Raw genomic sequence first — 288,358 nt, 5'->3', positions numbered from 1 at the left:
GTATGGTCAGCTGAGTGCATATCAGAAGGACCGATTACGAAATATGCACTTCGGTGGCCTTTTGGACCAGCAATATTTTAAAACTTGCTGGAATACCATGACCCACCTGGTAAATAAATGGAATGATAAGACGAACACATTCCAGTTTGATTCTTTTGAGATCACCATGACTCTAGAAGATGTGGCGATGATCACTAGCCTTAAGTGCGATGGCAGTGCTGTCCTGTTACGGCATTCAAACTATAACGCAAGGAAGAAATGCACGGCCCTGTTAGGAATGTCGATGGACGAATGGAGTCAATCTATTTCTGGTGGAATAAATTCCACATCAATGAAGGTCTCATTTTTTCGTAATAAATGGGAAGGCCACTCCGCTACTTGTGCATCTGAAATAGCTGACCAAGAGTTGCGCGGTTTCCTTTTATATTTTTTTGGTCTTGCATTATTTTCCGATTGTTCTGGTTCGAGAATAAGTTCCATGTGGTTGCAGTACCTGGCAGACTTAGACGAAGTAGACAACTATGCCTGGGGTGCCGCTATGCTCGCACACTTGTACAGTCAACTCCACCGTGCGAGTAACGATACGAAAACAGTTGGTGAATTTTGGCCATTTGTTCAGGTATTTGTTGATTACATACTTAGTAATTGTAGAACAATCTCATTGCAGGTTGTGGTGTTACTAATAATATTGTTTTTGTTAGGCCTGGGCGTTGGAACATATTATGCAATTGCGTCCTCGTTGTGGCCCTCCGATTTGTGGTTTTCCAAAGATCGGTCGTTGGGCTAGAATAAACGTCGCAATTTATAATGCTAAGTCCATTTTAGATGGGCTGCAACTAAACGAGGTAAACGTTCTAAAATTGTTTACAATCGCGACGGCATTTACCATTGAGTATTATAAATCGTTGTAATGTTCAGCATTCTTAAGTATCCATTGTTGTAGGATTGTCTTTCGTAGTACATATCGTTGTTGTCATATCATGCTTAAATAAATGTTAATATATTTGTCATTCGTTATTAAAAAGAATTATCAATGTACAGGTTTTATGGAGACCTTATGGAGATGGGGAGGACGATGATGAAGACGTTGTTGCGGTGGCTGCTAGATTGTCTTACCGCGATTTGTGGCTATTCTGCAATTTTGAAGCCGAGTTGCAGCAAGGTAGTCGAGTTCTTCTACAATCTGGCTTGGGGCAGTCTATCCCAAATAAGCCTTTGGAAGTGAGAAGGAAGATGAATAGTGGTGGGGGCAGGAACGTGAATTGACCCGATCGCTATAGGGATGAATTATTAAATTAGAACTCAGGTGGTTTGATCCCTTCTATTTCGAAACCACATGAAGGACGACAATTTGATCTCTTCTATTTCGAAAGGTATTGGGAACCAATGCGGCGAAATCTGAAGATTGAAAAAATTGTGAACCCATGCCTCCCAACTGCCCTTTCTCATGTTGCAGCCCAGCCTCTACAACCAAAACGTCGTCTCTCTCCGATTACTACGACTGGTCCCTCGGTAACAAAGCGCGAGGAAGAGCGAACACTTGCACTAAAAGAGAACATTGTCTCTGCCGCAAGGTTGGAAGTTATGGAGAGGGAGAATAAGAAATTAAGGGCAGAAGTAAGCACTATGGGGATTCAGTTGAACTCAGTGGTAGAAATGATGACCAGTTTTCTTAATAAAGGTCTCGCAACGAAGATGCCACGCAGGATAGACAGTGCACAAATAAAAAGTGAGAGACAAGTCTATGATATTTCATCTGATTCGTCAAGTGCCTCGGAATAAATCGTAGTTTTTCATTTTTATCACGCTAGGTTTTTGTTGTAATTGTATAATGAGTTGTAGTAACGTGACATTCTTTTATTGTTTAATTCTTTATTATTACATCTCTTCGTTTATGGATCTCGGTAATAAATAAACTTTAATCGAAAATAGATGTTTGTTCAAAAATCGTGGCATTGCCTAACCTCTCTAGCATCGCTAAGATATATCATTTCTGTTTAGCAATCGCTGTATTTGTCTCCGCCTCGAAAGAATATCGCAATAAGGATTGGCGATGTAAGCCGTGAACAATAACTTAACGAGTTCTGACAGCGTAAATGATAACAGTCAATAGTGATAAGAAAAGGGTTTGTCGTTGCATGAATATATCGATGTATCCATATACGATAATCAATAGAATAATCGTGAAAGATTATTCATAAAGCTTGTTATAATGCGACTGACAAACGACGGGTTTTTTATTATTGAAAAGTGAATAATTAAATTTCGGGGGTGTTTCCGAAAAAGTCCGGCATGTGAGACAACGTATTTTTAATTATTTCTATCGAAAAAAGGGCGGTTTGTGGAAAGACGTATTTTTAAATTTTTCGAAAACAATCATTTAATTTGGCGGCGGCTATCGAAAATAGGGCAAAAGACGTATTTTTATTTATTTAAAATGCAATCATTTAATTAACGGGCTGTTTTCCGAAAATGTCCGGCATGTGAGACGACGTATTTTTAATTATTTCTATCGAAAAAAGGGCGGTTTGTGGAGATCGGTATTTTTAAATACTTCAAAAGCAATCATTTAATTTGGCGGCGGCTATCGGAAAAAGGGCGGCATGCGAAATGACGTATTTTTATTTATTTAAAACACAATCATTTAATTAACGGGCTGTTTTCGAAAAAGGGCGGGACGTTAAAGGACTTTACCTTTGTATTTGACTAAGGACGGCGTTTCCGTATCTGCGTTGCAAAGGTGCCATCGATATCTCCGTCCAGGCATGGCGCCGAAGAAGGGGACAATCGGAGCAGTACGACCAGCCATGGCGTCCAAGAAGACGACTACGGGGCCAATACGACCTGGCACGGCGCCAAAGACGATGGGAGCACTACGACCGGGCACGGGGGCAACGGAGAGGACGGTGGGAGCAAAACGACCAGGCACGGCGCCAACGGAAAGGACGATGGGAGCAAAACGACCAGGCACAGCGGCAACGAAGAGGGCGATGAGAGCAAAACGGCCAGACACGGCGCCGAAGAAGAACACAACCACATCCACAGTACCAGCATTAGCGCTTAAGACGTATATTTTTTGAAACGCCTGAGCGGTTTAGTCAACATTTGTCTTTTCATGTCGTATTTTGACTATTGTTGTTTACTGTAGACAATAATTTCAATGTCGAATCCTGAATACCACGCTCATGGTGCACACAGTTCAACATCCACAGGCAAGGTTGGGCGACAATGCCCTGACGAGTGCGTAGATGACATCGAGCATATGCAAGATGGATTTGCAGTTGGGAACACTATCAGTAATTTTGTAAGTATTTAACCACTATCAATTTCTAGGTCGTTTCGGTTTGTATGTTTTGAAGTTCGTAAATTTGTGCAACCAGACAATGTGTGATTTTGTTAATTACATCCAGAGCAAGCCAACGAGCAATACAGTACGCATCATCACCCCTTATTTCATGGTATGGCTGTTCCGCTGTTGTTTTGTTTGTTTTTATTACGTACTCAAGTTTCTTGATGGTTAAATCTTACTATTTCGTGCAACAGATGTACGTCCGGCGAAAGTCATACAGCATTGGATTTAAAGATGCAGTACCTTGTTGGAACAGCGATGATGAGTGCTTAGACATTTCGAAATTTGGAAAGGTAAGTGAACAAACCTCTTCTCCAAGGTTTAGTCGTAACATCCCCATCACGATATGTCTCTGGAATGAGAAATTATTTTTTCGATTCGCAAATTTTACTTCCTATACTCTGGCAAAATCCCGACCATTGGGTCCTATACGAGATGAATTTTCTGGAAAAACAACTATGGTGCTACAACTCATTGGACTGCCACAGTGGCGTAGAACGCGACACTATGCATTTGGTAAGATTGTGGGCATAGGTGAATCGTAGCTATTCGAGGTGGACCGGAGTGTAATATATTATCCCTTTATCACAGGCGAGATTCCTTAATGAGGCTACGGGTGTCGACAATGCCGAGTGGATGTTGCTCTGTGCTGACGATGCTCCTTTACAAAGTAATGGGGTCGATTGTGGCATATTCGTAATGAAGCATATTAAAGCAATATACAATGGAATAGATGTTACTTTCTACGCTGTATGAGCTTTGTATCCGATGTTATTGTTTATTCCTGTTATATATTCGTTTCACATTACATGTTTTGTTGCAGGATATTATGCCGGAAATACGCGACAAAATATGCGAACAATTGATTGAGTTTAAAAAGAACGGCAGACAAAATATGTGAACTGAAACATATCGATTGTTCTGTTTGTACAACCTAAGGAGCTCCGCCATCACCGTTCTCGCCTTCCTCCTCGACAGCAACCCAGTCGGTGCAGTCGCGCTGAGGATGGCCAGCAGAAGCTCCACCACGTCGTCTTCCTCTCCCTATCGAGGAGGTCTCAGCGGAGCCGCCGTTCCGGTGACGGGTGTTCATCTCGTTTCGGTGACGGGTGTTCTACGAAATGTAAATCGTAATTAGAAATAGTTTTGTGTCGTATGCGCATAACCAATGCTGGTAGAAGTTGTTCTTCAGTAATGAAAAATACTGTACGGAGATAGATATTTCTAAAAATCGCATTCAGTGAACGTATCAATAAGAAAGGTTTGTTCTCAGAAATCGCTGTATTGCTGAACCTATGGTAAGGTACGCCTAAGGCGATTTCTTGGGACGCATGTGGACGTACTTTTGGATTTATTTGAGATCGAAAAATTCGGTCCAATCGCATTGATTAATATTTGGAATAGCCCCCACATTGTTCAATTTCATTAATGCGGAGTGCATTTTTACTGAAGATTTGCTTTTGGTTTAATGAAACTGACGTATATACTTGAAAACTGACGGAGGGTGATAGGACGTTTCATTAATATTTGAATGACACAACACACACTTCCACTTTGCTTCGCGAATAAGGAACCGACAAATCGATAATTCCTGCGTATAGGTGGCTTTGACGCAGTTGTCGTATCCATTTATACTTTTTTCATATGTCTGCAAGATCATAATTGAAGGAAACGTCATATGTGTACAAGTTTTCATGGTGGTAGCAGTGTAGTTGATGGTAGACCACTAAGCGTATCGCTTTGTACTATTCGTAAAATACGAAAGCTACATTAATGGCCCTTATTCACCACTTTTTTCATATGCCAGCAATAAAGCGATGTTTAAGCATACAACATTTCATAGCGATGTTGAATATTATTATTTCAAACATTAGAAGTCTTTATTCATTAAAATACATCGCAGTCTCACTCAGCGACTGTCAACCACGCCGGTTGAGCGCACATCTTTTATCAATTACAAGCCTTTTAGATGCTCGCGAGGCCTCCTTCACTTTCTCCTCCGCAATTAGAAAGGACGTCAATTTTTTGCAGAGTTCTTCGCGGAATTCGGGTATATCAACCTGCAAAAACAAATTGTAAAGTAGAAGCAATAGACATGCACTTAATCCCCAATAACAGAGGCAAAGAAATGACATACAGCATCGAAAAAGGGTTTTGCACCATTGTATATTGCTTCAATGTACTTCATTACAAATACCTCGCAATCAATGCCATTATCTTGTAAAGGAGCATTGTATGTCGTGCGATAGATCCACTCGCTAGCATCGACTCCCAAAATGGCTTTGAGGAAACCGATCTGAGAATAATGCGACCGACAGTAAATTCATGACCCCAGTACACGACTTGTTCCTCACATAGATATTGAAACTTACGAGATGGGAAATGTTTAGCCGTAAACCACTGTCAACTTCCAACGAATTGTAACACCATAGTTGTTTTTCGTGTAAATCCATCACGTATAAGACCCAATGCTTTTCAGATTGCCATAGTGTAGGAATCAATATCTGCAAATAGATCGAAAAAATGATGTTAGCACTTGTTATGCTGTAATATTGCACTCTAGGTTTGTTTGCTTACCTTTTCACTTGACAAAAGGTCTTTGCAGTGATTACCGTTAACCCAATAAGGTATGCCGTCTTGAAATCCACTAGAGTATGGCAAACGACGTAAGATAGTCTGCAAACCCAAACATTGCTAACACTAACGATAACATACAAATCAATTGGAATAAATCAATAACGGAAAACAACATAAAATAAAACCGATATACCATGAAATACGGGCTTACGACGCATACAGTCTGGCTTGGTGCGCTGCTTTTAATATAACTGACGAAATCGGATATAGTCTGTTTGCATCAAATATGTTGTTGTTAACGGACGTACACATGGCTTACGTATATAGACAACTGCTACTAGTTTCATACTAACAAAATTACTGATCATGTTGTATTGTGCAAATTCACTCTACATTCTGTTGATGTCCTCCAGGAGTGATTGACTAAGTTTTCGCCCAACTTCGTCGGTGGATGTTCGACTGAAATGAATGCGGACATTGCAACGAACGATATTGAAATTACATTATACAGTACACAAAACACAAATCGCAAAAAACGGCATGAAACAGACGGATTTTGATGAAAATGTAGACGATGTGTAGACAATATACCCATGATTCGCCATTGTTGGTCGTGTAGCTATCTTCGTCTGTGTAAGTTTGTATGTTGGAGGACGGATCACCTGGTTTATGAAGGAACCGTCTGTTTGATTGTTGCTGGTTCACGAAGTAGAAGACAAACACAACTTCTAGTACTCGTGCGACTATTTATGACCTAAAAGATGTACTGCTCAACCAACATGATCAATGAATACTGTACGACAAATCAAACATTTATTGTTATCCGTTGTAACTGAGTAATTCGACTTCATATTCGCTGCATGGCGATTTGTGGTTATCGTTGAATAACGATTTGTGCAGCAATACTCGGCATTTGTAAAGGGTGTTAGTCAACGCCGATTTGCGGTGTTAAACGATACTAGTATAAATTGATAATGAATGTTTGTTCATAATAACCCCACGGGTTGAACCACATATCGATTGTGAGAAATTGTGGAGTACCACTCACACTTGCACTTCGACTGTTAAAGCGAACAAAGTTCCCCCTGTACCAGATGAAGAGGTTGACTTACCTCTTAAGAAATGAAGTGAGGAAGAGAAAATACACATTGAGTAGCCTTTTATTTATAATATATGGATACAACATTTCACAGGATAACAATAATGATTTCAAAAGGCAATTAGAGGTGTCACAGGAATCTCGTGTGGGCTATTAATTTAGTTGTCATGCCTCTTTGCATGCCCCGATCTCCACAATGCCGGATTTGTTTTTGCGTTTATAGTCATTTGTCACTGACGACTTGCGGTCCGTGGTTGGATTTGCTTAAATCGATAGATAGCGATTTTTTGCTTCTGCATGAAGTCGATCGATGACATCACTGTATGGCGATTTGTGGTTATCGTTGATTAGCGATATATGGCATCGCAGCATAGCGATTTGAGGGTATTGTTCGACTGTCGATCTAAGCGCGATGACAAAGGTTGTTCAAGTAAGCTTTTTTGGGGCATTGACCAAGGTTGCGCTTCATTTTATGATCCAAGTAGGCTTTCAACCGCGCAGGTGATAGCATACTTAGATCATAAAATGGAACGCAACCTTGCTCATTGGCCGAAAAAAGCTTACTTGAACAACCTTTGTCATCCCGCTTTGATCGACATTCGAACAATACACTCAAATCACTACGCTGCGATGCCATATATCGCTAATCAACGATATTCACAAATCGCCATACAGTGATGTCATCGATCGACTTCCTGCAGAAGCAAAAAATCGCTATCTATCGATTTAAGCAAATCCAACCACGGACCGCAAATCGTCAGTGACAAATGACTATAAACGCAAAAACAAATCCGGCATTGTGGAGATCGGGGCATGCAAAGAGGCATGACAACTAAATTAATAGCCTACACGAGATTCCTGTGTCCCATACCTATCTGTCGAATGCATCAGAGCCTGTCATGAAAGAGAAAATATTAGACACTGAATTAAGTTTCACAAGAAATGCATACCTCCTCGCAACATTGATTACATACCAAAAGACTTGTAAAACTGTAGCGATCGTTGCCGGAAATCTGGTCGGGAGGAATGTAGGTTTGAACGTTTGGTGGTACTTCGGCATGGTATTGCTGCATGATGGACATTACACGAGTTAGCTATTTGACAAGCTTCACGCAATAGGAAGCAATATAATGTTTTACATACCTGTTCATTGCAAGGGCCTTGTTGTTTTTTATTACAGGTAGGTTGTTTCTTAATCCTCTTCTTGTCAACCAATTCTACTGCACCCTTTGCCCTCCGACGACTGCGATCAGAGGCAGGTTTTTTTTTTATACCCTTCGCTTCATGAATATGTCCATCATAATCAACAACGTTCACTACTGACTTGTTGAAGATAATGTTTACGCTTCGGTGCAACTTCTCAGGAGTGTCAAGCGAAACATGATTTTGACCTACGCTTTTCGATCCCATTATCTTCGTCTGGTATTCATTCGCTGCAACGGACTTAATGTGAATTAACTCCATGTTTTCTAGTAACTCCATTGCAGCTTTTCTCACACATGCATAGCCTTCTTCACTTCTCGATGCCAAATCAGCAACATGCATGAATGACCTACACAGTTGTTGGTAACGGGAGGCTATGTGGCACTTCTCGTCAACACCAGATTTACTCGCATTGTCCATAATGAGCATTTCAATCTTCGCGTGTCTGGTCCATCTTCGCATTACGTAAGACTCAGGTATTTCTTGTATCTTCTCTTGATTGAGTGCCTTTAATGCATGACAGCATAGAATGCCTTTGAATTCATACATTTTGCACGAACATTCTACCCTTCCGTTGTCAACATTGTACGTGACATGTGCTTCTTGCCTTTCCTGATGCTTTTCGCCCTGACAAAAAATATGGTATTTGTGCATATTCTCGGTTTGCACGAGTCCTTCTATTTTGCAATTCATGACATGCAACACCTCTTTCTTGATCCATTCAAATACAGTTAGTGTATACAGAGCTGCAGGTCGCATCAATATTTCTATGTCAAAAGTTTGAGGTCGTGTATTGAAGCATTTCACGTCTTGTTCAAGCTCATTTTGTCTTAGACCGTCTACAAATAATTTATATTGTTCCATGAAACGAAATATTGTTAAACATGAATACAGAGTTTTCTTCAGGGTGGCATGCATAGATTCGGCTCTTTGTGTGCTTATCATACCTGCACAAAAGTATTGTCTTCCATATGCCAATGCCCACTTCTCTTTTTCTGCATATAAATTTTGTAACCACAGACAGTCAATAAGGTCGTATGTCTTAATCATTTTGTCCCAATCTGACTTAAAAGTGACCTCGTCTACGCTATGAAGTACACACCTTGTAAACGTTTTGTCAAACTCTGTATTCTGATTAAATATGTGTCCTATGTTCTTTGCTGCATTTTGAAAGATATGCCACAAACATAGGCGATGATGTGCATCTGGCCACACATGAAGCACTGCAGTCGCAATTGCGTGATCACCATTTGTAAGTACAATTTCAGGATGCTTCCCGTTCATTGCCTGTGTAAATACTCTGAACAACCACTCAAAGCTTTCCTTGGTCTGGTCATACACAAAAGCACCGCCTAATATACAACTCTGTGCGTGATGGTTCACTCCCACAAACTGTGCAAATGGCCACTGTTCAGTATTAATCTTTACTGTAGTATCAAACACAAGCACGTCATTGAAGCATTCATAATCTACTCTAGACTTTGAATCTGCCCAAAACATATTCACAACATATCCATCTTCGTCCACTTGCATTGCACTAATGAAACCATGTTCATTGCTTGATTTATTCTGTAAGTAGCGAACCAAACAACATATTTCTCCGTTCTTCATGTTATCTATCCTCTTCCTTCTCAAGTGGTTTCTTAGATCCAAAGGAGTGAATGGCACATTTTCGCGACCACCATCTATGCGGGTAAACAAATTGTATGTCTTCCTTGGTGCAATGCTGGCGCTATCGGCTATTTCAGCCATTGCAGCATGCGCTACAGTTACTTTACGATGTGACCTTAGCATAGCAGTCATAAATGATGCAGATAAATCATGATTATGATCACTGATTAAAGTACGCACGATAAATTTCCCATTCAGATGTCTTCTCAAAACCAATCTCGCCTGACATCCACATCTTGATTCTGGCATGCTCCCTGTTGGATTTCCCATTGATTTCTTCCGACCTTGCTTGGAACAGACATATGTCTTTCTAACCAAGACACCTTGTGCATTTTTTGACCAAGAAAACCTTCTCACACTGAAGCCAACTTTTCAGGCATAATCATTGTAAAATTTATATGCATCTTCCTCGTTATTAAACTGCATTCCTTCTACAGGAACATAGTCACGTGTAATTCCATGTACATTCCCAGTTCCTACGGTATCAAAATCTACCTCATTATTGAATTGCATTTCTTCTCCTGGAACATTCAAGTCAAGTGTACTTCCGTGTACATTCCCGGGGCCTACACTTTTATTATGTGCACTGTCATCAAAATCTACCTCATTATTGAATTGCATTTCTTCTCCTGGAACATTCAAGTCAAGTGTACTTCCGTGTACATTCCCGAGGCCTACACTTTTATTATGTGCACTGTCATGGTAGTCTAACTCATCATTGAATTGCATTTCTTCCGCTGGAACATTCAAGTCAAGAGTGGGTCTAATGCCTGCACCCTTTTTTTCATGTGCATTGTTAGTGCAAATGTTCAATACTTCAGTTGCGTCATAAGTATAGATATTCAATTCTCTAGATCTTTCGATGGATTCAGCTACATCGTCTTTATTACAACCTGATGATAAGCTCAACAATGTTTTAAGCAATATATCAATTTGTGTTTTGCAGCAAAATAGCAAACAAATCGATATTAACTAACAAAACGGGAGTCTGTTACTACTACAGCGGTTCGAGATACAATGCATACGATGAATGAATGTAGGATACCTGATGGGGTAGAGGCCCTTCCTAGCATCTGCAAACAAGCATTCTTGTCAATAGGTCCCAGCGTCTTACAAATATCGATAAGTTTCCAACCTTCGTAAGAACAAGATCTACCTGCAATAACCAAACAATGCCTTAATGGCACACAAGACGACATGCCTTCTTCATCGATCGCATGATGAGATGAAAAGCTACTCACGCTGCCTTAATGGCACTGGTTGGAATGTTTGTGCATCATTGCTTTTTTCGATAATGCCTAACAACAACGACAAATAAAATAAGACAGTGGAATGTTTTGTAAGCAATATATCAATTTGCGTTAGCAAGCGGCATAGCTTTACTACGATTTAATCAGGATGCATATAACAACGGATACCACTAGGGTTAAGCAAGTCAAAGCAACGATTTAATGCATGACAGTATCAAATCAAGTGCAGTTTGATGTTTGCTTATACTGAGCATCGACTTCTCGCTTACCATGCCAATAAAATACACATGTCGTACATGTGTGTTGACGATAACGCTCTCATAATATCCATGAGGCTCTAAAGCGAGTTCAATAGAAGTCGCTGAGAGAGCAGCGATATGCATGCGAAAATCGCCCCGCCATTCGTGTAACGATGTGTTTCTGCATCCACATGTTTTCAAAGTCTGTGTACAAATATCTTACAAATACATATTACATGAAATATAATATCTTACACAAACGATATGTATGTATAGCGATTTGTAAGATATTGAAAATCGATGCGGCAGTTCAGCATAATAACTTACAACTCGACGATACAAAACCATACTATCTAAAAGGTCGATAAATATATCGCACAATAAATTACAAATCGATAAGGAAGAACTTGAGCATAATAGCAAACAAATTGATATTAACTAACAAAAATGTATCTCACAAAAACGGGAGTCTGTTACTAATACAGCGGTTTGAGATACAATGCATACGATGAATGAATGTAGGATACCTGATGGCGTAGAGGCCCTTCCTAGCATCTGCAAACAAGCATTCTTGTCAATAGGTCACAGCGTCTTACAAATATCGTATGTATAGCGATTTGTAAGATATTGAAAATCGATACGGCAGTTCAGCATAATAACTTACAACTCGACGATACAAAACCATACTATCTAAAAGGTCGATAAATATATCGCACAATAAATTACAAATCGATAAGGAAGAACTTGAGCATAATAGCAAACAAATCGATATTAACTAACAAAAATGTATCTCACAAAAACCACTACAAGAAAACCGTGGATTAGCGACGGCCTCTATCCATCGCTAAGCCGTTGCTAAATTGTTTAGCGACGGATTAGCGATGGATAGAGGCCATCGCGAATTTTTGCTCGCTAATTAGAGGAAAAAATTATCTGTCATTAATTCCGTCGCTAATTTGAGACAGATTAGCGACGGATAATGTTCGTCGCTAATCTGTCGCTAAATTTAAAAAAAAAATAAAAAAAAATTGATCCTTGTCGGGCGGTATTTCGGCAGCACTAAGCCGGACTTATACCGCACCCGACAGGCATTGCATGCACAGAACGATCGCTCTGCCGCATCGCGAACCGGCGTTGCCGTCCTCCATGAACCGGTGCTCTCCGGCGTCGCTGTCCTCCATGAACTGGCACCGTCATCTTCCGTGAACCGGTGTCGCTGTCATCCTCCGTGGACCGGCGTCATCGTCCTCCGTGAACCGGCGCCGACGTCCTCCAGCGATCGCCGACCGTCCTCCGCCGTCACCGTCCTCCGTGAACCGACATTGTTGTCCTCCGTGAATCGGCGCCGACATCATCCAGCGATTGCCGACCGTCCTCCGGCGTCGCCGTCCTCCGTGAATCGGCGTTGTCGTCCTCCGTGAACCGGCGCCGACGTCCTCCAGCGATCGCCGACTGTCCTCCGGCGTCGCCGTCCTCCACTCTCATGTACATGCTCTCAAACGCGCTCTCCGACGTCGCTCGGTTTAAATCGAGCGCGATCGATTTAAATTTCGAACGGGGAGAGAGGGAAAATTTTGCGCTCGGTTTAAATCGAAAATTAGCGATGGAATTTTTCTGTCGCTAATCCGTCGCTAATTAGCGACGGATTAGCGACGGAAAAATTCCCTCGCTAAAATGTTTTTCTTGTATTGAGAATTAGCGACGAAATAATTGTTGTCGTTAATTCGTCGCTAATTAGCGACGGATTAGCGATGAAACAATTTCATCGCTAATCCGTCGCTACTTAGCGACGAATTCATTAAGAAAGTTTTCTCTAGCTAATCTGTCGCTAATTTGCGATGGAAAAAAAACCGTCGCAAATTTTCGTCGCTAATTAACATTTTTCTTGTAGTGAACGGGAGTCTGTTACTAATACAGCGGTTTGAGATACAATGCATACGATGAATGAATGTAGGATACCTGATGGGGTAGAGGCCCTTCCTAGCATCTGCAAACAAGCATTCTTGTCAATAAGTCCCAACGTCTTACAAATATCGATAAGTTTCCAACCTTTGTAAGAACAAGATCTACCTGCAATAACCAAACAATGCCTTAATGGCACACAAGACGACATGCCTTCTTCATCGATCGCATGATGAGATGAAAAGCTACTCACGCTGCCTTAATGGCACTGGAAGGAATGTTTGTGAATCATTGCTTTCTACCATGATGCCTAACGACAGCAAAAATGAAGAGAAGACACTGGAATGTTTTGTAACGCAAGGCAGGCACGAGAAGGCGACAGTGTGTTGTACAACAGGATAAAAAACAAGGCGGAAAGCTAGACTGGAGACGAAGGCAAAGTTTTGGTTGATAATGGGAGCAACTGTTACAGCAGATGGCGCAGGAGTTTAATGAATAGGGAACGTCTCCACTTTAAATGGTTAACATCAAACTTTATGGATGGAGGACTTTTTTGTCTTTTTATCGACCCGTCGTTTCACAACTTTTGAATGGAGGATATTTTTGTCATTTCCTCGAACCGTCATTTCAGGGCAGGAAAAGCAAGTAAGGGTGATTAAGTCTTTGCAACATCACTAGAGTCCGATGCAAAGTTATGTCAACATACACAAGAATACGAGCTCCATGTGCATGAATATGTGGCGCTCATTCGATCCCCCGAACACAGACGTGGGATTCAGTGAATCATCGGGGGCGAACATACACCACCCTCTCGAATTATGGATACTAGTTAATTAAGATTCCTAAACAATTAAGAAATAATAAGGTTAATTTTACTAAGTATGAGAGAGAATAAGAAAGGAAAGTAGGTGGGGAACACCCACCTTGCTTGGACTTTGCTTTGGGTCCATATCTCATTTGGGACTCCATGATCCAAGTTGATTAAGATCCAATGGGTGTCCCACCCATAGATTTTTTATACCATATCTTAGGTATGTGTCATGATTAAAATTCAAATCTAAATATTATAATTGTAATTATTCAAACCCAAATTGAAATTCAAACCAAATTTGAGACATAATTTTATTTTTAATTATTAAAAAATTATGAAAAAATCTCAAGTGTTACATATAAAGTCAAACTGAAAAATCTAAACCTAAATCAATATCCAAATAAAACCCATTATATCCCATATTGAGACTTCAGACTCACTAAATTACATATAAAGCCATTTAATCACTAAATCAATACATTATGTGCTTGACAAAGCCTAATGTCATATCCAAACAAATTTGTAGGACCAAAACTTATAATACAAATACAAAAAGTTAAACAAAAATGTTTAGGCAACTCAAAAGGCGAGCAAAAATAAAATTTATAAGAAACAAAAATCTTAAAATAGGTAAGGGTTTATAAAAATCTTAATCTTTTCAATCAAAATCCTTAGAAACTCTACAAAATATCAACAAATTTTTTTTTAAAGGCAAGCTGGGGTTAGGCAGACACCTACCAGTTAAACAATTATACCATTGAGTTTTGAACCTGCAACATCCCAACACAAGGTGATGTGCACTAGTTGCTCCTACTAGACAAGCAGAGCCCCCTTTGTTAAATATCAACAAAATTTTAGAATAGGCAAATATGGACAGTATAGAGATTATAGAGATTTTTCTTCAAATATCGTAAACAAGTTTTTCTTTGGTGGTATTTTTGTATTAGGCCAATTAGCTTTTTATCATGTGGGTATATATATATATATAGAGAGAGAGAGAGTAATGGGAAATATGATAGATGAGTTTTTTTTAGGTTTTTTTGTTTTTATTTTTAAATTTTGACTAAACATATGTGATATATGTACTAGATTTTATTGGAATCTGCTCTTGAAGTGTTCGATTCAGACACATGGGTGAATTTTTATATCGTTAAAAAAACTAACGGCCCAAAATCTTTATCAATTTTCAATGCTCCAAATATCTTTTCTTTTTTTTTATGAAAACACATGAATGATTCCTCATAAATCGATTATGCCAACCTTAACTTGCAAGGTCTAGTCACATGACCGGCAAGGGTAAAGACAGGTGCCAAGTGGAGATACCAGGACCGTTTAAGCGCTTGTCTATTTTATGAGAAGGCCTACATATTGTTTCTGTGGGGCCTATGAAATGATGTTACGTGATTAACCTGTATCACTTAGTCTAGCACTTAAGCTATCCCTCAATCTTTATAAATTCCCAGTGTTCCAAATATCAAATTTTTTTTTTATGAAAACACATGATTCAGGTGTGGATTCCTCATAAATGGATCATGCCAACCTTGACTAGAAGGGTCTAGTCACATGACATGCAAGGCTAGAGACAGGTGCCAAGTGGAGATACAAGGACCATTTAAGGGCTTGTTTATTTATGAGAAGGGCCTACGTATTGTTTCTGTGGGGCCTATGAAATGATGTCATGTGATTGTCAAGCACTTAAGCTATCCTTCCTTGAATCGCTGTATACCCAACTTCCAAGTTTGAACTACAAAATAGATGTTTATGCGTAAGCCTAAGCTTCAAATGGGATCCTCCACTCATCTCTTATGTCATCCCTATCTTTATACTCTCATTAGGATTTCATTGATGCAAATTATTTTGATCAAATCGGACTCCATAAACGTGATCCACATCACACATTTACCGAAGATCAACATTTAAATGGTCTAAATCCAATGTGTGCAGGCTTTTTTGGTGATTAAAATGTTGACAAAACATGAAATTTTGTAATTAAATAGATCATGTTGAATCCATCTATAGGGTCAGATTTAATCAAAACAACTTGCGCATCATAACATTTAAGAGGAGTATAAAGACAAATGTTATAGAATAATAAGTCTAAAATAATGATGATGTTTAAAACAGACTGATTTTAGAGAAGTACAGCTCTTTTATCTTTAACTCAGGCAATGAGACAAAACTTGCACTTTTATCGAAAAAGAAAAAGTAACAAGTCCAGTTGTAATTGTGCATGTTCAATGGCTACAGTTGGATGGAATCAAACAGAACTCACTTGGGTTCAAAGTCCAGTGCTAGCTGGATCACAGCTCACCCCATTGGACATAGCCCATGGGTTCTGGAAGTGTCGCCAGCAGATTATACTGTCTTTTTTGCATGTCTTTTACTGTTCATATTTCTGTTGGCAATGCAGCTCACAAACAGGGATTTCAGCCCATTGTAATGAACAAGTAAACGGCTACAATGGCCTTTTGTTTATACCGTTTGGAACTGAACCTTTTTGAACGGTGACAGCCAAACTTCAGGCTGGGACAAGTCTCGCGTATATGAAGCAAACATGATTTTGGAGAATATTCCAAGGTTCAAAAGGACAATATAATCTGCTGGCGATTTGAATCAAATACAAAGGATGCGCACCCGGAAAAGGCTCTTGGCGTGTCAACGGGTCGGGTTTGGTTCCACCTTGGCTCCTATTTTCAGGTATGATATCGGAAATCGGGTTTAATCGGACCTACTATAAGAAAACTATACCGGGACTCAATACGAAATACATGAACCAGACCCGGGCGATACTCAATAAAATATTAGTTTTATCATTTTTACATTGAAATTTTATGTGTCTTAATCAGAACTCCGGTCGGGCTCGGGTCTAATATAAAATTTCATAAACTATACCCAGATCCATGTATTAATCGGACCTTTATATCTGAACCAAGGTCTTAATCGGATCTTCTTATTTATCATCATATAAGGTTTAGTACGGCCTGGTAAACGAGACCGGTTGACACCTCTGAGCCCCAAACCCATTTGATACATTAGCACTGGTTTTTATTTTTTAAGTTAAATAATGATATTATTGCATCTGTGTAAGTCAATATTGACCACATTAACACCGTGAATATAAAAAATATCGATATATGGGGTCAATTTACTATTAAACCAGTTAGGTTTAACATGAGATGGATTCAACCTTCTAAAAATAACTAAAATACACAAAAAAATTTATTTTTAAAATACAAGGTTACTTTTTGAGGTAAAAAAAATGGTAACTTTTACAACTTCCTAAAGATGTTTTTTGAAAAAAGTGTTTTGACTTTTCAATTCCTTTCAAATTCAAAAAACCTATAATGCCTAAAAAAACTAATCATATATTTAAAAAAAAAAAACTTTATATATATGTATATATAAATATATAAATAAAAAAATTTGCATATATATGTATTTTAAAAAAGTAAAAAAATAAATAGTTGATATCGTATTAAAATTTGATGATAAAATATTCGCATTTTTACATCAAATCAATTTCAAATAAATAAGGATAAACACATCTAACGGTTGATATCCAATATAAAACACCTAAAACTATGATTTTTGAAAGGTCCTAACATGACATAATGAAAAAAAGAGGCAGCACAATCTCCTCTCCCTCTCTCTCTATATATAGATAGAGAGAGAGAGAGCACATACTTGGTACTAATGAAGGTACACAAATATTAAGTAAAATTCACTCGTTTGTTTTAAAAAAAAATAAATTTTGTTAAATCAAATGTTACATATGTGATCTACATGGTTTGGTCAATAGGAAATTTGTTTTAAATCGTATAATTATGACAAGTAAGCCGGTTAAAAGGGATTAAAAAAAATTGACAGCACATATTATGTTAAAATATCATAACTTAAAAATTCATGCTTTTACGTCAAAAGAAATATGATCTATTGATCCTTAGCAACCACATTTAATAGGTCTTACTCTGAACTCTAATATCATGGAGATTTTGTTTTTTTAAACCTAAAAGGAGTTGATTGATTCAAATATATACAACATAAGCTCTTTGAAACACTATTGCAAAGAGCCCTACCTGACCCAACATACTAACATATTTTTTTTTAGTAGTTCATGGACATATTGATGCATTTGGGAATGTGTTATTGACCCTAATAAAATCATCAAATATTAGCATTTTAATGGCGTCGATTATAATCAAGTCAAAATGTATTTTATACTAATTTGCTAATCTACCAACATACTATTAAGTTTACATAAAAAGGAAAATGAGAAAAAAAAAAGAAAAGAAAACGCTTAGAGTGCAAATAATTTTCCATGAGTCTACTGATCAGCACCTTTTTAAATAAGAATCCGTGGCTGATAATTGACGGTTACAACTCTCTTGCCAGTCTGCATCAAGGATTAACTCAACATCAGCATTATTTATTTATTTTTTTTATTATTGAATATTGTTGCACAAAGCCATTGTTCCTGTTCATGATTAAACAAGAAAATATTAATCCCTGCTTAAGCCATTAGTTAGATCACTTAAAAATTACTAAAAGCATCTCATCAATCCAAGTCGAGGTCGCAGTGGTTGCCTACGCGGTCAGCAAAGTGGTTGTGAGGTTGCTGAAATAAAGATACCGAATCAAACTCCGCTGGTGCATGAGTGTATGTCTAGTTTGTAGAGGTAGGCCCATAGCAACAAATATCGCGAGATTTATGAAAAACTTGCGATAATATCGTGAGAAATTGTCTGGAAGTTTAAAACGACAACTTCTCGTGAGATTTTCAAAATATCATGAGATTTATGAAAAAAACATAAATACCATGATTTAAACGCAATATTTATGTTTTAAACAGCTATTTATCATGAAAAAATCATGTATTTTTATTTTTAAATAATTTTATTAATATTTTATTATAAAAAATAAAATGTATAGTTTTTAAGTTTTTTTTATTGCCAAGATTTTGCCAAAAAATGCAAAATTTATGATCTTTTTTTTTCAATTTCTCACGAGTTTTTGAAAAACGAGAAATTGCCGATAAAAACGTTTGTCACTATGGGTAGGCCACGCAAGGCAGGGTGGTCGTGAAGCCCCACCCAAGGTTTTTGTGGCTTTCAGTTCCTTGTCATAAAAAAAATCAATGTAAGTCAAGGCCTTGAGATTTTAATTATCAGAATGACTCACCCATCTTATCAGCATGTATACTGATCCAAACCTACCCTTCGTCCCCCTCCCCCACCACCCACCTTCCCTACCGCACAATCAAGGAAGTGCAACCTCCTCTCTCTCTCTCTCTCTCTCTCTCTCTCTCTCTATATATATATATATATATATATATATATATATATATATAGATATATATATATCGTCTAATTATTATAATTTAGTTGGGATCTTACGATGCAATTATTTTTTTGCTTAATGTATTTTCGTAAATGTATTTAACATAGTTGATTTAGTAAAAACTAGATGATGAATTGTGTTTGTGGAGGAAAAACATGGTTTTATGAGTTGGATGCGTTTGTTGTATTTATAATTACAGATTTTTGCTTAGAAAAACTTACATACAAATTGGATTTTAACGATCCAAGAGCTGATTCCTACTAAATAAAGCATGTAGATAGCATCTATAAAGTAAGTGTTACTAAAAATATCAAATAAAATAATTCTGTCAAGCCACTTATTGATACGATCAATTATAATAAACATTGAGCCCTTCTTTCTTTATTACAGAAAGAGAAAAAGCTTGGCAATTTTGTTTGGTTGCTGCACAGTCCTTGTGCTTCTTGTCCTTTTCATTTTAGGTTTATTAGCCGAGAGACTTTTTCTTTAACTAAAAGCTTCTTGCCCTAAACTCCAATTTCCCTTCTTGCTTTTTTTTGGTATTTTACACAGAGGAGAAGCCTAGTCACGCTTAAGGTCGCTGTCCTGTCGGTGTAAAACTCCGACCTCTTACCCCTCGATCCGATAGAGAATTCTCTTTATTGCTTTGATTATTGAGAAAACAGCAATTTTCTACGGAAAAAGAGAGCACAGTGTTTGTGCAGCTACGATCAGGCCCGCAGAAATGCCGCGTGCTTTGTGTGTTTTCGCAGAAATTCTCCTGTTTTTGTGGCACGCAAACGCGACTTTTGCCTTTGTCAAAAACTGCACATTGAGGCCAACGGGCGCTCCGCTTGTTTGAGAGATTACAAGTTCAAAACCCAATGGTATGTTGCGTAACTGGTGGGTGGGGTCTGCTTAACCCCAGCTTGCCTATAAAAAAAAAAAAAAAACTGGACATTGAGATTTCAGTATGCCAAACCATCAGCAAGTTGCCTCTAACGGTAACCTGTCAAAAGTAACTCTGATGCCGTTCATTCATGCAATGAACGGCATCCAAAATACCATTGATAGAGCTCAGCATCTCTTAATTGGGTCTCACTTTTTTTTCACAACCGTTGATGCTCTAAATGAACGGCATCTAGAGTTTGCAAAATGAAGTGCCGAAAACCCAGTTCGGCAATAGTATTTTGGATGCCTTCATCACCGCTCATCGCTCGGATGAACGGCATCAGGGTGATCGTTCTGACTTGATAGGCATTTTTTTTTGTTTAATTACCTTCAAGTTATCAATTGTCTTATTTGTCACGCACTAGAAGTCCCCAGAAACGCAAAAAAACGAACAAAAAAATAATAATTTGAGCGTGACATCCTGGTGACCTAAAAAGCAAACCCCTGCTTCCTGAATTCTCACGCCAAAGCCAAAAGGCTTTTTTGTTTTTGTTTTTTTTTAAGTTAAAAAAAAAAAAAACTCCATATCGACAAAGAAACCTATTATTGTCATTTCCTTTATTGACAAGAAACTCCACCGACACCCCGTGGGCCCCACATGAAACTCACTTAAAAGTCAAGGAAAGGGACAAGGGTTAAGGCCACGTACATTTTTACATTGACGAATTTACCCTTTTACTCTCATATTTTTTCAAAAGCAAAGCTCTTCCTCTCAAGGAGGTGGGCTCCGGTAGCAACTCTAATTAGTCCACAAAGGAAGACTGTATTAGACTTAAGAAAAGCAAATATAATGGTCAATACTGGGAGAGTAACAAGAAATTTTGGTCAACATATTTTTGGAGGTAAATTATAGCATCAGGGTATTTTTGACATTCAGATTTTAATGATACCTAACCCCAGCCTTTATAAAAACAAAAAAAAAAGAAGCAGTTCCTCTCAAGAGTTCAAAGGGCAGGTGCCCAAAATTGGAATATTCTTTTTTATTCTTTGCCGTCACTGCCAACCGTGAGGGAACATTATATTTCACGTAATTAAAACCATTTTTGAAGGGTTGAACCAACGTTAAATTGGTTATCTAGTTACGTTTTATATCCTGTATCTTGATATAAAATTTTCAATTTTTATTAAACAACTTGCGCAATGAAAACCTCAAGTTCTTCTCTACACTCAGCTTTGACCTTGCAGCAAAGAAACATGCACCTGTGAGTTTCGAACTTGTAACGTTCTATTAACTTAACTGGGTAATGCTCACAAGCCGCTCCCATCATATGAACAGAATGCTAAAGACACAAACGGGTCGGATCTGGAACAGCTGAATACATGAAACTGTAAAAAATTGCTGGGTCTAACCCGTTTGCATCCCTAGCTAATGTCAAAAAATGTATACTTTCCAAGTCCAAATCTTGCCGGTCTACTGCAGCTGCCACTGCTTTACTATGGTTTGGGCATGCAAGACTGAGTCGTCCTGTCCTCAACCCAGAGGTTTACCTTGTAGCAAACTAAGTCCATTAAAAGTGACCCAGTTCTTGGTAAGGGTTTTCCTTCGTCGTAAAAAAAAAAAGTAAATAATATTTAACCCGTTGTTTACATTGGCGTTATATTTCCGTTATTTTTTCAGTCCGCTGAGACAAACCAAAAAGACCGATCTAGTAAATTGGATTGATATCTGGATTTCACGTCCGGGGGGCCACCTTGATTTTGGTATTATTCAATGCACGGCCACCAACCAGCAATCAATATATTGTTTATTTAAGTATTAAATAAATCATTATTGCTGATTAAAAAATATCAAAAAATAGATTTTTCCGCCTATAAAAGGCGCACCGAGCTACGTTTGAAGGCTTCTTTTCCCTTCCCAAAGGATAGATACGTCCAGAGAGGGAGCTTCAGAGGGTTTCTCTTCCCCTTTTCCAGAGGTTCGTTCCTTCCCTTCTTTCCTTTCTTTTTTTCTTTTTCCTTTTTTTTTTCTTTTCTTTGAATTATTGTTTTGGGTATTCGTTTTAGTTTTCTGAGATGCATAGTTTTTCTTGTCTGTGTTTGGTGTGAAGAAAATTCCCTATTTTTTGGTGTTTGGGTAGGAATTGCCGAATTGGGCTGTCGTCTTTTGGGGTATTTTGAAGGAGGATGAGAAAAAAAATGAATGTGGGTGATTTTTTGGTTGTTTTGCGGAGATCTGGCGTGCTAATGAGGAGACTTTTTGTTGGTGGCCCTATTTTTGAACGATCTTCGGTTCAGAAAATCTGTGTCTTTCGTTTGCTTTTTTTTTTCTGATGTCGATTATCTGGGTTCTGTGGTTTAGAAAAAGTTCTTTTTTTTTAAACCATTTCTGAGAGTTTTTCAGGACAAATTCCTTATTTTTTGGTCATTTTAGAGGTCTGTGATATTTTTGGCTTTGAAGGTCGAGGTTGGTTTTTCGGTTTTCTTCGTGGGTTTCGAGAATTAACCTGCAATTCTGGATTATCTTTGATAATTTTGTGGTATGTTTAACTTTCTGTCGAAAGAGAGGATTTTCGGACACTACTAATATTAGAAAGAATTCGTATAGTATGAGAAATATTTGGTTCCTTGGGAAATTCGAGTGTTTTGCTTTCAGTTTTCTGTTTAGTCATTTATGTGACGATGTTTCTATTGTTCGGTGTACTGATTGGACATTAGCAATTGTCTGAAAAATTTATGCACACGAGGAATAAGAGCAACTGAAACTCTGGCTTTCTCAAAAGATCGGCAAAAATGAGTTCTTTTGAGTGAAGGGTTTAGAACACTAAAAGTTATATTTAAACAAAATGCTTTTCAGAAAAACTCAATTATGGATCATAGGGTTGATGGAGTCAAAAAGACCCCAGAGGCTAAAACAATATGGTACATGCATACTGTGCTAAAATAGAGGACAGAAACATGTACCTTGTGTCCCTGCCATGGATAGATGATGGAGCTCGGATGTTTGGAGTAGAGTACAAAAGCCTTCTCCTCTAGTTTCTTCTCTGCCTTAGGTGAGTCCCAGCACAAGATGAGAAGAATAGAGCAGGGACCCTTTTCTTGTAGATAAGAAACTTTTTAGGAAAATCTCTTCTCACGTGCCCTGCCCTCAACCACGCAGGGATACTCATATGATTTCCCGTGACTGACTAACAGTTACAGATGGTCCCACGACTCAGTGGGACTTATCACTATGGTAAATGGATCCGGATCCAAACTGGACCCAAATGGATCCAATCCTAATCCAAATAACTAACAGGGGTCGGATCTTGGGTTTGGATCATAATAATTCTTGAATCTGAATCTCATTGTTCCTATTATCCTAACTTATCTTTCATAGAAAAATCTCATATATATATATATATATATATATATATATATATATATATATATATATATATATATATATATATATATCTTTATGATTGGGAGGTTTTGGTGTCCAGGCCTTTGTTCCTTTTTTTTCCAGTTTGATTATGCTTGAATCCTTTGATGGTGTCGTAAATCAGTTCATTTTAGTCTGTAACAAGTCTAAACTCAATAGTCTTCAGATGCCAATTTTAAAATCAAATTGATAATATCTAGTGTTTGTACTTTCCATCCAACATGCTTACAGTGCAAATGTTGTTTAATTTTTTGTTTCAAGACACTTGAAACAATAGAATTGAACAAATATGAATTCATTTTTATTTGTTTTTATGCCTCATTTAATATTATGAAGAGTGCAACTTCATCCGTGTGTATATGTGTGCATGTGCATATGGGTGTATGTAGGGGTGGCAGTCGTGTTGGGTTGGCGGGTCAGCATACCTCAACCCGAACCCGACCCGTTTATTAAACGGGTCGGCTGTGGCAAACACGAACCCGGCCCGTTTAATAAACGGGTAACCCGACACGACCCGCCAACCCATTTAATAAATGGGTTGGGTCGGGTAAACGGGTTCTCAGGTTCGCGGGTTGACGGGTTGACCCACCCGCCTAACCCGTTTATTAAATGGGTCAGGCGGGTTGGCATACCCCTAACACGAACCCGACCCGTTTAATAAACGGGTTAGGTGGGTTGACCCTTTTATTAAACGAGTTTGTTTTTTCCAAATCCGAACCCGCCTAAGGAGGCGGGTTGACGGGTCGGGTTGGCGGATCGTGTCAGGTTTTGCCACCCCTACGTGTATGTGTGTGCTGGGATACTAGATGTGGATTTTGATAGCATACCATTAACAGCATGTCTTGATATGTGTTGTGTTGCCTTGGGTAGAATCCGATAGCTGGATTTGTAAAAGTTGCATGTTCGTAGCCAACGGGATCAAGATTGAATCTCAGCTTGGTTATCCAAAAATGAAAGTGCAAAAGGCAAACAAAAGTACTGTGTTGCTTTAATTGTTTTCTTTACAAATCTGGTCGCAGAATTCACCCTTAAATCTTTGCGGTTTAAATTTGTGTCCAGGATTGAGAACCTCATCTGAAGTGACTCTTCTTGGCACTGTCAAACCGCTGGGATTTATCTATCACCCAAATCGACTTTATATAGGCTCGTGCTCTATATCTGCAAGCATGGCTTTCAGTAACATGCTCTTGAGATGAAAGATGCAGGAGCCTTTTCATACTTCTAATATATTGGTAAGAGAAAACATGCTCAGAAACAATGGGGTTTGTTTTTTGAATTTTGGATCTAATTGTTTGGATTGTCCTTATTGCCAGGTTCAAATGCTTTGTTGGAACGATTGGTGAGACATCAAATTTGAAAAGGCAAAAGATTCACTAGGTTGACCCTGTTGGTTCGTCGTTGGGTCTGTAAGAGATCTAGTATTTTTTCCATTCTGGGTTAATCGAAAGCAGTTCTTCTTTGTGATTGGAGCTACAGATTGGTAATGGCAATTGCGAAGGGCAACAAACTTTCAGCATGCTTACCTAATTGTTACAAAGTTCGTTTTCTGACTGAGCCAATTCTAGATGCAACACAAATTTGTAATTTGGAGGATAGATACTTGCTCGGAGAGCAATTGGGCTCAGGCCAATTTGGGGTCATCAGAACCTGTTCTGATAAGCTGACAGGGGAGACATTGGCATGCAAATCCATTCCAAAGAATAGATTGGAGACATTGGAAGATGTGTGTAGCATCAAACTAGAGATAGAAATCATGGCTCGATTATCAGGTCACCCGAATGTTGTGGACCTTAAGGCGGTCTTTGAGGAGGAGGATTATGTGCATCTGGTCATGGAGCTTTGTGAAGGTGGTGAACTTTTCCATCTGTTAGAGGAACATGGTCGTTTTTCAGAAACAGATGCCGCAGGTCTGTTTAAGCCATTGATGGAAGTTTTGATGTATTGCCATGACAAGGGTGTTGTCCATAGAGATCTGAAACCAGAGAACATTCTACTGGCAACTACAATGTCAAGGCAAGCACCCATAAAATTGGCAGATTTTGGTCTTGCTACCTACGTCAGACCAGGTATTATTTTTGTTTACAGTTAAGTTCTCTGCTTTTGTCGATGGTCAACTTTATCACCAAATGACAAAAACTTTCCTCCAACAGGGCAGAATCTGTATGGAATAGTTGGCAGTCCATTTTATATTGCTCCAGAACTTCTTGCTGGGGGCTACAACCAAGCAGCAGACGTATGGAGTGCCGGCGTGATTCTTTACATGCTTCTTAGTGGTGTTCCTCCGTTCTGGGGGAAGACTAGGGCGAAGATTTTTGATGAAGTCAAGGCTGCTCAAATATGGTTTCCATCAGATCCTTGGGATCAAATATCTCCTTCTGCCAAGGATTTGATCAAGGGAATGCTCTGCAGAGATCCAAGCCAGAGGCTTACTGCAGCACAGGTCTTAGGTATGTCGACCTTTGTATATGCTTACATGTTTCCAACATAAATGCGTAGCTGGCTCAAAGAGGTTACTTTAGTGGCGTTGAACCATTTTCATTTAGCAGTAAATTGCAAAGATAGATGCCCTTTTTTGGTATTCCTTTGTGCTTTTCGTTAAAGCTTCATGTGCATTTTGGTTGTCATAGCTTTGTTAATAGGACTGTGACCTGGTCCAAGGCGAGGCACTTCATCTGCTTTTTATTAGTTGGTCTTCCCTATGCCTGATGTCTACTGTCTGAGCAAAGGAAAACAGAATTACATAAGAAAAGGGAAAGAAAAAGATAACTCTGTAATGCCTACCTAAAGATTAATTCTCTTTTACTCATCATTGTTGTGATCCTAGGATTGCATCGGTAATTCTTTTCTTGCCCCTCTGCTGTATTCCTAAAAAATATTGTGATCCTTTTATATTTGCAGACCATTGCTGGATTAAAAATGGAGAGAAGCTGGAAAGTGAAGGCCAATTTCCCTCAGTCGAGGACTCTTCACCCGAGCAACTCATTTCTATGAATCATGACTTTAGCTTGAGCTCTGGCAATGCAGTTTTTGGTGATGTTCAACAGGAGCACTCACCTACATTTACTTGCAAATCATCATTTTCTTCCTTTGTGGTCGATCCTTCAGTGTGTTCCCCATCTGCTGGCTTTTCATTTAGGAGTGATGGATCTAGCAACCAGGAATTTGCTTCGCCTATGGTTTCGGTGCCAAGCTTTGCATTCTTCAGTCCGTGCACTCCCCACGAGCAGGAGAAGCAGTCTTCATTTTCAGATAACCTAGAGAATTCAACCGTCATGGACAGAGGTGATCATTTCTCATTCTTATTCAATTCTTCTCCTTGCTGGTTTAAGAATTTAGCCTAAAACTGTCCTACCATATGAGAAGCACTTTGAAATTTGTTTTTCTATGGTGGTGTGTGCTAAATTCATTTTCATTTCATGCAGACCTGAGCTTTAGGAAGATGCTAATGCTGTCCTCAGCCTCTCACGGAGACTGTATTGATGCAAGGAAAAGCAGGAGAAACCGCACCATTGGCCTGGGTGAGTTCGAGCAGCTGGGCAACCTGGACTTAATGGTGACAGGATCAGTTATACGATGGGCCTCTTTGACGCATCTTTCAAATGCTACATCTTTCCAGTCATCCCTTGTTTGTTAACTTTTATGCCTACACTGGCAAAATTCAGAAAGGGAAATCACCTAGCATCTCAATGTGGAGTAGCTCAACTTCTTTGTAAAGTGGAAACGATTATCAGGATATTTTCTCAAGAGGCGCTTGTAAATCTCTTTTTTATTTCGGCTAATATCATTGATTTGCATGGTTTGAGCAGTTAAGTTCTAGTTGGCATTGCTTATAGTAATTGCAGAAATTTCAACGTCATTGTAAACTTGATCCATGGGTTGGTTTTTGGTCATTGAGTGAGGATCAGGTGTAATGTTATTGCACATTTTTGTGTGCTGCTGCACCTGATCACCCACCATCTGCTGTTGAGCCCCACAACTGACAGGCTAGCGCTTGCACTGGCCCGACCTTAAAAGCTTACCGACCTCTCACAAGGCTCTGTTACTGGGGGCAGTTTCTCCGTGTAAATATCAAAAAAAAAAAAATCCCATTGTCTTAGTGTTGAACCGGTCCAGAGGACTACCGACAGTTCCAAAATGATGTTTGAGAATGGGATGTGTACATTCGGGTGGTGATGGTGATGTAAAGGGGGTGGGCCCTGACCCCCCTCTCTCTCGTGGTGATATTCTTCACTAGTGCAGGAAAATGATGCCTGGCTACTGACCGCCATTTTTTACCACTGGCTTTACCTGCTGTACTTACTGTCACTGTCCTGGCAGCTTGGTTAGGGCTTGTTTGATGGTGTTATGTGGGATGAAATGGCCGAAAGTTACGTGTTTTGTAACAAACATGGGACGCAGCGGACTCACGAAACACCGTCCGTCGCATCCAAAATGAGGGTTTAACACCGTTCTACCCCTATTACGAAAAGAACAGGGACGGGAAACAAAGTAAAAAAAAAAAAAACACCTCGACGTGGGTGCCCGATCCCTCCCATTTTCCGTCTTTTTCCCTCTTTCTCTCCTATAAAGCGTCTAGAGGGGCAGAGGAAGGATCCTTCGCAAGGCAAATAGGAATTTGTCCTCTTTCTCCCTTCCCGACGATGACCATGAGTTTCCCTTCCTTTTTTCCCTACTCTTCCGCCTCTTTTAGATCCGTCTGTCTATCGGTTCGTTCTTTGAAAGCGATCTCGTTATAGGGTTATGAGATGCGGTGATTATATGTTTTTCGTCTGTTTCGTTTTCTTTTTTCTGTGAAAACATGCGGTTTCTGAATGATAACGGTGGTTGTGGTGGTGGTGGTTAAGATGAAAGGGGAAAATGGGAGAAGATAACATACGTCGGCATTGCGATGTTTTCCGTGCTCGCTCTCTACAACTTGTTCAGGGGCCGCGAGCACACGATCCCCCTCCGGTAAGTTTTCTCCTGTGTGGGGTTTTTGCGGACTCGTTCTTTGCGTCATATTGCTGATTTTGTGTTTCAACGTGTTAAGTTTTCTCCTGTCTAGGGTTTTGCGGACACACCATGATTTTATTTGGAGATTTCCTTTCTCACTGGAAGAAATTAATTAATATGGATTCTTTATACATTTTTAAATTCTTTTGTTGAGTGCTAGGACCATGATTTCATTTGTATCATTCCCCTTTATCGATATCTAATTCATTTAAATTGAAAGATGCAAATTGGTGATGATTTACAAAGTAAAACACTAACTGCTACCTTTTGGCCCCAATTTGGTTGGTTGGTTATTGATATCTGAAAACTTTATTCAGTAAGTCATAGGCAAAGGAAAGTCAGTCCACCAACGCTGCTAGTTATGCTGTCCAAAGAGCAGAAGAGGTGGTTAGCAGCATGCTAGCGAAGAGCTGTCTTTGGGAAGGATGCTCTGAATAAAGCAAAGACATTTTATGAGAAACTTAATTTGACATCCAATGATTCAGCTACTGTTGCATCTATTGACCAGAAGATTAAGATTGGACTGAGTGAGAAACTAAGCATTGGAATCGCTGTTGTCAATGACAAAATGAGGGGAGATGGATGAACGGTTTTAATTTTCCGAGAGGACCAAGTCTATGCTTGCTGTCGCTGAACAGAAGGTAAACACTGCTGGTTCTGCAATCATGAGCAATCGCTAAAGCTGATGAAGATGTGAAAGGTTGAGAAAGCAGAGGAAGAGAAAAGGAAGAGGACCGGGATGATCAGCAATTTTGCTCAGATTCATCTGGATGAATCAACGGATGAGCCTGCAACTCTGCCACTTGATAATTCTAGTGTATATATTCAAGCATGGCATTTTATGAAATTAGGTCCAATGTGTTTACAGTGTAACCATATCTTGCAATGTATTTGTTGTATTTGTTTCGTATTCTTTTTGCTATGGGACTTTTCTTTCATATTCAACAAGGGTTTGTTTTGCTTCTTTCAAAGGGCTTTTTTGCGTTTTCTGGTTAACTTTAATACCAGTTATAACATTAGAATATAGAAAGAGTTATTGCTTAGTTGTTTTACATACGTTTTTGTATGTTGGATCCAATTTAACATTCATATTCAAATAATAAATTCATATTGGGAAAAAAAAATCCATGATTTTAAACATACTTTTGTAATTTGATCCATATTTGGGGCAAAAATCCATAATAAGCTTGTTAAAATATGTAAAATGGTGGACTGATCAGGTCATACGATAAAAAATAAAATAATTCAACCCATTATTCATAACTGTCCAAGTTATCTGCTTGTCATCATCCCTCGTCATCAAACAATGCACATTTAGAACACAATATCTGATACAAACAAACATTAGACTTGGTACAATTATTATCGAACAAACATAACTATGTTGTCATTTTTTTTTTGTTGATTTTGTTCAATCCTGAACAAGCCATCAAACAATCCTTATGCTTACTATTCAATGTACTCAATCTGCCTGTCATTTTGAAACCTATAGTGGTTTCCAGCATCCTGCTGGGCCCTCTGGCATATAATCACATGATGTTCAATATTATGCAGTGATTGTCACTAGGGGTGGCAATCTTGTCGGGTTGGCGGGTCGACCCGACGGGTTGGCGGGTCGACCCGACGGGTTGGCGGGTCGACCCGACGGGTTGGCGGGTCAGCATACCTCAACCCGAACCCGACCCGTTTAATAAACGGGTAACCCGACACGACCCGTCAACCCATTTAATAAATAGGTTGGGTCGGGTAAACGGGTTCTCAGGTTCGCGGGTCAGGTTGACGGGTCGGGTTGGCAGACGGGTTGGCGGGTTGACCCACCCGCCTAACTCGTTTATTAAACGGGTCAGCCGGGTTGGCGGGTTGGCATACCCCCAACCCGAACCCGACCTGTTTAATAAACGGGTTATGCGGGTCGACCCGTTTATTAAACGGGTTGGCTTAAGCCCAACCCGAACCCGCCTAAGAGGCGGGTTTGCGGGTCATGTCAAAAATTGCCACCCTTAATTGTCACTGAGACCATAATTAGAATTAATTACAAAGTCTCTTCTTCCAAATTATGCATCATTAGTTTCTCTAGTTGCAATCCTTAGCGTCTATTATAACAAAATTAGATGCCAAAGAAAGACATAAGCGCAATTTACAAAATGGTGCCTAACTTAGCTATTTACAAATAGTGCCTAACGTTTCAATTATTACATTTAATCGCCTGTTTTAAAAGATGTATTTCAAAGACACGCCTTGTCCAAAGATCAATGAATTGACTTTAATGAATGAAAATACCAAAAAATATCCTTTTTTTTCAACACCTAACACCTGTAAAACGAGAGAAAATTGCCTGCCACCATGCTAGAATGGATTGGATTTAGAAATTAAATGGTAAGGATCAGTGACGTGTTTACGTTAGGAGGGTGGAACGGATTTACATTAATTTCTCTTAATGAAACACCTCCAGGAGCATGTATATTTTAGATTTTAGAGATTTTGTATTTTATTTTATTTTTTTTTGTAATTTATTGAGTGAATGCATGTCATTTGATCCATATTATATATTTGTAAAAGTTCTAATGCATTATAATCAAGGTATTTTTACATTTTTCTGTCACTTGTTGGAGTACATAATATGTTGAGACTTAGAGCTCCTTACAGGAAGCCAGGTCACTGGTGTTGTTTTGATTGATGCTCCAACCCACTTGGCTAGATTTCTCCATTACCATCTTTATATTTTAGCAGAACCCTCCACTTGTATTGTATGAAGAACAATGGTGAGCCAAAAATGATACCCATGCTTCATAAATTAAAATGAATATAATGAAACAGAAGTATATAGGTGCTTCGTATGTACTGAACTTTGCTTAACATAAACCTGTGCAGGGGCTTATTCCTTTTTCTTTTGCTCATATTGATGTGCACGACTTATTCCTAAGACTTGACAATAATAAGTTGGCTTCCATCACAGACCAGTTAGTTTGTGAGGCTGTATAGATCAAATTACATCCATCAAGTTTATATGTTCTGTAAATTATTGCTGACATCACCTGCTAGCATCACTGTCAGTATTGTCTATATAAAATAATTGAAAATTTTTGGGAACCTTCTGAAGGCATCTCAACTTGGAATGTCAATATTACAAGGTTAGGATTGTATCTGCAAACATTGTTTTGTATGAGATCCCTTCATTGCAGATAGAACTCTTTTAATATCTACAGACTATACAGGTGTTAACTGGATAATAAGAAGATTGTTGGTGGTTCATTATGAGATTTGGATTAGTATCATAGCTATTTGGCAATTTGACTCTTCCTGTATGTTTTGTAAAGCAGCTGGCTCTGATAAATTTCTTTAGCTCTTTTTGTTACACAACAAAACCAACTCTCTCTCTCTCTCTCTCTCTCTCTCTCTCTCTCTCTCTCTCTCTCTCCCTGTAACCAACCACTTAAAGCTAAAGTAATACACATAGTTTCACTCACTACCAGTAATCGATATCAAGAAAAGCCTTGTGTTCAATAATCATGCTCCAGAACTAGTAGAATTTTCCATGGAAAAACCATAGAACATTTGACACAGAACCAACACAGAAAAATGATAGTGCACATCGTTCAACTCAACAAGAACCAGTGCCATAGGGTGATCTGAAGCGGCAACTATAACACAATCAAGAGGAGTGGGACATGTAAGTGAACGATAAAGCCTAGAGAAACTAGTAAGCCTACAACTCTTGAAGTCTTGAGATCCCATTTGACCTTCTATGTTTGTTTTCCTATACTGAAGTTGATAAGGTGCTAGAGTAAATTGGAGTCAAATAGGACATTGTTGTGCCAGTTGGAACTTGCCAACTAACAACCAGGATTGAGTTAGGAAAATTTTGATTTCAGTTGTTAGTCTTCCAAAACTTGTCTGTGGCTTGTTAATTCAGTTTATTATTTGGCAATTTAGAGTGATTATGTCATTTCCTAGCACTACAAGAAAATTGTTAATTAGCGACGAAAATTTGCGACGGATTTTTTTCGTCGCTAATTAGCGACAAATTAGCTAGAGAAACCTTTCTTCATGAATCTGTCGCTAATTCGCGACGGATTAGCGAGGAAATAACTTTTATCGCTAATCCGTCGCTAATTAGCGACGGATTAGCGACATCAATTTTTTGTCGCTAATTCTTAATACAAGAAAACCATTTTAACGAAGGATTTAGAGAGAGAATTGTGTCGTCGCTAATCCGTCGCTAATTAGCGACGGATTAGCGACAAAATATATTTCGTCGCTATTTTGGTATTTTGATTTACGACGGCTTAGCGACGGAATTATTCCGTCGCTAAGCCGTCGCTAAATGTCGCGTAAATCCCTAATCACATCCCTCTTTCTCTTTTTCCTGTTTTGCTGTCTTGCTCCCGCCCGTCGCCCTCTCCCTCCCATCGCCCGTCGGCCTCTATCCGGCTCCCACTGTCCACCGCTCGCCAGCCGCCGCTCCCCGTCAGCCTCCCGCCACCGCCCGACAACGGGCACGTAATCATTTCCGGCAGCAGGGGGACGACCCCCTTGCATTTCTGGTAGCAGAGGGTCGACCCCCCTGCGTTTTCGGCAGAGGGTCGACCCCCTGCGTTTCCGACAGGGGGTCGACCTCCCTGCATTTCCGGCAGGGGGTCGACCCCCCTGCATTTCCGGCAGAAGGGGGTCGACCCCTTGCGTTTCCGGCAGCAGGGCGCAGGGGGTCGCTCCCCCTGCGTTTCCGGCAGAGGGTCGACCCCCTGCGTTTCCGACAGCACGTCGCAGGGGGTCGGCCCCCCTGCATTTCCGGCAGGGGGTCGCCCCCCTGCGTTTTCGGCAAAGGGGTCGCCCCCTGCGTTTTGTGAAGCTGCATCTGCCTCTTGTTTTTTTTCAGCAGGTGGTGACTTCATTTTAACACAGTGTTTTTTGCAGATTTCTCAACGGAACTCGCTTGTGCCCCGCCACCCGTGGTAAGTAAGTGATAAAAACAATGCAAATCGGGTAAATACCCGTGGTGAGTAAGTGATGCAAGCGCATCACATGTTATTTAATTTATTGAATGTAACACTTTATTGTTCACACACTCACTTAGTTGTTGATATCTAGGACTGCTTTGTTGGAGTTCGGAGATCATGCTGAGCATGATTTTAATGTATGAATATGGAAGTGTTCTTATTTTTGGAGTACAGAGTCCATGCTAGGCATGGTAGTAGTTAGTGAGATATTGAAGTGTGTTTGTTGCAGGTACATGTTTGACATTTGTTTGATATGAATTATTTTGATGTATTGCAATGTTTGATGTGATTGTATCCATGCTTGCATGTAGTTACTTTCAATTTGATTATGTCTTCCATGTGAAATTGTATACTGAAAGCATGCTTCAAATGAATGTATCGTGTCATGAATAGTTTGCACATGAAAATATTAAGTTATCAATGCATGCATCATAATTCTTGTGATTGTATGACATCATATATTGCATGATAAATTTGATATTTTCTTCATCATAGCATTCTGATGGTTCTATTTTAACTGGTTAGGATACTATTCGTAACATTATACGACAAAATGACTGCAAACCGTGAATGGATATACCATAAGATAGTGGGCAATGAGTTATCGCATGAATATGTGGATGGTGTTGACAGTTTTATTGAATTTGCAATGGCAAGTGTCAGTACAGTAGATCCCACAGGTCGGATTAGGTGTCCCTGCAAGATTTGTAAGAATAATCGATTTGTAGAACCTCATGGCGTTAGACATCACCTATACAGGAAGGGTTTTGTGAGTGATTATCAGAACTGGACGTTTCATGGAGAAGAATTTAGAAACGATTTTGATGCACGGGTGAATGTGGTGCACGATAATCCATATACGAATTTGATATTTGATGCCGCAGGAACAGAACTGAGTTCTGCTATGAGTTCTAGTGATGTAAGAACTGCCATAGATGAAGAATCACCAAACGATGCAGCTAATAGATTTTATGATTTACTTAGAGATGTTGATGAGCCACTTTGGAACGGTTGTGAGAGTCACACTATCTTGTCTGCAGTTCTTCAACTAATGAATTTGAAGTCCGAGTATAATTTGAGTCAATCATGTTTTGACCGTTTGTGCATGATTATGAAGAGTATGTTGCCCAAAGATGAGAAATTGTCACAAAATTTCTATCGTGCGAGAGTTATGGTCAACGCTCTAGGTATGGGTTACAAAAAGATTGATGTTTGTCCAAATCACTGCATGTATTTCAAGGAGCAGAAAAACAACATATCATGCCCGTCATGTGGGCATCCTCGGTTCAAGCCAAAGACAAAAGGCAATGGTAGCACGAGATCAAAGGAAGTTTCATACAAGTCGCTCTGCTACTTTCCTATCACTCCTAGATTGCAAAGGAAAGTCAGTCCACCAACGCTGCTAGTTATGCTGTCCAAAGAGCAGAAGAGGTGGTTAGCAGCATGCTAGCGAAGAGCTGTCTTTGGGAAGGATGCTCTGAATAAAGCAAAGACATTTTATGAGAAACTTAATTTGACATCCAATGATTCAGCTACTGTTGCATCTATTGACCAGAAGATTAAGATTGGACTGAGTGAGAAACTAAGCATTGGAATCGCTGTTGTCAATGACAAAATGAGGGGAGATGGATGAACGGTTTTAATTTTCCGAGAGGACCAAGTCTATGCTTGCTGTCGCTGAACAGAAGGTAAACACTGCTGGTTCTGCAATCATGAGCAATCGCTAAAGCTGATGAAGATGTGAAAGGTTGAGAAAGCAGAGGAAGAGAAAAGGAAGAGGACCGGGATGATCAGCAATTTTGCTCAGATTCATCTGGATGAATCAACGGATGAGCCTGCAACTCTGCCACTTGATAATTCTAGTGTATATATTCAAGCATGGCATTTTATGAAATTAGGTCCAATGTGTTTACAGTGTAACCATATCTTGCAATGTATTTGTTGTATTTGTTTCGTATTCTTTTTGCTATGGGACTTTTCTTTCATATTCAACAAGGGTTTGTTTTGCTTCTTTCAAAGGGATTTTTTGCGTTTTCTGGTTAACTTTAATACCAGTTATAACATCAGAATATAGAAAGAGTTATTGCGTAGTTGTTTTACATATGTTTTTGTATGTTGGATCCAATTTAACATTCATATTCAAATAATAAATTCATATTCGGAAAAAAATCCATGATTTTAAACATACTTTTGTAATTTGATTCATATTTGGGGCAAAAATCCATAATAAGCTTGTTAAAATATGTAAAATGGTGGACGGATCGGGTCATACGATAAAAAATAAAATAATTCAACCCATTATTCATAACTGTCCAAGTTATCTGCTCGTCATCAAACAACGCACATTTAGAACACAATATCTGATACAAACAAACATTAGACTTGGTACAATTATTATCGAACAAACATAACTATGTTGTCATTTTTTTTTGTTGATTTTGTTGAGAACAAGCCATCAAACAATCCTTATGCTTACTATTCAATGTACTCAATTTGCCTGTCATTTTGAAACCTATAGTGGTTTCCAGCATCCTGCTGGGCCCTCTGGCATATAATCACATGATGTTCAATATTATGCAGTGATTGTCACTGAGACCATAATTAGAATTCATTACAAAGTCTCTTTTTCCAAATTATGCCTCATTAGTTTCTCTGGTTGCAATCCTTAGCGTCTATTATAACAAAATTAGATGCCAAAGAAAGACATAAGCGCAATTTACAAAATGGTGCCTAACTTAGCTATTTACAAATAGTGCCTAACGTTTCAATTATTACATTTAATCGCCTGTTTTTAAAAGATGTATTTCAAAGACACGCCTTGTCCAAAGATCAATGAATTGACTTTAATGAATGAAAATACCAAAAAATATCCTTTTTTTTTCAACACCTAACACCTGTAAAACGAGAGAAAATTGCCTGCCACCATGCTAGAATGGATTGGATTTAGAAATTAAATGGTAAGGATCAGTGACGTGTTTAAGTTAGGAGGGTGGAACGGATTTACATTAATTTCTCTTAATGAAGGAGCATGTATATTTTAGATTTTAGAGATTTTGTATTTTATTTTATTTCTTTTTGTAATTTATTGAGTGAATGCATGTCATTTGACCCATATTATATATATATTTGTAAAAGTTCTAATGCAAAGATGAATCAAATGCTATACATGACCGTAATGTTCTAACAAAATCCCGAGCCTGCCCACCATGGATGAAGGTGAAGATGTCACTGTCGGCCAAACCATTCTCTCACTCCTTGGCATTAAAAACGAAAGCATTTTGATCTTTTTTTCCCTTTAAATTAAGGTCAATTGACTGCTTTTTGAAATAGGTGTGTTTTTCAAATAGAACTTTTAAAAGCAGCAGTTAAATGTAATAAGAAAAACTCTACTTGTAAATAGTTAATAAGGTAGGTGGCTTATTGTAAATTGTTCAAGACAATCATCGACCTTACTGTTACGGTAGGTAAGAAAGAGAATTGATAAAGACGTTACACGTAACTTTCACCTTTAAAAAAAAAGCACAAAATATCGTAGTTTTGTGAGCATTGAGAGTGAGATATATAGAGAGAGAGTGGTAGGTATTTATCATCAGATGCAAAAAAAAAAAAGGTGCTATTTACGTCAACTAAAAAAAAACTCACTTATTCTAAAAAAAAATAAAAGGAAAAAAGCCCAGTTATTCTAAAAAAGAAGAAGAAAAAAAACCCATTTATTCTAAAAAAATAAAAAAGAAACAAAACCCACTTATTCTTTAAAAAAAAGAAAGAAAGAAGAAAAAAGCCCAGCTTGATTCAGGCGGTATTGTGTCGATACTACTGATTCACAGAAGAACGGCCGATTTTTCAGTAGCCTGGTATTAGCTTTTGCAACAAACCGTTGCTATTGATTCAATTCAAACTGATTTTGATTCATTGATCTGCACCCTCATGCTGAGTCATGCATATTACAAGCCTTTAAATTTTGAGTGATCTTGTTCGCCTGCTTTTTGTCCATGTAATGCGTACAGATCAAGTTAGGCTCATCTCATTTCTATGGCTACTCAGCTGGCAGAGTTTAAACTCGTAATTGGTCACAGTTAAACGAGTGGAGTTCGAACTGATTTGTTTATAAAAAAAAAAATACAATGTTTTAGAGCTGGAAGATATAAGTTTACATAAAAATACATGTAAAATATATCTAAAATATATTTTTTACTAAACAAATTTATACGAGTTGAGAGACAAGATGAGAAGCCTACTGTTCATATTCAGCTTGTCGAGCCTATTTTGCGAGTTTAAACGCATTCTTTACGAGCTGCGCCATGAGCGGGCTCAACTTGTTTCCCAGCCCTAGCTCAAGTTTCTGGTTGAGCCAGTTCCATGACTTTATACAAATTAAATGTTTCTTTATGTCTTTAATCTTGTCCTTGATCTAATTTGGCAATAAGGTGCGTTCTTGGTAGCCCCAAGGAAGGTTGGCGTAGTGGGGTGAGGCTTTGGCTGCTCAGGGGAAGTCTGCTTCAGTGTTGTGAGAGGCGTACGCCTCAGTACCTGAAGCGTACGCCTCAGAGGCGAGGCGAGGCGCACGCTCAAGGTACTGAGGCGTTGCTGTGATGCGCCCCTCATCAACCTCCGACCAGTTGTGACCACCGACCACCGGAGTTGCTGTGCTGCAGCTGCTGCTCAGTCTTCTTCGACCACCGGACGACCGGCATATCCCTCGCTTCCGTACCAGCTGGGCGGGTGGTCCTTCTCTTACTGCCTCTCCTCCCACCGCTTCACTTCCATTCCAGTTGTGAGAGGCGTACGCTTCAGTACCTGAGGCGTACGCCTCAGAGGCGAAGCGCAGGCTCAACGCCTCGCTTCGCCTCATCGCATTTAACAACCTTGGTCTGCTTTGCAATCTGGGTCATCATCAAACCCCTCAAAGCTTGTGTTCACCAATGACCCAGAAGATGGTTTAACTGATCGTCTGGCTGCGCTGCAGGAGGAGAGGAAGGGGGCATTCAGTTTGAATCGACTAGAGTCTGGGCAAGCCAATGCTTAGCATAGGCCCCAGGGGCAGAGGTCATAGCATCAGAGTTTTACGTTGTCGAAATGACGACGGTAGGTATGGCAAGCTGAGCTACCGCGACCAGGTCTTGGGGTGCGATTTCTTCGGGTTATATATAAAAAAAAAAGGTGCGTTCGTTGTACCCATCACGACTTGTTGAGACCTTCCTGTCAACGTGGATTTTGACCATTGCGTGCCATTTGACATGGTCCCATGCCCTGCATCAAGAGTATGACCATGTCGCCAAGGCTACTTGTGTCACACTTTGGCAAAGACAAAAGTGTCAGACCCCAAGAGGTTCGATAATTTGTTCAAGAAACACTTGTTCAAGACCCTAGAGGCATTCCACCTATCAAACGCCGTTTTTAGGACCTGTTTGGTTCCAGGTATAAGTTTTGGAAGCAAGCAAAACTTTCTCGGAAACAGGTGGATCCATTATTTTTCTGTGTTTTTAGCAAACATGAAAAATATTTAACTTAACTTTTTTTTGTCTGTTTTGGCTTATGTTTATAGAAAAACAAGTCAGATATAAAAACGTGAAAACTTTTTTTTTTATAAAAAAACTTTATCTTACTTTTTTTTTATTCCAATTATTATTTAAGTTTGCAAATTGGGCTTTTGGAAGATCAGCCATACTTTGACTTTTTGACGTTAGTAGACGACACCTCAATTTTGATCAGTTATAATCTTATGAATTTTGTTCAAATAAAATGCCAATGTTTTCTTCTACAAAATTATTGGATATATTTTAAGTGCATGTTTGACCTAAAAAATAATATTGTCAAGTTTTTCTCTTTAAAAGAGAAGTTAAAGAGTATAACACCCCAAAATTTTTAACTAAAAAATAAGCATTTTTTTTGTCTTTGATGCAAGGCATTCTCTATAGCATTGCTCCAACCAGATTAAGCTCTAGAGGGTCAGCTTGTACGCTAGCGTTAGCATTTGATAGCCCACTAGAACTAAGTTCGAAAAAAAGACATCAAAGATAAAAACCTTTTATCAAGAAAACAAAAAGACAACGAAAAATATTTATTTTTGTTTTGGTTAGAATTTTTTGCGAGTTACAGGTATTTAAACACAACATGAGATTGAATCCAATTCTTGAATTATACTTGGGTCAATGTCCAACTTATGATTGGGTTCCAACTCAGGAATTTGATATCCAATACAATAATTTCATTCATAAATTATTTGGGACACATAATTAAATAAAATAACGTCTTAACAATTTATAAATTATTTTCAAAATAAATCCAAGATCTAAAGCAATGGTTTTTGGCACGACCCACAACATCCCACCAACTTCCTATTCATTACCTGAATATTGGTAATATAATGATTAGACTCATCAAGTCTTGGTATAAAAACAAAAACAATGCATATGTGAATAGAGATAAGCATACATAAAATCAAACATTATTTAGAACATGTATATTGTAACATAATCATCACAATGCATTCAACTGAACATGTATAACCAATACTTTTATACAACATGTCAGAGAACAAGAACCAGTTCGTATTATGTATTTGAATTATTAGGGCATATTTTCACACAAGTTTTCACAAAATAAATATGATCAAGTTTAAGGTTTATGTTTCTTTTTTTACCCTCCTGGAGGTACTCACAGTACAATCATCAAAGCAGAGAAGACCACTCAGGTTTTTTGTTATGTCATGTATTTTAGTTCTTCGAGTAACTTACTGAAATAGATCCATTGAGGGTGGTCTGTAACCAAGAGAAAATCCATCAGTGGTCGAGATTCTAAGAATGCATTCTAAACTTCTGCATAAGACATAAATATATCAAATAAGACACATCGGTAGTTCGACACCTAACTCCAAGAACTGAAGACCAAGTGAGATGTCATTGTTCTAAAAAACACATGACGGTCCAATGAAGTTTTTTATCATCTATCATCTTAAAGGTAAACCCGAGTCTGAATGAGTTATTGAGTATTTTTATTAAAGTAAGGTTTCATGCATTTTTATCACATGTACCTATATAGCACTTCATGACTCAGTAGCCCAAGTATCCTTCCAGGGTAACTTTTTACATTGCCCTTCAGGCATAAGCATCATACTACCCATTCATGTTAGTTATACAATTTTATTTTACTTAGTCATATTGAAAAATCATTCAATATGCTTTGATGCATTTAAACCAGTCGAGTTTTTTGCTTGTGAAGGCGATTCTCAAATTATTGTGTGCACATATATTTATTTATTTTCATAACTTGATGCACTTTTAGCACCTCATGAGTTCTCATCAACCCCTTTTTCATTCATGACCGATCTCCTATGCATGCATGCTTATCATGCCTTACATCACAATATCATCACATGTCATACATATATGTGCACTTATGACACCACATTGGTTTCTTGAATCACAAGTTCAATCATCAACATATGCATGTATGTCTTTCTATGTCTTACAACATATCATAACATAATTATATACAATATATCAAATTTGTGCACTCATGATATCATATTGGTTCCTTTAACTATAAGCTTATTCTTAAGCATTGACATGTGCATGCATGCATTTTATGTCTTATAACATATAACATCATATTGCATATTATAACATCACAGTGCATACCATAACATCATGCAAGCACATTAACATAACATACGGTCCATTTTATTATTGTAACAGAAAATTATAGTATAAGAATCGACATATGTTCACAAGTGAATGCACAATCATATAACTTCATTAGACCCACACATTGTACTCTAACAAGTGTGTCCATCTGGTCCAGCTTTAGAACCAAATCATGTCTAACTGGTTTACTCCTATAACCATGACATGCATGCAAACACAAGTTCAAAATTTGAAATTGTATGGACAAAATTTCTCAATCAATAAAAATTGTCATAACATGTATAAAATGAATTTAAATAAATTTTTTTACTGTAGATTCACATATATGTTAGTTGTCTACAACTGAAAATCTAGACCCAAACTCACTCTGGATTAAAGAATAATAATTATGTAAGCAAAACATATTTTATGTTTGCAAAAGTCTTGTCTGGTTTGGTCTTTCTAAAGAAACATCAATGAACAATTAAACAAATTAAAATAAATTCTAAAATCTTTACTATAGTTAGCTTGATGTGTTTAACACAAGCTTCAAAAAAAATAGAACTAAACCTTTTTTCAGCAGAGAATTAAAAATCATACAATAAAGTCTATTTTTGTTCTTTGACAGATTGTGTTCCAGAAATTTTAGGTTATGTACCAAACTTCCATTATTTTTAATTTCCAAACTATAATGAATCAACAAACAACTTTTTTATCGTGTATTCTCCAATATACCAACTAAGATATATACAAATCTCAGTCTTAAATCCTGAATATTTTGAGAGCAATAAATTTTATAAAAACATGCAGCCTACACAAATTTCCTGTCAGGATATAAAATTAATGTCAACTTGTAAAGGTCATATCTCCTAACTAATGGCTTAATTAAGTCTAATTTTTTTCTAAGATTGCTTTAATATATCTAAACATCCTAAAAAAAAATCAATATTTATGAGTTCACTGTTTTAGAGAACCAGATTTATTTTCAAAGTTGGTCGAAATAAAAATACAGAAAATGCATTTTTCAAGAAATAAATAAAAAACTTTATGATTTTCATAAAAAAACACCAAGAACATACATCCAACGAATTTTGATTCATCAAAACACATAATATGCATGCATATACACATCTAAGTATGCTGAAAATACAGAAGCGTCATAAATATCATGAATCTACATCTGAAATAAAATATTTTTACATAAAGACTACGTTTTTCTCAAAAAGATTTTGGGTTTAAAAAAACCTCCATGATCAAACATATATCAGTTCCTAAATGAACCTAGGTTGATATGCATGGCTAGATTTCTGCATTACCATCTTTATATTTTAGCAGAACCCTCCACTTGTATTGTATGAAGAACAATGTTGAGCCAAAAATGATACCCATGCTTCATAAATTAAAATGAATATAATGAAACAGAAGTATATAGGTGTTTCGTATGTACTGAACTTTGCTTAACATAAACCTGTGCAGGGGCTTATTACTTTTTCTTTTGCTCATATTGATGTGCAAGACTTATTCCTAAGACTTGACAATAATAAGTTGGCTTCCATCACAGACCAGTTAGTTTGTGAGGCTGTATAGATCAAATTACAGCCATCAAGTTTATATGTTCTGTAAATTATTGTTGACATCACCTGCTAGCATCACTGTCAGTATTGTCTACATAAAATAATTGAAATTTTTTGGGAACCTTCTGAAGGCATCTCAACTTGGAATGTCAATATTACAAGGTTAGGATTGTATCTGCAAACATTGTCTTGTATGAGATCCCTTCATTGCAGATAGAACTCTTTTAATATCTACATACTATACAAGTGTTAACTGGATAATGATAAGATTGTTGGTGGTTCATTATGAGATTTGGATTAGTATCATAGCTATTTGGCAATTTGACTCTTTCTGTATGTTATGTAAAGCAGCTGGCTCTGATAAATTTCTTTAGCTCTTTTTGTTACACAACAAAACCAACTCTCTCTCTCTCTCTCTCTCTCTCTCTCTCTCTCTCTCTCTCTCTCTCTCTCTCTCTCTCCCTGTAACCAACCACTTAAAGCTAAAGTAATACACATAGTTTCACTCACTACCAGTAATCGATATCAAGAAAAGCCTTGTGTTCAATAATCATGCTCCAGAACTAGTAGAATTTTCCATGGAAAAACCATAGAACATTTGACACAGAACCAGCAGAGAGAAATGATAGTGCACATCGTTCAACTCAACAAGAACTAGTGCCATAGGGTGATCTGAAGCGGCAACTATAACACAATCAAGAGGAGTGGGACATGTAAGTGAACGATAAAGCCTAGAGAAACTAGTAAGCCTACAACTCTTGAAGTCTTGAGATCCCATTTGGCCTTCTATGTTTGTTTTCCTATACTGAAGTTGATAAGGTGCTAGAGTAAATTGGAGTCAGATAGGACATTGGTGTGCCAGTTGGAACTTGCCAACTGACAACCTGGATTGAGTCAGGAAAATTTTGATTTCAGTTGTTAGTCTTCCAAAACTTGTCTGTGGCTTGTTAATTCAGTTTATTATTTGGCAATTTAGAGTGATTATGTCATTTCCTAGCTTATAAGGTTCTCATGCCTTGGCTGGGACTGAACCGAAAAGAGGAAGAAGCTCATAAAATTTGTGGTTCTAGTTCTGAGGGTACTTCTTTAAGATATGCCATAGAGTTTTTAATATTTGTTGATGCTATGCTGCAACCTTTTCTTTCAAAATTTTCTATGCCATTCAATGATGGGCAAACCATGATTACTTGTTAGGTTGTCAAGCCATTGCTGCAAGAAAGAACTAGGAGAAAGATACAAGTCTTAAATGGTAATGGAAGAGATGAACTATTGAAGGTATGCTCATAGGAGTCTGACTAGTGATTCCCCTTGGGAATTTCCTCTTGAACATGAATGAAACTATTGACTTTTGCAAAGGACGAGTCACTTGCAGCTTGTCATGTAGCGACCTGCTCATACCATGCCAAGCTGAATTCATTCACATGTTCCAGAATATATAAAATATGTACTACACCAACTTTCTGAATGACCCAGAGAGTGAACACCAAGAATTATGAATTCCCTTGGCTTTCCCACTGCAGACTCTAGGGTTGCAACTGATATGTATTGGATGATGATCTGCAATGTCAACATTTAGAAATGCACACGATGCTTGGATACAACCATAACACAAAGCATTGTACCTTCTCTCTTATCCAAATGCAACCACAAGCATCAGAAGTTACATAAAGCGATGATCCAAACACACCATGTATCCAAAAAAACACCGGTACCTCGCTTGAAGAAGGATCATATCCAGCATCATATGTCGATCTGGTTCGGACTCGAGCTTGAATTTAGATGCAAATTTGCATACCAAATCCAAATCTGACTATTAATTGGATTCAGCTTGTTTTACCAAATCCGACTAATGGGATTCAAATTGTGTTGGGTATCAGATGTAAATCTAAGCCTTTGACATCCCCAGTTCAGATTCAAGATGAAACACTAGGTTCCAAGACACGTTTCTTGAACAAAGGTATTCTTAATTGAGTCTAAGCTTGTGTTTGGCTTCACATGAAACATGTCTTTCTATCATAAAAAAACTTGATGATTATGTTCACTTCTCTCGATTCTCTTTCCCACTAGGTGGGTACCCATATTTTTCTAATCAATTAAATTGTTTAGTGAAAAGAATGACTTTTCCAATGCTAAAGGCATCTTGGCGAAGTTCTATGGGTGCATGTGGCTTGGGTAAAAACATAATTATTATTACGATTATTAGAATGTGGCTTGGGTAAAAATATACATACTCGAGGCAAAAAATCATATTTGGGCCAAAAATCCAATTTGAGATCTATATTCGACAAATATCTAATTTGAGATCCTTATTTGGAGCAAAATTCATATTCATGGCAAAAATGCCATTCAAGGTCTACTTTCGGGGCAAAAATCCAATTCCAAATCCATATTCATTTAAAAAAATCATGATTTTAGATATAATTTCGTAATTGGATCCATATTCAGGTAAAAAACCATAATACATTTGTTAAAACATGTAAAATGGTGGATGGATCGGGTTATATGATCCAAAACAAAGTAATTCGACCCATTATCCTTGACTATCCAAGTTGTCCGCACATCATCATCAAACAACGAACATTTGGAATATAGCATTTGAGTATGATCCAAATAAATGTTGGACTTGGAACATTTGTTACAGAACGAACATAACCAATGTTCTGTTTCGTTCTTTTTGTTCATTTCATCCAACCCTGGACAAGCCATCAAACATACCCTAAAGGATTGGTCTGGTTTGTATTCAAGAGCGTTCAAAACTGATCCACAAATGGGTCAGTTGTTGAACCTCTTCATACTGATATTTGGAGGATCCATCCAAACTATCAAAACTATTTATTTTATATTTTTTCCAATGTGCATTTATATTTTTTTCGTAACAGAACAGGCCCAGCCCGCTTTAGAGTTGAACTGTAATATTATTATTTTTTCTAAAGCCGAATCAACCTAGTCCTGTGAAGGACTGGTTCGGTCCATACCCAAACCCCATTTGGGTCTGATCCACTCCATGACTGCTCTAACCACCACATTTTTTTTCTTTGAAAAACCTACTAAGAACAATCAGTCCCAGCCTTAGCAGGGACTGATCGATGTCTCTTCGATTATGGATTAGTGTTGTCTCATGCCTGACCGAATCCACACCCATAGCGATCTAGCATGCAACTGATAGACTCATTTTTTTTCTTTTCAAAAAAAACATCATGACCAATCCAGATTCGGTTTTACTTACATGAGCATGGATGATCCACATATGGATCAGTCCATGCAATCGGGTATAAGTTTCATAACCAATCTCAGTGCTTATCAGGTATGAACCGATATAAATCCTGGCTTATACTAGGATCGATATATGAGTTCAAATTCATTTGCACCCGGAGTGTGCTTGTGCATATGTGTCTCCGCTTACATGCATCAGATTAGGACCCCTACCTTGCACGTGTCAAAAAAATCAGAGTCGACACCGCAAACACCAAACTCATGTGTAGGCACAAACCGAACGTCTTCCAAATAATAGTTGTGGTTCCTCGATCAGCCACAACCCCACTCATGTCTGAGCCCTATGATATATGTGGAGGAAGAAGGTAACAAAGAGGGGGAAAATGAGAGTGAAGGGAGAGACGAAAGAAAAAAAAAGGAGCCAAATAAGGGGGAGGGCGTGTGAGCCCTCTCCTATTTATAAGATTTTCTGAAAAAACAAAATTTTAAGACTTTCTTTTCCTTAAATCTTTTCCAGTCCAAACTTTCCAAAAAACCATTTTAATTGTCTTCCTAAATTTTTTTGTTGACATTTATCAACTTCTCAATTATTTGTACATACGTATTATTATTTTTTGTATAGCCTAACCTTCTATATTACCCTGAATATGCCATATACACACACATCTATAATGGATGGCCTTACAAGGAGGTTCTAGCCATGGACTATGTGCCCCCACTAGGGTGGTCTTGTTTCCAAAATTTTGAACTTAGAAATAATATCAAGATAGCCTTTTATGTTTTATTTTGAGAATGCTTAATATTTATTGACTTGGGTTCCTTGTTAAAGAAAAATTTCTAAATAAAAATGTTTTTTCAGTTTTATTTTTTATTTTTAGATTTCTTTATCATTTTAGGCAATGTAGGAAGTCCATTAGACTGGGCCCATATATTAACCAAAAAATACGTATTTTTTTACGAGAAAGTGAATGATGCCAGGATTGATCTATGGTCCTGCTCTAATCGGACTAAGCTCTAGGGATTAGCTTGTACGCTAGTGTTTAATAGTCCATTAGAACTAAGTTCATGAAAGAAATGCCAAAAACAAGAACCTTTTGTCAAAACGAAATATAAGAAATAAATGAAAAACTTTTATTTTTCTTTTGTTTTGGTTAGAATTTTGGACGGCTTACAGGTATTTCAACTCATCATGAGACTAGATCCAATTTTCATATTGGACTTGGATCCAAGTCCAACTCATAATTCGATTCCAACTCAAGAATCTGAATCTAAAATATCAAAGAGCCAAGATCATTTATGAACTAAATATAAACTGAACATCAATTAATGAATTATTTTTAAATAATTATCCAAGACAAATTAATAAGTCTTTCTTTTACAAAAACTAATCCCTGATCCAAAATTGTTGGTTCTTAGCCACCACCCACAACATTCCAATCGCTTCGACTTATTCATTCATTACCTGAATAATTGTAATATAGAGGTCAGACTCATCAAGTCTCTGTAAGAACACGATAACAATGCATCTAGATATAAATATAAGCCTACATGAAACATGTATCTTTCATAACATGTGCAATGCAATAATGTAAAATAATGCATTCAATTATACAACAATAGCAATCAACTCAATGCAACATATTCCAAAACATGAACATATCTAATATTAAGCTTCCACAATATTAGGACATGTTTCAATACAAGTTTTTACAAAATAAATATGTTCAAGTGTAAGGCTTTTGTTTCTCTCCTATATGTATCCCTATGAGTACTCACAAGGCTAGGCATTGAGATGAAGAGCCCACTCAGGGGGTTTATTATGCTATGTATCTTAATGACTCGAGTGCCTTAACAAATCACTCTCACTATGGACAGTTTGTGACCAAGAAAATTTTTCACCAGTGGCAACATAACAACAATAAGATGCATCCTAAACTTTTACAAAAGACATAAACCTACCACCTAGGATAAATTTAGTAGTCTAGCCCCTAACTCTGAAGATTGGTGACCAATGAGATGCTCTTGCCCTCATAAATAAAGTACGGTCCAACAGAGTTTTGTACCACCTGCCCTCTCTATGGTAAACCACAATCTGAATGGGTTATGAGGTCCTCTTAATTAAATATGTCATTGCATTTCTCATATGTGTTATATATTGTTCAATACTACATAATTCAATAGCCTAAGTACCTTTCCAAGGTAACTTTCACATTGCCTTTCATGGCATGAGCATCGTACTACCCATTCATGGTAGTTAAATAGTTATATTAGATCATCATGTTGATAACCCATTTAGTATGCTCTGATGCCTCTAAACCAGCCAAACATCTTACCTGTAAAGGCAATAACCAAAATATTATGTGCGTATGTATTCTTTATTTTTGTAAATTGGTGCACTTCTATCACTGCATGAGTTGTCATCAAACCCTTGCTCATTCATGAAAAATTCTGTGTGCATGCATGCTTTTCATGTCTTACAGTACACCATCGCCTGCCACACACACATATATTTGTGCACTCATGGCACCACATTGGTTCTTTTGAACCACAAATTCATTCATGAGTATCAACAAATGTATGTATCACTACAAGGATGATAGTCTATAGCGGCAACTATTTTTATTGTTATTGCACTATTTATTGTAGTTATAGGTCTATAAAGGTGACAAAAAAAGGCCACAAATTTTTGGCCTTTGTTGATTAATAACAGTGACATTTATAGGTCGCCGTTAATGTGTGACCCAACATCGGCAAAGAGTTTCCCCATAACTGGGAACACCAACAGTGGTGACACACCTTTTAACAACGACATTTGTATGTCACCTTTATAACCTGTAACGGGGACTATAACTCACCAACATAGTCGATAACGGCAAGAAGTAAACAATTAAGTCTCCATTATAGGTTATAACAGTGACAATTAAGTCATTGTTATAGGTTATAACGTCAACATAGGGTAAGGCCAATAATGACAATACAAAAATGTTGTTGTTATAGACCTTAAACTTGCAAAAAAAAGTTTTTATATTAGTTATTTTTTTTATATTACATTAAACAAAATGACATCTATTCAAATATACACTTCAAACATCCTCAAACATACATCCATTTAAATATAAACAAATACTTTAAACATCAATTCAAATATAAAGATACATTTATACAACCTTCTCAAACATTCATCATCTCTAACCCCCTTAAACATATATCTATTCAAATACAAACATATACTTCAAACATCAATTCAAATATAAACATACACTTCAAATATCAATTCAAATATAAACATACATTAGTGTTTTTACATCCTGAAATATGCATTCAAATATAAACATACACTATAAAAAACAAATACACTTAAAAATATACATCCTCTCCAACCTTCTCCCCTATATCCTCTCCAAACATGTTATAAATGCATTTCAAAAAAATATATATATACCCTCTCCAACCCCTCCCCTATATCCTCTCCAAACTTACAATAAACACACTTTAAAAAACAAACACACATTCTTTCCAACCCCCTGCCCTACATCATCTTCAAACCGCAACAAACATACTTAAAGAATGAGTACAATCTGACAATTCAAAAAAAAAATTTAAAAAGAAACAATTATAACAATGTTGATGATGATGACAAGAATATGAGAATTCAGTATAATAACTTATAGATATTTTAATCACAATACGATTGAAATCTCAATAATGTTTTTGCCCTTTTCAGCACTTCCATGAGAATATGAAAAAGCATAAAGATAACATTAACAAAACGTCTTTTCATATTTAAGAGGATATCAACTTCAATTTAATAAAAATATATATTTAAAATCAATTTACAAACAATAAATTAAAATTAGTTTATATATATAAAGATAACATACATCTATTCAAATATAAACATACACTTTAAACATCAATTCAAGAAAAAAAATATTTAACATTATACTATATGAAAAAAAATAAACTTAGGGAATAAAAAACATATCCTCATATGATAGCTCTAAAGGTACGAAGATGATCCACTAGTTTATATAACACACTCATCATTGGTTTCTATCTATTTATTTCATTCTGTAAACAATAAATTAATAATCTATTAGAGTCATCATGATAAGCAATATGCTATATAAAAAAATTTAACTTAGGGAATAAGAAACTTACCCTTATATGATAGCTCTGGACGTACGAAGACGTACCTGACTTGATAGTTATTGAAGCCTTTCGTTGCTTGATTTTCTTCTGATGCATGAAAGCCAGTCTGGTTGTGGTGATGATATTTAGATTCAGGTGCAACCTTTATCTTTCATGAAATTACACATCAGAATATTTATCAATCATCTTCTGAATTATCTCGGTATAACGGCATGGGATCTTCATTGATGGTGTGGGGAGTAATGAATCAACCCCTCTGCAATCATCTTCCTGATACACATCGTTGCCCTATTCTTCATTCAATTCAGATGAAGATGGTAGAATCTTGTACACATTTATTGGTATTATTTTCTGCGCTATATGCATTTAGCTCTTTGTGGGATCTCTAATATAAAATACTTGCATAGCTTAAGAGGCTAAAATAAAAGGATCCTTCTAATATGCTAGGTGAGGCATGTTGACACATGCAAAGTATTCATCCATATATATTTGCTTATTATCAAACCAATCACATCTAAACATTACACTTAATTTTGTCATATACATTTAAATTCAATAATATTTTTTAGAACACTGTAATAGTTTATATCAGATAACGATAAATCGCTTTCACACTTAACCATTACCCAACTATTCTGAGAACTACGGTCTTCACCGTGAGACTGTGTATAAAACCTAATTTCATTCACATCACAAGTTTGATAGAACTATGATTCACGCTCAAGTTTTCTTACAAGAATTCATAATTCTAGAGAAGTATCTGTGTGATTCTGTAAAAACCAACTTGCAAACTCCTGGTCATGTCGTATTGTAGCTTCCTAAACATTGTTGTACAAGCTTTGGATTCTATAAAAACAAAATTACTGAAATATTTTTTTCATTTTCGTTAAAGCATCTCTTCTCGATGTCCTTGCACACAATCGTCTAAACATATCGCTCAAACGGTTTACAGGTATGTCGATTGTCTTCTTTAGATATTCAGGAATTGCAATAGAAAGTAGGCTCTGAAAAAAGATGTGGATACCATGACTCTTCATTCCAAAAAATTTAGCATTGTTTATGTTTACGCATCGCTCAATGTTAAATGTGTAGTCATAAAAAAACTTCACATCCTTTAACCAATCAAGAAACTCCTTATGCATACTCAAAAATATGTATTGTTTATGTGGTTTCTTCGGTGTTGCACCGCTTTTATCTAAGTGCAAGTGATGACACATCTTTTTGAGTCTTAAGTCTTCCTGTGTATTTTCATTGTCCTTTATTTTCTTCTTCATATCGAGCAATGTATATAAGATATGGTCACATATGTTCTTCTCAACATGCATCACATCTAAGTTGTGTCTTAGCTTCAGTGATGACCAATATGGTAGTAAAAAAATGTATTTTTTTGTCTAATTTTGATATTGTTTATTATTAGTACATTCTTTTATTTTTTCACCAACCCGTACTTTTCTAAAAGCAATAATAATGTTACTTAATTGTATTTCTAAAAGCAATAATAATGTTACTTAATTGTACCTCTAGTTCACCTCCAGATAATTCATTTGGTGTGTCTCTATGCTTCACTTTATCGTTGAACTCTTTTTTACGACGTCATGGGTGATCGACTGGTAAGAATCGATAGTGTGTTATGTAAAATGTCTTCTTGCCGAACTTCAAGCTATCTGACCTTGTATCAATGTTGTAAACTTGACATGCAAGCTTTTCCTTAGAAGACCACCCCGATAAGTTGTCATATGTTAAAAAATCATTGATAGTCTACATTACCACCGCTCACATCTTAAATACATCTTTAGTTGATGTGTTGTATGTGCTATTGCTATCATCACATAACTCTTGCAAATCTTTGATTAACGATTACATGTAAACATCAATTTTATTTTCAGATGCCTTTGGTCCAGGGATGAGTAGGAAAAGTTGTATGAAAGGATCTTTCATGCATTTTCATGGAGGCAAATTATATGACAATAGTTGCAAGATCCTTAAATTTTATGTTGTATTTTGAGTTAAATATGTGAAGTATTTTATGTATATTTGGCATATTGACCTAAGGATATGAAACAAAGAAATTTCTACGATCCAACTATGCTTAGGATACATACACATATATTCTCAATGATTTTCGCCGAAAAAAGTTTGGAGAGCCATACCGAGTTTATTAAGCAAAACAAGAAGTTTGTAACGAAAAAATCTGCTTAGTCTCGACAAGATGAAGCCGGTGACCAATTTTGGTTTTTCCAAAAAATATCAGTTTGCCCTCGAAATACACAAGCCTCACGAAATATTTGTGAGCCCCACATAAAATACTCCATAAAAGCAACTAGTGGGTCTCATAGAGACACAAATGTCATTTTATTACTTTTTCCCTAAGTCTTGGGATGTGATAAACCTTAAGTCACATCACCTTTATAATATTTGGATTTGGATCTTTATCTGATCCAACCCATACCCAAGACCCATATAAAAAAATTATAAATAGGGGTGAGCACCCCCTTTAGACCCCCCCCCCTTGAGTTTCTCTCTGCTCTTTCTCTCTCTTCTCTATCTTGGTTCTTGCTTGGGTCAAACCCACTTGACTTGGATCAAGTCCACTTGAGGTGAGCTTGAACCTGCTTGTTCTAAACCGAGCCTACTTGGGTCAAGCCTACTTGTAATACCTATGATTTTTTATGGATATTCTCACAAATAATAAATTGACAATAATAACAAGAGATATGAAATAGATAAATTAGATTTAATCCCAACATTTTGATGAAAGAAATTTAGAAAAAAAATAAAAGACCAAGTTGTCCCGTCGACCCTAGTAAAAATCGCACTCAAAACCAAAAAATTTTGAGAACAAAATTATGATAATTATATCAAATTAAAATTTAAAAGAATTTCACATGAATTTGGAATAATTTGGCATACATGTAATGTCATTTTACCAAAAATTGAATTTTAGTTTTAGGTATTTGAAATCGAAAATACCAAATAAGGTTAATTAGTAAATTAATGGTTGTGGAATGAAAATTTGCAAATTAACCAAGCTTTATAATTTGGTAGTGGTCCATAGGTGGGGCATCCTCTTATGGGGCCCAACCTACGTGACACCTTATCCTAGGTGGCACATAAAGTTAAAAAAAAACTAAGAGATTTTAAAACTTTTCAAAAAAAACAAGGGAAACTAAGTCTAAAGTTTCTATAAATGAAAACCTTCCTGGAGGGGGGGGGGGCATCCCATCCTAGAAGGTTTTCTAGGATGAGCTAACAAACAAAAATAAATATATATATATATATATATATATATATATATATATATATATATATATAGCAAAGTCAATACCTTGCCAGTTTTTGAGATTTAGAAAGTAGGCTAAACAAGGGGGGGCATCCTATGCTTGTGGGCCCCCTTGCTTACATAGCAATATGATGTACATAATAATGTACATCATATGACTTAGACATGAGACTAAGGTATGGCCTTAATACAAAAAAAAAATGGAAAGAAAAATTAGGAAAAATAAATAGGAGATACATATTAGCAAAAAGAAAAGAAGAAAATTTTTTGAGGGTTGAGATTTTATTGTTGAATTAAGGAAGGGATTTAGAAAGAGTAAGGGAGGATATAAAATGGCCGAGGGGTTCATGCCCCCCTATTTGGCATTTTATATTGTCTTCTTCTCTCTCTCTCTCTCTCTCTCTCCCTTTTTCCTTCCTTTTCCCTTGCTTTCCTCTTCCATTCTCAGAGCTTAGGAGGTCTCTACCTCCATTAGACAAGAGCTGAGAAAGGAGCTATAGCCACACTTCGAAAGGCGGGAGTGGATCATGCTGCCAAATTGATCTTTTCAGCATTCATTATCATTTATTCGTTGAAAGAGGTAAGGGGTTCTATTCTTTACCCACAGATCAAAACTCATATGCATGAGTTTATTTTGATACTGAATAGGTAAAACCCTGCATCGAACCTCTCATACAAGGATTCAATGTTGGTTCTATCATATTTAATATAGAAACGATTTTCAAAATTGAAAATCACTTTTAGGACTCAATTCCAACTTGAATCAGTTATGAGAATAGTATAGAATTTAGATTGTGTACATATATATTGTGTATGCATATCGTATCTGATATTCCCAATTCAGGATTGTTTGGATATAATTTATTACTTATTAGAAATTTATCATAACTCATATAAAATTATTTTAGCACTAAATTTTTTAATGTAGATTCACACACATGTTAGTTGTCTATAGGAAAAAACCTAGACCTAAACTCATTATGAATCAGAGAATAACAATTTCATAAAGACCAAATATTTTCTATTCATAGAACAATCATGTTCGATTCAGTCTTTCTAAAGAAACATCTTTCATGTATTACATAGAATGAAATAAATTTTGATATTTTTATTGAGTATAACTTGATATGTTTGGCATGAGTCCCAAAAAAACTTAGTTAAAACTCATTTCTTACAAAGAATTAAAATTCATGCAATACAAGTTATTTATGTTATTTAACAAACTATTTTTTAAAAATTATAGGTTCTAGACCAAACTTTTGAGATTTTTAATTTTTAAACCATAAAGAATCATACTACAAGATTTTTATCTTGTGTTCTTTAGTATACAAACTAACATAAATAAAAATACCAGTCATAAATCTAGAATAATTTGGGAGCAATAAATTTTACAAGAATATGCAGCCTAAACAAACTTTCTGTCAAGACATAAATTATGTGTCAACTTGCAGAGGTCATATCTCTCAACCTTACACTCATTTGAGTTCAATTTTTTTTATGGGATTGCTTCCATATGTTTGAAACATCTCCTTAAATTTTTAATATTTATGAGTTCACCATTTTGGAGAATAGTTTTTTCTTTCACGCTTGTTAGAATAAATAAACAGGACAACATGCAGTTTCAATAAACATATTAAGAAACTTGTGTTTTTATCAAAAACACCAACAACATACAAGCAATGATTTTGATTCATCATAAACACATCACACACATATATATACATATCTTAGCATGCTAGAAATACAAAGATCTAATTCATAACATGAATCAAACATACGATCCAACCTTTTTATTTAAGAGAATATATTTTTCTCAAAACTGATTTTCGAAAAAGAATTTTGGATTTATGAAAACCTTCATGATTAAACTCATATCAGTACCTAGGTGAAACTAGGATGATATACATGTAAGAATCATCCACAACATATTCATGTATCTAGCTCTATACACGGACGCATAGCTATGGTGTACCTACCTTAAAATAAAAAGAATTAATCAAAAAAAGGATGTCTTACAAGCGTGAACACCAACTGATCCCTATCCTACCTATGTGCACCACCAAGATGCAACCACTTCAACACCAACTTTCGTTCCAAGAGACGGGTGGGTAGAATGAAGAAGGAAGAGAGAGATAATAGGAAATAGGCAATAGGGAGAGAGAGAGAGAGAGATAACTCAAGGGGGAGTGTGGGAGGAGGTAAAGAGGCTTGCTTTTTATAATGTTCTACTTGGTTTCCTATTCTCACATAAAAACTTTCTTCAGGTTTCTCTCTAATTTAAATTTTCTTGAATTTTAATTTAATTTTATCAATTCTAGCTAATTAGGATTCCTTCATTAAATATGAAACAATCTGACCCATTGGCTAATTAGACTTATTTGTGAAATAGAAAACTAATAACTAGTTTGACTTTATGCCTAAGTAGGTGATCTTGGACAAGTAGAAGGGGTCCTACCATATGGATTCAACTTTTTCAATTAAACTCAATTAAATTCAAACTTTATCCTAGTTAAGTCCAAATTGAAATCCAATCCAAATTAATTTTTAATTCAAATTCAATTAAATTCTAAATTCAAATTGACATTCAATTCAAGTCTAAATTCAATTAAACCTCAAATTCACATTCAATTCAATTCCAAATTAAATTGAAACTCAAATTTTAAATTGGAATTAAATCTCAAATTGAAATTTAACTCTAAATTAAAATTAAATCTCAAATGAAATTCAAATTCACATTAAGATTAAATTAACTTCAAATTCAAACTTAAATTGAATTCTAATTCAACTTTAATTTAAACCAAATTTGAGACATAAAATTCATCATTATTGATTAAATAATTATGAAAATTTTATGGTTATTACTCATCATCATTGTAGAAAGGGCTATCTAAGCTCGATGTGAGACTTGATTTTTCACACTTATTTCATATTTTATTTAGATTTAAGTGTGATTTGTCTAATGATTTGTATACTCATCCTTTTGGATCTTTTTTGAATCTTGGTGGTGTCTTTACACCATCACACTTAACCTTTTTATAGGGTTGCATACATGGCACATTGATTTTCACCGCTAAAGCCAACAACTAGGGTGATGACATTCTTAGCGAGGTTGGTCTCTTCTCATTGGTGAAGAAAAGATGCTAGCTTGAAAGCAGTGATTCTACTTCTTCAACAAATCTGGATTCAATTCAAGTCTTCATCACAAAACCATCATATCCGCAAGCTTACAATAGAAACTCTAAAAAAGAATAAAATTATAGGACTACAATCCTACATTTGAAAACAAAGATTTTATTTTGAAAAAAAATCATAAAATATTTCTTGAAACCAACTTCTTTTCAAAATGATGTGGGGCACTTGATAGTATGAAGTTGTATCATTCCTCCCCAAGTGGCATGGGATAATCTAAACAAGACTGAGATTTTCGTAAGAAAGTTGACCTCTAGAAGCTTTCTTAAAAACCTATCCAGCACCACCCAAGTCACAAACAAGAGAAAACAAGTGTATGCAACTTAGTGAGAGTGTATAGAAAAAAGAAATCACAGGAAAAATACAAGAGAAGAGAGAAAAAAATACTTACTTGGACATTATAAAGCCCTCGCTTGTTATGAGGTCAAGTCTCCCCACTAGACCTGAAGTGAAAATCAGTTAGTGCTTTGCCTCTCTAACTGAATATTCTAGTAGGAAAGGGCATTCTCAATAGGAAAGACCATTCTACTAAGTTTGAAAAAAAAAATCCTAAGGTATAGTAAACAACTTTAAAAAAATCACATTAGAATGTGAGAAAATCCTAGGCAAGGAGAGGAAAAAAGAAACTATCCTAATTAGGAAGAGTGCAAGGTACTCTTTATTTTTCCCAAACTTGGTGACCAACCAAGTGGGAAAGCTAGCCTAGGAAGACTACTTAGGAGAATTAAGCTATCTAGGAAAAACTACCTATCCTAAAGAAGAAAGAATACAAAAATTACCTAATGGGGTTTCTCCCTGATGCGAATGAAAGGAAGGAGGAAGGTACGTGCTCTTAAGTTTCACCAAAACTCAAGCACTCAAGTGGAGGAGCTCACTCAAGCTTTCAATATGTGAAAAATAAAGAATGGAGCAGTGATTATAGGCTTCCTATGGAAGAAAACCTGCTAGGGTCATTGCCATTTATGCCATCCCCTCTATGGTCAAAGTTTGGATCGGGTACAATTTAGATTCAATCGATATCCACCAAGGTTGCTGCTAGTTGGGTCAACCGGCGACAACAACTCTCATATGGGTCAATTCAGATTGAATCAAATCTAGATCCAATCTTAATTTGGTGAGGTCGTCGCCAGTTGGAGTAACTAGCAAAAAATCCAAGTCATCACCAATTTGGCCAACTGTTGATGAACCTTCACTGGGCCTAGGCCACTCGGATCAAATCAGATCAAGACTCGATCCAAACCCAATAGGTCATCACCAGTTGACTACTATCCTATTGGATTTAGATCTGAGTCAACATAGGTTTGATCCAATCTTGACTCGATCCAAGCTGGGTTGCCAATAGTTAAATTAATTGGAGATGACCGAAATGGATCTCGACCCAGTTCGGGTCAAGACCTAGACTAGCTTGTTTAAAGGAGAATGCCTATATCTCAAGATTTATAAGTCCATTTGACAAGCAGTACGTTGGAAAGCTAACGTCTTCCTTTACAATCAATTTTTTAGGCTCAAAACCAATTTTATTCTTTGAAATGTCATAAATGCTTTTGAAGTAGGTCCTACTTTTCAAACAAGTTATTTTTAAAACTAGAACATGTTTTGGCTATAACCTTCCACTTTCATGTCGAATCGAAGTATTTTTTGGTTTGTTAGAAAAAAAGAAACCTCTACTTTTAATTGAAAGTGGTTGAAAATGTTATTTTATGGGTCAAAGTTTGGCCAAAAAAGTTGGTTTCATTTTAAAAGTCCCTCAAACACCAAAAAACCTTTCAAAAATATTCTTTGAAAAAGTACTTGAGTGTGCTTGGTGATGGTGGGGACAATATGAAATTCCTTCTTTTCCAAGATACTTCGTATTCTCAATGAATAACGAAGTATTTAAAGGTTCACACCCTGAGACTCGAGAAATGTGAATGAACACATCCTGATTTTCTACTAGTCATGACATGACATGATGTCAGAGACCAACTATCGAAGTTGGTTTGAGGAACCAGAAAAATTTTCGGTGTCAACAAAAATAAGAGGAGGATGGGAAAAAGGAGCTTGTCCAACTTATGGTTCTTCTGGATAAGTGGGCAACGAGCCCAACAAGGAGCTACAACTCACCATAAAAGCGTGATTACCTTAGATTTCTGAGAAGAATCAAGGTTTCATAGATCGAGGTGGGGGCTATAAGAATAGAAGAGATGCAATCGGCTCAAGTGATAAGTTAGGTAACTTGTGTGAATTGGCCAGCCAAAGGAAAGTTATCAAAAGAGACTCAGCTGAAATGATAAGCAAATATTTATCATATACCAAGAGAATGGAGGCAAAATTTGTACTTTATTACACTAAAACGAGACCCTATATTAAAGTTGCTTGCTTTGGAGATATATCGAGATAACAACCCACTGAAAGCAAGTTCTGGGATATTTTGTTAGTGAATCAAGTTTACCATGAGTGTCCGGATCATCAGACCTTACTTGCCCAACACATGCAAAAAAAATCCTATACCGATTTCCCTCACATAGTCTGACCAAATTTTGGTCTTTAAAACGATAAAAAATTGGACCATCTTAGCGGTGAGAAAAAGTTTTCACATGGCAAGAGGCTCCTACTTGCCATCCTCTTGCTCTATGTAAATGTTTGTCGTGTTGGCCCTACCATTAAAGCTGATAAATGAGCTGAACAAACCGAACAGGGCATGTTCGGGCTTGGCTCGTGTATCAGAGGACCAAGCTCGAGACTCGGCTCATGTTCATATTTAGCCAAGCTGAGCTCAAGGTCGGCCTGTCCCTAAATGAGGCAAGACGAAAATGAGCTAGCTCATGTAAAAACATTTCATGTTATATACATGCAATATATATTTTCTATATATTATACTTAAAACATATACATTTTTATATATTAAACTTAATAGTTTATATTTTACATATATATTTTTCATGGATCCTTCTCTTTATATATATATTTACATTTTTTTATATATCACAAATAAAAAATATTTTTTAAATTAATAATGTTCTTTTAATATTCGATATTTTGTGCATTATTAATTATAAGTTCTATACATTATGTTATATAAGTTCTAAATGTTTTTAAACAAGTTTGTATATTTAACTTCATTTCAGGTTTGTCACAAGGACATGCACAAAATGTATTGGTTATTGTAAATGATTAAAAAATTACGAAGACGATGATTCTTAAAAAAATTATGAAAAATAATTAAATATGCAGTCCTCGCAAATATTGGTCTTGCTATTCACAATTTTTTTTGTGAACTTTCTCATCCTCAAAAATATTTGTTATTTTTTGTGAACTTCCTCATCCTCGCAAATATTGATTATTTTTAATAAATTTTTTTGTGAACTTTTTCATCCTTACAATTTTACGTGCTCAATTCAAATTTGCAACATTTACATCATTCAATTGTTACATTCAAATTCATATGCTTAATTCAAATTTATAGCATTTTACACAATTCACCTGTTATATTCAATTTCATCTACTCAGTTCAAATAAACCTGGAATGAAGTTAAACATACAAACATGTTTAAAAAATATATAGAACGACTTTAAAAAATATCAAATATTATAACATCAACAATATAAAAAGTATAAAAAAACCAGTTAAATTTGGATCCAATGATTTACAATATAGTAATCAAATTTTCAATGACTCAGTATTATATATATACAATCAAAGATGAAAGTCAATGTTGTTGATGCGTCAGGCATGCTTGTATGTCCTCGATAGCTCTCATCATGCCCTCAACCTTTTCTTTCCCTTGAAAGAATGTTCTTTAGATAGTTCAATTCCACTCATCCCTTATGTCATCCCCCATTTGCATACCCCTCTTAAATCTTATGATGCAAGTCATTTTGATCAAAATCTAAGCTTATAGATGAACTTAACACTCTACCCAACAATTTGTTTGGGCATGAGATTTTCTAAATAACCCTAATCGCTACTTTTTTTTTATATTTACATGGGAAACAAAGACCTAGCTGTGCTGCTGTATTTATGGTCGCTATCCTGGCAATGTAAAACTTCATGGGCTTACCCCTTCCTATGGATGTGACATTGATGTGTAATTATTCCACTATCCACGGACCCTAGCAGGAAATTGCATAACATGAGGGATATTCCAATTTTGGGGTTAGGGGCAAAACATTGGTGCTTAAGTGCAAATTTTCTTAAATTTTATGTAGTAGATCCGAGTGTGAGTCCATATTCAAATACTTGACCAATTTCTCATCTATCCACGAATTAATGTTTCTTTCTACTCGGCCTTTTCTATTTTTGCATCCGTGCTAGGGGTGTCAATGGGTCGGGTTTGACCCATACCTTACCTGTATCAAACTCTATAGTCAAGGTTTGGTGATAAATGATAAAGCTCGATTAGAATCCAGGTTGAAACCGAAGGGTCTGATTAATATATGAAACCATGTATGGTTTGTAAAATTTAATACCAGACCTGAGCTTCAATTAAGATCCACAAATTTTCGATGTAAAATGATAAACAAATATTATTTTACAGGGTATGGTCCAGGTTTATTCATGTAATTCTTATAAGATCCAGGGTATGATCTTATGGTGGATCCAATTAAAACTAGGTCTGGACTCGGTACCATTATCTCAAATCAGGTTTTGATCTGGTTTCAACTGAATCCGAACCAAACCCAACCCAACCCGTTGACACCCTAATCCGCACACATCGCACGTGAATTCCACACTCACGTGCAATGCACGTGAGTTACACTAGTTCAAAACCGCGTCCCATAATCCCATTGCTTTTCTATACAAAGTTCTCCGTTATCCTACAATCCTCAACGCGTGAAATTCAGAAAATCTACTGCTATCACGTTATATCTCCGTTATTTATCACCAATAAACCCACCCCCACCGCCACAAGACACTCCCTGCAACCGGGAACACCGACTCCATGGATGGCGGGTACGATTCGAAGCTCGAGCTGTTCCTCAAATGGCTACAGGTTTACATCTCTCTCTATCAATCCGAGACTTTCAATTTCTCTCATTTTCGTCGTCAAGGCTCTCTCGTTATAATCATGGGTTTCAGCTGAGTTTTTAATATCCTGAGTTTTGTTCACTTGATGGGTGTAGTTTCTCTCGATTCCGGATGTTGTAATGATACTGGTTTAGATGTTTCCTCCAAGATTGTTAAACCTCGAACCGTTCGTGTTGGCGAGATGGGTCACGTTTTTTTTTCCCACCAACTTGCAGGAAATGGGTTTTATGAGAAATTGGCGAAGACCCATCATTTTTTCTTTTTGACACCAAGTTGGGGTTTTCATGAACCCTGCGCGCGAGCTGAAGTTGAATAGTTAAAATTTATGCTGCATTGCTGTTTAAGTTGTCGTAATTGCCGTTTAAGTTGTCGTGATTGCCGTTTTGTTACTGTAACCATGATGGGAACTGTGGTAGTTTTGCTTGTTCCTTTGTGCCACTGGCTATGTTGGTTTATGTTGCTGTCTACTTGTTTAAGGTTCTCAATGGGTTGAGCAGGTAGCTTCTTTTGATTGAGTCAAACTTGTTGATTCATCTCCCAATTCGCCATTTTGCCATATTGATACATAAAGTCTATTTGATTTGGCTGTAATCTCAATCCAACTATGCGTCGAAGCATGGGCATCTTTTAGTTTCGTGGCTTTTGAAGATGGGTATTGATATTTATATAAGTCTCATCAAAGGTGGACATCCATGTTGAATTCAGGTCAATGGAGTTGAGCTACGAGGTTGCAGAATCAAATATTGTGGTCTCCAGCAAGGATACGGGATATTTGCATCCGATGATAATTGCGAAGGTGATTTGATTTGATTCAGATTGAAAGACGTGTGGACAACCAATAGATAAATAATGAACCCCTTTGTGATTGAATAAACATGGGATATTATCATTTATTTATGCCAATCTTATTTGCCTGAATTACGTAATGAGTAAAGCTTTTCTTATGCAGGAGTGTTGTTAGTGGTTCCTCTGGATTTGGCTATAACTCCAATGAGAGTACTGCAAGACCCCATCTATGCTGCAAAATGCAGGCCAATGTTCGAAGAGGGAAACGTTGATGATCGTTTTCTGATGATGCTCTTTTTGACCGTGGAGCATGCTACAAAGAACTCATCCTGGAAACCGTAAGCAATTTGATGTTTATGATTAGTTTTCCAATGTATGGGATTTTATTGTATTGATCCTCTAGGCTGAAGTGTTCTACTTTTTATTCTTGAGGTTCATCAAAAGAACAATTGTGCAGATTCATAAAGTTGTTTTTATACTAAAAATGGTTGCTTAATCTACCATTTATTATCTTCTTTTTATTGTTGCTATTTTTAAGAAGTTTAGGTATCTTGATATGCTTCCATCCACCTTTGGATCTCCCCTTTGGTTTACTGAGAGTGAGCTTTTAGAGTTGAAAGGTACAGCATTACACAAGGCAACCATATTACAGGTACTTTCTCTTATTATTTAGGTAGTTATACATTAATTTTTTGAAAGGTACAATATTAACAAGCTATGTAACGCGGGTACTCCCAAAAGGGTGCCATACCCATGTCTACATTTGGAAGGGTACTAGTACTTCATTGATATGGGTCAGACCAGTTTCATATCTGACCCAATTCAAACCCAACCTGCTACCTGCTATGTCATGTGGAATCATTTACATCCATTTTCAAGGTACATAAAGGGTTGTTTTCATCCATTCTTATATGGTGTTTGATGCTCACACACACGTGCGTGTATACATACATACTTTTCTTAAACACTATATATATATATATATATATATATATATATATATATTACTGTGTCGTACCTTACATGTCCATGTTCCTACCCTATGTCACTTGGGTGTGGGTACGAGTACAGAGGGTGCGACACGGCAATTCCTGTGGGTACGGGGACACGACTATATATATATATATTAAATATCACATAAATACAAAATAAATTCAAAATAAATTCAAAATAAACTGAATATAATCTAAATATATATGCTATATTTAAAATATATATTACATACTGAAAATATAAAGTTATAAACTGAAAATATAATTAAAATTATAAATTGAACACAAACTTGTATGTACGGAGGGTAAAATGGCATGTTCAAGTGTCGACGCATGACGACATGGGGACGCACATGTCGACATAGGTACAGAGGGAAAAATGGAATGTCCGTGTGACATAGCTCCTACCTATGTGTCACAGATTACAAGGCAAGCACATTGCAGATACCAATCATACCATCCATAGTCAACTATATCATTCAAGGTATTTTCTTGGAGAGATTTTCAAAAGTTGGTTTCTTGGGAAAATCTCGAGAATTTAAAAATATTGAAAAGATATGAATACTAACAAAAAAGATAAGAAAGTAATAGTCTTGCATGTTTTTTCCTTAAAAAATATAAAGAAAAAAGTTTTAAAATATAAAAGAAATAAAAATTTGAAAATGTATGCTTAAAATAGAAAAAATGAGTTTTTCCCAAAAACATCATGAGTATTGGTGATATTTTGAAAATATTGCTATATATTGCAGATAACATTGGCTGATATGAGGCGATATTGGTGACACTGGTATTATCATATTGCATAAGTAGTTACGACATTATTTTTTATCTGTTTATTAACTCTGTTTGTGGGGTTGTCTGTTTGCCAATTTGGGTACATGTTTATCATATAGAAGCCACAGATATGCTAGTTCATTTTTCTTGCATTCTTTTTTCTTAATTTTTGATCTTGTGACTTATCTAAGGAATCATCTTCAATCTAGGGATGGGGCTACTCTCAGATGGCATATGCAAATTGCAATAAATGGTCTGTCCTTCAAAAAATTAGGAAAAATTTGAAACACCCTCCAAAACTTTTGGCATAGTTCAGGCGTACACCAAACATTTGGGTGTTTTATATTTTCCACCAAAGTTTTGGCTGAGTCAAGCAAATGATGCTTAGATTAATTACAGCTAATAGTGCCTAATACTTGTCCACTAAAATGACCAATCTATCCATACAATTTTTGGAATAACCTTTCTCAAATGAAATTGTCTATGAGGAAACTTGCCCTCTTTTAATCCACGTTTCTCATCTTCCTAATCCAATTCATTGGCAGTTCTCTCTCTCTCTCTCTCTCTCTCTCTCTCTCTCTCTCTCTCCTTTCACAAGGGTTATGCAACTCTAAGGTCCCTTCTGGGTGTCTTGCTTAATACAGTTTGGCCAATGGCATAGATATTCCCTGTCATACTCTTAACATGTTAACCTGCATTCTGCTTAATGGTTGAAAAGGGAATGTGTCACCCTTCAAAGGACTTGCAAGTGTCAAAATCATGTCACTCCATGGTTTGAGGCTTCTATGAGAATGGATTCAGAAACTTCACACAATCTATCCAGGCTTACAATCTTGTGCATACATGTGAATTAGAAATTGGTTGAGGTTGGATTGCAAATCAAAGTTGTCTGGTTCCAAGAATGCCGTTAGACGTGTTGTCAAACCATTGTTTTTTAAACTACATCACCACCCAATCTAGTATATCCATCAAAGGTGTTGTTTCAAGAGGCCTCATTTTTCTTTAAGCATTTGCTTAAATAGTTCACTTGCATCAGCCTTCATGGTTTTGTGAATTAGTGTTCCAAGATACATTATATTGAGCATTCATGCCACTAAACAAGTGCTTCACATCTTCACTATGAGAGGGAGGGACAGAGGGCATCTCTGTCCAAGTTTATTGGTGGGCGCCCATTTCATCATCATGAAAAATGACTTTTATGAGTTGGATCTGGATACAAACCAGACCTATTTTTAAGAATATAAATGTGATATTCGGTCAAGCTTAACTCAATCCCATATCCACTTCGTTTTTATTCCTATGTAAAGGATAACTTGAGGAGGATAAATATCCATAAGAATTTCTCATTATAAGTCATTCATGCATGTAAAACAATGGTGCATGCATTTGTTACAAGGTACTGAACTATGTGTTGGTGTATTTAAGGTTAAACTAACTTTGAAGAGGATAACCGTGACTGGACTATTACAAAGGGTAAAATGGTAATTTTGTCAAACATGAGGAAAAACTCCTACATGCTGTTCAATTGCTACAAGGGGTAAAACAGTAGCTTTAGATCATGAGTTAGTGCTAATCTAAGGAGAAACTAACAGCAGTTTATGAATGAGGGTATTTGATTAACAGTGACAACTGACAACCCTTTGGAGGGACATTGAAAACCCCCAAAAGTTTGGCGTGTACATGAATTCGTTGGTGGACATTTGAAAAATTTCCAAAAAAATTACTTGTGGAAATACTCTATATTAAATCAGTATGTCCACTCCTGATTAAGGTACATTAAATATTTGTCTACGTCATGCTGGTGAAGGTTTTATAAACCTGCCATAGATTTTTGATAGATGTATTATGGATATTACCTACATTTGCAGGTTTTAGTAATATGTACCTGAGTATATGTATTGGTTTCTTATGCTGCAGAAAAAAAAGTTGCAAGAGTTATTCTACGACAAAGTGAAACCTTTAGCTGAGGAACTTCTTCTCCTATATGAGGACAGAGAAAGGCAAGGTCTTTTTCTCCCATACCTGTACTTTTGTGCTAGTGCTTGTATAGGTAAACCTGCAAACTTAACTTTCTAAACATACAGGATATAGCAACTTAAATTGATGCAAACATGACTATTCCGGATGCTTTTTCACATGCATTGACAATCTAACCATAGTTTGCCAGGTAGTTGTGGTTTTCAGAGTTTTCGTTGCAGTCATCTGAGTTTGACCGCCTTTCTCTTTGTAAATGTTGTTATTCTTCAATATGGCTGGTATATATATTAATGTATTTCCAATGCGGCAAGTAATACTTGTATCACTTCTATTTGGAGGTAAGGAGTTGTGATTCATTCTAAATGGTACCCCAATATTAGAGACGAGATTGCACGTGAATCATGATTTGGATGGGAGAGTTATAAATCCTGTGCTTCACTGCAATATTTCCTTATTTTTATTTTTTTCCCTAATAAACGATTTTCTTGATCACATGTTTCAAGCTTTTCAGATTTTGGTAGTTTCTTCCAGCACAACATGGTATCCCCCTTTTTACGGCAATGCAAAAACTGACGAGTTGCAGTTTTTTTCCTGAATGGTAAAAAAGAAGTTGCAGTAATGAGTATTACTAAGATAATAGTAATGAGTATTAGGCCCGCTTTATTATATGGTACGGAATGCTGGGCGGCCAAGAGACATTATATTCAAAAAATGAGTGTAGCTGAGATGCGTATGCTTCGATGGATGTGTGAAAATACAATAAAAGATAAGATTCGAAACAAGGAGATACGTAAGAAGGTAGGCGTTGCATCCATTGAAAATAAGATGAGAGAAAATCGTTTACGGTGGTTTGAACATATTCGGCGAAGGCCTAATGATGCACCGGTTAGAAGGATGGACAAATGGAAAAATATATTAGTCAAAAGAGGTCGAGGTAGGCCTAAGAAGACTTGGATGAAGATGATAGGAAAGGATTGTTCTAGTGCTGTCTTGATATACAAAATTAACAGAAAAGTGCAAACTTAGGAACTTCATTTCCTAGTGAGTGGGTTGAATCTCTTATATTTGTCATATGTGCCTTATGGTTAAGCTCATACTAACTCATCAGTTTGGGATTTGATTCAGGAGTTAGAAATTCACTTTAATATGTTCACATCCTTTTATATCTATGGCCATATGTAACTAGCTTGTACCAAGATTGATGTGACCACCTTATATGGAAAGGGATCAGATTGGAAGTGTTTGATTGCCTATTTGGTGTTTTGAAGGAGTTTTAAGGTGTTGGTGGTGGCTTACTTGGGGCAGTAACTGCATTTTTGGTGTTGTATTGCAGTTTGATGGTTGTGAATGTGATGTTAGTGCAGCATATCACTACTCTTACTATCTTATATATGTATCATGCTATTCTTGGTTGTGGCTGAGCATTTTGAAGGGTGTAGGGTAGTTCTTGCATGTTGTTGATACCGGTATTCTCTTGATGGTTGCAACTCTTGAAGTTTTTGATATACCAGATTGTACATTGAGTACAATGGTGCTGGGATAGCATTGCATGCATCATATTTGGTTTTTTGGTTGTCGTTGTTACTATTTTGTGCAAGATTTTTGAAATTTGTAGTCAGGGGTTTGTGAGTTATGGAGAAGAAAAGAGTATGCAGCTTATTTCCATTAAATTGGATGTAAACAACTATGCCTATTGGGTGGAATTCAGGAAGACGACCGTTAACTTAATTATGTATCATTTTGTAATATTAAGCAAGATGTGTTTCCTTTTTTTTTTTTAATTTTAGGAAATGGGTTGAATTGTCATTTAGTTAGTCACTTAATGTATAATCTATTAATAGATTTTAGTGTGTTTTTAATGTAATTATAACGCGTTGATATTTTCAATCTTGTGTAAATATTGAGTGCTAGGTTCAAACGGCGAAAGAATATGACATTAAACATGTGTCTATGACTTGTAAGTTTGGTTGAATTCTTTTTGTAGATGACATGGAAATTCATGATTGTAAATCTAAAATATGGATTTTTGTTCAATTATATCATAAGTTTAGGAGACATGTTAGTAAATAAAACAAATTATGTGAAATTGTAGATACAATGTTGTGCGCTACATGATCACTTGAATTGTTTGCTTGAAAATAGGACTTCATGCTCGAAAGAACATTATAATAAGATAATTGAAAGAAATCTCAAGGTACGACACTAATGATCATTGCAAGGAATAGGGTGCATCATGTATTAAACAATTATAGTGAAAGTTGCTTTGCTATCGTTGAATCTTTGGAATCTTATAGCGAGTAAATTGATGATCATTTGAGGACCAATTATTGACATAGAAACTTACATGACATCTTTAAAAGATATGTTATATGATTGTCGTGTAATGGTTGCTAATGAATGTGCTACGAAAGAGTGTACTGAGAAAAAGTGTTTGTTGACATACTCATTATATGTATCGTTTGTATTGTGTTTGGTTCACTTTTGTAGAATTATCTCATTTATTAATGAAACACTTGTATTGCTTTAATGGCGTTCAAAGAATATAAGTTTACTTTGTATAATGAGTCTATTTGAACATGTATCGAGTGTATGAATATGAGTCTGGTTAGATTAGATGATGTCTCTCCCAACCATCATAAAGTTTATTTTAATTGTTTAACCTATTAAAAATGTATTAGTTATTGTTTCTATACTAGTCTTCATGTGGTAGACTACTTTTAGATTTTATTTGAGCTTTAGTATCATTTTGGGCTTTAAATTTTCTTTCAGCATATTGTTATGGTTAACAATTGTGTTGAATTTTGGATCACAAATAGTTTTTTTGGTTTTATAAAAATAAAGAAAGTTGTCATTTTTATCAAGCCAAATTTATATACTATTTGAACTCTATAGCTCATGTTTTAGATGTTTGTAGATCTTATTGTGAAAAGTATTGGCAGTTGTATAATGACTTGGTTATGCATGAAGGAAAGCTTGGAGAGCTAAAAGATTGTGTAAGATTGCATGAACAGTTGATTGTTGCTAAGGTTGATGATTCTTTTGAGAAAAATCATCAAATTAACAATGAATTAATTGTTACTTAGAGAAGTATATACAATGTGATTATAAATATTCTTGTACTAACGAGATTTATACGTGGTTGTATTGCATGTATGGATGAATTAGAAATAGAAATTAAGGGTACAATATATAGTTATCATGTCTTACACGGATAAACACTACTTATGTATTAGGATATGTTCACTTTTATAATGTAATATGTAGTTTGCTTATGAATTAATACAGTGTTTTATGTGAGCAACAACAACAATAGATTATTGTTTATAAAAATGGGTTGTGCCATATCTTTGATGATGTCATTGGCATTGTTGGATTGCGTGCGTGGACCACTTGCTATCTTCAACCATCCTAGCTTTAAGCACAACATTAAATAACTTTTGAAAAAAGGAGAACCATTCATAACCATAGCTTATTTAAATAACCTGCTGAACAAAGCTGAAACACCATCACTTCTAATACAATCTTGGAAAATGCTTTTTTAAGGTAATATTATCCACAACCTCTTAGACAACAATGTTCAATCCAATTATATGATAACTCACCTGCATGACTAGTTTTATTATTTACTTAAATATTTTATATCTTAATAAAAATTAGCAAAACAATGTATTTTAGGCATTTAAACAGTACTTATTAGAGTTTATTGACTTTTATAATGTCATATGTAACTTGCCAGTTAATTAATAAAGTATTGTTTTTTGTTGTGATTTTTTTCTGGTAAATGATCTATTTGTTGGTATTGTTTTCTTTCTATGACTTTAGTTTAAAGTGCTAGTGAAAATAAAAGTAGCTTTTATGAGCATGTTATCATTATTAAATTTACAATAGTGGTGCTCTTATATTTGATGGTGTCTCACACAAATGTCAAAGGATTTCTTTAGACTATACAACCTACAAAGAATGTCTTTAATGATGTTTTTTGTGCCATTGCTGGTTTGGCTGATTTAACTAAAAAAAATTTATGAAAATGTATATTTATTACTTAGTGTTCTTATGGTAACATATTATGTGTATTTAGTTGGTTGTGGATTGCTAGGATGCATTTCATTTTTTAGTTGACACTTTGGCATGACTTTCAACTTTGATGTTGAGTGCATGTGTTTTGCTGACCTTGAAGTTTCTGTTTTTTACTGCAATCTATGATTTAGATGGCCAAAATGGAAGAAATAAAATTAAATTATGGAGGTTGATGTCGAGGATTCATGGATCCTTAAATATTCTTCTAATATATTGTTATGATTAAGAGTTTTGCACCGAGTTCTAGGCTACAAATAACTACTCAGGTTTCATAGAGGCAATGAAAGCTGTGTTCTTATTATGCTCAATTTATATACTACCTGAGTGCTATAGCATGTATTTTAGATGTTTGTATATCTTATTTTCAGGAGCATTGGCAATGACGAGTCATTTTTTCATGAAGAAAAACTTCGATTGCTTAGAAATTTTATAAGTATGAACAATTATAAAAGAGGTGGATGATTTTTTTGATGAGAAGCATCCCAAAAGTTACTTTTATTTTCACTCACTCTTCACAATAAAGTCACATAATTAAAACAATACCAATAAACAAACAATTTAAAAAAAGATTAAAACTCAATAAAAGACACTTTATTAACTAATTGACAAGTTACATATTATATTATAAAAGTCTCTATAATATATGTAATGTGTTTTTAAGTGTTTAAGGTGCACCATGGTTTTGTGAGTTTCTATTAAGATATAAAATATTTAAGCAAATAATAAAACTAATTATTATAGGTCAGTTGCCTGGATTGGCAAGCACTGTTATCTACGAGGTTGTGGATAATAATATCACTCTCAAAAAGTATTTCACAAGCTTGTATTGAAAGTTATAGTGTTTCATCTTTGCTCAATGGGTCATTTAAGTAAGGTATAATTATCAATTATTCGTATTTTTCTAAAGTTGTTTGATGTTGTATTTAAGGTTGAGATTGTTGAAGATAACAAGTTGGTGCAAACAATCCTTAACACCAATGTCAATGGTATCACCAAAGATCCGACACAACCTATCTTTATAAACAATGATCCATTGTTGTCGTTGCTCACATAAAACACTTTATTAATTAACAAACAAATTAAATAATTACATGAATGTTTGAGATGTGATAATTGTCATTTGTACTCTTAATTGCTATTTGTAATTCATCTATACATGCAATACAACCAGATATCCATCTCATTTATGTAAGAATGTTTCTAAACATGTCATACATACTTCTCATGAGCAACAATTAATTCATCGTTAATAGGACAATTTTTTTCAAAATAATCACTTCAATGACAGTCAACTATTCATGCAATCTTATAGAATTTTTTAGCTTTCGAAGCTCTCTCTCATTTATAATCAAGTAATCATACCATTGTTGAAATATGAATTGTAGAGTTTTGTAGTATACAATTTTAGCATGATAAAAATGGTAGCTTTCATTATCTTTGTAAAACTAGCAAAATTATTTGTAGCATAAAATTCAACACACAACTGTTGACCATGACTAGGTTAGTAAACAAGCTGAACAAGCCGAGCATGGGCTGTTCGGCTCAGCTTGTTAAGGGTACACCCCTGCTTGAGTTAACTCGTCAACTCATCAAGAGTTGAGTTGAGCTTAGCTTGTCAACTCATCAAGAGTTGAGTTGAGCTTTACGTGTCGATCTGACATGAGCAAGCTTGCCTTGTTTGTGCTCGGTTCATTTGCCTAAACAAGTTGCCTCGTAGCTCGGTTCACTTAGCTCAAATGCTGAGCCAAGTTGAGCCAAACAACAAGCTGCTTGTCTCGTTTCTCAGCCCTAACCAAAACAATATGCCAAAAGAATATCAAAAGATCCATTAGCAATTAGCTTCTACTATCATAATTTAATTTTCTCTCTTCCATTTAGTCTAGTGGGATCATAGGTTACAATTATGGTAACTATGAGACTTTATTGTCTGCAAAAATATGCATTCAACATCAAAGTTCAAAGTGACACTAAAAGTTCAAAGAGAACATGAAAGAAGTCTACCACATGAATACTACTTAAGAAACAACTAATGCATTTTTTATAACACTACTACATGTCACCAAATACTATGCATGTTCAAACCAAACCCATCACAAAAGCTAAACTCATATTCTTTGAACACCACTAATGTACCACAAATGTTCCATTAGTAATAGTAACACTTTTACAAAAGTGAACCAAAGACAATATAGACAATACATATAATGCCAACAAACACTCTTTCATAGCTCGTCATTAGTTACTATTACACTATAATTCTGTTATGTATCCTTTAAAGATGTTATGTAAGTCTATGTCAACAACTGTTCTTAAACGATCATTGAGCTACTTGTTATAAAACTCCAAAAATTTGTTGATAGGAGAGCAACCTTTACGATGATTGTTTAATACATGGAATACCTAATTCCTTGCAATGATCGTATTATTTAAGTGCCATACCATGAAATTTTTTAATTATCTTATTATAAAACTCATTGAGTATCGAGTCTTATTTGCAAGCAAACCATTGAAGTGATCATGTAGCTTACAACATCGCATCCTTATTTATATAATTTGTTTTATTTATTGAGATGTCTCTCACAAGCTCATGATATAATCAAATAGTCATATTTTAGATTTAGAACATGAATTGTTATATGTCATGTTCGGAAAAAACTTGACCAAACTTATAAGTCACAGAGACATGTTTAATGCCATATTTGTTCTATAATGACCCCAACTCATCCCCGTTGAAAAGTGATTTTTTTTAAAACAATTACGAACACCAAAACCCAAGAACTCAGGGCCTCACAAACTTAATAACTTCAAAACCACAAGGGATCTCAACATTGAACCATCCAAATAAAATAACTGACTTTATTAATAAAAAATCAAAATTTGAGAACATAATCAAACTAAAGTGTAAAATCATAGAGCCATACTATCAAAGAATAACAAAATTAAGTCACGCAGTCTCTTAGGCTCCTTGTGGTAGTCGTCCTAATCACTGAGCCTCAGGTCCTGCGAAAAACATATGAAATACTGGGTAAGCATCAAATATTATTTGTACAAATTCCTCTAAAAATCCAAATAGGCAAGAAAAAGCATAAATCAAATTCATGCAGGTTTTCAGAAGAACATAATTACAACAATATCATAATTTAATTTTCATTCAAGCATTTAAAGGCAATTATCATGCAATAACAATATCTCACATGAAATAGAACAAGTAAGAATGCATGAACTAATGTAGAACAGTAAATATGCATTATTCTAATGCATATGCATAAATAAATTATTAAGTTATTATCAGAGTTCTCTTTTGCATGCATGTTCCTATTAAATGCACATAAGTTTAGTTTCATTTTTTATTAAAACTCGCAGATACTTAAAACGGGTACAACAAATTCTTGAAGTTCAAGATATGTTCTCAATTGTAGCTTAACACACAATTTGTATTTTATTACTGGGTTCCACACTCGTTCCTCGATCGATATCAAGAATTAACACCATCCATCGGAACATTAGAAATCAACATATAATGTCGGAATACAAGAAAATTAACGTCCACTGATGTCACTTTCTTGGTATACCAATAACAACAACTGTGTCACAACACCATCCTCAGGCAAATTGGTTGAAAACTCTTTAAAATCGTGGGTGGGAGGTGAATCACCATATCGGGTTTAGGAGAACAATCGCACACAGAGTTTTAGTATCCTCATGGTTTTCTCAAAACCACAATCTAGGATTCTCATACTGCAGAAGGGACATCTAGGAAGAAAAATATTAATTACACTGTTTATCTCTTTTATCTTTTTAATAAAAGTCAAATTCTTTACAAAAGAATCATTTTGCAAATCAACATGCAAAACACAACACCGGACCTTGGCCCGTTACAATTTTAACAATGCAATTAATTTAGAAAGCCAATAATTTCAAAAGTGAATTTTGCAATGTATAACACTAATCTTGGAGCTACACAAGCTCTTGACCCATGTGGCCTAGAATGGTTCACATTTGACCACCGATGCATCTTAAGCAAAATTCCCAATGAACATGCACACACACAACTATTGAAACATGTCCACAATGCACATTCTTTCATACACAATCAAGAATGAACATATAAAACAAATTGCATATGCATACAAACAAATACTTGCAACGTGCATTTTCTTTCATAATTCATCTCATGCATAGTATCCGAACATGCATCTGATCATGTCACGACAACATCAAAATAACTTCAGAATTTACGTGTTCTTGCTATGCGCATCTCAAAGTTCCTGTGTAAGGATTTCTAGACAGTCACACGCAGGCAAGTGAAACATCACATCAAACTGTTTTTTTTTTGAAACTCAGTTTTGGAGAACCGATACTCCAAAACAATCGGCTGGTACAAGAAGTACAACTCGGACAGATTTGGACCAGATCTATCCAAGAAAAAAAGAGTGACAGATCTATCCAGATCTATCTGCCTGTGTGAACGCAGCAAATCTGATTTAGATTTATCCACTAACGACGGCCTACATGTCTGTCCATATTTATCCGTGTGAACACGGTAAGTCTGGACCAGATTGCATGCATACAGTGCACAAAGAAACAAAAAAATATTCAGCTCATAAACAGTTTGGCAAATCCTAACTAAAACAATTTTTTTTTACAACTTGTGTCGATATTGAACCAGCTTTGACAGCCTAACAGAGTCCAATAAAAGTTCGGTATAACACAGTCATGACAACAGTTCATAACTCGATATTAAAACTGTTTAGACATGCCTACCTACATCATTACAAACTTTGACGTCAAACACTCATAATAACCTCAAAAGAGCTCTAATATGAACCATGGCGATGCTAAAAAATAAATCTGCCATTACATCTTATCAGAAAATTCGGGTCTCCATGCTTGCTTTTAACAGCTAACGATTTTCAGCATGTGTATAATATTTTAATGACAGGTTTGCAAACATAGTTATTCCCAAAAAACCGTGTATAACAGTCATAGGTTTTCTGCACACATATGAACACAGTTTTGTGGTAGTTTGTATAACATAATTAGTGTTGTAAAATAAAATTACGCAGCTGTACATTATGACAAAAAAGCAGCTCTGCTTTATCATACAACCGGCTGATTTTCAGTGTTCGTAAGCATGTCTAAAACTTTGTTTTACAAACCTGACCACATCAGCAGCAATGTAAAAAAGATCAGCATGCTGGAAATCTAACGATGGATTCGCATGCATCCACCGATCCGCAGATCTGGACCAGATTTGCTCACCTATGGGAAATGGCAGATCTGTCTATATGGACAGTGCGACAGGTATGTCCAGATCTGTCCACACGCAAAGTGTGACAGATCTGTCCAGATCTGTCCACATGTGTGGTGGGACAGATTTGTCCACATGGACAGTGAGATAGGTCTGTCCATATGGACTGTAGAACATATTCAACTATAAGCACGAAATCAAAAAATCGAATAAATGTCATGACGAAAATAAATGCCTGAATTAGCATTATATATATATATATATATATATATATATATATATATATATATATATATATATATATATATTAGCTGAAAAAGAAAGGGAAAATCAACCCAAATCAATGTTATGTATATATATAATCTTATATTCAAATTCAGATTCCCCCCCCCCCCTTTTTTTCCACCAAAAATATCACATAAACTTAATTTAGGCTATTTCTCACAATTTGAATCGATAGAATAACCCGTACCTTCGATCGGAGATGAAAAAAGACCGAAAAAGTTTTCGTCGAATGATCGGAACAGAAAGAGATCCTTCTTTCCTTCTTCCCTTTCTTCTTCTTTTTTCCTTTCCTTTCCTTTTCCTCTTTTTTTTCTTTCTTTGTTTTCTTTCTTCTCTCTCTCTTTAGAAAACGAAATCTAGAGAGAGGGGTGAGTTAGACATTTTTATAATTTTTTTTGGGTTTTCTAGAGAGAGGGTGACGTAACTTCTTTCTTTTTTAACTATTTTTTTTATCCATTTGGTATTTTATTTTGTTTTACCATTTTACTTTAATTCCATTTGGGCTCTTCTAGAATCCGTGAATAATAGGTAGCTGCCATATCCAAAAGAAATTTTGGAATTAATTATTTTTATTATTTATTTATTTAATAAATAATATTTTTTCAGAAAGTTCCAGAGGGTATCTCTCCTTTTTGGGAGTCTTTTTAACTTGAAAATTCACTTAATTAAACCTTTATATTGAATTTAAAACTTTAAATTCGTTGGACTTGGATTTTGGATCTGGATCAACATCCAAGATCCAAATCCATATCTAACACCATTTGGATCTCAACTTGGACCAGATCCTAATTAATATGGGTCTTAGACTGGGTCCAAATCCATATTAACTTGGGTCAAACGGATCAAATCCGATCCAATCTAGAACCGGTCACTTCGAGGCAGGTCATTTTTAAAAAAATGCGATTTTCGGGCCAACTAGCCCGAATTTAGAAAAACAAGTATCAATGTTTTCAAAATTTTGAGACGCATCTAATGATATATTACCTGAATTTCACCTTCGAGTTTTGCCTGAATTTAACCCGAATTTTGCTCGATTTTAAAGGTTAAAAATAAAAAGTTTTACCAAATCTTAATTCGATTGTTTAGGTCTTGTCAATGGGTCCTGGGCCAAGCCCAGACTCAACTGACACCACCTAAAATCGAGGATTTCTATCGACTTTATGAAACCTTTAGCCAAATTTTATGAAGTCTTAGAATTTAATATTATAGAAAAACACACGATATTACATGTTCACCATCTAAATCCATCTTTTCATATTTACACAGGATTGCAAATATCAATGCGCTATAACAACTACATTAGTAATGCACTATTAAGCTACACATTAAGTGACTAATTAAATAACAATTTAACTCAATATCTAAAATAAAAAGAAAATCACACCTTCCGTACTTAATATCACAACATGATACATAATTAAGTTATAATTGCTATTGAAAAGCTGTGTATTCATGGGTAAGTCCCCGCACGCTAGATTGTAGGTCTACTTTGACTAATTTAGTATCTTTTTTTTTTAAATATTGACAACTTGTAGACATGTATATCAATGCGTATTGCTGTAATCTGCCACTCAATTTTGACTTACCCAGTATATTTGATCAGTTGATATGTATTGACTTTTTTTTGTTGTCAAAATCTGTGTTAAGAGATGCTCACAGTTTCTATGTTAGCCATGTTTACGTGATTGACTGATGTCAAAACTATGTTGGAAAGTACTTTTAGTTTTAGGTAATTGAATGGTGTGTCTCTATGTATGTGTATGTGTGTGTATCAATCAATCACTTAGTCTTACATTGCACACAAGTTTTATCTGATCATGGATAAGTTACAATCTAGTCGATTGTGGATGTTAGCAGGCCTACTTTATATACTATTTTTTAATGCTAACTCAGGTTCAGTTTAGGGTTCTTGTTACCAATTAAATGACATTCTTTAAATAGTGTAAACTTAGTCTTAATAGAATAGGTATCACTAGATGATCCAGAGCTCATGCAAAGAAGAAGAGAAGACAGTTGAGGCTTGGGGCTGCTGCTCCTATTCCACGATTCCCAATGAGGGAATGTGGGTCTATTGATTTCATTATATAGAAAACGTTACATGTTTGTGTAGGATACAAACTCTAAAAGATAAAGTTTACAAGTTGACCTAATCCAATAAGGAAAATAATAACAAACAGTCTTAGCATAATAAGCAGACTCAACACAGCAGGCAAGCAAGATGTCACATCAGATTGGGTCTCATGCCAGGTATATTGGATCTGGGTTTGGATCTGAGTTCAGGTCTAGACCTAGTTCCAATAATGTTATCTCTTAATAGCCTCTCTCAAGTTGTACATGGTGATCACCATGGACAACTTGGACTTCAAATACCAAAATCTTTGCTTTGTCAAACCCTTGGTAAATAAATTTGCAATTTGATTTTTTGAACGATGAATTTGGCCTCAAGTTCACCATCTTCAATTTTGCTTCTGATGAAATGCTGATCAATTTCTATATGCTTAGTCTTTCTATAATAAACAAGATTTAATGAAATTTTGATGGCACTCTGATTGTCATAAAATAAAATTAATTCAAGAATTGTCTTGTCTAGTTATCCATTACATGACACAATACCATTGCATGCCAACTAACTACATCTGATGCATTACTCACTCAGTGGTGCTCAATACTGTGCTTGCCACATTCCAACTCTCGCACAACACAAGACAATACACACAGCTCTTGCCCAACGCCTGTCGTCTAGTTGAACGTAGAGTCCCTTTCTATCATCTGCACGACATGTTGTGCCATCAATGCTGCCTCACAATGCCCACTGCACATGACAAGGTCCATTCGCTCTGAGACTATGCATACATATTGGTCCCCAAACACCAGGTGCCCTCTTTCACCTACGTGCCTAACCTTGTATACAAGGTTGGTCTTTGACAACTACAACTGGCTCACACTTGAAATAGATCATGCAACATTATGGTAGGACCAGACCACTAAAAAGTCTTTATGTGACGCCCATCACCAAACTAGTTTCAAAACCAACTTCAGAGTATGCAAGCTGTAACGATCCCAACTGACCTTTGTAAAAATAATGGATTTTTTTTAAACAATTGCAGAAACCCACTTAAGGATCTGAGGCATCTAAGATTTAATATACCAAACCACAAACCAAATAGTGCATTGAATCAGCTGAAGAATCATTCAAACTTTATTAATTTAAATCAAAAGTCAAATAGTCTACAACATCAAAATCGTCTATATCATAAGAGCCATCCTGTCAGAAACCAGTTAGTCAAGACATCACCGAACATTTGTGCCTATAAAACCATTTTAAGAAAACGAGTAAGAACCGAAGTCCTTCATACAAATTCCTGTAAAAATTCAAACAGTAAAAAAAAATAGCATAAAAAAATTTATGCATAAATTTCAGAGGAATATCACAAACCACAACTTACCGCAGTTATTCTACTATTCAAACATTAAACTAAATATCATGCGAAACAAAATAAGTATGAATGCATGAACTAATGCTGAATAGTAAAATATGCATGATTCAATGCACATACATAAATAACTTATTAAGTTATTTATCTGAGTTGCTTTTGCATGCATGTCCCTATTAAATGCACACAAATTTAATTTTTACTTTTTCTTAAACCCGCGGATACAAAAAAAGGCACAAATTCTCGAAGTCCAAGTTGGGTTTTCAGTTATAGCTTAACACATAATTTGTATTTTATTACTGAGTTATACACTTGTTCCTTGACCGATATCAGGAATCCTCACCTTCCATCTGAACATTTGAAATCCTCATCTAATGTCAAGACATCAATGAAAATCCTCAACCATTGATTCTACTTTCTTGGTATACCAAAACTACAACTGAGTCAATAACACCCCCCAAGCAAAGGGATGAAATCTTCCTAAAATTGTGGCTGGGATGTGAACCACCATATCGGATTCAGGGGCACAATTGCACACAGTTTTAGTATCGTCACAATCCCCCTAAAATCGCCATCTAAGATTTCCACATTGTGGAAGGTACATAAGGAGGAGATTAATTATACTCTTTGGTCTCTTTTATCTTTTCAAATAATTTCAAGTTCTTTACACAAGAACCATTTTGCAAATCAACATGTAAAACCAATTTTTGGCCCTGACCACACAAATTTAACAATATAATTAATTTGAAAAACCAATAATTTCCAAAAATAATTTTGCAATGCATAAATAAAACCATGAACAAGTAGAGCAACACCTGCTCCTGGCCTACACAACTTGCAGTCGTTCACATCTGACAACCAAAACATCTCAAAAGTGATTTATTTATCTTTGCAGTGAACATGCAACAGACACCTTGTTTCAAAACATGTTCACAATGCACATTCAAACACACAAAATGAATGCACATGAAGCCAAACGAGTATATGCCAATAGATGTTTGTAGATCACATTATCATGATCAATTCCATTAATAAACAACCAAACATGCATATGATCACAGTTATGCAAACATCAAATAAATTTCAGATTCATGCGTATGATACACACAACTGCAAGTCGATCAAATCAAAATCATGTTTATGTATCATCTCAGAAAGAATGCATACATTAATCTTAAACATGTACATGACCACCATTGGGGCTGATCAATGTACACGATCAAATTCATATTCATGGGTTGGCCAATGCTGAAAAATACATATTTCCAACATGTTGGCTGATCTATGTACATGATCATGATCATATACATGGGTCGGCTAGACCTCAGACAAACCTGCAGTAGCCCTGCTGGCTGATCGTTGCACATGTTCATGAACATGTACATGGGTCGGCTAGGTCTGTACTGTTAAAATATATACATATGTATATATATATATACTATTCTGTGTATTTATACCAAAATACCTGATAGGGGTATTTTGGTCTTTTCATATGTATTTTTTAGGATCTTAGTTTTTTTTTCCTTTTTCTTTCTTTTGGGACCATTGGGGGCCCCACTTAGTGAGACGTTGGGGTCCCCAATGGTCATATTTATGACCATTGGGGCTCCCCAACGTTCACTAAGGGGAGCCCCAATGGCCCCCCTTTATGCCTTCTCTCTTGTATAAATAGGGGACTCCCCCTCTCTCATTTGTAAGGAGTTCTCTCCTCTATTTCTTCTTGAATAATATTCTTTTGCCTTTCGGCCGTCGTTCCATTGTGGGTTTTATGTGATTTGCACATTAAGTGTTTGTGTTATTTGGTTCATTATTGAACCATTTCTTATTTCTGCACATCTCATTACATGGTATCAAAGCTTAAGACATACCGGTTTCATGTGACCCGGTTCATTACAATAGTGACAAATAACACCCTTTCTAAAGCCATTATTTTTAGCAAAATGAGGACGCCTGTAAGGCTTAACATTGGATATTGTGCATGTAGTTCATTCAGTAAGCCAGTTTCAGCATGCCCCTACGACAGTTCATATGACAGCTGTCATGAAAATTGTGCGATATATCAAGAATAGCATCTCAAAAGGGCTTTATTCTCCTCTACTTTTGATTTAACTGCTTATACTGATGCAAATTGAGGAGGTAATCCCAATGATCGTATCTCAACTACTGGTTTTTGCATTTTCTTAGGTGATTTGCTTATTTCATGGAGGTGCAAGAAGCAACAAAATGTATCATTGTCATCAACAGAAGCTAAATATCATGCCATGACGACTACAACTATGAAAATTATTTTGGCGTAGAAGTCTCCTTTGTGATATGGGGATTGTCATTTCAACTTCTTCCAAGATGTGTTGTGACAACAAAAGTGCGATCTACATTGCAAGCAATCATACATTCTATAAGCGCACCAAGCATATTGAAATGGACTGTCATTATGTTCGAGATGAATACCTCAGAAGGACCATTACATTGCCTTATGTTACATCAGAATATCAGCTAGCCGATTTCTTCACCAAAGCTCTTCCAACTCCTCGTTTTATGTTTCTTCTTAGCCAACTTTCGGTCTTTTCCTCGTAAAGTTTGAGGGGTGTTAATATATATATATATATATATATATATATATATATATATATATATATATATATATATATATATACTATTCTATGTATTTATACCAAAATACTCGATAGGGGTATTTTGGTCTTTTCATATGTATTTTTTAGGATCTTAGTTTTTCTTTTTCTTTCTTTTGGGACCATTGGGGGCCCCACTTAGTGAGATGTTGGGGTCCCCAACGGTCATATTTATGACCATTGGGGCTCCCCAACATTCACTAAGGGGAGCTCCAATGGCTCCCCTTTATGCTTTCTCTCTTGTATAAATAGGGGACTCCCCCCTCTCTCATTTGTAAGGAGTTCTCTCCTCTATTTCTTCTTCAATAATATTCTTTTGCTTTTCGGCCGTCGTTCCATTGTGGGTTTTATGTGATTTGCACATTAAGTGTTTGTGTTATTTGGTTCATTATTGAACCATTTCTTATTTCCGCACATCTCATTACATGTACCATGTGGACTGCATGCTGGCTGATCCATGTACATGATCATAATCATGTACATGGGTCGGCCATACCATAAGAAACTATGCGTACAATATGTACAACATGCTGGCTGCACTTAAACATGAGTACAAAAATCAATTAAATTGAAACATATAATTCAACTAAGATGAATCAAAACAATACATGTTGGACAAATCTGAAACATATAATTATATATTCGGCAGATCCAAACTAGATCTGCCTAATGCATACATTCGGCATATCTGATCCAAATCAGTGTGCACCTAAACTTGGCAGTTCTGGCCAGATTTACATGTATGTAAACTCGGCAGATCTGGACCAGATCTGCCCGAGCATGACTCATCAGATCTGTCCGAGCATGACTTGGTAGATCTAAACCAGATCTGCCAGAGTATATATGCTCGGCAGATTTAAAAAAAACTATTTTTCAGATGCATAAATCCAGAAGTATATGTATGCACACGTTACGATCGAAACAGTAAAATATATTCAGCTGTGTGCATGTCAAAAAGATTATTAGATCTGAACATATATATATATATATATATATATATATATATATATATATATATATATATATATATATATATATATCAAGCTCGTCAAATCCAAAACATTATGCATGCCTTAAGATGCAAATCTAATAAAATTAATACACCTAAATACATATGCCTCTTTGCATGATCAGAAATCTGAACATGTCCATATTCACAAATATATTCAATGGCATTAACAATAAAAATTACTAAATCTGATTATATGCATTATACGTATTTTGGCTATGCATAAGCCATGAAACAGAAAATCGACATGCCTATTTTTGGATGAAAAATCGTCAAATCTGAATATGTATATGCCTATACATATTCAGTTGCATGAATCAATGAATCAATATGTATAAACAACAACAACAACAACAACTACGCCTTCATCCCAAAACAATTGGGGTCAGCGATATGAACCAAAAAAGAAATTCATTTTGGGTCTTCCACATGAATCCTTTTCCTCCAATCATTTCTATCCAACGCCATGTCCTCGGTGAGGTTCAAAGCATTCATATCCTTTCCTATCATCTCCATCCAAGTCTTCCTAGGCCTACCCCGACCTCTTTTAACTAATATATTTTCCCATTTCTCCAACCTTCTAACTGGAGCATCATTAGGCCTTCGCCGAATATGTCCAAACCACCGTAAACGATTCTCTCGCATCTTATTTTCAATGGGTGCAACACCTACCTTCTTACGTATCTCTTCGTTCCGAATCTTATCTTTTATTGTATTTCCACACATCCATCTAAGCATCCGCATCTCAGCTACACTCATTTTTTGAATATGATGTCTCTTGGCAGCCCAACATTCCGTACCATATAGTAAAGCGGGTCTAATAGTCGTCCTATAAAACTTTCCCTTCAACCGCAATGGCATTCTACGATCGCACAGCATTCCAGTAGCACTTTTCCATTTCATCCACCCAACCTTTATCCTATGATTTACATCTCCATCAATTTCTCCATACTTTTGAATGATGGATCCCAAATATTTGAAATAATCATTCACCGGTATATCTTGCTCACCAAGCTTCACTACACTCCCATCCCTACTTCGTTGCTTACTAAACCGACATTCCATATATTCAGTCTTACTCTTACTCAACTTAAAACCTCTAGCTTCCAATGTCTGTCTCCATAATTCTAACTTAGCATTAACCCCAGCTCTAGACTCATCAATCAAAACAATATCATCAGCAAACAACATACACCACGGTACATTTTCTTGAATTGATCTCGTAAGCTCATCCATCACTATCGCAAATAGGAAAGGGCTTAAAGCAGATCCTTGATGTAACCCAACCGTTATCGGAAAATTGGTTGTCACCCCTCCACAAGTGCGGACATTGGTTACTACTCCTTCATACATATCTTTAATTATACTAATGTACTTGAGAGAAACACCTTTCTTCATTATTGTCCACCAGAAACGTCCCTAGGTACTCTATCGTATGCCTTCTCTAAATCAATAAAAACCATATGCAAATCTTTGTTCCTCTCTCTATATCTTTCAATAAGTTGTCTAAGAAGATGTATAGCTTCCATAGTTGATCTTCCAGGCATAAAACCAAATTGATTCTCCGATATCATGACAACCTTCCTCAACCTAGACTCAATCACCCTCTCCCAAAGTTTCATAGTATGACTCATGAGTTTTATACCACGATAGTTTGTGCAATCTTGTATATCACCCTTATTCTTATATAAAGGCACCAAAGTACTCTTCCTCCACTCAAGTTAAAAAGATTTGTCAACCATTCTAAACCTTTCTCTCCCAAGCATTTCCAAGCCTCGATAGGTATACCATCTGGGCCAACTGCCGTTCTTGATTTCATTTTCTTCAAATCCTCTGCAATTTCTTTCTTTTGAATCTTGCGCATGAAGTCACGATTTATCTCATGAAAAGGAATGGAGAAGTCTCAAAGATCTTGAGCATGACTATCATTAAATAGCTTATCAAAATAATCTTTTCATCTCTCCTTAATCTCCTCATCTTTGACTAAAACCCTTTGCGTTTCATCTTTGATACATCTAACCATACCCAAATCCTTCGATTTCCTATCTCTCATCTTTGCAAGCCTATAAATATCCTTCTCGCCTTCTTTGGTATCCAACTTGTCATAAACCTCCTTATATACCTTAGCCCTCGCGTTTCGAACAACTTTTTTAGCTTCCTTCTTTGCTATCATATACTTCTCCAAATTCTCATTATCACGACTCTTACTTAGATTTCTATAACACTCTCTTTTAACCTTAATAGCTAATTTGACATCCTCGTTCCACCATGATGTATCCTTACCTAGTGGTGCACCGCCTTTAGACTCACCCAATACCTCCTTAACTACTTTTCTCATACCACCCGCTATCTTATTCCACATTGATTCTGAATCCTCCTCGAGACACCAATCAACTTCCTTAACTACATGCTCTACAAACATTCCTTGTTTAGCTCCTTTCAGTGCCCACCACTTAATTCTAGGATCTATCCTATGTCTATCCCTTTTGCGGCATAAAAAGAATGAATCAATATGTATATTTTAAAAAAATTTATGCATAAGGGAAAATTGTCATCCATAAAAAGAATAAATCTGTATATATATATATATACACGTAAAATCAGATTTCTTTTTTTTCCTCTAATACTTATACATAAATCCATTTATACATATTTCTTGCCCGTAAGAATTTATAGAGAAACTCTTACCTTGATTGAAGTTCAGAAAAAGATCGAAAAAATCCATAGATGCCTAAAAAAAATTGTTTTTCTTCTTCTTCTCCTTTTTTTTTTCTTTTCTTTTCTCTTTCTTTTTTTCTCATCTCTTCTCACGAGTTTTGGGTTTTCTCTTTTTTTCTCTATCTCACTCTCTCTAAAACTAACCCTTTTTTATATTGGTTGTAATATTTTATTTTATTTTCTTTAAGTTATTTTAATCTAGAAGGGGTGACATCCCCTCTAGATAATGTTCTTAGAGAGTAGAGTTGTACTTAATATAGAATTCTACCTCTTCTAGATATTTCAATTAATTAAAATTTATTTAATTATTTTATTTAATTTAATATTCTAAAGAATATTCCAGAGGGTGCCACCCCCCTCTGGAAAGTCCTATGGGATAGAGTTCTACTTGGGGTAAAACTCTACGTAGAACACTACCTCATCTTATTTAAATTTAAAGGTTGATTTTAAAGTTTTAAATTAACCATGGATGAATTTCAGATTCAGATCTGGATCCAAGATCTAAATCCATATCCAAAATCCACATGGATCATACCTAGACCAAATCCTGGTCAATATAGATCCTGGACTGGGTTAAGATCCATATTAACTTGGATCAAGCAAAACAGATCCAGTTTGATCCAATCTAGAAAAAGTAAAAAATAGAGGTGGGTCATTTTTTAAAAATGTGATTTTTGGTCCAACCGTAATCCGATTTCGGAAAAATAGGCTGCCAATGCGATCCGTATTTCGAGACGGATCTAACGGTGTTCATACCTGAATTTTGCCTCCAAATTTTGTCTGAAAATTCAATTAAACAACTACGTCTCTCCCAGGGTTTTATCAAATTAAAGATCATTTTATTAACTGTTTGTATGCCCATCTATTTCTTTTACTAATATCTGAACTCTGTTAATGTTAATGCATGTGCAGTTTGGTGCAAAATAGATTTGCTTTATAAGAAAGTCCAAAATGACAGCAAAATATTTATATTATAATGCCATTTATTTATTTTATTTTTTCGGATTAGGGGTATTTATATGGATTTTTGAATGTAATGCACATTGAAACAAATATATCTAGACGATGTCATATACCATGTTTATCCTAATTTTAAGGAAAGAAAGAACTGAATTCTTCATTTCTCTCATGTGTTTTCCTTTTCTGTTTTTTGTTTTAAAAGGTGAAACCTTCCCTTTTAAAGATCGACTTGATAACTAAGATTTTGAAGGATTTTATTTGAACCTGATGGCAGCTTGGCTAATATCTGATGAAGGATGGAACTTCGACAGTTCTTTATGGTGTTTTATTTTGTCATTTTCCAAAAACATGTCCACAGCAGTCATGTAGGTTCTTGTATCCCATTTTGTGGACCCTAAAGAAGTTGCTATTTGTGAAATTTTGGCGTCAATCAAGTGATGCAGTGAACAGAGAACTTGGGGTTATTTTCCTTAAAAGAGTAACCCACCATGTTGAGTTTTTCACCATGCATAGCAGTCTGTTGATTTAAAGTTTTTTTGGCGGGTCTCATCCTTCAGATATATTTTTCACTAAATCTGACTTGATGTTTTATTAGTTCCTCTTTTGCAATCTTTATATTTTCTTTTTCTTTCTATGACCCTCTTCATTGCCAGTACATTGAAGATTTTGATTCTTTTCATGTTATTGAAGTTTTTGATATCCATCTTTTGCAATTTCTTTTTAAATTTAACTTACCATTTCTAACCAATTTCTATCTTTAGGTTCAAAGATGCTTTTTCTGAAACCATCTTTTTTTTTTATCATTGAGGCATTAGATAGTTTTATCTAATTCTCCTCCCCTATTGCTTCACTTGCATAAACTCATTTAGCCTTTTCTTGTCTTTTGCAGTGTTGTTCATTTTGAAGACTTCTTATGGTACGTTGTTTCTCTTGTTTTGCTGTGTTCACTTTCTACATCTTATGTGAATGATTGTTCCTGTGGATCTTGAATAAATGCTCAATGACATTCTTAGGTATGTTCAGCTGTTTCTTTCTTTATATGATAAGAGTGTGAAACTTCACATCTTTGTCTATATTTGTTCTGTTTGTCTCCAACAATTGCATTGTTATATGACCATAAAATGCCAATTTCAAAATGTGTGATCTGAATCCTAGAAGTTGAGATAGGTATAGAGATTGACTACACGTGTCCTATGGATGAGTTCTGTTCTTTCTTTGTGCTATTTGATTCTTTGAAGCTTAGTCCCTTTGCAAAGTTTGGAGTAGGTTTGTTGCAAGCTATGGGGAAATCACAGTAATTAAGAGATGCTCTAGTACATAGACATGGCTTGTTGCTGAACGTTGATCTTGAACCACCTTTCCTCTGTGATTGTGCTATCAAATGGGAACTTACATGTGCAAGCTTGGTGAATGTGTAATTTTAGATTTAAAATTGCTAACTATTTTTTAAATGCCTATAAAATATGGCAAGTCTGCTTGAGTATGGTTATTAATAATTTGAAGTGAATTCTGATAGCAAGCATTTCCGCGTTCACCATGTTTATGGGCCTCCAGCTGCATGATTGGCTGATGTAACCTTTTGGAACATAATTATGTAGGAGAACATGCAATTAAAGAATGTGTTGTCAAGATATTACTAAGTTGCCAAATCAGTTAAGGAAATTGTCTTTGGTGCTAAGGGTTTGATACAGCAATACCTCTAAGAAGCTAGATGCATTGGTAGAAGTTTGACATTGTGAGCAAACTTTTGGAACCAGAAGCAAACTACTTTTCATTAGGGTGCAGTTAGAAAAATAAGCACTATAATTAATTCCACAACATTGGTTCTCCTTAAATGAGCTGTTTGTGCTATATGCGGCAATTTCATTTCGATATATATAAAACAACAATATAATGTGCAAGGAAAATTCATGATATGATTGTAAGGCTAAACAGGATGCAAAACTATTCTTTGCAAATTCGTATATTTTGTACTGTCACATTTCATTGTCTTTTTAACTAATTATTTGATTTTGATTTATCAAGAGTTTACTTGCATCAACTAAGATGAGGCCATTATATGCTTGTCAGATATATTCCAACTCAGCATATTTTTTATTCTAGAACATTGATGGCCATGTTATTTATATTTATTTTTAGTTTACTGGACATGCCAAAAGGAAATTCTACTATCCTAGACCAAAAAGTGTAAATAAATATTACATGACAAATTGTCACCAAATTAAGACCTCAGCCAGTATCTTGCCATGCTGCACCATTTGACATGAACCTATGAAACAATGTTATCTCTGATGAAAGCATGGAGAAGCATGATCCCTGAGGGTTTTGTTTAAGGTCCAGTTGGTTTTAGCCATGCAAAAACAGTGAAATTGCTATCCACCAGTGTCAAACAATGTGTGTTAGATGCGGAGAAAACCAGTGAAGGTGCTTAGAGTATGGTTGCAAATGTACAGGCCACATAACCAAATGAAGGCCTAATTTGGTCGAGCAAGCCATCCTAAGGGGTGTTCATATGGGACAATGTAAATTGTGTCAGATCATTTAATATCTCTTTCTCTCTCTCTGTTTATGGTCTGATTATACCTTAGTTTTTATGCTTTCTATCATGTTCATTGAATTGGTTATTTTGTTTGCCTGAATATTCTTTTGTATGCCTTCAGTTATTAAGTTCTGAAAGTTGATTGAAATTTATGTTTGCAGGGCAAATTCCATCTTCTGGACTAGAGCTTTGAACATTCCTTTGCCGCATTCTTTTGTGTTCCCCCAGCTGGTTGGTTCTTTATTCCTTGACGAGCACTCTGAAGACATGAATGCTCCAACTTCACATAAAGGTTGAGTTGTGGCTAGTAACACATCTCTCTTTTGTTTATCCATACTTATGATTTGACCACTTGCTTCTTTTGGAGATTTTGCATTTTTAGCCGTTTCTTGAGTTTTAATTGGTCATTGTTTATGGATTTCCGTTCAACCTACCTAAATGAGTAATATATATTGACTGTATTTGGGTCTTCTGAGCTGGATTGTGGCTTGTATGGACTTAGTGACTTGGCAAGGTTCGAAGACATTCTAGCAGTTCCTCTTAGTTCCATCATTGATTAAAAACCATGGAGCTTGGGACGACTGGCGTATCCCATTGGTTCTGCATGTCTGAATGATGCTAGGGGTGAAAACTGGCTGGATATAGGTCACATCGTGGTAGATCAGAATCCAAATTTGGATGTTAAGCAACAAGTCTGTATTTACATCTGGACCAAAACTAGATTCGATGAAATAGAGTTGAATTCAGTTCCAAAATTTATATGGCTATACTGGATCTGACAAAAAAAAGTTTGGGAACAAGGGTTTTACATGTAAAAAGTGCAAATACGATGGATTTAATCCAGATTTAAACATAGCTCTGGCAAAATGTTCGAACCCAAAAAGTCTGATCGCATAAGACCAAATCCTACTAAACTGCATATTTGGATCTTATTGTAAGATCCGTATCACAAAATAATGTGTCAAATTTGGGTTCGAGGTCTGACCAAATCCAATCCCTTAATTCACACCAAAGTTCCAAGCCTAATCATCTCGAATCCTACCTGCTTGGTAACTATGAATGCCTGCCTAATACTTTGTATAGTTGTTCTTAGATGTAATCAACTTCTGTCTACTTTATTGTCAATAAAAGGCAGAACCATATTTCAGATGAATAATGTGGCTTTCAAGGATGTGATTGTTGGTGGGGCTAAGGCCATTTCATTTTTTGTTTTCTTTATCAAGGATCCTCTACTCGTGGGGGTGAGAGAGCAGGATCAGAAGTAACATCTGCTCAAGTAAAACCTGAGACCGTTTGGGTTGAAGGACTTGTTCCTGGCATTGATTTCTGCAATCATAGTAAGTTGGTTTTTTCTTTTTTCTTTTGCATACTTATATTTTCTATAGTTCTTGTTGCTTGAGGACTGAATAGCATATGAAGCACATTAGAATAACATACTATGAAGTGATAAGAAACATCTGCCAAGATAAACATTTTTTAATAGACATTTAAGAGACTAGTCGTGCAACTAAAGGGCCTTTTTGAAATATTTCTTAGGAGTATCCAGTTAAGAAATTCTCATGCTAATTTTTAATGCATTTTAATGCAAAAATTTGTCTGTGAATATGAATCAAGTTTTTAGTATGAATGAGGTTATTATCTTCTACCTGCCGTAACAACAAAATGTATTTTTATACAACTGAGATCATGCCATTCAGGATATATATGTTGTGTCTCTGTTGCAGAATTTTGATTGTATGTAGAATGAACATCTTTGACAAATTCGTCTATAGAATTCACATTGTATCTTAACTTCTCATAAAGTTTGCCTTGCACTGCTAATTTGTGCAATGTCTTATTTTGTCATTATGTCAAGTAAATGAGATTAGGAAACATTGAATTAAGATGGTGTGGAAATTCCATCCTGCATTAAACCATAGGTATGTGACTGAACTGTGTTTTGTAAAGTGATAGAAGACTACAAAAGATACGAGAGCGATCGTTATGAAAGATAAAGAGAATACTAGATGAATTTAAGAGAATGCTACTGCAAATGTCACTATCCAGAAACAAAACAAAAGAATGTTAATAGGCCTTATGCTTTTAACATGCAGCAATACATATTCAACACCCATCACAAGCCCTAGATGCAAGAATTGATTGTAGAGGTTGGCCAGGATTGATAATGTGTGCATGAGAGTGGCCATGTGAAAACTTTAGTAATTTGATAGACACATGCCAAGGATATGGTACTGGCTGGCTTCTCTTTCTGAATATGATGGTGATCCATTCTCTTATACTTGTATTAGTGGGCAAAAAAAATCTTCCTGACTGGCAAAAAATCAGTTGTTAAAATAAGGTCTATCCATGGTGATGAGGAGAACATCATCCCTTGGATATCTATCACAAGGGTTATAACTCAGTTAGATAGAGCATCTCACGTATATGCACGCCAATGCTTTTCAAGGGAGTTTCATCAATCCAGGGCTCAACGTTGGACAGAGGGTGGAAACTACCAGTCTACCAAGCAGTAGTGCAGTAGGGGCACAAGGAATTTCTGGAGGAGCAGTGAAGTGCATGTTTCATATGCCGTCACATAGTATTCATTTTACTGTTGGACCCTATAAAATTTTTGTTGCGTTTTACTTTCAATTAAATGAAGAATCAGTAACAAATATATGGTAGCATGTAATGAAAGCAAAATGCAATCTATCCCTTCACAATCCGATTAGAGGAAGCAAAATAAAACTACTGAAGGAATTACCCATATCATTGGTAATGTTGCTTTACCAGCTGATGCTGTGAGAGCACTTGGCTATGGTCTTTCATTGCATATGCAGTTGACATGGAAGCATATGCAGTCGACTTTGATGAAAATTCTGTCTTTTGTTTAGGAACTGAGCTGATTTTCTTGGATACAAAGAGAATATACCATATCATGATACTTGATGTTGCTTTCCTTGTTATTGTTCATAAAAGCTGTTGGAGAATAATTCAAGTTCATTAAATATGGATCAGATATCTTTTATATGCATAAATACATGTGCGTGTTTCTCTGTGGGTATGTAACTATGTGTATAAGTTCCTTCTTGGATAAAAGGTGATCGATTCATGCTATATAATTGTATGGTAAACCCCATTGTGCCTCCACCCCTCCCTTGTGCAATGCACTCTCAAAATCAGACATATACATGTATGTCTGTGCTGCGAATATAGTCAAACGCACAGATTGATATACATGTTTTTACGCTGCAAATACAACCCAAATCACAGGCTGATATACATGTATGTCAGTGCTGCGGACATAGTCAAACACACAGACTGATATACATGTTTTCATGCTGCAAAAACAGTTCAAGAACGCGGGCAACATATATCTCTGCATATATCCCTGCTGTGAAACTGTTCAAGAAGCAAACAACACACACACACACATATATATATATATATATATATATATATATATATATATATATATGTGTGTGTGTGTGTGTGTGTGTGTGTGTGTGTGTGTGTGTGTGTGTTCTGCGCTGCGAATCTGTTCAAGAACGCAGAAAAACATATATATGTGTATGTTATGTACTGCACATATGTTCAAGAAGCAAACAACATATATATATATATATATATATATATATATATATATATATATATATATATATATATGTGTGTGTGTGTGTGTGTGTGTGTGTGTGTGTGCGCTTCAAATCTCTTCAAGAACGCAGGCAACACACGCGCACAGACACACATATATATTATGCTGCTATCTGATTATATGTTTTGATTTGGTTATGTATGCTTATGTATTAGAATACCATGTTGCAAATGTGCATATCATACACATGGAATCTGAAGTTTATTTTGATGTTTGCATAGATATGATCATATGCATGTTTGGGTGTTTATGCATGGAATTGTTTATAATAATGTGTGTTGCAAGCATCTGTTCGTATGCAGATGCGTTTAGCTTTATGTGCATTTATGTTGTGTGTTTGAATATGCATTATGAACATGCTTTGAAATAAGGTGTATTTTGCATGTTCACTAAAATTTTGTAAAAGATGCATAAATCATTTTTGAGATGTTGTAGTCAGATATGAACCACTGCGAGCCGTGTAGGCTAGGAGCAAGTGTTGCGCTACTTGTTGGTTTTGTTTATGCGTTACAAAATTATTTCTAGAAATTATTGGTTTTCCAAATTAATTGCACTATTAAATTTGTGCGGGTCAGGGCCCAAAATTGGTTTTGCATGTTGATTTGTAAAACAGTTCTTGTGTAAAGAACTTGAAATTATTTGAAAAAGTAAAAGAGACAAAACAATGTAATTAATCTCTTCCTTGATGTCTCTTCCATAGTGTGAGAATCTTGGATGGTAGTTTTGGGGAACCGTGAGGATACTAAAACTTCGTATGCGATTGTGCCCCTGATGTAACACCCCAAAAATCCAGGACTTGTAACTTTTAGAATATTTTAGAAAGCTTTGAAATCATACGATTATCAGAGTTTAAATAGTACTTCAGCGGAAAATGATATTTTTAAAACTACAAGTCAATGAACCTTGAGCGCATTACAGCGTAAACTTTCATTTGTCGAATTCTGCACAACTATTGAAATCAAATGGTTTCGAAATGCAGTTTCAATAATTGAGAATTTGTTCATGGGATTTCACAACTCATTATATTTGTTGAAACCAAAAAAAGGAGTTTATTAAAACAGTTTTAGTAACTCAAGGTTTAATTAAAAAAGAATTTTTGAAATACACTTCATACTAAATTTACCAACATGTCCTCATGAGCGAAATGTCAGGGAAAGAGCTCTGTCTTGATCTCATCACGCCATCGTGCCATTGCAGACTGTATTACCTATCCATCACCTGCCCATAAAATGGGTCAATTTCACTAAAAACTGGTAGGTACACAGACAGGACAATATAGAATATAATTGAGCAGAATAATTTAATATGTCAAGTAGACAGGCAATTAAATAGCAATTTGCTTTCAGCAGAGTCATGGAACAAACTATCATGAGCACGATGTTAAAATTATTACAAGCATTTTACTGGCACAAGTAGGCTAACTATTACAAGCAAAGAACTGCATAAGAAATTTTACTAGCAAAATACAATGCTACATCAACCATACACACAATTCCATAAGTATTGAACCTGTTGCACACTATAACTTTCATACGTGCATAACTCAACAAATTGTGTAATTGGATTTAAATTATGTTTCAATATTAACTGGCCAAGTGGGTACGCACAAGATACGACTCTAGAAAATGCCTAGATTGATCCGAGGGTTTATTATACTATGTATTTTATGATAACCCGGATAACTGACTGAGTTCGCACCTAAGGGGACGGTCGGTGACCAAGAGAGAAGTTCCCAAAGCAGCATAAACAATGGATGCATCCCGAACATGGAGAGCTACCACCTAGGATAACTGAGGAAGTCCCCTTCCCCTAACTCCGATGACTGAGGAAGCTGAGTCTTTTGCTCGTAACTGCCATTAATTGCTTGTCCATCGAAGTTTTTGTACATTCCCATCCTCTCTCCAGATAGGAGTCAGCGGTTCGAGTACATCAGGGGTAGTTAACTGAAGACCCATTCTACATACTCTGGTTTTTCGACCCAACTCGAGTATCTTACCGGTGAAGGCGGAATCATCACCTATTTAGGTGATCACAACATTTTGTTATTTGCACTCATGAGGTTGCCACAACCTACTCATCCAATCATCGCAACGTAAGAAGACGTACTTGTCAAAAAGTACAGTCGTACTTGTCAAAAAGTACGGTCGGACTTGTTGAAAGTACGACTACGATGAAAGAAAAATGGTTCCAGAAAAGAAACCCCAACGGATATTATCTATAAAAGAATTAATAAAACACAGTTTGGCAAGATAAGTCTTGAATTCATTTTAACAATATTTTGCATATTTTATGATGCAAGGTCGTCTCGGATCTCTTGTCCGATCAACAAAGTACTTAACATGTCTAAAAGTACGCTATATTGAAAAAGGGAGGTGCATGGGCTTCTCAAAAGAAACCCCCAACACACAACTTCATAACGATCCAAAGAATATAGGAGTGTTCATTTGACACGATTCATCCTTAAAAGCCACAATGCTACATTGAGTCATTCACACAAGGCACATCACTATCAATCTTGCATCCAAAATTTATCTTAGTATCAACATGATTCGCACAACACGCGACACTAGGTTTAATAAATGAAGAATGGGTCGTTTAACAGAATCCCACTCACTCATAGGCTCATGCCCCTGATCGGGGGTTATTCGAATTGGGTCGCAACTCGAATCGGGGTTATAAAACATTTCTCCCAAGTGTGTGGACTTGGGAGGGCTCAAATGTGACTTCGCAATCCTGCGAGACTTAAAACTTAACTTTGCAAAAGCTGTGCAATATGAAGAGCACTGGGTTCGCAGAAGGAAACCCTCTTTTAAATAACTGAATGCACAAGCACAACTTCTAGTATTTTGAAAACAACTGAAATCAGGTTAGGCACAAGACTACATTTATGTAAGTACATATTTACCATAAATGTGAGCATATGCAGGTTATAACATGACGACAAACAACTCTCGACTTGCGATGCCGCACCTCGAGCGAAAAGCACATAAGTAACACATGAGGTACCAAACCATACCTTGGCCACTTAGATAGACAAACACATAAAGTCATAAGTAATACATGAGACACGAAGTCGTACCTCACTCAAAGGAAACATGCAGGCAAAAATGTATGCAAGCAAACAAGAGCATAGGTATTGCAGGAAGTACGAAACCACGCCTCAAACTCATAAACAACTACGCAAAATAATAATCGAAGAATGAAATTGTATATCAACCCATAGGAACGTACATGTAAGTATATATGCAAACAATTAAGGGCATAAGTATTGCAAAAAGTACGAAACCACACCTCAACTACATATGCAAATACGCAAATTAATACTCGGAGAGTAAAATCATCCCTCGACTCATAAATACACAGACAAGAAAATATGCAATGCAAAAACAATATAAATCTAAGTACTTCTAGCATGAACATCTTAATTATTTCAACTTAATTAGGTTCATCTATTGCCTCTTGTGCGATTTTACCCTACCTCGGAATGTTATGAGGTTGCGTCGCTGCGAGCGTTTAAGAGTATAGGCGATGCGGGGGCTCGGGTCGCGGGGTACGAGTGGAATCTGTCGCGGAATCTGCAGAAAACCCAATGTTAGTATGAAAGTGACCAAAGAAGGGGCAGGGAGCAGGAGGCCAAGCTCAACCCTCAGGCCAAGCATGTCCTTGATCTTCAAGGAGGCTACGAGGAGTGGTGGGCTCGGCTGTCAGGCCGAGCCCGACTCTGGGTTGTAGGGTACCCAAATCAGGGAGGGAGTCAGAAGAGGGGCAGGGCATCACCCCTGCCGACCAAGCCCAAAGGCGATAGGGGCCTTGCCCCTGTCTGTCGATGAAAGACACAAAGGGCAGGGTCGAAGTCCCTGCCGAGAAGGTAAAGGTGGCAGGGGCTTGAAAAGAAGTGATTTCTCGGTTCCGGGTCATGGATCTGAAGATCCAGGACCCGTGACATCCACTTCTTCATTAATGGCATTATGTAATATTGTTTATTGTAATGAGGGGTATTTTAGTACCCTAAAATTTTGTAATCACTTGTTAATATGAAGGAATACACAGCAGCCGACCCTATTGCTGAAGGGGTATCGGCTTCTCCCATCTTCTCTCTCCCTTTCTCTCTCTCTCTCTCTCTCTGTTTTTCAGATCTCACGCGTGGAAGGACCTGGAGATTCAAAATCTAACATGGTATCAGAGCCACGCTTCAGTTGAAACTGGAATCGATCTCAAAGGTACGTCCGATAGATCTGTCCTTCTCGATTTCTTCTTCTAAGTCAAGAACATATCCCTCCATTCCCTATTTTCATATTTTTTGGGTTCACGAACAACCCATTTTTGTCTCCCCACATTCATTTCTTCTATATCAGATCTGATATCAATCAGATCTGAAGATAATCAGATCTGATTCAGATCTGACTCCTTCTTTCCACAGTCCTCTTTTCGCCTCTTTCTATTTTTCTTTTACTTCGGTGGTGGCTGAACCTCGGTTTCCCCACAATCTTCTTTCTATCCCCTGAATAACTCAATCCACAGCCTTCTATCTATCTCTTTCCTTTTCTCTTGTTTCAGTTTATTGATCTCTTTATTTCTTTCATATCAGCGTGATCTAATCACGCAGGGTCCTATTTCTCATTCTGTCACTCGCATACCTAGTTTATTGCTGTTGGTAGCAGCGTGATCTAATCACGCAGGGTCCTTTTTTGATTCAGCTGCATCCTTGATCAAGCCGATACATTCATTTTCTGTTTCATTTATATCAAATATTCCATTTCATATACAAATCAGAAATCTGATTGACATTCAATTTCTGTTTCATATCAGCAATCTGAATTAGTTTCTGCATTCTGATAGCATCGATCTGAGTTAGTTCCTGCAAAAAAAAAAAAACTGCAGGTTTAAGCAGATTGTGCTGAATACATTCTTAATTCTGTGAAACATGAATTCACTTCCTAGTCAATCAGTTCTTTCTTCCAGTTTCCTCAGTCATCTCGTGTCTGAAAAATTAAATAATGGTAATTTCTTGACTTGGAAGAGGCAAATCATACCTTTCATTAGGAGTCAGGATCTTTCTGGACACCTGGATGGATCTATTCCAGTTCCTCCTGAGTTCCTATCACAAGAAGAAAGGGACAACAAAGGGGAAGCTACTACCGTATATGTTAGAAATCCTGAATTTGTGGCTTGGATGAAAAGAGACCAAGCGCTTGTTGCTTATATTACATCAACACTGTCACAAGAGGTGCTTGTAGCTATTCCAGATGACTGCACTGCCATGCAACTTTGGAACAGACTAGTTCAGACATACTCACAGGTTTCTCAGGCCAGGATTATGTTTCTTAAAAGAGAATTTCAAATGTTAAGAAAGGATTCCATGTCCATCATGGAATATTTGAACAAAATGAAGGTTATCACAGATCAGTTAGCAGTTGTTGGAAGTACAGTTTCTGATAAAGATTTGGTACAGCAAACCCTCAGTGGATTGGGACACGACTATCATATGATTGTCACTTCTCTATTATGTTTACCTGAGCTGCCCAACTTTGAAGATCTGCGCGCAAAATTGTTACAATATGAGATGAATCTAAAGGGATTTTCTGAAGAATCATCTATGCAAACTGGGGCACAAGAAGTTCTTGCTACAGGGGTTACTTATGCACGAGGACGAGGAAGCTATGATATCAAGGGAAAAGGAGCACAAGGGAGAAGTAGCCATGGCGGTCGTGGATTATTGCCTACACCCAACTCATATACCAACTCACAAAGACAGAGGCCAATCCCTACTTGCTTTCTGTGTAATAAAAGGGGGCACATCAAAGCCAACTGCTGGTTCAATCCCTTAAATAAAGGAAAATCAACACAAACTGAAGCAAAAAGAGGCACAGACAGTACAAGGACCAATGGAGAAGTAAAAGAGTTGTTGTTGTCAGCCTTAGCAGAATTGAATCTGAAACAGAATGAGCAAGGTACTTGGTATGTGGACTCTGGCGCAACGACTCATGTTACTGGTGATGCAGGTAAGCTCCTAAAACTTGTTCCTTACATTGGTAGAAGTAGTATAGTTACTGGAGATGGATCACACCACTCTGTCTCGCATATTGGAAACTCCATCATACCCTTGCCCGAATCTTCCATCAATCTTTTAAATGTTCTTTATGCTCCTAATATCAAGAAAAACATTGTTTCAGTTTCTAAACTTGTTGATGATGTCAAAGCCTCAGTTGAATTTACTCCTTCTTCTGTTCTTGTTAAGGATCTCTACACGAAGGAGATGTTCGCTAGAGGAAAACGACAAGGCAATATGTATGTTTTTCAAGAAGATCCTTCAGCACATGTTAGCTCTGCAGATCCAAACTTGAAGCTCCAATCATCGTTGTCTTCTGAAAATTCTACCTGTGTTTTTAGTGTCTCTGAAATCAATAATCCAAATCTTTGGCATGGTCGTCTAGGTCACTGCAGTAGTAGTTTCATTGAAAAGCTTGTTTCGAATAATCTTATTCCCAAGTCAAGTCTAGGAATAAATGTCAATGACAATAAATGTTCTAGTTGTCTCTTATGTAAGAGTCATGTTTTACCATTTCATTCTATCAATAAAAGAGCTTCAAGACCTTTTGAGACTATCTGTTCTGATGTTTGGGGGCCTGCTCCAGTTGCTTCCATGTCTGGAACTAGATATTATCTTTTATTTGTTGACAGTTATTCTCGATATTCCTGGATATTTTTCATGAAACATAAATCCGAGACTTTCAAGTTGTTCCGTAACTTCCATTCCTTTGTAAAAAACCAATTTTCTGAAAACATCCTAAGTTTCCAATGTGACGGAGGAGGTGAATTTTCTTCCATTGACTTTACTAACTTTCTTCAAAGTAATGGGATAAGAAAAAAGGTGTCTTGCCCACACACACCTCAGCAGAATGGGATTGCTGAAAGGAAGCATCGCCATATTGTTGAGAGTGCGATGAGCATGATGCATGACAGTAATCTTCCGATCACTTTATGGACAGAGGCTTTTCATTCCGCAGTTCATGTGATAAATCGATTGCCCATGACTATTTTGGAAAACAAGTCTCCTTACTTGTCTCTTTTTGGTATACACCCCAACTACTATGATTTGCATGTCTTTGGATGTTTATGCTATGTTCATGTTGACAGTTCAAGGAGACATAAGTTTCAGGACAAGACTTTAAAGTGCAGGTTTGTGGGTTATGCTGATGACTATAAAGGGTACAGGTGCTATGATCCGGTGAGCAAGCGCATCAAAATATCAAGAAATGTCATCTTCGATGAATTGAATTTTGATTGTCGATGTACTAGTTCTTCAGAATCAAAACATAGAGTTGAGGCTTATTATCCTTGGTTGAATTATGAACTTCTCTCGGGAGCTAGTGATGCTTGCTCAAATTGCATTCAAAAGGATAAGAAACTTGTGTCTACTGATGGAATGATTGATCATGAAAATACAGACTCAACTTTGAATCCAGGAAGGTATAAAGGTCTTGTCTACACTCGACGAGAAAGAGAGTCACCCACCATAGTTGATTCAGATATGGACGCTTCCTCAACATCCAACATTGTTGATACTAGAAGATCCACACGTTCTCGCCATCCAATTGAAAGGTGGGTCAGTTATGAAAATTTCTCATTAGATTTTCAACTATTTCTAACAGCCTTGAATAAAGAAGATGAACCCACAACGTTCTCTCAAGCATCAAATTCCAGAAGATGGATTGAAGCAATGAATGAGGAGATGGAAGCTCTACATGAATGTGGTACGTGGGATGTCGTATCAAGACCACCTGACAGAAACGTTGTTGGTTCGAAATGGGTGTACAAAATAAAGTATAAACCGGATGGGACTATAGAGCGATACAAGGCGAGACTTGTAGCCAAAGGTTTTACATAGGAGCAAGGACAGGATTATGATGAAACCTTTAGTCCAGTTGTGAGGATGGGAACAATCCGAGTCATACTTTCTTTAGCCATTGAACACCAATGGACCATTAGCCAACTTGATGTGAAGAATGCTTTTCTTCATGGAGATTTGAGAGAAGAAGTTTACATGGGACAACCCACTTGTTACGCAGAAGGTAATCCTACAAAATATGTCTGCAGACTAAAAAGGGCGATATATGGATTGAAGCAGGCATCTCGATCTTGGTTTGACAGCTTTTCTCTTGAAATACAAAAGTATGGTTTTAAGAAATCTCTTCTTGACCACTCCCTATTTATATTTAAGAACCAAGACACAATTACTCTGTTGTTGATATATGTGGATGATATTATCATCACTGGCCGTTCCAATGAGCACATTGAAGAAGTCAAACATCTCTTGAATCAGAGGTTCAAAATGAAGGACCTTGGCAAACTACGGTACTTTCTTGGAATTGAAGTTGACAGTTCCTCTGAAAAAATGACTCTCACTCAACATAAGTATACCATTGATGTTCTCAATAAATCGGGTATGAAAGACTGCAAGCCCTTGAGCACTCCTAGCGTTCTTCATCAAAGGCTTAGCTCTCAAGACGGAGATCCTTTTGATAATCCCACACAGTACCGTAGCATAGTGGGTATGTTAGAATACCTCACTTTTACTCGCCCTGATATAGTCTACTCGGTGAATCAAGTTTCTCAGTTTATGCATGCCCCATGTGAAGGGCATATGGAAGCAGTTAAACGGATACTACGATATCTGAAGGGAACGGTTGGGGATGGTCTCACATATAAGCGAAAGACAAATGGGCAAAGTGCACATGAGATCACTATTTATTCTGACGCGGACTGGGCGGGAGATCCAGATGAACGCAGATCAGTATCAGGCTATTGTGTATTTGTTGGGATGAATTTGGTTTCTTGGATTAGTAAGAAACAAAAGGCTGTTGCCAGATCCAATACAGAGGCTGAATACAGGTCAATGGCAGCCGCCACTGCTGAGGCTACTTGGGTTAGACATCTAGTGACAGAAGTCGGAGAATCGATATCTCGATCAATTCTTTTGTGTGACAACCAGAGCGCCATTAGTATGTCTTTTAATCCAATCCATCACAGTCGTGCCAAACATATTGAAATAGACCAGCATTTTGTGAGACAAAAGGTAGAAGAGAAAGAGATTGAGCCTGAATTTGTTCGAACTACAGATCAAGTGGCGGATATATTTACAAAAAGATTGACAAAAGACAAATTTTGGATGTTAAAAGGCAAGTTGTTCATGATTCAAGATCATGCACAACTTGAGGGAGGGTGAAAAGAAGTGATTTCTCGGTTCCGGGTCATGGATCTGAAGATCCAGGACCCGTGACATCCACTTCTTCATTAATGGCATTATGTAATATTGTTTATTGTAATGAGGGGTATTTTAGTACCCTAAAATTTTGTAATCACTTGTTAATATGAAGGAATACACAGCAGCCGACCCTATTGCTGAAGGGGTATCGGCTTCTCCCATCTTCTCTCTCCCTTTCTCTCTCTCTCTCTGTTTTTCAGATCTCACGCGTGGAAGGACCTGGAGATTCAAAATCTAACAGGGCTTGGCCCCTACTGGTCTGTCGAAAAGAGGCGACAGGGCTATCGCCCTGTCAGCCTGTCAGAGGAAACGAAGGTAGCAGGGGCTCGGCCCCTGCCGAGCTATCGAAAGAAGGGACCAGGCGACAGGGGTTCGACCCCTGCCATCCTGTCGGAGGGCGAGTGAAAAAGAAATCGGCAGGGGCAAAGCCCCTCCCAGACCAAGGGAAAGCATGGCGCTGGGGTCGCAATCGCCCGCAGGGAGCCGATGGCATCGGGGTTTGCGAGGTTGGGACACCGGCGAAAGGGGCTCCGGCGAGCTGTGCAGGACCGAGGGTGAGAACCCAAAGAGGAGCAAAATGAGGGAACGAGAGAGAGAGAGAGAGAGAGAGAGAGAGAGAGAGAGAGAGACGAGGGTTGGCTGCGGCGATCTCTGACAGGAACCCGCCACCTGGGAGAGGATCGACGACGATGGTGGCAGCGACGACGGCGATCAGATCAGAGGAGAGGAGGCGTCCGCGGTGCTGTCGTGCGCAGGGCACGAGGAAACTCGAGAGGAAGGGGAGGAGGAGGAGCAGAGAAGGGAGCCGCATCCCCCCTCCCCTCCTGCGATACTCTTAAAGGGCTCGGGGGGGGGGGGGGGGGGGGGCGACAATCGGGGAAACCCTCAAGGGTTTCCCTTATCTTGTCAAAGGGGTGGAGCGACATGGGCAGGGCGCGACGCACAGGGGAGGGTTTTGTTTTAAAACCCTCACCCTACGTCGGGTCTTAAAACCCTACCAAGGGCGGGCCTGGGTCGGGTCCCGACCCGACCCGGATCCGATAAATTATTATTATTTTTTTTAACGTGGGTTTTACACCTGAACCCAATATGGTGGTTCACCTTTCGGCCACGGTTTTAGAGAGATTTAGCCATTTTTCCTAGGAGTGGTGTTGTTGACTCAACTGTAGTTATTGACATACCAAGAAAGTGGCATCAACGTATATTGATTTCCCTAATGTCTCGGCATTCGATGTTATTTCTGATATTCTGATAGATGGTGTTGATTCTTAATATCGGTCGAGGAATAAGTGTGAAGCCCAGTAATAAAATACAAACTGTGTTAAGCTACAACTGAAAAATTAACTTGGACTTCGGGGATTTGTACCCATTTTGAGTATCCGCGGGTTTAAGGAAAAGTAAAAAGTAAAATTGTGTGCATTTAATAGGGACATGCATACAAAAGCAACTGAGAAATAACTTAATAAGTTATTCATGCATGTGCATTGAATCATGCATCTTTATTGTTCAGCATTAGTTCATGCATTCATGCTTATTTTGTCCCGCATGATAATTGTTATTGTATGATATCCTGTTTAAATGCTTGAATGATAAGTTAATTATGATAAATTGTTATTGAGATATTCCTTTAAATTTTATGCATGAATTTGGTTTATGTTGTTTTCTTATTGTTTGAATTTTTATAGGAATTTGTATAAAGAACTTTGGTTCTTACTTGTTTTCATAAAACTGTTTTACTAGTTCGGATGCTCAGTGATGTCTCGACTGGCTGACTGGAGATTAAGAGCCATATCTGACTAGTTCTGGGTTCTCTGACAGAGTGGCTCTTTTGTGATAGACGATTTTACTGTCTTGGTTTATTTAATATTTATTTATTGATTAATAAAGTTTGAGTTATTCTTTTCATGATTCAATGCACGGTCAGTTTGTGGTTTGATATATTAAATCTGTGAGGCCCCAGATCCTTGGGTTTGTTTTCGCAATTGTTTAAAAAAAAATTTCACTATTTTTACGATAATTAGTTAGAGTTTTTATACACTATGTTAGAGAGGAGTATCTACATGAAACCATTGATCTGCCTTATGCTACATCAGAATACCAATTAGTAGATTTCTTCACCAAACCTCTCGTTGCTCCTAGATTTCATTTCCTCTTAAACAAACTTTCGCTTAGAGCCAGACCACAAAACTATGCATTGGACTATTTTGGAGATACCAATCTGTCTTTATATAAGACATAGTTGGTATTTGAACCTTGTTAGATCTGTCAGAAACCTTTACCAGAAAGTTACAAACTCGTACTCTGAAAGTAGTCTACATCACTGGTAAGAGCTGTCTCATGATTTTTCTTTGCTGCCTTGAAATTATTGAATTTCTATATTTTTTACTGTAGGGATAATTTTATTTAATTCCATACGTGTGAATTAAATTTTTGTGGTTGCGTAAGTGCTTACTGTAGATTAATCTTAAGGGGGTAGGTTTGATCGGGGTACGAATTTACTAATAAATCCTTTTGTTATAGATATATACCCGTGTCCGCGCTTCGTCTTCTAGCATTTCAGCTGACTGGCAAGAGCGGGACTTTCTTACGAATGCCCTCGATACCCTAGTAGTGACGGTGGCCACACATGTCCAGGCGCAGACGACGCAACATACGACATGTGTTTATCCTGTCGAGGTTATTTCGAACCACAATGCTGTGACATTCAAGAAGTTTATGAGGTCGAATCCGCCAACTTTCTCAGGAAAGGCCGACGCAGAGGCAACTGAGAGTTGGTTCGAGGATATAGAGAGGGCTTTTTGCATCCTGCTTGTGCCCGAGGACAGGCAGGCAAATTTTGGCACGTACCGACTGAAGGGCGATGCCAAGAAATAGTGACACCTTGCGATGGGTGAAGTATGCTGGTGTGGAGGATATCCCCTAATAGACTTTCAGAGGGGAGTTCATGGACACTTATTTTCCTTCGTATGCTCAGGAGCGCATGCAACAACAATTCCTCGAGTTGGTTCAGGGGAACATGAGTTTGGTGGACTACACCACAAAATTCTATAATTTGGAGTGCTACTGCCCGAACCTGTTCATTGACGATAGGTCGAGGGCAGGAAAGTGTGTTCGTGGTTTGAAGGACGGTCTTTGGGTTTGCGTGATGATGAGTCGCCTTACTTCGTTCAGTGATGCGATTGAGTCAGCATCTATCCTGAACGAGGAGTGTGAGCGGTTTAAGAGTAGATCACAGAAGAAGAGAGGCAATGAGAGCGGTAGCGGCGACACGAGGAAGAATGCACTTGCAGGCGGCAAGGCGCAGGGGTAAGGCGATGAGGCAGAGGCCTCATTAGGGGAACCAACAAGGGGCCCAACAAGGTCAACCCCAACAGAGGTACCAGAAGGAGAATGCTCAGACCGTGTGTCGAAGGTGCAACAAGAGCCATCCTTAGGGCTCTTGTTCGCTCTTCAAGGGGCTCGCTACTAGTGCCAGTAGCCCAGACACATCGCCTCTTACTTCTCGAACAAGCCGACGACTAAGGGCAGTCAACAATAGTAGCCACAGAGACCTCAACAACATGCACAACGGAAGACGAACGAGAGAATTTACGCTGCCACGACCACCGAGCAGGGCGATCAGGCCGACCTGATCGACTGTATATTCGTAGTCGCTTGCTTGTGTTATGTTTGATTTAGGGGCTACCCATTCCTTTATTGCTTCGTCTTTTATGAGATTGCTCGACCTTGTTTTGTCTAGCCTAGATAAGACTCAATATTATGTCTCTTATGGGCGTGTCTACTTGTTGTGGGAAGTAACTTCTTGCAGTTCGAGTGGTCATCGAGGGGCTTGAATTGTCTACCGACCTGGTTATACTAGGCATGACATTTTATAACGTCATTTTGGGTATGGGTTGGTTGTCAAGATCAGAGTTACCGGAAGCTTCTTAGGCAGGTGGGAAGCTCGCTTCCCGGAAACTCGCTTCGGAAGCACGATACTCGCTTTCGAAACTTCATGGGAAGATCGATTCCCCCACGCTTCTTCTATGCTTCTCATACACATGGTCTATGCATACTATATGCTTTTCTCACATTTCTTTTCGTCTTTTTCATGTATTTTCTCTCACGCTTTCACTCACTCTTTATGTACTTTCTTTAAATTGGTAACCATCATTGTTAGATTTTAACAAAAATTTAACTCTTTTACAGAAAAATCATGAACTATAAAAATGATCAATTTTATTTTAGTTTTTATTTGTTTCTTGTTTGATTCCATATTGCTTCATTTTTTATTCATATTTTGCTTTTAAATTGAAACTTCGCTTCCCGCTTCGTATAAATTTTAAAATGCCTCGCTTCTCGTTTTCGCTTCCTGTATCGTTCTCCGCTTCCTGTATCATAACAATATACAATTTATGCAATGTTACCAACATGATTCCAAATGCACATTCATTCGTACCAATTCAACAATGTGCATGTGCTAACATAGTCATATGCATGTGTTCACCGTCTATGTGAAATTGCTTTCATGAAATCACTTAACACACATGCATTCATTCATGATTCATAAGTACATGAGAACATTTATGCATGATTGTACATGCTAAACACACATCGATTTCATGTATGCACGTGCACTTGAAACCAATCCATAAATACACAATAAATAAACATGTCCCATAAATGTAGGCACATGAAACTTTTCATTCATAACATGTGTTAACATCCACACACATGAACATAAGCCGGATCTAGAAATTGAATTTCAGGGCTGGACACATTCATATCATATATGCACCTGTACCAAAACAAACTTTGAAATAACATGTTAACAGGCAGCCATTCATATCCAACATGCTAAAATCAAACTAAAACACAAGAAGAACTCCATTCATCAGATTAAGTCCACCATACTTATGTCACACACAAGTTTACATTTATGGATCTCTTTAAACATATGCCCCCTTGTGCAACTAATACATATGAAACATAAATCTAAAATTTCAGATTTTACATATGCTCACAAAATTCTCATGTAGTTGACATTATATTTGAACATTGGTCATGCATCAATAGTTAAACACAAACATGTGAAAAATCTGTTCTAACATGCACATGGTTGAAGCCTTCATAATGGCAAAAATCTGGAGATATGCAAAGGCAACACGAAATACAAGAATTGTTTTTGTAAGCAACACAAGGATTCAACACCCTTAATATATATATATATATATATATATATATATATATATATATATATATATATATATATTAAAGAGATTTGCACCCAGTCGACCCAGTCGGCTAGGGTTCCAAATCAGGCCCAACTGACCTTGGTCAGTTGGGTCGGGTTTGGTCAGCCCTGGGCCAGACTGCCTGCCAGGCCGAGCTAGCTAAGTCAGCCCAGCCGACCCTATTGGCTGGGCCTGACAGCCCATACACAGGTAAAATATGCATGAAATATAACATTCATGTATGCAAATTTAACCTGTGCATGATATACCACCTTCATGTGCATATGTTCGGTATTCATATGCATGTATCTTTATGTGACCAATTCACCAACATGCTTCTATCCATGAATCATCTTAAGTTGGACAAGTGAGCATTCATGCATTTATGTATATGTAGAACACCCAGCAAACTTATCTATGCCCATGCACCCAACAAACTTATCTATGCCCATGCACTTGAAGCAAACTTTATCATAGAACAACGCTTAAGCATGTCACATCAAACATATAAACAATTCCAAATCTTAACATGTAGTGAAATCAAAGTGCATGTACATAACACATTCTTGAAATTTATCATGCATAATCAATACCTGATAGGGGTATTTTTGTAATTTCACATAGTTGTTTTAGAAAACAACTATTTTCGGTTTTTGTTAAAATGTATTTTTCTTCTTTTATTTTTTACATTTAATTTTTGTATTTTTTAAGGACCAAAAGGGGCTCCAACCATAGAGTCGTTGGAGCCCCCAACGGTCACAAATGTGACCGTTGGGGGCTCCCAACGACTCCATGGGAGCCCCCTTTTGGGCTCTCCTTTTGAGGCCTTTGGCCTCCCTTTCTCTCCTCTCCCTCTTGTATAAATAGGGGTGAACCCCTTGTATATTTTTCATCCTTGAGAGCTCTCTCCCTTTTCAATAAGAGGCCTTTTATATTGTTGCCTTCTTAAAGGCTTGTGCTTGTATTGTCCCTTAGTGGACTTGTGATATTGTCTCTTTTATTCATTGTTGTAAGTGCTTATAAGCATTCTTTATATTTCCGCAATATCTCATTACATGGTATCAGAGCCACTCGATTCTTGAAGGAAAGGTGTGGTTCGTGTATTTCATATTTGGTGGATCTCTTCTCACTTCTTGGCAACATCATGGAGGCAAAGATTGACCTATCCTTCAAGCTCAATGGAAAGAATTATATGATGTGGGCATCGGCAATGGAAAATAATCTCAAAGGAAAGAAACTTTGGGGTTTTGTCATGGGTACCTTTCCAGAACCTAAGCTTATGCTCACGAAGAACGAAGGAGGTCAAGAAAAGGCTCTTGAAGGAGATGCTCGCCTCAAGGCCATTGAAAACAATCAAAAGGAAGTGGAAGATTGGGAAAGCAATCACGTAAAAATCCTTGCGTGGTTTATGAACAATGTTGAGCTTAAGGTATGCGCTAATATAGCTAAATTTCGTAGAGCCAATGAGGCTTGGTCCTTTATGAAGGGTATGTATACCAAAAGGATCTTGCAAGAGCATACTTCTTGCAAGAAAAGATTAGAACCACCAAACAAGGTGATTCTAGCATTCAAGACTATTATAGTGCCCTAAACCCACTATGGGATGAATTAACTCTTTTAGAGCCAAAATGAGTTTCTATGGAAGATATTGATTTAAGACAAAAGCAAATTGAACAAGAACGATTGTTTCAATTTCTTTTTGGGCTACGTCCCGAATTTGAGCAAGTGAGATCCTCACTTCTCCATAGATCTATTTTTCCTCCTATTGAGGATGCTTGTAACGACCCCAACTCCTACTTTTGCAAAATGCGGAATTTTTTTTTTTTTCTAAGAGTTGCGGAAAACTTTCCAGAGACCTGGGGTCCCTACAGTTCCAATTTCAGTTGGATAACCACACACCACAAACGAAGTTGCAATTATTATCCATATCAACCAACTAAAACTCTTTTATTAATGAGTAATAAAATTTCAAAGACAAAGTTTCCTTCAACTGAAAGTGAAGTAACAATTGCAGAATTTAAAAGAACTGAAAGACAAAAGAAAGAGCCACAATATCCTCTACTGAAGCTGACAAGTCCAAGTATAACTCATCCATCCCCAGATGCATGTCCAACTTCACTGTTCACCATTTCCTGTGAAAAACCAACAAAGTAGGGTGTCAGAACCGAAATTCTGAGCACAGCTACTTCTAAAGAAACCAGATGAGAGAAAGAACATGGATAAGATTTCATGCAGTGATTTGAGTGAGCGCAGATATAAAATTTTCAACATCTAAATTTTCATAACTACCAATGATTTCATTTACTCACCAATCAATAACAGTAAACAGTGTCATATATCAACAACTAAATAACCAACCTTTCAGCATGATTTCACGAAGTAAAGCGTATGCAACCACCAAATGATGTCATGATATCAAGAATGATTCAAACATGCATGATCTAATGCATAACAGAAAAATGCATGATTATGTGCAATGCATGATTTCTTCTGTTATCTTTCATTTAAGTTCCATCTTTCCATATGCATGCCCTATTAGATGCACACATCCTTAAGTTTCTCTTTTTAATTACCGTGGCCCGCGGATACACCAAACGGGTACAAACCCCGAGGTCAAGTAGGTTCCCAGGGTAGCTTAACACACAATTTATATTTTATTACTGGGTTCCAACTTAGCCCTCGACCGATATCAGGAAACAGCACCATCCATCGGAACATTAGACCTCCACATCTAATGTCGGGGACACAAGGGACACCCCACGCCCACAAGTGCTACTTCCTTGGTACCATAAACTCACAGCTGTGACTAACACACCACTTCCGGGTAAAGTGGTGGGCTCTCCCTAAAACCGTGGCCAGGAGAAGAACCTCAATATCGGGTTCAAGGGCAACAACGCACACGGAGTTTTTTTGTATCCTCACAGTCTCCCCAAGACCGGATATCCAAGATTCTCATACTCCAGATGAGATATCCCAGAATGTATATTACACTGTTCTTATTCATTATTTTTATTTAAAGTTCATTCTTTAAGTTTGCCACACATATGCAAAAGTAAAGTGAAAACCCCGCATCCTCCCTTGCAGGGACCCATTCGGGACTCCAGCCCGTATCCACCACTAGAACAGTGTAGTAATGTGCCAAGTGATGCATTTAAAAACATAATTAAAAGAAAACCAAACCCACGGCTCTTCAGGCCGGTGATGGTCCAATTTGGCCATTAGTGCATCACATAATAAAACCAAGTAGTGTTTCATTCATAACACTAGGCCAAAATGCCAAACAACATATATATTCATGCAAATATAAACCCAAACATATGCATGTCATAATTCATTCATATGCATTTTCAATATGTGTGTGTTACCCACATCACATATGGGTCTTAACCAATCCATGGTTTCTTTAAGTGTGTGAGTGTACATGTACCAATTCACACAATAATCAAGCGTACATGTTCAAGAAGACTTACCAACAATTGAATCATGCTCACACTCATGCGAACCATAGTCATAACAGTCAAGTGAAAACATAAATCTCCACGACAAGTGTTTCCAAATGCACATCCATATATGCCAATATAACCATGGACATAAAACAACAACATTCACAAGCACGGTTTCAAAGATTCATGTGCAAGAATTCACATATTTATTCCAAAATGTATGTTGTCATTCCTTGATAATTTTTATTATATCACGTGAACACCCATGCATGTAGATTTAAGCAATAAAACATTACTTTCATGATTGCTCATGCCCATGAAAACAACTAGACAACGATATCCAACTCAAGCATATCAAATCAAGTTTAAGCCTATTCACATTTTCATTCACCTGTATGCAAAGAGCCAGATCTAACATGATTAGCTAGTATTCTGAAAACTTAAGGTATTAAGCTAAGCTTCCATATGAGTCATACTATACATGAACAAGGATTCAATGGACCTGTCCTTTGTCCACAAGCATGGACAGGTTAAGGGAATAGCATTTATTATATTTTCCTTTGTAAAAATATAATCCAGCACCAGTCGGCTGGGCTTGGCAGGGTACCACACAACCCATGATCTTATGCTCTCTTTCCACTCAATACTTATAACAAAACAACAAGACTAAAATTGTCAAAAACAGCACAATGGTCATGCTAACTGGTTCTAACGCTAGTCAAAATGGACATTCCAGCTAGCCATTGCTTTGTCATTAAAAGATCAACAATCAAATTTCTGCATCATCAACAGTTAAAAGGAAACATTCACAGTTCAGACAAAACTTCACAGCTAGTACTCCTAAATCAGCTGAGTTTCTTTCCTTTCCTTTTTCAACTGATGGAAAACTTTTTCAGACAGTTCAAATGAAGCTTAAGAGAATATATACAATATTTCTGAAAACTTTGACTTTAGTATGCTAAGAGGTATACTTCCAAATAAGTTCCAAGAGAGTATTTCACCACTAATTAATTTGTTGTGAAAGAGATGCATGGTTGGAAACAGTACTGCAAGAAGCCAAAAATGCAATGCAAGCATAATAGTTTTTTTCTTTAATATTGACACTTAGTATAAAGTCATTGATTAAGACTACTGTAGTCAAATGAACACTTATAAAAGAATTTCTATACATAAAATGACTTATGGTTTATTTACAAAAATATACACAGCAACACTATGGATTTGATATCAAAAGCATTGAATGCACATGGTCCAGCTAATAGCAAGCCTGAGCGTAACCCATATGGTCTTGAGAACGTCTAATATATGTATCTTTACAAAGAAAAATGCAAGTCATAATTCATAACTCTAGTAAGACCATATCTGCCTAAGATAAAATTTCAATACCTGAGACAAACCATTAACAATTTAAGAGCAAACTTTGAGTCATAACCTAAGAAATGCTCAAATTCCAAAGACAGAGGATGCAACAACTAATAAACCCCCTTTTTATATAAGAAAAATAGAAATCTCACATCCCCTTCAGACAACGTACATATAAGATTAAGAGTGAAATCATACAGCCTGTGGTCCAGTTCTTGTATATATATATATATATCTTAATCAACATTAATTATGCAAAAATCATAAAGAACGTCCAAATAGAAAACACAGATGGGGAATTTGCTCATGCAGTTCATCAAGAAACAGGGTAAAATTTAATATATTAATGCTAACAAAAACTGCAGACTCCATTTCCATTTTTTTCAATGGAGATTTGGTTTTAAGGCTTATCAAATTCAAATCAATGAAATGGGTACATGAAATTTCACAGGATCAGTTTTGTATATACAATCTTTCAAACACCTATCCATAAACATCGGTTCATATGGAATCAACAATGCATGTGAATCATCTTAAAACAATCGATGCCTAGCATAAACCAACAACTCATAAAATTATTACCAATTTATTTCCTAAATAAAACTCAAGATTTCTGTAGCAAATAATGTTGAAACTGGGCATCCTGCTGAAACAAAAACTTAATTGAACCAAGATACAAATTCTTCCATATGGTTTAGCACCCAACATAAGCAAACTCCAATTTCCTCTTTCCCTTTAGTATCTAGGTTATTGGGTCCCAAAACAGAAATCCCCCAAAAATTGGGGTTATCCATTTCAAAGAATCGAAAACCCCACGAATGGGGCTAATTCGATACCACAGCCGAACCCCAAATCGTTTGGGCTAGGGATTTTTGCAATGTAGGGTTAGGTAAGAAAATCCCCAAATCGATTTGGGTTGGACTTTGTTTCAGTTTAGGGTTAGGTACAGTAAATCCCCAAATCGATTTGGGTTTTCGAAATGGGGAAACAACCTAATCCCCGAATCCTCCCCACAAACCCACGCATGGAATCGAACCCATGTTCGATCCCTAACCCGAAATCCAAGAGGCACCGTACCTGTTTCGCTGGTTTTCCGGCGATCTTTCCGGCGATCGGAGGCTGGAGACGTGCAGGCACGGTCGGCTGGTGTCGCTCCACGCTGCTACCGTGAAGAAGGGTGCTTGCTGGAGCTGCGGTGGCTGTCGCAACTTGTCGGCGATCTTCTACCTCCGGTGCGCGCACGCAGACAGGGAGAGAGACGAGGGAGAGAGAAGGATTGAGTGAAAAGGGAGAGGCGAGTGGAGAGGGCTTCCTCTCCACCTCCTTTTAATCGACCCGGACTCCCCCTCCTCTGCCGAGATGGGCGCGGGGTCGTTACGCTCTGCGTAACCCCCTGCGCCCCCTTTTGCTTTCTGCTAGGGTTTCATCGGGCAACCCTTATCGGGTTGCCCTTTTCGTTTAACAGGGCTGAAGAATATGGGGTGGGGCTCGGGTCCGAACCCGAGACCCGCAACCCGACCCCAAGTCAAAATGGATCCACAAGTGGATCCAAATGGATCCACTGTGGATCCTCAGATAAATAAAAAAAAACTTAAAAATTTTATTCATTTTAAATCTCGCATTTTATATAAAACCTTAACCCCCACCAAAATGGATCCGCAAGTTGGATCCAAGTGGATCCAACTGTGGATCCTCGAATCCGCTTAATATATATATATATATATATATATATATATATTATATTTCTATAGTATTACAAATATTAATATTATTTATTTATGATTATACACATATATATATATATATTTAGATATATATAAATATATATATGCACATGGATCCAGTATATGGATCCCATACCCATCTACGCACCCCTATTGAATGATTATTCTCCGAATTATTTAGTTAATTACAAATTATTGTACTTATACGTACATATCAAATTTACGCGGTAAATGTATGCGAAAAACCACTTTATGGGTCCTGGATCTGTAATTTGGATCCAGGCCAATTTGCAAAATTTTATAAAATTTTCGGGTTTTACAATGCTATTGCCGAAATCACTCAAGAGGAGACAAGGCTTGGCATGAGTAAACATGTTGATGAAGTACTTGCCGTATCAAAACCGGGTAACAATGTAAGAACCTATAAACCTCCTCATTTTGGGAAACAAGGAAACTACAATGGAGGAAGCAAAATGATTGTTTGTCATCATTGCTATGAGCCGGGCCACATTAAACCCGTTTGCTCAAAGCTTAATGGAACTTTCAAGCCTAAGGTGGCCTCTCTTGAAGAAACTACCACCAAAGAAGATGAAGGCAAAAACAATGACCTCAAGGAAACTCTTGGACAAATATCTATGGCTCTCCAACAAATTCTAAAAGTTTCTTCCTCCACATCGGGTGCGGCTATTGCTTCCACATCATCACCCGGTACGTATTCTTGGATCCTTGACTCCGGATCCTCTTTTTATATGACCTCCCATGAAAATACACTTATTGATGTTTGCACCAGTTCAAAGAACTCTTGTGTCTCTACGGTCGATGAAACTTTTTTAAAAATTTCAAGTATTGGCTCTTTTAAAGATTCTCAAAATTTTTATGTTCCAAAAGTAAGAGTTGTTCCCAAACTAAATTTAAACCTTTTTTCGGTCTCTCAAATTGCCGACCATGGATGTAAAATATCTTTCTCATCTAATGGTTGCTTTGTGCAGGATCTCCGGTCCGAGAAGCGGATTGGGCAAGGTCATAGAAAGGGAGACCTCTATTATATGGACCATCTCAATCTCCCTACAAATTATTTTTGTTCTTATGTTCAAGAAAAAAACATGGAAACTTGGCATAAAAGACTTGGTCATCCAAGTTATTCCAAAATGTATCTCTTTCCTTTTGGAAACAAATTTTGTAAGGAAAAAGAAATTAATTGCAAAGATTGCATTTTTGGAAAAATGAAGTCTATTCCATTTTCAACTAGAACTTTTCTTTTATCAAGACCTTTTGAATTGGTGCATTCGGATGTTTGGGGGCCTTCTCCGGTTATGTCTAAAGGGGGTTATTCGTATTATGTTACTTTTATTGATGATTTTACTCGGTATGTTTGGATTTATTTTCTTAGTCATAAATCGGAAGTATTTACCTTCTTTAAAGATTTTCATAAAAAAATTCAAAATCAATTCCAAAATAACATATCTATTTTAAGATCCGATTTCGGTGGCGAATATTTATCTCACGAATTTCAAAACTATTTAACCCAAAATGGAATTCGCCATCAAAAGTCATGTCCTAGGACTCCTCAACAAAATGGCCTAGCGGAAAGGAAACATAGGCACATTATAGAAACCGCTAGAACATTACTTGTTTCTAGGAATATTCCAAAGAAGTTTTGGGCCGAAGCTGTTCTAACCGCAACTTATCTAATCAATAGAATGCCCTCTTCTAAATTAAAAAATGCTTCTCCCTATGAAAATCTCTTTAAACTTTCACCCGATTTCAATCGTCTTCGTATTTTTGGTTGCAAATATTTTGTCCTATTACATAAAATGGATAAGTTATCTCCAAAAGCAATTGAATGTGTTTTTCTAGGATATGGTGAAAATAAAAAAGGGTATAGATGTTATGATTTTAAGAATGATAAACTATATGTTTCAAAAGATGTAACATTTCTAGAAGAAGAGAATGGTTTTGATAAAATAGAAGAAACAAATGAAATTGATTACATATTTTTATATGATCTTATTGATGACATACAAGAAGATTTTCTTGAAAACATAGAAGATACATGTTAGGCATCCCATCTTGATATAATTCCCTCAAATGATAGTGATACAAATATGAATGTTTACTCAAGAAGAAATCAAGAAAATCCTATTAGTGCCCTCGAAAAATACTCTCAAATTTCTGAATCTACTGAGGAACCACAAGTTAGACATTCTTCTAGAATATCAATACCCCCAAATAGGTTTGTATCCTATGATTCCTTAACACCCAACTATCGGGCGTGTTTAATAACCCTACATTCTTATTTTGAACCCGCTCACTATAATCAAGCTAAATCTATACAACATTGGGTTGAAGCAATGCAAGTTGAACTAAATGCATTAAAAAAGGCTAATACTTGGGAAATAGTTAATCTACCCTCACACAAAAAACCTATTGGGTGTCGCTGGGTCTTCAAAGTTAAAACTAAAAGCGATGGCTCTTTGGAACGATATAAACTAGATTAGTCCTTAAGGGATACTCCCAAGAATATGGCATTGATTATGAAGAAACATTCGCTCCCGTAGCTCGAATGACCAGTGTCAGGACCTTAATAGCTGTCGCATCAACCAAAAAATGGCCTATTTGTCAACTTAACGTAAAAAATGTTTTTTTAAATGAAAGTTTAAGTGAAGAAGTTTACATGGATCCGCCACTCGGAATTAATATTAAGCAAGGTCAAACACTTCGGCTTTTGAAGGCATTGTATGGCCTTAAACAAGCTCTCAAGGCTTGGTATGATCGTTTCAGTGATATCATGATAAAGTTAGGATTTTACTCTTGTTATACTGACACTGCTCTTTTTGTTAAAAATGCAGGTACTAGTATCGTAATATTGTTACTTTATGTTGATGATATGATTATCACTGGGAATGATCAAAATAGTATTATTGATGTTAAAAATATGTTAAAAAATAATTTTGATATGTCTGATTTAGGTTTTCTTAGATATTTTCTTGGAATTGAAGTTGCATACTCTTCTCAAGGATATATTTTGTCACAGATGAAGCTTGCTGCAGATATCTGTTTTAAGTCTGGGATTTCTGATGACAAGAAAGTAGAGACTCCCGAAGTTATTAATGCCAAATTACGGTTGGAGGATGGGGTTCTTCTGGAAGACCCCACACCCTACAGACAACTCATTGGGTCTCTTACCTATTTAACCATCACCAGACCAGATATCGCCCATGCGGTTCATTCAGTTAGTCAATTTCAGCATGCTCCTACAACTGTGCATATGAGTGTTGTTCTCTGAATCATCTGCTACATTCGGAATACCATCAATAAAGGGCTATTTCTATCCTCCTCTTCTTCCTTGAATCTTCTTGCTTATACTGATGCAGATTGGGGAGGTAATCCCAATGATCGAGTCTCAACTACTGGTTTTTGTGTCTTTTTAGGGGACTCTTTGATTGTCTGGCGATGCAAGAAGCAGCAGAAAGTTTCACTGTCATCCACTGAAGCTGAGTATCGGGCTATGGCAACCACGACAATGGAACTTGTATGGCTTCGCAGTCTGCTTAAAAACATGGGGGTTGATGTTACCGAAGCCTCAAAATTATGTTGCAACAACAAGAGTGTCATCTATATGGCGAGCAATCATACATTCCATGAGCGTACAAAACATATCGAAATGGATTGCCACTATGTTCGTGACGAATTCTTACGAGGAACAATTGTTCTACCGTATGTCACTTCAGAATATCAGTTGGCGGACTTCTTTACTAAAGCTCTTCTGGCTCCTCGCTTCATGTTTCTTCTTGGCAAACTTTTCGTCATTTCCCCGTAAAGTTTGAGGGGGGGTGTTAAACTGTACCTCTTATATATATATGTATGTATATATATATATATATATATATATATATATATATATATATATATATATATATAATATTACATCAATACCCGATAGGAGTATTTTTGTAATTTCACATAGTTGTTTTAGAAAACAACTATTTTCGGTTTTTGTTAAAATGTATTTTTCTTCTTTTATTTTTTACATTTAATTTTTGTATTTTTTAAGGACCAAAAGGGGCTCCAACCATAGAGTCGTTGGAGCCCCCAACGGTCACAAATGTGACCGTTGGGGGCTCCCAACGACTCCATGGGAGCCCTCTTTTGGGCTCTTTTTTTGAGGCCTTTGGCCTCCCTTTCTCTCCTCTCCCTCTTGTATAAATAGGGGTGAACCCCTTGTATATTTTTCATCCTTGAGAGCTCTCTCCCTTTTCAATAAGAGGCCTTTTATATTGTTGCCTTCTTAAAGGCTTGTGCTTGTATTGTCCCTTAGTGGACTTGTGATATTGTCTCTTTTATTCATTATTGTAAGTGCTTATAAGCATTCTTTATATTTCCGCAATATCTTCTCTCCTCTCCCTCTTGTATAAATAGGGGTGAACCCCTTGTATATTTTTCATCCTTGAGAGCTCTCTCTCTTTTCAATAAGAGGCCTTTTATATTGTTTCCTTCTTAAAGGCTTGTGCTTGTATTGTCCCTTAGTGGACTTGTGATATTGTCTCTTTTATTCATTGTTGTAAGTGCTTATAAGCATTCTTTATATTTCCGCAATATCTCATTACAAGATATGTCCATGGTAATACGTAAAGTCTTACCCCGATTTCCATTTAGAATGTAACATTTTTGGAAAATGATAGTGGTTTTGAAAAAAATGAATCTCATTTAGAAAATGCTAACTATTTCTTTCTTTTTGATCTATTATCTAGGGATGATGATATCTATAGTGATGATGAATAACATATAATAGTGACAATGGAGTGGTTGTGATCAACAATAATTCTAACCCCGCTAACCCTTAAGAAGAAAATATAATTAGAGACCCTATCACCTATTCTCATGGAGATAAAAGCACCTTTAAAAGTGCTATTGAGCAATATAGTGAACCTAGCAAATCTATCTTCACTCATGATTCAAATCCTAGAAGAACCGAAAGAACTAGAAGAACTCCTTCCAGATTCGTATCCTTTGATTCTTTTTCTCCTAAATATCGGGCTTGCTTAAGTACCATTCACTCATATTTTAAACCAAAAAATTTTGAAGATGCCAAACGATGTATTGAATGGAGAGAAGCCATGGAGAGTGAACTCAAGGCTCTTAGGAAAGCCAACACTTGGGAATTTCAAACGCTTCCCAGTGGAAAGAAAACTATAGGATGCAGATGGGTGTCTAGTAGCTAAAGGGTATAGTCAAGAATACAGGATTGACTATGAAGGGACATTTTCTCCAGTAGCTCATATGGTTACTGTTAGATGTCTCATCACCATTGCGTCCATTAGAAAATAGAATATTTATCAAATGGATGTCAAAAATGCCTTTTTAAATGAAGAAGTCTACATGGATGCTCCACCTGGAATGAAAATTCCTAAAAATAAAGTTCTTCGTCTTCGTAAAGCTCTTTATGGCTTGAAACAAGCCCCCAAAGCTTGGCACAATAGGTTTAACAATGTAATGACTGAAAATGGTTTTTCTCCATGTTATACTGACACTACATTGTTTGTTAAGAAATCTGATGCAGGAATTGTTACATTATTGTTATATGTTGATGACATGTTGATAACAGGAGATGATACTAAAGGAATCAAAAGTATTAAATCTATCTTGACCTCAAAATTTGAGATGTCAGACTTAGGTTTTTTGACATATTTTCAGGGAATTGAGGTTGCTTTTTCTCACAGAGGTTACTTTCTGTTTCAAACTAAACTCGCTTGTGAGATTCTTGTCAGATCAGAAATCACAGATGACAAGGTCTGTGAAACTCCTGAAATTGTGGGTTCAAAGATGGAGATTGATGATGGCATTCTTCTAAAAGATCCCACACCTTACAGGCAATTGGTTGGATCCCTAACATATTTCAACATTACTAGGCCTGATATTTCTCATGCAGTACATGTTGCCAGTCAGTTTCAACATGCACCTACTACAGTCCATGTGAGCATCATCCTTCACATCATCAGATACATAAAGGGTACAGTAAATAAGGGAGTATTTCTATCTTATTCTTCTGAATTAAGCTTAATTGCTTATACTGACTCTGATTGGCGAGGTGACCCAAATAACTGTCACTCCACCATTAGTTTTTGTATTTTTTAGGTGAATCGTTAATTTCTTGGCGATGCAAGAAGCAACGAAAAAGTATCGCTTTCATCCACCAAAGCTGAGTATAGAGCCATAGCATCTACCACCATGAAGATAGTTTGGATTCGCAACTTATTGAAAGATATGAATATTCAAGTTCACAAAATTATGTTGTGATAATAAAAGTGCGATCTACATTGCCAAAAAACACATATTTCATGAGCACACGAAGCATATCGAGATGGACTGCCACTATGTTCGTGAAGAATATTTGAGAAGAACCATTGACTTTCCGTATGTTACATCAGAATATCAACTGACAGACTTCTTCACCAAAGCGTTGTGCTCTCTAAGATTTAACTTCCTTCTTAGCAAACTTTCGGTTGTGTCACCTTAAGTTTGAGGGGGGTGTTAAAATGTAGTGTATCTTATATATATATATATATATATATATATATATATATATATATATATATATATATATATATATATATATATATAGAGAGAGAGAGAGAGAGAGAGAGAGAGAGAGAGAGAGAGAGATGTACATATATATATGTATATATATCTATCTAAGTATATATATATATATATATAAATATATATCTCAAACCCGATAAGGGTATTTATGTAAATTCACATATTTTACGCATATTCTCATTTGATAATATGTTGTATTTTGTTTTCTTAATTTTTGTTTTTGTATTTCCTTTTTTATTTTTTGTCATTTAATAATGATGTAACATGGGGGGCCCAATACATAGGTTGGAGCACCCTCCAACGGTTACATTTCTAACCGTTGGAGGGGCTCTAACTTATGGATTGGACCCCCCCCCCATGACTCCATGGTCTTATAAATAGGGGTGATCCCCTTTAGGTTTTGTATGTTTTTGTAAAGCCCCTCTTGGGACTCAATATGTTGAAGACTTGAAGTTGATATTTTTTCATGCTCTTGTGCATGTGTATCCGTGCCTTTGTGCACCTGTGAGAGTTCTTCTTTGTGCCTTTGTACATACTTGGTGTTTCTAACATTGTGTTTATATACAAAATCTCTTTTTATAGAGATTTTCACACAGTCACCTTGTAATCCTTCATATGAACTCTTACTGCCTCCTTCCAAGTCAGAATCTTTCATATCACCTTATGAGCATGATCAATTGCATGAATTTGATAAAGACCATTCTTTTTCCTTTTCTATAGAATGGAATCCGTTCATGCTATTCATACAAACCATTGCTTACCTTTTGCATAACAGTATTTTGCCTGTGACCGGCAATTGTTATCATCGTTATATCTTGTACTTTCTAGTATTCGGTATAGGGGTTGGCAACAGGCTGGGCAACCCGATGGGCCCAGCCGATCCGGCCTGCCATGGGCCGGGTTTGGGTCATGGTTTTAGGCCTGGGCCAGTTAGGTACTGGGCCGAAACCCGGCCCAATGGGCCTAAGTTATTTATTTATAATATAAAAATTAAAGAAATTATCTATTGCATAATAACTTGGTAACTATTACTATTTACCTAATTAGTTACATTAATTTTATGGAAACTAGAAAGATAATTAATTGGGTGAAAGGGAAATTAGGAACTTGTTAATTATTACTATTTACAAATGGATTTGGGCCGGGTCAGGCCGGACCTGGCCCGCTTCACATTGGCCCGTTGAGCCAATGGGCCGGGCCATAGGCTGCTCTTCAAACCCGAGCCCATTAAGAACTGGGCCAAAACCCGACCCCTTAGTGAACGAGCCGGGCCATCTCCGGGCTGGGCCACACTTAAAGCCTGGTAGGCTGAGCTCTAAACGGGCTGGTCTGGTGCCCACCCCTAATTCGGTAATTATATTTTGGTTCATCTGTCTACATTATGTGATTATACTTTAGGTAGAATTTTGTTGTAGCATATCATAGAGTAATTAGTGGAAAAAGAACAACTATATATGGATGATCTAATTTGTTTTTCACTGGGATTAAATTTGTTGTCACATGATACTTCCAATAATGTGTTGGTCAAACTCAATATACGGTTGAAGAAATTCACACTTTTTAGTTGTTATTTTCATCCATATCTTGCAGATTCAGAACCTACTGCATTGTGGGAAATTGATGCTACAGGACATGCAACTGGAGTTCCCTTGTCAATGTACCTCCTATCTGGTATGGAATTTTCTGTTGATCTTAGACGTTCCTTATCAATTGTCACCTGAAGTATTTTCCTTTTAAGTCCATGTGATTTTTTACAGTCTTCGTTGATATTCTGGGAATGATATTTGGGAATTTTAATTAAATCCTATTTGGTGCTCTATGTTCTAGTGTTGATTAAAAAAGTTACATTGGAGGATTACCAGCTTATATACACCAAATTAACGTGAATCCCATGAAGTTGATATTTTCATCCATATATAAAGTTTATGTTTATCTAGGCTCATTCTTGTCCCTCTACATTGTCATTCTTGGATTGATTGTAACGACCTCATTTCATGTGAGTTTTGGCCTACAAATGTGTAATTTGATGAATTGAGGTGGAATGAGTTATAGTATGAATACATATATAATCTGATTATACGAAAGAGAATTTCCATCACTAAAACTATATAAATTGTGTGAAAACTTCATCTATCCGATTAAAACCTATTAGGTGCTATATAAACCTGAACACTTGGTGGCACACTTGTGAAAAAAAAATAATAGCATTCTTATGTTAGTTCTTGACATCCGAATGTTTCTGTTTCATTCTGACAAACCGAGCATCCTTATGTTAATTATTGATTAGCTGAATGTGTTCATTTGGACAAACCGAACATCATGATATGAATTCCCGATTAGCCGAATGTGTATGTTTCATTCTGAAAAGTATAGTTCATTTATATTAAATCCTGTTAACCGAGGCTGGTGTTTACTCATATTGAATATAAACAGGTTAGGTTAATTCCGGCTAGCAGATGGTAACTATTTCTTTTTTTAAAACATGACAGATCTGGTCTAGATCTGGCAAGGTTGTAGTGGTTGTTGGATATTCCTTTTTATCAAGTGTTTCAATTGCTTTTTGTCAGAAAACGTGTGATTTGAATTACTTGTATGCAACATGTTATCTGTGTTGAGGAATGAGGAGGTTATATTGGTTTCAAACATATGATGGTGCACTTAGCGACATATGGATATGTGCTTTGCCTAATGGGCAATATGAATGGATTACCCGACGCGAGTACTTGGACTGTTAACTTGGGTGCAATGGAAATAAAGTTGTTGAGAAACTTTGGGTTTTTGGCATAGGTCACATACCTAGGTTAATTCAATGTTAACAAATATATGTTGATAACTCTATCTGTTATTATATACATAGAGTTGAGTTTTTGAATATTTAATGGCACGTGTTAGCGTGCTTTATAGTCGGTAACATGTGAGGTATTTGAGGCCTATTAATATGTTATTGCAAAGTTGTTTTGGTAAGTGCATACATAATAATGAATGTGTGCAGCCCTGAACATTTAATTTCTATATCCGGGTGATGTTCATGTGGGTGGATGTTAATACATAAAAAGTTTCATGTGCCTACATTTATGGGTCATGTTTGATTATCGTGCATTTATGAATTGGTTTCTAGTACATGTGCATACACGAAATCGATGTGTGTTTAGCATGTAAAACCAGATATAAATGTTCATATGTGCTTATGAATGATGGATGAATGCATGTGTGTTAAGTGATTACATGAAAGCACTTACACATGGATGGTGAACACATGCATATGATTATGATAACTCATGCACATTGTTAGATTGGTTTGGATGAATATGTATTTGGAGGCATGTTGACCTCATTGCATAAATTGCAAGTTATGAGCCTGGAGAGTTGTGATCTTTGGTTTGCTCTTTCTTTAATTGTTTAAATGCATCACAAAAATCATATTTTATATTATTGTTCTATATTGCACTGTTCAATCTGTTTCCACGGGCTGGAGTCTCGTGATGGTTCTCGAAGGGGTAGATGCGAGCTTTTGCCTTGTTTTTGCATGTTGAATTACAAAACTCAATAATTGGTTTTTAATAAAAAGATAATGAATAAGAACAATGTAATATACGTTCTACGATATCTCATATGCAGTATGAGAATCTTAGAGAATCGGTCTTGGGGAGACCGTGAGGATACAAAAACTCCGTGTGCTGCAATTTTGTTCCCTGAACCCGATATTGAGGTTCCTTCTCCTGGCCACGGTTTTAGGGAGAATCCGCCACTTTACCTGAGGGTGGTGTTTTGGTCACAACTGTGAGTTTGTTTTGGTACCAAGGAAGTGATACATGTGGGCGTAGGGTGTCCCTTGTGTCCTTGACATTAGATGTTGAGGTCTAATGTTCCGATGGATGATGTTGTTTCTTGATATCGGTCGAGGGCTAAGTTTGGAACCCAGTAATAAAATACAAATTGTATGCTAAGCTACCTTGGGAACCTACTTGACCTCGGGGATTGTACCCGTTTGGTGTATCTGCGGACAACGGTAATGAAAAAGAGAAACTTAAATTTGTATACATTTAATAGGGCATGCATATGGAAAGAGAAACTTAAGGAAAGATAATAAGATAATTCATGCATTATACATAAGTCATGCATTTTCCTCCTATGCATTAGAACATGCATATGTTATCTGTTTCCTTAATTGTTATATGTTTGGTGGATGCGTGATGTTTAACTTTCAATGTATGTTAAATGTTTTGTTGTACTAAAATTATGCATCATTATATGGTTTAATGTTTCTTTATGCATAATGGATGTACCTTGTGGTATGAATGCGTACCTGAATTATGAATTGTCATAATTGCATTCCTCTGAATAATTGTGTGGATTCATATTGTGGTTGTGGGATATATAAATGCTGCTATTAATGTTACTTGTCAGTTAACTTCTGATAAATTGTTGACGGTCGTAGCATAGATCTTTACTTATCCTTGTATGTGCCGAAAATCATACATGACACCCATATCACATACTGGATTCATGATGTACCACATTAAAAGTTACAGATTTCTTACTTAGATAGTTGTAGTCTAATTCCTATAATTTTTCAAGTGAAGAGTTGGAGTTAGGAGCGGCTATGGGATGAGGCTTCGATCGAGATTTTTGGATTTACTGTTCCAAGGATAGTGTGATAACTCTGATCTTAATTTTCATTGATATTGAAATGAAAAGAATGTTTTGGTCTTGCTTCACTTGTAATGTTCTGAAATTCTTACCCTTATGATATGATTTGTTTCCGCTGTATTAAAAAAAAATTCTCAAAAATTTGGGTTAAGATTTTGGGGCATTACAGCAAACGGGTAAAATAGTGCAAACGAGTAAGCAGTGCAAGCGAGTAAGTAGTGCAAGCAAGTAGTGCAAACAGGTAAATAGTGCAAACGAGTAAGCAGTGCAAATGGGTAAATAATGCAAACGGGTAAATAGTGCAAACGAGTAAATAGTGTAAGCGTCAAAACGTAGCAAGATGATTCATTTGATCGTAAGCCGTGAACTACCACGCAATAAGCAAGTCTCACGACCCAACAACCAGTGTGAACAAACTTTATGTTTCGATATTACTGGCCTGCGGGTATGCACAGGCAAAACGTAGAAACAAATGAGACTAGTTCGGGCGTCTGTTATTCTATGTATTTTTAATAACCCGAATAACTAGTTGAGTCTGCTCCTAAAGGGGCGGCTTTAGCCGAGAGAGGATTCCCCAAAGGATGATAAGCAGTGCCACAGATGCATCCAACTTCTGCAGAAGTGTTGAGCTAACTATCATAGCCCCTTTCTCCTAACTCCAATGACTGGGGAGGCCAGATCATTGCCCGTGGGGTGGTTGTTAACAACCTGTCTATTGCAGTTTTGTACCGCTCTGTTCTCTACCTTGACAGACAACAAGAAGCGAATGAGTGTGTTGGGAGTTGCTTAACTAACGACCCATTCTATGATGTGGTCTTTAAACCACTCGAGCATCTTGCCTATAAAGGGGGTATAGCTTCTTAATAGAAGTCTCAACAAGAGTATTTCACAAAGATGTATTGTTTATCAACTTTACTTTTGACATTCTTTATCTTTTGAAACAACTTGTAGCTTGTGCCAACATTATGCATGCGATTTTCTAAAATCTCATCCGCTATCAGGGTATCTACATGCCTCGCATGACTCGATACCGGCCTCGATAGACGGGATACAGGTTTCTCAACAGAACCCCTACTAAGAAGTTCGCTCGAACCTCAACTCGTCTGCAGGACTGCGTACTCGAAGAGTCAGGCTCCTTGCGAGGTATCCCTCTCCTTAGACGAGGATGTAACGCTAGCTCCCAACTCAACTCTCGTCGCAAGAGAGAGAGAGTGGTGAATGCCCCTTGCATCCTCTACGATGATGTCTTTAAGGCATACACAAAGAGTGAAAACCTGCACGGCATCTGCAATAGCAAGGCAATAACAACATATATGCAAAAAGCAAGAGCCTAGACGCAAAGCGCAACGACAAAGTAAAGACGGTAAGCAAAAGTGCAATGCAAAACCTCGGCACAACGCACAACGGAAAGTAAAAACTGACATAAGGTAAAAGACACGACAGAAAGTAAAGGGCAAGGATCGCGAAACCGCGTCCTTGAGTTAAGTGCATACTCGTATAAATAAATAAATATATATATATATATATATATTTATTTAATGGTCCTTTTTAGTTAGTTGAACTTAATTCAATTGTCCAAGTCTTCCGTGCAATCTTCCCCTACCTCGGAGAGTTGCAAGCTTGCTGGCGTTTGCGGGTGTACATGATTGACGGCTCGGGCCGCGGAGCGCGAGCGAGATCCGTCGTAACTGCAAATACGCGATATTAACATGCAATCAAGACAAAAGTAAAAACAAGGAGATGACTTGACTTCTCCAATACATAGGGTTGGGGCAGGGCCGAACGACTCTTGTTGCCAAAAGAACAGGTGCAGGGGCCATCGGCCCCCGCTGGTTATTTAAAAAGGCAGGGGCCTTCGGCCCCTGCTGGAAAGTTAAAAATGGCAAGGAAAGAGAGAGGCGCAGGGGCCAACAGCCCCCCTGCGGCTTTTGGGAGCTGAGGCAGGGGCCAAAGCCCCCCCGGTCGGCTTGCTAAACAAGGAAACGAGACAGGGTCCAAAGGCCCCTGTCGGTTTCTTAGAGGAACAGGGAGTTGGGAGGAGGCTCAGCCCCTTCTCTACTGTACGGAGATGCAGGGAGGGGGACTTGGCCCCACCTCTGCAACCAAAGGGCACCGGGAGGGGAATCGCCCCCTCCCTTACCCTGCACGACATAGGGAGGGGCTTCGCCCCTCCCTCGCTAAAAGGGGTCGTAGGGAGGGCCTCCGCCCCTCCCTCGCTAAAAGGGGTCGCAGGGAGGGAGCTTTGCCCCTCCCCTGCGATCTAGGGCAGCACGGAGGTGGCTCTTTGTAACGCCCTGAAATCTTAACCCAATTTTTTTGAGGATTTTTTTTATACAGCGGAAACCAGTCATACCATAGGGCTAAGTATTCCAGAACATTACAGGTGGAGCAAGACCAAAACATTCTTTTCATTTCAATATCAATGAAAATTAAGATCAGAGTTCTCATACTATCCTTGGAACAGTAAATCCAAAATCCCGATCGAAGCCTCATCCCGCAGCCGCTCTTAACTCCAATTCTTCACCTAAAATTTATAGGAATTAGACTACAACTGTCTAACTAGGAAATCCGTAAGTTTTAATGTGGTACATCGTGAATCCAGTATGTGATATGGGTGTCAAGTATGATGTTCAGTATATACCAAAAATAAACAAAGGTCTATACTACGTCAGTCAACAATTTATCAGCAGCTAACTGGAAGGTAACATCAATAGCAACATTTATATATATATCCCACAACCACAATATGAATCCATACAATTATTCAGAGGAATGCAATTATGACAATTCATAATTCAGGTACGCATTCATACCACAAGGTACATCCATTATGCATAAAGAAACATTAAACCATATAATGATGCATAATTTTAGTACAACAAAACATTTAACATACATTGAAAGTTAAACATCACGCATCCACCAAACATATAACAATTAAGGAAACAGATAACATATGCATGTTCTAATGCATAGTAGGAAAATGCATGACTTATGTGTAATGCATGAATCCTCTTATTATCTTTCCTTAAGTTTTCCTTCTATATGCACGCCCTATTAAATGCATACAATTTAAGTTTCTCTTTTTAATTACCGTTGCCCGCGGATACACCAAACGGGTACAATTTCCGAGGTCAAGTAGGTTCACAGGGTAGCTTAACACACAATTTGTATTTTATTACTGAGTTCCAACTTAGCCTTCGACCGAATCACCTTCGGAACATTAGACCTCCACATCTAATATCAAGGACACAAGGGACACCCCACGCCCACAAGTGTCACTTCCTTGGTACCAAACAAACTCACAGCTGTGACCAACACACCACTCCAGGATAAAGTGACAGACTCTCTCTAAAACCGTGGTCAGGAGAAGGAAACTCAATATCGGGTTCAGGGGACCAAATTTCAGCACACAGAGTTTTTGTATCCTCACAGTCTCCACAAGACCGGAACTCTAAGATTCTCTTACTTCAGATGAGATATCGTAGAACGTATATTACATTGTTCTTATTCATTATCTTTTTATTAAAAGCCAATTATTGAGTTTTGCAGTTCCGCATGCAAAAATAAAGCAAAAGCTCGCATCTACCCCTGTGAGAACCATCACGAGACTTCAGCCAGTGAAAACACATTGAACAGTGCAATATCGAACAATAATATGAAATATGATTTTTGTGATGCATTTAAACAATTAAGGAAAGAGCGAACCAAAGCTCAAAGCTCTCTAGGCCTGTGATGATTCATTTAGACCATTGATGCATCGAATGCAAAAATCATAACTTGCAATTTTTGAAATGAGGTCAACATGCCTCCAAATGCACATCCATTCAAACCAATTTAACAATGTGCATGAGTTACCATAATCATATGCATGTGTTTATCATCCACGTGCAAGTGCTTTTATATAATCACTTAACACACATGCATTCATCCATAATTCATAAGTACATGAGAACATTTATGCATGATTTTACATGCTAAACACACATCGACTTCAAGTAGGCACATGTACTCAAAACAAATCCATAAATGCACGATAAATAAACATGTCTCATCAATGTAGGCACATGAAACCTTTTCATGTGTTAACATTCACACACATGAACATAGCCCGAATCTAAAACTTGAATTTTTAGGATTGCACACATTTATATCATGTATGCACTTTCCAAAACAAACTTTGCAATAACATGTTAACAAACATCAAACATCTTCACATGTTACAAACTATCAAGCATGCTAACATGATCCATTAAATATTCAAACTCAACTTTATGTATATAATAACGGATAGAGCTATCAACATAAATTTGTTAACTTTGAATTAACTTATGTATGTAACCTGTTTCAAAAACCCAGAGTTTCTTAACATATACTGGGATCTGAGTATTGACCTGGCTGAACCCGTGGTAGTGTGACCATGGAACCATACTCCAATCATGGCATAGCTTGAGCATCCATATATCAAGACTCATGATATTTTTATAGAATGTACTTAAGCTGCGAGGAAAATAATAATACTCATCTCTATGCATAATACACTCATATTGTTGGCATTCACATGCAGACGGATCACATACCTATCAAAATTCTACCCACCAATTCCCATCATACTTCTTAAACGACTTTCAAGGACAAACAAAGGCCAAAAATATACTCTCATTACACTAAGATGCCCACGGGAAATCGGATGAATGAATAAAACTACAAGTCAACATTAACCCAACAACAGGTGCCACCAGATTATATGTAGATCAGTAGAAACCGATGCACATTTACAACAAGACTGCTTTCCCCATTCAACAAATATCTCAATTGAAGGCTTCAATGTACAAGTCATAGGATCACGCAAGATATTCTTTTCTCATGAGAAGTTGGAGCCTTTTAACCAGGTGGATGTGGTGTTCAATGATACTAGAGCATAATAACATTTTCATATTTGCTTATATTTTACCATTCACTACAGAGTTCAAAGATTGCTAGATAGATTGACAAGGCTCCCCCCTATCTTTTGTTTCCTATTTGAAGGGAATAGAAGGGAAGTCTTAAACAGAATCAGTGATGGTGAATCATCCTGGCATGGAAACATAATTGCCGTTTCATTATGATATTTTTCAATCACCATCTTTTAAAATACGCAGACAATTACTCTTTCTAGCAAGTAAAGTTGTTCATAAGAGTATGGTGGCAAGCAACTGACTGCTTATCTTCGTGCTCAGTCTTTCATAGATGTGCATGGGCAAAAGATGCAAAATGATGTGTAACTAAAGGCAAAGTTCAAAATCTTTAAGGAAGAAAGCGCTTGAAACTGCAAGAATCGATTGCCTTAAATGTCCAAAACAAGAGCAAGTTGTTCTAATCTTAGACGTCTCATTTTCTATTCTCAAAGACATAAATCCTTGGTATTTTTTAAAAAAGGAAGACAGGATCACTTCATACAGTAAAAGGAAGAGGACACCTAATCAAACATGTATCATACTTTCTGAAGATGATGTCAGATGACAAGTTATCTCATGATTTTCAAAATAAAGGAAATACAGAAAACATACATATAAGATTAAGAGTGAAATCACACAGTCTGTGGTCCAGTTCTTGTATATATATCGTAATCAACATTAAACTATGCAAAATCATGAAGAACGACCAAATAGAAAACACAAATGTGCCTAGTGATCATGGTGTTGTCCTAGCTTTTCTGTTGGTAGAGATGATGTATAGTCATTTTCTTCATTCACAGAATATCAATACCGGATAAGAAACTCAGAAAAATATTTGCGATTTTCTTTTGTATCAAGAGTTAACCATTGGGATTCGATCCTAGAAATGTAAATCAAAGTTTACTAAACCAACCAAAGAGAAGGATACCCCCGAAATCGAAAAATTGAAAACCCCCAAATCGAAAAACTGAAAACCCCCAAATCGGTGATTTGGGGTTTTTCAGTAGCTTCAGCCCCAAGATGAAATCCGAGGCACAGACACCCGGTTTGGGCTTTCCCAGTAGTCTAAACCCCCAAATCATCTACTGTCTTTTGCTTTCTGGCAGCCAAGAACCCTATCAAGAACGACCGAGCACCCAATGTCTTGCTTTCTTGACCGACCCATAACACACACAAGATACAATCAACACCAAACAAGAAAAGTGCAGAAATCCTACCTTTTCCAGTGTTCTTTCCGACGATCGGAGACCGCTATCGCGAGACGATGGTCGGCCGGATCTGGTTGCTCCTGCCGCCGTGAAGGGCGTGATCGGGAGGCTGTTGTCGATGGTCGGCCTGCTGTTTCCACAACCGCGATGCTGTTCCGGCGAGGAGAAGGTGGTTGTCGTGGTTGGCGAGGTCGCCGGCATCGATTGCTCCACTGTGAGGGAGCCGAGAGAGGTGGAACGAGAGAAAGAGAGCGTGAGAGAAAGAGGGCGAGACCCTCTCCCTTCCCTTTTATTGAACGAAGGCTCTCCCTCAGCGAAAGGTGGAGTCAGTTACGCTCTCTGTAACCTCCCCCTCCCCTTTCGATTTTGCAAGAATCGTGCCCTAGGCACAATTCTTGTTTTCGTGTGTTTTATAAAACAAAGCCCGGGACAGAACCGCGATGCCGGGTTCACTATTATAGTGGATTTGGGTCGGCAATGCGTGGCAGATCTACATGGATCTGGGTCATCCGTGAGTGACCGATCCACATGGATCTACATGGAGCTGGGTAATGGATCCATTTTTGGAGCTGATTGGCTCTAATGTGGGTCCAAACCCAAATCACCCACTACCTTATATGGATCCTGGTAATGGATCCTAGGCCCAAAACACATAAATTCTACTTAATTGCATAAAAATTCGCATAAAATTTTTGGTTATTACACCCCTCCCCCCCCTTGCGTAGCGGAGAAACGAGGGGGAAAGAGAGAGAGACAGACGAAAGAGGAGAAGAAGAAGAGGAGGAGCGTACCTGGTGGTCGGCGGCGGCGTCGAATGGAGTCGTCGGTGGCGATGGGCTGACGATGGTCTCCGGTGAATCGAGAGAGTCGGTGAGAGACGAGAGAGACCAAGAGAGTCGGGGTGGAAGGGGGTTTCGAGAACCTCCCCCCTTCGGCCTCGTCGTCCTTTAAAAGGTAACAGAGGCGGTGCTTCAGTTGGGTCCGGATTCGACCCGAATCCAAGGTTAATTTTTTTTTTAAGTTATTAGACACTAACGCCACTTTTCTTGGTATACCAAAACAACAATTGTGTCTACACACCACCCCCAGGCAAAGTGGCAGACTCTCCCTAAAACCGTGGCCAGGAGAAAAACTTTAATATCGGGTTCAGGGGCAACAACAATGCGCACAAAATTTTTGCATCCTCACGATTTTTCCAAAACCGCAATGTCCAAGATTACCACACTAAAGAAGGGACATCAAGAAAATCATAAATTACATTGTTCTTTACTTTCTTTTATCTTATTATTAATTCATCTCTTTTTCATTTGCAAATCATCAACATGCAGAATTAATAACATAAGTTTGCAAATCAACATGCCAAGCTTTTCACGGGACCATAACTTGTGGCATCATGGAACAGTGCAATAAGACAATAATATCACATTTGATTTTTGCAATGCATTTACCAAATAAAACAAAGAGCAACATATACTCAAGGCTCACACAACCCAGGATGATCCGTTTAATCATCGATGCATCCGTATGTAAAAATCATGAATGACATGCCAATATGCATTCTTTCCACATGCTTTTCAATGCACATTCCGGTATAAACATTTTAAAAAAATTTGCATGAAATAATACTATACATATGCACATGCATGAGTTCTCATCTTCATATTCATCTCATGCTTTTTCTCAATACTGGTATTCATGTCAAATGCATGATTTCATTTTATGCATCTACTCATGTCAAATGCATACTTTAATGTCACAGGTTCATGTCATATGCATGCTTTCAATTACGTGAACACTCATGCAATGTTTTACATACAAACGCATTAATTCCATGCAAACTCATGCATAAGAAGCCAACCTTATATCAAAACTTTAACTTAACATGAAACATTCAGTTAAGGCATTGGAAACAACTTATACCATTGCAACAGAAAACAGTTTCATAACTAACTAAATCATGGCAGCACCCATAAACGTTTTTGTTTCACTAATTATGTAGGTGTATACCTAATAAGCTTTGCATGACCATATGTGTTTTATCACCTTATAAACAGGTATGACAGGATGCCTAACATTAAGCAAATCTGCTGTAAAAAAAAATTGATTGGGAGATTAAACATGAGTATATAGACATAGGAGAACTTAAATCAGTAATGTCAAAAGCATCTTCTAAACCTAACAAGTTTTGGTATTCTTTCAACAATCTCTTTAGAGAACACTATTGATGCCTCCCTATGCAAATAGCAGATATGTACCGGGTTAACTAATGTATAGTCTCTTAGCTAATTGTTGGAGTGGGCAAAACTAGCAATCTCCTACAACAAGATGTAAATGGCTTATACCATGTTTTGCATCATTATGCCCAAGAACGAATGGGTATAGATAAGAGAAAGTGCAGCATATGCTTAAAACTGACAGGGCTTTTGTCTGGCCAGTTCTAACTAACCTTACGAATTCTGGGTTAAAGCAATACGAAATGTGGATTCTTTGAAATGCTTTCTGTTGCACTGCCTGTAAAGCCAGACTAAATATCTTATTTCTTCTGTCTTCCAGATTATTCTCTGTTTCAGGAATACATACCTTGCTTTACTCAAAAATTTAGATCTTGACAAACAGCTAGCCTAGGTGATAAAATGCTCTACTAAGATATTCAACGTCTCAAAAAGGTTATCCATGTTACAAATCCATACAACTCTCTAAAAGTTTTCAGTTCAAACTTCTTCTGCAGATTATTTTCCTAAAAGCCCTTTGTATCCTATGAAGGCTATAAACATCTCATACAGATTTATGACCACCAAGCACTAGAATGTACAAGATTGTAATGACTAGCAGATCAAGATGTTGTCATTGACATTGATTTAGATTCCAGTTCTTCTCCGCAGTTCTAAGTCATCAGTTCCAGAGTTGTGGCTATCAGATATGATAGACTTTCTCCAAAACATCAAGCCTTTCTTGCTTCTTACGTTGTTGTAGGATCATATATTCTGATTCTATCCTTTTAAAAGCATTGAGTACCAAAAAGTTGGACTATCACACCAAATGCAAGTGCCGATAACCACCGGACACTATTCGCCATTGGCATGGATGAGAACTAAATGTAAGTTTTGGATAGTCATTTATCAATTCTAGAACCCTCCTCCATCCAGAATCAATAGCTTGTCAGATATCATACTAGTACCACTTAAGGAAATTTATATATTGAAGCTATTAACCAGTCAAATTCCTCTCTTATAAAATCATGGAAGATTTCAGACTCCTGCTATCATGTGCACCAGAATGCTTCAACTTTCAACACTTACATGATCATTGCTTGTTGTTGATGAAGTAACATATTGGGCTTTGTTTCGAAAGCTACCCATCATCCCTTAAATATTTTCATGCTTGCTTTCCTATGTTCAACATTTCGCGTATATATATATATATATTTGCATATGGTATACACGCATAAATCAAGTGTACTCAAATTCATAAAGTACACCCATGGTTATGCAATAAATATCATTTGCTATCATACACAGATATGCAACCACGTTTTTGCTTGGTTATATTTAGATTTACATGCACTAACAGTCCATAATATGGGTCTTTTATAAAAAAAAATCAGGCAATACTAGGGTACACACACATAATCCGCTATATTTTTCATGGATTAAAATTCTGTTTTCCATAAAAATTACTTCCACAAGTATGATATTCCATAATAGCTTTCAAGAAGACGAAAATACATGGATTCCATCCATGGATCTTAGAGTAAACGTTTAGATTTACTCATCCACATGGTTTTACACTAAAATACCGCATGGAAATCGAATTCATGCTCTTCTTCCTACTCAAATCAAAAGAGAAAACCCGTACCTTGTATATAAAATGAAGAAAAACAATGGTAGATGTTGAAAAACGTGGATGGATGGCTGAAAAAGATCAAATATCCTCCTCCTCTTCATTTTTCCTCTCTTTTCCTCACTTTATGTCTTCTCCTCCTTTTTTTCCTTTTCTTTCTCTTTTCTCTCTCTTTTTTTTTTGGGTCTTTTTATAGGGCCCATAGGGGAGGTTGCCCCTCCCTTTTTCTGCTCCTCTCTCTAGGAGAGTTTCCAAAAGATGGAACTCTCTCTCTCCCTTTGTTTCCTATTTTTTTTGAAACACTACCAAATGTTGACTTTTCTAAAAAAAAACTTTCAATCCTTTTAAAACCCTTTCCTAACCTCTCTTAAGCTGGAATAAGGACTCTTTTAAAGAGTCCTACTCAGCCCCAAAAATAAAATTCGGAATTAGTATTAATTAATTAATTATTAAATAATTAAAATTATCTAAAAACTTTCAAAAATTACCAAATTTACCCAAAAGGCTTGTCAACCTTACTAAACTCCGAATTAAGGCTTCATATTGAATTTAAAGCTGAAAAAACGTTGGGCTTGGATTTGGATCCAAGATCCAAACCCATACCCAAAACAAAAATGGATCAAGATCTGGATTAAATTCAGGTTTAAGTAGGACTTAAATAAGACCCAAATCCATATTAGTTCAGATCATAGGTCTTGGATCCAATCTGATCCAACTTCATATCTATTTCGACAAACTACTCAATTTTCAGAAAAACGCGATTTTTGGGCCAACCGAAACTCGAATCCAAGAAAGTAAAACACTATTGCGCTCAGAATTTTGAGATGCATCCAACGATATATTACACGCATATAAAATTCTGAATTTTGCCTGAAAATAACCCGAATTTTGCTCAAATTTCGCTTGAATTTAAAAGTCGAAAATAAAACTCTTTCTCACGCTTCGTTTGGCTCGCCTCAACCTTGTCGATGAGACCTGGGTCAAGCCCAGAGTCAAAGAGTTCAGTCTAAAAATCGAGCCTCAAACGATTTTTCTCTCAGACTTAGCCAAATTTTCGAAAAACATCTCAAAATGGCTAAGTGTAAAAATTACGCGATATTACATTGATCGCTTGTGATCTAGAAAGATGATTCACTTAAAAAAGTTTAAAACTGGAACAAAAGTTTGTGACTCCTGGCTCCTATTTTTTGATTAATTGGGAGTGCGAGAACCTTTCATCTTTGTTCAAGAGATAGGACTTGCAATGTTTTACACAGACATGAAGCTTGATTTGAAACAAGTTAGCCTTGCGGGTTTTGTTTTTAGCCTTGTGCATTTTGCTTTTACTGGACTTCATTATTCCAGAAAATGTGAAAGAAAGTGAAACAAAGGTTTCCTTGTAGAGTTTCTAATGGTTCTATTTCTTGAATATCAATATATTGGCCCAAGTTCCACATGATAGCATGTGCAAAACATGTGAAAGATTTTTTTTTCTTCTATTCTATTGGAGGAGCACCAACTTGGGGTGGTAGAGTTGTGTAACCTGCAAAAGAAATGTAAACTTAAATGGTGAATATCATTGCATGAGTGATATTTTTCATACCCTAGAATGTTACACGAGGAACAAGAAGAGATGCAAGAGTTGTATGCCCTTTGTTACAGATTGGAAAATCTCTTGGTGCATGTAGTGGCTCTAATCAATTGAATTTTGTCGGTTTCATGCAGTTAGGTTCTTACATTGTTCCTGAAGTACTGAAGAATCCCTGACAAGAAAGCTTTAATTTTCATACTCCATTCATATCAGTTAATCTTTTTACCTATTTGGGATATTTGGTATACCAATTGTTTTGAAAGATCCATAAGATTCCTCCTTGTTTTTCATAGCACACAGGTGCCAACGCAGCTTGTAAGATATGGTTCTGATCAGATCATTGTATTGGTTCAATGTGCATGATATCTAACTTCTTAAATTGTTACTTTATTTTATTCTGTATGAAAGCTCCTGGACAGAAGTTCCCTGCTGAGAAGGAGATATTCATCAGTTATGGTAATAAAGGAAATGAGGTACTGTTTTCATATATTACCTGAGAAAATTATTTAAATTGGGCCAAGTTTGTAGTGTCCGTTTATATTTGTTTTGCTAAGTTTGTAAATCTTCTACCGGACGTATTATATTATTTTTTCAAAATTGGTTGGTTTTACTTTATATGTTAGACTCCAGATAACCTTATTGGGGAGTAGATATATGTAGATGAATGAATGATTATTTTTTATTATGTATTTTTCATTCTCATGTTCTATTGTATAGATGGAAATGAAAATCAAGGTTGCAATATTTTGTCAGTTATTTGTGGAACACAGTGGAGGGAATTGAAAACGTTAGGTAGAGTTTCCAAAGCGCAACATTTGAACAAAACCCAGATGGGTATCAAGGACTTAAGCATGCACTGCCTATGCAACAGGTCTGATAACATTCCTGATCTAATTGACATGCACTTAGGAGGGTGATTTCGTTCTCCTATGACAGATATACATTAGTTTCATTGCATGATGGAGTTCTATCTGCTGTAAAGGTGGGATAGTGGATCAATAAATGAAAGTAATTGAATAGCTTCTTCTTAGTCAAAGATGATCGTTATAATTGCTCCTAGGTAGCAATCTACATCACACGGACTCTTCTAACAAGGCACCACACCCGCACCTACCATGTGGGTGCGACACATGGACACAACTTCCTTTGTGTTAGGTGAAGTCAACCACACTAAGGTCCATTTCTATCCAAAAGTAGATTCAGTTAACCCTAATCAAGTCCATTTTTATCTATATTATATATATAAATACATAAATGCACACAAATACACGTAGTGTTAACTTAAAAATGTTAAAAATTATATATATATATATATATATATATATATATATATATATATATATATATATACACTCCCCGCACCCAAGTTATTTTACAGTGCCGCATCCGCACCTGCACCTATGTGACATAGGTAGCAATTAAGTGCCTGTTTGGATTATCTGATAAGTCCATCTTTTTGGGATGTCATGTCCTTTTCCAACTGAAATGATCATTATATAATATGACAAAACTTGTATTTTGACTGTGTTTTGAGGGTCAAGGAAGGCACGGACAGAGAGATTGTAACGACCCCAACTCATCCCCTTTGAAAATGCGGAATTTTTTTTTTTTCTAAAACAGTGCGGAAAACTTCCCAGAGACCCGGGGTCCTCACAGTTCCAATTCCAACTGGATAGCCATAAACCACAAAAGAACTTGCAATTAACATCCATAACTAACCATTGCCTTTATTCATGAATTAAAAACTAATCTCAAAAATAAAGTGTCTGACTCAAGTAACCACTGATGACAATAAGCAAATAACAAGAACACTAGACTGAAAAACCAAAATAAAGAACCACGCTGTCCACAAAGAAGACTGTCAAAACTCGTTGTGACTCTCGCGCCCTCGCAGTAGCTGTCGACTTCACTGATCACCTGTTCCTGCGAAAAAACAATGAAGTAGGGTGTCAGAATCGAAATCCTGAGCACAGCTACTTCTTAATGAAACCAGTGAGATAAAGAGTCAAGATGAGATATCATGCAACAATTAAGGTAAATACATACAAGACAGTTTATAGCATTTGAGAATTTATTCATGCAACAATCATAAATGCTAAGCATGCAAGGACAGTAAAGCAGTAGCATCTACTAAAATTTCAGCATGCAACAAGAATTAAACATTCAACACTTACCCTCATGTACTGAGTAAGGAAACCATTAAAGTATGCATGATCTAATGCATAACAGGAAAAATGCATGTCTTTTATGCAATGCATGAATCATTTTATTATCTTTCATTAAGTCTTTTGTTTCCTTATGCATGCCCTATTAAATGCATACAGCTTTAAGTTTCTCTTTTTTTAATTATCGTTGCCCGCGGATACACCAAACGGGTACAAACCCCGAGGTTAAGTTAGGTTCCCAGGGTAGCTTAGCACACAATTTATATTTTATTACTGGGTTCCTACTTAGCCTTCGACCGAATCACCTTCGAAACATTAGACCTCCACATCTAATGTCGGGGACACAAGGGACACCCCACGCCCACAAGTGTTACTTCCTTGGTACCAAAAACAACAGCTGTGTCAAACACACCACTCCCGGGTAAAGTGGCGGACTCTCCCTAAAACCGTGGTCAGGAGAAGGAACCTCAATATCGGGTTCAGGGGACCAAAATTACGCACACGGAGTTTTGTATCCTCACAGTCTCCCCAAGACCGGATTTCTAAGACCCCCATTCTCCAGATGGGTGATCCTAGAAGGTATATTACACTGTGCTTTGTTATTACTTTTTAATTAATTTCTTAAGTTTTGCAACATCATATGCAAAAAGAAAGATAAAAGCTCGCATCTACCTCACGAGAGCTATCACAGGACTCCGGCCTGTGGAAACATATAGAACAGTGCAATAAAGTTGAAATATTAATAAAGCATGATCTTTGCAATGCATTGAAATGAATGAGGGAAATCAATTCCACAACTCGGGTTTACTAAACCCTTGATGATTCATCATGATCACCGAAGCACTGATGCAAGAATCATAATCATATGTATGCAGTGGTATTAACATGCCTGCAAGGGATAGTCATATACGTACCAAATTAACCCATTGACAATAAACATGAAATATGGCATTCCCATATGCAAATTACACAACCCATGTTATACCCCATTTTCCCGTGCATATGCATGGTATGCAAGCATCTTTGTGCAATCATTACTACATATGCCTTTAACCATGATTTGTGTTGAGATGGGCAAAGAAGCATTCATGTATTTATGTATATGTAACAACACACGTCATGTTCATAAATGTGTAAGCATGTTTCAACTGTCATGTAAACCACCTCAACTTCTAACATAAAGAGAAATAAAACTGTAGGTACATAATTCATGCTCAAGATTTATCATGCATCAAAAGATTAACAATTCTGAACTTTACTAATCACACAAACAGGCCCTATTTTCATAAGCTAGCATGCTACAATATCCATATGAGAAAAGAAAAATTTATGTATTTCACAACCCAGCCCAACCGACCCTGTCGGCTGGGCCTGACAGCACATTCACAGGCCCAGTTGGGTCTGTGTAAGCTGTCAAGAACCCCCAACTATGCAGCAAAATACATATATAAAAATTTATTCTCAATGCCCAAGGCTCCAAGTCAGCTCCTAATCGACTGGGTCGACTGGGCCTGCCCCGGTCCTGCCAAAAATTAGTACCGCACCCAGCCAATCACTTGGCTGGGCCTGTCGGCTAGGCCAGCAGCTGGCAGTCAGCCGAGCGCCACTCGGCTGGCTGCCAGCCAGCCAATCAATCAGCCGAACCCAAAAAAAACAAAACAGATTTCGTAAATGTCTTTTTGAAAGGGACAATGCCCAGCCCAGTCGACCCTGTCGGCTAGGTCCAACAGCATGTACACAAGCCCAGTTTGGGCCTGTGTATGCTGTCAAAAAGAACAACAGCATACCTGTTAAAAAATTGATTTTTGATTAATGCATATATATATATATATATATATATATATATATATATATTTTTATACAGCCATGCCCAGTCCAGCCAACCCTGTTGGCTGGGCTTAACAACATATACACAGGTCCAGTGTGGACCTGTGTATGCTGTCAACAACAACAGCATAAAAATTTATTTACGCAAAAACTGCCTGCTAAATACTATCATATGGTTTTTTTGAAAAGGGGAAGAACACCCAGCCCAGCCCAGCCGACCCTGTCGGCTGGGTCCAAAAGCACGCACACAGGTCCAGTATGGACCTGTGTAAGCTGTCAAAACGACAGCAAGACAGGGCACACAAAAACTGATATATATATATATATATATATATATATATATATATATATATATATATATATATATATATATATATATATATTTTTTGTTAAAGAAGATTCCCAGCCCAGCCGACCCTGTCGGCTGGGTGCAATCAGCAGGTACACAGGTCCATTTTGGACCTGTGTATGCTGTCAAAAACAACAGCGTACACAGATTTTGCAAAACTGGTCTTTTTATTTAATGCATATATATATATATATATATATATATATATATATATATATATATATATATATATTTTATAAAAGAGGAATACCCAGCCCAGCCGACCCTGTCGGCTGGGTCCAAAAGCATATACACAAGTCCAGTTTGGACCTGTGTATGCTGTCAAAAACAACAACACACCACCTATTTTGCAAAACTGACCACTGGAATATCATATATATATACCTATATATTCTTTTTCTTTAACAACAAAAATACAGCATATGCGAAAAAGAATAACGGTGGAAATCGAGGGTCCACTGTTCCTCTATGGATTTCCATCAAAAGAAGCATGGAAAATCCAATCTTTACCCTATTTCTCATTCGTTTCAAGAAGAAGTACCCGTACCTTTTTGGAAAAAGAAAAGAATAAAGGCTATGGAGGGCGTTTGGGCTGAGCTCCGATGCCTCCCACCTCCTTCTTCTACCTCCTTCACTCTACCTTGCTCTCTCTCTCTCTCTCTCTCTTCTCTCCCCTCTTTTTCCTGTTTTTTTTTTCTCTCCAGCCAAAAGAAAAAGAAAGGGCTGCCGCCCCCCCCCCTTCCTTCTCCTATTTGTAGCTGGAAACTCTTTAGAGAGTTTCCAGATATGGTTCTCCCACATTACAGAGTTTCCAAAATTTCTTGGATTCCTCTCTAACAAAATTTTTGTTGACTTTTTGACCCACCTTACTTAAAAGGTATGGAAACCTATAAACCCCTTCTTATTAGGGAAGAGGGTTAACCCTAAACCCAAATCCCGAAATTAATAAAAATCATTAAATTAATAATTTTATTTTTTTGAATTTAATTATTAATAGGTATTCAAAAGTTCCCAAAATTGGTCATGTTGACCATGGAGACTTTTTATATACTAATAACCCCAATTTAAAGCTCCCAGCTGAATTTAAAGTCATAAAAATGTTAAGCTTGGATTTTGGATCGGATCCGGATCCAAGATCCAAACCCATACTCACACAACATTTGGATTAGGACTTGTATCAACTCCAGATTTTTATAGGACTTAACTAGGACCCAAATCCATAAAAATTTGGATCCTACACCTTGGATTCAATCTGATCCAATTTCGGATCCGCTTCAACAAATTGCTAAAATTTTAGAAAAACGTGATTTTTGGGCCAACCGGAACTCGGATTTGAAAAAGTAAAATACCATTGCGCTCAGAATTTCAAGACGCATCCAACGATATATTACATGAATATCAAATTCTGAATTTCGCCTGAAAATAACCCGAACTTCGCTTGAATTTCGCTTGAATTTAAAGGTTGAATTTAAAACTCTTTGCCACACATCGATTGGCTTGTCTAGACCCTGATGATGAGACTTGGGTCAAACCCAAACTCTAAGACCTTGGTCTAAACTCGAGCCTCAAACGATTTTCTTACCAGACTTAGCCAAATTTCAAAGTTTTCATGAAGCGACTAAGGTCTGAAAACACGAGATCTTACATCCCTACCCTCTTAAAAGAATTTCGTCCTCGAAATTAGAACGTACCAAATAAAAGAGGATAGTGTTGACGCATATCTGCCTCAGGCTCCCAAGTGCATTCGTCTAGCCCATGATGCTGCCAACGCACCTTTACTAACGGAATCGTTCTACTGCGCAGTACACTTTCCTGACGTTCCACAATCTCTATCGGCTTCTCGTCTGTAGTTAAGTCAGGTTGTACCTCGATCGCCTCATAGTGAATTACGTGTGAGGGGTCAAGTACGTACTTTCTCAACATCGAGACATGAAAAACATCGTGAATCTGTGAAAACTGAGGAGGAAGGGCTACTCGATACGCAGTCTCTCCGACACGTCCAAGGAATTCGAAGGGTCCCACATACCTAGGACTCAACTTGCCTTTCTTCCCAAACCGAAAGATACTTTTTGTAGGCGAGATTCGAACAAACACGTGATCGCCTACCTCAAAACTGAGCTCTCTACGCCGCTGGTCGGCATAACTCTTTTGCCTACTTTGAGCTGCAATCAACCTTTGTCGAATTAAACGCACCTGATCCGCATAGTGCTGGACGATTTCTGGAGACTCTACTGCTCTTACTCCAACCTCATCCCAACAAACCGGAGATCTACACGGTCGGCCATACAGTGCCTCATACGGGGCCATATCAATACTAGCATGAAAGCTATTGTTATAAGAAAACTCTGCAAGCTTCACATGTTTGTCTCAATCACCTGCCCAATCCAAAGCGCACGCTCTCAACATGTCCTCGAGCGTTTGAATCGTTCGCTCTGACTGCCCGTCTGTCTGCGGATGGAAAGCAGTACTAAACTTCAAGGTAGTGCCAAGGGCTTTCTGAAGCTGTCGCCAAAATCGAGATGTGAACCTCGGATCCCGATCTGACACTATCGAACGAGGCACTCCGTGAAGCCTAACAATCTCCTCTACGTAGAGATCGGCCAAGCTTTCCAAGCTTTGACTAATCCTGATCGGAAGAAAGTGAGCACTCTTTGTCAAACGATCCACAATTACCCATATGGCATCTCGTTGTCGTCGGGTCTTAGGCATCCCTACGATGAAGTCCATCGAGATATCATCCCACTTCCACTCTGGAATCTCAAGAGGCTGCAAAAGTCCACCTGGTCTCTGGTGTTCAATCTTCACTTGCTGGCAAGTAAGACACCGAGATACGAACTCCGCGATGTCCCGTTTCATCCCATTCCACCAATAAGTCCTCTGAAGATCTTTGAACATTTTGGTGGAACCAGGGTGAACGGAATACTTCGACCTGTGAGCTTCACTCATCAACTCTTCCCGTAACGCTTTTGGAACCCACCATCGGTCCCCGAACATAATGGTTCCGCCCTCCTCTCGGCGAAACTGCTCTTCTGGCTTCTGAGCACTTTCGCACAACTTTTCAAAGTCCGGATCTTCTGATTGGAGTTCCTCAATTCGATCTATGATCTCTGGTCGGGCCTGCATCCCGACACAAAGGATGCGCTCGGAGTCATCAGAAAAATGTTGCCATCGTACGAACTCCTCGACCAGATTCCAACTGCGTCCAATTAAGCTAGCTGCTGTGACTGACGCTTTTCTACTAAGTGCATCAGCCACCACATTCGCCTTACCCGGATGGTAAGCGATGGAGAAGTCGTAATCCTTTAGGAATTCCAACCACCTACGTTGCCTCAAATTCAAGTCCCTCTGGGTGAAGATATATTTGAGGCTCTTGTGGTCAGACATGACCTCAAACGTTTCCCCATAAAGGTAGTGGCGCCAAATCTTCAGCGCGTACACTACTGCCGCTAACTCCAAGTCATGTGTGGGATAATTCTTCTCATGCACCTTTAGCTGTCGGGAAGAGTATGCTATGACCTTTCCATGCTGCATAAGAACGCAACCCAGTCCAGTCTCCGACGCATCACTGTATACCACAAAACCACCCGTCCCGGAAGGCAATGTCAAAACCGGCGCTGTGGTCAACCTCTTCTTTAACTCTTGGAAACTGTCTTCGCAGCGAGAGGACCACTCGAACTTCACTCCTTTCTGCAACAACCGAGTCATCGGAGCCGCTATACGCGAGAAATCTTGAATGAATCGACGATAATAACCCGCCAATCCCAAGAAACTCCTAATGTCTGTCACCGTCTTCGGTTGTTCCCATGACAAAACGGCTTCCACCTTGGCTGGATCAACCTCTACACCTCTCTCGGATATCACGTGACCAAGAAACATCACCCTATCGATCCAAAACTCACACTTTGAGAATTTAGCATAAAGCTGATGTTCTCTCAGTGTCTGCAGCACGAGTCGCAAATGCTCTCGGTGATCTTCCACACTCTCCGAATATATCAGGATGTCATCTATGAACACGATGACAAAAGAATCCAGCCACAACTTGAAAACCCGGTTCATCAGATCCATAAATGCCGCAGGGGCATTTGTAAGTCCAAATGACATCACTAGAAATTCATAATGCCCATATCTGGACCTGAACGCTGTCTTAGGAATATCTTCGGTTTTAATCCTCAGCTGATGATATCCTGAACGAAGATCGATTTTCGAGAACACCTTAGCCCTTCTCAACTGATCAAACAAATCATCGATCCTAGGCAAAGGGTATTTGTTCTTCATCGTTACTTGATTCAACATGCGGTAGTCAATACAAAGTCGCATTGAACCATCCTTCTTCTTAACAAAGATGACCGGGGAACCCCAAGGGGATACACTCGGTCTGATAAATCCTTTGTCAAGAAGCTCCTGCAACTGCTTTTTCAGTTCCCCTAACTCGGCAGGTGCCATGCGATACGGAGCGCGAGAAACTGGTGCCGTACCAGGCACTAGCTCGATCGAGAATTCAATTTCTCGATGCGGAGGCAAACCCGGCAAATCCTCGGGAAAAACATCCGGGAATTCGCGGACAACGTCTAACTGATCCAAGGGCGTCGCCTGACTGTCTTGAGCAGAAACACTGGTCAAGAATACCATGCAACCCTTCTTGTGGTACTTGGAGACCTTCAAAGCTGACACGATCCTCACCCCATCGGTCGGTCTCGTCGAATGACACAACAATGCAGACAATTTGGGGGTGCTCCAAGATTACCTTCTTGCCCCTACACTGGAGGGTCGCATTATGCTTGGACAATCAGTCCATACCCAAGATGACATCATAAAATGTCATATCCAAAATGACCAAATCGGCAGACAACTCATGGCCTTCTATCACCACGCATACGGACGGAAAATACTTCCCGCAGGAAGAGGATGCACCCATAGGTGACATGACATCAAAAGCCCTTTCGAGGCTAGATGGAACTAAATCAAGCAACTTTGCAAACGAAGAGGAAATAAAACTGTGGGTTGCACCCGAATCAAACATAACACGTGCAAAGTGTTCGGCAACTAAGAATATACCTTCGATCAGATCAGCCTGATCATCCTGGGAGGTTGCTGTGGCTGCGTAGACCCGTCCATTGGTCTTGCGCTGACCTTGCTGCTGTTGAGGCCTCTGCTGCTGTAGTTGTTGCTGCTGTCCACCCGGAACCGCAGGCTTGTTCGGACAGAAGGGGGCAATGTGCCCTGGCTGCTGGCACTGGTAGCAGACCCCCTTGAACGATGGGCAAAAACCTAGTGGATGGTTCTTGCCGCATCTGCGACATGCCGGCTGGGCCTTCCCCTGTTGTCTCCGCGGCTGAGGTTGGCCCTGTTGCGCGCCCTGTTGTCGCCCGTCACGGGTACGCTGCTTTTTCCCGTTCTGCACTCCCCCTCCTGTTGGAGGATTCTTCCTGGTCCCACCTGAAGAACCTCCTCCGTTGCCATCCTTCTTCTGAAAACCACCTTTGGATCGTTCTCAGTCCTCGGTCAATACGGTGGCTGACTCGATCGCCTCGGCCAGGGTAGAAGGACGACCCCCGAGCACACGAGTCCGTAACCCGTCCTTCAGTCCACGCATGAATCTAGCTGCCCTTGCCTTCTCATTCTTAAAGAGGTTTGGGCTATACTTCTCAAGACTCCAGAACCTAGTAGTGTATTCCATGAGACTCATGGTCCCCTGAGTCAGATCGAGGAACTTTTGTTGCATCTGCTCCTCGGCGTAAGGGGGAAAGTAGGCGTCCAGAAACTCCTCCCTGAACGTCTCCCAAGGAATCTCATCCCAATCAGCAAATTTCACCCTTCGCAGGGTGTCCCACCAGTTCTTGGCATCGCCCTTCAAGCGGTACGTGTCAAAGGGTGTCTTTCTCTCCTCAGGGACAAGTAAGACGTCAAACACCCTCTCAATCTCCTCGACCCGGCTCGCAGCAGCCTCTGGGTCTGCCTTTCCTGAAAAGGAAGGCGGGTACAACTTCAGAAACCGCTCGAAAGAAACGCCACCTGCGTTTGGAACAATATTGACCGGAGGGTCACGAGTCGCTGCTTGCGCGGCTGCCTGTGTAGCCTGTGCCGCTTGAGCCGTTTGTGCCGCCTGTGCCGCCTGAAGGTTCTGAGTCGCTTGCAGCGCCTGCGCTGTTTGTGTCGCCTGAGTCATCATAGTCTCCGTCAGGGTATGGATGGCCTCCATCATGAAATCTCTTTGCTCCTGCCAGTTCGTGGGAGCAGCAGTAGAAGACGAAGCGCCTCTACGGGTATAGTGCGACATCTACAATGCACATTCTTTTATAAATTAGACTATTATTGATACTACCGCCTCAGGGTTGATCGCGAACGATGATCGTCCCCGTAATCACACTAGCCTTTTAATTCACACCAAAGAACATTAAATTTTAAGTAACATAATCACACAGGACTTATATAAATTAAGTAAAAGCATTAAACAACCATACTAGTGAAGAAGACTGCTCTGGAGGACGAGTCACAACTTGTTGACGCTTCAGGACAGGGCTCACATACCAATTATGAAAATTAAACACTCAAAGACAATAAAATTGCAAGTAATTGTGGTGGCTCTGATACCAAACCTGTAACGACCCCAACTCATCCCCTTTGAAAATGCGGAATTTTTTTTTTCTAAAACAGTGCGAAAACTTCCCAGAGACCCGGGGTCCTCACAGTTCCAATTCTAACTGGATAGCCATAAACCACAAAAGAACTTGCAATTAACATCCATAACTAACCATTGCCTTTATTCATGAATTAAAAACTAATCTCAAAAATAAAGTGTCTGACTCAAGTAACCACTGATGACAATAAGCAAATAACAAGAACACTAGACTGAAAAACCAAAATAAAGAGTCACGCTGTCCACAAAGAAGACTGTCAAAACTCGTTGTGACTCTCGCGCCCTCGCAGTAGCTGTCGACTTCACTGATCACCTGTTCCTGCGAAAAACCAATGAAGTAGGGTGTCAGAATCGAAATCCTGAGCACAGCTACTTCTTAATGAAACCAGTGAGATAAAGAGTCAAGATGAGATATCATGCAACAATTAAGGTAAATACATACAAGACAGTTTATAGCATTTGAGAATTTATTCATGCAACAATCATAAATGCTAAGCATGCAAGGACAGTAAAGCAGTAGCATCTACTAAAATTTCAGCATGCAACAAGAATTAAACATTCAACACTTACCCTCATGTACTGAGTAAGGAAACCATTAAAGTATGCATGATCTAATGCATAACAGGAAAAATGCATGTCTTTTATGCAATGCATGAATCATTTTATTATCTTCCATTAAGTCTTTTGTTTCCTTATGCATGCCCTATTAAATACATACAGCTTTAAGTTTCTCTTTTTTTAATTACCGTTGCCGGCGGATACACCAAACGGGTACAAACCCCGAGGTTAAGTTAGGTTCCCAGGGTAGCTTAGCACACAATTTATATTTTATTACTGTGTTCCTACTTAGCCTTCGACCGAATCACCTTCGGAACATTAGACCTCCACATCTAATGTCAGGGACACAAGGGACACCCCACGCCCACAAGTGTTACTTCCTTGGTACCAAAAACAACAGCTGTGTCAAGCACACCACTCCCGGGTAAAGTGGCGGACTCTCCCTAAAACCGTGGCCAGGAGAAGGAACCTCAATATCGGGTTCAGGGGACCAAAATTACGCACACGGAGTTTTGTATCCTCACAGTCTCCCCAAGACCGGATTTCTAAGACCCCCATTCTCCAGATGGGTGATCCCAGAAGGTATATTACACTGTGCTTTGTTATTACTTTTTAATTAATTTCTTAAGTTTTGCAACATCATATGCAAAAAGAAAGATAAAAGCTCGCATCTACCTCGCGAGAGCTATCACAGGACTCCGGCCTGTGGAAACATATAGAACAGTGCAATAAAGTTGAAATATTAATAAAGCATGATCTTTGCAATGCATTGAAATGAATGAGGGAAATCAATTCCACAACTCGGGTTTACTAAACCCTCGATGATTCATCATGATCACCGAAGCACTGATGCAAGAATCATAATCATATGTATGCAGTGGTATTAACATGCCTGCAAGGGATAGTCATATACGTACCAAATTAACCCATTGACAATAAACATGAAATATGACATTCCCATATGCAAATTACACAACCCATGTTATACCCCATTTTCCTGTGCATATGCATGGTATGCAAGCATCTTTGTGCAATCATTACTACATATGCCTTTAACCATGATTTGTGTTGAGATGGGCAAAGAAGCATTCATGTATTTATGTATATGTTACAACACACGTCATGTTCATCAATGTGTAAGCATGTTTCAACTGTCATGTAAACCACCTCAACTTCTAACATAAAGAGAAATAAAACTGTAGGTACATAATTCATGCTCAAGATTTATCATGCATCAAAAGATTAACAATTCTGAACTTTACTAATCACACAAACAGGCCCTATTTTCATAAGCTAGCATGCTACAATATCCATATGAGAAAAGAAAAATTTATGTATTTCACAGCCCAGCCCAACCGACCCTGTCGGCTGGGCCTGACAGCACATTCACAGGTGTAAGCTGTCAAGAATCCCCAACTATGCAGCAAAATACATATATAAAAATTTATTCTCAATGCCCAAGGCTTCAAGTCAGCTCCTAATCGACTGGGTCGACTGGGCCTGCCCCGGTCCTGCCAAAAATTAGTACCGCACCCAGCCAATCACTTGGCTGGGCCTGTCGGCTTGGCCAGCAGCTGGCAGTCAGTCGAGCGCCACTCGGCTGGCTGCCAGCCAGCCAATCAATCAGCCGAACCCAAAAAAAACAAAACAGATTTCGTAAATGTCTTTTTGAAAGGGACAATGCCCAGCCCAGCCGACCCTGTCGGCTGGGTCCAACAGCATGTACACAGGCCCAGTTTGGTCCTGTGTATGCTGTCAAAAAGAACAACAGCATATCTGTTAAAAAAATGAATTTTGATTAATGTATATATATATATATATATATATATATATATATATATTTATACAGCCATGCCCAGTCCAGCCAACCCTGTTGGCTGGGCTTAACAACATATACACAGGTCCAGTGTGGACCTGTGTATGCTGTCAACAACAACAGCATAAAAATTTATTTACGCAAAAACTGCCTGCTAAATACTATCATATGGTTTTTTTGAAAAGGGAAGAACACCCAGCCCAGCCGACCCCGTCGGGTGGGTCCAAAAGCACGCACACAGGTCCAGTATGGACCTGTGTAGGCTGTCAAAACGACAGCAAGACAGGGCACACCGAAACTGATATATACTATGTCACACGGACTCGGCTCCAAGGTCGCCGCACCCGCGTCGACACGCACCGACACGGGTGCGGACACGGGTGCGGCTCGGACTCGGTCAACCCGACCTTGGGTGTGGTCAACGCACCCAGGGTCATTTTGGTCCATTTTTTGGAATTTTTTTTTTTTTGAAATTATTTTTTTTTTAAATTTTCTGGGCTACAGCTGTAAGGAAAAAAACCCATCACAACTAAAAAACCTGTATACTTTCAAGTTTTAAGTACAGAATGGGCACAACTCAAGTTTTTGTGGTTTTTTCCTGTATGAAGAAAGTGAATTATTACAGTGTATGAAGAAATTGCCCAAAAGTGAATTATTCCTATATGAAGAAACTGTACAGAATGCCTTCACAACTCATCACCTGTCTCCTAATGGGCACAACTTTGACCGAGTCTTATATATATATATATATATATATATATATATATATATATATATATATATATATATATATATATATATATATATTTTTTTTTTTTTTTTTAATATATATATAGCCGAGTCCCCGTGTCCAAAATTTTTGAAATTGCGCCGCACCCGTGTCGCACCCGCACCCGCACCCGCACCCGCACCCATGTGACATAGGATATATATATATATATTTTTTTTTTGTTAAAGAAGATTCCCAGCCCAGCCGACCTTGTCGGCTGGGTCCAATCAGCAGGTACACAGGTCCATTTTGGACCTGTGTATGCTGTCAAAAACAACAACGTACACAGATTTTGCAAAACTGGTCTTTTTATTTAATGCATATATATATATATATATATATATATATATATATATATTTATAAAAGAGGAATACCTAGCCCAGCCGACCCTGTCGGCTGGGTCCAAAAGCATGTACACAGGTCCAGTTTGGACCTGTGTATGCTGTAAAAAACAACAGCACACCACCTATTTTGCAAAACTGACCACTGGAATATCATATATATATACCTATATATTCTTTTTCTGAAACAACAAAAATACAGCATATGCGAAAAAGAATAACGGTGGAAATCGAGAGTCCACTGTTCCTATATGGATTTCCATCAAAAGAAGCATGGAAAATCCAATCTTTACCCTATTTCTCATTCGTTTCAAGAAAAAGTACCCATACCTTTTTGGAAAAAGAAAAGAATAGAGGCTATGGAGGGCGTTTGGGCTGAGCTCCGATGCCTCCCACCTCCTTTTTCTACCTCCTTCACTCTACCTTGCTCTCTCTCTCTCTCTCTCTCTCTCTCTCTCTCTCTCTCTTCTCTCCCCTCTTTTTCCTGTCTTTTTTTTCTCTCCAGCCAAAAGAAAAAGAAAGGGCTGCCGCCCCCCCTTCCTTCTCCTATTTGTAGCTGGAAACTCTTTAGAGAGTTTCCAGATTTGGTTCTCCCACATTACAGAGTTTCCAAAATTTCTTGGATTCCTCTCTAACAAAATTTTTGTTGACTTTTTGACCCACCTTACTTAAAAGGTATGGAAACCTATAAACCCCTTCTTATCAGGGAAGAGGGTTAACCCTAAACCCTAATCCCGAAATTAATAAAAATTATTAAATTAATAATTTTATTTTTTTGAATTTAATTATTAATAGGTATTCAAAAGTTTCCAAAATTGGTCATGTTGACCATGGAGACTTTTTATATACTAATAACCCCAATTTAAAGCTCCCAGCTGAATTTAAAGTCATAAAAATGTTAAGCTTGGATTTTGGATCGGATCCGGATCCAAGATCCAAACCCATACTCACACAACATTTGGATTAGGACTTGTATCAACTCCAGATTTTTATAGGACTTAACTAGGACCCAAATCCATAAAAATTTGGATCCTACACCTTGGATTCAATCCGATCCAATTTCGGATCCGCTTCAACAAACTGCTAAAATTTTAGAAAAAACGTGATTTCTGGGCCAACCGGAACTCGGATTTGAAAAAGTAAAATACCATTGCGCTCAGAATTTCAAGACGCATCCAACGATATATTACATGAATATCAAATTCCGAATTTCGCCCGAAAATAACCCGAACTTCGCTTGAATTTCGCTTGAATTTAAAGGTTGAATTTAAAACTCTTTGCCACACATCGATTGGCTTGTCTAGACCCTGATGATGAGACTTGGGTCAAACCCAAACTCTAAGTCCTTGGTCTAAACTCGAGCCTCAAACGATTTTCTTACCAGACTTAGCCAAATTTCAAAGTTTTCATGAAGCGACTAAGGTCTGAAAACACGAGATCTTACAGAGATTCAAGTGTATAAGACAGGTGAGGCGCTTCAGATACAGTTTAGAATCTTACAATAATAACAGTGAGGTATTTTCTATGGTGAATTTAAATGTAAAGCTCTTCCTTGGAAGTCTCAGGGATTTCTAAATAATAAAAATGAAATATTTTTATTGTGAAGTTCTCTCTTACTCAATTTTTATGTACCTAGATTTATCTAATCAGATAAGTAACAGATCATGCCCAGTTAAATCCAAAACTAAGTCCCGAATATTTTCTCTTAGAGACCTGTCTACTTTGGTTTGCTTAATTAGGTCAGAAACATATTTTCCAAGTTAGATACAAAACTAGATCTGGAAAACTTTTCTCTGTGGATGCGTGTACTAGATTGTGGGCACTTTGATCCAAAATTGGATGTAGATCCAACTGCACATGGGATAATTAGATTAGGGCATGGAACTTGGCAAAATGGAAATAATAGTTATACATCGACCTTTATGCATCCAGAATTGACCTAGTTTAACCTGTTTACAACCGTGTTGGCAACTGCCAATAAGCAAGTCTGCTTGGCTGACCACTGGTTAAGGGGGAGGGGCTGGTGAAAAAAACAAAAAGGTACTAGATTGTGGGCAGTTTGATCCAAAATTGGATGTAGATCCAACTGCACATGGGATAATTAGATTAGGGCATGGAACTTGGCAAAATGGAAATAATAGTTATACATCGACCTTTATGCATCCAGAATTGGCCTAGTTTAACCTGTTTACAACCATGTTGGCAACTGCCAATAAGCAAGTTTGCTTGACTGACCACTGGTTAAGGGGGAGGGGCTGGTGAAAAAAACAAAAAGGTCTTGGTCTTCTTGTTTTTTATCATGATATTGGGTTGCATCTACTATGTATATGTTGGAATGAAATATGCGGAAATAAAAACAATGTCCTACAATGGACATTCACACATAGAAAGCAAAAGAACAAGTCCAAAAAAGGACATACACAAAAGCCAACAATGGCTTGCAAACATAAATTCTTATAAATGCAAGAAAAGGCTTGAAGAAGCCAATACTTTACAAAGGGGGATACCCCACTTATTTATAGGCAAGGAGGAATGAGAGAGAGGGAGAAAAGTAAGAGAGAGAGACCACATTGGGAGGCCCAACAAGGTGTCGTTGGGCTCCCAACGGTCACAATTGTGACCGTTGGGGGCCCAACGACTCTTAGTTGGGACCCCAAATGTGAATGCATTAAATGCATTTTTAGGAAAAAGAAAACAAAAGAAAGAAAAAGGAAAAGAAAAACAAAAATGAAAAATGAAAAAAGACTACAATGCCCCTATTGGACAGAATTACAGGAATACCCTTATTGGGTATGATTGAATATATATATATATATATATATATATATATATATATATATATATATATATTGATTACATGTATTTTAACACCCTCCCTCAAGCTTTACGGGGATATAACCGAAAGCTTGTTGAGAAGGAACATAAAACGAGGAGCAACAAGGGCTTTAGTGAAGAGGTCCGCCAACTGGTACTCGGATATAACGTAAGGAAGTGTTGTGATTCCTCTTAGGTATTCATCACAAATGTAATGGCAGTTCATCTCGATGTGTTTAGTACGCTCATGGAAGGTGTGATTGCTTGCAATATAGATTGCACTTTTGTTGTCACAACACATCTTCGAAGGAGTAGAGATGACTATGCCCATATCACTGAAAAGACTTCTAAGCCATACAAGCTCCATGGTTGTAGTGGCCATTGCACGGTACTCCGCTTCTGTTGAGGACAATGATATTTTATGATGCTTCTTGCATCTCCAAGAAATCAGAGTCACCTAAGAAAACACAAAAACCGGTAGTTGAGACTCTATCATTGGGATTTCCTCCCCAATCAGCATCAGTATAAGCAATTAAATCAAGTGATGACGAAGAGGAAAGAAAAAGTCCCTTAGTTATGGTGTTTTTGATGTATCTGACTATCCTTAAGACTGCACTCATGTGCACTGTTGTAGGTGCATGTTGAAACTGACTGACTGAGTGAACTGCATGAGCTATGTCTGGCCGAGTGATGGATAAGTAGGTCAGAGACCCAACAAGTTGGTGGTAGAGAGTAGGATTCTCGATGAGTGTTACATTTTTCAACTTCAACTTTGCATTGATAACTTCAGGGGTTTCTGTCTTCTTATCATCGGAGATGCCAGACTTGTAACAATTGTCAGCAGCAAGTTTCATTTGAGAGAGAATGTACCCTCGGGGAGAGTACACTACTTCAATTCCTAAAAAATATCTTAAGAAACCAAGGTCAGACATGTCAAAATTTTCCTTTAAAACTTTCTTAATATCATTGATTCCTTGCTCATCACTTTCAGTGATGATCATATCATCAACATAAAGTAGTAGAATAACTACTGAAGACCCTGCACTTTTTACAAACAATGCAGTGTCAGTATAGCATGAGCGAAAATTCAAACTTGTCATTACATTGCTAAATCTATCATGCCAAGCCTTTGGAGCTTGCTTTAAACCATATAATGCCTTTTTAAGTTTGAGAATTTTATTTTCACCAATGCATACTTTTGGTGAAGATGTAAACCTCTTCATTTGATTCACCATTTAGGAATGCATTCTTAACATCTAATTGATAAATAGGCCATTTTTTAACTGGCGCAACCACAATGAGAGTCCTAACACTAGTCATCTTAGCTACGGGAGCGAAGGTTTCTTCATAGTCTATACTGTATTCTTGAGCGTATCTTTTTGCTACCAACCGGGCTTTATAGCGTTCTAATGACCCATCACTTTTAGTTTTAATTTTGAAGACCCATCTACATCCAATAGATCTCTTTCCACTGGGTAAAGAGGTTATTTCTTAGGTTTTTTCCTTTTCAAGGGCACTAAGTTCTAAGTTCATGGCTTTAACTCACTAGGGAATGTTTTTGGCTTCATTATAATGTGAAGGTTCATGAAAAGAGTGTAACACAATTAGACACGCTCTATGCTTTGGTGTTAGAGACTCATAGGAAACAAACCTATTAGGAGGATTGAAGATTCGGCTGGATCTCCTTAAAAAGGTTTCTTCTATGTTGGACCCTTGAGAGTATTTTTCTAAGGCACTCATGGGAACTTGTTGACCACGCCTAACATAGGTTTGGATGGGTCTATCACTTTCATTTTCAACATTATTAAGAGGAATATCCTCTAGATCATTCAACAAATCATTAGAGATTTCCTCTTCTTGAGGAGTCACATCTTCTTGAGGAGTCACATCTTCTTGAGAGAGAAGATCAAATAAGAAAACATATTCGCTTTCGTCAATATCTTTAGTTTTCTCAAAATCATTTTCATTTTCTAAAAAGGTTACATCTTTAGACACACATAGTTTGTTATTTTTAAGGTCGAAGCATCTAAAACCCTTTTGATTTTCTCCATATCCTAAGAAAACACATTCAATAGCTTTAGGAGATAATTTATCTTTTTTATGTGTAAGAACAAAACATTTATACCCAAAAATTCTTAATCTATTAAAATCGGGTGTTCTTTCAAATAATTTTTCATATGGAGATGTATTTTGTAGGGATGAAGATATCATTCTATTTATCAAGTAAGTTGAAGTTAAAGCGGCTTCGGCCCAAAAACTTTTTGGAATTTCTTTGGAAATAAGAAGTGTCTTAGTGGTTTCCAAAATATGCCTATGCTTTCTTTCGGCTAGACCATTTTGTTGGGGAGTCCTAGGACATGAACTTTGATGACAAATTCCATTTGTTTCCAAATAATTTTGAAATTCATTTGATAGATACTCTCCACCCGAATCGGATCTAAGAGTAGAGATATTCTTTGAAAATTGATTTTTGACTATCATATAGAATTTCTTGAAGAAGTCAAAGACTTCGGATTTTAAATTGAGAAAATCAATCTACACATATCTAGTGTAGTCATCAATGAAAGTAACATAATAGGAGTATCCTCCTTTCGATATGACCGGAAAATGACCCCAAACGTCCGAATGGACTAACTCAAAGGTCTTTTGGACACAAAAGTTCTATTTGGAAAAGGAGTGGATTTCATTTTTCCAAAAATACTTAGTTGAGAAAGAGATTTCACATCCATGATCACATATTTGAGAAACAGAAAGGAGATTTAAATTAAGTTGAGGCACCACTCTTACGTCTGGCACAAAGAAATCTTTGGAAAAATTTAAAGTACCAAAATTTTTTACTTGTAAAGATGTATCATCGGCGAGAAACAAAATAAGTACCCCTATGGGGTACTTTGTGAAATGACCATAATACCCCTATCGGGTATTATGGTATTATTACATATGTTTTAACAGTTGAAACATAAGAGTTTTTAGAGTTATTACACAAATCGGAAAGGCCATTTTCAAGAGGGGTCATATGAAAGGAAGCTCCAGAATCAAAAATCCAAGAAGACATACCTAGAGGAGAAGAAGAAGCTACGGCGGCACCCGAAGTTGATGGCGATTTGAGTAGAATTTGAAGTGCTTCCGATAGTTGAGCAAGAGAGAAAGATTTCTTCCCTTTGATAGTCTCCTCCTTCTTTTGAGTAATTTCTTCAACGGAAGCAACCTTACTTTTTGGTGCTTCATTTAGCTTAGGGCAATTAGGTCTTATATGACCCGGTTCTTGGCAATGATGGCAAATGGCTTTTCTATAGTTGCCAAGTGTATGCTCTGATACCATGTAATGAAATATGCGAAAATAAAAACAATGTCCTACATTGGACATTCACACATAGAAAGCAAAAGAACAAGTACAAAAAAGGACATATACAAAAGCCAGCAATGGCTTGCAAACATAAATTCTTATAAATGCAAGAAAGGGCTTGAAGAAGCCAATACTTTACAAAGGGGGATACCCCACTTATTTATAGGCAAGGAGGAATGAGAGAGAGGGAGAAAAGTAAGAGACATAGACCACATTGGGAGGCCAACAAGGTGTCGTTGGGCTCCCAACAGTCACACTTGTGACCGTTGGGGGCCCAACGACTCTTAGTTGGGACCCCCAATGTGAATGCATTAAATGCATTTTTAGAAAAAAGAAAACAAAAGAAAGAAAAAGGAAAAGAAAAACAAAAATGAAAAATGAAAAAAGAGTACAATGCCCCTATTGGACAGAATTACAGGAATAGCCTTATCGGGTATGATTGAATATATATATATATATATATTGATTACATGTATTTTAACATATGAATGCGCACACACATGCCTGTGCACATGCTTGTGGGCATGTGTTTGTATTCTCTAGTAAAAAGTCATGGTTGCAGGGTATTATTCAGTCAATCAGGCCATGTAGTATAAATTTTGTTGAGGTGAAGTTTTGATGCATTGGAGGTTGTGGATTTTTAGATTCCTTTGGAGGCCTAAGCGTCAAAATCTCTTAATTTAATGCATGATCTCTATTACAAAACTATGGAGTGTAATCAGATCCACAAAGCATTCAATGCAAGATGTAGCAAATCAGTGGGGCCACTAAAGCATACGGTACCCTTAAAGGTACCAAAGATAATCCTATATATGAAAGTATTTATGTCCAAATCTTACTTTTTTTGGCAAGTTTTAAATGAGCTTATAGAACTCTTACTGCAGCTATGCTCAAGCTCGAGATCAGTTTTCTTAACTGAACAAGCCCCTAGATCAAGTTGATCTCAGCTTGTTTATTAAATGATCCAACTTAAATGGATCCTTACCAGTTACCATTACCAAGCTGAGCCTTGAGCATGAGCCTCTCATGAGAGTCTTGGCTCATTGGCCACCTTTAGTCTGTGGAAAGAGCCTTGTGCTTATTCTGTCCAAATGTTCAAATATTTTCAGTCGTGTTGGTTTACCACATTTCTTTGTTCAAACATATCCCTGGTTAGGTTTCTCAAAAAAAGCCAAAATCTCATGCAGACTTGAGACTTTAGCAAATCTTCAGTAGTTTAGTTCATTTATGCCTGGGCCTTTGTAAAATCCGATCATGTTCTTGTGTTCAGGCTGAAGGCCTTCTTTTTTCTTGATGGGCCCATCTTAGCTAATTCATATGCTGGATTTTTCTGTTTTTTTATATACTTGATCAAGTGCCTTTTTGGTCACAAATATAGATATATGTGAGAAAGGATTAACAGTGGTATATAGTTTTAAAGTTTTAAACAGTCATACAGTATAAATGGTAGAAAAAAATAACCTGCAGAAAGCCAAGTTTGATAATACAATGTATTGAAACATCTTTCATAGGTTCTCGTTAAAACAACCTCATCTCCAACTCGTGTTTGCATAATCCCTTAGTTTTGTTGGAATTTCCAGAAAGTCGTCATTAGGTACTTTTGGACAAATTTGATTGGAACTCTGTATTAAGTATTGCATTAGCCATTAGGACACCTATAGCAATAAGGTTATCTTCTGTTTATGTTATAATTTTGTTCACTATCTTTTTCCTCTTTTCTGGTTACTGTACATTGTCCTCATCAACCGTTATCCCCAGGAATTGTTGTACCTATATGGATTTGTCGTGGAAAAGAACCCAGATGACTATCTTATGGTAACTTTGTGTTATATTTGGTTTGTAAAGTTCATTCATTATTTCATTTTGCTATTACTTGTTTTGGTGGTTTCAACTTGGAGGAATGTGTAGCGATATGATGATGGAATTTCTTTTTTTTTTTTCCATTTGGATTTTTCTAGGTTCACTATCCAATGGAAGCCTTTCAGCAAGCACCATTTGCTGATTACAAAGGGCAGCTTCTAGAAATCCAGGTCAGGCATTTTTTGCATGAATTTGTATGTCATTCGCTTTCCAGGGGACTCCATTTCAGTAATATTTGTTTACCTATCTCATGGTTATCAAATCTTATGGCCTCTTGTTTAATATGTTTTGTTACTACCTCCTCTTTCTCAAACATGTTCTATTTTTGTTTCTTTGTAATGAATGCAACATCAGAAAGCAGAACTGAGATGTCTCCTACCTAGAAGTTTGCTGCAACATGGTTTTTTCCCTCAATGCCCTCAAACACAAAGTAGTTGTGAATACCAAAATGTACAATACAACTATTACAGTTGGAGTGGCCAGCGCAAGGTTCCCTCTTATTTAAATAAATTGGTTTTTCCTGAAGTTTTTTTAACTAGTTTACGGACTGTAGCAATGCAAGAGAGTGAACTGCTTCAGGTTTCTTCATTGTTGGAAGAGGTATCTTTTCTCCCATCTTATCTGCTTCATTATTATTCTTTTCTTAATTTTGTGTTTTTAATCATCTGCATTCAGATTCTCTGTTGTAACATTAACATATATTCTAATATTCACCTGTCTTTACAGATTATGTATCAGTAGAAATGAAAATTGGTATGATTTGATAAAAAAGAAAGAAACATAAGTGGAAAAAGACTTCTGTAGTGAGTGAAAACATATTTGGTGGTGGCATCTCATATTGCTTTTCTTAGTTTCTTGATAATTGATGTTGTAGCTCTTGCTCACAAGGTCTCCGCTCATCTGGTGGGTGTGACTCATGAATGTTGCCAAACTGATGGGTTGTCACAAGTGTAACGACCCCAACTCATACCCCTTGAAAATGCAGTTTTTTTTTAAACCAGTGCGAAAAAACTTCCCAGCCCAGGGTTCTCGTAGTTCCAATTCAATTGGATAGCCAACCACACCACAAAGGAACTTACATTTACCATCCACCAAACCAAACCAAACTTTTTTTATTTATGAATCAATACCAGTTTCATACTCAACTGAAAGTAAAGTAGCAACTAACTGAAACAAAAGAACTAAAAGAAACAAACGAGACTAAAAGAAACAAAAAGAAGAGTCACGTTGTCTCCAAGTGAAGTCGTCTAAAACAAGCGTGACCCTCATGCTCTTCTAGTAGCTAGCCGACTTCACTGATCACCTGTATCTGCAAAAACCAATAAAGTAGGGTGTCAGAACCGAAATTCTGAGCACAACTATATCTTTGTGAAACAGGTGAGATAAAGAGTATAGACAAGATTTCATGCAATAATTTGAGGAAAATGTAAATATGACAATTTACAACATTTAAGTAGTCATCCATACAACAAGGTTACTTATGCTAAGCATGAAGAAACATTAAAGTAATAGCCTCTAGCAAGGACTAAGTAAACAAGGCTTTCAGCATGCATCAAAAAGTAAATAACATACACTCACTATCACGTAATGATTAAGAAAACAAGTAAAATATGCATGTTCTAATGCATAGCAGAAAAATGCATGATTTAAGTGCAATTCATGAATTCTTTTATTTTCTTTCATTTGAGTTTCTCTTTTTCATATGCATACCCTATTAAATGCATACAATTTAAGTTCCTTTTTTTAATTATCATTGCTCGCGGATACACTAAACGGGTAAAATCTTCGAGGTCAAGTTAGGTTTATAGGGTAGCTTAGCACACAAGTTGTAATTTATTTACTATGTCCAAACTTTAGCCCTCGACCGAATCATCTTCGGAACATTAGACCTCAACATCTAATGTTGGGGACACAAGGGACACCCCACATCTACATGTGTCACTTTCTTGGTATACCAAAATAACATTTGTGTCAATAACACCATCCCTAGGTCAAGTGACGGACTCTCTCTAAAACTGTGGCAAGGAGAATGAACCTCAATATCGGGTTCAGGGAACAAAATAAAGCCTACAGAGTTTTTGTATCCTCACAGTCTCTCCAAGACCGGATCTCTAAGATTCTCATTCTTTCGATGGAAGATTACAGAACGTATATTACACTATTCTTAATTATTATCTTTTATTAAAAGCCATTATTTGAGGTTTGCAATTCAGTAGGCAAAAGTAAAGGCAAAAGCTCGCATCTACCTTTGCGAGAACCATCATGGGATTCCCGCCCGTGAGGACAACCAGAACATTGAAGTAGTGTGCATTACCAAAAAGTGTGATTTAAGCGATGCGATTAAATATTTAAGAAAAGCAACCAAGCTCATGACTCTCCAGGCCGGTGATGGTTCATTTAGACCATCGATGCATCGCATGCCAAAACCAAGCATTGTGTCATTTATCATACATGACTCATGTTCCAAATAGACCTTTTTGTCTACGAGAAGTTGAAGGCTCAAGCAATACTGGCAGATACACCTTTTCGTCTGAAGGAGGATGAAAGTATATGGTTGAAGGAACGTCTTTGGTTTTCTGATGACCCGGGCTTACGAGATGAAATTTTTGCGGAAGCCCACAAGTCTAGATACACCATTCACCCTGGCGGCACGAAGATGTTCAAGGACCTACAACAGAGTTATTGGTGGAACGGAATGAAACGAGACGTGACTGAGTATGTCTCGAAGTGTTTGATATAACGACCCCAATCCATACCCTTTGAAAATGCGGAATATTTTTTTTTCAATGCGGAAACCTTCCCAGAGATCCGGGGTCCTCACGGTTCCAATTTCCATTGGATAGCTCAACTACCACAAACGAACTTGCAACTATCATCCATAAGAACCAAAACAATTTCTTTATTTATGAGTGAGAGCAAATTGTAGAGACAATGTTTTATTCAACTGAAAGTAAAGTAACAACTGAAAAAAAACAAGAAAGATTGAAGAAAGAGCCACTATGTTCTCTGCTGAAGCTGACAAGCCCAAGTATGACTCTCATCCACTCCCAGTAGTCAGTCCAGCCTCACTGTTCACCATGTTCTGTGAAAAACCAACAAAGTAGGGTGTCAAAACCAAAATTCTTAGCACAGCTACTAAAGAAACCAGGTGAGACAAAGAACATGGATAAGATTTCATGCAATGATTTGAGTGAGTGCAGATATAAAATTTGCAGCATTCAAATATCCATACCTACCAACAATTACATATGCTCAACAGCCAAGAACAGTAAAACAGTACCATATATCATGAACTAAATAACCAAACTTTGCAACATGATTTCAAGAAGTAAATCATATGCTACCACCAAATCATGTCAGGATATAGAGAATGATTCAAACATGCATGATCTAATGCATAACAGGAAAATGCACGATTATGTGCAATGCATGATTTCTTCTGTTATCTTTAATTTAAGTTTCATTTTTCCATATGCATGCCCTATTAAATGCACACAACTTTAAGTTCCTCTTTTTAATTACCGTTGCCCGCGGATATACCAAACGGGTACAATCCCCGAGGTCAAGTAGGTTCCCAGGGTAGCTTAACACACAATTTATATTTTATTACTGGGTTCCAACTTAGCCCTCGACCGAACCACCTTCGGAACATTAGACCTTCACATCTAATGTCGGGGACACCTCACGCCCATATATGCCACTTCCTTGGTACCATAAACAACAACTGTGTCAAAACACACTACTCCGGGGTAAAGTGGCGGACTCTTCCTAAAACCGTGGCCAGGAGAAAAAACCTCAATATCGGGTTCGGGAGACAAAATTACAGCACAGAGTTTTTGTATCCTCACAATCTCCCCAAGACCGGATCTCTAAGATTCTCATACTTCAGATGAAATATCCCAGAATGTATATTACACTGTTCTTATTATATTTTTATTAAAGTTAATTCTTTAAGTTTGCAACACCATGTGCAAAAATAAAGTGAAAACCCGCATCCTCCCTTGTGGGGACCCTTACGGAACTTCAGCCCGTATAATCAACTAGAACAGTGTAGTAATGTGCCAAACCATCTTATGTGGTTTTAGTGATGCAGTTAAAAACATATGTGAAAGAAAACCAAACCCACGGCTCTCCAGGCCGATGATGGTCCATTTAGGCCATCGATGCATCGTATGCAAACATCATAACAACTTGCAATGTATGAAATAATACTAACATGATTCCAAATGCACATTCATTCATACCATTTTAACAATGTGCATGTTAAAGAAATGTCGAAACTGGACTTTGTCAATGCTAACCGCATCCAGTTGGACAGTTTTGAGTTTGGGTGTGTCTGACCACGCACTCAAAAAAATTTGACTGCATGTGGTGCGGCGAGACCTGCGTCCCACCACACCCATCGTTGCGTCACGTCGACACTAGTGTGAGGGGTGCTTAACTGAGTATATGTGACATAGCCATCCAATAGATCAATTAATAGTGTGAGTCAGTACGACTGTAATATCGCATATTTTCGTACTTAGTCATTTCCTTTTTTGGTTCATATCGCTGACCCCAATTGTTTTGGGATGAAGGCGTAGTTGTTGTTGTTGTTGTTGTAGTCATTTCCTGAGATTATCGAAAATTTGGCTAAGTCTGGGAGAAAAATCGTTTAAGGCTCGATTTTTAGACTGATGCCTTTGAGTCTGGGCTTAACTCAGGTCTCATCGACAAGGTCGAGGCGAGCCAATCGAAGCGTGAGAAAGAGTTGTAAATTCGACCTTTAAATTTGAGTGAAATTCAGGTTATTTTTAGGTGAAATTTGGAATTTGGTATTTGTGTAATATATCGTTGGACACGTCTTGGAATTCTGAGCGCAATGATATTTTGTTTTCCTGAATTCAAGTTTTGGTTTGCCCAGAAATCACGTTTTTCTGAAAATTGAGCAGTTCGTCGATATGGATCCGGAGTTGGATCCGATTGGATCCAATGCCTAGGATCCGAATTTTTATGGGTTTGGGTTCTATTTAGGTCCTACTTAAATTTGGATTTGATCCAGGTCTTGCTTCAATTTTTGTTTTGGGTATGAGTTTGGATCTTGGATCTGGATTCGGATCCAAATCCAAGCCCAATGTTTTTCCAGCTTTAAATTCAATATAAAGCCTTAATTTGGAGTTTTATAAGGTTGAAAAACCTTCTGGGTTGATTTGGTCATTTTTGGAAGTTTTTAGATAATTTTTATTAATTAATATTCAAAAATTACAACAACAACGACAACTATGCCTTCATCCCAAAACAATTGGGGTCGGCAGAAGGAGTGGATGGGCTGGAGAAGAAGGCTTCTCCTTCTTCTTCTTCCTCCTTCCTCTCTTTCTCCTTTTCTTTCTTCTTTTATAAAGTGAGGGAGAGGGGGTGACGTTCCCCCCTTCTCCAACCCTTTTAGAAAAGGGCTGGAGAGACTCCAATAGGGGAAACTCTACCCTAGTTTCCTATTTTTTTTTTTTAAACTCTACCAAATGTTGACTTTTCTATATTTGGTAGTTTTTTTTTTAACTTTATAAAACTTTTTCTTAACCACTCATAAGCAAGAGTAAGGACTCTTTTAAGAAGTCCTACTCAGCCCAAAAACAGAAACTCGGAATTAATATTATTTAATTAATTAATTAATTAATTTTTAATTAATATTCAAAAATTAATTAATTAATTAAATAATATTAATTCCGAGTTTCTGTTTTTGGGCTGAGTAGGACTTCTTAAAAGAGTCTTTACTCTTGCTTATGAGTGGTTAAGAAAGAGTTTTAAAAGTTTTATAAAGTTAAAAAAACTATCAAACGTAGAAAAGTCAACATTTGGTATAGTTTAAAAAAATTAGGAAACTAGGGTAGAGTTTCCCCTATTGGAGACTCTCCAGCCTTTTTCTAAAAGGGTTGGAGAAGGGGGGAACGTCACCCCCTCTCCCTCACTTTATAAAAGAAGAAAGAAAAGGAGAAAGAGAGGAAGGAGGAAGAAGAAGAAGGAGAAGCCTTCTTCTCCAGCCCATCCACTCCTTCCACCGTTGTTTTCTTCGTTTTTTCGCACTAGGTACGGGTCTCCTCTCTTAAATCAAATGGGATATTGAGTGCAGATGGGTTTCCATGCATGGTTTGATGGAAACTCATGAGCAAAGTGTAGATCTATAAGTCTACTTCAACAAATATGAAAGAGGATCCATGGATCCTCTTCCATAGATGAGCTTTTCTGTTTATTTACTTCCTTGCTGAATATAAATTTCTGTGCATACTTCTATGCGAAAACAGAGCTTTTATGGGCAGCGGGTATGCCTATCTCGATATTGCTTTTAGTAGATGTTGATCTTCATAAGAGATGCATGTTAGGTAGCGTTGGAAGTAGTCATAGTAAGTGTAACGCCCCAAAATCGTAGACTTGAAACCTTTTATGAAAAAGGTTGAAAGCTTTGAAATCAATCATTTATCAGAGTTTAAAACAGAAGTTCAGCGGAAGATCAGGTTCAAAACAACAAGTCCCTAGACCTTGGGCACATTACAACCAAAAAGCAGTTTCCCTCTTACAAACCGATTTGCAGTTCAAATAGATATTTTATTGAAATTAAAGAAGAACCACATTTTGGTAATACAGTTTTAGAAATGCAGAGTTATAATCAAAAGAGATGCTTTCAAAAAAACCTTATACCGCATCTATCTAAAGTATCCCCAGGAGCGCAACGTCAGGAAAGGGCATTGCCTTGAGTGCATCGCGTCATCCTGCCATCGTAAGCTGTCTCAACCTGTTCACCACCTGCCCATAAAAATGGGTCAGTCACACAACAGACTAGTAGGGGTGCAAAGGACAAGAAAGAGCAGAAGCTGCAATAAGTAAGATAAACGCTAGCTCAAGCAGGAACAAGCAAGACTAGCAGATCTAACCAAATGTGTTGTGGAGTAAGCAAAGCTCTAGTAAAGCAGACAGCTACGTAAAAGAGCAGGAAGGATCAGAGTGCTTGAACATACCACTATAGCAACCTCACAAATATAATAGGTGAAGAGTAACTAACTATATCCACCAGCCAAGCAAAAGCAATTGCAAAAGACAGGTATTCATAACCACATTCGTAATAAATACAAGTACCATTATATGGTTCAGCCTATCGGTCAGCAGCTACATTAATCGTGAGGCACATGCTATTGCATCACAAGCAATTATAAGCTACACAAGATAAGCAATCAACTAGTATGAGAAACTAGTTATCACCAAGCACAGAACTGCGTAAGCAGTTTAACCAATAAGGGTAACGCCTCGACCGGCTTACCTAGCTCAACGAGTAGCATACCTAACTACCGAGCTAACAAGCAAGCAAGCAATGCACGTCACAATATGCATATCTCAAGATCATGTGTATAAGTTATATCTTGTCTCATTACTGAGCAGGCCATTGTGGGTACGCACAAGGCAAAACGTAGAAACAGCCGAGTTCGATTCGGGGGTCCATTATGCTATGTATTTTATTATACCCCGAATGACTGACTGAGTCCGCTTCCTAAGGGGACGGTCTGTGACCAAGAGAGTAAATCCCCAAAGGCAAACAAAGGCCCAATGGATGCGCATCCGTACTTCTGCAGAAGTGGCCCGAAGGATTTCCCCTAACCTCCGATGACTGGGGAAGGTCGGATCTTTGCCCGAGATTGCCATATCTGACTGTCCATCGGAGTTTTGTACCATCCATCCTCTCTCTTGATGAACCGTTCCGAATGAGCACGACGGAGGGTTTCTTAACCGTCGTCCCATTCTCATGCTCTGGTCTTTCAACCCAATCGAGCATCTTGCCTGTGAAGGCGCATGATTATTATTTAGGTGAGTTATACGCGTCATTGCGCGTTCAAGGCAAGCACACAATTCACATCTTACTCACCGCAGTATGCATCGACACTATTCACATATACAATCATGATAAAAAGGGGGTCAATCCTTAGTGAGGGTAGAAACATCACTCTTGTGATCTCAAACACATGCCATTGCATGTTCGAGGCAGACATAGGCCTCTCATCCTACTCATCGTAGTACGCAACGTACCTGTTCAAAAGTACAACCACGATAAAAGGGGTATGGATCTCTCGCAGGAAATCCCACAGCTTCTACTTTATAGAAACCCGCTATGAACTCATTCCAGTTCCAACTGATCGTGCTCGGGTCCTTTAGACAATCGCGAGCAATCGGCCTATTAGGCGAAAACAACATAACAGGATTAGCTTAATGTGTCAATACACGCTTAGAGGTTACTGTAGACCTCTCGTTCTGCTCTCGTAGCCCAAACATATCGTATGTGACTTAAGGGTACAACTACAAGAGGAGGAACATGGATCCTTCGTAAGAGATCCAACAATACCTTCACAAAGGAAGGCACTATAATCTCGGTTGAACCAGAAAGGCCTAGAAACTAGGTCTTGTATCAGAGGTGAGGTAACGCCGATCTAGTGATGGCGCAAGTACCTTGCTAGGATTCCCGACCCTACTCGTGCACAGGCTTTTAAACCAGGCTATCTGAGTCAAATCGAATAGGTGAACTAAGGTTGTAACACACCTATCCCGAATGCACCGATTTGGGAGATCTGGCCGCTATCACTTTACAAGCTATACATTCCTGAAAATAGGATCGCACCTAAGACGATGTCTTTTGAGAATTGAAGTGCATAAGTGCGTATCGTGGCTTGTAAGCCAAGTGAGACGATATACACTACGCACTCAAAGTTGCACTCAGAGAGTGCAAGCTGACAAGAGGCAAACTCATGCACATACTAATACAAAGGTACGACGAGGGACAAGCCTCGGGGGCGAAGCCGCACCGCGAGGGCAGAACGCTAAAGCTCCACACGAGGTATGAGATCATACCTCGATCATCGTAACGCACAAGCAGGCAACTACGCAAGCAACGCGTGAGGTAAGAGATCCTATACTGACTACGCAAGTGTAAAGGACGACTCACGAGGCATGGGGTTACACCTAGATAGATTGCTAAGCGTAAACAAGTAAAGAAGCATACGACAACAATGGAATACATAATGAGCAAGGCATATGCACGAAGTGCGGCAACAAGGTAAAGACAAACGCATACAAAAGATAAGGGCAAGAGCAAGCACGACAGCACAGGAAGGTAAAGCGCGAGAAGTAAAGCAGGAGCAAGGCCATGGCGCATAAAGCGCGGGGCAACAAATAAATGCAGGAAGTAAAGTGCAAGAATGTAAAGAAGGACCAGGATCTACATCCTGGAGAACAAGGCAGACATAAGCAAGTAAATGCCAAGGCGCAAAGCGCGGGGCAGCATGAAAGTAAAGTGCGGAAAAGTAAAGAGGACAAGGATCGTGAAACCGCGTCCTTGAGTTAAAGACATGGAATGTAAAGACAGGAATGAAAAGCCTAGGCACATATAGTGCGGCGGCGACAAAAAGGAAAGTGCAAGAAAGTAAAGAGGACAAGGATCGCGAAACCGCGTCCTTGAAGGTAAAGACATACGTATATATATTATACGTATACATATATCATCATCTTTTAGTTATCTTTCTTATTTTAGCATTTATCAGTTCATTGTCCTTTTACGCAAGAATCCCCTACCTTAAGGGGTTGCGGGTCCTCGTACGCATGCAGCGTAGGCAAGCAAGAGCTCGAGCCACAGAGGGCGAGCTGGATCCACCGTTCAACCTGGAGATCTCAGAACATTAGCATATGCCGAAGGTAAACAAGAAGCAACAAGACAACCAGGCCTCTTGCCTGCAGGAGGCAGAGGCAGGAGCTCTGCATCCTGCAGACAAGGGTGCCAGAGGCAAGGGCCTCAGCTCTGCTTGGCAACAACAGCAGAGGCAGGGAGCAGGAGCTCCCTGTCTACTAGCACAAGGAAAAGCAGGGGAGGGAGCAGAAGCTCCCTGCCACACCTGCCACAACAAGGCAGGGGGGAAGCACCCCCTGTCAGAACACGAGACAGGGGCGCAGCCCCCTGCCGGCAGCAAGAACAAGGCAAGGGGGCAGAGCCCCATGCCAAAGAACACGGAGATGCAGGGGGCAAGCCCCTGCTCGAAAACCAGAAAGCAGGGGGGGCTTCGCCCCCTGCTGGCACAACGCAGGAGGCAGGGGAGGCCCCGCCCCCTGCCGGCATAATGCAAGAGGCAGGGGGGGACAGAACCCCCTGCCGAGGAGCAGCAGAAGAGCAGGGGGGCTCCGCCCCCTGCAAGGGAAACAAACAGAAGGCAGGGGGCCCCCGCCCCCCCTGCCGGCAACAAAAGACAGGGGGCAAAGCCCCCTGCCGAGAGGCACCAAAAGAGCAGGGGGACTCAGTCCCCCTACCGACCCACTGCAAAAAGGCAGGGGGGTAACCCCCTGCCGACAAGAGGCGACAGGGGGCTCAGCCCCCCCGTCGACCAAGAGCAAAAGGAAGGGGGGGTAACCCCCTGCCAAAACAAGAAGCGACAGGGGGCTCAGCCCCCCTGTCGTCCAACAGCAAAAAGAAAAGGGTGGCAGGAGGCGGAACCCCCTGCCAAGAAGAGCCAACGACAGGGGCTCAGCCCCCTGTCGACCAAGAACAAAGGGAGGCAGTGGGGGGTTTAGCCCCCCCTGCCAACAAGTGGTGATGACAGGGGGCTCAGCCCCCCTGTCGATCCACCCTGCACACAGACGAAAAGAAGCAACGAAGAGGGGAGGGTTTTATACCTCAGAAGACCGTAGCAACGGGACCGCCTGAGGGGAGTCGTGACTGTCGGGGCTGGAAGGTCGACAGCACAGGCTCCAAGGAGAACGAGGAAGGCGGTGGCGATGAACGGTGGCGGCTGCAGCACCCCGAACGGAAGCAGAGGCTGACGGCACGCTCGGGGTCCCTGGCGCAGCCTCTGACGAAGGGGGAGTAGAGAGGGGCGGCCGATGGCAAGGAACCCTCGCTCGAAGGGTGAGAGGCGAAGAGGAGACAGCAAGGGGAAGAGGGGTGGTCGGCAAGGCTCGAAGGTCGTCGGCGATTCGTCGGTGCTCGAGGTCGCTGGGGATGCAAGCGGCGAAAAGCTCCGACGACGGGGGCTCCCGCGCAGTCGACTGGGTCACGGGTGGCCACCGAGGAAACCAAGGTCGCAGGCGGCGGCGGCGAGGACCGGGAGTCGTCGACGCCCAGGGATCGTCGATCGTCAGGGAGGCCGGCCGGACGGAATCACTCGCCGGCGTCTCCGATCGCCGGCGGCAGCGTGAGGGGCGGGAGATCGGAGCAGAGGAGAGAGAGAAGGGGCGAGGGTTTTGCCCCTCGCCCGAGACACCTGCGTCTTTTTAAAAGACGCAGGTTCTCGAGAGTTCGAGAACCCGGGTCCGGGTTGATCTCGGGTCCGGCCCGGATCCGGGCCCGACACAGGGGTCAGACCCTGACTCGTGTCCGACACGTGCCGGGCACGTGTCTGACACGAGTCGGACGCGATTTTTTTTTTTTTTCGGGCTTTACAGTAAGGATGAATATGGGATTGATTACATGAGTTTCTTCCAAGAATGCATATGAAATCTGTATGATACAAAAGGTTTAATCTAAAATCTGTCCAAGCCTATTATGAACATCTTGCATGGTTTATTTGCGTTTATTTGTGGTGTTCATTTAAAAAAAAATGCATATATATATATATATATATATATATATATATATATATATATATATATATATATATATATTATGTACTGAATAGTATAAAAAAAAGTTGGGTATTAGGGGCTGACTGGCAGGCCTGGGCAGTAGGGCCTGTACACTAACTGTCAGGCCCGGGTCTGGCCTGACAGTCCCTTAAAGTGGGCTGGAGAGGGCCCTGCACAGGCCTGGCCTGTGCAGGGTCCGTGTGCAGGGTCAACTCGACCCCAGCCGAGCGAACTCGGCTGGGGCTTTGCACCGGTGTATTTAAAAAAAAAAAAAAAAGAGAGAGATAAGAACTGTCAATATGGGTATGTTGAGATTTTGGCACCTGTCTGAATGTGGGGTTTGTTTCCTTTTTTTAAAGAATATATATATAATAAAGAATATATATATATATAATTATTTTCCGTTAGGGCAGAGAAGGATTAGATTTCTCCTGATCTATTTCCCAGTCTGTTTTGGGGACTGGGGGATAGGAAATCTGCAACTTTGCCACTGCCACCTTGGTCCACCTGCTGAATGCTCAATATTTCCAATGTATTGAGTTCTTATTTGTGGATATTCAGACATTGTTCAGATTATCAGATAGATGTGGTTTGCTTGAGAAGTTGGTTGCTTGTATTTCTAGCATTGGTTAGAGTTTAGTGGAGTTAATCTCGTGGGAATTTGTTTTCCTTTATAAGAATTTTAAACAACATAAAATTCTGAGGATATAATCTCTCTGTTTCTTCATTTGGCAAGGAACACCACTTTCTCCATTGACCTACAGGAATACATATCATGCCTAGAAAATGCAAGTATAACATAAATAACAACATAACTTAAACAGCTCATATACCTAGAGCCAGTTTGCAATCAATAAGTTAAACAGCTCATATACCTAGAGCTAGTTTGCAATCAGGACCATGTAGGAACACATCCAATCAAATTTGCTGACAACACCCTAAGAAATCTCATGTACAATGACCGAAGATTGAGATCATTTATACAATATGAACATTTAACAGATTCATATTTTGAAACCCCATAGTAAACCCAGCCATGTACCTAATAAGAGGTGGAAGAGGCTAAAAGAAAAACAACTAAATGAATTATGTTTGGTGTGGCTTGACAGTCCCGTAAGGAACTCGTTTGGGGACCCTGCCAGGCCTGTGCAGGGCCTGATCACAAGGGTACCATGCCCCAGCCAAATGGGTTCGGTTTGGGGGGGGGGGGCATCTCCTATTTCTTTTTTTAAAAGAATGTATATATCAATATATGTACATACATATACTTAATAGTAATATAATTCTGATATACGTTCAGTCCATGGTTGTGTTATGTGCCTAACAGAATTCAACGAGAGAGTGGGTGTTGCACATTAGTATATCAAGCCTAATTGAAAATGTTACTACACAATAGTTCTTATGTGCACGAGCATTTTTGAAATCGATGTAATATGCATGCTTCAGACTTGACTATACTGCTCATAAAAAAGAAGTCTGTTTGATATACTGATGCATAATTTAATAAGAGCATGCAATGCCATGTTTATGCAAAATTTAATGAGAACATGTATTGTCATGGTTCTGCAGAATTTAATGAGAATATGCAATTCTATGTTTATGCAGAATTTAATTAGCACATGCATTTGCTAGGTTTATGCAGAAATTCACAAGAACATGTATTGTCATGTGTATGCCGAGTGTAATTAAAACATGCATTGGCTAAGTATGTGCAGAATGTAATGAGAACATGCATTGATTTTGTGAGCTTATGCTATTGACATAAATTTGCACACTTATGAGAATATGCATTTACATGAGCACATACATTCAAAGGAAATATCCATTGGCATGGATACGTGTATGTAAATGAAAGAATGTACTTGACATAGTTACATATGAATTAAGTAAATACATGCTTATGAATATTTTTGTTTCATACGCATGATAAAGGTTTGCATATATGAATGTGCATTTGGAACATGTGATTTGTGTCGTAAATGACATATTGCTTTGGTTTTCGTATATGGTGCATCGATGATACAAGGGGATCATTGCAGGCCTAGAGAGCCTTGAGCACTAGATGCTCCTTCTTTATTTATTGTTAAATGCATTGCAAAAATCACATTTATTTTTATTGCATTGTATTGCACTATTCTATGTGTTTCCATGGGCGGGAGTCTCGTGATGGCTCTCGCAAGGGTAGATGCCTTTGTTTGCATATTGAATTGCAAATTAAAGAAATTTGATGATAATAATCTAATAAAAAAATAATGGATAAGAACAGTGTAATATACGTTCTGAGATCTCTCATCGAAAGAATGAAAATCTTAGAGATTCGGTTTTGGGGAACCATGAGTATACAAAAACTTCGTGTGCTTTACTTATTGCCCCTGAACCTGATATTGAATTTCTTTCTCCTGACCACGGTTTTAGGAAGAGTCTGTCACTTTACGTGGGGGTGGTGTGTTCAACACAACTATTGTTTTGGTATACCAAGAAAGTGACACTATTGGATGTAGAGGTCCTTAGTGTCCCGACATTAGATGTGGAGGTCTAATGTTCCGAAGATGATTCGGTCGAGGGTCAAGTTTGGAACTCAGTAATAAAATACAACTTGTATCCGCAAGCAACGGTAATTAAAAAGAGAAACTTGAATGATATGCATTTAATAGAGCATGCATATGGAAAAGATAATTTTAATGAAATATAATAAAGTGTTCATGCATTGCACATAAATCATGCATAATCCTGCTATGTATTAAAACATGCATATTTTACCTGTTCCCTTAATTGTTACCTGTTGGTGGATGCTTGATGTTTAATTTCTAATGCATGTTAAATGACTTGCTTACTTAAATTGTGATCCTTGTTGTTGATTAATGTTCTTTCATGCTTAGTAAATGCTCCCCGTTGTATGAATGTTTAATTGAATAATGTACATGTCATAATTGTATTCCTCTGAATTATTGTATGAAAGCTTATCTGTGTTCTTTATGCTCATTTATTTCATTAGAGGGATTCGTATGTATAATTCTTCGGATTTCTGACACCCTTTATTAATGGTTTTTCGCAGCCGCAAAAGATCAGTGAAGCGATTAGCGTCTAGTAGAGTTACGAGTGTCACACTTTTGTTGGACAGTTCACAGAGGGACAACGTGGCTCAGTCTTTTTCTTTATTTACTTTTATGTCATTAAAATAACTCTGATATGTCTTTTGCAATTATTGTTAGATATTCTTTCTTTCATGATTAATAGATAATGAGTTGCTATGGGTTGGGATGATAAGTGTAAGCTCTATTGTGGTTGGTTGTTTTATCCAATTGGGGAGTGAAACTGTAAAGGCCCCGGGTTTCTGGGAAGACTTCCGCAATAGTTTTAAAAAAAATCTGCATTTTTAAGAGGTATGAGTTGGGGTCGTTACAACAACAGACAGTGATTCCTACACGTGAATGGGCCCACATATAATTCTGAACCTAAAGCAATAAAACATGAATATCATCTCAAGTGCAAACTCTGGAACAACAATTCTAGATCGTTATAAGTTAAAACATCAAATAATAAAAATCAAACTTGAATTGAAATGTAATGTAATTGATAACAAATTTTAAAAGAAAAAGAACATAAGTGAAAACAAAATAAGTAATCATGGTCATGTATGAAAATAGATAAATTAATAAATGTTGATTGTGTCCAACACTCGTTTGATTGTGTCTATTAAGAGCCCTGGTGTGTCCGAGTGTCATGTCAACATGGAACACACATGCTAACTTAGGTCCACTTCCTCGGGTCAGATCTGAGCTACATCAAGTGTCTGCTTGGTGCAAGCTGCATGCATCAAGATTCACTAGAGCTAGTTCACCACCTTGTTCTCTTCCTGGAATTCTATTTGATTTTCTTTAGTTTTGTGGTTTTACTTCATGAATTTGTCTATAAGCCTATAACCTTTGAGGGATGATGTATATTTTCATATTAATTGGTTTTGCACTCCCATATCAACCTATTCTAAGATCTAACACACATTCTTTCTTCCTTTTTTTTGCCCTTTTTCCTTTCTTCCTCTTTTCTGTCTTTAAAGGTTGCTAGCTTCGATAATGAACGACAACCAACAGAAACTCAAGTAAGGGCTGCAGTATGGGAGGTTTGTGGAGATGCTGGAGCCTTTCAGTTGCTTGTAGATCTCCTCAATGTGAAGTATGTGAAATCAAAGATGCCCTTGTTATGTACTCTACTGTTCCTTTACCAGGCTTTCAGCTTTTGATTTGTTTTGTTAATATCTATTTGATTAGCCTTGGTTTGTTAATTCCATGCTTATGACATTTTGCTCTCATCCATATCTCATTTACTATAAGGATGCCTTTCTCATACGCAGTTTGAATGTGGTGCTTGTCCTGAATGTCTTCCAAGGATCTAATACGTGGAATGCCATTTTAGAATATCTATCATTGACCAGAAAAATCTATTTGATCATTTTTTGTGTTTTTTTAGTGAATGATTGCAGTTTGTAAATTATCTTTAAAGAATGACCTTGTGCTTTTAAGTATTTTTGCATTAGCTGACTTTACATGTTCTCCATTGAGAAGAAAGATGGAACTTGAGGAGGGAACTGGAACAGAAGACAATGACAGCAAACTGCTTCAAAATGTGTGCATAAATGGGACTGAGGAAGAGTATGTTAGGTGTGCTTCCTTGTTCTTACACCACTACCGTTAGTTTGGTTCTGTTCATTTTTGTTGACAATGCTTCATCTATTTCGTATATATGCAAGGTCAAATGTTTTATGCCTTCCAAATGACCTCAATGCCTGCACATAAGGATTATGACACTTCATTTTCAATGGACTAAAGCTGTAGTTATCACAGTGGGTTGCTCATTAATGACTTGATGCTTGATTGTGTTGTTTTTAATTAAACATTGTCTCTCCAGGATGCAATAACTGCATGAATAATTTTGCACCATCAAATCTACCATCTCCTACAGCAGTGGTCTACCACATGTGGCCATGTGAAAACCTGACTGTATTTTTGCTCCAATTTGTCTTCGGTTTAGATCTCATTAGGGATTCAGATATTCTTGTCACACGTGCCATGTGGATGTGCACATGCACACACACACACACTGTTTTATAAGAGCTATTACTTTTCATTCTTAAGTGTTTTTTTGCAGGGTATTAGAAGGGAGTCATGGAGTTTTTCCTTAAAAGATATTTTCTTTTGACAGTGATGGAAATTCTCATTAGAGTTCAAATATTCTTCTGTTTCACACACACACACACACACACACATGTTAACATTTGTATTATGTATATTCATGTATATATAATTATCTACATTGTTGTAATAGGCAATGCCCATCAGGGATATTTTAGTCATTTTACATTTGTAATAGGTATTGATCATTAGGGACAGTCTTGTTCTTTTTTTTTTCATATTGTAGGACACTGTTCCAAGGACCATAGAATCGATGAGAGCTCCCAATGACTCTTTGGGAGCTCCCCAAGGCCCTCATTCATGTGTATATAGGGGCTGTTTGCCCCTCTTTTGTTCTATGCTTTTCTTAAGCATTTTGTGATCAATAATATTTATATTTTTACATTTTTATGCTCTCTTTTGGCTCATTGTGGCCTTTGTATGCACTTTTGTGCTTTTGTATTGGCTTTGGCCTTTGTATTATCCCTTAGTGGACTTGTGTTTGTGCTTGGGCACATTGTATTTTTGCTTTTTGTGTGTTTCATTACATGGTATCAAAGCCGTTGAACCTTGGAACATGTTGTAAGTGGTGATCAAGGGACCATGTGTTTGTAAAGATTGTGGTGGACGTGTTTGTGGCCATTCTCTTTCTTTCTCTCTCATTTGTTCTTCACCTTTAACAAGGAGCAAGATGTTGAGATAGACCTTTCCTTCAAACTCAATGGAATCAACTATATGATGTGCCCTGCTACAATGGATAACAACTTAAGGGAAAGCTTTGGGGATATGTGATGGACACAATTCCCAAGCCTCAATTGAAACTCACCAAACTTGAAGGAGGCCAAGAAAAAGCTCTTAAAGGAGATGACCAAACAAAAGTCATAAATGAGTACCAATTGAAAGTAGAGGGTTGGGAGAACAACCATGCTAAAATTCTTGCATGGTTTATGAACAATTGTAGACATTAAGATTTGTGCCAACATTGTCAAATTTAGAAAGGCAAATGAGACATGTTGTTTATGAAAGACATGTATACCTAAAAAGACCTTGCAAGACAATACTTCTTGCAAGAAAAAGTTAGAACTACTAAGCAAAGAGATATGAGTGTACGAGACTACTTTAGTACTTTATTCTCTTTATGGGATGATTTAGCACTTCTTGAACCCAAGTAAGAAGTCGATGAAGACGTATAACTTAGACGTGAGCAAATGGAAAATGAACACTTTTTCCAATTTTTGCATGGCCTATGTTCAGAGTTTGAACAAGTTAGATCTTCACTCTTCCATAGATCTTCTTCATTACCTCTTGAAGAAGCCCTTGCCGAAATATGTCAAGAAGAAACTCGTCTTGGTATGACTAAAGAAAGAGATGATGTGTTGGTGGTTTCTCGGCCCGACAACAATATGAGGACTTAAAAGCCTCCACACTTTGGAAGAAAAAACAATGGAGGATCAAGAAAAATTATTTGCAACTTTTGTAATGAACTGGGTTATATCAAAGCGGCATGTCTAAAGCTCAAAAACAAGGTGGCTTTCGTTGGAAAATCCACACTCAAGAAGGGTGAATACTCAATCAAAAAATAGAGATCTTAAAGATACGACTAGTTAACTAACAGATACACTCCAACAATTTCTCAAAACATCATCTTCAAAATCGAGTGTGGCCATTGCTTCATCCTCTTCTCCAGGTATGTGCTCTTGGATACTTGATTAAGGGGCTTTCTTTCACATGGCTCTTCATGGGAATATTCTTTTCGATATATTCATTAACTCAAAATTATCTTGTGTTTCAACCGTTGATGGGACCTTTTTAAAAATTAAAGTATTAGAACTTTAGATTCTAAAAATTCTAAAAAAATCTTTGTTCCAAAAATTAGAGTTCCAAATTAAAAAAAAAAAATTTGTTTCACAAAATTTTGACCATAGATGTAAAATTTCTTTCTCATCTAAGGGTTGCTCCGTGAAGGATCTTCAGTTCAAGAAGCTAATTAGGCAAGGCTATAGGAGAGGAGCTCTTTACTTCATGATTTTTTTGTCTCTTCTATCTAAATTATTTTGTAATTATATCTAAGATAAAGATATTAAAACTTGATATCCAAGCTTTTCAAAGATGTATCTTTTCCCTTTTGCATAAACTTTTTGGAATAAAAAAGATATTTCATTCAAAGATTGTATTCTTGAAAAAATGAAATCAATTTCCTTTTTTACACCATTTGAGTTAGTGCATTCGAACGTGCGAGGCCCTTCTACAGTCATGTCGAAAGGTGGCTATTCATATTATGTTACATTTATTGATGATTTTATTCGATATGTATAAGTCATTGGGTCTACTTCCTTAACTTTAAATCATATATGTTCTCATTTTTTAAAGAATTTCACATGATGGTTAGAAATCAATTTTAAAGCAATGTTTTCATACTTAGATATGATTCCAATGGTGAATATATTTTAAAAGATTTTCAAAGTTATTTGAAGCAAAACAAAATTTATTATCAAAGACCTTGCCCTAGAACTCCTCAAAAAATGATTTAACGGAAAGAAAGCATAAGCATATTATGGAAACTGCTAGAACCCTACTTATCTCTTGAGATATTTTTAAGAAATTTTTTGCCAAAGTTGTTTTGACTTCAACTTATTTGATAAATAGAATGCCTTTATCATCATTGCAAAGTATTTTTTCATTTGAAAAAATATTTAAAATGACACTCGATTTCAAGCAATTATGGATTTTTGGTTGCAAATGCTTTGTGCTTTCTCATAAAAATGATAAATTATCTTCAGAAACTATTAAATGTATTAATTGGATATAGAGAGAATCAAAATGGTTATCGGTGTTTTGATTCTAAAAACAACAAATTTTATGTTTCTAGAGATGTGACTTTTTTAGAGAATAAGAATGGTTTTGATAAAAAGAATAGCAAAGAGAAACTAGACTATTCCTTTTTGTTTGATCTATTGCCATGGCAAAAAATTGGTTTTTGTGAACCAAACGATTGTGAAATAAACCATGATGATCATTATATTTTTTAGAACTCTAAATAATAATGTTCATAATGAACACCATGATGGTAATGATAATTTAGAGTCATCTCATAATGATGACAATTTAGTTGAGAACTCCTTTAATAATATACAAGTCTATACTCGAGGTGAGCAAAGAAACCAACCATGTGCTTATGAAAAATATTCACATGGTCTACCCATGGATGAGACAACATTTAGAAGATCTGAGTATCCATCCTACCAAATAGGTTTGTGTCCTATGCCTTTTTTTCTTCAAACTATAGAGCTTGTTTAATAACTCTCCATTCCTACCATGAGTTGTCACATTATAATGAAGTAAAAAATTGTCCTCATTGGATTGAAACCATTAACGTAGAACTAGAAGCTCTTTGAAAGGCCAACACTTAGCATACTATTAGAAAAGAAGCCCATATGATATAGATGAGTTTTTAATATCTAAACTAAAAGTGATGAAACTCTAGAGAGATGCAAAACTAGGTTAGTTGTCAAAGGGTACTCTCAGGAGTATGAGATTGATTATGAAGAAACTTTTGCACCTATAGTTAGGACTAGTGTGAGAACCCTAATAGTTATTGTCTCTATAAAAAAATGACATAATTTCCAATTAGATGTTAAAATTGTTTTTCTCAATGGAGAACTTAGCGAATAAGTTTACATGGATCCTTCACCAGGGATTAATATTGAAAAAGGTAAGACTCAAGCTAAAAAAGACTTTATATATGGTCTTAAACAAGCTCTTAAGGCTTGGTATAATAGATTCAATATTGTTGTGGTTAGCTCTCTTTATCAAGAATACAGCTACTAACATTGTTATCCTTCTGCTGTATATAGATGATATGATAATTACTGGAAATGACAAAAAGGGGGTGAATGAAATCAAAACTATTTTAAAGAAAATTTTTGATATCTGATCTGGGTATTTTGAGATATTTTCTAGGAATTGAAGTTGCCTACTCACCTAGAGGGTATGTTTTGTCACAAATAAAACTTGTTGAGATCTTTGCCAAGTCAAAATTTTCAAATGACAAGAAGGTGAAGACTATTGAAGTTGCAAATGAAAATTTGAGACTGAAAGATGAAACCTTGCTTGAAAACCCTATACCATATAAACAAATGATTGGGTCCCTCACCTACCTGTCTATCACCAGACCGAATATAGCTCATGCGGTTCATGTAGCAAGTCAATTCCAGTATGCCCCAACCTCTATGACATTAAAAATTCAATAACTAAAGGGATTTTCTTATCTTCAACCTCATCTTTAGATTTAATCGCTTATACTGATGTTGATTGAGGAAGAAATCCTAATGATAGAATCTCAACTGTAATATCGTGTGTTTTTACATTATATTAAATTCTGGATTTTAGAAAAATGGCTAAGTGTTATAGTAAAAATCAATAAAATCCTCAATTTTAGGTGGCATCAATTGAGTTTAGGTTTGACTGAGGTCTCATTAGTAAGTCCTAAACGAGCCAAGCAAGATATGATAAAAACTTTTATTTTTGACCTTTAAAATCAAGTGAAATTCAAGCGAAAGTTAGAGGCAAAATTTAAGTTATACATCATTAGATGCGCCTCAAAATTTTGCATTCGTCGATATGTTATTTTTTTGAATTCGGGCTACAGTTGGCCCGAAAATCACATTTTTTCAAAAAAAGCCCGCCTCGATAAGACCGAGTCTGGGTTGGATCGGACCGGATTCGATTTGTATGATCCAAGTTAATATGGATCTGGACTCAGTCCAAGACCCATATTAATTAAGATCTTGTCCAGTTCAAGATCCATATGGATATTGGATATGGATTTGGATCTTGGATCCAGATCCAAGTCCAAGGAAGTTAAAGCTTTAAATTCATTATAAAGGTTTAATTTAATAAAAATTAAAGTTAAAAAGACTCCTAGAGGGGTAAGTCACCCTCTGAAACCTTCTGGACATTTATTAATTAATAAATAATTAATTATTAAATAATTAATTATTAAAAATTAATTAATTCTGAAATTTATTTAGATATGGTAGTTACCAAATAATTAGGGTCTCTAGAAGAGCCCAATTCAGTTGAATAAACAAAAAAAAGGTAAGTAATTAAAAGAGGTAGTAAGTAGAAAAGTCAACAAAAAGAAATTTCTCTAGAGGATTCCCTCCTCTATAAAACCCCTAAAAAAATATGGGAAAGAAAGAAAGAGGAGAGAGAGAGAGAGAAGGAAAATCGTGGGAGAGGAGAAAGAGAGGAAACAGAGAAGAAGAAGAAAGAAGAAGGAAAAGACCTTGCTCTTCGATCATCCGATATTTTTCTCGATCTTTTTCAAACTTCAACGAAGGTATGGATCCCTCTGTCGATTCAAACGGGGTGAAATAACTTAGGTCAAGTTTATGTAATGTTTTGGTGAAAAGGAAAAAGAAGAAAAAGGGAAAAAACAGAACAAATCCGATATGTATATTTATATATATACATAATATGACATTGATTATGTATATACATATCTATGTACACATATATACACATATATATGCCTACATGCATATATATATATATGTATGTATATATATACATATAATGTTAAATCAATCAATAAATTCTATTTTGGCATGTGCACGTTGTTTCGATTTATGTGCATCAGTCCCACTATTCACAAGGACAAATTTGTCCCACTGTACGTGCTGACAAATCTACCAACTGCAACTATGGATAGATTTGTCAATCATCACAGATGCGCAGGTCTGGTCCAGATCTGCGGATTTAAATGATAATATGTCTATGTTCAAATAGTTCTTTTTCCCATGCCCATAGTTGTAATTTTTTTTTTATGTCATAAATGGATTGCTCATGCCCATATGCATGCGTATGTGAATACATATATGTACCCAAATCACAGCTATGTTTGGGGTCAGAATTGACCCAAACCATGACTGTCGTAGGATTCCATATACATATATATATATATATATAGGGATTCTTGTAACGACCCCAATTCATACCTCTTAAAAAGTGCATTTTTTTTAAATCAATTGCGGAAATATTCTCATAGACCCGAGGCCTTTACAGTTTCACTCCAATTGGATAACCAAACACAATACAAGATATCTTACATTTATCACCTCAAACCGTAGCAAACTTATTCTTTATTAATGATAAACGAAAGAGTGTTTAAACAATTGTTGCAAGAAACATATCAGAGTTATTTAAATGACACAAAAGTAAAAAGGAAAAACTGAGTCACGTTGTCCCTCTATGGACTGTCCAGTAGAAGTGTGGCACTCGTAGCTCTATCAGAAGCTTGTCACTTCACTGATCCCCTGCGACTGCGAAAAAACCTACAAAAGTAGGGTATCAGAAATATGATGAATTTTGCGTACGAATTCCTCTAATAAAATAAATGAGCATAAAGAATACAGATAAGAATTCATGCAATATTTTAGAGGTATGCAATTATGACAAATTCGTAATTCGATTAAGCAATGATGCATTAGAGATAATTATTAAGTATGAAGAAACATTTAATAAGTAACAGAAATCACAATTTAAACAATACAATCATTTAACATGCATTAGGAAACAACATGATGCATTTAACCAACATTTATCAGTTAAGAGAACATGTAAACGTGCATGATCTAATGCATAGCAGGAATATACATGACTTCACTGCAATGCATGAGTAAATTATTATCTTTCATTATAGTTTGCTTTTATATGTATCTCCTTATTAAATGCACACAATTTAAGTTCCTCTTTATAATTACCGTTGCCCGCGGATACACCAAACGGGTACAATTTCTCGAGGTCAAGTAGGGTTTTCAGGGTAACTTAGCACACAAGTTGTGTTTTATTACTGGGTTCCAAACTTAGCCTTCGACCTATGTCACATGAGTGCGGGCGCGGGTGCAGGTGCGGGTGCGGGGATTCGGCACTTTCAAAAAAACCGGGTGCGGGGGTGCGACAGGGGCAAAAATGTAAATATATATATAGTGTATATGTATGAATGTATGGTAGCTGTTAAGGTCCATGACATTTATGCCCAACTTACTTTTTACCATTTTTTTATCTTATATGGTTGTCCCCAAAGATGAAAGTGATGAGTTGTGGAGCTTGATTCATTGTTTTTGCCCTTCCACAGCCCATTTCATAGGGCAAAAAAAAATTTAAAATCCAAAAAAAAAAATGGACAAAAATGACCTTGGGTGCGGTCAACGCACCCAGGGTCGGGTTGACCGCACCCGGTGCCGCACCCGCACCCGCGTCGAGTCGCGTTGACGTCGGTGCGGCACTCTGCTAGCCGAATCCCTGTGACATAGCCTTCGACCGAATCACCTTCCGAACATTAGACCTTCACATCTAATGTCGGGACACTAAGGACCTCCACATCCAATAGTGTCACTTTCTTGGTATACCAAAACAACAACAGTTGTGTCTACACATCACCCTTAGGTACAGTGGCATAATCTCATTAAAACCGTAGCCAGGAGAAAGAACCTCAATATCGGGTTTAAGGGTAAGAAGTAAAGCACACAGAGTTTTTGTATTCTCGCGGTCCTTCAAAACCGAATATCTAAGATTCTCATTCTTCCGATGAAAGATCTCAAAACGTATATTACATTGTTCTTACTTATTATCTTATTATTAAAAGTCAATTATTGAGTTTTGCAATCCAGCATACAAAAGCAAAGGCAAAAGCTTGCATCTACCTCTACGAGAGTCATCACGGGACCATCGCTCGCAGAAAAGCATAGAACAGTGTAAACACAATGAAATAAAAATAAATGTAATTGTTTTGCGATGCATTTAAAAGTAAATAAGGAAAGAGCATCTAGTGCTCAAGGCTCTCCAGGCCCGCGATGATTCGCTTGGATCATCGATACACCATATGCAAAAACCATAACAGTAAGCTAAATCTGAAATAAATCGCATACTTTTCAATTGCACATTTATATATGCCTGTTAAGAATGTGCATGGAGCAATAATGTGCATATGCATGCATATGAGTTCATGATTTTGTATTCAATGCATGCTTTCATCCAGTGTATGCATTCATGTCAAATACATGCACCCACTCATGATTTATACATATTTCATGTATGCTCATGCAACTTAAACTTAGCATACCCCTTAAGGAGATTCATCTTCCATCAAGGCATATGTGAGAAATTATACTTATAACCAGCTCTAACAAAAATCTGCATGCACCTTCCATTCGATTTTAAAAACACGCATTTTGCATTAATTTCATATATATATATATATATATATATATATATATATATATATATATATATATATATATATATATTCCTTTTTTTCTTTTTTTTTTGTAAAGGAGGTTTACACCCAGTCGGCTGGGGTTCCAAACAGGCACAGCTGACCTTAGTCAGCTGGGTCAGGTCTGGTTAACCCTGGGCCGAGCCTGGTAGGAGCCTGCCAGGCCTGCCCCAGCCCTGCCCGAGGCGGGACCGGGCCTGGCAAGACTTTGCTAGCCTCGGGCAAGCCGCGCCAGCCCAGCCGAGTCCATCGGCTGGGCCTGACAGCTCGTGCACAGGCCCAGCCGATGGGCCTGTGTGCTTGCTGTCAGGACTAGGCAGCCCGCTGATATAGCTGAAACTATATATATATATATATATATATATATATATATATATATATATATATATATATATATATATAACTTGCAAGGGTCACGACTGACCCGGTTCTTACTTCGTTAAGGCTATGCAAGAGCTGTGCATGTTCATTTGAATCCAAAACATGTACTAAACAGTACCAGACTTGTACCTACATGTTACTTACAGTTTCAATACACAGCATATGCATGTTTTAAGCCATGCTCAGACAATGATCCCGATCGCATAAGTTTACAACACAGTTTACAACCTATGCCTATTCAGAAATATAGTATAAGCAACAAACTTAGCCAAGAATACTCATTCATAAGTGCATGCATAATCAATTTTCTCAATGGGCAAAACATTATGCACACTTTTGCTGAGCAGTACACACCTACAATGTGGTTGCAACATTTATTACCAATGTATCTAACTAACCCACATCAAGATCTAGCTAAGGAATCGATATTCACAAGGAGAGTTCTAAAGGAACCACTCCTATGTCAAAAACAATTTCCATTATAACATATACAGAATTTTTTTTTTTTGAGAGAGAGAGAGAATGGAAAACCAAAACGCATACATGGAAAGAGGATCCATGTATCCTCTTCCGCATATCTTAGGGTGATCACCTAGATCTACCCCCTTTTACCATGGTTTACACCAAGATATAGCATGAGAATCAAATTGAATCGGTAATCGATTTCTCACTTATTTTCAAAAGAAAAGACCCGTACCTTGCGTGGATCGAAAGAAACGAGAAAACAAAGAAATCGACGGTGGAAAGAGGTTGATGGCCGGAGAAGAAGATATTCCTTGTCCCTTCTTCCTCTCTTTCCTCTCCTTCCCTTTCTCTCTCTCTTTTCCCTCTTTCTCTTTTTCCTTCTCTCTTTTTTTTTTGTTGTGTATAATGAATGGGAGAGGGGGTGACGTCCCACCCTTCTCCAGCCCTTTCTAAAAGGGCTGAAAGGGCTGGAGAAGAGAGTTTCCATACCAATGGAACTCTTCTCTCCTTTAGTTTCCTAATTTTTTTTAAACACTACCAAATGTTGACTTTTTTATAAAAAAACTTTCAATCCTTTTAAAACTCTTTCTTAACCTCTCTTGAGCTAGAATAAGGACTCTTTTAAAGAGTCCTACTCAGCCCCAAAAATAAAATTCAGAATTAGTATTAATTAATTATTAAATATTAATTAATTAATTAATTAATTAAATATTAATTAATTAATTAATTATTAAATATTAATTAATTAAAATTATCTAAAAACTTTCAAAATAGCCAAATTAACCCAGAAGGCTCCCTAACCTTATTAAACCCCAAAATAAAGCTTTATATTCAATTTAAAGCTGAAAAAATGTGGGGCTTGGATTTGGATCCAGGTCCAAGATCCAAACCCATACCCAAAACGAAAATGGATCAAGATCTGGATCAAATCCAGATTTAAGTAGGACTTAAATAAGACCCAAATCCATATTAGTTCAGATTGTAGGCCTTGGATCCAATCCGATCCAACTCCGGATCCATTTCGACAAACTGCTCAAATTTCATAAAAACATGATTTTTGGGCCAATAGGAACTTGAATTCCAAGACGCATCCAACGATATATTATACGCATATAAAATTCTGAATTTTGCTTGAAAATAACCCGAATTTTGCTTGAATTTAAAGGTCAAAATTAAAATTCTTTATCTCGCTTTGATTGGCTCATTACGACCTTGTCAATGGGACCTCGGCCAAGCCCAGACTCAAAGACATCAGTCTAAAAATCGAGCCTCAAACGATTTTTCTCCCAGACTTTCAAATTTTCGAAAATCTCATGAAATGACTAAGTACGAAAATACGCGATATTACAATTTTGAATTTATTTTAAGATGTATATGCAGTTTCTGTTAAGCATATTCAGATCTGATGCATGTACAATCTCTATTTATCATGCATTGCTTTTTAATTAATCAGGCATGTTTAGATTCAATAGACATGCAGTTTTATCATGCATTGATTTTTTCTTTTCAAGTAACGGTACATATATACGTGGGTACCGGATAGCAGAAAGAATCCAGCCTAGCCAACTACTGTCAGCTGGGCAGATTCTAAAAAAGAATCCAGCCCAGCCGACTGTTGTCAGCTGGGCAAATTCTCGAAAAGAGTCTAGCCCAGCCGACTGCTGTTATCTGGGCAGATTCTCAAAAGAAAATAGCCCAACTGACTGCTGTCAGCTGGGCAGTTTCAAAAAAAATAAATAATAAGGGAGAAAGATACATGTATATACGAAGTCTGATCTACATGTTATATGACAGTTTTTCGGACTGTCATATGACTGTTTATTGGACTGTCACATGACTGTTTTTTGGGACTGTCATATGATTGATTATTGGACTGTCATATGAATGTTTTTTGGGACCGTCATATGACTGTTTATTGGACTAATATATGACAGTTTTTCGGACTGACATATGACTGTTTGTTGGACAGTCATATGACTGTTTTTCCTGACTGTCATACGACTGCTTATTGGACTAACATATGACAGTTTTTCAGATTGTCATATGCCTATTTATTTGACTGTTTATAGGAATGTTTATATATGACTGATGTGCTTTAAAAAGTGTTACTAAGTTTCATGTTTATATATGGCTGATGTGCTTTATAAAGTGTCACTAAGTTCATATTACTATGTGACTGTTATGCTTCATTAAGGGTGACCGAAATGCATATTGCATAAAACTGTTCGTGTTTATTAAATGTCACCGAAAAAGTTTGTTAGTTATGACTGCTTGTGTTTATAAAGTGTTACCAGAAAGCATGTTATATAAGACTGGTTCATACTTTATAGTGTGTCGCTAACATACATATTTATGTAAGTGTTATGCACACTTTATTTGGATTGCCATGCCTTATGAATGTTACTAAAATACATGTTATGTGATGGATTATGGATGCCTTTTATTGGATTGTTCATGCGTTATAAAATGTCACCAAAAGTACATGCTTAAATGTTGAAAAGAATCATCACTTACATCACTATTAGGTGCAGAAAATAACTAAGACCGTATGTGGTCATCAGCTGGGGCTGAGATTGTTTTGTCTAAGCCCAGCCGATGGCCAATAGAGTCTTAGTGTTGTTCCGTGTGCGGGGCAGCATAGCCTTAAGATCAGTACTCATGTTTTGAATTCCGAGCATGCTCGAATTTGGCAAAAATGTTGTTTACATATGTTCATGAAATCTAACATTATGTTGGCATAAATATGCATATTATGAATAGGTGAATTCTGAAGTTGTATTGTTATTGCATTAACATGATCATGTGCATGGTTTCATGTTATGCATCATGAAAACAAAAATGTTTGTTGCAAGCATGTATTCATATGCATATCTAATTTGTTTTTATATAGATTCGTTTTGTGTGTAAATGAATGTGCAATTGTGGGCATGCTGAATGATTGCATGGTTACATGTTCACTGTGGTTTTTGCATGAGATGCATCAGTGGTCTGAATGTGAACCACGGTAGGCCATGAGCAGGCATTGCTCTGAGTCTTGTTGAATGCATTGCAAAAATCTATATAAAATTTATTGAGTTTCTAAATTAATTGCACTGTTAAGTTTTGTAACGGGCCGAGATCTCGTGTTGTGTTTTGCATGTTAAATTGCAAAATGAAGCTTTTGTAAAAAATGTCTTTTGATAAAAAGATAAAAAAGATAAAACAATGTGATTAATGTTTTCTTCCTAGATATTCTTTCCACAGTGTGAGAATCCTGGATGGCGGTTTTGGGGAACCGTGAGGATACTAAAACTCTGTGTGCGATTATGTCCTTGAACTCGATGTGGTGGTTCACCTCTCGGACACGGTTTTAGAAAGTTTTTCGCTACTTTGCCTAAGGGTAGTGTGTAGACATAGCTGTTGTTATTGGTATACCAAGAAAGTGACATCAATGAATGTTAATTTTCCTGGTATCACAATATTAGATGTTGATTTCTAATGTTCCGATGAATGGTGTTGATTCCTGATATCAGTCGAGGAACAAGTGTGTAACCCAATAATAAAATACAAATTGTGTGCTAAGATACAACTGGGAACTTATCTTGAACTTCAGAAATTTGTTGTGCTCGTTTTGAATATCCGCAGGTTTTAATGAAAAGTGAAACTAATTTTATGTGCATTTAATAGGGACATACATACAAAAGAAAACTCGGATAATAAGTTAATAAGTTCCTCATGCATATTTACTGTTCTGAATTAGTTACTTGTTTATTTCCCTGTTAGCTATTGTATGATATTTAATCTATAATGCCTGTATAGCTATTGCGTTGTGAGATTATTGTAGTTATGTTCCTCTAAAAATATAGCATGGATTTGATTTATGCTTTTCTTGCCTATTTGGATCTTTAGGGAAATTCGTACGCAAGATCTTTGATTCTGACCTTGTGCTCTTTATGTTTTTCACAAGATCTGAAGCCCTGTGATGAGATCGACTGCCATAGAGAGCCTACGAGACTGCGTGACTGCTTTTCACACTTTTTTGGGGACAATGTGGCTCCATAATTTTAGACATTTAATTGATTATGTTCTTAAACTGTGATCATTGATGAATAAAGTTAATTAGTTGATTGTTGGTTTAATGTAAGATCCCTTGTGATTTGGGTTGTGTTATGTTATGTTTGTAAGGCCCCAAATCTCTAGGTTTGGTTTTAGCAATTGTTTTAAAAAAATATTCACTTTTTAATGAGGATGAGTTGGTATCGTTACATCAACAACTGGTTTTTGTGCCTTTTTAAGGGATTCTTTGATATATTGGATATGCAGGAAGTAACAAAAAATTTCATTATCTTCTACTTAGTTGAATACCGTGTAATGACTACGACAACAATGGATCTTGTATGGATAAGAAATCTTCTCGAAGACATGGGGGTAGTCATTTCCAGAGCTTTGAAGATGTGTTGTGATAATACAAGTGCAATTATATTACAATCCATCACACCTTCCATGAGCGAACAAAACATATTGAGATGGACTGTCATTATGTATATGATGAATATATGAGAGGAACTATTGAGTTGCCATATGTTACGTCTGAATACTAGCTTACAGGTTTTTTCACTAAAGCTCTTCGTGCACTTTGGTTTATTTTTTTCTTTAACAAACTTTTGGTGATTACACTGTAAGTTTGATGGGGTGTTAAAATATGTATTATATATATATATATATATATATATATATATATATATATATTGTAATGCCCACTAGGGGTATTTTAGTCATTTTATATTTGTAATTTTTGTTCATTAGGGCAGTCTTTCCTTTTTGTTCTTTTTATTTTTTTTATTTTTATTTGTCTTTTTCATATTGTAGAAGGGCACTATGGTCCAAGCCATCTCAATGACTATATTTATACCCGTTGGGAGCCCGACTCTTTGGGACTTCCCCAAGGCCTTCATTCATGGCTGTTTGCTCCTCTTTTGTTCTATGCTTCTCTTAAAGCATTTTGTAATCAATAATATTTATAGTTTTTACATTCTTGTGCTATCTTTTGGCTCATTGTTGCCTTTGTATGCACTTTGTGCTTTTGTATTGTCCCTTAGAGGACTTGTATTTGTGCTTGTGCACATTGTATTTTTGCTTTCGGCATGTTCCATTACAGCATGCACGCACCTTGTTTTTCTACCTTTGTATTTTGGTTCAACTGGCTTTGGAAGGAGTGATGATTTACATCATTTCAAGTCTGGCCCCATTTAAAGGTGCATTTAGCTATGAATTTGTTTCAACAACTTGGTGACATGAATATATTCCTTATATTATGTAAGAAGTAAAAGTAAATGTTGAGATGGATCAACAAAGCCTACTGGTTGCTTGCTGTAAATATCTTTGTTAAGATCACTATATAAAAAACATTCTTATCATCCATTTGCCATAAATACTATATAGTATTTTGCTAAAAACTGTCATCAATTATCAATTTTGTTAGAAAAACCTCAAAAAAAAATTACAGTTTCAAGATAATTAATATTAAAAATAAAAAATCCAATTTTTAAGAAATAATCTTGAGTTTTTTAACTTGAAGCTGTAATATCTATGTTATAAAATTTTCTATTTATTTTATTATAAAACAAAATGCAATCATGGATTTAGACCATTTGGTGATGTGGTACTTTTGGATTATATGTTTGTTATAGAAGTTGGAACTTTGAGAATGTTTTTCAAATTTCATTAAAAAAGAATGTTTTTTCAAATTTCATTAAAAAAGTGTTTTTTTCAAATTGTGATCTTAAAAGATATTTATATAAAGCAATCAACAAGTCTTGTTGATCCATTCCATCCTATGCATATGATATTTTTTATTAATCATTTCAATAGATACATATAGATATAGGTGTATTTCTTTAATTGAAAATCTTAGAGCGTTTGAAAATTTCTATGAACTCAAAGGGTTGGTTGAACATGATGTTCATTTTAAAGCTGCCTTCCCAAGACCATAAAGGCTTTGAGTCAATTGCTAGTCATGCTTCAGCTTGATTTTGATTTTAGTCTTTTTTTCAACATTCAAACTTCTAAGGCATAAGATTTGATGTCTTTATTATGGATGCAAATGGGTTGGGCCAACCTTGACCCGACATTGGCTCCAGATTTTAAAGAGCAGGTCTAATTCTAGATCTGGTTATGAGATTTAACCCTATGGTATCAGATCCAATTAAAACAGGTAAAGCATATTGATTTTCAAGCGAAAAAGCAAAAGCGGATTCAGTTAGTCTGTCCTTGATCTGAACATATTTGTTTACCCTGTTTCTGTCTTCTATCCGGGTAGATCTGACCACATTTCTTCTATATCGGACCTGGATTCATATATACCGTCTGGATCTGACAGTATAGATTGGGTATGGTTTGGGCCTCAAGTCATCTCTGATTCATTTGTGTCCCTAGTCGTTCGTTGTGACTTAGGAAAAACTTTGTTGACCTATTTCTCAAATTTCATCCAAGTTCTCTCAAAAGATTGTTTACTTCATTGCAGCAGAAACGAAGCACGTGGAAACGAAGAAAAGGTGATGATGAGCAGGAATAAATGGTCTTCTGTTGTTTATCGGAGTGGCCAGAAGCAACTTACTCGCTTGTTCCTGCAAGAAGCTGAGCATGCACTACAATTATGCTAGAGTTCTGAATAACTCTTGCTTCTCATGCCTTCTACACTCAAATGAGTGTATAAACAAACATTGCAGGTAAATTCTATAAGCCAAAGCAGCAACATTTTTCCTTGAGATTTACCATTTTTAAATCCTTGCAACTTTCCTTTTTATCCTTGTGCAATCAACCTTTTAAATTATTTTTTACCCTCTGCTTAGTTATTCAGAAAACTATGTAAGTGGGGTGTCCTTATGGTTTAAATACTCATTTTAATGCTAAGGAGACAGGACTCCAGTCACAGAAATCATTAACCTTTGAATAGAGGAAGCATTCAAGAAAACAAAGGCTTTTCATTGAATAGAAACTCTTCTTGACATGGAAGAGTAGAGACTTTCTTCAGGGGCCATGGAAAGCTGCTCATTACCAGTAGATCAATCAAGGTGGCCCTTATTAGAAGACAGAAGAAATTTTGCCAATGAAAAATCTGTTCTATTTGTCCAGTTCCTTTTATAAAGGCTGGAATTGTTGTCAACCTTTGATTCATCTTTCTAGTTGGCTGCGAATGTTATGTGGCCAGAGCAGCAAAATGGCTGATTTTCTTATTTCACCAAATCAATAGTTAGTCGACGCTTTTTATTTGATGCATAAAAAAAGAACTGCAGACACTGAAGTTGCAGGAGTTGGATCCCACCAACCTTTTAAAATGGATGGTTGTTACTGCCAACGAACACTAATGGAAGAAATTGAAAGTAGGATCTACATGGGCCTTCATTTTTTTTGGTGACTTCCACCCATGCCTGGATGGACAATCTTCACCGTGTCAAAGAGAATGGTGGTCTCATCTCTCTTTGACAATAATCGTAATAGAAGCAAGGGAATCAAAATTGGTATCGGGCCTGAATCGATTTCTAAACTGATACAGAGAATCGGCCGATTCAGATTCTGAGTTGAATCGATCTGAATTGGTCAAATTTTAACCAGCAGATGACACGTGGCAGTAAATATGCTTGTTTTGTATCGATTTTGAGCCAATACGATACAAATTGGCGGATTCAAACTGATTGGCAATGATAATGACAACACTGGTTCTAAGTGCTAACCATAAAATAATATTTTAGAAAATTCTTAAATACCAAATATTCTGCAGAAATTATAGAAACAATAAAAAATCGCTTTTCCCAAAACTTTTCAGAGATCTAGTCTGACCCATTGCCTGATGATTTAACAGTATCAGAGAATAAGTGGGCAACGGTTTAGGATGGCCATGGCCTGTGAGTGGTCAGTGCAGTCCAACCTGTCTGTCTACTTGGAAGGGTTGGGGGATGGCGCTAAACCTCCTCTGTGCCACCCAGGGTCTAGCCCTGGTGCAGACAGGATGGGGCATAGGTGGTCCTCAGGCTGCCTGACCTAATTTAATGGTCCGATCACGGGCTTGGCTAAGTCAGCTTGGCATGGATCAGATTTTGACTGGAGTTCCTCAGCCTATTGATGGGTGCATCAGGCCTAAGCCTCGTCGGTGCCAGGCTGGGGCTTGAAAATCTGTCCTTGACTGACACTCATGGATGAGACTCGCTGGCACTTGTGCTGCGCCAAGCCTTGGAACTTCCTTGGGTTGGTTCTGGGTTCAGGTCTGTGAGTTTCTGTTGAGTGATGGATAAGGTTGCCTTACAAAATCAGCGGCATTGGCTAGTTCTATAATTCTATTAAGTTGCCAAACTATCAAATGAAGAGGTCCCAAAAACTAGGAAGGATGTGGTTGGCTGTTTTTAAAAGTTGTGAAAATGCTTGGAAATTTTGGGCAAGTGCTGTTTCCCGGTGGCAGAATTACACACACACACACATAAGTCGGCTCATAACATGAATCACATGAGGTTGGTTCTAAGTGGAGCCTGCTTTCAGTTTTTGTGGGTCCAATGCAATGCTGTCATGTGATTGGTCGTTAAGATTATTGCTTGTGACATTGGCGATTATTGATCCAAGTGCCTTGTTCGTGTAGAGAGAAGATTCAATGATAGGAACCGAACACTTATAAGGTGTTTGGCCCCAACCACAGGCTGCCATGTATGCCCCCTCTTAGATCCCTTCCCCCCTCCCTGCCATGAAGTGTTCGGCCCGATCACACAACCACACCTTGTTCATGTGCTTGGGAGATTAATAAGGGCAGTACAGGGCCATGGTTGGGACAATCTTTGCCGAGGGCCCTACAATCCACTGCAAATGACTTTGAAAATAAGGTTCCAAAAACGACCATAAATAATATTGCTGGTGTGGATAAGGCAAGAAAAACACACCACCTCGTACTTCGCCTACTCATCATAATTCTAAACCAATCCCTTCAATGCTCTCGAGTCACTGGCTTGCAAATCTTAGAGACTTGCTACTGCCCAGTGAAACATGGTCACCTGTAAGATAGGTTCCTCTTCAAACGATTTAATCTTATGCAGGCATTCCTCAAACACCACCATTCACCAGAAGCACAAGAATCGCATGCCCGTGTTTTGTTTGGCATGTGGTAAGAGTTCAGACCAGCCCAGAACAGCAAAACGAAAACATGGCACTGATTTCCCCAAGAAAAGCATTCCTCACTTTCCTCAAGGAAGAGGGTGTCGGATTTGTGTTCCGCAGAATAGGGCACTGGACAAGTCCTAGAAATGCACAAACTCTCTTTTAACTCGGATTGATCGCCAACAAATTTCCCACTGCCACCAAAACAAACAGCTTATTATGCTGGGCCATCCCTCCATGCATGTAGAGCATGTAAACCAATCGAAACTGAACAGATGCTGTTTCGAGCCTGTTTGTGCTTGGCTTATTTACAGCCAGGCCTTGCTCAGGCTCTGCTCATCTAGCTCATGCACACCAAGCCGAGCTCAACCTTGAGCCAGGCAACCCAAACTTCAGCTGGTTCGCTTAAAAGAAAAAACAGACCGCTTTTTTTATACGAGTTCACTGCGAGTGTCGAAAGGCATGTGAGATATACAAATGTTACATAAACTATCTAAACAAAAGAATACTCGTTAACCATTGTTGGTATTCAGCATGCTTAGATTACATGAGCTGCTTGTAGCTTGGCTCGCCAAGCTCATTTAATGAGTTCCAACAAGCTTCACACAAACCAAACAAAGCAGTCACTGGCAGAAATGTCATGCGTGAGGAACTGCCATGAAAGTTGGTAGATGGAACAACAAATAAGCAGCGGAAAGCAGGTTAACTTATAGCATACACTCAAATAGGTCTTGAAAGCTTTCAGAAATTTAACAGCTGCCAGTCCCTTGCCTACCATCCACTTGAAAAATTGGCTATTGAAGAAAAGTATAAATAGGTTAACTGATCTCGTACGAGGCACTGATGGGTATAAAGATCTCCTGCTCTGATTTTTCTTCTATGTAACACATGCATTTAATATTACAAAGATGATACAAACAATAGTGGGATTCAAGATGGAGTATGTTCTCTTATTGCATCTGCAAGCTTGTTTATCTCCTCTTCCGTTTTTGTTCTTAGCAGGTAGGTACGTGCCATGGGGGTTCCTGACTCGCTTCCACTAGCATCACCGCTGGCCTGCACAAAGTCAATGAAGCTAAGACAGACTACAGGAGAGCAGTTGAAGTTTCTTGAACAGCAGAGAGAGAGAGAGAGAGAGAGAGAGAGACCACAAAAATAAAGTTAAGCTAAAATGGTAGAGTTTGCTCCTATAACATATCCTAATATCCAATATACTTAAAAGATAAGTACATAAAAATAGTCATATGCTGTACCCTATAGTCATATTCAATTGACCGCTGGTAGCAGAGAACAAAAATCGAGAACTAGTATATAATAATACAGAGGATGCTCTTACAGAATTCATATAACCACCATGTAACGTATTATACATCTATTTTTGTGCAAAGTGAAAACCATTAGGGTGAGATGATAGATAACCATTGAACAATTAATATTTGGCACGGAGTATATTACCAAAGTATGGAAAATTGTGGTGATTGTATTCTTCTGAATGTTCATTTTGATGCTTGGATATATCAAGGCATTTAGCAACACTTTACCAACCTGTAACAAAGCAAAGAAAAGGTAGATTAAACAAGAGAATGAATTCTCTCTCTCAAAAAAAGGAAGAAAATATGAGAGATCCACGTACTGATAAGAAAAAAGAAAACAATTGAGCATTTCCATCAAAGAATGATAATTGGCTAAATGAAGATATAAAGAAATGTGAATTTCACATTTATTTGGAGAAAATCTTAATCTTACGAATAGCATAATTTTAGGAACAGAAGAACAATAAGAAAAGCACCCATACATCATTTCTAATTAAAATTGTTGGCTTGGATTCTCTTGTAGCTTTAGCAGCGCCTTCTTTGCATTTTATGGAAAGCTGACCAACACCCATATCCTTCCACCCTTTCTCTGCTGGATTGTCTGGCTGAAAAAGGTAAAAATAAAATAAAAAAGAGAAACAAATTAATAAAAGGAAAAAGAAAGCAAACTATAAGAAACTTAAGGCGCAACCAACAACAAAGGTGTACTATGTTACCTAGACATGGATCAGTGCACCAGTTGTCAACATGGATACATTATGTCATATTGAGTTGCCCATATATATATATATATATATATATATATATATATATATATATATATATATATATATAATGTTATGGGTGCTCTAGGAGCACCTACAACCACCCAGTAAAAACCATAGATGCAGGTTGCATCTTCTCAATCAAACCTCAGATTTATTCAACATTAGTTTGTTTCATAGGAATCATGTTTTCGGACATAAAAATAAGATTTCTCAAGTCATGAAATTTTGGTACATTGTGTGTCATTGATTTTTGAAGATCTTAAGAAACCGCCATGTAGGTCACAATCACAAGATCCAAAACTTGTTTTCTATTAAAAAATGCATGTAGATCATAACTACAGGGTCTGATCAACAGAAAAACTCGAGAATTCTTAAAAACTATAGCTTCTGCTAGGCATTTGTAGGTGCTCTCTCTCTCTCTCTCTCTCTCTCTCTCTCTCTCTCTCATTACATGTATATATGCATATATACAGTCGTTTGTATGTACAAATGCCTCTCTTTTTTTACTTTTTCATTTTTTGAGTTATTTTTTATGAAACTAACTATACAGATGTGGTCTACATGCTTTTCTTAGTGGGAATTAGCACTTGGACCGTCCATTACAGGCAGGGTTTTATAACACTTGAAAAATCAACGGGTTACAATGTGTGATATTTTCTGAATACCTAAAATCATGTTTTTAGTAAAAAAAAAAAAAAAAGATCCAAGTGCCAATTCCTAGCATTTGGACCATGCTGAATCCATCTATGAAGTCCAATTGGATCCAAACATGTGCCATGGTGATCCATAGCATCTCTATGCACAAACATTTGCAGCAAAATTATCCGTGTGAGTGAATTAATGTTTGACCATACTTGGCTGGTCCCAAATTTATATTTCATAACAAAAGGGATTGTAAGGTGTGACTTTCGGCCATGGAGGGGAAGTAAATGGATCAATTAGGCTGCTACATGCAGGTCGGAGCGAGTGCCACTTTTGGATCTTGAAGGAAGTGATGGCGGATTTCCAAGATGGAGCAAGGATCCTTCTCCAACTTTTGTTAAGGACATTAAAAGCCTCGCAAAATGTCTATCAAAAAACAGAATAATTATTTCCTTCTTTTCCCTCCAGAAAAGAGAGGAAAACCCTAGTTTACCAAGCTACCGTTTTTCCTTCTATATATTGTTGCCATGGCCACACTAAACACTAGCAGTGACTTAGGGAACGCTTTTTCTTGTTTCACTCGAAGATTCCTTGCTCCATATGGTAGGGAACTACACATGGTAAACACATAAGCAACAGAGCAAGCAATACTTTGATACAATATCTAAACTCTCCTAAACACAAACAATAGAGCTTAGATGGGTTCTTTCATCATAGTTGTAACCCTGGAAGACAGTAGCAGCCCTTGTGCTTCACAAACCAATACAAATGATGAAATACTTAAAATTAATCTAGGAAGAAATAGTAACGCTAATATAATATCAAACAAAGACAAGCAAAAAATTACAGGTCTAACGCATTTTTTAAAGAATCACAATGCACAAAATTGTACCTTTGCATACAACTTGCACTTGACCTCATGCACCACAATGACACCATGTTCTTCAGTCCTCTTCAAAGAGGGGCTACTTGGTTGACCCATCTCATTCTCTAGTTTCCACAAACAATGCAATGAGTTTGTTAAATGAAATCTTACATGCATCAGAAAGCTAAACGCAATGCCCAAGACTCAGAAATGACCTTCAAAATACATAGAAGAGATTGAACTTCATGACAAAATGCACACATGATAGTGTCAAGCTAGGATGGGTTGGAGGGATACTTATAAGAGGAAAAGATTCTTGAGAAAAGAATAGAGGCGAGGACAGTCAAGCCAACTGAGCTAATGGACTGGGCATGAGCCTGGGCACATAGGGCTTGGCACCTATGTCACCTCGGTATGGGTACAAAGGTACGACATGGCAATTTCAAAAAATAAGGGAAAGGGGACACAGCTATATATATATATATATATATATATATATATATATATATATATATATATATATATATATATATATATATATATATATATATATATATATATAGAGAGAGAGAGAGAGAGAGAGAGAGAGAGAGAGTTTGGGTCTAGATCAAGTGTCGATCTAGATCCAAATCCAAACTCCCATTTTCGCTCTCTTATTAACCCCACCCCATCTCTCTCTCTCTCTCTCTCTCTCTCTCTCTCTCTCTCTCTCTCTCTCTCTCTCTCTCTCTCTCTCTCTCTCCTCTTTTTCTTACTTCTTTCTCTTTGTCTCTCTTCTTCTTCTGCTGCCAAGGGTGGGAAGGGGGAGGGTTTAGATAGAAAAAAGAAAGAAAGAAAGAGAGATTGTGGGTTTGGAGTTGATTCTTAGTTGGACCCTACCCAACCCATAGGCCCACGTACCCGTGCTGCGCCCGATACCCATATGTGTGTCGAGCTGTGTTGACACTGGTGTGTGGCCTCTTATGCCATGTCCCGGTGACATAGTTTGGCACTTTCATGTGGACCAAACCTACTTGTAACTAGGGCAACTAAATAATTTTGGAACCTGTGGTTGACCTTGATCCAATAGTCTATTGGGTCAAGTAGGGTCCAATCTCAATGCACTGATAATCAACTATAGGAGGTCTGCATAAAAACACATTGTACAAAAAAAAAGTAACTCCTGCATTCTAGCAACATAACTATTATTACTAAGCTAATGTTTAATCATCTGTAGTGACACCACTATCATAACCAAGCAAAAGCTATGAAAATATGAAAAAATAATGTGAAGATTTTTCTTAAGAAATTTATTTGGAACCAAATCTCAAACATTCACCATCAAACTTAAAACTTTTCTTAAATGCCTAGAAAAGGAAACTTGACAATCACTACCTTAGATATCATAGCTGGCCAGAGATTTCAAAAGTAAAGGTGAAACATGCTTTATCTTGTTTGGCAACACCAGCCAACTGAATAACCTCCTTTTGAGGTTAGAATCCTAGGTGTTACATATACAGAAAAAAGGCCCTTCTCTAAACTTTTATTTTTCTTTAAATTTGTCCAAACTAATAATTGACACTGCAAACATTTCCTTCGCAGTCTTCTGGTTATTGACAGTTGTTGTGAAGGACTTCTTGGCTTGTTCCACACTTTCCATTTCAAGAAAGACACCGAACAAGGAATTATTACTCGATAGTCAAGTGTGTAATGTTTCCTAACCATTTTCCTTTTTTTTCAATTTCGATAAGCAACCATTTTCTTTGAATAATAAATAGGAGTTGAATCAATTTGAGATAGAGAATACTAACATTCAGGGTTCCCTTCCAGAGAATCTGCTCAGTTGTGGATGGCATGCTTCACTATTATTACAGTATATTTTCCATAGTTCAATTGTACTATAAAATAAACATCTGTAAGCGTTTTTCTACCTCGACAGTTAAACCCAAAAGCAACAATTATTTCATTAATGAAGTTCCAAAACTTCTATGCAATAGTGGAATAAATCTTATAAAATCCTGCTGCACAATGAAATAAGATGATACAGCCAAGCGAAAACATCCTCACATTCTGGAGGATGTGTTGTCTGTGATGCATATGAGCAGAGCTCTGTCTGAAGCAAAGCATTTTTGACAGTAAATTAGATCCATTAAATACCCTAAAGGTCTAGACCATTATGATCTATGCAAGCACCCAAAATAGAAGGTATCACATGATCACAGTACCAAGAGCTCAAAGAATATGCTTATATCTAAATTGTGCCTCATAAATAATGATAAGATCTCATTGTAAAAGATAAGAGCAGCCAATCACTGATTCTTACCATCATCATCTTCAGCAGTTCCACTCACAGCAGTAGCCAAACTGTGGCTTCCTAAGAAGAGTGAAAAAGTTATAGTTCAATTGCATGGGAAAAAAGAATAATCCATAAGATGGTATTCTACCTTGTGTTAATACTTGACTGGTAGAAAATGGATTAGAGGCAGTCGTGGCTAAACTTTGGGTTCCTACCAAGAATGTGAAAAAGTTATAGTTCATTTGCATGAAAAAAAAAAAACGAATGCATAAAGATGGTATCTACCTTGTGCTGATACGTGACTGGTAGAAAATGGATTAAAGGCAGCAGTGGCTAAACTCTGGCTTCCTAACAAGAGAATGAAAAAGCTATAGTTCAATTGCATGAAATAAATGAATAATGAATAAGAAGGTATCTACCTTGTGCTGATACTTGACTGGTAGAAAATGGACTAGGGCCCCATTTACTAAGCAAGCTTGAGTTTGAAAACCCTGGGACCAATCCACTGTTTCCAAAGAGCTGATTTGGGAACTCATTGGCCTTTAAATTGGTAACTCCTTTGTTGTCTAAATTAAGTGAACCTGAGCTGGCCTTTAAATCAGTCACCATTTTTTCGTCTAAATCAGAAGAACGTGAATTAGACAAGCTCTCTGTTGCTGTTGCATTTGCTTTGAGCCATTCTACTACATCACTGAATTTCTCCTACAAACAAGTTGGCATGTAGAAAGAAAGGTAGACTAATGTCAGTTTTGTATATGCTGCAAAAAAAAAACAGTAGTAAAACCAACAAGAATGCTACAGATGAAAAGACGAAAACACTAAGCCACGCAATTCATACTTGTATATTTAGAACAACTGAAACAAAAAAGAGGATAAAAGAACAACCATTACGCCACACTCTTAAATCAACATATTTCAACTGGCGCCCTACATTTTCCTGATTCCATGAATCCATGGCATGTGCCTTGGCTGTTCAGCACTGACACCATAAACTGAATGCTCCACATTCATATTTCAAACTGCAAGTGCTTTTAGTTTAGGCTTACATAACATGTGCAGTATAGTTATTCAAACAATTGAGATGGAACTCAAGAACTAAAGAAGAATATTGTAACATATGGATACTGTAATTCAAAATCTTTTCTACATATCAGCTGAGTACACAATTCAAAAATCTGATATTTTTTACCTAAGCATCATAGAACTTCTAAATTATTCGTCTAGTATATCAGCAGCTCACATAATTCAAGAATCTTATCTTTTCATCCAAGCATCATTGAACTTCTAAATTATTTGTCTAGTACAACCAAACTCTTTCCCAAGTAAGAAACTAACTTCTAATGGAATTTGAGGATCTTTTAGACACAAAACAGTTGTAGACTGTAGTTAATAATGTACAGTGTTGTGACAAAAACCAGCTTGATGAGCCAATTGGAGTGAAGTCCATGCTATAAACAAATTGATCTTGATTGGCATGAATCGTAAACAACAATAAAAAATGCTGGAAGGGCACCCAAAAAAAGGGAAAGTGAAAGTGAAAGAAGGGACCATAATTTGTGAAGCATGACGCAGATAATCTTGCACACCGTCTTGCCAAAGCTCATCAGGATGATTTTGAAGTTGTGATTGCACCCAGCTGTTTAGGCAGATGACAAAACAACCAGATATGAGATTTTTAAGGACAATGTACTCAAGAAAAACAGATCTTAACCAAACAATTTAATTGCCTTCAAGCATCAAGTCAAATTCGTGACAAAACTCCCAAGCAGATAAATTATAGTTTCAGAGTGTCCATACCCAGGAACTTGTATCAAACTTCAAGGTCTATCCGTGTTCTATCATCAAAAATCGAGGATTCACAACAAGAACCACGCAAAACCTTAATTGGGATAACTATTCGTTGGTGCACCTCTCAACCCTCGAATTTAGCCACAAAAGTACATTTTTGCTATTTTTTGTTCATCAGCATAGCTTTCTTCATGTTTTATCCCTTTCTGCAGTATTATGTATATGTGGATTCATGCCTACAGTAGAAAACGCAAGCAATGAAACATTTTTCTTCTATTCTACGTAGCTTGATTGCAGGAAATCAAAAAGTTTCTTATTTTGACTTAGTCGCATTTTTATTTCACCACTACAACAGGTTGCTCAACTAGATTTTGCATTTGCATCAGGCTCTTGGTATGTTTTTAGCCATATTATGCATATCAAAGTAGTTTTCCATTAATTTCTTGTAACTTTTCCTAGCATTTCCATGGAAACATAAAGTTTCAATATATTTATATATATATATATAGAGAGAGAGAGAGTAACGGGTGAGTGCTAAATGAAATGTGCTAAATGGGTTTATCTGCTCTTCCAGTGTTTTTTTTGCAGTTCCAACCCCATAAATGTGTTTGGCATGGCCGATTTACAAGGAATCCACACCTGGATCACGTGTTTTCCATGAAAAAATGATATTTGGAGCCTCAAAAATTTACAAAGATTTTGGACAGTTGATTCCTCGAACGTTATAAAAACCCACCCATGTGTCGGAATCGAACACTTCAAAAGCTGATCCCTATAAAATCAAGTACATAGATCACATCTGTACTGTCAGAATTTAAAAATAAAACAAAAAAAACCTGAAAAACTCATTTAACACGTTTTATTTAGCATATTTCATTTAGCACGTACCCATTACTCTCTCTCTCTCTCTCTCTCTCTCTCTCTCTCTCTCTCTCTCTCTCTCTCTCTCTCTCTCTCTCTCTCTCTCTCTCTCTCTCTCTCTCTCTATATATATATATATATATATATATATATATATATATATATATATATATTCATTTGCTGATATTCGCAATTTCCGCTTTTTCACTTTTCAATTAAAAACATGGCCCAGCATTATCTGATTAATCTTTGATCCGAAAATTTTCTTCTCAATCATTTCTACTGAAGTATGCAGTCATGTCTTTTTCGCACTACATTACACATTTACTTTGTACTTCACTATAAAGTTCACAGTTCCTAAATTCGTCAAATCTATTAAACCAACACGAGATGGACCAGAAACTAAATACACATCACTGTGGTTTCAGGATGAACCTTGCAAATTGCGTATTGAGCGCCCGAACATGCTGCTGCGACGACCGAGCCCGCTGCAGATCAAAAGGAGGCACTGCAACTATCCGTTTGCTCCGAAGCTGTCACACACCAGCAAGAAAAAAGAAAAAAGGGAAACTCTTTTCAACTAGAGCAAGACAAAGATACATACTTGTAACCAAGACTTCACACAAATATGACAAAATTAACGAAACAATATCTCATTTAAATCCTCATTCACAGGAAACCACAACGACAGGAATGAATTCTTTCGTTAATAACGCAAGAGGAACCATTCAACTAAACCACGAAATCACGACAACGATCCTAAACCCATTAATACTTCCACCAAAAACGGAAAAGAAGACCAAGAAATGAAACCCAAAAAAGGAAAAGAAGATTAAGAAGTGAAAAAAAACCCAAAAGATCAACTATTTAATTTCTTCTTTGATTGCTCCAATAAATCAAAAAACCAAAAAACAGGAATATGGGAAGGAGAAACCCCCGACCGTGGAATCAAGGGGTTCTGCATTGGACTCCGATTCCACACGGCGCTTCGTTCTCATTGATCTGTGACGGAGGAAGGAGACGATTGTTTTGGCTCTGTGGTGTGTACGGAAGGAGGGGGAAAAGATGGGTCGATCGAAAATCTGAACTCCAAAGGGTCGATTCCGCCAATTCTCCTTTTTATTAAACAAACAGGGGAAAAGGCTTTTGTATTCTGCCCTTTGGGCACTTTTAGTGTTAGGGCATCAATTTATGGTTCCGTCCGTCTATTCCATGATCCCATCCATTGTGTTCGAGATGTTCTGGACCGGGTTAGGACATAATATAACTAATAGTTAGGTCCAGGACAGGAAAAGATGAGCAGCTTACTGTTCAGCTCATCTCGGCTCGGCTCAGCTCGAGAACTGGGTTCGATAAGCTGAGCAATGAGCCAACTCGTTTAGGTATCTAAGACGAGTACAAACTATGAAAGCTCCGTGCATCTAGGCTGGTTAATATGTAGTATATTTATGTTACAAATATTATATATTATATATGGTTAATATTTGGTGGTATTAAAGGCACCAAACTATATGAAACTATTGAGCTGTAAATCGTAGTTCCTGGCCTTATTGACTCAAGTTGACCACGTGGTTGTGTTGAGGATGGTTTGTTGGTTAATGATCAAATTCAATCCAAAAACATGATTTGTTGAGTTATGAGATTTGAGTGCATATTGAACCGTTAATTTTTTAAACCCTAAAAAACCTGCTTATATGCCAGAATCATAGGACTCAAATCTTATTTTCCACTAAACAAACCTTGTAGATGACATTCATAAGATTTAATCTAAAAATATATATAAAACCTATGATTTTCAGCTCAATAGTTTCATATAGTTTTGTGCCCTCAATAACACCAAATATTAACCCTATATATATACCATAGTTTTTCTTTATAGTACGCACTTAATTTTCATAGATTTAAGCTCCAAAAGCAAACTCTGACCATTGGATCATGTTTAGCATGCTCTATCTATTATTTTCATGTGTTAAAGTTAGACTCAAATATAATATTGTATGCCATTTTTAAACAATCCTTATTTTCATAAATTATGAACCACTGATTTTCAGTGGTCTCAAAAAACAAAATTTGATGGTGTATTAGATATGATAAAACCTTCTAATATAATAAATGAACAATGTTAAACACATCTATATGGCTAGATTTAGCATTTGGTGGCAATGAAAACAAGAGTACGTACCACCATATGGTACAAAAACCACCATATATATATATATATATATATATATATATATATATATATATATATATATATATAAAAGTCTATGCCGTCATTTTGGTGCCTATATACTTAAAGCTCCCTTTTCAGCCCTGTTTTCGAAGCTCTACCCTAATCTCCTCTCCTTTTCTCTCCTGCTCTCTCGCCTCGCCACTCTTACGCTGCGACTCTCATCACCGGAGCATCGCCGAACGTCGTTCAGGACTCCTCATTGTAAGTGCACCCTTTCCCCTCTCTCTCTGCAATCCTATCTCCCCCTCCCTCTCTCTCCAGCATTAAGCAAGTCGGGCCTCGCCCGAGCCCTCTCTCTCTCTCTCAATCGACCCCTCTCCCCTTAAAACGCGATGGAGCATTGCCGAGGACCCTCCTCAACGCCCTTTCCCCTCTCTACAACCCTATCTCTAAGCCTTCAACCTGCCTCTTTTTTTTTAAGACAAGATGAACTCGCCTGCATCCTCTCTCTCTCTCAATCAACATCTCTTGTTTTGTTGGTTGAGTGACAATGTTTTAAAGAAGATAAAGAAAACCCAATGTAGGAGTTCTCAAATCCCGTTTGTTTCCATCAGGTTCGCCTTTGATTGAAAAATATAAGGCATGCCTTTGATTATAAAAAAAGGTGATTTTTTGTGAATAGCTGATAAGTTGGGCAACAAGTTGAATGATATATTCTCAGAGGAAAAAGTGTGTCCTTCAAGTATATGCCTAATAAGGGCATGAAATTTGAGAGCGATGTTGATGCACATGAGTTCTACCATAGGTATGCTAGCGGGTGGCTTTAATACTAAAATACATTGCAAAAAAAAATGAATATTTGTTTAGAGACAATTTACATTCACAAAAGAAGGAAAAAGTAATTAAGAGATGTGGTTGTAAAGCAATAATGACCATTCGGTTATGCCCCAATAAAAAAAAAGTGGATTGTTCAAACTATTCTATTGAGACACAATCATGTATTGCATTCTCCATATAAAATAAATATACACAAGTCAGCAAAAAGAATCAACACACTTGAGAAAAATGTTATAAATTCATGAAGAAAATCCGGTTTGAAAACTTCTCAAATGATAAATTTGTTTGCCATTGAAGCAAAAAAAATAAAAAATTCTTCTTCTACTGAGGACCAACTTAGGGTGCATATTCGAAAAGAGAAAATAATATCATGGCAAAGATTGTCAAATTACATTACAATATTTTATGAAAAAAAAGAAAATGCAAATTTTTACTATCTATTCAAGTTGATGACAATGGAGATATCGACAATTGTTTTTTTTCTAATGCTATATTGTGTGAAGATTATTATTATTTTGGAGATGTATTTTATACAACATATAAAACAAACAATTATCTAATGCCCTTTGCTCCATTCACTGGAATTAACCATCATAATTAATAGATCGTCTTTGGATGTGTGTTACTTGTAGACAAAAAAATAGAAAGTTTTGTTTAGATTTTTCAAGAATGGTTGCATGCATTGGGTAGTCGACCTCTAGTATCAATTATCACTGATTCAAATCCAACAATGTTTGCAGCAATAAAAGAGGTATTTTAAAATACATTGCATAAGTTGTGTATGGAGCATATCATGCAAAAATTTATAGGATTGGTGAGAAATATGTATAAAACTTATTCAAATTTTAAAATGCATTAGGATGCACGGTTTTATAAATAAAAAATAATTAAAGAATTTGATGTTATATGGTATGAGATGATATCCTTGTATCCTTATATGCAAAATAGTAAGTAGAGTATGAACCTTTGAGAAGATCGTATTGCATGGGATTCAACATATTGCAATGATATTTTTACGGCAGGAATATCGACATCTCAATGCAACGAGAGTATGAATAACTTGTTTAAGAAGAGGGTTGATGCACATACTCCATTGCACCTGTTTGTACAAAGGTATGGTGCTACACTAGATAGACGTTAGTTGATAATGACATTGTTTTGAGAAATCGTGATCCAGTGCATTCTATGGAATGTGGTAAAAGAATCCCATCTGGAATCCATCAAATTAAGCATGTTATGCTATGTCACATGGGTGCGGGTGCGGGTGCGGGTGCGGGTGCGGGTGCGGGGGATGCGGCACTTCCAAAAAACCTGGGTGTGGGGGGTACGGCAGGGGCAAAAATGTAAAAAAAAATTATATATATATATATATATATATATATATATATATATATATATATATATATATATATATATAATTTTGAAGTTTTAACAGTTTAACAGTTAACATTGTCATAATACCATTCATCATGCATGCAATATATCAACCTAAATATCAAATTATCAATCAAATAAGTAAAGCAATTACATAAATTGACCTAAATATCAATCAAATAAGTAAAGCATAAAAGAACTAAATTACATACCAAAGTATATCCTGATGAAGTAATGGATGTTAATAATTTTCTTCTTCATCATCAAATGCATCATTAGAAGGAATACTAGGCTCAACTAAATCCATGTTTGTTATGTTGAAATCATGTTCTCCCTCGAAGTCACACTCTTCTGGGTTTATATCCCAAAATTTGGATGTTCCTTGTCTACGTTACAAACCTAATTTGAAAATGTTAAATACAATACAAGTATATTTAAATGAAAACTAAGAAATAATCAAATAACTAAGAGAGCAAATTAGTACCTGTATTCATCATTGCTTCGTGAAAGTAATCGAAGATTTGAATGAACATATACTAAATCCTATGCACACTTGCTTGTGAGTTTGTTTCTCTTTATGTTGTGGATTTGAGAATATGTGCTCCAATCTTAATGCAAGACATTGGAGAATAGGTGTTTCTGATCCAAATGTTGACCACCATGTGATAGGATCTATATTATCTTTTTTTCTCGAGAATAATGTCGGTCCATATAATCTCTAAGATGAAAATTTTCCAAACTCTTGTGTGACTTATTGTAGAAGATATGCTTCTGAAAAAAGTCTTGTCATACACATATTTTTATGTCTTGATAGCTCTGGGTCTAAATTTGGAGGGACACGACCAATACCACCAGCCCCCCACTTATTTAGATAATATTTTGGATTAAGAGAATGTGTCATGCAATGCAAATGAGTGTTTCTTTTATCCCATCTTCTGACTAAAATTAAATGAATATGATTAAAAAAATCGGAATCATCCAATGCAAGATTTCTTTCTTCATGCTTGAAAACTATAGCTTGTATTTTTTCAATCATATTATCCCACATTTCATAAACTCTGTGAAGCATGGGTTCATCCTTATCAACCTCTCTTAACATTTTCCAAATAGGTTGCGTAAATTGAAGGAAGTATACGACTCTGTCCCAAAACTCATCATCAAGAATGAATTTTTTAATTTCTTGAGCCTTGATATCATCATGAGCATGATAGAATGTCCAATTTTCATCAGTCACCATGTTAATCAAAGCATTCTTCACTCTTTTAATCATCTTCATCATCACAATGATGGATGCAAAATGTGTTTCAGTGACCTTCAGCAATTTTAAATCAGAATGCTTATTAAATATAGCATTAGCACGATGGTGGTTAACAACAAAATTCCTAATGCTTTTGACATTTCTTTCTAAATCTTCAATCTATGAACATAAAGCATATGCTTGTGAATTTTTTTCTTCTTTGGGGTTGCAGATGTTATTTAGGGCTAGATTTAAGCTGTGTGCTACACAGGGAGTCCAAAAAATATGACGGTACTCACTCTCCAAACTCAACACTGCACTTTTATAAACTGGAGCGTTGTCTGTAATGATTTGTACCACTTTTTGATCACCCATTTCTTTTATCACTTGTATAAACAATCCCTTCAAATACTCTGCATTTTTATATTCCCCAGATGCATCAACTGCTTTCAAAAATATTGGGTCACTAAGCGAACAAGCAATGAAATTGATTGATGGACGCCTTTGAATATCTGTCCATCCATCAGACACAATAGAAACTCCATTTTGCTCCCATGAATATTTTTTAATCTCCAGCAACCTCTCCACATTTGCCCTCTCTTCTGCAAAAAGTGTGGTTCGTATTTTTTCTGAACTTGGAGGCACATAACCACTCAAATTACAATTTGTCAAGGATGTTACTAAATCCTTCCAATAAGAATTTCTAGTTGCATTAAATGGGAGTGAACCAGAATAAAAATACCTCCCAACTTTTCTATCCAAATCTTCTCTTCCATATGTATTGAATGTTGCTTGTATCGTTCCTCTACCTCCTACATTGACTTTTCTTTTTTTTTCAGCATCTTCTTGGTGGCTTGCAAATGGCACACTAACTGCAGAAGAATCGGTCATTGCCTTTCTCTTCTCATATTCTTCTTGTATTGTCTTCGCATTGCCTCATCAACTTTTTTGCAAGCTGAAATGTCATGTCCTGGTATCTTCAACAAATGAGTCTTCACTCTTGTGTAAGACCCAACAAAATCTCATTCGCAAAGCTTGCATCAAAATCTCTTGTTTTCATCATCTCTTTCTCCAGTTTTTGCAAGTTTATCTACATGTACCCATAATGGCCCTACATCATCAATCTCACTGCAACTATCAGCAAAACTAGCAGCAGAACTCACATGTTGGGATGAGAATGACGCAAGTCCTTTCCCTTTATCCATTATTTTTATCCTAAAAACACAAAAAAAAACACATTCAAATTTTCAAATCAATTATACTCGACCCCCTCCCCCTATCAAAAACACAGGGAGAAGGGTGGTTCAACCCCTCCCCTGCCGACCCAACAAGAGAGCGAGAACGAGGGGGGCTCGGCCCCTCCCCTGCCAAAAACAGAGGGAGCAGGGGGGGCTCAGCCCCTCCCCTGAAATCAAAGGGAGTAGGGTGGGGGGCTCGGCCCCTCCCCTGCCGACCCAACAAGAGAGCAAGAGCGAGGGGGGCTCGACCCCTCCCCTGCCGACCCAACAAGAGAGCGAGAGGGGGGGCTCGGCCCCTCCCCTGAAATCAAAGGGAGTAGGGTGGGGGGCTCAGCCTCTCCCCTGAAATCAAAGGGAGTAGGGTGGGGGTCTCAGCCCCTCCCCGGCCGAAAACAGAGGGAGCAGGGGGGGGCTCAACCCCTCCCCCGTCGACCCAACAAGAGAGCGAGAGGGGGGGCTTGGGCCCTCCTGTGCCGAAAATAGAGGGAGTAGAGGGGTCTCAGCCCCTCCAGTGTCGAAAATAGAGAGAGCAGGGGGGGGGGGGGGGGGCTCGGCCTCTCACCTGTTGAAAACAGAGGGAGTGAGAGGGGGGGGGGCTCGGCCCCTCCCCTACCGACACAAGAAGAGAGCGAGAGAGGGTACGTACCTGCGAAAAGAGAGAAGGAGCCGAGAGGAGGAGCCTGGGAGGTGGAGTTGGGGCGTCGTTAGGAAAGATCTCGAGCTCAGGGGAGAGGAGAGGAGAGATTAGGGCCAAAAAAAATTTTTTGCCCTAATCCTCCTTTTCATCGAGGATTTTTTTTTAATGCCAAAAATTGGACAAAAATGACCCTAATTGCATTGACTGCACCCAGAGTCGTGTTGACCGCACCCAGTGTCGCACCCGCATCACGTCGCGTCGACACGGGTGCGGCACCTGTTTTGCCGAGTCCCTGTGACTTAGATGCTAAGAGATGTTCTACTTATGGTTTGCATGATCACAATGCACAAAGGTGCAACCTCAACATAAAATTTGGGTAATCAATTGTTAATTTAATTGTTATAGTTACTTTTGATAAAATTTTATCTTTTATTATGATCATTGATATAATTTATACATTTTTTTATAAACACTTATACAGATGTTGGTGGAAAACCACGTATTTGTCATATTTGTAAGGAGACGGTATGATAAAAGAAATTGTCCGGCATTTAAAAAATAGGTAACAAATTATACATTTTAAATAATTTTCAATTGTACTTACAAACTTGAGTTTTTTCTTATTTGAATGACTTTTTTTATGTCAAATTAATCAGATGATGAATGTGGACATGTGTGAAGATAGGCATCCATAATGTACAATAGGAAAGGCATTGTATGATAGTGAGGTATGTGTTTAACTTTTAATTTGTTATAATGAAAATCTCTGTGATTTTATAAGGTTTTTGAATGAATACATTTTTTTTTGTATGAAAATGCATTGAAAACCTTGATCATGGTGTTATTCATCATTTTTTTTTATGAATGCAGGAGATAGGTGCTCCTGCTATTGCTGTTTTGAAAAACTTGATCTTGGTGCTAATCATCCATTGCAGTTGCTCTTGCTTTCTTCTAGCTTTTTCATGTTATGGGTTCTCTCATTTTAGGAGGAATCAATTTCATCACCATTGTAGTTGCTCTTGGTATTATTCATCCATTGCAGTTGCTCTTGTTGTAAGTTTTTTTTTTTGTAAACTTGATCTTGGTGCTATTCATCCATTGTAGTTGCTCTTGCTGTAAGTTTTTCTCCAAAACTTGATCTTGGTGTTATTCATCCATTGCAGTTGCTCTTGCTGTAAGCTGCCAACTCTTGCTTGCCCCCATTGCACTTGCTGTGTACCAGACTGCTCTTGATGTATTTTCGACTACATTTGTAATAATATTGAATATGGACATGCGTGAAGATCATAATGTTGGGGCTCCAGTAACTGAGCTGCATGGATGATGATGGGCCATGCCATTGAACTTTTGTTATGTAGAAGACAGGCATACTTTGGTATTTTTTCTTGAAAGTTTATGATTAAATTGCACAAAAGATATACTCTGACATTATTATGGCTAATTGTTTGATTGTTTTGAATGAAATATTCTTTTGGCTGTCCTATTTTTTCCATCGTGGCCTTGTTGTGCTTGTCTAAGGCTTTGTTGTTCCTAGGAAATTCCTTTTGTTTGTCCTCGGGTTTAGATAAGAGAGAAAGAGGGGAATCAGATTTTAGTTTCACTAATTTCCTGAATCCAAGCACATCCTTAGATATTATATATAAGAAGCCTTTGCTGATGGAACTTGTTTTAACGTCTACATGAAATAGCTTTGAGTACTTTCTTCATTTTGATTGGGAATTGGCTAAAGTGGCTTTGATGGGCACGCTAGTCATAGAAAGGCCTTATGAAATATTATGCCCCTTGTCAATCCATGAGCACTTGGTGTGATCTTAAACCAATACTAATTGTGTTGCTTGCTTGCTTTGTTGTCTATACCTAAAAAAGATGGTTCTCTAGACTTTTTATCAATATGAGGTGAACTTACCAAGCGATCTCAAACTCATGCAAGGGTGGGCGTAGAGAGGAGGAGATGGGAGATGACTAAATACCCCTCATCAAGATAGTGTCATGAACTAAATTGAGAACAAACTTGTTTGAAATACATGTTGCTACAAATGAATCCTTGTTTGAATTGGGATCTGAATTTAAATTCAATTTTTAAGAATAGGCTTTGTTGATTCCTTGGGATAGACTTAACACACAAATATCTTACAACATAATTTAGATGCATTGCCACCTTTTCTTGCAAAGGAACACAAGTTGTGCAGGCAGCGTTGTTTGTGTATGCTCAAATACATAACTGATCACTCATTACTGGAATAAAAGTTAACATAATTGTTTATGCCCAAATTTTGTAATTCAGCAACTACAGATTCATGAGATGTGGATGCACGATTGACCCCATGATGCTCCTTTAATTCAGGCAGTTGTCGATTGAGAGAGAGAGAGGGCTCAAGCGAGTTCATCTTGTCTTCTTAAAAAAAAGAGGCAGGTTGAAGGCTCAAAGAGAGGGGAAAGAGCATTGAGGGGGTCATCGGCGATGCTCCGTCGCGTTTTAAGGGGAGAGAGAGAGAGAGAGAGAGAGAGAGAGAGAGAGAGAGAGAGAGAGAGAGAGAGAGCTCAGGCCAGGCCCGACTCACCTGATGCTGGAGAGAGGGAGGGGGAGATAGGGTTGCAGAGAGAGAGAGGCAAGGAAAGGGCACACCTGCAATGAGATGTCTTGGACGACATCCGATGATGCTCCAGCGACGGCAGTTGCAGGGTCGGAGAGGAGAGGTGAGGGAGAGGGAGAGGAAGGGAAAGGAGATTAGGGTAGAGCTTAGAAAAGAGGGCTGACAAGGGAGCTTTTAGGTATATCTTTTCCTGACCGTTGTATTAGGCACCAATGACTTTCATATGCTAAATGGGTTTTCATGTTCTTTTGGTGTTTTCTGACCACTAAATGTGTTAGGCATGGGTGAGAGGAATCCACATGAAAAGAATGATATTTAGAGCCTAAAAAATTTATAAATATTTTGGACCGTTGATTTTTCTAACATTATAAAACCCACCCATCATGTATCTGAATCAATAACTTCAAAAGTTGATCCCTATAAAATCATACATAAATCACATCATTTAGAATTAAAAAAAAAACTGAAAAACTCATGTACCCATTATATATATAAGTTTATGCCTAATGATGCTTAATGCAACATAATAATCTTAGCATTTGGTTCTTATTTAAATCCAACGGCTAAAGAAAGGCATTTAAAGGCCCTAGTTCAAATCTCTCTTTTCTTCTCTTCTCCTCCCTCTCCCTCACCTCGCATCTCCTTTGCCCGTCACCACCGTGTGCCACTCCTCTTCCTCTCCCTCATTCGTCCCTCATCTCCTTCACCTATCTCTTCTTCGCTTGTCCCTCTTCTCTCCTCTTCGTCGCCTTGTTACCCCTGTCACCCTTGTTGTCCTCCGCAACTTGTGATGTCCCATCAACTTGGTGACATTCACCGATCACCTAAGTCTTAGGCAATGTTGTTGACCATTTTGGGTCTGGGTCCAACCCATCAGGTGACTTAGTTTGACACTATTAGTGGGATGTTTAGTGGAGAGTTAATAGGAGTTAGTGGGTGGAGGTCACGTGAATGTGGACGTGAATGTGACCACATTCATGTAACCACCCCTATCTTCTATTATAAAAGGAGAGGGTTGGCGTTGTACGTATGATTAGATCCATCAACCACTAACACCCTTATTGCCCACATTCTGAAAATCCATTTGGGTTCAGGATCCTGCTCACCATCGACCTAAGTCCTAGGCTCATCGTGGGCGTCGATATGCTGAGGAGAACACCGAGCACCCGTATGTCGCTTCATGGCCTCTACATGTACACATTGGCATTTCTCTTTGTTTTTTGCAAATACGCCAACATTGGGTTATGGGCCCATACATCGCGCATTCTGCTGCACGTGTGGGTGCGTTGTGAGCATTTGGTTTACGCTCTCAGATGTCAGTGTATCTATCTCTACCCTGCTATCGCTTTCCCATGCCGTCAACAGTTTCCATCACCAGGCGGGTAGCAGGATTGGGGTCGGCCGTTGTGTAGTATCAAATAAGCTTAGCTGACAGTCACTACAGAAATAGGGTTTCCTTATTTCTATAGTTTTTCTGGTTTATGCCACTGCCTACTGAAAGTGCAGTAGGATCGAGGCAACGAGCACTAGAGGGGGGTGAATAGTGCTTTTTAAAAATTGTCTGCAGAATATTTAAGGATTTTACAATTTGAAAAGCAAATACACAAAAAACACAAAATTTATCCTGGTTCGGTCTTTCCTGACCTACATCCAATCCCCAAGCAAAACCCGCTTGAGATTTCCACTATCAACCTTGTGTAACTACAAGATCATACAGACCAAATCTGGTCTCACTTTCAGTAACACACCTACTGAAAGCAAACAACTCCTTTAAACCAAGGAGTCCTTCCTTTTACAGAAAATTGAAATAAGTAACAACTTACAATACAACCTATGAGTCTTTCTTTTGAATGCAAATGAGATGCAATTGGCTTTTGAGGTTGTTGAAATACTCTACTCATGAATTCACTATCTTTCAAAGGAATTTGAGTGAAAAACTAAAGTGAAAATATCAAGTGAGTGAGAAAATAAATACTTGAATGAATAGGAGTGAAAAGCAAGAAGTAATTCAATTGGATTTGATATTTTTGAGTGTAAAATGCACTCATATTTATAGTTAAAAGATTTCATACGTTGAGGGTATGAAAGGGTGTCAAAATAGTTCATTTTGAACGATCAAAATGTTTGAAAAATGAAAAGACACGCCTTTTTAAAGTTTCAGAAAAAACGGCAAAATTAGTCGACTGGAACAGTAGTTAGTCGACTAATAGTTAGTTATTAGTAGACTGACAGTTATCGTCGATCGACTGATCTGTTTATCGAGCCGTTTGAAAATCTGAACTTTTGAAACTTAGTCGACTAGAGATAAAATTAGTCGACTGATAATATCATCAGTAGACTGAAAAACCTTGCAGTCAACTGCTGCTAAAATCTTCTGAAAAACATGCATTCTGTTCGGCCGACTGATAAAAGCATTAGTCGACTGCTGCTGAATTTCCAGAAAACACATGTTCTGTCCAGTCGACTGATAAAACCATTAGTCGACTGCTGCTAAATTTCCAGAAAACATACATTCTGCCAAGTCGACTGATAAAACCTTCAGTCCACTAATTTGACAAAAATGACTTTTTAGAAAATATGGCGCAAAAGGATTAGTCGACTGGTGAGTCTATTAGTCGACTAATAAACACGAAAATAAAAAGAGTTTTCTAAAAAGATTTTCATGAAGGGTTCTTTTAGAAAAGTTTTTCTAAAGACTTTTTAGGTGAAATGCAATCTAAATATGCACTCTAAGTAAGGATCTTACAAGAACCTAAGACTTTTAATGAATATAACATTTGCACACTAGTCTTCAAAGATTCTTTATCGAATTCTTCAATGTCTTCATTGCCTTAGCTGAAATACAGTTGATTTCACTTGCTCATTATCAAAACCTTGTACTTGAAGTATCATGTATGGCTTCATTGTCGTAACAATCTCACCCTTTTTAATGATGACAAACTTAATCAAAGATGAAACATTTAGATGCATAGATGGAGATTTTACTCCCCCTATCAATATGCTGCAAAACATTAAAAGTTAGCACATTTAAAGCACATATATCACATATTACATATTGATTTGTTTGCATTTCCATTCATCATGCAAGATCTCCTGTAATTTCGATTTTTATCTTTTTCTCCCCCTTTGTCAGAATAAAAAAAAAGGTGTAAGGGCAGAAATATCATAAGCAAAATGGAGATACAAGTTTAAAATATTACAACCCATAAAGTATCAAAGTTTATAAAAGACAGAACATAAAGATCAGAAAAGTGAGTTGAGCAAATCCTTGATTAAAGTAATCTCTTTCTGAATCGAAGATAGTTGTTGAGTCACATCTTCACGAAAAGTGTGTTGATGCAGCTCCAAAGCTTCAAGTCACTGCAAAACTTCATCATTGTCTTGACTTGTAGAAAATTTCTTTCTTTTTGCTTGAGATGAAGGTGTCTCAGAAGATGGTGAAGGTTCAGAAATTGATGGTTCGGTAGGATCAGATTGTTCAGTTTGATCAACATTTAAAGGAGGCATATATTTAATTTTCATTCTTTTAAAAATTATTTGATCAAAGAACTCCTTTTGCTCAATATATTTTTCATTTGTTAAAGGAACTTTGAAATGTCTGAAAATACGAGTTAAAAGACATCCATAAGGAAGAAATGGTTTTTGTTTCCACAAATTTGTAAAATACACATTGGCCCAATTTACAGAAATATTTCCAAATAAGACATAAAGACTCATAGATAGATCTGTGGAATAGTAATCAAAAGAACCAGTTTTAGGTAGAACATTGTGGGCAAGGATTCGTCCAGCAATGCGTGCACGAGTTTGAAGATTAGTATTTTTGAAAGGAGGGCAGTGAGGTGCACCTGGAAGAAGAATTTGTTCAAAAATTCTATCATCATTCAGTTCAACAGTATTGAAAAGAGTGTCTGAAGATGGAATTTCTAGGATTTCTCCAAGTAGTTTAGAATCAAACTTGATTTCAACATCACGAACAAGAGAGGACAAAACTTCAGTTTCATGATCAAAATGTAAATTCATATAAAACAAGTGAATCAGAAAAGGATAGTGAAGGGTATCTGCACAGGCATCAAAAGATGTGAAATTCCTGAAAATAATTCTCTTATTTTGTAATGAGAAAACAGATAAAACAATACATTTCGGCCTGGTAAAATAGGTAGTGCAGAAATTGATCCAAAAGTATCATATAAAAGAGGATTTTGAAGTAATCTGAGAGAAAATCATGTCTTGAAGAAGGTGTAGGAGGAGAACCTAAACCTTTTGCAGATGTAGACTTCGAACGAGGCATGGTTAAAAACAGATTTACCAAAAAGAATGTCGGCTTCCAAACGACGTCCGACAGAAGGAAGATGTTGTCCGGCGTTATGAAACAGAAATAAAGGAGGATACGGTGGCTGACGGCGGGTGAGAAGGTTGCCACAAGGGGATTCCGGCAATGGCTGAAGATACACTGTCACGGCAAGATGATTTCGACGTGATTTGAAGATGCGCCAGTTACTGCAAGAGGATTTCAACGTTCCCTATCACGGCCAAAGGATTCAGGCGTCTCTCTGTCACTGCAAGAAAATCCCGGCGAGGATAGGTTCGAACGACACTCCGAGGGTTTTTCGAAAGAGAGAGAGGAAAGAGAGAGAAAGAGGGTTTTCGTTTTTCAAAGGGTTTCATTTTTAAGAAAAATGAAAAGGTGTGAAAATGAAATGAAACGATGCCCTTTTAAAAAAAACGGGTGTTTTAAAAAAAAATGTAAGGGGTATCGGGTCCCTTCAGTTAAAATTTTAAAAAAAAATGTAGTCGACTAAAACTTTATCGGTCGACTAAGAATGTGTGACTCATTCTAAAAAATTTTAAAAACAACAGTCGACTAGAAATATATCGGTCGACTAGTATAGTGCGATTTTGAGATTTTGTTCAAAAATCAGCATTTTCATAAATCCAAAAATGAGCAAATGCCTAGTTTTCTCCTAATTCTCATAAAATCTTCAGACATGGCCAAAAACCAAAATTCATCATCACAAGCCTCATTGATATTCTTTGGTTCTATTTTAGATATGAAAGCAATATTTACAATATATTTTTCTAATTGCCTTCTAGTTTGGACATCACTCTTTATTTCTCCAATAACTTGTTCATGTGGATGATTTGGAACTTCTTTCCAAACCGGTTGAAGAGGAACATTATTTTGAGAAGTACTCTCTATCAAAGGTTCTTCTTGAAGTATTACTTCTTCTCCTTCGCTTAGAGGTATAACTTGTTCACAATTCTCTTCAAATGCAACATGTAAAGATTCTTCAATGCAAGATGTTCTTTTATTAAAAATACGATGAGCTTTACTTCTGGAAGAATATCCAAGAAACATTGATTCATCTGATTTTGAATCAAACTTATCAAGATTATCTTTGGTATTTAACAAGAAACATTTACTACCAAAAATTTTGAAATATGAGATCTTTGGTATACAATCATAATACAATTCAAAACATGTTTTATGTAAGATTGGTCGAATAAGAACACAGTTTAAGACATAACATGTTGTATTTATTGCTTCATCCTAAAAGTATTTTGGTAAATTTTTATCTTGAAGCATGGTTCTAGCGCACTCTTGCAAAGTTCTATTCTTTTTTTCAACAACTCCATTTTATGGAGTCACTCTAGGAAAAGCAAAGTTATGAGATATACCATGAAAATCACAATACTTTAGAAAAGATTCATTTTCAAATTCACCACCATGATCACTACGAATTTTAATTATAGATGTAGATTTTTCATTTGTAATTCTTCTACAAAGTTTAGAAAATTCCGAAAAAGCATCATTTTTGCTTTTTAGAAAAATCACCCATGTAAACCGAGAATAATCATCTACTATAACAAAAGCATACTTGCTACCATTCAAACTTTGAATTCTAGATGGTCCAAATAGATCTAAATATAAAAGTTCAAGAGGACGTTTTGTTGAAACTATATCTTTTGCTTTAAAAGAACTCTTGATTTGTTTACCCTTTTGGCAAGCATCACATAAGTGATCTTTCTTATATGGTATTCTAGGTAAGCCTCTTACAAGATCATTCTTGGATAACTTGGAAATAATTTTAAAGTTAACATGTCCAAGTCTCTTGTGCCATAACCATTGAATTTCATTTGAAACAATAAGACATTTTTCATTAAAAATGGGTAACTCATCTAGATATAGTTCATACACATTGTTCCTCATTTTACCTTTAAAAATGATCTTTTTAGATTGAAAATCAGAAATTAAGCATAAATCATTTTCAAAAGAAACATGAAAGCCTTTATCACATAATTGTCTAATAGATAATAAATTATGCATTAAACCATCTACTAAAAGAACATTTTCTATCAAGGGAAATTTTGGATTACCAATATTACCAATACCTATTACTTTTCCCTTGTTATTGTCACTAAAGGTGACGGTTCCTCCATCCTTATTTTGGAGGGTGGAAAATAATTCTGGCCTTCCAGTCATATGTTTGGAACAACCGTTGTTCAATATCCATTTGCTCCTTATTTTGTGTACCTACAACAAAATTAGAAGACAAAGCATTTGACCTCTTTCTATTTTCGGGTCCATGAGAGTTAGTCTTAGGAACCCATATCCATTTAGATTTTGGTTTCCTTTGATAATAAATATTCTTTCTATAAAAAGATTTAGCATTTCTAGAATAATCATGTCTAGAATTATAAGCATTATAAGTTTCATGATTAGATGCATTTCTACTAGAAAATTTAGTTCTCTGAACAAATGATTGAGAATATTGTCTTTGATTTTTCACAACATAGTTTAGTCTATTTTGAGTATCAAAGAAACTATATCCCAATCCGGTTTTATTAACCGAACATCTTTGAGAACCAAAGAAGTCTTTCTAGATTCTCTTGACCATTTGTGAATTTGGTCACTATAGAAAGAAGATCATTTGATTTTTCTTTTAGACTAGTTATTTCTTTTTGTAAGAGATTGGTTCTAATTCCAATTTTTTTTATCTCAAATGCTTGGCAAAAATTTTCCTTCTTGAGATCTTCTATCTCTTGAAGTAATGCTTTGTTTTGAGAGTCAAGAGTTGAATTTTCAGTTTTTAACTCTTTATTTTTAGAACTTAGACTCTTAAATTTAGCATATAAATCATTAAATGCTTCTAATAACTCATCATAGTCAAATTGACTTACCGAATCTTCTTGTGCTACAAAACACATGTTGGCGACTTCTTCATTTGATTCTTCATTGAAAGAGGAGTCACTATCATCCCAACATGCTTGAAATGCCTTTTTCTTCTTGAATTGGTCCTTGGGCTTGATTTTGAGAAGAGGACAATCTTTCTTGATATGTTCTGCCTTTTTGCAGTTAAAGCACTTGACTTCATTGGGATTGAAAGAATCCACTTTCTTTACCTTTCTTTACCTTTCTTTGAAATCTTTCCTTTTTGATGAATCTTTTGAATTGCCTTGTAATGAGGGCTATATCTTCATCCTCATCTTCTTCTGAATTTTCAGAGTCAGAAGTAACCTTAAAAGCAAGAGATTTTTTCTTGGGTTCTTCTTCTTGTCTGTCTTGAAGTTGGACTTCATATGCCATTAGGTTACCAACCAAATCTTCAAGAGTGAGAGTGTTTAAATCATTCGTCTCTTCAATAGCAGTGGTTTTTCTCTCCCATTAAGAAGTTAAACACCTTAGGATCTTTCTGACTAAATCCACTTGTGAATATTCTTTTCCAAGGGATTTCAGAGTGTTAGTTATATCGGTCATTCTTGTTACCATGTCCAATATAGATTCATTTTGCTTCATTTTAAACAATCCAAATTTATGAACTAAAGAAGCAATTTTAGATTCTTTTACCTTTGACGTACCTTCGTGAGCCACGAGAAGAGTATGCCAGATTTCATTTGTTGTAGAGCATTGAGAGATGTGATTGAACTCTACCTTGTCAATGGCACAATACAATGCATTCATTGCCTTGGCATTAAGTGAAGCAATCTTTTTTTCTTCATCGGTCCATCGGCTCAAATCAATTAATGGAGTTTGGTATTTATCTGAAACAACTCTCCAAACATCGAGATCCATGGATTGCAAGAATATTGTCATTCTCACTTTCCAGTATCCATAGTTTGTTCCGTCAAAGAGAGGAGGACGAACAGAGAAGCATCCTTCTTTGTGCTGAGATGTTGTAGTTGCCATGCTAGATGATGATCAAATCAAAATAATAGCAAACCTGCTCTGATACCAAATGAAAGTGCAATAGGATCGAGGCAACGAGCACTAGAGGGGGGGGGTGAATAGTGCTTTTTAAAAATTGTCTGCGAAATATTTAAGGATTTTGCAATTTGAAAAGCAAACACACAAAGAACACAAAATTTATCCTGGTTCGGTCTTTTCCGACCTACATCCAGTCCCCAAGCAAAACCCGCTTGAGATTTCCACTATCAACCTTGTGTAACTATAAGATCATACAGACCAAATCCGGTCACACTTTCAGTAACACACCTACTGAAAGCAAACAACTTCTTTAAACCAAGGAGTCCTTCTTTTTACAGAAAATTGAAATAACAAACAACTTACAATACAACCTATGAGCCTTTCTTTTGAATGCAAATGAGATGCAATTGGCTTTTGAGGTTGTTGAAATACTCTACTCACGAATTCACTATCTCTCAAAAAATTTGAGTGAAAAACTGAAATGAAAATATCAAGTGAGTGAGAAAATAAATACTTGAATGAATAAGAGTGAAACGCAAGAAGTAATTCAATTAGATTTGATATTTTTGAGTGTAGAATGCACTCATATTTATAGTTAAAAGATTCCATACGTTGAGGGTATGAAAGGGTGTCAAAATAGTCTATTTTGAATAATCAAAACGTTTGAAAAATGAAAAGACATGCCTTTTTAAAGTTTCAGGAAAAATGATAAAATTAGTCGACTGGAATAGTAGTTAGTCGACTAATAGTTAGTTATTAGTAGACTGACAGTTATCGTCGATCGACTGATCTGTTTATCGAGCCGTTTAAAAATCTAAACTTTTGAAACTTAGTTGACTAGAGATAAAATTACTCGACTGATAATATCATCAGTAGACTGAAAAACCTTTCAGTCGACTGCTACTAAAATCTTCTGAAAACATACATTCTGTTCGGTCGACTGATAAAAGCATTAGTCGACTGCTGCTGAATTTCCAGAAAACACATGTTTTGTCCAGTCGACTGATAAAACCATTAGTCGACCGCTACTAAATTTCTAGAAAACAGACATTTTGTCCAATCGACTGATAAAACCTTCGGTCGACTAATTTGACAAAAATGACTTTTTAGAAAATATGGCGCGAAAGGATTAGTCGAGTAATAAACACGAAAATAAAAAGAGTTTTCTAAAAAGATTTTCATGAGGGGTTCTTTTAGAAAAGTTTTTCTAAAGACTTTTTAGGTGAAATGTAATCTAAATATGCACTCTGAGTAAGGCTCTTACAAGAATCTAAGACTTTTAATGAATATAACATTTACACACTAGTCTTCAAAGATTCTTCATTGAATTCTTCAATGTCTTCATTGCCTTAGCTGAAATACAGTTGATTTCACTTGCTCATCATCAAAACCTTATACTTGAAGTATCATGTATGGCTTAATTGTCGTAACACCTACCTCTTCTCTGACTCACCAATAGAGGGAGACCATCGACCAAGTCGGGGTCACCATCGCCAGCAACATTTTGGTCGATCGTTGATGCTGGTAACCACAAGTAAACCAGAGGCCCTTCAATTTCTTTTTCTGAAATTGAAGGCGTTTGGATTAAAAAAAAACACCCGAACACAAGTCGGGGTTTCCACTGTAGCAATGCACATTGGAACCCGACTATCAGGTGGCCTGGCTGATGGTAGAGCCCCTCTCAATACCGACGCTGATGGTGAGGTCACGTCGATGATACACAATCGCCATGGGACAACTTTCGCTGGCAGATTCACCGATGTCGGGAAGAGGGGGGGGGTGTTTTGGCATATGAGGTGTCGTTACCTTGCAACCGCCGATGAACGGGGGTGGAAATCAATGATTGATCATTGTCTTCAGACCGTCATCGATGTCCTTTTGTCGACCACCGGTGGCGATTGCAGCCCCGACAACCCTCTATTAAAAAAAATCTCTGCAACCTTACCTCTCGTCGGTGTGTGTCGTCAGGGTTGTGTTGTCGGGGGTAGGTGACTGTCGTCGGCTGGGCATCAGTGTCGGTCGCTGGGGGTGGGTGACCGTCGTCAGCTGGGCACCTGTGTTGGTCACCATGGGGCGACATGGAGGGTAATGGACCATTCGTTTTCTGAGAAACTGAAGCCTTCAGTTTCTCAGAAACTGAAAGGTCAGGTTTCCTTTTTTATTTTTTTATGAGTTGGGTGATTTTGCATAATTTTATGCATGGTTGTTATATGTTTACATGCATGATTATGTGCAATAAATGTTTAAAAATACTTGTTTGCTAAGGGTTTGAGTTTTATCAAATTGTAATTTGAGCAAATTTGAGTCTTCTTTTAGCCTTTTTGTAGAATTGAATAGGTTTTTAGAAAATATTTTTTTAAAAATGAAATCTTTTGAAATATTTGCAAAATCTTTGAACTTTTTCTGAATTTTGTCTAACAAAACTTAATTAACCCTAACTTATAATTATAAATAGAATTCTTTAGAAGAGGTGAACGTTTTTTCCTCCGGAGTTCACGCCCCCTTCCTCTGTCTCTCTCTCTCTTCCTACAGGTTCGTTCTTTATTCATCGGGGAGGTGTCTGCAACAAGTGGAACGACCACTTTTTCTTCTCAACCACTCCATCGGAAGCGGATCCTACAGCTTGCTTCTTCTCCCTCATCTCCATAGTTTTTAGGATCATTGCATGCATTATAGTTAATTTTCTGTGTTTTCATAGCATATTGCACCATCTGATTTTTATTCAAGTGGTTTTTGCATATTAGAATAATATACATGTATCATATAAGCTAGATTTAATTTGTTTAGTGATATTCAATATTTTTACTTGCTTGTTTATATAGCCGAGAGTATTATTTTTGTCATCATCATAAAAGAAAAAAATAAAATATAGTAATAGTCGTTCTCTGTCTTCTGCATAGAATAAGGTATGTGTAGTTTTCTTTTCTTCAGTATAGGTTGCTCCAGCCCCTCGAACGTAAGAGCAGAATAGACGCTCGATCAGATTGATCGACGGGCATGTTGGACGATTTCGGTCCAGCGTGTGCTTGGGATCAAAGTACGTGCACTCTGGTGAGTGTCATCCTCCTAATCAGCTGATTGCAGATCACGTATTTCTGACGCGTTCCGTAATATTAATGTGAAAATGAGGCACATTTGGATATCGATTTATGTCTATTTTTTTTAGTATTGACACCACATCATAAGCATGTTGATTCAGTCGGTTTCTCTTTAGACTCCGGCTTAATCAGGCCTGCAGACGATCTTAGCTCCGAACCCAAGTGTATTGGATCACAGGATCATCACTGCACTTCTTTGTGAGTTGCAGTTTTGGGATTGTGAACTATTAAAATCGTTAATCACACACTATGCGTGATTGACAGTGTGTGAGCGTAAGCCTGCAAAACCATTGTGAGTGTTTGACGCTAGTTCACTTTCTTTAAGCATGTTTCTTGATATTATTTTTAGTAATGACTGCAGTAACATAGGTTATAGTTTTAGTGTAGTTTTTGTTCTTGTTCTTGATTAATTTATCCTTTAGCTAAGTATAATAATTTTTTCAATCAGATTTTTTTCATGTTTAGTGTTAGATAATTTGATTCCAGTTCGATAGTTGATTTAATTGTTCTGAATAGGTTAGTTGGTAGTACTGATTAATTCCTTTGATTTACATAGTAGTTAACAATAAGATTAACTAGTAGAGTTGTATACGAGTTCTGGTTTTTATTCATTAACTGATTAGTTAACTTAGACCAACAATAGTTTATTGCTTCAAGTTGTCTTCTTGAGTTTCAATTAGATTAGATTAGAACTTTATTTCATGTAGTGTTTAGCTAATTTTGATTCACATGTTTAGTACAATGCATGCTTAATTAGATTACATTTGATTATTATAAGTTCACTTCATTAACGGTCAATTAGTTTCCTTCTAGTTATAATTTAGCCAACACAGTTCACGTTTTTCTTGTTGGAACCAACTTGATTTGTTACACAGTTTGTTAGTTAGTTTCACTATTTTGTCTTGTAGTTAGTTTGTTTTTAGTTAGATTCGCTTTGCTGTATTTTTAGTTCACTAACTCTCAATCTTCATTTTGTTTGTTTTGTGTTTTTGTTTTGCAGAGAAGCATGTGGTGAGGTCCTTAAAAGGTGCCTTTGAGCCCCTCAGAAAGCCTTCAAAAGTAACCCTCAAAAGAAAGGAAAGATTATAGCAACATGTTATCGTCGCAAAAAAATTCCCTTCCCTGCGGGACAGAGGGGAAACCTTCCGCGAGTCAAACTTGACAAGAGTTTGAAAATTGTTTTGAAATACTCACCTCCGTTTTTGAAAATAGCGGAAAAATCCATAGGATGGGGCTCGACCTGTCGGTACGAGGTTCGACCGTTCCTGCCGCCTTTAACAGGGGTAATCGAACCAAGGACCAAATGTGTGCTTGACTTAGTTGAATTATCAAAATCGTGTTCTATCCTAAATGCACAGAGAATTCAGGCATGTGCTAAGAAATTTTGTAAGATGCAAGTTGGAAAAACATGATGTATGCTTAGAAAACATTTTGGAGTTGGAAAAGTCTTTCTCAGGCAAAAGATAGAAATCGTTCTCTCAGGAAACTCAGATAAAAGGATTTGAAAATCATAGGAAAGTTTATAAAGATTTGGGAAAATCATGAAGGAATGAGAATCTTGGGAAAATAGAGAGAATTCTTGAGAAAAGGGCAAACACTTAAAGAAAAAAAATGCTTATCAGGAGAACTCTGACTTTGACAAATTTCTTTGGAAAATGTTGAAATTCATTGGAAAACTCTTTGGAGAAGGAAAATCAAAACTCAGGAAATTGAAATCCTGAGAATCTTAGCCTTGAAATATTTGAAAATCGATTTTGATTCTTGAGAATGATGAGAAACTCCTTTTGAAAATGAATCTTAAGAAAAGAACATTTTCCAGGGAAAATCGAGGAAAACTTGACTTGAAAAATCCAACTTTGAAAATTTTCAGAATTTCTTGAGGAATCGATTTCCTTAGAATGAAATTTTCTTGAGAAAAGTATAAGAAATGTAGGTGATTTCATGATGCTAATGATTTGAATGGATGAATGTCCTTTTGTGAAAAAACTCTTTTCAGGAAAATATGTAGTTTTAGAATTAAACTAAGTAGAATTACCACATATTCCGACAGTGGTCATGAATACACTTATAATTTACTTGGTTAATTCTAAAATATTTGATAAAATTGAAGATATGCAGTGAATTTTGGAAGATAGCCTAGGAGTGTAAGCTCGGTGTGACTAGTAGAAAGATGTTGAATATGGGTCTCGTCCATATTCCGACTAGGGCCATAAATATGGACTCCATCGAGTTCATCAACTCCCTAAGAGTTGGTGCACGTGCCATTCGTGTTCATCCAAAGTGATTTTCAAAATAAAATGCATGAATCACATAATCAGGATGTTGCAGAAACTCAAACTATATGAGATGCATCTTAATCTAAGCAGAAAAATAAATATTATTCCAAAGTTTACATTTGATTGTTATATTGTTGACAAAAAAAAAATATAAATAAATAAATGATAGCGCCAAAAGAAGCCATATCTTCCAGATTTTCCTGAAAAAATGAATTAGTACAAGAAATACGGCATACAAAAGAGAGATTTGCAAATTTCACATTAATGACAATACATAAGTAATTACGCCTGAACTACAATGGAAATATACAATACAATGGCTAAAACATGACTGGAATGCCTATGATAATATCTAGGCACCACGTTTAAACTTAAATGAGAAATATATGTATATATATCTAAATGCTTAGATTTATGCTAAATGAAATGTGATAATGGAGGTATATTTACAAGAAAAAGTATCTACCTAAATGCTTATGCATGAAAACAAATGTATATGAAGCGATCCATATATATATATAGGCTTATAATGGGAAAATATGCATAATAATTGAATTTCCATAGGTAATGGGTAAATGTAAGCTGAAATGATATGCAAGAATACATATAATTAGAAATATGCAAATGTGTTGTGGAATACATAAATGACCACATGAATGTAGCAGTGAGTATAACTAAACTGTGAAGGAAAATGCCACCAATTACTAGGGTGTAATGGATATCTACATGAAGGACATAATGCAGATTTCACAGGTTCATGAATAGGATATACATAATGCAGATTACTGTGCAAAAAGCTAATACACCATGACCTACAGAAAATTTATGCTGAAATTATGTAGCTATGTCAATGGATAAGCTGCGGCTAAAGTGTATAGGGGAAGAATGGTTGTAGATGAGCATTGATGCAAGAGGGCAATGTGAACAGGTGGGGCAGGGATGCTGTAAACATTTGGTATACAGGGACAACTTGTGTAGCAACCGAAATGTGCAATGAAATTTATAGATGTTGAATATAACTATGCACAGACGCCCTTGTATATGTATATATGAAACAAGGATGATGTATACGGGATAATGATAAAATAGTATGGTGAAGACAACAATACTGAATTTTTCAGTAAGTGCAGGAAATACAAGGTGAGATGGTTAATAAACGAGAAATGTTAGTCAATATGGAATGTGTGAGTGGCTGCTGAGTGTAATCCACATGAACCATCTGTTGTAACTTATCTCTGAACTGATATTAAGATGGTTAATAAACAAGAAATATTTTATAATACTGGAAACTGCAATATATACATATATATCCCTATTTATAACAAGTTCAATCTTAAAAATACCTGTATTCTTATCTACAGCAGGTTCTCTTGGTTTATGCAGCTAAAACAGGGATTTGACAAGTAATGGGAACACAATGGTTCAGCAAAACAGAAACAGGAGTATAGTGAAATATGCAATAGGTGGCAAAACGTATATTGTACAAGCATTACAAGGTAGGCTGCATGTTATTAAGAGGTCAAATGTTTAGAACTAATCAACAACTTCATGAATATATCAAAGGATGTTAACAATGATCTATCACCACAGATTGCATACCTGTGTATTGTATATACATAAATGACACTCACAATGTGCAGTGCGTGTATTTACATAGTGGATGAAAGCACGTATATAAGTATACCCTATCCAAATGCCATATATGATGTAGCAAAAATAAAAGGCAACTCATCATTAGGGGAATAGCAAACAGATGAATCTCTCAAAACAATCCAACTTTGATCACAACAGGCTAAGTTACAGTAAAATCTGCAATAGCAGTTACTGAAAAAGTTAAAACCACACGTTGTTTACTATATTCACATTATTTGAGTTACTGCAACTCAGATTTACATAACAAATCAAGGCTATCAGCTGTGAATATTGATAAATACAAACGTATTGCTAATCAATGTTAATAAAACTATTCAGATGCACATAGAATGAATGCAGATCAGATATCAACATCTTGAAACCTATTAGGTACTCAAAACAAAGACCATAGACAACCGTTTGTTGAGTAATCAACCTTAAGAACTAAATTACATGAAACATGCAGAGGAAGTGCCTCTCATGCTTAATACTCTGGATCGATGAAGGTGTTGTGGGCATACCCACACAGCGTGTGATAATAAGGTTATCGAATTTATAGTATGAAATGCAACAGTAGGTAGGATGTAGGTAAAATACACAACAGAAAAAAAATAAGACTAACAGATGTGGCTGAATGTATGTAGGCTACTAAGATGAGAGATTCGGTCCATGAAAGGGATCAAATGTCTCATCTGTTTAGCCTGATTGTGAAATCCTCCCAACTCCCATTTCAAACTCCTCTATTATGCTGAAACAAGACCTTAAATGGACCTTCATCTTGCAACAGTGTTTGATTTAATAAAACTGAACAAAGAGATAACAGAACGTAACTTCACATTACCTTGTGGATCCCCTGCACCAAACGAACCGGTAACCAGCAAGTAAGGGGTTGATCCTCTTCTACTGAGCTGAAGGAAACAGGAAGAAGGCCTGCTGTCACACAGCCAACTAGGAATAGAAGGGCTTGGAGCTTTGCAATCTAGATGGAAGAGACGGGATCCCAAAAGGGAAAAACTCCACGACAGAGAAGAGGGCTTCCTGCGATAAGAACAGAAGGACCTAAAATCAATCGGCCAGGCCCCCTTTCCCTCAAAATGTCCCCCTTTTAAAGATTTTGAGCCTCTTTCTATCAAAAGACCGCGATTTTCCTTTTTTGTTGAGGTTCCGTTACAGCTTTTGAAAATCTTGAAACCAAAATTTGATTGATTTTGAAAATCCGCCATTTTTAGAGGGGGACGATTCTTAGTTTTTTTAAAAATTTGGTTCATTTACCTAAAGTTTAGGTAAAATGAATGTTTAGGAAGGCTGGGCCATGGCGCCATCTAAGGCTGCTTTTATATAAAAAAAAATAAAAAAATAAATAGTAAAACGAAATAAACGGGAGTTTTTAGGGTAATGCCACCTCAGCTGGATTTAAAATCTTTTTGAAATATGTTTTTTTTTGTTTGGTTTTCTCTGCAGGGAGCTCTAGTGTGGCGCCACCTATGTGTGGGTCCACTTTATTATTTTGCAAAATAAACAAAAAACAAAAATTAAAGAAAAGAATTACAAATTTGCAAAACCTCGGGGTAGACCCCACATGAAAATAAGAGAAATGCCTAGGAATTTGAGTGTGACGCCACTTCAGGGTGGGTCCCGTGTCATTTATTTGAAAAAAAAGCAAATTCAAAATAAATAAATTCTTTTTTTTTTTAGAATTTTTATAATAGTAGGCTAGTTAGAAAATACGAAGTAAAAATTGGCTTGATTTCAAAACTTAGAAGAAAAATGGTCCTTCAGGGCAAAATAAAAAGATGCAAAGATTTTATAAAGAAATTCAGAGCCCTTTTGCAAAAGTTTGAAATAAAGTCTTCTAAATTTAAAGTTGCATCCCCTTCTTTCCAGCTGACAAAATTTTAAAATCAATATCAAAACTATCCAGATTGTTTTCTTGAGAAAACTTTTGTAATTCGGATTCCTGGGGGTTAAGACGAGGGAAACTGACTATTTTGAAAACCTCAGGGATTTGAAATCAATTTTGAAATATTTAAAACTCGAATCTGGATTGATAATTTTGAAAATCAGGAGTTCTGGATCTCAAAATGACATGTTATGCAGTGAAATGATATGAAATGTTCATGTAATGCTATGCAAAGACATGTTTCAAGAAATACTACTCTGAATCAGGAATTGGAAATTCTAGCTTCTTGTCAAGAATAGGATTTTGAAAATTTGCAGTTTAAAGATATTTCTGAGCCTAAATAGAGAAATTTTGAGACTCAGGAATGAAATTTTGGACTTTCTGCAAGGTCTAATATTAAAAAATGACCATTTTACCCTCCAGTGATCTCAAAGAACCAAAATGTGATGATTGGTGAAGATATCAAGAAGGTGAGTGAAAATTTGGGGTGTTTAGAGATGCCCCTCTTTGCTACTAAGTCGGCTGGTGGCCGAGCTTATTGGCAAAGAAAAATACACCAAATTTAGGCTAAAAAAATGCCCCAGTTAGAAGAACCTGACTGGGTATAGAGATATTAGCCTGGTGAAGATGGTAGATATGAAATGGAGAACGAAGAGGAAAAATTCGCTCTGTGGCGGTGAAGTTCAGGTTTTTACCCTTAACCTGGATGAGACAGAAAATGCTTCGCATGGGAAAAGCTCAGGTTTGATCCTTAACCTGATCAGGGAATGTGAAATACCTCGTCAAGGGAGGCTCAGGTTTGTACCCTTATCCTCATTAGGCGGAAAATGAAATACCTCCTCAAAGGAGGCTCAGGTTTGTACCCTTATCCTGATTGGGCGGAAAATGAAATACCTCGTCAAAGGAGGTTCAGGTTTGTACCCTTATCCTGATTGGGCGGAAAATGAATGAAATCCTCGAAGGAAGAAACCATGATGGAACCTTCAGATCTTGCATAATAAATCTGACAGAGTTTTTGCAAAAGGAAGGAAAATGGGGTCCCTAAAGCTTGAAAAGGGGTTGATCTTGTGCGTCTCATTGCTGAGACTAAATAGCTTTTGAAATTGCCTTTTGCGATAAAATGATTAGTGGTTCGACCTCGAATTGAAATTGAATTGTCTATGGTAGGACACTGGGGACACAGAGAAGTGTGCGAATCTGAGAGCCCAGGCACTCAGATTATAAAAGAAGGGAATGAATCTTGAAAACTCCCGTAATCAAGTCCTAAAGAGGGATTGAAAATTGGTGTCAGGATGTATAAAAAATGAACATCAAGCCCTCACTTCACGTCAGGATAGCTAGAAAATATTGTCAAAATATTAAGAATTTTGTTGTTGATTCAAAGTATTTGAAAATGGTGCACATTGTTGCAAAATATTTCTTTTTTTCTACCTGAAGTATTACCTCCAAACGAGATTGACTTCATAGAATCAAGATTCGGAATTCAAATTGCTTGCGATTGACCTTCTTCAAGGAAGCTATCAATTTCCTTGATATGAACAGGAAAGAGAATTTGATATTATGAAAGCAATTGATGAAAGGATATTGATAATAGAATTTCATAAATTTAAGGAAGATTCTTGATAGATTTGACAGTTTGATATCCTGGGAGCGTCTCTCATGATACTCTTTCTGCACTGTTTTTGAGCTCTTTTGGGCTTCGGGAGAGTTTATTACATCAACCTTTATTTTTGAGATGTCCTGACTTTTCTCTCTTTCTTTTCCCTCTTTTGCTCTCTTTTGGAAGGATACGTCACAAACTCCTTCAACTTGGAGATGTTTTGATCCTTCTTTGCCTCAGGGGTCATGTTGATTTGATTTGCTCATTGGTTGAAGATCTTTGAATGATAGCGGAAATTAAATATCTTTTAGGGATTGTAGGGAGGTTCATCGCATCTGCCTTCATCTCGACAGTGCTTTGGACTTTCCCTGGAAGGATCGGTCACAAACTTCGTCATCTTGGAGATGATTCAAATCTTCTTTGGCCTCGAGGGTCTACTCGCCTGATTCGCCTTCATCTTGACGACAATTGAGAGATCCCTTTTGTGGATATTTAATTGCAGCTTGGGTGATTTTGAGGAGACAGGGTTTGGGTGAATTCTCTCTTTTTCTAGCGTTCAGGATATTTCCACTGCCTCATTTTTACAAAAGTAGTCTTTAAAGATGTGTCATACTGCGATCAATATCAATCATTTATGGCTTTGCGATAACATTGAATTTTCTTTGTTGGCCATATCGAGGATTTATCCTTCATCCTCTTGGTTGGCCAAATAGAGAGAATTTGAATTTCCTAATTTTTTTTCTCAAAAGTTTTTGCCTCTTTGGAAGTAATGCTGAAGGTATTTTGAGGCAAAGATTTGTGCAATAAAGATTTTGAAATCAATAAATAATTTGATTGACAAATTGACATGTTCTTGAAATCCTTGGTGAAATAGAGCATTTGAGGTCCGGCTCAACACATCCGTGACGAAAATTATCCTCTCCTTTCCCCAAAGGAGAAGATTCAGGCTTAGCTCTTACCTGAATGGGAAATGGAAATTACTCATCTCTTCCCTGAAGAGGAGGTGTTTGCAAAACTAACTTTCGAAGAGAAATTAAGCTTTCGTCAAAGCTCCCAAACATTAGGCTTCTCTTATGGAAAGGGGCCAATAATAGTGAGGTCGGTAAATGGGTCATGAAAAGAACGAGTCCATCACACTCTTCCTGAAAAGAGGGTCCTCCATGATGAAGTGGCCTAGTATGAAAATTGGGGTGGCCACAAGGAAAGCGAGTCTCCGTCGAGCCTCTCCCTATAAAAGGGTTTCTTGTGTGAAATTGGAAATTGTTTTGCAAACGGTTCACAAAGACACGAGTCCCTTCAAACTCTCCCTGAAAAGGGGCTAAGTGAACAAATTAGATAGCATGTGAAGAGAATGAGCTCCCTCGAACTCTCCCTAAAAGGGTCTCTCGCAAGAGAAAATGATTGAAATTTGGATATTGGGCCAATATGTGGAATGAATACGACCTAGATTGACAGATGTGACCCGTAGGTCGAAAATGATTGAAATACACTTGGTAACCCGAAGGTTTGAAATTGGGTGACCTAATGGTCGAAATTGAGAATTGATTGACCCAAAGGTCAAAGTTGTGTGACCCGGAGGTCAAAATTGACAATTGAGTGACCCGAAGGTTGAAATTGGAAATTGAATGACCTGGAGGTCAAAATTGGAGATTGGATGACCTGACGATCGAAATTGAGAATTTGGTAACTAGAATTAAGAATTGGAAATTGGGTGACCCGGAGGTCAAAATTGAAGAATTGCATGACCCGAGGGTCGAAATTGAAGAATTGAATGATCTGAAGATTTAAATTGGAGATTGGTAGACTCGAAGGTCAAATTTGAGAAATTGACTGACCCTCAGGCTTGAAGTGACTTGGATCAACAAAGAAGAATAAAGAGCTCGAGTCAGCTCGAACAAGGTAAAGAGATCTCGAGTCGGAACCTAGATCAACAAAGGAGAATAGAGAGATCGAGTTAGAGCTCAAACAAGGTAAAGAGATCTCGAGTTAGAACCCAGATCAACAAAGGAGAATAGAGAGATCAAGTTAGAGCTCGAACAAAGTAAAGAGATTTCGAGTCGGAACTCGGATCAACAAAGGAGAACAGAGAGCTCGAGTTAGAGCTTGAATACAGTAAGGAGATCGCGAGTTGAAACTCGGATTAACAAAGGAGAATGAAGAGCTCGAGTTAGAGCTCGAATAAAGTAAAGAGATCTCAAGTCGAAACTCAGATTAATAAAGGAGAATGAAGAGCTCGAGTTAGAGCTCGAATAAAGAAAAGAGATCTCGAGTCGGAACCCGAATTTTCAAAGGAAAAGTAATTTTGACGGAAAACCTGAGTCGGAACTCAGATCTTCAAAGGAAAAAGTAATTCGAAGGAAAACCCTAGTCGGAACTCAGTTTTTCAAAGGAAAATAATTTAAAGAAAAATCCGAGTCGGAACTCGATTTTTCAAAGGAAAAATATAAACCAAGTTGAAAGTTGTATTTTGAAACGTACCAGTTCGAGCACTGGATTTTTGAAAATATACCCATTCAAGCATTGGGTTTTACAAAATGTACCAGCATAAGTACTGGATTTTGGAAATATACTAGTATGAACATTGGATTTTTCAAAGTATGTCAATTCTAGCACTGGGTTTTGAAATAGTACCAGTTCGAGCACTGGGTTTTGAGAAGTATGCCAGTACGAGCACTGAATTTTGAAATATACCAGTTTGAGCACTGGATTTTGAAAATGTGCCAGTTTGAGCACTAGATTTTGAAAATTTACTAGTTATAAACACTGGATTTAAAAATAATACCAGTTTGAGCACTGGATTTTGAAATAATACCAGTTCGAGCACTGGATTTTGATTCAATGCTACTGATTGTCTTTCAATTTTGAATAACAATTAGGAATTGTGATGGGACTTTTTGCTGAAATCTCAATAATGACCAAATTGATATTAATGCAGTTGAATGCAAATGAACGTAAATTGATGCACATGGATGCACAAGTGTGTGAAATGAGAGATTTGTTTATCCTACCTGCATACAGAATAAAAATTTTTAAAATGCCCCAGTGTAACTAGGAAAAGAAAGTTTGATCCTTATTGAAGAAAATATGAAGATTACAAAAGAAGATTAGATGCTTCAAGTATAGAACTTTTTCAAGTGTCGAGCATTAATGGGATATGGTAATTCTATCCCATCGGCATTGATGATCCGATATGAGTTGCGGGGTAATGCTTCTTTGACGACATAGAGACCTTCCCAAATTGGCGACCATTTCCCGCCGGGATGATGCTTAAGATAAGTTGTAGATCGAAGTACTAAATTATTGATTTTGAATCTCCTTTAGATGACAAACTTCGCGTACTGTCTGGCTATTCTCTGGCGATAGGATTGAGCATGCTTTGCTGCTTTTAACCTTCTCTTGTCGAGTAAGTCTAGTTGTACCAGTCGCTGCTGCTGGTATTGATCAAGAGGTAATTCTAGAAGTGATGTAAATTTCAAAGCAGGCTTCTGAACATGTAGCGACAATACTACTTCTGTTCCATAGACCAGTTCTGATGGAGTAACATTTGTTGGAGTGCGAATGGTGGTTCGGTAAGCCTATAGTGAATCGTGGATCTTCTCATGCCAGTCACGACCTGTTTCTACAGTTCGCTTCAAGATACGAATTAAGATCTTGTTGGTAGCTTCTGCCTGACCGTTCCCTTGAGGGTAGTAGGGAGCGAAAAAATGATGATGGATTTTGAACTTCGAGCAGAAGGCCTTCATTCTTTTATTCTTGAAATGACTGCTATTATCTGACACGATGTCATGTGGGATGCCAAAGCGGCAAATGATACTCTTGTGAATAAAAAAGACCACGTGTCGGCCTTCCACTGTGCGTAGGGTGATGGCTTCTACTTACTTGGTGAAATATTTTGTCGCGGCAAGAAAGTATTTGTGGTCATTTGAAGCAGAAAGAGTGATGGGACCTACGACATCAAAGGCCCATATAGAGAACGGTCATGGAGAGACAACAAATTGCAAATATGTTGCCGGAGCATGAATAAAGGGTGCATGTATCTGGCATTGAACACATTTCTTCATAAAATGGTAACAGTCTTGCTGCATAGTCTTCCAATAATAACCTCCTTTGATGATCTGCTTGACAAGGGTTTGGTAGCCGACGTGGCCACCACAAATGCCTTCGTGTGCTTCTCGCACGACTTCTTTGGCTTCGTCTTCGTCTAAGCATCTGGAATACTCTGAAATGAATCCACGACAATAGAGGACATTGGCCAGAATGAAATATCGAGTAGACATGCGCTGAATTGCTCGCTGCTCTTTCTTTGAGAGTTCTGGAGGAAATTCACCAGTTTCTATGATTTTTTTGATATTGTAATACCAAGGCTTCTTCTTTTGCTCAGCTTGGTGTATTTGTTCCATTGGAAGGAAGGCAGATTGATCAAGTCTGTCAATTTCAAAGGAGCGACAAGATTCTTCGTTCTTGAATGCCATGATGGAGCCTAAGCTGGCTAGGCTATCAGCCACTTGATTAAAATCTCTCTTGATATGGAAGACCTGAAATTCTTCAAATTTGCTGACAAGAGCTTAAACGATTTTCTGATAAGGAAATAGCTTTTGATCTTTTACTTGCCATTCAGCTCGGACTTGATTGACAACAAGTAATGAGTCGGCGTAATCATGCACTCTCTTGACATTGAATTCCAGTAGAATCTTTAGACCTTGTATCAGAGCTTCGTACTCGGCCATGTTATAGGTACATGAGAAATCGAGCTTAAGGGAAAAGGGAATCATCTTCTTCTCAAGAGTGATTAATAAAATCCCAATGCCTATTCGTGACATGTTCTTGGAACCGTCGAAAAATAAATTCCAGACTGGAGATTGCTGGATGTTGCAGATTTGCTCGTCCGGGAAATCATCTTCGGCTTTCACTTCTTCTGCTAAAGGAAAGTCTGCCAATTGATTTGCAATTGTTTGACCTTTGATTGATTATTGTGAGACATATTCTAAGTCATACTGCATCAGTAAGACTTGCCATTTGGCGACCCATCTGCTGAGAAAAGGTTGTTCCAGGATGTACTTGAAAAGATTGAGTTTAGACAAGATTTTGACTTTAGATGCCAACAGGTAGTGTCTTAGCTTTTGACACATCCATACCAGAGCTAGGCAGGTTTTTTCTATTTGGGAGTATTTATTTTCATAGTCTATGAAAGTCTTACTCACATAATAAATGACGTGCTCTATCAAGCTGCCTTCTTTATATTGCGCCAAGAATCCGCCGCATGCGACTTGATTAACTGAGATGTATAACAAAAGGGGTTTTTTCAATTCTGGCGGCTTCAAGATGGAAGGATTAAGGAGATACTTCTCGATCCGATCAAATGATTGCTGACATTCTTGTCCCCATTCGAACTTCACTCCTTTTCTGAGCAAGTGATTGAAAGGCTCGCATCTCATTGCCAAGTTGAAAATAAATCGTCGAATTGATTGCATACATCCCTGAAGACTACGCAATTCTTTGAGATTTGTTGGAGGTGGCATATCAATGATAGCCTTTGCTTTGGCTGGGTCAACTTCAATTCCCTTTTTGCTGACCAGAAAACCCAACAGTTTGCCTGATTCGACTCCAAAAACACACTTTTGAGGGTTAAGTCTTAACTTATAAAGAATGAGTTGCTTAAAAACTTGATCAAGGGCTTCGAGGTGGTCTTCTTCCTCTCTGGATTTCACGAGGATATCATCAACATACACATTCATGATTTTGCGCATTTGATCGTGAAAAATGACGGTCATCGCACGTTGATATGTTGCTCTCACATTCTTGAGCCCAAATGGCATGACAGTATAACAAAAGGTGCCCCAAGGCGTAGTAAAGGAAGTTTTTGATTGATCGCAGACGACCAACTTAATCTAATTATAGCCAGAATATCCATCCATAAAAGAGATCATGGCATGTTTTGTTGTGCTGTCGATTAGAAGATCAATGCTTGGAAGTGGATAATCATCTTTTGGAGTTGCTTTGTTGAGGTCTCTGAAGTCTATGCAAATCCTCACATTGCCGTTTTTCTTTGGAACAATGACAATATTGGCTAACCAATCTGGGTAGTCAATAGTTCGAATGAATTATGCTTTGAGCAAATCTTCAAGTCCTTCTTTGACTTGTTGTTCTATTCTGGGATCCATTTTTCTCAACTTCTGCTTGACTGGCTTAGCATCTGGCTTTAAAACGAGGCGGTGTTCGACTAATTTTGGGTCTAAACCTGGCATATCTCCATATGTCCATGTGAACACTTCTTAATGTTGCTTGAGAAAGTTGGTGAGTCTTTTCTTCTCTTCCGGGCTCAGACTGGTTCCGATCTTGAGAATCATGGGATTGTCTTCCGAACCTATATTGACATCTTCAGTCGGATCTTGTACTAGAGTTGATGGTTCATCTTGCTTTTGAACTGAGGAAAATTCTGACAATTCTTGAAGAGATTGATCAAATTCTGCATAATCATCTGACTGCTTTGCAACCTTGCAATTTTCCGTGCTTGCTTTGACTCGGTGAATTGTTGTCGATTTCTAGAAAGCCTTTGGATTGAGAACGAGCTTCTTGATTGCTCGAGGAGACATTCTGAAATTTTGGAGGAGAAACTTGATTCAGGTAAAATCGCCCATCATAATACAAATAGTATTTGAAAAGAGTCATGAATAAAATGACATTGAAATTATAAAATTAGGAGATAGAGAGAAAGGAAACAGATGGCATCCAGATAGGCAAAGAAACTTGACATTTTATTGATTTGACTTGATCAAAGACATTGAGACATTTATTTTGAAAGGAATAGAAAGGAAGTGCAACAACGATTCTCAATGTGCCCCCTTAACAAAAACAGTCTTCTTTTGCTGGCTTTCATCAGAAAACCCTAGTCCTGCTCTGTGGGGACGATGCTTTGAACCACTGGTTCGATGCGACCATCTTCATTTTTGCCCAATCCTTTGAAGAGTTGATAACCATGCTTCAAAAGTAAATCGAATCCCTTTCTTGCTTTCATGAACTGCGGAAACAATGGATGATCTTTGATAGTGCTATAGTTGAGTCGACCTCCGATCTTAAAGAATTGAGGACCTCTCCATCGGGTCATGGCTACAGTGTGCAGAGATGACTCTGATGTCTGGAGTATTTCTAGACTTTCTCTGAGACTGACTTCGTCTCTTTCTCTGATGCTAGGGATATCTGCAGTGAAGGCGGGTCTAGGAATCATGGGTTGCGGGAGCCTTTCTTCTGGGTCCTCTCCCAATACCGTTGTGATAATCCTGCCTTTGGACCACTTTATACACTGATGAAGAGTGAAAGACACTGCATTTGTATTATGAATCCAGGGTCTTCCGAGAAGCAGATTATAGGTGGGTGGTACATTGACCACATGGAAAAGGACGGAGTGTACTGAATAATTGATGAACACTTCCAAGAATATCTTGCATTTAGCCGTTTAACCATGGTTGTCAAATCCATATATGGTGATAGGATCTGGAATGTATTCTTCCTCCTTGATGCCTAGTGCCTTTGTTGTCATTTCAGGACATATGTTGAGGTTGCTGCCTCCATCAACCAATACATGTGGTACTGTCATTCCTCTTACTCGAACGACGATGTACAAAGCATTATTATGAAAGGAGTGAGGCTTTGGAAGGTCCTTATTCGAGAAGGTGATTGGTGCATTTGTTATGGCTGAATTCACAATTTGAGTCATGTCTTCAGGCGTGGTCATGGGTTTGACTTTACTTTTCCGCAGTAGCTCGTCTAGTACTTGTTGATGCTTGCAAGAACTCTTGGCTAGGTCCAAAATTGAAACATTGGACAAAGTAGTCAGTGGCTTTTGCGTTCCTTTTTCTGACATAGGCTTGACGAACTGATTAAGGAATTCAGGAATTCCTTTTAATTTCTTAGGGTGTGACTTTATGGGTTCTTCAGATACTTTCAGCTTGCCAAATGCTGAAATTATGTCCATTTTTTTAGTGGTTAGGGCTACTTGTCGTAGCACTAACACCTGATGCTGAAGTTGGAGATCTGGAAGGGAACACGGCTTGATGTGTTCTTGAGGTAGGAACGGTTGTTCGGATATTACTGCCGTGGTGTGCGGAGGAAATGGCTGATTGAGAATGTTCATTTTTTCTTCTTCATCTCCTTCCACCAAAAGGTTCTTGTCAATGTAATCTTGCACAATATTCTTGAGAATGAAGCAGTTCTCCGTGTTGTGTCCCACTGTCCTGTGGAACTTGCAGAATTGATATTTCCATTTTCCCATAGGCACAAGGGGATCGGCCAGTCTTGGCAACTTGATCATTTTCTTCGACAACATATACTCGAGCACATCTTCGAGCGATTGGTCGAGAGGAGTGAATTTCCTGTCGTAGCTCCATCCTTCATGTTTAACCTTTTCATGCAGTTTTGGCCCTTGATCTTGCTGAAGGGGCTTATTGTGTTAAAGAGCAAGCTTCCCTTTCTGATCCCCTTTGTTATTTGAATTGCATGTGCCATAGCAGTAATCTTTCTTTTTCCCTTTATAACGATTATTGTTGTTGTTGTTGTTGTTGGCAGAGTAGGTGAAGTGAGTTTTCTTTTTCTGTTCACCTTGGGGTTATTCTTGGAAAATGTGAAGCCTTCATAGACTCTATTCTCTACGCTTAGCTCGAGCCATTCGGCTCGTTCAGTCAGCTCAATGAAAGTCCTGGATAGTGCGATGGAGAATAATCCTCTCAGAGGTTACGAAAAATTGTTGAGGATCAGCAATAAAGCATGTCTTTCTGATATAGGATCCCTCATTTTGTTGCAGGTTGATCTCCATCTATGAATGAAATCCCGTGCTTTTTTGTTTTCATTCTGCCTTAGATTACAGAGATGGCTTAATGTCGGAAGCGCCTCTGTATTGAACAGGAAGCGTTCGATAAACAAATTCACAACTTTATCAAACTTCTTGAGTTCGATGGGATTGATATGTTCAGCATACCATTTAGCTGCAACTCCTTCCAAACTGCGGGGGAAGCATAGAAATAGTGCTCTGTTGTCTCTCTTGAATCTTGAGCACTCTGCGAAGAACGTGGCGAGATGTGCTTTCGGGTCGATAGAACCGTCAAATTTGATGAATTTTTTGGAAAGGTTTTCGAGATTATCATCCCCTTCTAGGCCATCTGTGATCATCGCAAAATTTTTCCTCTCTTTATGGTTTCTCTCTCTTCCTTCTCTTTCCCTTTTCTAACCTCTATTCTCCTCCTTTTTGAAGGGAGAAAGATAAAAGACAAAAAGAAAGAGAAAAGAGAAAAGAAAAGAAGAGAAGATAAGAGAAGAAAAATTCTTTTGCGGGTCTCACTTGACCTTAATTTTGAAGAATTTTGAAATAACTCGCCTCCGTTTTTGAAATATTTGCGAGAAAAACTGGGAGACGGGATCCGCTCGTCGGTATGAGGTTCGACCGTTCCTGGCGCCTTTACCAGGGGTAATCGAACCAAGGGTCGAATTAATGCCTTTTGCTTTGCTAAGAAATTATCTAAGTGTTTATCCTAAGTCTAGATGCACAAAGAATCATGCTTGTGTAAATGTAAAGATGTATGCTATTTTTGAAAGTGTTTTTTTGAAGAATTCTCAAGTGAATTTGATAAAGTGAAGAAATGATTTCTAACTTAGAACTTAAGATTAAAGTTCTAAGTCTTTAGAATAATCATGAGCTTGAGAAAATAAATTTGGATTTTGGAAAATGATTTTGAAATTTTGAGATAAAAGGAGAAGAAAGGAAATTTTCAAAGTCATAAATGGACTTTGAATCAGAATAGAAATGAAAATGGAATTGAATTAGAAGGAAAGATAGAATTGGGAATTTGAATAAAATTGAGAAATGAAATTGATTTAGAAGTTTGGAATTTCAAGATGAAATCCAAAATCAAGATCTTGGATTCGAATAGAGTTCAAAGTTGAAATTTGAATTTAGGATTTGGAATGAAATGGACTTGGTTTTAAGAATTGGAATTAAGGTGGGATTTGGATTTGGAATTTTGAAGGGAATTGGATTCAAGATTGGGAATCCAAGATGGAAATTGGGTCTGAAACCTGAGATAGAATTGGACTCTGGGCCCTAAGATTGGATCTGGAGTCTGAGATCCAAAGTAGAATGGGGATCTAGATCCTAAGTGGAATTTAGATCTGTAATTCGAAATCCAAAGTGGAATGAGGGTCTGGATCCTAAATGGAATTTGGATATGTAATCTGAGATCCGATGTAAATTTGGGTTCTGGATCCTAAGATGGATTTGGATCTGAAGTCTGAGATCCAAAGTAGAGTTGGGTTCTGGATCCTAAAATGGATTTTGGATCTGAGGTCTGAGATCCAATATGAGTGAGGATCTGGATCCTAAGAATTTGGAATTTTGGATCTGAATCTGAGATCCAAAGGTAGAATAAGGATCTGAATCCTAAATGGATTTTAGATCTGTAATTGGAGGTCAAAAATGGAGTGGAGTTTATACTTGGAAATCTGGATCCAAGTTTGAGACTAGGATTGGACTTTGGATTTGGGTTTTGAGAAGTCCAAATAGGACTTTTAAAGATGGATCTGGGTTTTAGAAACCCAAATTTTAAACTTGAGATTCAAATCTAAACCTTGATTGAAGATAAGGGGATGAACTTGATTTTGAAATCAAAAGATAACTTCAAAGTTAAATTGAACTTTGAATTTGGATTTTGATTTGAGTTGGAAATTTGAAGTTTTGAATATGAAATGATTTTGAAATTTCAAAGTCAAATTGGTCTTTGAATTTGATTTCTTGAATCTTGAAGTGAGATAGAATTGGATTTGAATAAGATCTGATGAAGAAGAAGAAACACTTGGAATTTTAAAAAGGAAGTTTTGAAAATATGATGCAGTTCTACCCTAAATGATGAATGAATTTAAATTTTGAAATTAGATTTTGAAAATTGTATTTCATTCTTTACATGAATTGAAATAAGATTGAAGATATAATACATCCTTCACTATGGTCATTGAATGTATCATATAATAATCTATATTTAAACTCAGGTGAAGAATGAAACACATTTTGTGCTTTTATAGAGTTTAAAATGGAATTAACTTTCAATATACCCTAACTATGGCCATTGGTATATATATTGAATTAATTCTAAGTTAAACTCTGATAAAAGGTGAAATATTTGAAGAATATGATGATTTTTGAAAGAGGATCCAGTATTATTTCATAAAAAAAATACTAAGTCTTGTTTACACCCCGACTATGGCCGTTGGTGTAAATCATCAACTTAGAATTAACTTACCTTTTATGAAATGGTGCACGTGCCATTCGTGTTTCACCATTGTGAGAATTTGAGAAATAAAGGAAAAAAATGTATGAACAACAAATAATTCAATGATATTTACAATGCTCATCCATTCTACCTAAAGCAGGAAAGGTAAATTCTCATTTAGATCTAGATATTACAACACATGAAATCAAATTTACAGCCTCAAATGATGAATTTATCTACGTATTTCCTGCAAGACAACTGGATTAGCATGAGAATGGAGGAAAAATGACATATACTATATGGATATCTTACAAAATGTTCATATGAATGATGAAAAGGACAGAGGGAATGATATATATGCTTTTATATATATATATATATATATATATATATATATGCATGTATATGTATATCTATATACGTATATAGATTTGTATATGTATGAATATATATATATACATATGTATACAGGTGAAATGGTGAATGTAAAGGTGTATGAAAGTTCATAGGTAGAGGATGGCTCTTTATATAGGAAGAATATCTAAACAAGAGCTCATTTAAATAGGCTTCTACCTCTTTCTTGGTTGATATTGTAACTTCAATACAAAATTAGGGGATGTTAACTAAACAGTTGCCCACGATATGATCTTTATGTCTACTTTGATGCATGGCATTTATCATTTGGCCAATTCAAGCCTTCTAAAACCGTGAGCTATTGTAATGCTGAATATTTAAGATGAATGTAATAATGAACATAGGCATAATAATAAACCTTTGGCAACTGGGGTCATTCAAGATAACCAGGACTTTCATTCCTTTCTAGCAGAATGTCATTGAGCCTACCCATTTCTAACTTTGATTCTATTGATTGTTCCCCTTTAAACTGCTAAATTGACTTGCACATCACATTTCACCATTATCTAGCAATGAAAACCCCACAAACCAGGGTTGTGGCAGGTCGGCTCATCTGGGTTAAGCTGGAACAAGGAAACAAAATGGCACACCTTGACAGGGCATTACTTAGGCTACTATGCTGTGGGAGTGTATTTGACAGGGCGCTTGTGAAAATAGGTAATAAATTGACAGATTGGATACTTATGAAAGGTGGGCTGTTTGAAGGGAATAGTGTCTATACTATGAGTTGTTATACATACAGAGGAGGGCAAGGAAATGAATCAGATAATAAAATGGTGAATGATGGGTGCTGCTGTAAAGAGGTAGACCGGGGGTGAATATTGTTGTAGGGGCCGATACCGGAGCTTAGCAGGAGGTTATTGCCACATAGGCAACGACACAAACTAAAAGAAAAATATGTGTATACCTCTATGATATGCCTAGGTAGATGCATACACCAAAATAAGAAAATACAACCAGTTTATTTACTAAAGAGAAATTTTGCAGAAGTAAACTCTCGGTACCTTGAACTTGGCTCGAGCCTTCTAACCATTCACAAAAGATTCTCTAATGTATGTGAATTTGGCAACGTACCCATGCAGAATAAATTTGTCAGCTGTGAGGGCATAGGTGGCACTTCAACATGTAAACTGGATGATCTTCTTCAAAGGATACACTTTAGAGGATATTTTGACGCTGCGGTATGGCCTGTCACAGCTCAGAAATATTTGAAACACATCAGCCCCACGTCTAGAGATCTTTCTTCATAATCTTGCAAATGAATAGCTTTCAGGCTTTTAGCTTATTTTCTTGGTCCTTCTGTTGTCTCTGTTGCACGATGGATCCCTACCCAGGTAGTTGGTGTTGTACAGTATGACTATGCAAAGGATCACAACCCAATGTTAAAACCCTTCAGCAAGCTCAGATATCGCTGCAGACATTTCGAATATCAGCTTGGCACCACGATTATCTAAAATATAGCAAGAAAATTTTGAGCCCACAGCAAGAATGGACAGAACAATATTTTGCAGCAACCAAATACCCACCATACTGATAAAAACATCACATGCCAGCAAACCTTGAGAATTTTACCATCACTTTCATACCTTAATAACCATCCATTCAGGTATATCTCTCCTCCAATGAGGGACTATTAGGAAACTGGTCCCAGACCTATTATAGTATAAAACATAACTCACGAAGTTAGTAAGCCATGACCCAAATGCATATGGAGCAGGATGGAGGCGATGAAATAAGCAATAAAAGGGGCAAACACCAAACAATGTAGAGAACTGTTGATGCCAGGTAACGCTAACTCCATCAAAATACATTCTCAACAAGCCTAAAACCTATATTATGCTACTACATTCAGGACCCAAACGATTAGAGCAGAGCAGTTTATTGTTTGCATTACAGCGATATAGGATCCAACCTGCTAAAGAAAAGCAAAGAAGAGAGGAACGTCAGTCAAGTGATAATAATGAAATGGAAGAGGTATTGAGTTGAACGATGCCACTCATAGGTCTACTTGACACTTATGTATTAGGCTACCAACATTATTCATTAACAATCAGATCTGCCCATATGGCCAATGTAAGCATTTTGAATGGAAGTCATTAGTTCAGAAAGAGCATCTCAATTGCTTGCTGAAGCATTTCCTCTGATTTCAGATCTAGCGACTCCGTTGATAGAGGGTTCGTCTGTTTGATTCTCCCTCACTTGCAAAGCACCAGCCAGCGCTTCATCGTTTGTAAACTGTGATTCAGTCTTTCCTGCATTCGAATTATCTCTCTTGGATAAAATTCTTCTCTCATCATCATTCTGACGATGGTTGCTATTAGGACCAATACTTGAAGAAGAACCGAGGTGATGATTCCCGTAGCTTGATTCAAATGGCTGCTAAACAATTTCTTGATCCTGAAGGATCTATGCAAGCGCAATCTTCCCAGTTCCTCGATTATAGGAAGGGCAAACCCAATCTTACACAGGGAACCTTTACCCCCTGCACACCCGTCGCTCAGTTTATCCCCCATGAATTTTGCTCACAATTTCACCAGCCATCTTAATTTCTTTTACCAGTCCTTTTGCAGAATAACAAGTAATCTGAGAGCCCGATTATGACTTATAGTGGCCTTATAAAAGTAAAAAAAAAAAATGAACTGGTAAGGGGAATGATTAAACCAGTATCGGGTTCTTAGAAAATTTCTAAAGGATAGAGAGAGACAGGTAAATTACAGAAGATACAGAGTATTTTGATCTGGACAACTAAAAGGACTTTTGGGAAAGTGAGACAATCACAATCTCAGGGAGAATATGAAATCGATTGGGGATTTCTGTAGATGAATCTGATCTGATACTAGATCAGATCAGATGTCATCGTAGAAATTATCCCTTAAACATAGAATAATAACACAAAAACGGGTTGCACGAATGACGGAGGGCAAAATAAATAGCCCGCTGGAATATAAAGTATGAAAACTCAGGGAATGATATGTGGGATTGCAATGGAGATATTACGAATGGTAGGAGACGACGTATATAATCAAAAACAAATGCAAGGCGTATCAGCAGAATGAAAAATGTAAAATCTAAAATAATGTTGGGCTAATGCCATCCCATCACTTTTGCGCAGGGATGTGTCGAGGTTGTTATAGGCAACTCGAACACTACCCATGGCGCGTCAATAAGAAAAACCAGAAAAATCGAAAATAACTTAGAGAAAATAAATAAAAAAAACACTTACCGTCGCTCTGATGGGGTAGGCTCTTCTCAGTAGATCCTGCCGGTTGTTGTAGAGCTCCTAAGTTTGAACGGAGAGAAGAGGCCAATAGGGGTCGGATCACACCTTTATTGTTGTAACTTCAACTCAGGAAGACTGAAGCCGATTGAACTCCTTCGGTTGAGGTAGTTGGAAGAAGAGGGGTGAAGACGATCGTGAAGGAGAAGAAGGTGGAGAGGTGTTGGGGTGAAACGCGGTGAAGGAATGGAGCTTCCTGCAGGCTCCTTTTAAAGAGAAAAGAAAGGGAAGGTTCAGGAAGGGTAGGTAGTTGAGGATGAAGGGTGATGAAGAGGGCTTTTTAGGGTTTCGGTGGAGAGAGAGGGGAGATACCCGAGTGAGGGAGGCGGCTCTCTTTCCCCTTTTCTTATTCACGAAGGGTTTTCAAAAACCCTAAAAGAGCATTTCGCATAAGACCCCCTCCAATTTTTGAGTTTTTACAAAAACAGGCTCTCAGGGCTTTTTAGCAAAAATTTGACTTTTAAAGTTTAAACTAATTCATTTTTTTTCTCAAAATTTTTCCATTTTTTTGGTTTTTAGTGTTATCTCTCTATTTTTTTGTATTTTTAGAATAAAATCCTAAAGTTTTACGAGAAACCAAAGATTAAACTAATTTTTTTGTGTTTTTTTTGCAAAAATATTTACAAAAAGGAATTTTTCTGAGAATTTAAAAGCTATTTTGAGAAAAATTCTTCAGAAATGGGTTTTGATCCAGATCTTGAGGAAATATGGATTTAAAGCGCTGGATTCGGATCCATAGTTGATTTTGAATATATCAATATGAATTTTAATTCAGAGAATCTCAAGAAATGACTTGATTTTCTCAAAAAACGGGTTTAGGGGCAAAAGAGTCATTTTTACAAAACTTTGAAAAATTTGGGGTGTTCACAGATGCCCCTCTTTGCTACTAAGCCGGTTGAAAGCCGAGTTTAGTGGCAAAGATAACACTCCGAATTTTGAAAATGCCCCAGTCAGCAGATCTGAACTGGGTGTGGAAGAATTATTTTGAAAACGTGGCTTCTCAGGCTTTGAAACCTTATCCTGAATGGTTTTGGGGAGACGAAATCCTCGAAGATGATATGATTGAGTAGAAAATGAGGAAATCGTGATGGGACTTTAGATGGAAATTCTGAAATGGTGGGAAATGAAAATTTTGATCAGGTCTCATGGGTGAGACAAGATACTCTTTTGGAATGATCCAGGTTTAGCCCTTATTCTGGATGGGACGAAGATATATCAAAATGAATTTGGAAATGAGGAAAGGAATACATGAGTACCTTGATGGGACATTTTGGAAAAGGCCTTGTGAAATGAAGTTCAAGTATGATTCTTTCTTGGATGGATATACAAAGTATGGATTCCTCAATGGGAAGAACCGTGATGGGACTGGAAGAAAACATCTCGTTGGAACGAGTCTCAGGTTTAACCCAAACCTGCAAGGAAGATACCTCGCGAAGCGAGGTTCTGGGTTTAACTTTTAACCTGGATAGGAAATCTACCATACGGATTTCTCAAATGGAGAAACCATAATGGGACCTTCGGAATTTGGACGAACAAATCCGAAAAGGGTTTTGCAAAAGGAGGAAAATATAGGGTTCCCTAAAGCTTGGAAAAAGGAATGTTTTTGGGCGTCTCATTTGCTGAGACTGAAATAGCTTTTTGAAATCAATGACCTCTCGCAGAAAATTCAGGTTTTGACCCTTAACCTGAGTGAGAACACCATACAGAATCCTTGACTGAAGAAACCGTGATGAGATAGGAAGAGATACTTCAACTGAATGAGGCAACTCTTCTGGAAGATATAAACAACGCTAGGTTGCATCAGAATGGATATTGAATGTTTATTTCATTCTTGGAATAGCTAAAAAATTTTGCCAATAAGATAAAATTATAGTTGATTCAAAACGCTTGAAAATGTGCGCGTATGCGCAAAGATATTCCCTCGCTTACCTAGAGTATTTCCTCCAAATGAGGTTAACGCCCTGGTTCTAAGAGTCAAATTCAAAATTTTAGCGCTGATGATTTTCTTCAAGGAAGCTATCCATTTCCCTGATATGAGAATAGAAGAAATATTCTTAATTTCATAAAGGCACGTAATGAAAAGATATTGATAAAGGAATTTTGCATGAGAAAAGATGGCTTCTGGCAACTTTGGCAGTTTTGATATCTGGGTGTTTTCCCACGATGATCTTTTCGCACTCTTTTTGAGTCATTGGGCTTTCTCGGTTTTTCACATCATCCTTCATTTGGATGGGTCCTGACTTTTCTCTCTTTTTTTTTTTTTCAGGGAAGGGTACGTCACAAACTCCTTCATCTTGGAGATGCTCTGATCCTTCTTTCTCTCAGGGATTGTATATGATATTGGCTCAAAAGGTCTTTAGATGATAGCTGAAATCAAATATCCTTTAGGGTTTGTCGATAGGTTCATCGCATCTGCCTTCACCTTGACAGTGATCCGAACTTTCCCTGGAAGGATCCGTCACAAACTCCGTCATCTTGAAGATGTTTCAAATCTTCTTTGGCCACGGGGATCTACTCGCTTAATTCGCCTTCATCTTGACGACAATTGAGAGATCCCTTTTGCGGGTATTTGATTGCAACTTTTTTAAACGAAAATGAGAAGATATGGGTTGAGTGGATTCTTTTTATAGCTCAAGATATCTCCACTGCCTGATTGTCAGAAAGTCATTTAAAACATGCGCCATAGCTACGATCAATATCAATTCGCTTCTGGCTTTTCAACATCATTGAAGATTTCTTTCATTGATCATATCGAGGACATTTCTTACATCCTTTTGGTTGATCCACAGGAAAAGATTTGAATTTTACCTCTTTTTCGCAAAGAGTTTCACCTTCTTGGAAGGAAATACAGGAGGTAATCTAAGGAAATTCTTTTTGTGTAGCAAGAATATTGGAGTCAACAACTGTTTTTAGCAAATTGGCATAATGTTCCAGAATTCCTTTTGTGAAATAATCACTCAATATAGATTTTGATGCATCCTTTAGCTGAAATTTTGGAGGAAATAACATGAAAATATTGGTTTTATCACACAACATTGGCTCAACAGGGACTCAACCTAAGAGTCGCAAAGAATATTGGATCCTACAGATTGAAATTTTGGAAAAAAATGAATTTTAATTTAATAGGAATTTCAACCCAAAAATTTTGTAAAAGAATTTGTGACTAATAAGAATTTATCTATAGACTGCATTTTCGAAAGAATGAATATGGTTCAATAGGATTTCAACCTAGGAACAGCAAAAGAAATATGGATCAGTAGGAATTCAAACTACAGATTGGATTTTTGAAAAAAATGAATCTTGGTTTAATAGGATTTCAGCAAAAGAATATAGATCAGTAGAGATTCAGCCTACAAAAAATGAATTTTGTTCAATAGGAATTCAACCTAAGAACTGCAAAATAATATGGATTGGTAGGAATTCATCCTACAGACTGAAATTTTGGATAGAAATGAATTGTGGTTTAGTAGGGATTTGACCTAAGAACCTGCCAAAAATATGGATCAGTAGGATTTCAACCTACAGATTTACTTTTTAAAAGATGAATTTGGCTCAATAGGAATTCGACCCAAGAACTGCGGAAGAATAGAGATTAGTAGAAATTCAACCTACAGATTGACTTATGAATGACCTGAAGGGGATTAAAAATGAGAACTGCGAATTAGTAGGAGTTCGACCTAAAGATCGCAGATCAGTAGGAGTTCAGCCTAAAGATCGATGAAAGTAATGGTCCTAAAGGATTTCAACCTAAGGACTGCGAATCAGTAGGACTTCAACCTAAAGCTCGCTGATCAGTAGGAATTCAGCCTAAAGATCGAAAGAAATGGTCCTAAAGGATTTCAACCTAAGGACTGCGAATCAGTAGGACTTCAACCTAAAGCTCGCTGATCAGTAGGAGTTCAGCCTAAAGATCGGAAGAAATGGTCCTAAAGGATTTCAACCTAAGGACTGCGAATCAGTAGGACTTCAACCTAAAGCTCGCTGATCAGTAGGGGTTCAGCCTAAAGATCGGAAGAAATGGTCCTAAAGGATTTTAACCTAAGGACTGCGAATCAGTAGGACTTCAACCTAAAGCTCGCTGATCAGTAGGAATTCAGCCTAAAGATCGAAAGAAATGGTCCTAAAGGATTTCAACCTAAGGACTGCGAATCAGTAGGACTTCAACCTAAAGCTCGCTGATCAGTAGGAGTTCAGCCTAAAGATCGAAAGAAATGGTTCTAAAGGATTTCAACCTAAGGACTGCGAATTAGTAGGACTTCAACCTAAAGCTCGCTGATCAGTAGGGGTTCAGCCTAAAGATCGGAGACAGGGGTTTGACCTATGGGCTTTTGATTCTATAGGAATTCAACCTAAAGAAAGGATTCAACTTGTGGATTGAAATGGACCATCATAGTTAAGCTGTATGTGGCCTGGTTTTCAGGATTAACCCCTTATCCTGAATGGGGCAGAAATAAAATTTTGGCAAGAATTGATAAAAGGTTTGATAAAGAATCAGCAAAGCTTGAAAATTTGATAAAGAAAAAGATTTGGTAGATATTAATGAAGCTCTAAAAAGAAGAGGAAAGACATTCAAGACTATCCCTTGTTTTGAAGAAATGAAGACCTCGTAGGATGAGGTTTCAGGTTTATCCCTTAACCTGAAAGGGGAGAAAAAATAATACCTCATTAAAAGGAGGCATCAGGTTTATCCCTTAACCTGAAAGGGGCAGGATTTTGAAATAAGAATTTGACAAGAAGAAAAAAAATGAAAAAAAATAAAATTTTGATAAAGATGAATAAAACTGATAAGACTAAAAAGAAGATTTGATAAATGAAAATTTGAAAAAGTTGAGAAAGATTTGATCCTGCCTACATGTGGGATCTTCAAAATGAGAGAAGAATATGAGAAAATCATTTTGGAAAGAAAAATTATCTGCGAGAGCTAATCTTTGAAAGGGGATCATTCATGAGAGATCATCATGAGTGTTAATTTTTTTGAAGCAATGATTTGAAAATCAATTTGTAGAAAATATGACCAACACGAGGGTTGGCATTTGAATGAAATGATTTTAAATCAATTTTTTTAGAAAATATAATCAACGCAATGATTGATCTTTGAATGCAATGATTTGAAATCAATTTTTAGAAAACATAATCAACACCTAGGATTGATCTTTAAATGCAATGATTTGAAGTCAACTTTTAGAAAATATGATCAACACAAGGGTTGATGTTTGAATATAATGAAATCAAATTTTGGAAAAAAAAATGAGATCGACAGAAGGGTTGATCTTTGAAAGTAATGAAATCAAATTTTGAAAAAAATGAGATCAACAAAAGGGTTGATCTTTGAATGTAACGAAATCAATTTTTGAAAAAATGAGATCAATACAAGGGTTGATCTTTGAATGAAATGAAATCAAATTTTGGAAAATGAGATCAACACAAGGGTTGATTTTTGGATGTAATGATTCAAAGTCAATTTTTTTGGAAAAATATGATCAACACAAGGGTTAATCTTTGGAATGCAATAATTCAAAAATCAATTTTCAGAAAATATGATCAACGCAAGGGTTGATCTTTGAAATGCAATGATTTGAAATCAATTTTGTAGAAAAATATGATCAACATAAGGGTTGATCTTTGAAAAGGGTTGTAATAAAATATTTAAACTAAAATTTTCATGATTTTTGAAAGACCCTCATAGGTAATATCATTTCTCTCATGAATGATGTCAGGATTGTCCCGAATTTTTGAAAAAGAAATTTTAATGCCCCAATATAGCAAAAAGAAATAAGAATTGAACCTCAAAGATAGGAAGGAAATGGTCATTGCACTTATAAGCAAAATTGATAAAGACTGAAATATTTACAAGCATTCTTGAACGGAAGGTCGTAAAAAGACTTGGGCTGACTTGCCCTTACAGGAAAGAAAATGGAGGATAACAGAAAAGACTCTAGTGTCATCGGCCTTTTGAACGATCTGAAGAAGGCTAAGTCAGGGTGGCGGGCTGCTCTTCAGTTTTCTCCTCTATCAGAAGGTGTTTATCGATGCAGTCCTGGACGATATTTTTCAGAACGAAACAGTGCTCTGTATCGTGCCCCACTGCTCGATGATACTTGCAGAACTGTTCCTTGAAGCTGCCCAAGACTACTGAAGGATCGCCAGCTTTTGGCAGACGAATCATATTCTTTGTGAGCATATATTCCAGAACTTCATTGAGTGTCTGCTCTAAAGGGGTGAATTCGCGGTCAGAACTCCAATCCTTATGCTTTGGTTTTTCCTGATTCTTTTCCCGCTGCTGAGAATTAGGTTGGGAAGGCTTATTATTGTTGGAAGACCTTCCCTTTTGACCTCTGAATCCTTCTGAATTGCTGACATGATCATCCTTGTTACCCTTGTTGTCGGATGAGGGACCGGCGGAAAGAGTGAAATGGGCTTTCTTCTTTGCATCTTGATTGCCTCTTGCCAGAGTGGTGCCATCATAGACTCTGTTATCTATTCCCATTTCAAGCCATTCAGCTCGTTCGGTCAACTCAATAAATGATTTGGAAGGGTATGGGAAAATGAGGCTTTTCAGAGGCTGAGAGAAGTTATTGAGGATGAGTTGAAGGGCATGCTCTTCTGAAATGGGGGTTCTCATCTTGTTGCAGGTATCTCTCCACCTACGGATAAAATCTATGGCCTTTTCGTTGTCATCCTGCCTCAAATTGCATAAGTGATTGAGGGTTGGCGGTGCCTCAGTATTGAACATGAATCTCTCTACAAACAGGTTGACAACTTTATCGAAGTCACGCAGCTCGACAGGGTTGATGTGTTCTGCATACCACTTAGCTGCTATACCCTCCAAACTGCGAGAAAAACACAAGAAGAGGGCTCGATTGTCTTCACTGAACCTGGCACATTCGGCAAAGAACATTGCGAGATGGGCCTTTGGGTTGCCGGACCCATCGAATTTGATAAACTTCCGGGGGAGATCTTCCAAGCTGTTGTCCCCATCTAAACCAAGGTAGAAGTCCTGTCTGGTATATACTCTCTTTCCCTTATCTCGAGTCTGCAGATCTTTGACCATTTTAGTTAATGCTTGAACTGAATCTTCTGTCGGGGTTCCATCTTTAGGCTTGTTGACTGATTCAGGTTCTTCTGCCACTTTCTTGGGTTGTCGCAGATGCTTTGGGACGAATACAAACTGCTCTTCTTCGGAATCCTCTCCTCCTGACTCTGAACCCTCTGAGGTGTTGTTCTGCTGGACCCTCTTCTTGTTGATCCTGACATGCTTCTTTACTGGCTTTCTCTTGGTCTTGCTCTTAGAAGATGTCTTCTTTGAACTTGCCCCTCCTTGCTCAGACATCATCTTTGCCATCATTTTTTGAAAGATCTTATACATCGCCGGGTCAACATCATCTTCCTTTGAATTATGTTTTCGAGACAATCTGGAAGAGTTTATTTCTTCCACTTCGCTATCATCGTGCTGCTGAGCTGCCCTTCTCCTCGCTCTCGTTTGAACCATGATGAAACGTTGACGTTTTTAATGTGAATAAAATGGGAGGTTTTTAGAAAAAGATTTAGGAAGGAAATTTTAATGAAGGATGGAATCACAAATTAGACAATGAAAATATCCCATTACGAGGGATCGGGTTGTCACCAAAATTTGCGACAACCGCATTGTTTTTCTGAGAAAAAGATAAACAAGTAAAATATGAACAAAAAGTTTAATTTTGAAAAAGGACATCTCCTGACAAAAGATGTTTTATTATAAATGAGGATAAGAAATAGAATATAGAAAAGGATTTCAAAATTTTTGAAGAATTGCAGGCAGGATAAAAAAGAATTAGAAGAAATTAAGAGAGGAAAAAGGAAAATACACCTGGGTTTTAAAACAAAGAGGAAATTTTGAATAATAATATACCCAGGGTTTTGGAAAATATAGGGAATATAAAATATCATACAATCATAGATATACAAATAAGGATACACAAACAGCACTCCCTAGAGGCAGACTCTAAATGCAATATTTTGAAATGGCTTGTAGGACCTTAATCCTAACTCTAGGGTTCAAAAATCATCTGATTCCAATCAAGATACGCTGATATACTCAAGCCGAAGCTCGAAGTACGTGGCATAGGAATATTCCTCCGGTTCTAAGGTAATGGCTTCCCAACATCCTTGAGCATCTACCGATATACCTCGGACTATGGCCCTTAGGTACGTGGTAGGGGGGCGCGAACCCAAATAAGTGGTCCAGTTGTGAGGCTCTCTCCCAAACTATGGTTCAGTGAGACAGCCCAGCAACGTGAAGACCGGGACAATATAGGTAAGGAGGTTTTCAAAATATGCTCAACATGCAAGAAATCAGATGTTTCTAATGCAAGTCCTAAAGAGATAGTTTAAAATGAAGAGAAGCATACACTTGCATACATTGTTTGCATTCAATTCCTAGAATTGAGGAGAGTTGTATTTCAGACCTAAGTCTAATGTGAGCATGGAATAATCTCCTCAATATGGTCCTACCAAACCATACTTAAATCCTATATGCAATGATGCCAGCTTAGGACAAAATCTAGGCTTCCTAAGGTTTGCATGCAAATGAAGCTGACATTTGAAGAAAAAAGACTTGGATAATATCAAAGCAAAGAAGAAAAGGCATTAAATTCGACCGGACGAAGACGGGTCCCATCTCGGTCGCCAAACCTGTGATCATCGCAAAATTTTTCCTCTCTTTATGGTTTCTCTCTCTTCTTTCTCTTTCCCTTTTTTAACCTCTATTCTCCTCCTTTTTGAAGGGAGAAAGATAAAAGACAGAAAGAAAGAGAGAAGAGAAAAGAAGAGAAGAGAAGAGAAATTCTTTTGCGGGTCTCACTTGACCTTAATTTTGAAGAATTTTGAAATAACTCGCCTCCGTTTTTGAAATATTTGCGGGAAAAACTGGGAGACGGGATCCGCTCGTCGGTACGAGGTTCGACCGTTCCTGGCGCCTTTACCAGGGGTAATCGAACCAAGGGTCGAATTAATGCCTTTTGCTTTGCTAAGAAATTATCTAAGTGTTTATCCTAAGTCTAGATGCACAAAGAATCATGCTTGTGTAAATGTAAAGATGTATGTTATTTTTGAAAGTGTTTTTTTGAAGAATTCTCAAGTGAATTTGATAAAGTGAAGAAATGATTTCTAACTTAGAACTTAAGATTAAAGTTCTAAGTCTTTAGAATAATCATGAGCTTGAGAAAATAAATTTGGATTTTGGAAAATGATTTTGAAGTTTTGAGATAAAAGGAGAAGAAAGGAAATTTTCAAAGTCATAAATGGACTTTGAATCAGAATAGAAATGAAAATGGAATTGAATTAGAAGGAAAGATAGAATTGGGAATCTGAATAAAATTGAGAAATGAAATTGATTTAGAAGTTTGGAATTTTAAGATGAAATCCAAAATCAAGATCTTGGATTCGAATAGAGTTCAAAGTTGAAATTTGAATTTAGGATTTGGAATGAAATGGACTTGGTTTTAAGAATTGGAATTAAGGTGGGATTTGGATTTGGAATTTTGAAGGGAATTGGATTCAAGATTGGGAATCCAAGATGGAAATTGGGTCTGAAACCTGAGATAGAATTGGACTCTGGGCCCTAAGATTGGATCTGGAGTCTGGGATCCAAAGTAGAATGGGGATCTAGATCCTAAATAGAATTTAGATCTGTAATTCGAAATCCAAAGTGGAATGAGGGTCTGGATCCTAAATGGAATTTGGATATGTAATCTGAGATCCGATGTAAATTTGGGTTCTGGATCCTAAGATGGATTTGGATATGAAGTCTGAGATCCAAAGTAGAGTTGGGTTCTGGATCCTAAAATGGATTTTGGATCTGAGGTCTGAGATCCAATATGAGTGAGGATCTGGATCCTAAGAATTTGGAATTTTGGATCTGAATCTGAGATCCAAAGGTAGAATAAGGATCTGGTTCCTAAATGGATTTTAGATCTGTAATTGGAGGTCAAAAATGGAGTGGAGTTTATACTTGGAAATCTGGATCCAAGTTTGAGACTAGGATTGGACTTTGGATTTGGGTTTTGAGAAGTCCAAATAGGACTTTTAAAGATGGATCTGGGTTTTAGAAACCCAAATTTTAAACTTGAGATTCAAATCTAAACCTTGATTGAAGATAAGGGGATGAACTTGATTTTGAAATCAAAAGATAACTTCAAAGTTAAATTGAACTTTGAATTTGGATTTTGATTTGAGTTGGAAATTTGAAGTTTTGAATATGAAATGATTTTGAAATTTCAAAGTCAAATTGGTCTTTGAATTTGATTTCTTGAATCTTGAAGTGAGATAGAATTGGATTTGAATAAGATCTGATGAAGAAGAAGAAACACTTGGAATTTTAAAAAGGAAGTTTTGAAAATATGATGCAGTTCTACCCTAAATGATGAATGAATTTAAATTTTGAAATTAGATTTTGAAAATTGTATTTCATTCTTTACATGAATTGAAATAAGATTGAAGATATAATACATCCTTCACTATGGTCATTGAATGTATCATATAATAATCTATATTTAAACTCAGGTGAAGAATGAAACATATTTTGTGCTTTTATAGAGTTTAAAATGGAATTAACTTTCAATATACCCTGACTATGGCCATTGGTATATATATTGAATTAATTCTAAGTTAAACTCTGATAAAAGGTGAAATATATGAAGAATATGATGATTTTTGAAAGAGGATCCAGTGTGGACCCAGTATTATTTCATAAAAAAAAATACTAAGTCTTGTTTACACCAATGAGGGACTATTAGGAAACTGGTCCCAGACCTATTATAGTATAAAACATAACTCACGAAGTTAGTAAGCCATGACCCAAATGCATATGGAGCAGGATGGAGGCGATGAAATAAGCAATAAAAGGGGCAAACACCAAACAATGTAGAGAACTGTTGATGCCAGGTAACGCTAACTCCATCAAAATACATTCTCAACAAGCCTAAAACCTATATTATGTTACTACATTCAGGACCCAAACGATTAGAGCAGAGCAGTTTATTGTTTGCATTACAGCGATATAGGATCCAACCTGCTAAAGAAAAGCAAAGAAGAGAGGAACGTCAGTCAAGTGATAATAATGAAATAGAAGAGGTATTGAGTTGAACGATGCCACTCATAGGTCTACTTGACACTTTATGTATTAGGCTACCAACATTATTCATTAACAATCAGATCTGCCCATATGGCCAATGTAAGCATTTTGAATGGAAGTCATTAGTTCAGAAAGAGCATCTCAATTGCCTGCTGAAGCATTTCCTCTGATTTCAGATCTAGCGACTCCGTTGATAGAGGGTTCGTCTGTTTGATTCTCCCTCACTTGCAAAGCACCAGCCAGCGCTTCATCGTTTGTAAACTGTGATTCAGTCTTTCCTGCATTCGAATTATCTCTCTTGGATAAAATTCTTCTCTCATCATCATTCTAACGATGGTTGCTATTAGGACCAATACTTGAAGAAGAACCGAGGTGATGATTCCCGTAGCTTGATTCAAATGGCTGCTAAACAATTTCTTGATCCTGAAGGATCTATGCAAGCGCAATCTTCCCAGTTCCTCGATTATAGGAAGGGCAAACCCGATCTTACACAGGGAACCTTTACCCCCTGGACACCCGTCGCTCAGTTTATCCCCCATGAATTTTGCTCACAATTTCACCAGCCATCTTAATTTCTTTTACCAGTCGTTTTGCAGAATAACAAGTAATCTGAGAGCCCGATTATGACTTATAGTGGCCTTATAAAAGTAAAAAAAAAAAATTTGAACTGGTAAGGGGAATGATTAAACCAGTGTCGGGTTCTTAGAAAATTTCTAAAGGATAGAGGGAGAGACAGGTAAATTACAGAAGATACAGAGTATTTTGATCTGGACAACTAAAAGGACTTTTGGGAAAGTGAGACAATCACAATCTCAGGGAGAATATGAAATCGATTGGGGATTTCTGTAGATGAATCTGATCTGATACTAGATCAGATCAGATGTCATCGTAGAAATTATCCCTTAAACATAGAATAATAACACAAAAACGGGTTGCATGAATGACGGAGGGCAAAATAAATAGCCCGCTGGAATGTAAAGTATGAAAACTCAGGGAATGATATGTGGGATTGCAATGGAGATATTACGAATGGTAGGAGACGACGTATATAATCAAAAACAAATGCAAGGCGTATCAGCAGAATGAAAAATGTAAAATCTAAAATAATGTTGGGCTAATGCCATCCCATCACTTTTGCGCAGGGATGTGTCGAGGTTGTTATAGGCAACTCGAACACTACCCATGGCGCGTCAATAAGAAAAACCAGAAAAATAGAAAATAACTTAGAGAAAATTAAAAAAAAACACTTACCGTCGCTCTGATGGGGTAGGCTCTTCTCAGTAGATCCTGTCGGTTGTTGTAGAGCTCCTAAGTTTGAACGGAGAGAAGAGGCCAATAGGGGTCGGATCACACCTTTATTGCTGTAACTTCAACTCAGGAAGACTGAAGCCGATTGAACTCCTTCGGTTGAGGTAGTTGGAAGAAGAGGGGTGAAGACGATCGTGAAGGAGAAGAAGGTGGAGAGGTGCTGGGGTGAAACGCGGTGAAGGAATGGAGCTTCCTGCAGGCTCCTTTTAAAGAGAAAAGAAAGGGAAGGTTCGGGAAGGGTAGGTAGTTGAGGATGAAGGGTGATGAAGAGGGCTTTATAGGGTTTCGGTGGAGAGAGAGGGGAGATACCCGAGTGAGGGAGGCGACTCTCTTTCCCCTTTTCTTATTCACGAAGGGTTTTCAAAAACCCTAAAAGAGCATTTCACATAAGACCCCCTCTAATTTTTGAGTTTTTACAAAAACAGGCTCTCAGGGCTTTTTAGCAAAAATTTGACTTTTAAAGTTTAAACTAATTCATTTTTTTTCTCAAAATTTTTCCATTTTTTTTGTTTTTAGTGTTATCTCTCTATTTTTTTGTATTTTTAGAATAAAATCCTAAAGTTTTACGAGAAACCAAAGATTAAACTAATTTTTTTGTGTTTTTTTTGCAAAAATATTTACAAAAAGGAATTTTTCTGAGAATTTAAAAGCTATTTTGAGAAAATTTCTTCAGAAATGGGTTTTGATCCGGATCTTGAGGAAATATGGATTTAAAGCGCTGGATTCGGATCCAGAGTTGATTTTGAATATATCAATATGAATTTTAATTCAGAGAATCTCAAGAAATGACTTGATTTTCTCAAAAAACGGGTTTAGGGGCAAAAGAGTCATTTTTACGAAACTTTGAAAAATTTGGGGTGTTCACACCATCATAGAAGTCCTCGCTAGTGAAGACTTTCTTGCCCTTATCGCGGGCTTGCGGATCTTTAACAGCTCTAGTCATTTCTCTGAACTGTGCTTGCAGGGGATCTTCTGCGACCTGACTTTTTAGTTTGCGGCTCCCCCTTTGTTCCCGGCCAAATTTCTGAAAGGTTGGAGGCACTCATATTCTTCATCGATGTTTTCTGTTGATTCTGTTCCATCTGAGATTTCTTCTGGCTGAACCTGCTTCTTGGAGGTCTTTATGGATTTTTTAGCCTTATGATCGTGGAACTTTTGTCTAAACGGATTCTTCTCTGAACTGGTCTTGGCTTGTTCGCTCATCATTTTGTTCATCATTTTCTGGAACATAGCATACATCTGCGGATCTATGCCATCGTTTTCTGGTTGTTGACCTTGACTTCTGACGGATCTTGGTGAATCCATTTCTCCTTCTAAGGCTGAGGAGTACTGAGGTGATGTTGTTTTTCTTTCTGATCTTGTCTGAACCATCAAATGCTGTGAATGCTCTCTGCAGGGCAAAGACCTGATTACATTCTAAAAGAATTGTTTTTTTGGAAGAAATATTTGCTAGAAATATGGTAGACGATTTGAAAAGGTATCTCATTACTAGAGATTGAGTCGTCGCAGAAGTCACGACAATTGTGTTGTCATTCTTTGAAAGAGAAATAAACAACAGAAAATGTGCCTTGTTACCTAGGCGAGGTCGTCAAACCATAATAGAAAGAGAGAAAATTTTATTAGAATGAGAAATTTTGAACTTTTATTGATCTTGACAAAGAGGTGGAGGACAAACAATTTGCTACCATTCATGATAGTCGGCAGACACTTTAGGACCATGAAAGAATTTAAGAGAAACAAAGGAATCCTAGTCGTAGCGGGCAGAATGATATGCCGCATACCATTGTGCGAAAGTGAGATCGAATTCTGCCATAGCTCCTGATAGTAGTCGGGCTTCAATATACTGCTGCCTTTGGGAAAACTGCCGAACACATCGCTCGGGTTGGTAGTAAGTGCAAAAGAATGGTCCCAACAATTTAAATCTCTTGCCATAAGCGTATGTATATCTGGGAGGAGACAATTGTCTATCAAAGTAGTCCCAGACTATGTCATCTTCTTGAATGTTGTCAATCATGGACCGATACTATGCCGCTAGAAGGAGTTCTTGGCCATTGTATCTGAAAGAATTTGTTTGGGCTGGAATGTGCTGGAAGAATCAGGATTGAAGCGCGTAAATGCATCCTTCAACTAAGATGGATTCTCCAAGTGAGAAACGAGTCAAACCCCGATACAATCAAGCGAGCGCTGCCATGGCTATGGAGAGACGGTTGGTCTGTCGAATTCCCCATCTTCTCATGAGCTGGATTATTCTAATATCCATGTAGTTTTGTCCATCTGGGAAGAGGGTTAATCCTACAGTGCATAAAACTATTGCATTCTGAATTCTTTCTCTAGCTGTCCTTGATAGTGAGTTGACTTCGATGAAGGTCCCGTATTGATGGTATAACTCAAGCAAATTGACATATTCATTCTCGTAAGATCGGCGGCCTGTCATATAAGCTAAGGAATCTCGAGGATCCAAACCCTTGACATTGATCAGAAACTGATGCTCTAACGGATCTCCTGGCTGACCGGTTGGTTCTGGTAATCCCATAATTTCTGAAAATTCATCCATTAAAATGGTCATCTCTCCCCATGGGAACCAGAAGGTACATGTTCATGGATTCCATCGCTCTGCCATGGCGTGGATCAGGTTGTCATTGATGGTTTGCTTTCCGACTGCTGATGCCAATTCTAATCCGCACTCGCTCAAATGGTCCGGGAACATGCGAGAAAAGCTTTTGAGCCATGAATGAAAGTTCTGGTGCTAAGGGCTTGATGTTCAGGACAACCTTGTCGCACCTCGTAGGAGATGTGACCTTTAGGAAAGATAGGATCGATTTGACTAGATGCCATCGGACTGAAAAACAGAGAGAGACTCAAAATCAGACCTAGGAAAAATATGGAAATTTTGAAAAATTGCAGGCAGAATATAAAATGCAGCTGAAGATTTGAGATCCAGTAGAACAAGAGAATGGAAAATCACCTGGAGTTTTGAAAGAAATCGGATATTTGGGAAAATCATCCAGGGTTTGATAAAATAAAAGAAAAATATGAGAATATGGTTATTTGGAAAAATATTTTTGGGAAAACATGAGAGGAATAAAGATAAAATACAAACAGTCACATCCTGCACAAACACTTGTGCACATACAACACTCCCTAAAAGGCTGACCCTAGATGCATCATTTTAAAACACAATTTTAGGACCCTAATCCTAACTTTAGGTTCAGATCATCTTTGTCCAATCTAGTTATGCTGATATACTCGGGTTGAGACCCGAAGTACGTGACATAGAATTTCAACTCTGGTTCTAAGGTAAGGTTTTCCAACATCCTTGAGCGCCTACCTATATACTTTGGACTGTGGCCCTTAGTACGTGGTAGGGGGGCGTCAGCCCAAATAGGTGGCTCAGCTGTGAGGCTTTGTTCCGAACTAGGGTTCTGGAAGAGAGCCCAACAACGTGAAGACCGGGTTAAGATAGGTAAGGGGGTTTGGAAAAAATGATCACATGCAAGAAATAAAGGGCTCTAAGTCCTAGAGAGATAGATTTTGAAAACTTTTGAAAAAGCATACATTGTTTGCATTCAGATCCTAAATTGAAAAGAGTTGTGTTTAGACCTAAGTCTATGTGAACATGAAAATATCTCCTCAATATGGTCCTACCAAACCATGCCTAAGCTATATGCAATCGATGTCACCTAGGTCATAATCTAGGCTCCTAGGTTTGCATGATATCAGAAAGTAAATAGCTGACATTTTGTTAACACAGTTTTGATGATTGAACTAAGTTAAACACACTTTTGATCAGACAAAGACAGGTCCCATCTCGGTCGCCAAACATGTTATAGTCGCAAAAAATTTTCCTTCCCTGCGGGAGAGAGGGGAAACCTTCCGCGAGTCAAAATTGACCAGAGTTTGAAAATTGTTTTGAAATACTCGCCACCGTTTTTTAAAATAGCGGGAAAATCCATAGGATGGGGCTCGACCTGTTGGTACGAGGTTCGACCATTCTTGCCGCCTTTAACAGGGGTAATCGAACCAAGGACCAAACGTGTGCTTGACTTAGTTGAATTATCAAAATTGTGTTCTATCTTAAATGCACAGAGAATTCAGGCATGTGCTATGAAATTTTGTAAGATGCAAGTTGGAAAAACATGATGTATGCTTAGAAAACATTTTTGAGTTGGAAAAGTCTTTCTCAGGCAAAAGATGGAAATCGATCTCTCAAAAAACTCAGATAAAAGGATTTAAAAATCATAGGAAAGTTTATAAAGATTTGGGAAAGTTATGAAGGAATGAGAATCTTGGGAAAATAGAGAGAATTCTTGAGAAAAGGGCAAACACTTGAAGAAAAAAAATGTTTATCAGGAGAACTATGACTTTGACAATTTTCTTTGAAAAATGATTGAAATTCATTGGAAAACTCTTTGGAGAAGGAAAATCAAAACTCAGAAAATTGAAATCCTAAGAATCTTAGCCTTGAAATATTTGAAAATCGATTTTGATTCTTGAGAATGATGAAAAACTCCTTTTGAAAATGAATCTTAAGAAAAGAACATTTTCCAGGGAAAATCGTGGAAAACTTGACTTGGAAAATCTATTTCTACTTTCACCCCAATGTTTTTTATGGCTATGATTCAATTGATGTAACTCCCGGTTAGCTATTTCTACTTTCAGCCCACTGTTTTTATGGCTATGATTCAATTGATGTAACTCCCGGTTCTTAATTCAGGAAGACATGGTGGAGAGAGAGAGAGAGAGAGAGAGAGAGAGAGAGAGAGAGAGAGAGAGTAGCAATAATTATAGGCTTGATGTTGAGGACTGCAGGTGTTTGCCGCATCCCAAACGAAAGGGGGCCACATACACTGTCTGATTGTAGGGACCTCACCACATGCAAGCCGTTACTAGCATGGCCCAACTGCCTTTGACATTCACATTAGCTTTTGGTCACTACTGGGAAGAGCAATCACAGCTGAGAATCCACATGCAATAACTGTGATCGGTGACCAACTTTTGCAGGAATCTCAAATGTCCTTTTGTGAAAAACCTCTTTTCAGGAAAATATGCAGTTTTAGAATTAAACTAAGTAGAATTACCACATATTCCGATTGTGGTCGTGAATACACTTGTAATTTACTTGGTTAATTCTAAAATATTTGATAAAATTGAAGATATGCAGTGAATTTTGGAAGATAGCCTAGGAGTGTAAGCTCGGTGTGACTAGTAGAAAGAAGCTGAATCTGGGTCTCGTCCATATTCCGACTAGGGCCGTAAATATGGACTCCACCGAGTTCATCAACTCCTTAAGAGTTGGTGCACGTGTCATTCATGTTCATCCAAGGTGATTTTCAAAATAAAATGCATGAATCACATAATCAGGATATTGCAGAAACTCAAACTATATGAGATGCATCTTAATCTAAGCAGAAAATAAATATTATTCCAAAGTTTACATTTGATTGTTACATTACAATTGTTTGTTGCAAATGATGGATGTGAAAGATCAAAAGTTTTTCATATAGATGCCTTAAATTGCCATCTTTGACATCTCCTTCATTATGACACCTCATTTTTTAAGCAATCTTTATTGACATAAACAACTTCCACAACTTTAGAATCAAAGGAAAATACTGCAAAGCCTTTGCAGGAACATTGATAAGTTATTTATGACCTGTCACGTCACCTTCTCTCTCTTTCTTAAAATTTTATAGTTCAAACATTTCTCATTTTCTTTGTCTTCTTTCCAATATAACATGCAATTTTTGGGACACACATCTATTTTTTCGTAACTCAATCCTAGTTTTCCAATGCTTTCCTTTGTCTCATAATAATCCTTAGATAATTGTACACCAACAGGAAAAACTTTATGCTATAGCTCCAACAACATATCAAAGGACTTATTACTCCACCTATTAATGTATTTCAGATGAAACAAACACATGAAAAACGATAATTTAGTAAACTTCGAGTATCCAGGATAGAATTTCTGTGTGTTATCATTTAGCAACTTGAAATACACCACTCTCTAGACTTTCACAAGCAGGTACCTCATCTACATTATCATCGACTGTCAAATTTGGATGTACTCCAAATCCAACTGATATGAACTCGTCCATATCAACTGGTGGATCACTTGCATGTGGTCTCATTGGTTCACCATGAAAATGCCAGTTAACATAGCTTTCTAGAAAACAATTACACATTATTTGAATACATCATGCACTAGCTCCCACAAGATGTTAACACACTTTCGACATGAGCACATGAGATTTCTTTTGCAAATAACATTATAGTTTTGTTCAACTTCTAAGAAACTCTTAACTCCTTTCAAATAGTGATTAAGGTCACTCCTATGAAATGAAGGTTATCGAGGACATGGAATCATCAACTATTGCATCCAAATATAATTTTAACTTGCATATAAGGCAACTAAAAAAAATCTACTTAAAATTACCTTTCAATTTGGATCCAACTTATGTCGTCCATAATATATGCACACTTTTTCATATATGCACAATTTCAAAGAGTATTGTCTAACTGGATATCATGTAAAAAATATTAAAGTACTATATACATATATATTAAATTAATTAGAAAATCCTGACAATTTAGTTATATATATACATATATATTAAATTAATTATAAATATATGAGTTCAAATAAAAGACCCTAAATTGTAAGTCATATATGAGAAGCAAAACCCTTAAAATAAAACTTATACTTGAAAAACAAATTAAATTTAGCATTCATTCACTTAATAAATTATAAAATTAGCAATTAAAGTATAAAATCCCTAAAATATAACTCATACTTGAAAAAAATTATATTTAGCATAATTTAACTCAATAAATAAAAAACTAGTAATTAAAATGTAAAACCCCTAAATTCTAAATTATATATAAGAAAAAAATTATATTTAGCATGTATTCACTAAATAGATTATAAAATTATGAATTAAAATGTGAAACCCCTAAATTACAAATCATATATATATAAAATAGAATTAGCATGTATTCATTGAATATATTACGAAATTAGAAATTCAAATGCAAAACCCTTAAAATCTAATTCATACATGATAAAAAAATCAGAATTAACAAGCATTCATTGAATAAATAATAAAGTTAGAAATTAAAATTTAAAACCCTTAAAATCTAATCATACATTAGAAAAAAATCCCTAAATAGATTTAACATGCATTCACTCAATAAATAACAAAATTAGCAATTAAAATGCAAAACTCATACAATCTAAATCATATATGTAACAAAAAATATAATTAGCATTATTCCCTAAATAAATTATAAAAAATATGAATTAAGATGTAAAACCCTTAAATTCTAAATCATATATAGAAAAAAAATAGATTTGGCATGCATTCACTTAATAAATTAAACAAAATTAGGAATTAAAAAGTAAAATGCCTAAAATCTAAATCATATATAAGAAAAAATTTTGATTTAGCATGCATGCACAGAATAAATAACAAAATTAACAATTAAAATGCAGAACCCCTAAAATCTAAATCATAAATGAGAAAAAAATATCTAAACAGATGTAGCATGCATTTACTCAATAAATAATAAAATTAGCAAATAAATATAAATTCCATAAAATTTAAATTACAAAAGCGAATAAAAAACACAATTAGCATACAATCACTAAATAACACAAAATTAGAAATTAAAATGTAAAACCCTTAAATTTTAAATCATATATAAGAAAACAAGCATATTTAGCATTCATTCATTGAATAAATTACATAAAATTAGAAAAAAAATGTAAAACCCCTAAATTATAAATCATATATAAGAAAAAAATAGATTTAACATGCATTCAGTGAATAAATTACACAAAATTAGGAATTAAGACGTAAAGCCCACCAATGTTTATCGTGTGTGCCGCTATCACCGCGTGTCACCAATGAAGCCAACGCATACCGCACCCTCCTATACTCGATGCATTTCTCACTAAGTAGAGCTCTTCACTGCGCATGCCTATATAAGAAAAAAAAGATTTTGTATGCATTCACTTAATAAATTATATAAAATTATGAATTAAAATATAAAACTCTTAAATTCTAAATCATATATAAGAAAAAAGTAGATTTAACATGCATTCACTAAATAAATTTAAAAAATACCAATTAAAATGCAAAACCCTTAAAATCTAAATAATAAATGAGAAAAAATATAGAATTTAGCATGCATTCACTAAATAATTAACAAAATATGGATTAAAATACAAAATCCCTAAAATCTAAAACATACATTTTTTAAAAAAAATGGATTTCGCATATATTCACTCAATAAATTATAAAATTAACAATTAAAATGCAAAACCCTTAAAATCTAAAGCATACATAAAATAATAGATTTAGCATGCATTCACTCAATAAATTACAAAATTGTGGATTATATGTAAAACCCCTAAAATGTAAAGCATACATGAAAAAAAATTTGAATTTAGTAAAGGCGGGAGAGATAGAGAGAGATCGAGTACCTTCGGTGAAGGACGCCATTGAGTCTGTAATTCCAACACGCTGAAGAGGGGGAATACAGTCGGATGCAACGAAGAGAGAGAGAGAGAGAGAGAGAGAGAGAGAGAGACCGCAAAGAGTGAAAAGGGTTTGGTCCGACCAGATTTTTTTTAAAATGCATCTTTTTTTCTAGCGTGCATTTTATTTGTGCTAGAAAAAAAAAATTCTGGCACAATTTTTTATTGTGCGAGAAGAAATTAGTTTTGCTGGCACAAATTTTGTGTGCGCCAAAAAAATTGTATTATACTTGCCCAGTATATCTAGCACCAATATAACAACCATTTTCACTGGCACTAAGTAAAATAGCACAAGTGAAAATACTCTTTTACTAGCACGCCGGGGGGGGGGTGTTGTGCAATAAAAGAGGTTGTCCTTATAGTGTGGGGTTTAGCCTGTAGTAAGGAATTTAAATCTCTTGTTCGAGTGAGAGGCATGACCCAGTGTTCAAGACAAATACCTGCAGCGTGATCCAATGTTCAAAGCATAAGGTGTTCAACCCTTTTGAATTAGGTGGAGAGGCAGGCATGCCTCCACGAACACCCCATAAAATCAATTCCAACGAAGTGGCATCTTTGTATGCAATCTATGACTTGCTATGTTTGGGTGCTTTGCAATTGGATGGAAACACGGTTTCTGTGTGCCAAAATATTGTTTCATCAATATGTGATTTTGAGAGACCGAGTTGCCAAAACATCCTTTCCTTTCCTGCATGAAAGGTGTTGAAATGTTGTCTACTTGGGCTGCCAACACCATTCTCAATGCACTGTTTCAGCAATGCCACTGCTCCCAAACAGCAAGAGCGTATGAGAGAGCATGGCAGAAACCACTACACAACCACCGATTCAAGGCTCCCAAACAGAGCATTATGCACTCTTAATATTCTCAATCGAGTGTAAGAAGTCAAATCATCTTTAAAGCTTATATTATATATGATAAATATAGAAGAAAGCATAATTCTTCTTTTAAAGTCACCTATTAATATAATGGGATCATTCAGGTACATGAACATTATGCTCATTATACTCTTATATTATATGTGATAAATATACAAAGTTTAGGGCAGCACCTAGCTAAGCGAGTAGGCTTAAGAGGTTCGACTCTCACCGGGTGTATGGGTGCTTTTAACTGTTGGGTTCCCTAATGGCTTGGGTATTGGTGACTCCACCGGAGGTTTACCTTGCAAGAGGACGGGCCCATATAGGAGTGGGGAAATAAGAAGCCACCATCAATGTGACACCTCTTGACTCATGAAGGGATATCCAGATCAATGTTGTCAGTATCGGAATTGGACCTGTATCGTTTGGCCAATGGTTTAGGTGTATCGGAGGATACTGAGTAACTCAAGTGTATCGTTATGAATTGGCCAAAAATTAATTTAAAAAATATTATGTGTCAATCAGAACGTGACAAATGTTAAAACCATTAAATAATATTAAAATTATTTTTAAGCTGTTTGACATTTATTAAAAAATAGCCCATTCAAGTCAGTATCGTATCATTTTTCTGGCGTATCGGCTGATACTCACTGATACGTACTGACAACACTGATCCAGACCAAACTAGAGGTTTTTCCCCATTGTTAAAAAAAAAGTGCATATAATCATATTACGTGCACTTCCATTACTAATGGTTTTACAAGAGCAAGCATTCAACCAGTTTTTAGATGATTTTTTTTTTCGGTGGAGGAAACTAGAGTTAGGCAGACCCCTTCCAGTGTATTTCATAATAAAAAGATTTCTTTGATAATGTTTGTTGAGAATTATGTGACTGATTCCCTCCTTTACACATCCCCATCTATTTTCTTCTAAGGGGGCATTTGTTACATGCCGCGAGGTGGGAAGCGGCTTTCGCAAGAAAGCCACCCTTTCTTGCGAAAGTCGTTCCCAGGGTTGGGGTTTGTGCAACCCCATTTATGAGAGTACCTATTTTCAGTCAAGAAAATCCAGCATTTTATAAAATCTGGGAACTCTTTCAGATTATGGGTGGGGTTTGTTGGCCTCACTTTTAACTTGAAAATTAAGGGTACGTTTGGTTGTATTTTCAAAAAAAATGAAAGTGAATCAATGTGATTTTGAATCGCCTGATTCGAAATCACACCACAACCTGTGAGATTCAAAATCTCATCGGCTGCCGTGACTTCGAATCACATTTGATTCAAAATCACAAGTTGTCGATTCTCAAAGCTCTTTTAGAATCACTCCCTCATTCTCCTGAGAGTGTGATTCTAAAAGAGTGCAACCAAACGCCCCCTAAGGGTATGTTTGATGGCTTGTTCAAGATTGAACGACATGAACAAATAAAATGGAACACCACATTGGTTCTGTTTGTTCCGTTCTTTTTGTTCCAAGTCCAACAAATGTCCGTAGTTTGACGGGGGGAAGAATGAAGAAGAAGAAAAAAACCCTAATCAATGAAAAAAAAAGAGCATCTCAAATTCGCTCCCTCCATCTACCATCTCATGACTCACCGGAATCCGTCAGTTCTCCGGTTGATTCTTCGTCTCTGAGTCCCTTAAATCCTAATTGGGCGAGACTATAGTATAAACCCTAGCTCTGATGGAGCCCTAAATCTCTGCTGGCTTCTCGAAAACTTCCCCAAGTATTCGATGGAGAATTACCCTGTGGGACCGTCGTGGACCGCTTCTTTGCGTTTCATATACGATTCCACCGTATCCCTTTCGTCTTGGATCCGAGGGAAATGAGAGAGGGGGGTTTGATGAAGGGATCTTTGGGCGACGCCGCATCATGTTCTTTTTGTAACAGGAGGGGTATTACAAAAAGAACACCTTTTTAAGGATACGGCGGACGCCGTTTCTAGCATCCACCACATCCAACGTTCCTAGATGTTCCTCCAACTCTTAGGGTATGTTTGATTCACTGCCCTCCGTCCCCCATGTCCATTTCATCCCATTTCGGACGGAGGGCAGTGATTCAAACATACCCTAAGAGTTGGAGGGACATCGGGCTAACTTTTACACTTGTTTAACTTGTACAGCTGATACAACCAAGTGAACAGTGGCATTTGACAAAAACAGAAAGTTCTTAAAATATAGTCTACTTCATGTTCACCATTTAACATGTGAGCTTTCAATATTTGATAGTGGTTGTTTCAGTTGCAATCAATTGCTTGTTTTTACGATGGCCTAGCTAGGTTAGTAAAGACAATTAGGAATCTGAACTATCAGCATTTCGGATTGATATATGGTTTCACTGCTTTGTAGTAAGGGAACTCTGAGGTTCCATCTGAAGATATGTAGTAAATGAAGACCATAGAAAATTTTCATGTTTGATGTTCCTAGATGCTTTAAGGAACTTAGATCAGGTTGTGAACTTCTTTATGAAGACTTTGATACCTGCCTTTGTGTTGGAACCATCACTTTCATCTATAGAGCACTAGATCTTCTTTAAACTTGTTGAATGAACAGATAATAATTTCCCCTTTTAAATGACATTGATAGTATCTGCACTTTGTCTTCAAACACATTGTGGCCGATGAATTGGATGATTGATTTGCACATTTTGAGAAGGTTTATATAACATCTATATGATAGAAGTATGATACTTTTGCTACTAAGATTGATTTATGATGTAAAGTTTTACTACTAATGTTTTGATAGTTTTTTATTTATTATTTGCAGAAGATGGCTATTAAAGGTTTTTAAAGGCTGGAAGCCAGGTGTATATAGAGAATAGGATGAATGTAGAAGACAAGTAATTGGATTTAAGAAAGCTTGTTGCAAATCATTTCGTAAAGAAGTTATTTATCATTTCATGCTTTTTCAGCAAGAAGAGCAAGCCGCAACTTTGAAAGGCTACAAGCACATTAAATGTCCTTGTATAATTCTATTTATTTATTTTACTTTAAGTGTATTGGTTGATTTCCTAAGACGGAATTTGGCTTATGGTTGCACTAAAACACTCATGATTAGCCTCAGTGAGCAATGGACCGGGGGTAGTGCATGTATATTAAGAGGGTTGCTCCAACTTTCATTAATATTAAGAGGGGTGAGCAATGGTTCTATTCTCATGGGTGTCACTCCTCTGCTCAAGCTGACACATAGCATAGGCCCCAGGGGCAGAGGTCCTAGCCTCGGAGTTTTAATGTTATGCAAAGGACATAGAAAATTAGTATAATTAAGTTAAAATTGCATATATTTGTCATTGTTCGCAAATCTGTATTAATGGTCTGCGAAAGCACAAATAACTAGTGAATTTTTAAAATTTATTTTGAAAATTGATGTCAGACCAAAATTTGATTAGGTTACTGTCATTGTTTTCATGGTGGGTGAGAAGAAAGTTGTCAAAGGTAGCAAGTTTCTCTAAAATAATTTGGGGCTTGCACGTTTCTCCAAATTGCAACAAACTGTGACTTTGTTGGCAAATTTCGGGTGAAAGCCCTTCATTATTATTTTTAAATATTTTTAAAATTTTAAAATGTTTAACTTTGAAGAGAATTTCCAATCTTGGTGAGAACACACAATTTAAAAGCCTATTTTGCAATTAGGGTCAGACAAGGTATTTCTTAGATTATCGCTATTTTCATGTTGGATCAAATGAAACTTGTATTCTGAAAGTGTAATAAACACAGAAAAATTCTCCAAATAAAACTTTTTTTATTTATAACCTGAAAAAACCACGCCGGCACAAAGACAAGGTTGCGCTGGGTTAGCCTGCCATACCTATGGTCATCATGCCAGCAGCATAAAACTCTAAGACTAGGACCCTTGCCCCTAGGGCCTATGCTCTGTGTCTGCTTGTGCAGAGGTGCGACACCCACGGAAATCGAACCTTGACGGCCCGTCTAGCGTCCAAGGTCCCACTCAATATGCCAACCTCCTTTGGGGCTCTCCAAATAAAACATGTCCAAGAGTTTAAGTTTTTCTCTTAAAAAGTTATATATATGCACTATGTAAATATGTTTTAACTAAACAAGTGTACATTTGCTATTTGATCAAAGTTGTCTACTTATCAAGAAAACAAGCTTAAAAAAAATCCTAGACAATCAAACAACATATTAAGTTTGTGGATAGATAAGAAGATTGTCCCCAATTAGTAATTGAACTTCACTTTTTTTTACACGAAGAAACCGCCCTTAGGATCAGAGACCTAACCCCGCTGGCTCTGCCTGCTGTATTTGCGATCATTGTCCTGACTGCATAATTGAATGTCACTTGCTGATAAGAAACGCAAAAAAAAAAGATAAAGCTGGTTGGGAACATGGTGGTTTACCGGATGACCAGTGGAGTTTGCTTATCTCTAATTGGTACTTTAGGTTTCTTTTTCTTTTAGGAAGGTCCTATCTGAATGACAATCCAATGCCTTCGGTTGTATCCAGTATAACGATCTAATTGAAGCTGATAGAATAGCATGATCAAACGGTTCAGAAGGATACATAGAACATACTTATTGAAAATAATAGGTTATTACTTGTAACCTGTGGTTCCATCGTGTCAAGCTGCCTGTTACTTATCGTCAATGCATCGGTTACCCAAGCTATTAAGGTCAACTTGAACCTGCCCAAATAATAAATTGTCAGGTTTGGGTTTGGCTGGGTAACGAAAATGAAATCTCAAACCCTAGCTCTGTAGCACCAAGGGGGTGGCATAGTGGGGTGGGGCTTTGACTGCTAGACCGATAGTCAAGATTTGATTCTCATGGGCATCACCCCTCTGCGCAAGACAATGCGTAGCATAGGCCTGGGGGCAAGGTCCTAGCTTCAGAGTTTTATGTTGCCGGCATGATTGTAACGACCCAAACTCATACTCATAAAATAGTGACAATTTTTTTTTTTAACAAGTGCAAAACATTATCAGAAACTCGAGACCTTTAAAGTTTAAACACAACAACCATCACAAGGGATCTTATACTCATCTTTCAAACCATACCAAACCAAACTTTATTTATTAAAATACATAAAGTATGAGACATAAGCAAATAAATTATAAATAAAGCAAAAAAGAAGAAGCACGCTATCCAAAAAAATTTGCCAAACAGTCGTGTAGTCTCTTCGTAACTCCTCTAAAAAACAAGTTACCTCACTAGGCATCTGAGGCTACGAAAAATACAAAAGTAAGAGTATCAAGATTCAAAGAATTATGTGTATAAATCCTTCTAATGAAACACATAAGTAAAAAAAACATAAATAAGATTAATGTAATATTTTAGAAGAATATAATTATAATAAATTCATAACTCAATTAATTATTTATACAATAAGGAACAATTAACAAAGAACAGAGACCACAAATTAAGCAATAAAGATATTTGGCATGCATTAGAAAACAAATATCATGCATTCACCAATATATCATAATTATAGAAATAAGTAAATATACATGATCTAATGCATAATAGGAATATGCATGATTTCAGTATAATGCATTAATAAATTATTATCATTTATCAGAGTTTTCTTTTCATATGCATGTTCCTATTAGATGCACATAATTTAGGTTTCTTTTTTTAATTATCGTTGCCCACGGATACTCCAAACAGATAAGAATTTTTGATGTCAAGTAGGGTTCGTAGGATAACTTAGCACACAAGTTGTATTTTATTACTAGGTTCAAAACTTAACCTTTGATTGAAACAACCTTCAGAACATTAGACATCTAAATCTAATATCGGGATATCAGGGACATCTAAATCCACAAGTATTACTTTTTTGGTATACCAAAATAGCAGTTGTATCTAGACACCACCCGCACGCAAAGTGACAGACTCTCCCTAAAACGTGGTTGGGAGAAGAACCTCAATATCGGGTTCAGAGGCAATAACAATGCACACAGAGTTTTAGTATCCTCACGGTTCTCCAAAACTGCAATGTTCAAGATTCTCATACTATATAAGGGACATCAAGAAAATGTAGATTACATTATTCTTTAATTTCTTTTATCTTGCTATTAATTCATCTTCTTTAAATTGCAATTCACATGCAGAATTAATAACACCAACTCACATATTCATATGTGAAGCTCTTCACGGAATCACAACCCATGGCAATATAGAACAGTGTAATTAGAACCATAATATCATATTTGATTTTTGCAATACATAAAATAATTAAAATAAAGAGCAACACATGCTCAAGGATCACACAACCCATGATGATCCTTTTTTATCATCGATGCATTCATATGCAAAAATCATAAATATCATGCCACTATGTATTCTTTTTTAAATGTTTCTCAATGCAAATTCATTTATGTCAATTTAGAAATATGCATAAAACAATAATATTTGTATGCATGGGCATGGGTTCACGCCTTCATATCAAATGCATGCTTTTATTCAATTCATATATTCATGACAAATGCAAGCTTTTATTCATAAATCACTTCACTTAAAACATGTGAACATGCGTGCAATTATGTATACGTGAAACACATATCAATTTCATGTATGCACATACACTTGAAACAACTTTATAATAACATACTGCTCAAGCATGTCACATCATGTCAAATCACATAAAAAATCCCATATGTATGTGAACATAGACTTAGAAACACACATCTTGTATAAGCATGTTTGTTTCATGCATTTAATTCAAACCTACACATGCCCATGTTTATACCACAAACATTATGCCCATATGTGGTGTCGTGTGTGACCCCAAGTCATGTAGCAATTTATAATACAGGATTATGCAAGCTAGAATATGTATGCCTAACTCATAAATACATACAAGTTGGTCATATGTCAATACTCATGACAAAACATATAATGTTTGAAGCACTTATGCCACCAACATGCGACACATACATACACTTGACATTTAGAATTTAAACATAGGTAAACATAAAAAAAACTAAATGGTGATGCGTACTTCATAGAAAATAATTATACATTTTCTTTTTTGTTAAAAACTACTTAGTCGAGCCCCACTCTGTTGGGTTCAACAGGATTGGCAAGCCAGGCCAGCTGAACTCAATTTAGCTAGGCTTGATAGGCCGACCAGCACGTGAAGCAGGTCTGGTCTGCTCGACTGGTTTGCAATCAAACCAACAAGTGGCCCTCTGCTGAGGCCCTGCACAGGCCAAGCCAGTGCAGGTCTGCTAGGGGCTGACAGACCACCCGAGTGTGACTCGGCTAGGCTGTCCGTCAGCCCAATAATGACACAAGAATATAAAACTTTCCAATGTAAAGAAAAAAAACAATCATGTTCAGCTCCGGATATGCATGCATAATACATTAGTCTGGCCAATATTCATGTAATTCAGATTTTTATGTTCATATGAACTTATGAATAACCATTCACGGTCCTACATATATAGCTTTTCATTTTGGCAAGCACGTATGAACAAGTAAACTTACGAATATGCATGCCCATATTTATTTTAAAATCCACTTCTATAAAACCCCATGACATAACCCCTTTATCATGAAATATGCCATTAAACCTACCAGCCTACTATGGTAAAAATTCTGTTTTAATATAAAAACAATCATAAGCAACAATTATGCATAAAAAGAATACATCTACATGCACATCGCAATACCCCTTTGCTTTTCAAAACATCAAAACCCTAGATTTGCATCACATTATATATATATATATATATATATATATATATATATATATATACTTCCATGTATTTTTTTGTTCCAAAATAAATTTCAAAAAAAAAGAAAATACATTGATTTTCACCATGAATCTTATAGTAAATTTTTAGATTTACTCTTTTCTCATGGGTTTCACAAAAATATTGCATGGAATACAAATCTATGCTCTTTTTCTCATCCAAAACAAGAAAAAGACCTATACCTTATGTAAAGATCGAAAAGAAACAAAGAAATAATGGTGAAAACGTTGGATGATTGGAGAAGAAGCTCCCTTCTTCTTTCTCTTCTCTTCTTTTCTCTCTTTCTTTCTTTTTCTTTTTTCTTATTTTTTTGATCTATTTATAGGACTCTAGAGGGTGACACCCCCCGTTCTCCAACCCCTCTTAGATGAGCTGGAGAAAAGAGTGCAGCCTCCTATGGGTCTCTTCCTTCTTTAGAGTTTCAAAATTTTTTAAATTGTCCAAGTTGACTTTTTTAAAGTTTCGTTTTAATAGGCTTTCTGAAACCTTCTTAGATGCTTCCATAAATGTTTAAGGGCTCTACTAAAAGTCCTTAACAAATATCAAAATAAAAATTTAAAATTAATTAATTAATTAATATTAAATAATAAATATATTTTGAGAAGCTTTCAAAAAATATCAAATTAACTTGAGAGGCTTCTTAACATTAATTAACTCCAATTTAAAGGTTTCTGATCCATTTAAAGTTGGCAAAATCATTGGGCATGGATTTAGATATAGATCCAGATTCAAGATCCAAATCTATCTTAAAATCCAAATTGGTCTTGGGCTAGATCAAATTCAGATTAATATGGGTCTTGTATAGAGTCCAAATCCATATTAATTTAGATCAAATCTATCATATCTGGATCTAAACTGACAAACTTCTCCTTTAAAAAATATAAATATAATTTTTGGACCAACCGTAACCCAAATCATGGAAAATAAAATGTCGTTACACTAAAAAATTCAAGACGCATCCAACGATATATAACTCGAATTTCACTTTCGAAATTTGTTAACAAATAACTTGAATTTTGCTCAAATTTTGCTTGAATTTAAAGATCGAAAATAAAACTTTTTCTCACGTTTTGAGTGGCTCGTTTAGGCCTTGACAATGAGACCTAAACCAAGCCTAGACTCTAAAGCATAGGCCTAGAATCGAGAATCTACTGATTTTTTTTCTATACTTGCCAAATTTTTGAAAATCTCAAATTTAACTAAGTGTAAAAATACACGATATTACAATAATGATTGTAATTATGGCAGGTTGAGCCAATGCAACAAGGTCTTTGTGTTGAGTGCGGCTTCTTTGGGTTATAATTTAAAAAAAAAACTAGCTCTATATAATTTCAAATGTTTGATTTTTACTAAAAATGCATATAAAACACTTGGATCGGGTCATTGCCTGGCAAAAAAGGTAGTTGAGGTTGGGTATCGAGCAAAAATCATATTCCAAACCTATCTTGCATATTGCTTGGGTCATCCTGAATATTGTTTGAGTCAGTACTTTTTATGACAACACCTAAAAATTCGGGTTCAGGTCGAGTTGGGTACTTGACCCAAACCTGATAAAAAAGGTCGGGTTTGAGTTAGGCACCTGGCAAAAAAGGTAGATCGGGTCCAGTATATTGCAAAAATCATACCCCGAACCCCATGCACATACTGCTTGGGTCAACTTGAATATTTGTTTAGTACTTTTTATGCTCACACCTTGAATGCTCTCATTCTAAAACCCTTGAGGTCTTTCATGCTTACAAGTGAGAACCCCTAGGGGTGAGTTGGGTTTGTTCTGACTCAGGTGAATCGAACCCAAACCTTATTTGAGATCATGATATAGGGTCCAGAATGAGGTCCAATCAGACCCACCATAAGAGAAACCATATTCGAATTCTATAAGGATTACATGAACCAGACCCGGACCATATCTGATAAAATAATATTTTTTTATCTTTTTTACATTAAAAATTACATATTTTAGTCCAAACTCGGGTCAGGTCCGGATCCAGTATGAAATTTCACAAACCATACCCCGCTCTGTATATTAATTAGGCCATTTAGATTTGACCCAAATTCTAATCAGTCCTTATTTATCACCAAACCCTGACCCTATAGGGTTTGGTACGGATTGAGTCAGGGTCAACCCGATCCATCACCCCCCCCCCCTAATTACACCCAGCTTTTGGTGATGTTCACACGTCCCTACCAAATCATCAAAGCTCTCGTGGTTGAATGATCAGAGCCCCCTCTCTCTCTCTTAAAAAAATGATCAAAGCTAGTTTAAGTCACCTTGTGTTGGGACGTTGCAAGTTCAAATCCCAATAGTATCTTTTCATAACTGGTAGGGGTCTGCTTGCCTTTTAAAAACAAGGGCTTGGTTTTTAACCCACGAACCTCTAAGATAAGGTGTAAGTTCACCGGAAGGGCTCAGTAGCTCCTCATTCTGATCATCCCTTCTGATCCGTTGCAGGCAAACTAAAAGGAAAGCGCCTTTATGCTTCCACGTTTCCCCCCATTAGGACTAGGAGTGGCAAAATCTGACACGACCCGCCAACCTGCTTCTTAGCCGGGTTCGGGTTTGGCTTAAACGGGTTCATGTCGTAAACGGGTCGATCCGCCTAACCCATTTATTAAACAGGTCGGGTTCGTGTTAGGGGTATGCCAACCCGGCTGACCCGTTTAATAAATGGGTTAGGTGGGTGGGTCAACCCATTTACCCGAACTCGATTCGTCAACCCGTTTACCCGACCTCACCCGTTTATTAAATGGGTTAAATGTGTCGTGTTGGGTTACCCGTTTAATAAATGAGTCGGGTTTGTGTTTGCCACAGCCGACCTGTTTAATAAACGGGTCAGGTTCATGTTGAGATATGCTGACCCGCTGACCCGATCCGATTGCCAGCCCTAATTAGGACACTTGGCTCCATACTTGACTCTGAAATGCTTTCCCCAACTCACTATAGAAATTCATTTGGTCACTAATGAGGGTTAGATTCAAAGAATCCAGACCACAGGGGAAACACAATTTAAAGTTTCCTCGGTGGACAGGATCCTGGCTTTCCTGCGATATTCTTGGGATCGCCGTTTCTCACCCCGCTTTTAGTGTTAGAAAGATTTCATAACTACAAAACAAACGCCCTTATGATTGTACAAAACCACCAAAATGGCATCCTCCTTGAGAGAATGAGAGGGAGGAAAGGCCTGACCTCCAACAACCGGTAAAGACAAGAATGACAGTGGACAAGGAGGAAACGGGGCCCCGTTGATCGAGGATGAAGGACATGAAATAAAGAATGAACTGAGGATGAAAGTTAAAATCAAAACTTGTAAAGGGATGCACATACCCTTGCGCCTGTCCCACCCCATTCTTGATTTTCATTAAAAAAATATATTATTATACCTTTATATTTATTATAAAATCCTATATATATATATATATATATATATATTCTTAACTCTAATATAACCCCTTACAAAATCTCTCATTTCTTATTCCTTTAACGAGCTGCTCCTATTTTTATTCTATCCTTCTAACAGTGAAAGCACCAGAAAAATGAGACACCAAAAATGATGGTTAAAATCAAAACCCGTACAAGAATGGAGGCAGAGATAAAGGGCAAAACTTTCCACTTTCATCAGGATTGTGCGGTCAAGCTATCACCAACATTCCAGTTTCACAATTAGGGAAAATGGGTCGGATCCAGGATGGAGGTTTTGCAATTTTTGGTTTTTTTGAATCTCATCCAATCCAGACTCTCTCCCGTGTATTTAGCAACTCCGAATCTGACATGTTTGCATTCCTATCCACAATGTGCTCAAAGGATAGGGATGTAAAGAGGTCAGACTCGAGTCTCTGATCTTGGTATAACCAATACCAAGTTCAACTTAATCAGGTTTGACCTAATTGGATTTGGATGAAAAAGATAAAACCAAATCTGGATCGGACTAGACTAAAACCCTAGTATTTACCTAGTGAAAGACTCCATACCAAACCCATATCTGATTATTAATCGCATCCAAAATTGACTATTGAGACAAACTAATCGAATTCGGAGGTCGGACGTCGATTAGCATCTGACCCATTGACATCCCTACCAAAGCGGCAGTTGGACAAACCGACTGTCAATTCCCGAGCTTTTGGATGCAGCTAAATTGATCCAGTCTAGGTACAACCTGAGTTGGGCTTGGCTCTTTTAAGCTTGGCCTAATCTCGTCTTAAGAGGTAATCAAGCTGAGTCTGGCAACCAAACCTGGGCTTGTCATTGTAACAAATTGAGCTTGATCAGTTAATCAAGTTCGATTAAGATTATATGGTGCCTACCAACCCAGTCTGGCCTCCTGCGGCTTGGTACTTGGTAAACCACCACACGATGAAGGGGATCACACGAATAACAATCAGAGGTCATAATAAAGGTAACTCAACAACGGTAGCCCATGTGGTAAGAGGGGTCATGTGCTAAGGTGAAGGCCCAGGTTTGAATCCCTCTGACACATGGGGCTTAAGAGATATCTGATAGGAGTCTGCCTAACCCCAGCTTGCCTTTCAAAAAAAAAAAAAGTCTCCATAGGGCTCTCCTTACAAGTGGGCATGACCTCATCTCTCCTTGTTAGACTTCTTATGTGTTGAGACCATTATTGTCAGTATCGTTACATGCCCTAAAGCGTTGGGCCACCGATACCGATACTTAGCTGAATCGTTTTATATCGGCCCAAATATTAAAAAAAAAATATTTGGTATCAATCACACATGTTAAAACTATAAAAATATTTTTTAAATAATATTATTTTTTTGGTATTTTTTATATTTGTTACAAAAGAGCTGATTCAGGCCTTCAGCGTATCAAAATTCTGCTGATATGATGGGTATATAGGCGGATACAGGCCAATACACACCGATACTGATAACATTGGTTGAAACTTCTTTATCTACTGCTTTATCTTATGGATGGTTCTCTGTAGTGAATCTGGATTGTGAGTCAGGAGTATTTGGATCGTGTACTCTAACATCTGGCCGAGCCCAAGTCCCGTGAGGACTTCGCATCATGCTCAGAACATGCTTTAAGATTTGGAAACCAACTTGTTTGACTTGGTGTGAGCCTGATGGTCTAATTAAACTAGGCAGAGTGGTTACTCTCGAGGGAGTTAAGTTGTTTAAGCTCGACTCGGCGAGGAATATAATTGCTCAAAACTCGGCTCGAGCTTGAACAATGCTGTCCAAGCTCGAGTTGGGCCGAGCTTGACTGAATTTGAAAAAACGCATTTCAAAAAAGTAAACTACTTCCATTTTTTCGAAAGGTGGGATTTGAACCCATAACCTCTAAAATACGAAGTACAAGCATTACCATTAGGCTAGGCTGTAAATGTCTGATACCACGGACAACAAAAGCTATATAATACTTTACATATGGATTCCCAAAATATTGTGCATTGTGAGTGGCAGCATTGGTTTGTCAAGGGATTTGATCCCTCTGCTTTTTCATAAAAGGTCCACACTCATGACCATTAAGGTAAAGATTATCACATAACAAAAAAATATATACATACTGACCGAGCCTAATCGAGCTTGATCAAGCTCGTCTCATTTATCTAAGTTGAGCATGGTCTTATGCTCAAGCTCGGCTCATTTATCTTCGCGAACATACTCAAGCTACCTCGGCTCGTCATGCACCCCTATGTCGGATGGAAGCCTTTCCATTGTCACCTGAAACATTTGCAGAAAAGGTTGTATTCTAAAAGGCTTCAAATTGGTGAATTCTCTCTCCAAATTAACCTAAGATTCTATGCTCAAAATTAAAGTCTCAAACGGCCACACTTGGAAGGACTCACTGCATCTTTATTAAATACTAGATCACATATGCTGTTCAATTTAGGCTATATTTCGAAACGAGTTGTACAAGTGCATTTAGAAAAGTAGTAGCCACCAAATCCTGGATTTAGTAGCTATCAAATCCACTCTTTGTAGAAAATATAGAAAACAGATAGTCCCACATCCTTTTTCAAATGCATAACCATCCATCCTAGCTATCAGTTTCCAAACACACACACCACAAGATACATTGACTATGTATCTACCAAAAGCATAAACTCGCATCCCAACTGCCAGTTTCCAAACAGAGCCTTAAATTATCGGTTCAAGGTTGAGCTTCATGTCTTCCATACGAAGCAACTCACCCAAACCCAAACACAACTATGAATTGTCATGTCAGATTCCTATACATCCAATCTAGTCCAATATCCAACCCAATTGACTCTAGCCTTTATAAGCCTTCATATCACAAGGACACACCCAGGGTTGTCAATGGATTGGGTACCCGACTCATTAAGGTTTGTCTGAACCCGCCCGGATAACAAATTACCAGGTTTGGTTATTATTGGGTCACGAAAATGAAATCTTAAACCCGAACCCACATAATTTCAATTTTTTTTATTAAAAATACTTGGGTCGGGTACCGGCAAAAAAGCCAAGTCGTTCAATCTAGTTAAATAAAAAAATAATTTAAATGTGACAATATCAAAAAGATAAATTTCATAGATTAAAAAAATAAAAAAATCCTGCGCCCCACATCCCATTTATGAACAATCTTTCCCAACTTGCGAGTCAAACAACTTCCCGTGTCCTCGTGTGACCGTGTCCTCATATCTCAGCGACATAGGTAAAGTGTGTCCCTGGTTGCCAAACTACCCTGGCAGCGAAGCAGTTTATATGTCCCCCCCCCCCCCGAAACATGTAGGTGTATGTTCTCGGGTCTGAATGAGTGCCACGTATATAAGCACGTGGCACTCGTTTCCCCGTGTATGTCGACATCACTTAGCATCGAAGTCTGGTGCATTTTCAAAGACTTAAATACCATTTTTTGCCATTAGCATCATAAAACAATGTTTCGAGTAAATGCCAAAAAAGCCCTCCCGCCAAAAAGAGTTAAATCATCATCATCATTTTCGCCCTAAGGAGTAAACTTCTCGGCTTTAACCAGAGCTCATCGCAATATGTCACCCTAAACATTTCAGATCACCCTTTGACAATGCACCATCTGCTGTAACAGGAGCTCCGATTGATGACACACCCTTTGCCGTCGTCTGCTGTCGTCGGAGTACCTTTTGTCGTCGTCTGCTGTCATCGAAGCACCCTTTGTCGTCGTCTAATGCCGTTGAAGCACTCTTTGTTATCATCGTCGTCTATTATCGTCGGAGAACCCTTTATTATCGTATATTCGTGAGAAATAGTTGAATTACCAGAGAAATCAACATTCTGTCTATTGTTCATCATGATACCAGGGTGCAAGCGTCGAACTGAGTAGACAGAGAATAATGATTTACAACAAAGATATTGGTGACAATGTCGAACTGAGTAGAGTAGCGATTTACAATATAAATCAGATAAGAGAGTAGCGATTTACAGTAGAAATCAGATCAGATAGTAACGATTTACAGTAGAAATCAGATAAGAGAGTAGCGATTTACAATAGAAATCAGATAAGAGATCAGCGATTTATAGTAGAAATCAAATCAAAGAGTAGCGATTTACAGTATAAATCAGATAAGAGAATAACGATTTACAGTAGAAATCAGATCAGAGAGTAGTGATTTACAGTAGAAATCAGATCAGAGAGTAACAATTTACAATAGAAATCAAATCAGAGAGTAGCGATTTATACTACAAATCAGATTTTTACTGTAAATCGCTACTCTCTGATTTGATTTATACTGTAAATCGCTACTCTCTAACCTTATTTCTACTATAATTTGCTACTCTCTTATTTGATTTATACCATAAATCGCTACTCTCTGATTTAATTTATACTGTAAATCGCTACTCTCTGATTTGATTTCTACTGCAAATCGCTACTCTCTTATTTGATTTTTACTATAAATCGCTACTCTTTGATCTGATTTATACTTTAAATCGCTACTCTTTGATTTGATTTATACTGTAAATCACTACTCTCATCTCTGATTTCTACTGTAAATCGCTACTCTCTGATTTGATTTCTACTGTAAATCGCTGCTCTCTTATATGATTTCTACTGTAAATCGCTCTTTTCAACATAGAGAGAGAGTAAAAAAAACCACGATCGTTAGAGAGAAATCTTATTGCTCTTTTCAACAGTTACAAGAGAAAAATAAAAAAAAAAATTTATACAAGGCAAGGACAACAACCCTAAACATAAACAAGTCAGGTCTGATTCATAAGAAACCGAGTTTCAAACATAAGCCCAAGAAAAATTTATTATAGGGGGCGCTGCCCCCCAGAGACCCCCTGCCAAGCCCCCCCCCAGACCCCTGCCTGTTGACCGCGCAGCAGGACCCGCACCAAGGGGACCCCCCTTCTGTAAGAAAAAAAAACTATGAATCATGCTTCACAACTCATCAGGCAAGAATGAGAAGACGACCATGTGTTGTAACACAAGCTAAAAAAACAAAAAGCAAAACGTACAAATCTATTTACGGGAAACTAGAAGATATTTTCATCCAACACATATCTATCTTACAAGAGGATATTTTCGTCAAAGCACATGTACCTTCTTTATATATTATTTTATTATAAAAACATTGTGGGCAACATTGGCTATAAAGTCATTGTGGGCAACATTGGCATATGAATTATCGCGGGTCTCAAGATATTCCTTCGTACACACATGAACACGCAAATTTGTGTTCAGGGGAGAACACACACCACCCTCCCCTGGCTGCCACCAACTCAAACACCGTCTAGGTTCGTTTCTAAGGGGTTGTACGGTCGAACCCAATGGAGATCAATTCTTAACCCTCCAATGCAAACGACCGAAGCAATGGGCAAGGTTTGAATCTACAGTCGGGATCAGGTGCAGTCACATCTCACGCAAAGCGCGTGGCCAGTGGCCACCTTCCATCTACTTTTGGTGGGGAGCTGTCAGATGTGGTGCCCAATCGCAGATGGAGGGTGGCCAGGTGCAGCATTACACGTTTTGCGTGGGACGTGATAGCACCTGTTCCGCCCTCATACGTGGAAGGCCGAAGCAAAAGCGGAAGACAGCAACGTTTAGATCGGGGGTAATCTAGTTATTTATGCAAAAAACAGAGTCTTTTTCCGTATCAGGGGAAAATATTTTTCGGAAAGAGTCCTCAGGAGTCAGGGTGACAGTCTCCTTCCCGTCCTCCTCGTCTTACTTACTCGTTGTAGGACTCTACAAGAAAGTCTCCTCCCTTTCCTTCTTTCTTTCTTCTTCTTTCGCTTCTCTCTTTCCCTCATATAACGGTTGAGGCCTTCTGTCCTTCGTATTTATTGAGCTTCTTTTGTTGCGTTCTTTCTTCTCGTCTCCCTCAGTCAGAGAGAGAGACTTTGTTGCTGCATGCGGTAACACTTTCGATCGTCGCTTCTTCTTCCTCATCCGACGGGTTTCTTCCTTCTAAACAAGGCAAGAAACGACGGCCTTTCGAGATCACCGGTAGTGCTTTCCTCTGCTTTCTTTCCTTCCTCTTTCTCTTCTTCTGCTTCTATTTCTTTCTTTTCATTGATGTATGTTATGAAGTGTTTTGATTACCACTTTGCATATTGAAGCCTCCATGTTGTTCCGTCATGAAAGTTGCAAATTGGTCTTTTTTTGTTTTTTTGGTTTCTTCCATTACTGTCGTTCTCTGTTCTCTTTTATGTGGAGTTTTCTCTCTCTCTCTCTCTCTCTCTCTCTCTCTTCTCTTTTTGGTTTGGTGGTGTTGATGTGATCATGCAAGCGTGAGTTTTTTTTTTTTATGTTTGTGTGGTACCCATGTGCTGCGTTTGACAAAAAGGTGGGAAGGTTTTGGAGAAGAGTAGGTGATGACTGAAACAGGGGATGGAAGCTGTCGTTCTTGGTGGTGGAAACTACGTACATTCTGCGGAGGTGATGTGGGTATGGGTTTTCTGTTGGCAATTTGGATGTGAGTGATTGAGGGGAGTGCTCTCGAGGATGTATGCCGGTTCGGTTTGTGGGATTCTTGTTGGATTTGCGGCGTATCTATCGAATCGTGCGGGTTTCTTTTGGTGAAACTTGGTGGGGTTCATACATCGGTGGTTTTTGTGAAGGGGAGTGGCGTTGATCCTAAATTAATGTCAATGGCATTGAAGGAGACGAATTTGTAGTACAGATGATTGATTTAATTATGACATTAATAGGTTTTCATATTGGATCTGAGTTTCTGGTGTTAGTTTCTGTTTTACACAAGGTTGCCAGAAAGAGAATTTCTAGGGAAGCATAAGCGGGAAGTGAGGTCCGTTGAAGTCCATGCAATGGGGAAAGCATGAAGTTAATTAAGAAGTATACCGCAAATTCTTTGAAAAGCATGCTTCCTTGACATAGGAGACACACTTCACATACAGAAAATTTATGATGCAGATCAGGAAGCGTGTGGGAAGCACGATGGTAGCACGTTTGAGAGTGACATGAACCATGATGGTGCTAAAATATACGTGTGTGTATATATATATATACCTTATAGGGATATTTCAGTCAATATACCCGATAGGGGGTATTTTTAGTCTTTTTATATAATTGTTTATAGAAACAACTATTTAATTAGGTAGATTATTTTTGTTTTTTTTCTTTAATTTTTTTATTTTTCATTTTTTAATATGCATTAGGGGTCCCAGCATAGAGTCATTGGGCCCCCCAACGGTCATAAATATGACCGTTGGGGGCTCCCAACGACTCCATGTGGGAGCCCCCAATGGCCTCTCACTTCTCCTTTTGTGTATAAATAGGGGACTTCACCCCTTGTATTTGTATTGCATTCCAAGGCTCTCTCTAATAAAGATCTTATTTCTTTTCATGATTGTGTAGCTTTTTTAGGCTTTTGTATTGTCTCTTATGGATTTTTTACTTGTATTTCTCTTATGTAACGGGACATGAGCGTCCGTGATTATTTTAGCATACTTAGTCTCTTGTGAGATGAATGATCTCTTTTTGAAACTAAATGGGTTGCAAGTGAAGATGTTGAACTTAGAAGAGAACAAATAGAAAAAAAACATTTTTTTCAATTTCTACATAGGCTTAGGCTTGAATATGAACAAGTTAGATCCTCTCTCCTCCATAGATGTAAGTCTCTTCCCTTAGAAGATGTCGTTGCCGAAATATGGCAAGAGGAAACTCGTCTTGGTATGATAAAAAGAGGAGAAAGTCTTAGCTGTGTCCAAGCCTGACAATCATGTTAAAACCTATAAGCCTCCATACTTTGAGAGGCAAAATGACTATAATGAAAACTATAGGAAAGCCATTAGCCATCATTGCCATGAACTGGGACATATAAGGCCAAATTGTTCAAAGTTAAATGAAGCTTCTAAAAACAAAGTTGCTTCCGTCCAAGAAACTACACCAAGGAATAACAAAATGACTATAATGAAAACTATAGGAAAGCCATTTGCCATCATTGCTATGAACTGGGACATATAAGGCCAAATTGTTCAAAGTTAAATAAAGCTTCTAAAAACAAAGTTGCTTTCGTCGAAGAAACTACACCAAGGAAGGAATAACCAACCAAACAAAATGATTTTGAGAGGCAAAATGATTATAATGAAAACTATAGGAAAGCCATTTGCCATCATTGCCATGAACCGGGACATATAAGTTCAAATTGTTTAAAGTTAAACGAAGCTTCTAAAAACAAAGTTGCTTCCGTCGAAGAAACTACACCAAGGAAGGAATAACAAAATGACTATAATGAAAACTATAGGAAAGCCATTTGCCATCATTGCCATGAACCGGGACATATAAGGCCAAATTGTTCAAAGTCAAATGAAGCTTCTAAAAACAAAGTTGCTTCCGTCGAAGAAACTACACCAAGGAAGGAATAACCAACCAAACAAAATGATTCTTTTTCACTTGCTCAACTATTAAAGGCACTACAAATTCTACTCAAATCTCTATTTACATCGGGTGTCGCCATTGCCTCTTCCTCCCCTCCAGGTATGTCTTATTGGATCCTTGATTCAGGGGCTTCTTTTCATATGACACCTCTTGAGAATGGTTTATCTGAATTATGCTCTAATTCAAAAACCTCTTATGTTTCAACTGTTGATGGGACATCTTTACAAATTAAAAGTGTTGGAACCTTAAATTCTTTTAAAACTTTTTTTGTGCCAAATGTTAGAGTTGTTCAATAACTAAATCTAAATATTTTTTTCGTTTCTCAAATATCCGATCATGGATGTGGAATCTTCTCATCTAAGGGTTGCTCCGTGCAAGATCTCCAGTTTGAGAAGCTGATTGGGCAAGGCCATACATGAACTATTTAAACCTTTCTACTAACTCTTTTTGTAATTATGTCCAAAATAAAAATATTGAAACTTGGCATAAAAGAATTGGACATCAAGCTTCTCTAAGATGTATTATTTTCCCTTTGGGAAAAAATTTTGTAATGAGAATTTTTTTGCTTATAAGTATTGCATTTTTGGAAAAATGAAATCCACGCCTTTTTCAAATAGAACCTTTGTTTCTAAGAGG

The 288,358-nt window shown here is 37.3% G+C and overlaps 3 protein-coding genes and 2 long non-coding RNA genes across 6 annotated transcripts; 4 read left to right on the top strand and 1 right to left on the bottom strand.

Annotated features, from left to right (window-relative positions):
* Positions 1-22,207: 22,207 nt before the first annotated feature.
* On the top strand, positions 22,208-27,539 carry LOC149842656 (calcium-dependent protein kinase 25-like). 2 transcript variants are annotated; one of them, XM_090001532.1, is made up of 5 exons: positions 22,208-22,284; positions 25,043-25,795; positions 25,880-26,176; positions 26,628-27,011; positions 27,152-27,539. In XM_090001532.1, exons 2-5 carry the CDS (start codon positions 25,213-25,215, stop codon positions 27,361-27,363), a joined length of 1,476 nt encoding a protein of 491 aa, XP_089857658.1. In that variant the 5' UTR covers positions 22,208-22,284; positions 25,043-25,212; the 3' UTR covers positions 27,364-27,539. The 2 variants fall into 2 exon arrangements, with proteins under 2 accessions (XP_089857658.1, XP_089857657.1); XM_090001531.1 differs by lacking the exon at positions 22,208-22,284 and adding an exon at positions 24,791-24,961.
* A 294-nt stretch (positions 27,540-27,833) lies between these two features.
* Positions 27,834-29,669, top strand: LOC149842655 (uncharacterized). Its single transcript, XR_016431082.1, has 2 exons — positions 27,834-28,679; positions 29,039-29,669. It is a non-coding gene; the product is annotated as an uncharacterized LOC149842655 (long non-coding RNA).
* Positions 29,670-61,646: 31,977 nt separating this feature from the next.
* Positions 61,647-195,599, top strand: LOC149842654 (SET domain-containing protein). Its single transcript, XM_089999346.1, has 17 exons — positions 61,647-61,724; positions 62,465-62,555; positions 62,709-62,883; positions 63,092-63,197; positions 66,229-66,311; positions 87,542-87,568; positions 89,353-89,483; positions 90,415-90,528; positions 122,023-122,103; positions 137,046-137,110; positions 159,019-159,075; positions 159,219-159,290; positions 159,475-159,720; positions 174,800-174,915; positions 175,305-175,400; positions 191,537-191,741; positions 195,154-195,599. The coding sequence occupies exons 1-16, from the start codon at positions 61,674-61,676 to the stop codon at positions 191,673-191,675; spliced, it is 1,650 nt and encodes a 549-aa protein (XP_089855472.1). The 5' UTR covers positions 61,647-61,673; the 3' UTR covers positions 191,676-191,741; positions 195,154-195,599.
* On the bottom strand, positions 194,640-203,809 carry LOC149842653 (uncharacterized). Its single transcript, XM_089999344.1, has 11 exons — positions 203,604-203,809; positions 203,098-203,195; positions 201,562-201,649; positions 200,433-200,715; positions 200,299-200,361; positions 200,162-200,224; positions 200,041-200,091; positions 197,766-197,863; positions 195,947-196,069; positions 195,607-195,696; positions 194,640-195,207 (listed from the first exon to the last, which is right to left on the bottom strand). The coding sequence occupies exons 1-11, from the start codon at positions 203,658-203,660 to the stop codon at positions 195,082-195,084; spliced, it is 1,140 nt and encodes a 379-aa protein (XP_089855470.1). The 5' UTR covers positions 203,661-203,809; the 3' UTR covers positions 194,640-195,081.
* A 6,982-nt stretch (positions 203,810-210,791) lies between these two features.
* Positions 210,792-211,604, top strand: LOC149842652 (uncharacterized). Its single transcript, XR_016431081.1, has 3 exons — positions 210,792-210,886; positions 211,029-211,211; positions 211,322-211,604. It is a non-coding gene; the product is annotated as an uncharacterized LOC149842652 (long non-coding RNA).
* The last annotated feature ends 76,754 nt before the right edge of the window (positions 211,605-288,358 follow it).

This window comes from Nuphar pumila, chromosome 3, assembly GCF_984573655.1.
Source record: "Nuphar pumila chromosome 3, dmNupPumi1.hap1.1, whole genome shotgun sequence".
NCBI lineage: Eukaryota > Viridiplantae > Streptophyta > Magnoliopsida > Nymphaeales > Nymphaeaceae > Nuphar > Nuphar pumila.
The sequence above is the reverse complement of the archived record's forward strand: the minus strand, read 5'-3'. Positions and strand labels throughout refer to the sequence as shown.

Excerpts from the sequence above, each read along its gene's own strand:
- LOC149842656 (XM_090001532.1), top strand. The coding sequence starts at position 25,213 with ATGGCAATTGCGAAGGGCAACAAACTTTCAGCATGCTTACCTAATTGT. Across the intron at positions 25,796-25,879 it reads TGCTACCTACGTCAGACCAG|GGCAGAATCTGTATGGAATA; the intron begins GTATTATTTTTG and ends TTCCTCCAACAG. Across the intron at positions 26,177-26,627 it reads TACTGCAGCACAGGTCTTAG|ACCATTGCTGGATTAAAAAT; the intron begins GTATGTCGACCT and ends TTATATTTGCAG.
- LOC149842654 (XM_089999346.1), top strand. The coding sequence starts at position 61,674 with ATGGATGGCGGGTACGATTCGAAGCTCGAGCTGTTCCTCAAATGGCTA. Across the intron at positions 159,076-159,218 it reads ACCCAGATGACTATCTTATG|GTTCACTATCCAATGGAAGC; the intron begins GTAACTTTGTGT and ends GGATTTTTCTAG. Across the intron at positions 159,291-159,474 it reads GGCAGCTTCTAGAAATCCAG|AAAGCAGAACTGAGATGTCT; the intron begins GTCAGGCATTTT and ends ATGCAACATCAG.
- LOC149842653 (XM_089999344.1), bottom strand. The coding sequence starts at position 203,660 with ATGAGAACGAAGCGCCGTGTGGAATCGGAGTCCAATGCAGAACCCCTT. Across the intron at positions 195,697-195,946 it reads CAATTTTAATTAGAAATGAT|GTTGGTAAAGTGTTGCTAAA; the intron begins GTATGGGTGCTT and ends GCTTTGTTACAG. Across the intron at positions 195,208-195,606 it reads CCACAATTTTCCATACTTTG|GCCAGCGGTGATGCTAGTGG; the intron begins GTAATATACTCC and ends GACTTTGTGCAG.